Consider the following 243,453-nt stretch of genomic DNA (forward strand, 5'->3'; position numbering starts at 1 on the left):
GCTCAACAATTGTAATTCCAGTCCCAGGGAATCTGGATCCCTCTTCTGACTTTTATGGGCACCAGGCACACATGTTGTACAGAAATATGTGCAGGCAAAACATTTTATGTGTATGGACACAAAAACTATATTAAAAAACATTTAAAGACAAAAGAGATTCCCTCCAGATGGCAGAGTGGGTAAAGGCACTTGCAAAGTCTTCCATCCCAGTGACCTACAAAGTGGAAGGAAGTAGTGGACTCCTCCAGGCTGAACTTCCTCCCAGTGGGGAAGTCAGAGTTAGCACATGTGCACACACAAGTAGGTTAAATGTATAAAAATTCACCAGAGTTCAATTCCCGCCACCCACATGGCAGCTCACAGTTGTCTGTAACTCCAGGGCCAGGGGATCTGACACAGACACACATGCAGGCAAAGCACCAATGCATATAAAATAAAAAAAAATTATTTAAAAAAATTACAGCCTGGAGTGGTGGTGGACGCTTTTAATCCCAGCACTCAGGAGGTAGAGGTAGGCAGGTCTCTGAGATCGAGGCCAGCCTGGTCTACAAAGTGAATTCCAGGACGTCCAGGGTCACACAGAAACCTTGCTTCACAAAAAAAATAAATGAACAAATGAATAAATAAATAAATGTCGCTGGTTATCACTAGCCGTGGGGGTGCCTGCCTTTAATTCTACCACTCTGGAAGCAGATGCACGCTGATCTCTGTGTTCATTGACAGCCTGGTTTACGTTAGAGTCCTAGGCCAGGACATAGTGGGACCCTGTTTCAGAAGATTTTGAAAAAAAAATTGTAGAACAGAGGGGCGGAACGCCGATGTACAGTATGAGTTCGTCAAACTCTGAGTGCCACAGGTGACCCTCTAGTCCTGCAAATACGCTCTGCCACCTTTGACGGTGGGCGCTGGACCAGCATAACTCCACTGGCGCCTAACCACACGCGGGGCCCAGTGTAAGCTTGGGGGGCGGGGCCAGGGAGCGCTTCTACGCGAGGAGGGGCGGGACGTGCGCAGAGGGCGGGGTGTAGCAGAAGGCGGGGCGTGCGCAGAAGACCAGCATGCGGAGGGCGGGGCGTAGCAGAGGGCGGGCGTCCTCAGAGGACAGGGGCGTGCAGAGGGCGGGGCGCGTGCAGAGGGCGGGGCGCGTGCTGAAGGAGGGATGTAGCAGAGAGTGGGGCGTGTGCAGAGGGCGGGGCGTAGCAGAAGACGGGGGCGTGGCAAAGCAAAGGTGTGCAGAGGGCGGGCGTGCTCGGAAGCCCCGCATGCTCAGAAGGCGGAGCGTGTGCAGAGGGCGGGGCGTTATCAGAAGACTGGGCGTGCAGAGGGCGGAGCGTGCGCAGAAGACGGAGGCGTAGCAGAGGGCGGGAGCTCCGAGGCGGGAAAAGACGAAATGGAGCGCCAGGGAGTACGTGAGGTGAAGTTTTCCCTTCCGTGGGCGGCGGGCGGGGCAAAGGGCGGGCGGGATCCGGCTCTTCCCCGGCCGACCTGAAGCAGGGGGCCGTCCCTTACTGTTGGGGCCGCCTCCTGCCCCGCGAGGCGAGGTTTTTCTGGCTGACGGAACGGCTAGTCTTGATGGAGGAGAGGCGGTGCGGGCATGCGGTGCGCTACCGGCGCCGCGTCAAGGCCCCTCGCTGTGTGGACCGGGCCGGGGAGGGGACGAGGGGCGCACCGCTCTCTCGCTGTCTGCCCGAAGCTCTAGCGCGCCACAGGGATCCCCTGTGAGGACCAGACACGGGTGGGGGCGCCCGCCCACGCCGCCTCTCAGAACCTCCTGTGCTCGCAGGTGGAGGTGCCTCCCGTGGACCTAAATGACCAGGAGCCCCAGGCGGTTGTGGAGAGCGGGGAGCATCAGCAGAACGAGAACCACGAGGAAGAGGCTAGCGCCGCGGCAGCCAGGTGGGGGCTCCGTCTTGGTTCACGCGGGTCATTCCACGAGGTCTTGTTCCACGGTGACGTAACACCTTCCGCGTGCCCAGCACGGTCCAGGGTGCTGGCGACACGTTGTCATCTTTTCCGTACCCACGAGGTTTAGTTTCAGGATTCCCCCCGCCCCCCGAGTCCGAGCTACAGGCGCTCCAGCCCCTTCTCTCACACTGCGTAGCAGCCTCATCCTCAGACTCATGCTCTCTCGTGCCGTTTGTTGTTGTTGTTGTTTTAATATTTATCTTGTATGTGTGTGAGATGGTGAACATGTGGAAGTCACAACCTGTTGGACCTTGTGGTTCTGGGATGAAACTGGTCTTCAGGCTTAGCAGCAAATGCCTGTTTCATGAACCATGTCATTTACGGCCCTGCTTCTGTAGACTTTAGGGGTTTGTTTGTTTTGTTTTGTTTTTTGTGTTTTAGATTTGATTGGGTGAGTGTTTTAGCTGAATGTGTGTGTGTGTGTGTGTGTGTGCGTGTGTGTGTGTGTGTGTGTGTACATCATGCGCATGCCTAACGCCTACGCAGGTCGAAGGGTATGTCATATGTCAGATCCTCTGGAACTGAAGTTCTGGATGGTTGTAAACCACCATGTGGGTCCTCGGCAAGAGCAAGAAGTGCTCTTAATTGTTGATCTTCCATTTCTGCAGCTCTCTCTCAAAGCGGTCTCCTTATGTAGGCTTGCCTGGCCTGGACCTCAATATGCAGACCAGATTGTCCTCGGACTCACAGGAATCTGCCTGCCTCTGAGTGCTGGAATTAAAGGTGTGCGTCGCCACACACTGGTGATACGCAATATTCGCAATAAAAATCAAAATGAATATTTTTTCCAAAATGCAAGCAAGCGCCCCATCCCCAGAACCTCTTCTAAATTTGACTTGTGATTTGAATCCATGGATGAGAGCCTATGGAAATGGAGAGCCAGCTAGGTAGCAGTCCAGATGCTACAGGGTGTGAGGGAAAAATAATGGTGACTGATTCACCCTCAAGGTCATAGCAGAGTTCCTGGAGGTGGTGAGGAGAAGTAAGCCACTGGGTAGGGAAGACCCTGCTCCAGGCAGAGGAGCAGCTGGTGTATAGGCATGCAGAGATTATTGAACAGTACAGGTTAAGAGAGAGATAGTAGCCGGGCAGTGGTGGCGCACGCCTTTAATCCCAGCACTCGGGAGGCAGAGGCAGGCCTCTGTGAGTTCGAGGCTAGCCTGGTCTACAAGAGCTGGTTCCAGGACAGGAACCAAAAACTACGGAGAAATCCTGTCTCAAAAGATCCAAAAAAAAAAAAAAGAGAGAGAGAGAGAGATAGTAAGAGACACAATTAGACCTCTCCTCTCCCTACCTTCTCTTTGCTTTCCTTCAATGGGTTCTTACATATCCCAGGCTGGCCTCAAACTAACCGCGTATCTAGGGTGACCTTGAATTGAATCCTCCTGCCCTCCATCTCCCAACTACTAGGATTATAGTTTATACTGCCACACACCTGGTTATACAGTGCTTGGGGTTAAACCCTGGGTTTTGGGCTTTGTGTATGCTAAGCAAGCTCTCTACCAACTGAGTTCCATCCCTAGCTTTGTAGTCAGACTTCAGATGCCTCTCAGAGGTTTAAGAATGGGAGGACCAACACCATTTGACTACTTTTGTTGTTGTTGTTGTTTTTGTTTTTTTTGAGACAGGGTTTCTCTGTAGCTTTGGAGCCTGTCCTGGAACCAGCTCTTGTAGACCAGGCTAGCCTCGAGCTCACAGAGATTTGCCTGCCTCTGCCTCCTGAGTGCTGGGATTAAAGGCGTGTACCACCATCACCCAGCTCCATTTGACTACTTTATATTAAAAAGTTTTAGGGAGGGGCTGGAGAGATGGCTCAGTGGTTAAGGGCACTGACTGTTCTTTCAGAGGACCCGGGATCAATACCCAGCACCCACATGGCAGCTCACAACTGTCTGAAGATCCAGTTGCAGGGAATCTAACACCTTCACACCAATGCACATAAAAATAATGTTAAGCCGGGCGATGGTGGCGCACGCCTTTAATCTCAGCACTCGGGAGGCAGAGGCAGGCGGATCTCTGTGAGTTCGAGACCAGGCTGGCCTACAGAGCTAGTTCCAGGACAGGATCCAAAGCCACAGAGAAACCCTGTCTCGAAAAACCAAATAATAATAATAATAATAATAATAATAATAATAATAATAATAATGTTAAATAAACCATAAAAAATATTTTAAAAAGTTTTAGGGAGGCAGAGGCCAATGGATCTTTTTGAGTTCCAAGCCAGCCAGGGCTACATCATGAGACTATCTTTAAAAAAAAAAATAGTTGTTTTGTTTTTGTTTTGTTTTTTTACTATCTAGCCTTTTAGAGAAGTTTGTTCTCTTTGAAAGAAAGTAGTAAAAGGCTCCCCCTAGCTGCTGTGACATAAAGGACAGGAGTGTGGAGGCAATGGGAATAATCCCAAATGCAAGGTGTATAGTTTGGTCTGTGGTGGTATGGAAGTAGTAAGATGTGTCAGGTTCTGGAAATATTTAAGAGGATAGATCTGAAAATCGATAATGGATTAGATTCTGGAGTGAAAGAAAAAAGTGTCAAGAATAACTTAAAAAATGTTTTTCCCAGCTGGGTGGTAGTTGCGGACAACTTTAATCCCAGCACATGGGAGGCAAAGATAGGTGGATCTCCGAGAGTTCGAGCCCAGTCAGGTCTACAAAGAAAATTCCAGCATAGCCAGGACTATTACACAGAGAACCCCTGTCTCAAAAAAAAAAAAACAAAAGAAAAGTTTTTCCCATGGACTTTTATTCAACCAGATATTCATTGAGGGTCTAGATGATGGGCATTGCAACAATGGCTAAGCCAGCGCTTTTGGTTTCTAGGGACTTAGCAATATGGAGTTGTGATAGCTCATTGTCTTTTGGTGGCATCACAACTCATTTGGTTGTTTTTTTTTTAACTTGTTTTTAGTGCTTCAAAATGTCCTTTGTGTGGATATGCCCCAGTATATATTCAGTTCACTTTTGAAGGACGTCTTGATCACGTCTAAATTTTAGTAGTTATGAATAAGACAGCTATAAACTACACCTGGCTTTTAAGTTTTTAATTTCAATGAGGGCCAATTTCTCAGTTTGTTCTTTCTTTTCTTTTCTTTCTTTCTTTCTTTCTTTCTTTCTTTCTTTCTGTTTGTTTTTGTTTTATTAGAGACAGGGTTTCTCTGTGGCTTTGGAGCCTGTCCTGGAACTAGCTCTTGTAGACCAGGTAGGTTGGCCTTGAACTCACAGAGATCCGCCTGCCTCTGCCTTTCGAGTGCTGTGATTAAAGGCGTGTGCCACCATCGCCTGACAAAAACCAGTGTCTTATGCATGGTATGTGTACTGAGTGTACATTTCCAGTTGTTGAAACTACAGCAGTTTGAACTTGACCCTGACTGGTGTGACAAAGGAATGAAGAAAGGACAGACACATGTACAGAAAAGCTGGGATTGGGTGGACTATGTGCTCTGATGAAGGCACCCTAGCAGCAGCCCCAAAACTCAGTGCATTTATTTATATAAATATATATATATGAGTGTGTGTGCAGATATAATACATATACATATATATATATATACATATATATTAACCAATTGAGGAGGCAGATTTTGCTAATTTCAGTATGTGTCTCTGTAGGGAGGTCTCAGGCTGTAAACATTTAGGAGGAAAAAAAAAACCCAACTGTGGTTTATACTTTGTACAGACACTGTCAACATCTGACCTAGACCATGGGAAGAATTTGTTGTTTCTAGGAATCTAAGGCATTGAAATTCTTGATACGCTATGTTCATATCAACAATGCACATCCACTCAGGACTTCATCCACTCTCTACACCCAGCCCTTGTTTTTTTAAGGCAGGGTCTTGCTGTACAGCTCAGCTGTCCTAGAACTCAAGGTCTTTCTGTGTCAGCCTCCCAAGTGCTAGGAGTATAGGCATGTGCCATCTGCTTATCTGAATCTTTCTGTGCATTGTAGAGTTTTGGATTTGGGGGTTATTTTGTTAAGGCAAAGTCTCAACATGCAACCCTGGCATCTTAGACTAGGCTGGTCTTGAACTCAAATCAGCCTGCTGTTGAAGGAAAGGGCTCTGCTTTTGGTCCCGGCCGCCCCATAGCTTACACCCGAAATAATCACACAGAAACTGTATTCATTTAAACACTACCTGGCCCATTAGCTCTCTCATTTCTATTAATCTGTGTATCACCACGAGGTTGTGGCTTACCAGGAAAGATTCAGCATGTCTGACCTGGCAGCTCCATGGCTGCTCTCTCTGCCCTTCTTCCCAGCATTCAGTTCTACTCTACCTATCTAAGTGCTGCCCTATCTAAAGGCCAAGGCAGTTTCTTTATTCAGCCAATGAAAGCAACACATAGACAGAAAAACCTCTTACACCAGCCTACCTCTTCCTCCTCAGGGCTGGGATTAAAGGTATTCACTACCATGCCTGCCCTGAATTTTGGAATTTAGAATTGAGGATGCTCATCCTGTGATATGCCATGCAACTCACCTGTGGAAGTGTGTGATTTATTACATTCATAGAGCCATACAATCATAATCAACTTAGAAACATTTTCATCATTCTAAAAAAGAAACCTCATATCTCCTTGCCTCTTTCCTATCTCCTGTAACTACTAATCTGCTTTCTGTCTCCATACAGTTGTCTTTTGTGGACATTTCATTTGGATGGAGTCATATGCCATGTGCTCCTTTGTGTCTAACTTTCTTCACTTGGCATGTCATTTATACCTTTAGCCTTTATTAGAACTTCGGTCCTCCTTGTGGCCAAATGAAATTACATACTATGAATCTGTCATTTTATTATCAATAGACAAATAGATGTTTGACTATTATATGTACTAGTGCTATGAACATCCATATAGAAGTTTTTATGGGGATGCAGTATATATAGTCTCCTTTATAGTCAGGTTCCAAATTGCCAGACCACCCAACAGATTTATTACATTTCTCTCCTTCCATGTTTATCTGGGTTCCTGGGATTGAATTTAGGTCTCTTAGCTTGATTAGTAGTGGCCTTTACCTATGGGGTCATCTCACTGACTCCTTATTAGGCTTGTTTGTCCTTTTGAAAGTCTATCATGTAGTCCAGGCTAGCCTTGAACTTGATACAGAGCTGAAATTGTCCTGAACTGGTGCTGCAGCTTCCACCTCCCATGCACCATCACACCTGGTTTGCAACAGAAGAATATGTGTAGGCTCTGCAAGTGTTACACCGTTTTACAGAAGGTGTGTATATGAGTGTCCACAGATTTAGGTACCTTAGTGGGTACTAGAAGAAAGGTACTTATATTTAGTAGGAACTGTTGGGCCAGAGAAGTGGCATACTCAGGTTCCTGTTATAAAGAGATGATGGTTGGCTGTGGTACACAACTTTAATCCCAGCACCCCAGAGGCAGAGGTAGGCAGATCTCTGAGTTCAAGGACAGCTGAGGCTACGTAGTGAGACTGCCTCAAAACAAACAAACAAATAAGAAAGAAATGCCCTGACTACTAAGTAGAGAATGGTTTGAAGGACGTGTGAGTGGATATGGATCAGGTTGGGGGTTCTGTCTAGGGTGCCATTTAGCAGGGGAGGTTGGGGGAAAGCCTTTAGGGAATAGGCAGGAGGAAGTATATTGGAACTGGTTCCTACTGGCTTGCAAGAGCTGATTCTATATATCCCTTCCCAAGTTGGCAAGTTTGTGTTGGAAGCTTGATATTTGCTATAGTGGGAATATTTGCACAGTGTGGCATTTGGCAAACTTCAAATCAGGGTTTTCCCCCATTCCTCAGAGAGCCAGTAGTAGCTCAGTGCTCACCAGGACATCCCTGCTACTGCTTGGCATGGTTTCCCAGAGGTGCTAGCTTCTAGATCAGAGGCAAGAACTTAAATTCTATTTTACATTAACCCCCCCCCCTTTTTTTTTATTTTTTGAGGTGTGTGGGAGAGCAGGGGACATTTTCATGATTATGTACAGCCAAGGTAAGAAATCAAAACTGGGATCTCTGTGCTGGAACTCAAAGTGGTGTGATATCAGGGACTGCTAGGGTGCTGTGGGAGAGGCTGCTGTGATGACAGCTGTGGACTGAATGAGCTCACTTGAGGTCAGAGCCAGAGGACCCAGACAAAGACAGCTCTCCCTTTTCTTCCCCGTTTCTCAATGAGAAGGCAGACCACAGGGTGGAATTAGTGCTATTAGTCAGAAACTAGAAAACAAGCAGATATGAATGAATCATTTATTTGATAAATGTACTGCAAATAGCACACTTAGACCAGAATCTCTGAGGTAAAGAGGCACGAGCAAAGAAAGCGTTTACAAACTTGAAGGACTTCTACAGGAGCCAAAAACCAGATGGATGAAAATCATCACAGGGACCAGTTAATGAACTCAGCAGCCAACACGCAGCAACATGATTGAAATATTAACACGTTTCTGGAGGGGAGGTAGGTGAGGAACTGGCTCATCAGCTTCCACTCAAACCTTCCCCCTTCCTGGCAGGACTTCAGCAAAACATCACTTTTCCTGAGTGCCAGATTCTGTGGGTCCCTCTCCTGGGACTGTCCCCCAAGATGGTCATAAGTGGCTGGTGGCTTATTTATTTGTGTTATCTGTGAGAGGCCGTGGAAAGAAGGCCTCATCAGTGGGTAGCTCTGGCTCATACGCCTGCCAATCATAGATTTACCTGGAGCGAACAGATGGTCTCTTTGCTGAGACCCGTTTCCTGGGCCCCCTGCCAGCTTGGGAACTCTTCTAATTCTTGGAACTGATTAGGGTCTCCTTAGAAGGACAGACATAATAGATGGGTGCATCGATACGCTTAAAGGCCCCCCATCCTAGGCTCCACACAGGCCAAGCAAGCCCCATAACTATATTGGGCTCTTTTCCATCCCTGGCCTCAGTCCAGGGTTCTGCCACAGAAGTCAGCCCAGGAACTGAGGAAACCTACAGAGAGGACACCACACATTTTGTTTATTAAAGCTAATTGGTGAGTACAGACCCAGGGAAGCCAATGATTCATTAGCATCTTGATTAATATGCAGCTGCTGAGTATTAAGAAAATGAAATGGAAAAGCTGAAATCCATAAAAGATGGGTTTGGAAAAATAAAAATATGCTCTCAGTAGACATCTGATGCAGGCATTTGTCCCACCACAAAATCTGAATTAGTTTAATTCAAGTGATTTTTCACCTCAACTCTTGAGTATTGTAGTAGAGCATCTTGCAGCCATTAGGAGTTCAGTCAGGTTGCAGAGAATTACACAAAAAGAAACACGTCACAAGATGAATCTAATTTTGAAATCCTGAGCTAGTCCAGAAGAGGATGAGTCAAGGGAAGCTGGTGTAAGAAGGCACGAGAGCAGGGATCTTAGAGTAGCTCTGTCAGGAGAACATTCAGGAATTCAGCACATAGTGAAGTCTTTGAAGTATTGAAAAGCACAGAAGAGAATTGTCGTTTCCACCCTGAACACAAAAAACATAATCTAAGAGTCATGACCAAGAACAGGAGGGGAAGCTTAGGTCTTGCTTTGGCAGAGGCAGAAAGGGAAGTGGTTCTGGATAAAGGCTAGTGGGTTTGGGGAAATTTTTTGTGAAAGGGTCAGATTGCTAGGGCAGAGGGTATGGTTGAGTAATAGAGCACTTAGCTAGCATTTACAGAGCCTGGGGCCCACCCTACATAGAAAACAAAACAGTAAGGCTGGAAAGGGTGCAGGCCCAGGCCCTGGAAAGCCTTGTCTGCTATATAAGGAATTTAGATTTGACCATATGGCCCTGGGGGTCTTTTTTAGGCTGTCACACAGGATTAGGAGGTCAGATTTTGGTTTGGAAAGTCACAATGATCCAGGTGAGAAATGAAAACCACAATACTGCAAAGGATAATAGATTGGGGGAAATTTTGAAAGGTAGAAACTAGATTTCTAGATAGGACCTGGAGGGTCAGAGAAACCCATCTCTAGGCAGACTGTTAAATTTTTAGTGTTGGGATCAGGTGGCTTTATCATTTACTAAGAGGAGGGAGGATGGGATCTTGTGTAGGGAGAAAAAGAGAGATGTTAATTGGTGGACAAAGATGAAGCTTGAATGCCTTTGGGATAGCCTTGCTGAGAGGTCTGGAAGGAGACACTTTTAGGAGGTTGAAGAGGGACATGGGCAGGGAATAAATTTTGGGGTAACCAAAGTATGGGTGGTGATGAAAGCCCTCAGGAATCATTATTTTTGTCTGTTTGTTGAGACAGGTTCTCTATATAGACCAGCCTGCCCTTGAACTTGGAGAGATTCACCTGCCTTTGTCTCCCAAGTGCTGGTTTTAAGTGTACTACCACACTCAGTTTAAGAATCTTTAATTTGGGCTCAGCAGGTACACGCCTTTAATCCCAGCACTTGGGTGGAAGAGGCAGGTGGATCTTTGTAAATTCAAGGCCAGCCTGGTTTACAGAATGAGTTCCAGGACAACCAAGGCTACACAGAGAAACCCTGTGTTGAAAAACAAAATAATCACTTTTTGGCTGCACATGGGGATAGAGAAGATGAATTCTACAAGGCTCAGTCCTAGAGTCTGGAGTTGGCTGGATTATAGACAAAGATGTTAACACTGTAATTGATGTGTACACTAAGGCCAGGTAGTTCTTTCTAGAGCAGTGGTTCTCAACCGTCCTAATGCTGCAACCTTTGAATACATTTCCTCATGTTGTGGTGACTCCAACCATAAAATTATTTTCATTGCTACTTCATAACTAAAATTTTGCTACTGTTATGAATCATAATGTAAATATTTATGTCTTCTAATGGTTGTAGGCAACCACTGTGAAAGAGTCATTCAGCCTGCAAAGGGGTTGTGACCCACAGGTTGAGAACCACTGTTGTAGAGGATCCAGGACTTAGGTAAGAAAGTCACTGCCCGGGCACCCCGCCCTACAAGGACACCCTTGAAGAAAGCTGGCCCGAACTGTGGAAGACAGCAGAGTCAGGGAGCGAATGGCTCATGGGGTAAGGTTCTTGCCTCTGAACCTAATGACCTGAGTTTGATCCCTAGGATCCACATGATGGAATTAGAGAACAAACTCTTGGAAATTATCCTCTGTCCTCCAGATGTGTGTGGTGGTGTGGGTCCCCACAGTGACAACAGTTGCCAAGGGATGACAGTGTGGATTGTGCTAGGGTCTAACTGCAGGGTCTCACTGGATACCAGGAGCTGTTTTATTTAAGAACTGGGGCAGGAACCTCATTGCAGTGTGTTGAAAAGTAAATGGGAGGTTGGAAAATACAAATTAGCAGTGTAAGTAGCTCTTTCTACATACTGGCTGAATGAGGGTAGCCTGTGACATAGTAGGAGATACACAGAAAGAGACCTTTTAAAGATGGAAGAGATTGCCGGGAGGTGGTGGCGCACGCCTTTAATCCCAGCACTTGGGAGGCAGAGGCAGGCGGATCTCTGAGTTTGAGACCAGCCTGGTCTACAAGAGCTAGTTCCAGGACAGGCTCCAAAATCACAGAGAAACCCTGTCTCGAAAAACCAAAAAAAAGAAAAAAAGAAAAAAAAAGATGGAAGAGATTTGAAGTAGCACATGCCAAGGAGAAAGAAAAAAGTCAACCCAAACAGGTTAAAGATATAAGAGGAGGGACTAGAGAGCTGGCTGGGCTTTTGTTCTTTTTTTTTTTTTTTTTTTTTTTTTTTTGGTTTTTCGAGACAGGGTTTCTCTGCAGCTTTGGAGCCTGTCCTGGAACTAGCTCTGTAGACCAGGCTGGTCTCAAACTCACAGAGATTCGCCTGCCTCTGCCTCCAGAATGCTAGGATTAAAGGCGTGCACCAGTACCACCCAGTTTAGCCTACTTTCTTATACAAGCTAGGACCAAATTATTGATCACCCCACATCAATCATTAATCAGGAAGATGCCCACACAGACTTGTCTACAGGCCTATCTAATGGAAGCATTTTCTCAATTGAGGTTCCCTCTTCTTAGATGACCCCAGCCTGTGTCAAGTTGACAAAAACAAAAACTGGAACATGGAATATGGAAAAAGAGAAAGCATTTGGTTGTAGAGAGACAGTAGTTTTTTTGGGAGGGTATACCAGGTAAGAGGAGCTGTGGTCGCCAGCAAGCTTTGAGGGCATAGTCCCTGTCTGAAGCTATACTGGAGGGAAACAGCTGGGGAAGCCAAGACTGGGTATTATCTTGAGCCTGTTCCCCAGGCCTAGGCTCTTGCAAGGAGAGTATAGCTGTCCTTCGAAAACATCCAAGCCACACAAGGATTTGAGTGAATCTCCACCCTGCTCAGACTTGGAAAGATGACTGGTTGAAGCCTCAGAGGCCAGAGACTCCTTTGTACATCTGTTCCACCCCAAAAGTAATTTTCTAGAAATGTTCAGGGACTGGCCTCCTAGTTCCCATGCTTTCTGTAACTGACTTCATTGTATGTAGTGTTTCTGCCTTTCTAGAGCAGTCCTATAGTAAACACATTGGAAGACAATAAACCTGAGTCTCTGTATGGAGGTGGGATTATATAGGTCAGTGGGTGTTCTGTTGTTTTTTACCTAATCAGCAACTGCAATTCAGCAGTATAGTTCGGCCACAAGGGTCGCAGTGGGCGGGAATTCTGTTCCCTCATACATTGGGCTCTCTCAAAGGGAAACTTTATCTACATCTCTCTATTCCTCTATAGAACTCAGGTTTCAAAGGTTGAGGTGAAATTCTGCTAGCTCAGAGAGGCTGAACTACAAGTAGCTCACCTTCTCCTCTTAGTTGCATCTCCTGAAAAACCCACGAGACCTGCTCAGGTCCCACTTAAGAACACTCACTATATACCTGGTTTCCTCTCTACCCCTTCCTGTCAGCTAGTTACTGACTTAGCCTCCTGACCACACGTTAATTTTATTTAATCAAACAAATGGAACATGTTTTTGCATGATAAACAAAAGCAGTAGGAAGAAATGTAACACACCTTAAAATAATACTCCACAATAGTGCCCTTTATTCATTCAACAGAGAGTGAAGTTATGCATAGTGACTCATGTCTGTAATCCCAGCACTTGAAAGGTTGAGGCAGGTGTGTTGCCTTGAGTTTGAAACCAGCCTGGGCTAAAGAATGAGGTACTGCCTGGAAACCAACAACAAAATGGGCTGTGGACAACTGCATGCTAGAGTACAAAGGCAACCAGTGCACAGTCCTCTGAGGTTCTGATCATCCGTGACAAGCACAGTAGTGTAGAGCCACAGGGTATACATGGTGGCAGGCAGGCATGTTGCCTGTAGCAGCAGCTGAGAGTTCACATCTCAATCCACAAACAGGAAGCAGAGAGGGCATACTGGGAATGGTGCTGGTCTTTGGAAACCTCAAACTCCAATGACACACCTCCTCCAAGGCCATGCCTCCTAATCCTCCCCAAATAGTTTCACCAACTAGGGACCAAATAGTCAACATATGTTGGTTCTTATGGAAACTACCATAGTGCTCACTTCATAGAAGCCAGTGGTGTATACATACAGACATGAACAGTGGCTTTGCGCTGCACAGATTGTGTTCTGGAAGTGCAGGCAGGTTAGACTTACACTCTTTCATCTAGGCTATTCAAGGGTTGGGAGGCTGCCCCATGTCTCAAGGTACAAATGAAATAGGGAAATTGTTGAGTGTCACCCACAAAGGCAGCAGTCCACACCTTCCTCACTCATGCCATACAGCTTCATTAGATCACGTTCTCCCTGGCCCCCATGAGCGTGTGTGTATGGAACTCAATTGTGATAAGCACATATTCTACCACTGAGCTCCAACTCAGGTCAGCCACTTTTAGAAGAACATGATACTTTCAGTGCTTTCAGAAGTCAGAGTTTAACCCTTATATCTCCACTTCAGTGCCAACTACCAGCTGCCAGGACCCTTCTCCTCTCTGGAGTCTAGCATTGAAATCCTGAAGAAGAAAGCCCAGGAGCTGATTGAAAACATCAATGAGAGCAGGCAGAAGGACCATGCACTCATGACCAACTTCAGGGACAACCTCAAGATGAAGGTGACAGAATCTCTCAAAGGGAAGGAAGAACCTATGGTCTGACATCTGTTGGGTTCCAGGAACCCTGTAAGATGCTCTGCACACAGTTCTCATTTTATTCTAGAACACTCAATAGATTGGGCCCATATCATAAATGAGAAAACTAAGGCTCAGAAATGAGTGTGTTGTTTAGTGGTAGAGCATTTGTCTAACCTGAAAACAGCTATTGGTTTGATACCTCATTACACACACACACACAATTTTTTTTTTCGTTTTCAAGACAGGGTATAACAGTCCTGACTGACCTCGAACTCACTGAGATTTGCCTGCCTCTGACTTGGATTAAAAGTCACTGCCGCCCGGCCATATAAGCAATTTCTAAAGTGGTAAAACCAGGTATGGTAGCTCTGCCTTTAATCCCAGTACTTAGGAAGCAAGGCAGGCAAATCTCTGTGCATTCAAGACCAGCGTGGTCTACATAGTGAGTTTCTCTCTCTCCTCTTTCTCTTTCTTTTTCTTACCTTCTTCCTTCCCTTCCTCCCTTCCTCTCCTTCCTTCCAAGTTTTTTGAGACAGGGGTTCACTGTATAGCCCTAGCTGTTCTGGAACTCACTCTGTAGAGCAGACTGGCCTCGAACTCAGAGATCTGCCTGCCTCTGCCTCCTAAGTGCTGGAATTAAAGGTGTGTGCCATCCACTGACCAGCATACATAATGAGTCCATGCCAGCTGTGCTACATACTAAGAGTCTGCCTCAAAAAAAAAATTAAACAACAACAACAAAAAATTGGGGCTCAAAATGGCTCAGCAGTTAAGACCACTTACTGTTCTTCCAGAGGACTGAGTTTGACTCCTAGCACCCATGTCAGGTAACAACTGCCTGTAACTCCAGTTCCAGTAGATCAGATGTCCTCTTTTGACCTCCAGTCACTAGGCATGCATGTTACAGACAAGCAGCAAAACACCCATATCTTTAAAAATAAAATGGTAAATGACATAAGGGAACTAGACTCAGGAACCTAGATCTATCCACCTCAATTGGAGTCTTAAGCATGCTAGATAAGTATTCTAATACGGGGCCTTTTTATCTTGAAGCAGGGTGTCATTTACCCTGTTGGCCTTGAACTCACTCTGTAGTCCAGGCTCCTGCCTTGGCTTTCTAAGTAGCTAGGATTACAGACTGTTCCAGCAGGCCTGGTTGTAGCTTGGGCTATCTTACCCATGGTCTGGGATGAGATAGTTGGCTCTATAGCACACATGGCGCTCATCCCTTGAGCTATGCTTGCTGGAATGCAGTATCAATGGCTGTGCCTGATGCTGCTTGAAAATGCACAGCCAGCAGACCATGAACTGCACTGGTCCTGGGCTCTCAGTCACACCTTTTCTATTTTAAATACAGATAGTCTTTTCTTAGTATCAGAAAGAGGATTGGTTCCAGAACTCCATGGATGCTAGTCTTCACAGATGGTGTTCAGGTCTCTCATTCAAATGAGGTAGTGTTTGCATAGAACCAATACATGTCTTTCTGTACATTTTATTTTGGGGTTTTGAGGCAGGATCTTGCTATGTAACTCTAGATGACCTGGAACTCAATGCATAGCCCCAGGAGACCCTCCCTCCTGCCTCTATACCCAAGGGCTGGGATAACAGATTTGTACCACTACACCTGATTTCCTACAGATTTAACTTTTCTTGTTGATTTTTTTAAAGTTTTATTTATTTATTATGTGTACAATGTTGTGCCTGCATGTATGTCTACAGATCTCATTATAAATGGTTGCGAGCAACCATGTGGTTGCTGGGAATTGGAACTCAGGACTTCTGGAAGAACAGCCAGCGCTCTTAATCTCTGAGCCATCTTTCCAGCCCACCTGTTGATTTTTAATCATTCCTAAATTTAAGATGATGAACCAACTGAACACACATTTATATCTTGTTTGAATAAATAAAAGAAGCTAGGGCTGGAGAGATGGCTCAGTGGTTAAGAGTTCTGCCTGCTCTTCCAAAGGTCCTGAGTTCAATTCCCAGCAGCCACATGGTGGCTCACAACCATCTGTAATGAGATTTGGTGCCCTCTTCTGGCCTGCAGGGATACATGCAGGCAGAGCACTGTATACATATGAATAAAAATAATAAAAGAAGATAGGCATATGGCATATCCTTATAATTCCCAGCACTTGGGAAGTAGAAGCACTAGGGTCCATTCAAAACCAGCCTCAGCTGCATAGCAAGCTTAAGGCCAATCCTGACTATGTGAGACTGATGATCTGAAACAAAAGAACTGAGACTAGCGGTGTGCACCTGTGTGCATGTAATCCCAGCACTGAGGAGTGTGAGACAGGAAGGCCGATGAGTTCAAGCAAGACCAGCCTGGGTACAGGCAGGGCCATGTCTCTAAAGAAGTAACACATAAGCAAAATTTTGCCTACAGTGAGTACAATTCTTTGTTACTCTCTAAAAGGTCTCGGATCTGACAGAGAAATTGGAGGAGAGGATGTACCAGGTGTACAGCAACCACAGCAAGATCATTCAGGAAAGACTCCAAGAATTCACTCAGAAGATGACAAAGATCAGCCTTCTAGAAATGGAGCTCAAACAAGTCTGCCAAACTGTGGAAACTGTATACAAGGACCTATGTGTCCAGTCTGAGGTAAGAGTTCAGAGGTATCCTGTGAGGAAAGAGACCTGGAATGACTCAGCTGAGAGTACATATGAACAGCAACCAGACCTTTTCCTTTTTCCCTGCTTTGCTGGGAATGACATCCGGGGCACATGGATTTGCACATGCCAGACAAGTGCTCTGCCACTGATAGCCACCCTAACTCTAGGAAACAGGACTGTTACTAAGCCCTATACTGCCAGTCCTAGCCCACAGGGTTACAGTCCCTCCAAAAGCCCTTGGTGCTCTGTCACCTTCTGGGGTCCCAAGTCACATAGTCTGGACTGAGAAATCTGTTATCCATGTTATTGTGTAATTAGTTAGCTGTATCATGAAAGAAGTACAAAGTGCCCCTACCAGTCAGAGACTGTCTAGCTCAGAGTCTATGAGCTAGTCCAGAAAGACAACCCCAGGCATGCTCATCCCTCCTATGTGAAGCTCCCCAAACTACCACTCTGTGGTTACCAGTAAACCCAGACCAACCCCAGTGAGTGAGGCACAGGCTCTTTATTTTCCTCTTATCTGGTTGGTGTTGAACACAGAAGGTACTGCCCCGGGATGGAGGCAGGAAGGAAGACACATTGTAAACTCCAGAGCACCTTCTCACAAGGTCTGCTCCACTTCACTTACTGGCTTCTTTGTCTTTCTCTCCTCCCCCAGTTAGAAGAAGCTGAAAACAAGGTAGATGGAATCTGATCTCATTTTTAAAAGGCTACAGAGAATTGTTTCTTTTTTTGTAGAACATATCTGAACATCTCTCAGAAGGAAATTTCCATAGTCTCAAACCAGTGTCTCACTTTCCACCATAAAAGCTGGGTCCGTCCACCACTTCTTGAGCAGACTCAGAGCAGTGTGTGGTGCTGCCAGGATCTAGCCAAGCGTTTCTCCATTGAAGTGTGTTCACTTGCCAACTGTGAATGCCTGAATCCCAGTAATTGCTCTCCCAAGGATCAGAGCGTGAATGTCATGTGTACCTGTGTGAGATGAATGTTAGAACTTGTTTGTAATCTTCAGCTCATAAATGACCTTTAAAGTCACGTCTCGTGCTGCCCTAGGTCCCCACTTTAGAAGAGCAGATGGTGAATGCTGACTGCTGTAAGAAGCTCCCGTTCTAATGACAGCCATCAAGAGAAAACACAGAGCCCACTGAGCCATACTGAGGTTTTTGTTTGTTTGTTTGTTTGTTTGTTTACAGTTCTGTACACACCTACAGTTGACTAAATGTTTAAATGTTTGATTTCTACCCTGGCCTACTTTTTTCCAGAATTGGGAAAACTGATCATCTGTGCAAAAACATGGATGGTCCTTTGCTCCACCCCATCTTTAGGGACAGCAGCAGAAACCAATAGTTCCATTTTTACACAGTTAAATGATCCATTTACTTTCAGAAGCCCAAGGTTGACCCATCCCAAATCATGCTCGCATTGTAGGATCTCACCCACTTCTCCCTCTCACTGTTGCTGGAATGTTTCATCCAGTAGCCTCAGATAAACACTGAAGACTGCGACTTTCCCTTGGTTCAAACCCTCAGTTATTGAGGCGTGAAAATATTCCATACATTCTGCTTTTTCTGTCTAGAAGCCTCTCTGCCCATGAAGCTAGTGTCCCATTGTGCACGGATCACACTGGATATTCCTCCCTTTTAAATACTGGTGAGAAATACGTGAGTGTAGGTGCACGTGCCACGACACATCTGGAGGCCAGTGGGCAGCCTCAGGTCTTGGGCCTTACTTGAGACGGGCTTGTTGTTATTCACTATGTGTACCCAGGCTGACTGGTCTGAGAACTTACAGGGATTTGTGCCTCAGTTTCCCATTTTACCTAAGAGCCCTGGCTTTATAAGGGCTCTGGATTTAAACTCAGGTTCTTATGTTTTTATGACAACATTCTTACAGCCCTTCTTCCCCTGTCCCCAGTATCATTTTTCAATCTTTTTCCACGTTTGTCCTAAGCCATGGGTACAAGACTCCCATAGTCTACAAACAACTTTTCCTCTGAACAAAGTTGTGATACAGTGTGCTGTTCTTTTCCTCACACCCACCACCAGGAACCATGTCTATCTCTTGGCGCTTTGGTTCTAGGGCTGTGTCTCCTTCCATGCCCTGTGCCACGATGAGAACAAGGGCCAGGAGCATCTCAGGTGCTCACTGGGACCTCTGAAGTCATGCAGTCACTCCCATATATACTTACTCCTACAACATCTGTGGAGTATCTCTAGGTAAGGGATAGGAGGAGCTAGAGGATGGAGCTGTGCTATTCTGGCTCCTTACTGCTGTCTCCCTCCCCCAGGCCACTGTGACACCCTCTTCCCCAAGCCCAGGGTCCAGCTCTGACCTTCGTAAGTGTTCACGGCCTCCAGATTCATTGCATGCCGGATCACATGGTACTCATCAGAAATCCCATTTCCTCCCAGGATGTCTCGTGCCTGGCGGGCAATGTCCAGTGCTTTCCCACAGTTATTTCTCTTCAGCAGGGAGACCATTTCTGGAGTAGCCCTGGGAGTGGCACATATGTTATAAACATTGGGTCTCATGCACTGGTCACACCCAACAGATGGAGCACATGTCCAACTGGCAAGGCTATCCCTGATCTAACCCATCTAAACCAAGAAAGAAGCTTGTGTTCCTGGGGCCATCAGTTGGGAAGGACCACAGAAAGGGCCAGGATTCAATCATAGAGTATAATCCCTACTTGTCCTGATCCTTTAAACGGCCAAGCTGCAAACAAGCGTGGAGGCCCAGTGTGATCTCGGTGAGCATGTCTGCCAGCTTCTTCTGAACCAGCTGGTTCCTGGCCAAGGGGACGCCAAACTGGATCCTAGAACAGACAAGGTCAAATGAGGGCCTGTATAGTTCAAGAGGCTTCCCAATTTATGATGACCCTGCTATTGGCTCAACATTTTAACTGCTCAGGATGTCCTGAGCAAGCTCAGAACAGAGAACTTAAACCTGGGTGCTGGGGAAGTCACTGTTGGGGAACAAGGTGAACTCCAAGACCCTCCACACCCCTCAGGTGTTACAGCACCTCCACACACCTGTCCAGGGCATATTGCCGGGCTGTGTGCAAACAGAACTCAGCAGCTCCCAACACACCCCACGTGATGCCATATCGGGCAGTGTTAAGGCAGCCAAAGGGACCCTATAAGATCAACAAGAAGTCTCAGTCAGCTGAAGGTCTGGGAAGAACCAACTGTGAAAGAAAATCCATTTTCCAAATGTCCCAAACAAGGGAATCCACATTTAAATCACATAGGGTGTGTACATCAAAACTGGGGTGCAGCAAGCCTTTCAGTGCCTTTCCATTCTGTGTGCACGTAGTCCTGTACAGCATGCGGCCTGACCTCAGTGCTCAGTATGCATAAAGCTGGCAGGAGACAGGAAGCTGCTCAGACAAGCAGTGTAGAAAGTGGTCCAGGACCCATATATATCTTGGGCAGAGCCAATGAGTAAGGTGGTATCCCAAGAGGTACAATTAGCACATCCATGAACAGGGAGCACACAAACTCCTGCACAAGGACCATTATATTTGCTCTCCACTTGAAAAGGTGAGAAAGCAGGTAACCCCCACCAGTACCCAAGGTGTCTACCACATACCACATACCGCCAGGCTGGACACATTAGGGAGCACATTCTCCTTGGGCACCTCCACGTTCTCCATGATGATCATACCAGTAGACGATGCTCGTAAGGAGAACTTTCCCTCAATCCTAGGGGCTGAGAGGCCCCGCATTCCCTTCTCCAGCAGAAAGCCCCGAATACAGTTATCCTCACACCGAGCCCATACTACGAACAGGTCAGCCACTGGTGAGTTGGTGATCCTGGGGACCAGAAAGTTATAGAGGGATCTGGCTGCTATCCCCACACTGTGTCACCCACTACCACCTGGGGCCCTCACCAGGTCTTGGTCCCATTGAGAGTGTAGCTCTGGTTTGATGGATTGTGGTGAGCTCTGGTCTCCATGCCACCTGGGTCACTCCCATGGTTGGGCTCTGTAAGCCCAAAGCAGCCCAGAAGTTCACCCTTGGCTGCAAGCACAAGACAGGTCATAAGGCTACCAAGCCTCATTCATCTGATAAATTACCTCACCACTGAGCCAGGCCTATAACTGAGGCAGATACTCCCTACCATCGTTGCACTCTGAGCTGAGGAAGTGGTCCAGGCCATAATCACACTGTCATAATGTGAGAGAGGCAAGGAAGGAAGGGGTTGGCAAGAGTGTCTTGAAGGGCACTAAGGTTTAGCGGAAGAAGGAAGTTTTTCTTGTTTCTTTGTTTTGTTTTTGAGAAGGTCTCACTATGTAGCCCTGGCTGTCCTGGAACTGTGTAGACCTAGCTGTCCTAGAACAGAGATCCACCTGCCTCTTAAGTGCTAGGATTAGAGGTCTGTGTCACCACACACAGCCTGAGGAAGGGTATGAGGAAGAGTAATCACCAAGGTAACGATTATTTGGAGAATCCCTAGTAGCTGAGCAGTCAAGAGTGACCAGAGGGATGCGCATGGTCATGCATGCCTTTAATCCTAGCTCTTCTCTCTCCCTCAGGAGACTAAAGAAAGTAGACCTCTTAGTTTGAGGCCAGCCTGGTCTACAAAGCTTCAGGCTAAACAGGGTTACATAGTGAGACCCTGTCTACAATAGAATCGGAGTGACCAGAGAAGTAGAGGAAAGGTCTTGGGCTTGCTCACAGGCTGCATGGACCTGGCTAGCAGTTAAGACTTTCAACTTTGGACTGGAATGAGGAGACCAGAGACCAAATTCAAGGGGAGATGATGATGGCCACGGGTGAAGTCAAAGGGGAGGTGAGGAGGAGAAGGCTAACCAAGATGGCATGGGATAAGGAAACTGAGCCCTCAGGCCTGGCAAGGGCACAGGTGGTCTGAAGGAAAGAAGCCAGGCTGTGGGGACACTGGGATCTGCATTTTAGACCAGGCTGACTTCCCTCCACCAGGCAGCAGTTGCTTACCCAGCCGGGGCAGATACTTTTGCCGCTGCTCCTCGCTCCCATAGGTATAGATGGGGTGCATGACGAGGGAGGACTGAACACTCATCATTGACCTGTAGCCGCTGTCCACCCTCTCCAGCTCTCGGGTCAGGAGCCCATAGGCCACTGATGATACTCCAGCACAGCCATACCCTGGTGTGGAAGAGGATCAGGTAGATCAAAGATGACCAAAGTTCAGCCCAGCTGGGACCGGGCAGAGGGCCGGGGTGGAATGTTGGGAGTAAGGACTGCAGAGTATACACAGAAATGCCTTTACCTTTGATGGTGGGTCCCAGCACGCCCAGCTCCCCCATCTCATACACGATATCCCGGTGAAAAACTGCAGAGATGGGTGCGAGAGTCAAGTCCCTTCTCAGCTTGATGGAGTCCCTGACTCCAGGGACAGAGCTAGCGTGTGTGCACTACAGCAGGTGCAAATCCTGTGTGGTTGAGGAGCCCAGGGTGCCCACCCTCCACCAGGGCACCTTCATTCCGATTGGCCAGCAGAATTCGAGGCATAAGTCGCTCCTGGCAGTAGTTGCGGAACGTGTCCCTGATGAGTTTCTCATCGGCGGTCAGCTGTTCCTCCAGCACCAGTGGGTCCCTCCAGTCAAACCCAGGACGAGAGGCTGGGTAGGGCATGGAGTTCGAGTCAGTCAGACCCCTGCTATCTGTTCCAGATTTCTTATTTACTTCTAAGTTTTTTCGAGATAGGATTTCTAGAACTGTGTAGCCCTGGCTGTCCTGGAACGCATTCTTTAGACCAGGCAGGCCTAGAGCTCACAAAGATTCACCTGCCTCTGCTTCTCCAGTGCTGGGATTAAAGGCGTGCGTCACCACGGCCCGGCCCTCTTCCAGATTTGTAAACTGCACCCATTCTCCCTATCTCGCTCCAGGTGAATGCTGGTTTCAAAACAGTCTGATAAACATTACCCTTCTCTAGCCCAGTAGCGCTTCTGACCCTGGGCACAACCCAGCCTCCCTTCCCTTGCAATCACAGAGACCACCAAAGGTCAAGGCAACAGCTGGATAGGGGTTAGTGGGAAAGGAGATTCTTCTTTCTTTCTTTTTTCAAGATTTACTTATGTATACAGGTCCGCATGTGTGCCTGCAGGCCATAAGAGGACGCCAGATCTCATTACAGATGGTTGTGAGCCACCATGAGTTGAACTCAGGACCTCTGGAAGGACTTAGAGCACTAAGTCGGTGCTCTTAACCTCTGAGCCATCTCTCCAGCCCCGAAAGGAGGGTCTTACATTTGACCGATGGGCTCTGTGTCTTCTCTGCAAACACAGGGCGAGAAAAATCACACTGAGAAAGTGTCCTTGTGTCTCCCCGCCAACCCCATCCCAGGTCCCCGCACTGACCAGTGTGTGCCGCCGAACTCCACGTACGCGGGACAAGTGGGAAGTGCAGGCCGGACCTGCGACTCAGTAGCCGCGCGGTGACTGAGACTCCTCTCAAAGCCATGTAGCCGGCGAGTGCGCAGCGACCGCTACCTGGAAAAGCCAGGCGTCAGAAGAGCAGAGGAGCTCAGCCTTCTCCAACCCCGTACCCTTCTTACCTGGTTCAAGCCGACTGTGCTCCGGACCTGCACGCTTGACCTCGGCCTAATGGTTGCTCATTGGTTCCTTCCAGACCACCCCCCCCCCTCCGTGGCTCTGCCTTTTAAAGGGGACAGGGCTTCAGCCGCTTTGCAGGCTGGCTCTTCTCAGCGCAGGAAGGTTGTCCCCTTTAAGAATCCGAACCTGAAAGGGGCGGAAAACGAGTGTACAAACCCAATTGGCCAACTGTATTCCTGCTCCGCCCACCCAGGTTATCCAGTTGCTAAGGGCCTGAGGGGTGGGATCCCAAAGTTCAATAAGGAAGCCTGGGCTCTGAACCTTGAGAAATCCGCAAACGGAGTGCGGTGGAGAGAAAAGTGGGCCGCTAGTGGATGATCCCAGCGCAACCTGCCCGCCTGTCTGTCCCGGGGAGGGAGGGAGGGAGGGAGGGAGGGAGGGAGGGAGGGAGGGAGGGAGGGAGAGAGAGAGAGAGAGAGAGAGAGAGAGAGAGAGAGAGAGAGAGAGAGAGAGAGACCTCACTCGTGTGCAAGTTTTAATTACATTTATCTATTCATTGTGTGTGTATGAGAGAAAGAGTGTCTAGTGAGTTGCCCAGTGAAGGAGAGAGAGAAAACTCAGAATTGCAAATAGGGAGGGAGGAAGGAAGTGAGGGAAGGAGGGAGGGAGAGAATTACTTACCGAGTGCCTAGAGTGTGCCACAGCCCCCCATGTGGAGGAGGGTGAAGGACAAGAGGACAGCATAGAGCTGGTTCTCTCCTTGCACTGTGTGCCCTGGAGATCTTCATGTCTTTAAGCTTGGTGACAAGCACCTGTACAGTAAAACAACCTCTCAGACAGGCCCCTTTGACACGGAGCCTCTGTTCTAGGTCTACGCTTTTTATTTAGTTACTGTTGTCCAAGAGCGCTCCCAAGATGTAGCCCCTAGCCACATCAACCCAAGGCTTCTAAATGCAAAACCACAAGATTTTTTTAAAAGAATCTTTTTTTAAAGATTTATTGATTTATGTGTTATGTATACAACATTTTGCCTACATGTATGCCTGCACACCAGAAGAGGGCACCAGATCTCATTACAGATGGTTGTGAGCCATCATGTGGTTGCTGGGAATTGAACTCAAGACCTCTGGAAGAGGGCTGGAGAGATGGCTCAGTGGTTAAGAGCACTGGCTGCTCTTCCAGAGGTCATGAGTTCAATTCCCAGCAACCACATAATGAGATCTGGTGCCCTTTTCTGGAATGTGGGCATACATGGAGGCAGAATGTTGTATACACAATAAATAAATAAATCTTTAAAAAAAAAGACCTCTGGAAGAGCAGCCAGTGCTCTTAACCTCTGAGCCATCTCTGCAGCCACTAAGAGCACCACCTGTGCACATTCGCTATGTTCCCTTTCAAAAGGTGGACCAGAGAGATGGTTCGGAGGTTAAGAGCACTGCCTGTTTTTCCAGAGGTCCGGAGTTCAATTCCCAGCAACCACATGATAGCTTACAACCATCTGTAATGAGACTGATGCCTTCTTCTGGCCCGCAGGCATACATGCAGATAGAATGCTGTATACATAGTAATAAATAAATCTTTAAAAAAGAAAAAAGTGGGTCTAGCCCACTTCCCATCTCTCTGTCTTTCTCCTCTACCACTTTTGTCCCCAGGGACTGGTCTCTTCCCCCTCTCTTCCTCCCTCTCTGTCCCCTTTTCTGCCCTGTCTCTCTCCTCTTTCAATAAACATCCCATGGGAGCCCTGTTGTATGGCATGACTCCCTCTCCCACCGTTTTTAAATAAATTATAACAAACAGGACCCCTGCTTAATAAGTTCAAGGATGAGAGAGCTGTTGTAGATAGGACAGAATTTGGGGGCTGAAGGGCAACTCTGGGGATGTGGGTTGTAATGCAAGGATGTCCTGCAGTGGGTGAGACAGATCTGGGCCTCTGCAGCTCTACCTACCTCGTCAGCTTGGTGATTTCCTTAGAGAAGATGGAATTGTTGGTCTAGTGGGATCGGCCGTGGGGAGATGGTGGCCATGATTTGGTCTGAGTTGGTTCTTGATCCTCCCTCCTTTGTTGTAAGTAGCGTGCACTCTTCCCAGAGGGCACCATGAGACAGAATGACTGGAAGGCATAGATACGGTCTGGGTAGGTGGTTAGGGATTGATTGCCCTTGTGCCAATTAAAGCGCATGGGTGAGAGCTCTCAGTTAAACCTGTTGATCAGTGGTGTGGGCAGAAGAGCCTGTGCCTCAACCCCTCAGTATCTATGGCATAGCCTGATTTTGGGGCCCTCTTGTATAAAAAGGAGCCGCCATTTGTGTACCAGGTGTAGATGGCCTGAGGCCATGTGCCCACTTGTATGAGAGGAATGGGGAAGTAGTGCTTCTTGGATTTCAGTACAAGAATAAGAAGGAGGGCCGGGCGGTGGTGGCGCACGCCTTTAATCCCAGCACTTGGGAGGCAGAGGCAGGCGGATCTCTGTGAGTTCGAGACCAGCCTGGTCTACAGAGCTAGTTCCAGGACAGACTCCAAAGCCACAGAGAAACCCTGTCTCAAAAAAAAAAAAAAACAAAGAATAAGATGGAGGAAGAGTTCTATCTGGACAGAAACTTCACCTGGCGATGGATGAAGCTAGAGACAGAGACCCACATTGGAGCACTGGACTGAGCTCCTAAGGTCCAAATGAGGAGCAGAAGGAGGGAGAACATGAGCAAGGAAGTCAGGACCGCAAGGGGGGCACCCACCCACTGAGACTGTGGGGCTGATCTAATGGGAGCTCACCAAGGCCAGCTGGTTGATGGAGCATGTGATCAAACCAGACTCCCTTAACGTGGCTGACAAGGAGGACTGACTGAGAAGCCAAGGACAATGGCACTGGGTTTTGATCCTACTGCATGTAATGACTTTGTGGGAGCCTAGTCTGTTTGGATGCTCACCTTCCTAGTCCTGGATGGAGGGGGGAGGACCTTGGACTTCCCTCAGGACAGGGAACCCCGACTGCTCTTTGGACTGGAGAGGGAGAGGAAGGAGGATGGGGGGAGCGGGAGGGAAATGGGTGGAGGGGAGGAGGTGGAAATTTTTAATTAAATAATAAAAATAAATTTAAAAAAAGAATAAGATGGAGAGTAGTCGATGTTTGATTGGGGAAGAAGATTTGAGATATTGAGGGGTGGGCATGATTGGAAAGTATGGCATCTTCTACTAGTGCCCCCCCCCCGGAGAGAGAGAACCTAGAAGGGATGTGGAGTGTGTGCACCTTTATGTGTTAAGAGATGGGGCAGGCTGTGGGAGGAGAAGATGGTGGTGAGTGACCTGAAAGTTAGTTTTTTTGATTCACATATAAGGATCTTGGCAACCACTAAACCATGTTTGCAGGGTGCCCATCCCTGGGTGGCAAGGTCTAATTTTTTTTTGACAGGCATGCACAAAGGAAGGTCCTAGTTAGTGGCCTAGGATAACAAGGGCATATCCCTCTTTGTCTGTTACATAGAGGGAGAAGGGACAGGCTAGGCCTGGGCAGTGTAGTGCCAAGGCCAGGAGGAGGGCCTGTTGGAGCTTCCAAAAGGGCTTGGTAATGGGTGTGAAAAGGGGTTCATGTGAGGGGCCAAGGGCTGCCTCATATAGGGGTCAGGCAAGAAGGGAAAAGGAGGGTCCAGGAGTGTAAAAAGCCCGCTGTTCCTGGGAATGATAAAATCTCTTCGGTAGAGGGGATCAAGATGTACTGGATTAGATGTTTTCTATCCAAGGTAATGGCTTTGTGGGTTGGGGTAATGGTTAGTCCCAAGTAGGTGACCTGAGGAGTGGACAGCTGGACCTTGGAAAGTGAGTCTCTACAGCCCCGGCTAGACAAGAAATTTAGAAGAGGAGAGGTGTCCGTTTGGCTAATTTGTAGGGGCAGACTGGAGAGGAGAAGGTCATCTGTATATTGTTTAAGTTTGTATTTAGAGAGAGACAAAAAGAATAGATCAGAGGCCAGGGCCTGGTCAAAGACGTGTGGGCTGTCTCAAACTCCTGGGGTAGGACAGTCAAGGTGAGTTTGATAGACAGTTGGGTGTCAGGGTCAGTTCAGGTGAAGGCAAAGATGTTTTGTGACTGGGTGTCAAGAGGGAGAGAGAAAAATTCATCCTTGAGGTTCAGGTCTAAGAAACAAGAGGTCTCTGAGGGACAAGTGGAGTGTGTGAGGGTTAGCTACAGACAGGATGGAGAGGGACCACTGTAGAGAAGTTGGTGAGCTGGAGATCTGGAACCAGGCAGAGGGCACCATTGGGCTGATGTGGGGAGATAGGGGATGAAGTAGCTTCTTTCCTAGGAGGCCAGAGATGCTGAGCCTAAGGTCCCTGAGGCTCTGGGTGGAGAATGGGTACTGGACTTGGGTCCCTGTAATTGGCTGATGACGGGGAAATGGTGTTTGTCAACAGAAGGTTCTTGGGTATCCCAGACTTGGGGGTCTACCTAAAAAGCTGGCAAAGGAAGTAGAGTGTGGAAGTGGTGTTGGAACCAGTAGGTTGGGTGGCTAGGAGGAGGAGCAGGGCTGTCGATGAGCTTGAGGTCAGGCAGTTGGAGGGAGCAAAGGAGATAGATCCCCAGTAATGGGACAGGACAGGTTGGCACCGCCAGGGAAGAATGAGTGAGAGGAACGTCCCTGAAAACGCAGTGGAGTGATGGGGTCTGGTGAGGTTTATGAGCCTGTCCTCTGTCCTCTTACCCCAACAATAGGGAAATGAGGAGAGGTGAGTCCCACTGTCAGGACCGAGTAAGTGACCCCAGTGTCCTGATATCATGACTGCCTGGAGCTCCCAGTTGGAGCCGGCAGTGGTCAGGCCCAGGGAGCCCAATCTGATGTCCCCATGCTGCGAGGGACACGGGGCAATCAACAGTCAATGCCCCTCTTGGCGGCACTTTGAACATGGTCGGGGTGACCTGCAGGGTAGGGGGTAGGGTAAGGCTGGGCCCAGTGACCCTCCTCACCACATTTGAAGAAGGGACCCAGTGATCCTTGGACTTTAGAACGTAAGGGAGCCTGGGCAGTCACTGAAGCTGGTTGAACGGCCTTGACTAGCATTTGCTATTTTTGTTTACAGGGCTTTCCTCTCTTCTACGTTACAATGTCAGGATTGGTCACCCTGTACATGCCTGAAAAGGGGATGAGGACTGAGGGAAGAAATAACTAGACAAAAGAACAGAGTTGGGAGGGCTTGAGTCCTGCAACCGCCTCAAGTATTACTCACAATCTTTATATACCCAAATCAAAAGGGGAGGGCAAAAGACTTTCTTACCATAACACAAGGAACAAGCAAGAAGCACGTATAATTACCTCCTTACAACTCAAAAACACCTGTAACCACACCCTGAGTCAAATCTTATTGTCTGGCCTTTGAGGAGCAAAGCATCCAGTAGCTACACCTTTGGCCAAAGATCCTGCTATTTGGCCTTGAGGAGCAAGAATAGGTTTGAACTCTCTGACCTTTAATCAAGATGGAACGGATTCAAATCTGTGGGCTCCCACAGTACACCTTAAAGGCCAGTGTCAAGACTTGGGGTTTTGGTTTTTGTTGTTTTGTTTTTGTTTTTGTGGGTTTTTTTTTTTGTGTGTGTGGGGGGTAATGAGACAGGGTTTCTCTGTGCGGCCCTGGCTGTCCTGGAATTCACTCTGTAGACCAGGCTGACCTCAAACTCAGATCCACCTGCCTCTGCCTCCTGAGTGCTGGGATGAAAGGCATGCGCCACCACCACTGGCCTAAACTTACGTTTTTATGTTTGCCCAGCAAGGACTGCCCAGCTTTATGCATCAACACTTCATTCTGTGCTGTTATTGGACACTCCTCCCTGTACAGGGGAGCATTCTTCTGCACCAGCCGCCTGTCCACGGACATTCAGACCTTCTCTTCCTTTTGGTGCTGCTGTGAACGCCGGTGCATGAGCGTTTTCTTGAAGACTTGTTATTGATTCTCTGGGATATAGACCTGGAGGGGGAATGGCTGGCTCATTGTTTGTTTTTGAGAAAGAGTCTCACATATTCCAGGCTAGCCTTGAACTCATTATGTAGCTGGGGATGACCTTAAACTTCTGAATCTCCTGCAGCCATCTCCTGTGTGCTAGGATTACTTGCTCAGTTTATTCAGTACTGAGGATAGAACCCAGGGCTTCATTTGCCAGCTATAGGTGGAAGATTCTATGTTGCCAGCAGCTCCCAAATCAATACAGAGGCTTAATATTAATTATAAATGCCTGGCCAATAGCACAGGCTCATTATTAGCTAATTTTTACATTTATGTTAACCCATATTTTTATCTATGCTTTGCTATGATACCTTTTCTCATTACAGTATGCCCATCTTGCTTCTCTCTGTGTCTGCTGGCAACTCCATACTCCGCCCTTTTTTCCCCCCAGCATTTTCTTTTTTTTTCTTTCTTTTTTTTTTTGATTTTTCTTTTTTTTTATATTTATTTATTTATTATGTATACAATATTCTGTCTGTATGCCTGAAGGCCGGAAGAGGGCGCCAGACCTCCCTATAGATGGTTGTGAGCCACCATGTGGTTGCTGGGAATTGAACTCAGGACCTTTGGAAGAGCAGGCAATGCTCTTAACCACTGAGCCATCTCTCCAGCCCCCTTTTTTGATTTTTCGAGACAGGGTTTCTCCGTAGCTTTTGGTTCCAGTCAAAAAATCATGCTAGGTGGTGATGGTGCACACCTTTAATCTCAGCACTCAGGAGGCAGAGACAGGTGAATCTCTGTGAGTGTGAGGCCAGACTGATCTACAGACAAAGCAAGTTCCAGGACAGGCTCCAAAGCTACACAGAGAAACCCTTTCTCAAATAAATAAATAAACCAATTACAGGGACATATATTTACAGTGTAAAAGAATATTCCACAGCTGGCAACCACTCTATTAACTGAACCACATCTGAAACCCTCATGTTTATTTTTTGTATCTGAGGCTATCTCTGTGTTTGATGGGAAGGTGCGACTTTAATCATTGTAGAGACATCACATTTGAGAATTCTCACGAGTCTGCTTGGTGTGACCAGAGCTAAGTGGAACTGCATAGCTGTGTAGCTACCTCATCAACCACCACTGTCATTATGAATTCTGTCTGCAGGCTCACCTGACTGATTCCCAAATTGCTAGGCCAAACCAACAGCAACACAACAACACTTATCTATTTATCTAACACTTACAGTGCGTTAGGTAGTCTAATTAGTCTGCAGGTGACTCACAGGTATATGGGAAAGCAGGGTGCGGCGGGGGCAGTCAGGGGGCTCAGGGAGATCACGAGTTCTAGGCCAGCCTAGCTACACAGTGAGCCTTGTTAACGTGAACTCTTCCTAAGACGTGAACACGTACTATCCACCCCAGACTGCGCACCGATGGCAGAGTTCTCTCCCTCTGAAGGAATGTCACGAGGCCCAAGTGTGAGGATGATGATAGATGTTATGCATCAAGTATCAGGTACCACAACAGAGAGATCTTGGGACACGTGAAGCCTCTTTCAAAAAACCATATTACTAAAGCCTATAAATGGGTGTGTGTAGACTCAGTGCACACGTTTGTTTTTATTTGTTATTATTGGTTTTTTGAGATGGGGTTTCTTTGTGTAGCCTTGGCTGTTTAGTACTAGCTCTGTAGACCAGGATGGTTTCAAACTCACGTAGATCAGCCTGCCTCTGCATCCCAAGTGCTGGATTAAAGGCGTGCGCCACCATGCCTGGCTAGGTGCCATTTTCTATAGTGGATCTGATGTTCCCTGTGGATACCAAGCAAGGACGGTGCTTGTGTGACCGTATAAGTGACACTCCATTTCCCTGTCCTGACTCCCGTGGCACCAGAATGGAGGATGAGAATTGCAGGCTCTTTACCGTGGGGGCTGGGCCCAGTCAGGGTTGGGGTCTCTTGAATGGCTCACTGGCTGTGCTTCCATCTCATGGCCCTATCCCACCCAGAGGACCCACACTGCAGGGTTTATAGCATTCCTGTCAGCTCCATAGAGTTTCCAGTGAAGGTCTTCAGTCTCCAAGCTTGGACTGATTTGAAGGGCTCCCTCTTGCTAAATGGCTCAGACCCCAACACAACTCAGGCAATTCAAAGTCAAGATAATTTGTGGCCCCAACCCCCCAGCCCTTCTGCTCAAGGAGGGATAGAGCTATGGCTGTTCTGGGCCCCCTACCTGATAGCAGCTTAAAACATCTGGTTTGTCTGATAATGCTCGAAAGAGAGCTGGTGCCAAGTCCCGCCATTAGCACCACCGTTGGTGCTGTTTGTTGGGGAGGATAGAGGGGTACAGTAACCCAGTTGGAGGTCAAAGGGTCCCAAAGTCCTTTCCCAAGAAATCTATCCTTCCTGGTCTACCCCTTCTCCAAGGAAACTTGTGCCCAGACCCGGGAGGCCTCTCATTTCTCTGGGGGAGGTGAGGAGGGTAAGTGGGAATCAGGCCCTTACCTGAACCCCAAAACTTTGGAGCCCCAATCCCTTGACTTCTGACTTAGTTTACATACAGAATTGGTTTTCAGGGACCCGTTCCCAAGCAGGCCAAGGTGAGGTCTCTGTTCCCTTGAAAGTAACACACATATCGCTACTACCCCTCTGCCTTGCCTGTGTCTTATCAGGGAAGACAGCCAATCAGACGAGGACAGAAAGGAGCCCTCCAAGGAGCCCTCCAAACCTCACAGCTCATGAGGTAGAAGAGGGAGACGTAGGCCTGAGGCCCAGGGTGGACATCAGCCAGTCATGGCCGCAGCTGAGACTGCCTTGTCCTCCATCAGTACACTGGCCACGCTGGGCCAGTTCCTGGACACCCAAGAGGACTTCCTCAAGGTGGGGCCAGTGGGGGGGCAGGTGGTCTTGCTGTGACCTAGGGCATAGCACTTGGGGGTCGGACTTCTATCTTACTTTAGTATCTTTCTCTGTTCAGGGTTTTTTCTTGGGGGGGGGGGTGAGCCTGGCTTGGGGTACTGTTCTAAGAATCTGAGAGCAAGGTGAGGCCTGTTTCTGTAACAGGAAGCTGAGTTCTGAGCTCACCACCTTAAGAGGCTAGCCTCAGACAAAGTCCCAGATAAAGGTTTCCTGGGATTCCCAGGCTTTGAGATGTAACCCTTGTTGGAAGATGTGAAAAGGCAGGGAAGGGCTTGGGGAAAGAGTCAAGTCTGCCCCTTAGCCTCCCATTTTTGAACTCTGCGACCCCTTCCCCCATCCTGAATGCTGTTCTCAGTAAGTGTCTTATCTGTCTCTAGCCAGACCTAATGGACTTGTCTAGAGCTGAGAGGGGGTTAGGGGAACAGTGTGGGGGAAGCGATAGGCACGCAAACCCCCTCGACCAACCTGCCCCAACGGTGCTTCCAGCCGGGACTGCATCAGGGCCAGGTACTGGGTGCCCACCATTCAAGCAGTGCGCTCCCTCCCGCAGTGGTGGCGCCCCGACGAGACACAGGATCTGGGCCCGGGTCCCCCGGATCTCACGGGACCATCCCTTCACGTGAGTCTGAAATCGCAGCCCCCTCCCGGAGAGGACGAGGACGATGAGAGGGACGTGACCTGTGCCTGGGATCCGGATCTTTTCCTTACTAACTTCCCAGGTCCCGAGCCGCCAGGCACTCCCCGGACCTGTGCTCTGGTGCCCAGCGGGGCTCCGGTGGCACAGTACGCGCCGCCCGAGGCTCTGGGCGCCTATGCAGGTGGCCCAGGGTTGGTGGCCGGGTCTTTGGGCTCCGAGGAGCACACAGGCTGGGCGCACTCCGCCCCACGAGCCCCAGCCCCTGAGCCCTTCGTGGCCCCTGACCTGGCCCCGGGATCTGTGCCCAAGGCGCAGCCTGCATTCTCCGATTCGCGAGCGGGCTCGGCAGGCAGTTTCTTCCCGCGGGCCGGGCTCGGGGTGCCCACGGCTCCCAGCGCCCCCTACGGGCTGCTGTCAGGGTACCCTGCGCTGTACCCCGCTCCACAGTACCAAGGGCATTTTCAGCTCTTTCGCGGGCTCACGGCGCCTTCTGCCGGCCCCGCCGCGCCCCCTTCCTTCCTGAATTGTCTGGGGCCCGGTGCGGTGGGCACAGAACTCGGGGCCACCGCGCTCGCGGGAGACGCAGGCTTGACCCCGGGAGCCGCGCCGCCCAAGCGCAGCCGGCGAGCTTTGGCACGAAAGAGGCAAGCGGCACACACCTGCGGGCACCAGGGCTGCGGAAAGAGCTACACCAAAAGCTCGCACCTGAAGGCGCACCTGCGCACGCACACAGGTAAGGGCGGGGCCGAGCGGTGGGGGCGGAGCCGGGATCCGGAAGCGGAGCGAAGGGTGGGGCCAGAGGGTGGGTAGAGGCGTGGCTAAAGGCGACCCCAGAGCTAGAGGCCTGAAGTGGGATCCTGAGACTCTTGGCTAAAGTCTATAGGGGCGCCGGGCGGTGGTGGCGCACGCCTTTAATCCCAGCACTCGGGAGGCAGAGGCAGGCGGATCTCTGTGAGTTCGAGATCAGCCTGGTCTACAGAGCTAGTTCCAGGACAGGCTCCAAAACCACAGAGAAACCCTGTCTCGAAAAAGCAAAACAAAACAAGAAAAGAATAAAAAAAAAGTGTCTATTATAGCGAATTCCAGAAGCCAGGGGTTCATAGTGAAATCCTATCTCAAAAATAAATAAATAAATAGACAGATAAGTAAATGGGTGTAAACAGAGGACCTGGGGAACATTTTGGTGACTTTAGGGTTAGAAGCTGATGTGTAAGACCTGCTTTAGAGATGGACGGAGGAGCAGAATGCAGGATGAGAGTAGCAAGAGGGAAGGAACTGAACTAGAGGGGCGACCCGGGGGAGGGTACAAGCTTGGAATACCAGAACTCAGGGTATGGCCGATATTCATGTGCACGCTCCTGTCGGAAGCGTCTGGGATCCGGACATGAGGCGGGCTGGAAAAAGAGAAGGAAATGAATAGGATAGGAAGAGAAACCAGGTCATACCAGGAGTGTAAGACAGCTGTGGGCCTCCCGAGCATGGCAGGCCCATGTGCCAGGTGTATATGGGAAGAGGGGAATCACTGGAGACAGGGCCTTGACTGGACATCAGCGGGAGGCTCTGCCAGTGCGTGAGATAGCTGGAACACTGAGAACAAAGAACGAAGGTGCAGCCACATAAAGTCTCAGGCAGGGGACTAAAAGGAAGTGGGATAGATGACTGGAAAAGAGAAAACCCCAGGATCGCAGCTGCAGATTCAGGAAAGGGCCAGGCTCATAGAGGGCAGCTGTGCGCCCTTCTTTAAACTGTGCGGGCTAGATGAATAAACCTAAGACCCGACTCCACCTCATAAAATATGCAAATCAGAGCTGGATGTTTGGACCTTGGTACTCACAACTCCCCATCCTTCAGGAGAGAAGCCTTATGCCTGCTCTTGGGATGGCTGCGGCTGGAGGTTCGCTCGCTCTGACGAACTGACACGCCACTACCGGAAGCACACTGGCCAGCGACCCTTCTGCTGTGGACTCTGCCCACGTGCCTTTTCGCGCTCCGACCACTTAGCTTTGCATATGAAGCGTCACCTCTGAGCTCCAGTCCTGCACAGACCCAAGAGTGGATCCAAGGATGGTCTTCCAAAGGATGGGCCAATATTGGACTTATAGCCCTGCAGACCTACCCAGATCAAGAACTGACCCATAGACAATGCAAAGGAGCCTTCAACAGAATCCTCACACGTCCCCGGGGAGCCACACAGAACCATCTGATGGCCCCACAGACCCAGCAAGACAGATCACCAATAAATAAACTCAGATGGACACTTACCAGTGCAGGAGTGACCCTGAGTCTTGTGGAGTGGGGTGAGAGTTCCCAGAGTCTAGAAGGGGCCTTCACACGGTCTTTCAGCTGTGATTGTCGTTGGTATTATTAAATTCTCCTGTATAAAACCGGTGTCAGCCTCAGTGTAACATGGGCCTGGAAAATAGGAGCATTGAGCTCCCAGCAGGTGAGAGACTTCTGTACACACACCTCCTACATCGTCTAAAACACATTCGCTTCTGATGAACCCCCCCCCCCAGCAGTGCAATCTTCATAGCCCTTCTCCATCAAGATCACCTGTTGTCAACCCAGGGACATGGACAACTGTCATCTGCCTCCTCCCCACCTCCCTTTTTTTCTTAAGATATGATCTTACTATGTAGCCCTAGTTGGCCTGAAACTCTGCAGACCAAGTTGGCATCAAACTCATAGAGATCATCCTATCATCCTGTCTCTGCCTCCTGAGTGCTCTGTCTTTCTGTCTGTCTCTCTTTCTGACACAGGGTTTCTCTGGGTAACTCTGGCTGGAACTCACTCTGAAGACCAGGCTGACCTTGAACTCAGAGATCTTGTTGTTTACTCACTTTGTTTTGTCTTCAGGTCTCAAAAATAAAAACAAAAGCAAAAAAGCTGGACACAGAGGTACATGCCTTTAAACCCAGTACTTGGGAGGCAGAGCTGGGTGAATCTCTGAGTTGGAGGCCAGTCTGGTCTACAGAGTGAGTTCTAGGACAACCAGGGCTACATAATATAGAGACTCTGTATTTAAAAAAAGGCGGGGGAAAGGGGGAGAAGCATGGTGCTGCAGGCCTTTAGGCCGAGCATTCAGGAGGCAGGTGGGTTTCTTCAGCTGTAGTGAGTTCCAGACCAGCCAGGACTATGGTGCTACAGGCTATGGCAGAGTGCTCAACAGTCCCTGTATTCCTGCCTCACCACAACCCAAAGTGACTCCTGGTCAGTGTCACAAGGAGGGCCAGAAAACTTGCAGAACAGAGAGAGGATGCAGAAGGCAATGCACTAAACCGGGTATGGTGGCATACACCTTCAATCCCAATACTCGGGAGGTAGAGGCAGGCGGATCTTTGTGAGTTCGAGGCCATCCTGGTCTACAGAGTGGCCAGGCAGGACAGCCAGAGCCACACAGAGAAACCCTGTCTTGACCCTGTCTCAAGTAAACCAAACAAACAAAGCAAGCAAAGTGTCTAAGTAAGCAAGGGTGAGCCAGCTGGGTGTGGTGACTCATTCACACTGGGAATCTCAGCACTCGTGATGGTGAGACAGGGAGGTTGTAAGTTAGAAGTTACCCTTGGCTACAGAGTGAAAGGGGCAAGGGTGGAGAGACGCCTCGGTGCTCGCAAGCACCTACTGCTCTTCTAGGGGCACTGAATTTATACCCAGCACCCAAAGAGTGCTTATGACTACATGTAAGTCCAGCTCCAGAGGTCTAACACCTCTGGACATCTGCCCACCCTGAACATGGTATGCAAAACTCACGAGGGCACGAGCAGATGCACATAGCTGATATTTAAGAACTTGGAAGAATGGCTCATATTTATAACCTCAGCCCTCACTCAGGAGGCTGAGCAAGGGTTGAGAGTTCCAGGCCAGCCTGAGTTTACAATGAGACCCTGTCTCAAAAAAATAATAACCAATAAGAAGACTCAGCCTGTAAAGGTTTCTGCTGTCAAGCTCGATTCCCCAAGCCCCATACGGTGGAAGGGGAAACTCCCACAAATTGTCCTGGCTTCCACATATATACAATGTGGTTGAGCGACTCTGTGATTTGAGCTCTTGGGTGGTAGAAGCAGGAAGATCAGGAATGCAAGGGTCAACCACGGTGTTAAGAGGTCAGAGAAGGAACCAGAAAACTGTCAGGAAAAAAAAACCAGGGTATTTGGTGCATACTTTTAAAACAGTTTTTCAGAGGCAGATCTCTGTGAGCTCCAGGTCAGCCAGGGCTACATAGTGAAAGCCTGTCTCAAACAAACCATAAATAAAAATTCATAAATAAAAATTAAAACCATAAAAAAAAAGAGAAAGGGAAAAAAAATTGGGTCTGCTTAGGCACCCAAATGATACACAGACATACATACATGCTGGCAAAAAATACCTTCTCCAAAATGTGCCTGCGTTATAGAGCGGTAATGGGGTAAAAAAAAAATCAGAAATTGGAGAGCCTTAGAAGAATCACGTGACAGACAATGCCTAAGAGCGGGGTGTGTCCAAGGGTGGCGCCTACCCCGGGCAGAGTCGCCAGAAACTAGAGGGCGGGGTGGGGCCTGGAGGGGGCGGGGTCCGTGGGAGGGACCTCGCCAGAGGAAGCCCTGCCTCGGTGCTCGGGGCCTTGCGGGCGTCGCCTTCACCCTTGCGAAACCCCCACCCAGATCTCAGAGGGCTTTAGGGGGAAGTGAGTCTGGACCCCGTGACCCGGCGGTCCTGGGTCTTTCCACAGATTCCGCAGCTGCCGCCTCATGGCAGCGCCGAGCTCGCTGCTGCTGGCCGCTCTGTTGTGGGTCCCTGCCGAAGCCCTGAGCTGCTATGGAGACTCCGGGCAGCCTGTGGACTGGTGAGCAAGGAGCTGCCTGCCCGACTGTCCCCTCAGGCTGCGTGGGCACCGGCGCAGGCACTGGGATTGAAGCGCTTTTTGGCGAAACCTCAGATCCCTTCATTCCCCCGCCTGTCTTCCCTGCCCTCCAGGTTCGTGGTATACAAGCTGCCAGCGGACAGCGGGTCTGGGGATAGTTCATGGAAGGGTTTGAAGTACAAATACATGGATCAGAGTTCCGATGGTTGGCGCGACGGTGTGGGGTACATCAACAACTCGGAGGGAGCCGTGGGCCGCAGCCTGCTGCCGTTGTACCGAGGCAACTCCAGCCAGGTGATCGAGTGCTGTGGGAACCGGGGCTGGATTACTGTGGCGGGTCCCACGGGGAAGGGGGGATAGTTACATGGTCTCTCTGCATTCTTCCAGCTGGCCTTCCTACTCTACAACGACCAGCCTCCTAATCCCAGCTCAGCTCCGGACTCTTCCAGCCGTGGCCATACAAAGGGTGAGGCTTGGACTGGTGGTCCTGGAGCCGCTCTGAATTTCTTGTAAATTTACCCAAACTAATCTGTGACCTACATAAAGGGTGGGTAGGGGGGGATCTGCCCCATCCAACCGTTGACCGGAGTTTCCTGTCTGTTCCTAAGACTCCAGCCCTCTGAGACCATGTACCTGGTTGCAGATGAGCTGGCTCGAGGGGCCTACTTCCAGCAGCTTCTCTGACCTCCTTCTTGTGCTTTAGGTGTTGTGCTCCTGGACCAAGAAGGGGGCTTCTGGATGATCCACAGTGTGCCGCGCTTCCCACCCCCTGTGTCCTCTGGTGCCTACAGCTGGCCTCCTAATGCTCAAACCTATGGCCAGACCCTACTCTGCGTGTCCTTCCCCTTCTCCCAGTTTCTCGAGATTGGTGAGTGGAATCGTTGAGGTGTGGTAATTCTCAAACTACTTGGTGTACTCACGTTTTTTTTCCCATGGCCTTGTCTTCCAGGCCGGCAGCTAACCTATACCTATCCCCTGGTCTATGACCACAAGCTGGAAGGCATCTTTGCCGAGAAATTACCTGACCTACAGAAGGTGATCAAGGGTTACCACGTCCTCCATGAGCCCTGGAACAATAGTGCGACACTCACGTCCCAAGCTGGGGCCACCTTCCAGAGCTTTGCCAAGGCTGGGAAATTTGGAGATGGTGAGTCCTGGTGTTGAGGGGTAAAGAGCACTTTCTTTGACAGCCGCAAGCCTGAGGGCAGGGCACATTTAGAGCCAGTGTCTCTGCGAGTCATATTACAGTAGCAGCCTGAGTGGTAAACATTCAACAGGCCAGCTGGGCAGACGGCACATATCTGTAATCCCAGCGCCATGGCGGCGGAGATAGGAGCTCGAGATCGGCCAGCAGACCTAGGTTCAAGTGTTGGTTCTGGATGTGCGGTTTATGATATGACCTGAGCCTGTTTGCTCATCTGAAAATTTAGAATATTGATGCTTTCCCTAAGAGGGTTGTGAAATAGCGTAGGTCCTTTGGTAAGGACTGCCTTGTTCTTGTTCTTGTTTTTGTTTTGGAGATAGGGTCTCAATTGTATATCCCTGACTAGTCTGGAACGCACAGAGACCCACCTGCCTCTGCCTCCTGAGGGCTGATTTTAAAGGTTTGGGCCACCATGCCCAGCCTATCCTTTTGTTTTTGAGGTAAGGTCTCACCGTACATTGCAGGCTAGACCACCTGAGATTCTCTTGTTCCAATTTTCAGAGCGTTAGGATTGCAGATGTGACCTGGCTTGTTGGTAAGGGCTATTTAGGTTCATGTCACTCCAGAATTAGGCAGTTGAGCTCCTCGAAAGATGCTGGCCTAAGGACTCTAACAGCGGCCCTCCCCCTTCCTTTGCCTGCAGACCTGTACTCTGGCTGGTTGGCAGCAGCCCTCAACAGCGACCTACAGGTCCAATTCTGGCCAAATTCTCGAGGCACCCTGCTTTCCAACTGCTCTGGGACGCACCAGATTCTTGACGTGGATCAGACGGGCTTCTCTGGCCCATCTGGACCAACCTTCAGTGCCACAGAAGATCACTCCAAATGGTGTGTGGCCCCTCAAGGGCCTTGGGCCTGTGTGGGTGACATGAACAGGAACAACGGGGAGATGCACCGAGGTGGGGGCACACTGTGTACCCAACTGCCTTCCTTTTGGAAGGCCTTCCAGTCCCTGGTGAAGGCCTGCAAGCCCTGTGAAGAGAACAGCTGACCAAGAGCCCAACGGAGCAAAGACTAAAAGAGTCAGGGACTAGCTGGGCATGGTGGCGCTCACCTTTAATCTCAGCACTGAGAAGGTAGAGACCTGAGTTCGAGGTCAGCCTGGTCTACAAAGTGAGTTCCAGGACATCCAGGGCTACACAGAGAGAGTGTGTCTTGAAACCCCCACCCCCCAAAAAAGGGACTAGTTTGGACTTGAATTTGTTTGGGGGGTTGGTTTTGATGGGTTGAACCCTGGAGCCTGCCACACGGTACATATGCACCGTACTGCTGAACTCCACCCTCTGCCCTATGAGTCTGAGTACCAGTCCAGCCTCTTCCTAACTGGAGAAACTAGTTTGGACTTGAATTTATTTGGGGGTTGTTTTTTTAGCTTGCCACATGCTACACAATCACCGTACTGCTGAACTCCACTATGAGTCTGAATACCAGTCCAGCCTCTTCCTAACTGGATACTTGATAGTGCCTTAACCTCTTTGACTGTCTACTAATCTGTAATATGGGCATTACAACACATTCTCTAGACGCTGTAATTAAAGGAATTCTGTACATGAGGCTGTTACCTTTCTCTTCAGACGGACCCTAGGACACAGTGGTGGGACCACCACTTCCTAGGTCTGCCCCAAGCTGTTTTCATGTGAGGAACTGGCAGTGGATGGGACTCAGGAAGGCTCAGCCGACAACTACCTTCCCACTTCTACCAAGCACAGGAGCCACTCCTTGTCCCGAGAGGAAAGTGAACCCCAGAAAGCTCAGGCAGCATGGGCACTTTATTTATATGTGTACATATGTATACAAGCATCTGTACAGCACAAGGCCAAAGGCCTGCTCCGCTATGGGCCTAGAGGTGCGGGGCTGGGTGCCCCAGTTTTGGTCAGGCCTGCGGAAGTCACGGCTTCGGCAGGACACCGGGAGTTCAACCCTGTTTCAGGCTTGGCGCCTGGGACCACAAGAGAAGCAGGTGGGACTGGAGGAACTGCACTGCGGGACACATTCTTTGTTGGGACTAGGGCTGGAGTCTGGGGGTCGGGAGAGAGCTTAGGGGAAGCGGGCTTGGAGCGAGGTCCGCTTAGTGTGGTCCGCTCTTCCACCTCCTCGAGCACCCAGCGCTCCCGGCCCCTTGGCGCTTCAGGCACTAGAGGCACCTGGGCTACAGGTTCTTTCAATCCCTTGGAGTCTGTGCCCAGAGGCTGAGCTGCCTGGGTCTTGACCCCTGGCCGGGCAGGCTCTACAACAATGGGCACCGGGGGTGGGCCTGCCTCGCCAGAGCTACAGCGCCGGCCTGTCTCATGTTCCTGCACCGGGCTTAGCGCCGCCTTGGCCAAGGCCCTTGCCACCCCACCTGGGCCATCCTCAGTCTGCACGCTCTGGTGCCTCGTGCAGCCCGAGTCACGCTCCAGGGTCCGGCTCCCGGGGGTTGTCGCGCGAGGCGGGGTGCAAGCCTCTGCACCTCCCGGGGACTCCTCTTTGCTTGACGCCATCGGCCTCGGGGCACCTTCCGGTAGCAACGGGTCCGTGCCCAAACTCAGGGGCGATTCCTGGCGGCCCAGGCGTCGCACGGCGACCTGCCGGGTCGTTCCAGGACCCTCGATGGGAGGCGTCTCACCATCGGACTCGGCGAGGCTATGTAGAGCCAGCTCACCGTGGAAGTCCTTGCGGAAATCCGGGTGACCCACTTCGAGGCTGTGTTTGCGCAGTGCGCCTTTCTTGTCTGAGCCCAGCGAAGCCCCCAGCTTCTCCGCTGACTGCACCCGCTTGAGCAGCGGCGAGCGCGGCGGCTCTGCACTCTTGGGGCGCGGGCGCACAACAGGCGGTGAGGAGTGCAATTTGGCGGGGAAGCTCTGCGTGGTGTGCGAGCTGCCCACCGTGTGGCCTGGCAGCGGCGGCGGCGACGCCTGCGTCGGGGATGGCGTGTGCGCCAGTGGTGACAGCGGGATGTTGCCGGCCGATTTACAGCGTGCAGAGCGGTACTGACGGTGTAGCTTCGGTGAAAGCCCGTGCAGGGTGCTGGGCCGGATGTGGTGCGACGCCGATGACGCGGGGGAGTTAGGCGTGCTGGAAGCTGGGGAGCTACTCTGTGATGAGGCGCCTGCAGGCCAGAGAAGGTGCAAGCCGGCTGAGCACTGCAGTGCCCCGTCCCCTACCCCGCGCAGGCGCAGAACCTACCTAGGTAAGCGGAGTCAGGCGTGGAGCGATAGCTGTGCGTGGGCGAGCGTGCTGGTAGTCCGTGCGTGGGCGAACCGGGAAGACTATCGCTGGACGACAAGGACCGGTTCAGTGAGGACAGCGATCGGCTAGTGTGCAGCAGGTTTGACTGTTTTGTGATCTTCCGGAAGAGGGAGCTGCGCTTCTTGCTGGGGGATAAATACCAAAGGGTCAGCTCTCCTTAACTCTGGAACTCTGGGTTTTCCCGCTTCTGGATTGCAGCCCAGTAACTGCCTACCCCTTCCTAGCTCTCCCCTTTCCCTACATCCCATCTATCGAAGCAGAACTCTTGGCTCGATCCTGGTTGGTCATGGCTACTCTTTTCTGGCCACTTAACAATCCAAGCCAGAAATCCCTTCCAAACAAACTCGGCCTCTTCTTGGCCCGCCCACATATTTTAGTCACGCCCCTTCGCACTCAACTCTCTTACCCGATTGGTTTGCTTCCTTCACTGAAATCCTCACTTAGGTCCTGACTAAACTTGCTAATCAAAACTGCTCCCCCCACCTCTTTCTTAGACAGGGTCACTATATAGTTCTGACTGTCTTGAAACTATGCAGACTAGGCTGGCTTCCAAATCACAGAGATCTGCCTGCCTGTTGCGCACTGGGATTAAAGGTGTGTGCCACTACGGCCAGCTGTCAAAACTGTTCTCTTTGTAGCTGGAGAGATGACTCAGCAGTTAAGAACAGTGGCTGTTTTTCCAGAGGACCAGGGTCGGAATCCCAGCACCCACATAGCATCTGACAACCACCTGGAACTCTCGTTCCAGAGAATCTGGCGCCCTCTTCTGGTCTCCTTAGGCACCAGGGACACACGTGATACACATCAACAGATGCAAGGAAACAAAATCTAAAACAAAGCAAAACTGTTCTCTTGGGGCTGGAGCGATGGCTCAGTGGCTAAGAGGGTATATTGCCCTTGCAGAGAACCTGGGCGCCTCTGTTGGACAGCTAGCTCAGAATGCCTGTCACCCCAGCTTCCAGGGGAATCCGACCCATGCCCTGCCTTGGCCTCCACAGGCCAAAACATACTCACTCATATTCATATACACTCATATTCACAGACACACACTATGCATAATTAAAATAAATCCTTTTAAAATTTAAATAAACAGGGGCTGGAGAGATGGCTCAGCGGTCAAGAGCATTGCCTGCTCTTCCAAAGGTCCTGAGTTCGGTTCCCAGCAACCACATGGTGGCTTACAACCTGGTCCCTCTTCTGGCCTGCAGGCATCCACGCAGAGAGAACATTGTATACATAATAAATAAATATTTTTTTTAAAATTTAAATAAACAAACTTTTCTCTTGGATCTGGGGAGGTGACTCTGTGGAATGAAGACCTGGGTTCAATCCACAGGGCAAGCACATGTGTGTGCACACACACACACACACACACACACCAGAACTCCTGGTCCCACCCTTTCTCTTAACCCTTCCGATGTATAAGAGAAGAACTTACAGCCATGCCCCATAATATAACCACATTTGCAAATCCCACACCGTATTAGTCCTACATGACTATCTGGCCTAGTGACCTCCCAGGTGAGCTGATTTTCACGGGAGGAAATCCTGGAAGTGAGGAAGTAAAGATGCATTTGTCGTGACACTTCCATCACTGAATAATGCTTGATTGTGTTTCCTTTCTTTCCTTCCCATCCTACATAGGCTCAAGCTGGCCTTTAACATCCAGAGGTCCTCTTGCCTCAGCCTCCCGAGAGCTGGAATTACAGGGGCGCCCCCAGCCAGATGGTCTGCTTAACTGTGTTCCAGGTGGCTCGGTCTTGTTGCTGTTGTTGCTGTTTTGGGTTTTGTTTGTTTGTTTTTGTTTTTCAAAACAGGCTTTCTCTGTGTAACAGTTCTAGCTATCCTGGAACCAGGGTTTGTGTTTTGTTTTGGAGACAGCATCTCTCTACATATGTCCTGAACAAGACCAGGCTAGCCTTGAACTCAGAGATCAGCCTGTCTCTGCCACCACACTGTCTTTGAACCTTGGGAATTGGGGACTGCTGGAATTAAAGGCCTGTACCACCTTGCCCAGCCAGTAGTAATCTTTTGTCTCAACCCCTCTCAAATCCTGTTGAATCAGGTCTAACCTGATCAAGGGCTAATCCACAATGCTTTTATTTTAAATAGTTTCCTTCCCGGGCTCCCCCCTACTTTCCCAGCCTGGGTTTGATTGGCAGTCTTCCCTTCCCTTCCTACCCACCGCACTTTCCCTTCTGTTCCTAGCATCTCCCGCACCACCCATTGTTAGCAGAATAAACTACTCATGGTCCCGCCCACCTCTCTTGGCCATCTTTAGCGGAAGGCCTCTTGTTCCTACGAGCCATTTTAGCCTTGTAACTGCTGCGCCTGGCAGGCCCAATGCGGATGGAGGTGTTTTCAAAGGGTGTGGTGGTCACAGCTACTTTGTTGCCGCTCTGGGAGAAGGGAGGGAAACCCATTGGTTAGAGGCTGCTGGGTCTTGTTCCACCCTCCCTCCGTGGACGCCTTTCCTTTCCACTCACCTTGAGGATCAGCTCCACCACCTCGGGATGCACCATGCCGTGCACAGGCTCACCGTTCACGTGCGTGATGAGGTCTCCAGCACAGAGCCCCGCCTCTTGTGCTGGACCCCCTTCCTCCACGTGCTGTAAGTGGGAAAACCCACAGGGGCATGATTGGGGGGTGGAAAAGGAAGAAAGCTCCACACTATTTGCTCTGGCTCTTTATGAAGTAGGCATTATTCTCCCCATTGCACGGACGAAGAAACTGAGATTAGAGAACTAAGAGAGAGAGCGAAGTCTCACCTAGACTATCCTGCCTTTCACCCCCCATTCCCCAGCTCGTGAGACTCACCCACACAATATGGTGGACACTGTAGACATCTGAGTCGCCCATGTAGACACGAATAGCACGCAGCGTGAACCCGTATTTCTTGCCTGAGCGTTGGATGGTGATGGGGGAACGGAGTCCACTGACAGCGGGTGAGTAGTCCCGGCTAGGTGAAGAGTCCCGTGACGATGGATTGGAGGAGAGAGATCGAGGGGACATGGGACTAGCAAGGGGTGAGCCTCCGTGTGGGTCCACTGCAGACACAAAACAACGGTGAGAGATCAGGACCAACCTGACAGTGCCACCCCAGTGTCTGTCGTTCACGCCTTCCAAGTCAAAGCCCCATTGCAGGTTCTTCATTGCTCCATCCTGACAGCAAAGGGGCCAGAGACAGGGCAGGTGCACCTGCCAATCACCACTGCAGGGAGCCCCTTCCCTGGCGGGTGGGGCCCAGCTTCACCTGCAGGAATCATGACGGACAAGGCGGTAGCCGAGGCTGACTTGATAACTTTGCCCCCAGTTCGAGAAGGTCGCTTCTCCACAGCAAGATCTCCAGACAGCTGCTGGTGCCTGGCCCTTCGCAAAACCAGGTCATTGGTGGCCCTGGGACCTGATGGGTCTCCATCCTTGGAGGGTGGGCACAGGTCACCTGAGTGTGAGCGCTCAGCTGCAAGAGAGAGCAAGAGCTATCAGGTGAGGGGCTTTTCACGTACTCTTCCTGTTCCGTATGCTGCACAGAACAGCCACAGGCCCTGTGGTACAGCCTCTGGCCCTGGAGAGCAGCACCAGCCTTCCATTTGGCTGAATGACAGCCTGGGATAGTGAGTGTTTTTATTTATTTGTTTGTTTGTTTTGAGAAAGGGTCTCAGTTTGTAGCCCTGCCTATTCTAGAACTCACTGTGTAGACCAGACTGGCCTTGAACTCACAGAGATCACCTGCCTCCCTGGAACTGAAACTGTGAACAGCTGTGAGCGGTCCTATAGTTCAGATCCTGGGAACTGGACCTGAGTTCTCGGAAAGAGCAGCAAGTGCTCTTAACCACTGAACTATATGTTTCCAGCCCCCGAGTGATCTTTATAAAAGGAAATTAAGCTAGCAACCCCCACTCGCCTCATCCCCACCTCAGTGGTAGAATTACCAGCTCTTCCAAACTACACTTCTTTTTTGTTTTGGTGTGGTTTGGTTTTTCGAGACAGGGTTTCTCTGTAGCTTTGGAGCCTGTCCTGGAACTCGCTCTGTAGACCAGGCTGGTCTCGAACTCACAGAGATCCGCCTGCCTCTGCCTCCCCAGTGCTGGGATTAAAAGGCGTGCCCACCACTGGCCGGCTTTGTTGTTGTTGTTGTTGTTGTTGTTGGAGACAGGGTTTCTCTGTAGCTTTGTTTTGTAGCTGTGGTTTTGTTGTGTGGCCTAAATTCTGGGTCTTAAGCCATAGCCCCAGGCACCCCACTGAGCCTCACCGACCCTGGTAAGCTCTCTCAGTGGTAATACCCTCAGGCAGGTGCATGTCCAGTGTGTGGGATCTTGCATACACTGTACCACGTACAGTCATTGGATGCTCAATAGATGGTCCCTGGGGAACTAGAGAAGGCACTCACAGGCCTCCGGGTCTCCAGGAATAGAAATGCCCTCTCCTTGAGCTGCCTCTTTGGTGAGGCGCGTATCCAGTGAGCTAGAGGGATCGGAGCTGGGCCGAGGAGGCCTGCGGAGTCGAGCCTCATCTTCGTCCTCCTGAGGGGCACTGAAGCGGCTGGGCTCCAGCAGTGCCGAGAAACGTCTGCGCGCTCCCAGCGGGGGGCTGGCCTCCCCCTCCAGGAAACTGGCTTCAGACGCTGAGAAGCGCTTACTGCACAGAGGGCGGCCAGATCAGAAGGGACACTCCCATTCGGCCCCGCCCTGGAGCCCCTCTATAGCCCTGCTTACATCTCCGGGGAACCCCCTCTCCAGGTCTTCTCACGCAGAGTCAGGCCACCCAGTCCCTCCCGCTTTCCGGCCACCTTCTCCTCTGGGCCCTTGGCGCTTGGATCCCGCTTGCTGGCGCCTGATGCTGATACAGGGGTCTTGGGCTCGTGCTGCGACAGCTGCTCCATACTGCTGTACACCTAAGAGCCAAGGAGTGGGAGGTGCTGAGTCCGTCTTCGCGCGACATCCAGTCAGTTTTTCTGCAACCGCGCTCTGTCCTCCCTGGGCGCCGTCTGCTCAATTCTACAATTCCCTGCAGTTCTGCCCTCCAGAACCCTCAAAGTCAAGCCTGCCTGTTCTAGACCCTCCCGGTCCAGCTCCCTGACCGTTGTGCTCTCTACCTTCCACAGCTCCTGTCCGTTGGGCACCAGGCTGGGCCAGGCATCCCTCCAGTTGCTCAGTACTGGTTGGACCTTGCACAGCGTTGCCCCGCCTCCGCGGTCATCCTCAGGCCAGCCCAGTGGCAAAGGTTTGCCCTGTAGAGCCCCACCCTCCACCCTAACAAGGTTTCTCCACTCCCTAGCTCCCCTTCTGCAGCTTTCCAAACTGAGAACCCTGAGTGCCTGGGACCCTGGTGCCCACAGGCCTTCCAGCCCAGCCCGCCTTGTCGCACCTTGCTGAAACGCGGAGAACAGGAGGAGAATTGGCGGATCTCTACGGGCTCCTCCTCGGTGGTGTCGTCCTCGTCGTAGGAGTTCACATGGTGATACCTGTCCGAACGGGCTGGAGAACCGCCGCCTCCTCAGAGCCTAGCCAGACTTTGACCTCGCCATGTCCCCTCCAATTTGCTCCAGGTTCGTCCCCTAGACGCCTCCCCCACCCCCATTCTCCAAATCTCTCTGCCTTTCCCGAGTCTGGAGGAGGTCAAACTACCAGATCTGCGTTTACAGCACCCTGCACCCTGACTCCACCTCAGGCTACTACAGATCTTGCTCCCTACTGGGTTACAGACATTTCTGAGCATCCCCTGCCTTCCACCAATCCCCACCCTCCCGCACGGGGTATTGGAAACAGAACCCGTGTCCTCCAAACGGGTAGTAAGGACTCTGAACCCTTGAACCTTCTTCCCAGCTTTTTCTCACCTTTGTTTTGTTTTAATGTGTCTGAGTGTTTTGCCTGCATGTATGTCACGGCGCCACACCCATGCCTGGTGCCCGTGATGGTCAGAAGTGGATGCTGGATCCCCTTAGGCCTGAAGTTACAGCTGGCTGTGAGTTGGGTGCTGGGAATAACTGCTGAGCCATCTCTCCAGCCCCACCACTACCCTTCTGAGAGGGTCTCATTATGTAGCCATGGCTGGCTAGCCTGGAACTCACAGAGATCTACCTACATTTTTGCCTGCCAAGTGCTGAGATTAAAGCCGCGTGCCACCATGCCCAACTTCAAAACGGTTTACTGTAGCCAAGGTAGCCTTGAACCTGAGAGGTAGTTGAGGATCACCTTGAACTCGAGGTAGCCCGGCTTCCCAAGGGCTGGGATAACAGACATTTGTCACAATGTCCAGATTCACTTTCTATTTTAAAATGGGGTCTCACCAAATTGCCCAGGCTGTCCCTGAACTCTCTGTAACACAGAAAGCCTTCTTAATAGCTGGGAGGACTGGCCTGCACCCTGAGGCCTGAGCAGCTTCAGCCTTTTTATCCTGACACACCTCAGATGGACCCTGTCCCAGCCCTCTTAGATCTCATTTTCCCTACCCCCAACTCACTGTCAAAGTAGCTGGTGTCATCTTCTGACTCTAGGTGGGGAATGAATTCTGCCTTCTGCCGCAGCAGCCCCGTCCAGTCGAGGTCTCGGAAGAAACTGTGCTGCTTCACTTCAAAAGCCCCACCTGTGGGCAGGAGACCCCTGACAGCCTGCCCGGCCACCCTGCCACCCAGCCCATCAGGCCACCTTCCACCGCAGGCCTCAGCTGGACCAGTTCTGCTTCCCAGGCTCAGCGGACTGTGCAGAAGGCCTCTTACCTGCCCCAAGTCGGACCAGGGGGTTGGTCTGCAAGAGGCTAGATATTAGGAGCTGGGCATCTGTGGGCAGAGCCTCGTCCCCTTCAGGCCACAGTATGTCATCTGCAAAGCGAAGGGAAGTTGAGCGGTCCAGCCTGCCCGTCTTTCCACAGTCCCACCTACCCACCTAGGAGGCACGTACCACTGATGACCTGTCCAAAGAGCTCTTCTGGGGTATCCCCGAAGAAAGGCACACAGCCTACCAGGAACTCGTAGAGAATGATCCCCATGGCCCACCAGTCCACTGGCTTGCCGTAGCCCTGGCGCAGAATGACCTCGGGCGCGATGTACTCTGGGGTCCCACACACCTGGGGGCAGGCGGTCAGCCTGTGCCCTGGCCACAGAAGGGGCCTCAAGGGAGAGCTGTGCCCCCCACCAGGCCTGGGCCCCTAAGGTCCTTCCAGGTCACTCCACCCTTGGTGACCCCCATGCCCGCCACACACCTGTTTGTCCAGGAACTCCCGGGCATCCTTCTCAATGTGGCCTTCATATAAGTTGGTTGTGAGACTCATGAGTCCCATCTTGGAGAGGCCAAAGTCCGTGAGTTTGATATGACCCATGGAGGTGATGAGGAGGCTGCAGGCACAGGACATAAGCAGGTTTCAAAAGTGAGTCCTTTCCCTTCGCCCCTGCGTCTCCCAAGGAACAGGAAAGGGTTAGAATAAAGGTCAAGACTCACTTGTCTGGTTTGAGGTCACGGTGCACGATGCCATAATTGTGTAAGTACTCAAGGGCCAGAACTGTTTCTGCAAAATACATCCGAGCCATCTCCACGGGCAGCGCGCCAATGTTCTTCAGGAGAGTGGCACAGTCGCCACCTGAGAGTCAGAGGAGGGATTCAAAGGGGGGTCACCCTGCACCCAAAACCAAGCACACAGCATGCACCGTGTCTCTACTTCCATTGTACCCATTTGCAGAAGGGGAAAACTGAGGTCTAGGGATGGAGCCAGTCTCGGAAAGAGCTGCACTCTCCTAGGCTCACCTGCTATTAGCCATCTTCTGGCATTGGTATGACCAGCCCCCTTTCTACATAAGGACTCTGACTCAGGTCTGACTCAGGCAGGAAGCTGATGATCGTGAGTTTTGTTTGGAATCAAAGACAGCATGACTCGACCTCTTGAGAATTGAACCTTTAGGGTCAGAGTTTTTTTTTTTTTTCGAGACAGGGTTTCTCTGTGGTTTTGGAGCCTGTCCTGGAACTAGCTCTTGTAGACCAGGCTGGTCTCGAATTCACAGAGATCCGCCTGCCTCTGCCTCCCGAGTGCTGGGATTAAAGGCGTGTGCCTGGCTTTTTTTTTCATAGTAAGAAAAGTATAACCATATTTATTAAACTGGAGGTAAGTCCTGTACAATAAAAGAACTTCTGGAGGCATCACAATCCCTGACTTAAAACTCTCCTACAGAGCTACAGTACTGAAAACAACCTGGTATTGGCATAAGAACAGACAGGAGGACCAATGGAACCGAATAGAAGACCCGGATATCAGTTCATACATATTCGAACACCTGATCTTTGATGAAGAAGCAAAAAATATCAAATTGAAAAAATAAAGCATATTTAACAAGTGGTGCTGGCACAACTGGATATCAACATGTAGAAGAATGAAAATAGACTCATATTTATCACCATACACAAAACTTAAGTCCAAATGGATCAAAGGCCTCAACATAAAGCCAGCCATATTGAACCTCATAGAAGAGAAAGTGGAAAGTACTCTGGAATGCATTGGCACAGGGAACCATTTCCTAAATAGAACCCCAGCAGCACAGACACTGAGAGAAACAATAAATGAGACCTCCTGAAACTGAGAAGCTTCTGTAAAGCAAAGGACACGGTCAATAAGACAAAATGACAGCCTACAGAATGGGAAAAGATCTTCACTAACCCCACATCAGACAGAGGTCTGTTCTCCAAAATATACAAAGAACTCAAGAAATCGGACACCAAAAGAACACATAATCCAATAAAAAAAAATGGAGTACAGACCTAAACAGAGAACTCTCAACAGAGGAATCTAAAATGGCTGAAAGATACTTAAGGAAATGTTCAGCATCCTTAGTCATCAGAGAAATGTAAATCAAAACAACTCTGAGATTCCATCTTACACCTGTAAGAATGGCCAAGATCAAAAACACTGATGACAACTTATGCTGGAGAGGTTGTGGGGTAAAGGAAACACCTCTGCATTGCTGGTGGGAATGCAAGCTGGTATAACCCCTTTGGATGTCAGTGTGGTGATTTCTCAGAAAATTAGGAAACAACCTTCAAGACCCAGTAATACCACTTTTGGGTATATATCCAAAAAATGTTCAACCGTGCCACAAGGACATGTGCTCAACTATGTTCATAGCAGCTTTGTTTGTCATAGCCAGAACCTGGAAACAACCTAAATGCGCCTCAATTGAAGAATGGATGAGGAAAATGTGGTACATTTACACAATAGAGTACTACACAGCAGAAAAAAATAATGACAGCTTGAATTTTGCAGGAAAATGGATGGAGCTATAAAACATCTTTTTGAGTGAGGTAACCCAGACACAGAAAGACAATTATCACATGTACTCACTCATAAGTGGTTTTTAAACATAAAGCAAAGAAATCCAGCCTACAAACCACAATCCCGGAGAATTTAAACAATGCGGACACTAAGAGAGAGTTACATAGATCTAATCTACATGGGAAGTAGAAAGTAGAAAAAGACAAGATCTCCTGAGTAAATTGGGAGCATGGGGACCTTGGGGGAGAGTTGAAGAGGGAGGGGAGAGGCATGGAGGGGAGCAGAGAAAAATGTAGAGCTCAATAAATATCAATAAAAAAGTGAAAAAAAGAAGTCTGTCAGAATATAAAAAACAAAAACTTGAGGTAAGGTGGGCAGGGAAGAGAAGGAGAAGCACATTCTGGAATGACTTCTCAGACCAGCACTCACACTGGTACCCAGATCAGTGACTGGGACACCGCCCTCCCAGCTGGCAGAGCCTTTCCTCCCCCGGGAAGAGCAGCAGGAGACTGCTCCACCCCACTCTGTTCCCTCTGGATTTCTCAGGCGGCATTCTGGGAAAGCGGAATCACCTCTGCCACCTGCAAGTTACTCAGAGCTGACAGTTCTTTCATTTAAGGAAGAAGAGCAGGTGTGGCTGCTTAGGAGGAAGGCAGGAAGGCGGGACTGGAGGGCCGCACAAACCCAACGGAGGGAAACCCACTCCGGGACAGAGGTTTTTAAATGTAGGCTCCTGGCCTCCACCCAGGAGTGTTATTAGTCAGGACGCAGGTGGGACCCAGAGCCTTGCGCGTGCTCAGCAACCACTCCACTCCTGAGTCACACTCCCAGCCCCTAATGGTGGCTTCTAGAAGGATGTTTTACTACTGAACCACATCCCTCCTCGAATATCAGTATTTCAATCTGCCGGATAGCCATTCTCCCTTTTTCTTACTGGGGGGGGGGGCTGCCACTCAGGGCAGGGTACCTAGGTCAATATGCAGGAGGTTTATGTTCTTTTGCAGGAACATTGGCCATAGCACGGAATCTGCTGGGAGGCAGCCTTGCTACAGTCGGGTATATCAGGAGAGAATGTGCACGAGAAAGCGGGGCTGTGTGATGGCCAATGGCTTGATAAGAGCAGCACCTAGATACAGCCACTCCTAAAGGGGGCACAGACCTTTCCATCAAGTGAGCTGATATATTTCTTTATTACATAAGATAGGAAAATATAGATGAATGGCTGGGGCTGAAACTAAACACACACAGGGTCCTGGGTTCAAACTCCAACACGCTTCAGAAATAGAGAAAAATGGAAAATAAATGTAAAATATAAAGCAAGAATGATGATGTAAAATATGAGCTTTAGTTAGTTAATACTGTAATTATTTAGTTAATTTATTTATGGTATTTTATTTACGATAATATTTATTATTAACTAAGTCATAGCTGAAGCTGGCCTTGAACTTCCTCTACCTATGAAGGGCTGTGGACATGGCCCAGCGGGAGAGTCAGTGCCTAGAATCCCCCAATGAGGAGTGTGCCTGAACAGAACCCCCCCAAAAAAGCAGAATTGTAGAGGGACAAACATGTGGAAAGTGAAAGGGATGATGGGTGATGCTGCACCCCTCTACTCCCAGCGCCTTGGAGGCTGGGGGATGCTGCACCCCTAGTCCCAGCTACCCGGAGGCTGGGGGATGCTGCACCCCTAGTCCCAGCTACCCGGAGGCTGGGGTATGCTGCACCCCTAGTCCCAGCTACCCGGAGGCTGGGGGATGCTGCACCCCTAGTCCCAGCTACCCGGAGGCTGGGGGATGCTGCACCCCTAGTCCCAGCTACCCGGAGGCTGGGGGATGCTGCACCCCTAGTCCCAGCTACCCGGAGGCTGGGGGATGCTGCACCCCTAGTCCCAGCTACCCGGAGGCTGGGGGATGCTGCACCCCTAGTCTCAGCTACCCGGAGGCTGGGGGATGCTGCACCCCTAGTCCCAGCTACCCGGAGGCTGGAGGATGCTGCACCCCTCCAGTCCCAGCTCCTTGGAGGCTGGGGTATGCTGCACCCCTAGTCCCAGCTACCCGGAGGCTGGAGGATGCTGCACCCCTAGTCCCAGCTACCTGGGGACTGAGGAAGGAGATGGAACAGGGTCCCAGTTTCAGGTCAGTGTCAGCTACACACTGAAGAGTATTTCAGGAAGAAAGACAAGGAAGGAAGAAAGACAGGAAGGAAGGAAGGAAGGAAGGAAGGAAGGAAGGAAGGAAGGAAGGAAGGAAGGAAGGAAGGAAAGAAGGAAGGAAGGAAGGAGGGAGGGAAGGAGGGAGGGAAGGAGGGAGGGAAGGAAGGAAGAATTGGATGGATGTGATCACAATTGTCTATAATGATCTCTGGTGCCCTCTTCTGGGTGCAGGCATACATGCAGGCAGAACACAGGACACTATATACATAATAAATAAATAAATAAAATCTTAAAAACAAGAAACAAAGCTGAGCGGAGGTGGTGCATGCCCTTAATCCCAGCACTTGGGAGGCGGAGGCAGATGCAGGCGGATCTCTGTGAGTTCGAGGCCAGCCTGGTCTACAAGAGCTAGTTCCAAAGCTACAGAGAAACCCTATCTCGAAAAAACACAAAACAAAAAGCCAAGAAACAAAAATGAAAATACAACTAAAAAATAAAAAAAACAACCAACCAAACAAAACAAAACAAAAAACCCCCAAGAAACAAACAAACAAAAAAACCAGGTGCTCCAATGAATGGGTGAAAATAAATGAATTGATGAAAAGATGAATATAGAATACAAATTGAGGGGCGTATTTACATACCAATAGAATTCAAAGCAGCTAAGCCTGTACACCCCCCCCAACTCACTCCTAAACAAATAAATACCATAATGAGCCCCAGTACTCAGAAGGAGGAAGAAGGAAAAACAAAGTTAGAGGTCAGCCTAGGCTACATATTGAGACCCTGTTTCAAAACAAAAATCAAGCCAAATAAGCGATGGGCACAATGGGCAGACAGATCAAGAACAGGATAGCAAACAGTTGGGAAAACAAGCATATGATCTAAGGGGTGACCCTGGATCTAGAGGGTGGCCCAGCCACGTTGGCTGGCGCAGAAATGCCCCAGAGGTGGCCGCACCTTCCACATACTCCATGACCATACAAAGGTGGCGCCGGGTCTCAAAGGAGCAGAACATGCCGACCACAAAAGGATTCTCCGCAAACGTGAGGATGTCGCGCTCCACGAACGCCTGCTGGATCTGGTTGCGTAGGATCAGGTTCTGTTTGTTGATCTTCTTCATGGCGAAGCGCTGCCTTGTATCCCGGTGCCGCACCAGGTAGACGGCCCTGCGGGGGAAGGGAGCGAGGACCGGCCATCACCTCCGAGACACCCGGCCTCCGCCACCCTCCCCCCGCCAGAGCCCCGGGTGGCTCACCCGTAGGCACCATTGCTTATGAGTTTGATAGTGTCAAAGTCACTCTCTCCAGGTGGTTTCTTGGCCTTTGAGGTGCTGCTGCGACCCTGCAGGGCAAAGTGCAAGATCATCGTCATCACCACCTTTACACATGGGGAAACTGAGGAACAGAAGGCATGAATAAGCCCTTTATCCAGTCTGCACAGGGAGAAAGCAACAAAGGTGCCACCTGAACCAGAACTTTCTCTGGTAAAGCATTCCTAACTTGGCTATTAGGAAAGGCAGAAAACCTACAAAGTCGCTAATCAGAATAGCACACACATAGATAAAATGTTGCTAGAAGTTGGGAGCTGGAAAGATGGCTCAATGGATTAAGGGACTTGCCACCAAGTCTGACAACCTGAGTCCCATCTCCAGGACCCACAGGATGAAAGAAGAAAACAAATTCCCAAAACTTGTCCCCTGCTTCCATATGCATGCTGTGGCATGTATCCCCTCCTAGTCAATAAAATAAAATAAAATAAAATAATTTTTTTAAAAAAAAATATTTATTTATTTATTATGTATACAATATTCTGTCTGTGTATATGCCTGCAGGCCAGAAGAGGGCACCAGACCTCGTTACAGATGGTTGTGAGCCACCATGTGGTTGCTGTAAATTGAACTCAGGACCTTTGGAAGAGCAGGCAATGCTCTTAACCTCTGAGCCATCTCTCCAGCCCAATAAAATAAATTTTTAAAAATTTTAAAAAACTGGGGCTGGAGAGATGGCTCAGCGGTTAAGAGCATTGCCTGCTCTTCCAAAGGTCCTGAGTTCAATTCCCGGCAACCACATGGTGGCTCACAACCATCTGTAATGGGGTCTGGTGCCCTTTTCTGACCTATAGGCATACACGCAAACAGAATATTGTATACATAATAAATAATTTTTAAAAATCCTTTAAAAAATTTAAGAAGCTGAATATAATAAAAATGTTTAAAAAAGAAAAGGGACCGCCAGGTGTGGTGGTACACACCTGTGAGACAGGAGGCACAGAAGCTAAAGGCTACATAATGAATTCCAGGTTACTCCTAGCTACGTCAGAGACCTTGTCTCAAATAACAGAGGAAGAGGGACTGAGCAAATCCAGAGGTGGAGATAAACCAGTGTCCCTGGGATCTGAGGGAGGGAACTGGGTGGCATTCAGTATGTTAGAGATTTCTTTTTGGCAATGGAAAGAGAAGTCGTAGCTAGCTAGAGTCACGCTGGACAGTAGTGCAAGCATGCTACAATGTTTACAGGGGGGCTAGAGGTCAGTTGATTCCCAGCACAACCAAAATCAACAGCAAACAGAAAAAGTGGTTCAGTTGGTGACTTCTGCTATTTTGCAAACATCTGCAGTCTCAAATACTGGGGAAACTAAAGCAGAAGTTCACTTGAGCCCAGGAGTTTGAGGTTAGTCAAGGCAACAGAGCAACAACCCACCTCAATATTTGTAAAGATTTGTTTTTATATGTGAATTACGGATGGTTTTGAGCCATCCAATGAGAGTGTTGAAAATTGAACTCAGTTTCTCTGCAAGAGCAGAGGTGTTCTGTTCTTTTTTCAAATATATAAATTTAATTTATTTTATTTTATGTTCATTGGTGTTTTGCCTGAATGTGTGTCTGAGTGAATGTCAGAAGCCCTGGAACTGGAGTTACAGACAGTGTGAGCTGCCGCCATGTGGGTGCTGGGACTTGAACCTGGGTCCTCTGGAAGAGTAGTCGGTGCTCTCAGCCACTGAGCTATTTCTCCAGCCCCAAATGTTCTAATCTGAACCTTTAAGCTAGCTCTCTGGATGCTAGTCCCTACATCCCAAGCATTTTAGTTATTTATTTGCTTTTAACTTGGGAGCTTTGTTTGTTTGAGACAGGATCTCTCTATACAAGTTCTGGCTGTCCTGGAACTCACTATGTGAACCAGGCCAGCCTCTAATTCCCAGACCCACCTGCCTCTACTTCCCAAGTGCTAGAATTAAAGGCAAGTGCCGCCATACCTACCCTCAATTTTTTCCCTTCCTCTCTCTCTCTTTCTTTCTTCCTTTTTTTTTTTTTTTTGGTTTGTTTGTTTACTGAGACAAGGTTTCTCTGTGTAACAGACTGGCCTCTAACTCACATGGCTCCTCCTGCCTCTGCCTTCTGAGTACTGGGATTGAAGGTGTGCTACACCACCACCTGGCAAATCTCAATTTTTAAAAAACGGCAAACTAGGGGCTGGAAAGATGGCTCAGTGGTTAAGAGCATTGCCCGCTCTTCCAAAGGTCCTGAGTTCAATTCCCGGCAACCACATGATGGCTCACAACCATCTGTAATGAGGTCTGGTGCCCTCTTCTTGCCTGCAGATATATACACAGACAGAATATTGTATACATAATAAATAAATAAATATTAAAAGCAAAAACGAAAAAAAAACACGGCAAACTAGCAGGGTGATGGTTGTGCATGCCTTAAATCCTAGCACTCGGGAGGCAGAGGCAGGTGAATCTTAGTGAGTTCAAGATCAACCTGGTCTACAAAGTGAGTTCCAAGGTAGCCAGGGCTGTGACACACAGAGAAACCCTGTCTCAAAAAAACAGAAAAAAAAAACAAGCTAAAAAAACAACAATAACAAAAAACTAAAAAAAAGGTGACATAGTCCAGCAGTACCTGGGAGGCTGAGGAACAGTATACTCATGGTTCTCGGCCAGCCTGGGCAAAATAGTGGGACCCTGTTTTTAAAATGTGAGGTCTTGGGTCTGAGGCGATAGCTCAAGTCCATAAAGTGCCTGCCGTGCAAGTATGAGGGCTCGAGTTCAGTTCCCCGCAATCATCTGAGTTGGCAATGGTGCCCGTGTGTAACCCCAACACTGGGCAGGGTGGAGGCAGCCGATGTGTGGAGTTCACTGGAGAGCCAGCCTAGTTGACTGGTGAGCTTTATGTTCAGTGAGACACTTTATTTCAGAGAACAAGGCGGAGACTTATTGAGGAAGACACCAAATACCATCTCTGGTTTCCACCTGTACACATGCACGCGCGTGCGCACACTCCACACACACACACTCACATGCCCTGAAAGGATGGCTCAGCCAATCCAAGTGCTTGCTACTCTTTCAGAGAACCTGAGTTTGGCTCTTTGCACCTATGCCAAGTAGCTTACCACTGCCTATTAATCTAGTTCCAGGGGATCCGATGCCCTCTTCTAGGACACCCACACCCATGTGTACCCACACACACAAATAATAATAATGATAAGAAACAACAAGAAGTCTGAGGATGGAGTTCAGCAGCAGAGCACTCACACAAGGCTCTGGGCTCCGCGCTACCACGTGGAGAAAGAACTATCGCACTGATGGGGAAACTGAGACGCAGTGTGAGACCAAGGCCGCCCCGCAGCCCCTGGCCGGCCCAGCGCCAAGCTCTGGCTGCAGCTCACCTCGGACGTGTCGTCTTGCTCAGGCGTGTTGGAGCCCCCGCTGTCCTGCTCTTCCAGGCGGACCACATCTAGAATGAGGTGGGTGTGAGCCGCTGCCCCACTGCTCGGCCCGCCCCCTCAGGCCCCTTGCACACCTGGAAAGGGGTCCCGGGTGAGGCCCAACTGTCGGATGATGTAGCGGGGGATGTCAGTTTTGACCAGGTGGCCCTCCTTGGCGTGTCCCTCGGCTGCCTCCAGCAGGTGGTAGAACTCTTCCGGGTTGAATTCCTGGGGCAGATGGACTTAGCTTGCTGTGCCCGCCGAGGGCCACCCCATCCCCCACAGCCCTCCAGCAGCCCCTCACCAGGCACTCCAGAAGCCTTGCAGGGCGAGAGATGATGATTAGCAGTTTCTTCACCAGCTGAGTGACAAAGGCCACCTCCAGGCTCTCAGAGCGTTCGTAGGCCTGCAGCGAAGGAAGTGAGGGAATGGGGCTCACGGGTCAACTGCTCAGCCAGGCCTCCGTTCTCAGACCCGGCTCCCCAGGCTCTGGGGCTGCACAGAGTCCGCAATGCTGTTACTGTCCCGATTCCAGAAGAGAGCTGGGGGTGCAAGCCCAGCTCTGCTCTACACAGCAAGAGAGACCCTGTCCAAAGGGATGGCTATTTATTATTTGTGTATGTGTGAGGCACAAGGGTGTAGGAATGTGTGTACCATGGTGTGTGCCACACGTGGAGGCCAGAGGACATCTTTGGGGAGTAGGGCTGTCTCCTACTGTGGGCTCAAGGGGGGTTCCCAACCCTACCATTCTTCCAAGACTACGTTTATTAAAGTGAGTGGGGCAGACATCTTGGAACTTCAGATGTGGGTCAGTGGCAGAGGAGGGCCTGCTTACCTGGGCTTTATCCTCAATACACACACACACTGGGGTGGGGGTGGCAGTCAGGGAAATGGCTCAGCAGGTTATAGTACTTGCTGTGCAAGTCTTATAGCCTGAGTTTGGTTCCCAGAACCATGACAGAAGTGACTCCCACAAGTTGTCCTCTTGTGTGTCCCCCATAAAAATAATAGGTAAAATTTAAAATTAGAATGAGGGGCTGGAGATGGCCCCACAGTTAAGAGCAGTGGCTACTCTTGCAGAGAAGCCAGGTTTAATCCCCTGTACCCCCACAGCACCAACAACCTTCTGCAATTCCGGTTCCAAGGGAGTATGGTTTCCGTGGGCAATGCACATACATACTCATGCGCAAACATACATGTAGGCCAAACACCCATATGCAGAAAATACAAAAACACATCTTTAAAAACAAAATAAAAAAAAAAAAAAAGCCGGGGGCTGGAGAGATGGCTCAGGGGGTAAGAGCACTGGCTGCTCTTCCAGAGGTCCCGAGTTCAATTCCCAGCAACCACATGGTGGCTCACAACCATCTGTAATGAGACCTGGTGCCTTCCTTGCCAGCAGTACATTGTATGCTTAATAAATAAATCTTTAAAAAAAAAAAAAAAAAGCCGGGCGGTGGTGGCGCACGCCTTTAATCCCAGCACTCGGGAGGCAGAGGCAGGCGGATCTCTGTGAGTTCGAGACCAGCCTGGTCTACAAGAGCTAGTTCCAGGACAGACTCCAAAACCACAGAGAAACCCCGTCTCGAAAAACCACAAAAAAAATAAAATAAATAAATAAAAGGAAAGGAGTGAGCAACTCGCCGTCCTCGACTCCTGCTAGGCACAAGGTTAAACGGCATGGGAGCTGCAGAGCAAGCACTGGAGACAGGTCTAACACAAGCCTGCTGCTTCCTCCGCTCAGGGCACACTCCTTCTGGCTCTTTCCACAGAAGCCGTCTACTTATTATACTTGTCCCAATTCCCATGTCACAGCCCCAGAGAGCATCCAGTCACTGTTTTGTTTCCCTCCTAGCCCTAAATGTCAGCTGATACCATGATCCTTGACCTGTTCCCATGGTTCCTGAACTGGCACTTGCACCACAGGAAGACTGGGATACTTGTCTTCTGTGCCAGCCATGTCCCAGCACAGAGGAAGGGCTCAATAAGTGCCCTCCACGATCCTTGACTTGGATGGGATACTGTCTCGTCTGCTGTTATTCATATACCCACTAATTTATTAATTAATTCCCGCATTCATTCATAGGCAAAGTCTGCTATGGAGGGCAGGCTGGCCTGGAACTTGGGATGCTCTTTTTGTTTTTTTTTTAAGGTTTATTTAGGTTTGTTTATTTATTATCTATACAGTGTACTTCCTGCATGTCTGCCTGCAGGCCAGAAGAGGGCACCAGATCTTATTACAGATGGTTGTGAGCCATCATGTTGCTGGGAATTGAACTCAGGACCTTTGGAAGATCAGGCAATGCCTGATCTTAACCACTGAGCCATCTCTCCATCCCCCACTTGAGATGCTCTTACCTAAGCTTCCCTAGTACTGATTGGCAGGCGTGTGATGCCACAGTCGGTTCACCCAATGGTGTGTGTGTGTGGTGCTAGGGACAGAAACTGGGGCTAACACATGTTAAGCGAACCCTTTGTCAATGAGCCATGCCCCCAGAGACACGTATGTAATATTTGTTGAGCATGTACTGTGAGCCAGACATTGGAGTAGGGAAACCAAGAAAGAAGACAAGTAAAGATATACAGAATGTGTTGTGTGTGCAGAGTTAGAAATTACACACAGCCTGGGTGTGGGGCTGCAGGTCTGTGACACCGGGAAGCCGAGACGGGAAAATGGCAAATTCAAGGCCTGCATGGGTTATGCAGTGATTTGAAGGCCGGTCAGTGGGCAACTTAGTGCAAACTAGAGATGTATCTTAGTTGGTAGAGTGCTCCCCTAGCACGCAAAGGCCCTGGGATGCATTCCAGCATCTCATAAACCGGAAGTGGTGGCATAAAACTGTAATCCAAACACTCAAGAGGTGGAAGTTGGAGGTTCTGGGGTCCAAGGCCATCCTTGGCTACATAGCAAGGTGGGGACCCGCCTGCACTACTTGATACCCTGTCTTGAACAAAAAGAAAAAGGAAACAAACAAATAGGGGCTGGAAATGTAGCTCAGTCATAGAGCACTTGTCTCAATTATTCTAGGCCACTGGGTCATGGGGTTCAATTCCAGTGAGGGGTAAGAGGGGAGGGTCTAGGCCATCGGAGAAGGTGACAATTGCTTAAACAACTAAAGGCCGCTAAGGAAATAAATTCCAGCTCCTCCATCAGACCTAGAGTGGGAACCACCTCCCAGCCTCCGCCTCCCGCTGCTCTCCCGGCTCCGTGCACTTTGCGGGTGGAAGAACAGGGCAGGACCTGCCCGGCTCGTGGACAGGGTCTGAAGCCCTTGACACTCACATCCTGAAGCAGCTTCTCCAGATTTTCCTGCAGTTCGTAGAAGTAGACGGTGGTGATGAGCCCATCGCGGGACTTGGTAAGGCAGTCTCGAGCCAGTTCAATGATCTGGTGGTGGATGAAGCTGAGCACGCCGTCGGCCAGCGGCAGCACGCTATCAGGTTCGTAGGCGCGGGCGAAGTCCCGCAGCTTCTCTTCCATTTGCGCAGTGGCCTGGGCAGCGGTACAAGGATGCAGGGAGAGCTTGGAGGCTGTGGTCACCGGAGCCTGCGCTGCGCACGCCGACCGCTAGGGGGAGCTCGGAGCCCAGGTGTGCCCGCGAGCTAATTGATGGTCATGGGGTGTGGGGAGGGGGTCTCACCTTTGGGAACCGCTCCTTGTACACGTGGTTCATCATCACGATTTCGTTGTCGTAGGAGGAGGGGGAGCGGCCGGGACTGCAGGAAAAGAAGTCCCTCTGTCCAGCACCCTGTCTTTGTGCTGACGCCCCAAACCCCCGCGCGCTTCACTCTATTTTCCCAGGGCCGAAGATTCTTGGTCGTGCACCAAAACCCCATCCCTCTCAGGTGCCAGCGCACCTGAGACTCCGAGAGCGGGGCCGCACGGCGGGGGAGCGGCGGCCACCATCCTCGTCTGTGATGCTCTCGGTGCTGCCGAAGTGTTTGGACAGAAAGTGCAATTCGTCCACCGTGGGCTGGTAGGGGAGTTGATGAAGGCGCTCCTGGGAGGAGCAGGAGGACTAGAGTAGGAGAGAGCGGGGAGTCAGAGCCGGCATTGGAGCAACCCAGCACTGGGGCTCCCTTCTGTGATCCCAGCGCTTCAGAGTTTGAGGCCAGCCTCGGTTACACTGAGTGAGACCCTATCTCAAAACACCAAGTGGATGAGGTGGGGTATTGCCGTGCCGAACCATCCCGTGGTGCCTAGCACATCATAGTATACTCTCAAGGCCTTCCACTAGACCACAAGATGCTGCCCTCCGGGTCTTGTCTCCTTGCCATCATCTCTTCCTGCTCTCCCCCTTGCCAGCTCTGTTCCATCCCCGCTGGTCCTGCTGATCCTTGCACGTGCTTCTGCCCCAGGGCCTTGGCATTAGCTGTTTTCCAAGCTTGGGCCATTCCTCTGTGAATCACTTGCTCTGCTCCAAGTCTTGCCTGCACGGTTAGCTTTCTTTCTCCTTCTTCCTTCCCTCCCTCCTTCCTTCTTGCTTTCTTTTGTGGTACTGGGGATCAAGCCCAGGCCCTCAGGCATGAAAGGCAAACATTTCACCAATACAGCCAATTTCCTCAGTAATTTGTTTCTTTCTTCTCTCTCTCTCTCTCTCTCTCTCTCTCTCTCTCTCTCTCTCTCTCTCTCTCTCAGAGGTCTCATTTAGCTCAGGCTGGCCTTGAGCTCCTGATGTTTCTGTCTCAGACTCTCCAGCTGGGATCTCAGGCCCATGTCACTTCAGTCAGCTATATGACACAGTGACCCTCAACTTGTTGCTGTGCTATGTTTCCTGAGGTCTTCGGGAGTTGACCTATGCTGCTGGCCTCCTGAGCATCTCACCCCAACCCCTTCCCATTCAAGCTGACCCTTTGTCCTGGTGTCAACCACTTCTTCCAGGAAGCCTTGCTGTATACCCCTAGCCAAGTCATGTGATCACGTATCAACGTTTGTTAAACCTCACAGCAGTGGGGGAGTAAGAGAATCAGAGCTGTGTCTCCGAAGGGCATTGAAGGAGAGAGATTTGAGTGTCCAATGTGCAAGCAAATGGACTCTGGGTAGAAGCCATGTTGGCCTGACTTTGGCCAGGTAAAGACACTTGGGCACATCATGGATAACAAGAAATGAGTAGGTTCTCGGGAAAATGCAGTGAGAACAGAGATGAGGCTCTGGGGGAAAGATGTCACCTCTAGTGAATGGACAAATGGACACTCACGAAGGGCAGTGGAACCCAGCCTCTCAGTCAGTCTGGGACTGTTGGTCTTCATGTGGTCACTTCAGTCCCCACCCTCCCATCTGTCTCCCTCCACATACTCACTGAAACAGTTGAGCTGGGTGTGTTGGTGCCATAGCCAGAGGAAGGGAGCGAGGCAAGTGACCAGCGGCGTCCATCCGCCCTGGAACCCAAACAAGCTGCTCTGAGTTCTGCCAGGGGTCCTCTCACTCCTGGAGTGAGAACCAGCATGGGGGTGGGGGATGGTGAGCCTCAGGTACCTGAGGCTTTCAGGGAAAGATGGCATATTTAAGCCAGGTGCCATGGTCGTGGAGGAAGAATCCCTATCTTTGGGACTTCCCCAGAATCCTTCCTTGTTTGGTACTATCACCATATCAAAATACCCAACCCCCCAGCAGGGTGTGGTGGCGCAAGACTTTAATCCCAGGCACAGGTCATCGGATCTCTGTGAGTTCGAGGCCAGCCTGGTCTAGTTCCAGGACAGCTAAAACTGTTACACGAAGAAACCCTGTCTCAAAACACAACAAAACAAAAGGCCCCCCAGATTGGGCACAGAAGGATTGGGGAAAGCCCATTCAAAGGAAGCTAAGAATGTGGCTCAGCAGTAGAGAGCTTTCTTAGAATGTGCAGGATCTTGGGTTCAGTCTCCTGTACCCAAAAAATGGTAACAGCACAATAAAAAGAAGCTAAGATGAACAAATCACACCCTGGAATCCCAGTATCTAACTCCAGAGAACTCCCACAAGACATTTCTCAGAGAAGACCCCTGGGCATCTTTTCAGACAAAGGGCCCCCACCCTCTAAGAGACCCAGTGACACAGTGACTTGGATCTATACACGCTTGTTCCCACGGTCACTCTCATAGTATAGCCACAATCTCTCATGTTCTTATGCCTACTTTGGTTGAGTTCACAGACTAAGACTGTTCTCAGAAGACTGGTACATGATGACAATCCTAACACTCAGAAGTGGAGGCTGGAGGATCAAAGTATTTGAGGTCAGCCTGGACTACCGAGTGAGCTTCAGGACAGCCAGGACTACAGAGAAACCCTGTCTCAAAACAAAACAAAACAGGGGCTGGAGAGATGACTCGGTGGTTGAGAGCACTGACTGCTCTTCCGGAGGACCCGGGTTCAATTCCCAGCACCCACATGAAAGCTCGGGTCTGTCCGTGACTCCAGTTCCAGAGGACCCAACACCCATGACAATCAACACACATAGTAAAAATAAACTTAAAAAAAAAAGCACTTGTTGATCTTGCAAAAGACCCAGGTTCAATGCCCAGCACATACATGTTGGCTCACAGTTCCAGGGACTCGGGAATGAATCTATTTATTTATTTATTTATTTATTATGTATACAATATTCTGTCTACATGTATGCCTGCAGGCCAGAAGAGGGCACCAGACCTCATTACAGATGGTTGTGAGCCACCATGTGGTTGCTGTGAATTGAACTCAGAACCCTTGGAAGAGCAGGCAATGCTCTTAACGGCTGAGCCATCTCTCCAGCCCATGAATCCTTCTTCTGAAGCCTGCAGGCGTGATGCATATACATACAGGCAGTCATATAAACAAAATATATGTCTTAAAATTTTAACAAAACAAAACAAGGGCCAGTGACATGGTTCAGTAGGGAAATGAGCTTGTTTTGAAAGCCTGGTGACCTGAGTTTGGCTTTTGGAACCCATGGTAGTTACAGCAGACCGAGTCCTGACCGTTGTCTGTCTTCCCCATGGGCACCACCACACATTCACACACACGTGAGTGTATGACACATGTACAGAAAGGAATACATGTAAAGAAAAAAGTCAAGACTGGTAATGACTGTGCTCACTTTTAGTCCCAGCACTTGGGTGACAGAGGCAAGTGGGTCTCTGTGAGTTCAAGGCCAGCTTGGTCTACAAAACCACTTAGGTCAAACAGGGCTATAGTAGTAAGATCCCATCTCAAAAAAGGGGGTGGATTTGTTGGCAAACGTGCAAAAACAGCTGCTCAAGATGTAGGAGAAGGGGCTGGAGAGATGGCTCAGAGGTTAAGATCACTGGCTACTCTTTGGCTGCTCTTCCAGAGGTCCTGAGTTCAATTCCCAGCAACCACATGGTGGCTCACAACCATCTATAACGAGATCTGGTGCCTCTTCTGGTGTGTATATGTTAACAGAACATTGTATGCATAACAAATAAATAAATAAATATTAAACAAAAAAGATGTAGGAGAATCTTAGCAGCAGAGGTCGGTATCATCCTTGGGTACAGGGCAAGTTGTAGCCACCCTAAGCTGTATGAGACCCTTTCCCAAACAAAACACATACAAAACTTCAGACTGTTGAGACTGGGTGTGGCAGCAGTTAAGAGTACTGTACTGGTTGCTCCTGTAGAGGACCAGGGTTCAGTTCCCAGCATCCACAAAGTGACTCCATGGTCCTACAGCTCCAGTTCCAGGAGATCTGGTGCCCTCTTTGGACCTCATAGGGCACCAGGCACTCAAGTGGTACACACACACATAAAAAATAAATAAAATTTAAAAATCTTTTTAAAAATTTCAACTCTCAAGGCCAGTCTGTCTTCTAGCAATTTCCAGGACAGCCAGAGCTGCTGGAAACCCTGCCTTTAAAAAGAAAGAAAAACAGAAAGAAAATTCCAACTTTCAGCCAGGTGGTAGTGGCACAAGCTTTTAATCCTGGCACTCAGGAGGCAGAGGCGGGTGGATCTCTGTGAGTTTGAGGTCAGCCTGGTCTACAGAGTGGGTTCCAGAACAGCCAGGGCTACACGGGGAAACCCCGTCTCGAAAAACTAAAAAGAAAAGAGTAAATTCCAGCTCTCAGTCCCACACTCATCTCCTTGTTAAAGGCAGTTGTGAGCGTGCCTAGCCCCGTCCATTACCCAAACATCCTCACACACTAATGCACAAACACAGGCCAAAGCAGACACACACTGACATAGCGATATACGCAAGGGAGCCGGGCTCACACTGATACACGTAGAGTTGCATACTGACTCACACACTCCGTGGTTTCCTCTCCGTGCAGCTACACAGTCGAGACTTTCATTCACTGTCAGACAGTCAGACTCCCACACAGCTACACTCTCATCCAGTCACACTGATACCCACACCCATTGATGCTCACGGGCCAGAACTCCTATGTCACATATACACTCTGTCACAGACATACACTCGCAGGACCGCAAGCTCACCCAGGCACACTGGCACCCATGCGCTGATGCACACGGGCACACGCTCCCTCAGACACTCACACATATCCCACACCGCTGCACATGCCGCAGAGATACAGAGGCGGGGGTGTCCTCCTTTAGCGTGCGTTTACAAACCTACAGCACACATGGATTTACATTCGAATGCATTTGCCCATCATTCACGCTTGCGTACGCCCACGCTGGCACCCGGATGGCCAGTACCATAGACACACACTCAAATAGGGTGGGCTCTGGCCGCTTTCTTCACAGAACAAACCCAGCGTCGTGCTTGGCTCCCAGTTCCTTCAGCTAAGTTCTACTGCTGTTGAAAGGGGCTCCCCGCCCTGTCCAGGAAGCCATTCTCTGTCCCCATATCTCTCCTACAGCCTTCATCAGTCTTTGCAACGATCCCTATCCTTATCTTCCCTGCCTCACCCTCCCCTCATCACGCCAAGGTCAGAAATGAGGTGTCCTTCATCCCATATGTCCTGTTCCTTTCAGGTTCATAACCATGAATATAGCTAAAGAAAAGGCGCCCCAACTTCTACTCCTGGCCCAAAGATTCCAATGACTCTAAGTTTCTCCGCAACAAGCAGGAAGTCTTTGCCCCTCCCCACTTTTCATTATGGTCCCCAAGAAGATTCATTTAAATCCACCGAGAACCTTGGAGGCAAAGGTAACATCTTACGTTTTGGAAGGTTGAGAAAATGCCTTAACCACCCTTCCCCCGCTGGAGGCACTGAGGCCCTAGATGGGCTCTGTGCAATGTGCGCTTGCGCACCTCATCTTGACAGCCCTGTTCTGTTGCTATGGAAACGCTCGGCCAAGCGCACAAGGCTTGGAGGAGGCCGACCCTGGGGCCCCTGAGTACAGCAGTTTCCCTCCACTGCAAAGGAGGACCCCTCCTCTCCATTCTGGATCACTGATTGGTTCCACCTTTTTATAAGCTCCACCTTGAATTCTAGTAGGACATTGAGGCCCTTCCACTGGTCCCCAGAGGCTACTCGGGTGCAATTAGGACAAGAACAGATGGTGGCCCAGACGGTGGATGGGGAGGATAGCACCGAGTTATGGGGCCCTCAGGGGAGGGACTCACCTTCGGGAGGAAGCGAACGAGAAGTGGGCAGGGGTATTGGGAGAGAAGTTGCGGGGGCTGTCCAGGGGACTGCTACCTGCAGGAGAAAGGAGGGCTTTAGGGTCTTTTGATCATCAAAATAAGTTGCTAGGGGCAGCTCGCCCTTCTAGTGTAGGCCCGTCCATGTATGGCCGACCACGCCCCTTTTGCAGTGGCCCCGACTCTCTCAACATTTTTGGGGGGTCTCGATTCACTGAACTCACCCAGGTGTCTGTCTATTCGGCCTCCTCTAAGACGGCTCCGCCCTTCAGCTCTGGCTCCTCCTTTCTGCTTCTATAACGTCCAACCCAGCTTCCTCTAAACTGGGTGCAACCCACTCCATCAATCCAGAATGGCCCCGCCCATAAGGAATGGCCACGCCCCGGCTGTGGCCCCGCCTCCTATGGTCTAAATCCTCACGTACCCAGGCTGCATCTTTGTCTCACCTAAGTGGCCTGGCAGCGGGGAGTGGGGTCGCGGCAGGGTCGGCGAAGTGCTTGTCAGGATGAGGCTTTTCCGGTTACTGGTGCGGCAACTGCCAGGGAAGGAGTGCAGGGATCAAGAGAGGCCCCAGACCCTTGAGTGTGAGCCTATGAAGTCACTCTTCCGGTTCAGATCCTCACGTCTCTTCCAAGCCGCAGCCAGTGTGTGACACTTCCAGAGTAGAGCGCGACTCGTGTGCAGCTATGTGAGGTCTGTGTCAATTATGGCCTGATAGCCATGGTGACACCACTGGTCCATCCTGAATGTCCGTGTCCTTGAGATGCCCATAACAGTCACAGTCTATAGACACATGTGGCATCCACGGTATGAGACCCACACTGGTGTGTCATGTAGGCTATCTCGGTGACAACACATCTTTCTCTGTGTGTGGTGCAGTGTGCAGTGAGAAACACAGCGTGTACACGACTGTGTGACTCCTGCATGGTGCATGACTTCCGCTGCAGGTGTGCAGTTGTTACCAGGGCAATCAGCACGAGGTACACTGGCTGTGTGTGTCCATCACGGTGTGTTCCCATCCCTGTGTGTGAATTTAACACCCTGTGACACTGGGCACCTCCAAGCATGCAACGGTGTACCACATGGATACGAGCTATGTGACTGTGTGTGTCTCTGAAGAAGTCCCTATGTCTGTTTATCCTGGTGTCAATCTGACACAGCTGTTGTGACAGGGTTAGATGCGTGGATGTGTCCTTTTGAAAACGGGTCGTTTTTGGTGGGTGGTCTCGAATGTAGCATTTTACTAGGCGAGCACAGTGTGTGTGTGTGTGTCTGTGTGTGACAACCGGAGGTGACCCTATTTGTCCATAGCTTTGACCTGAGGCTGGGTACATGTGGTGCCTCCCAGTGAGTGTATGGGAGCCACTAGGATTGTGTGTGTGTGTGTGTGTGTGTGTGTGTGTGTGTGTGGTCATGCTCTGTGTGACGCTGTGTCACTATTTTCAGTGTGAGGCTGTGTTCGACTTGGGAGGGTCCATGCAGTGATAGCGACCCCCCCTTCCTCCTAGCAGCTGCAGAAGAGAAGCCCCCAATCGTTCTAGCCCCTTCCCTCTCAGCCGCAGTGACTGAGCATATTAGCTTGTCCAAGAGCACGCGGATGGGGGCGGGGGGAGGCCAGGCTGCGGCTATTGTTCTGAGGGTGCCAAGCCCCCCCTCCCCGCGGTACCCTACCCCCACCGGGCGGCCTGAGCCCACCATGTCTGCAAACAAAGGCCCTGCAACCCCCCGCCAGCTCGACCCCTGTCCCCAGCTCAAGCCTTTCTAGTCTCTACAGCAGCACGGCCCGCACCGCCCGCGTTCAACCCCATCCCCTGTGGGAGGGCACAGCGGACACCTCTGGCGCAGCTGGACAGCGAGCAGCATCCCGGCCCCGCCCTGCTGCAGCAGCCGGCGGGGCGGCTTCACCGGGAAGACCTGGATAGGGTCTCGGGGTGGGGGGGGTCTACCTCTTGGTGCGGCGGAACATGCTGCCGCCGGGGAAGGAGGGCATCGAGAAATTGGAAAGCGCGGTCCAGAGAGAGTCAGACATGACCCGGCGGCGGCGACATGGTGGCAGGTGCGGCAGCGGCAGCGCGGGGAGCGAGTGCGCTGGGCGGAGGCTGGAGCCGCAGCGGCGGCCAGGGGAGGGCGGGGGAGGGGAGGGCCCTGCTGCAGCGGCCAGTCGCGAGGGGGCGCTGCGGGGTGTCGCCGCGCGAGGCCCCGCCCGCGTGCACGCCTGGCGTCCCTACCTGGGGGTAGCATGCCGGTGCATCTTTCCCCCAAGGCTCACCTGCTGCTTTTCCGGGGCAGGGGCAAATCCTTCTGGAAGAAAAAGGGGTAAAAAAGAATGGAGGTCAGCGTGGGCATATGGCCATTGCCCAAACTGCAGCTCCATTCACCTAAGGAGCAAGAGCGTCATCAGCATGGCCATGTCACCCTTGCCTTTCTCCTGATTCCCGGTGGCCAAAACAGGGTCAAGTGCACAAGAAATAGACCCAACTGGACATCTGAAAGCATGTTCATGCGAATAAAGTTTTGCTTGCTTTCTGACAAGACAGGATCTCACTCTAGCTCAGGATGGCTTGGAACTCACCCAGGCTGTCCTCCAACCAGAGATCCCACTGCCTCACGTCCAAAGTGCTCAGATCACAGTTGTGAGCCACCATGACAATATTTGTAAAACATTGTTCTTTGTTCTGGATAGGGTCTCATGTAGTCCAAGCTGGTCTTGAACTTGCTGTGTAGCTGATCTTCTGATCCTGCCGCTACACCTCCTCAGCACCGGCATACAGGCCTGCTCCACCACACCCTGTATATGGTACTGAGTATCAAACCCAGGCCTTGGTGCACTTTCCCACGTGAGCTATACCCTCAGTCATGAAAAATATTTCTTGAAGACCCAGAGGCTAACAGGCTTGATCGCTTGAGGTGGAAACCTAAGACCCACACTGTGGAAGGAGAGAACCCACTCCAAAAGAAAGCTGACACTGACATCCACAAATAATTGCAAAGTTTCTCTCCCCAGGAATATTTCCTGTTGCTGGTGGAGATACACACCTTTAATTCAGCACCCGGGGAGTTGAAGCAAGAGAATCTCTCTGAATTTGACTGGTCTACACATCTTGTTCCAGGCCAACCAGAGCTATACAGTGAGACCCTGTCTCAGGTAAATAAATACATACATTTCTTGAACATCAGGTCTTAATGCTGGACACTGGGAACATGGCAGTTAATAAGAAAAATGATTGTCTGGCCTTTGGGAAAAGGCCTTTAGAAGCAATTGCTTGTCATTCTAGCTACACAGAAGGCTGAGGCAGGATGTTCTTGCAGTCAAGACTGTCCTGGACTCCATAACAAGATAATAGATGATGTCTTTTAAAATAATAACCCACAGATATTAAATAAGAGTAATATAGAAGTAATACTATAGTAGAGATGGCTCAGTGCTTAAAAACACTTTGTTGGGAGCTGGAGAGATGGCTCAGAGGTTAAGAGCACTGACTACTCTTCCAGAGGTCCTGAGTTCAATTCCCAGCAACCACATGGTGGCTCACAGCCATCCATAATGAGATCTGGTGCCCTCTTCTGGCATGCAAGCATACATGGAAGCAATATTGTATACATAATAAATAAATAAATAAATCTTTAAAAAAAAACCACTTTGTTGCTCTTGCAAAGGACTCACATGGTGCATACAAATGTCTGTAACTGCAGTTCCAGGGGAAATGATGCTACCATTTTCTGGCCTCTGTGGATACTGCACACACATCGTGTACAGGCATACACACAGGCAAGATACACATACACATAAATAAAAATAAGATTCATCATTATCCTTGGCTTCATAGTGAGTTCAAGACTACATACAGAGATCCTGACTCAAAAATAAATAAATAAAATAAAAGGAAAAAGTGGGTCAGGCTACCAAACCTGAGAACATGAGTTTGGTCCCTGGGACCTACATGACTTACAGAAGTTATTCTCCGATCTCCACATGTACCACGTGTTCATTCAGGACAGGCACCCACCACACACAGGCACGCACACGCACACACACGCACACACACGCACACACACACACATGCGTTCACACACACACACGCACGCGCACACACACGCACACACACGCACACACACACACACAGGCACGCACACACGCACACACACGCACGCACACGCACACACACGCACACACACACAGGCACACACGCACACACACGCACACACACGCACACACACACACGCACACACACACACACACACACACGCACACACACACACACACACGCACGCACACACACACACACACACACTGAAATTTAAAAAGGAAGGAAGGGGCCGCCACAGAGGAACTGTAGAGAGAGCATCTAGGAGACTGCAAGGATAAAAGCCTGGACATGATATAGAACTTAGGTGTCTCAAGCATAAACGAAGAAATGAATGACTTCTACGTCTTGATAGCCCTGCCCCACTCGAGGCCTGCTTCCAGAGTTGGGGTAGCATAGTAAATGGGACTTTGAGAGGAGCCAAAAGCTCTTTAATTAAAAAATTATATATGGGGCTGGAGAGATGGCTCAGCGGTTAAGAGCATTGCCTGCTCTTCCAAAGGTCCTGAGTTCAATTCCCAGCAACCACATGGTGGCTCACAACCATCTGTAAAGAGGTCTGGCGTCCTCTTCTGGCCTTCAGGCATACAGACAGAATATTGTATACATAATAAACAAATAAATAAATATAAAAAATAAAAATTATATATATGTATATATATATACATATACATGTACACACAAATATATATATAAAATCCCAGCTATTGGTAGGCAGAATCAGGTGGATCTCTGAGTTCCAGGCTAAGCCACCCTGATCTATAGAGTTTCAGGACAGCCAGGGCTACACAGATAAATCCTGTCTCAAAAAAAAGAAAAGAAAAAGAAAAAAAAAAGAAAAGAAGAAATGAGGGAATAAGGCTGGAGAGATGGCTCAGGAGCTAAGAGCAAGGACTGCTCTTTCAGAGGTCCTGAGTTCAATTCCTAGCAACCACATGGTATGTGGTTGGTACAGAACAATCTTTGCATAAGGTAAATATGTAATACTCTCATTGGTTAATAAAGAGCTGACTGACTTATAACTAGGCAGAAAGGGACTGGGTGAGAACGCCAGACTAGGAGGACACTGGGAGTCTCCAGTGTTGGGAGCCAGACACAGAGGAAGCAGAATTTTTAGAAAATGAGGTAACAAGCCGGGGCTTAGTGGTGTACACCTTTAATCCTAACACCTGGGAGGCAGAGATGGGTGATTCTCTGTGAGTTTGAGGCCAGTCTGGTCTACCAAGTGAGTTCTAGTACAGCCAGGACTGTTACGCAGAGAAACCCTGTCTTGAAAACCAAACCAAACAAAACAAAACAAAAGCAAAAACTAAACAAAATAATCAAAAAAGAAATAAAATTAGATAACAAGCCATAGACCACATGGTATAACTTAGATAAGAAATATAGGTTAATTTAAATTGTAAGAGCTAGTTAGTAACAAGCCTAAGCTAAGGACCAAGCATGAATACTTACATGAAAAGTTCACCTACAACATGGCTCACAACCATCTATAATAGGAGCTGATGCCCTCTTCTGGCATGTATGTGTATTTGCAGAGCACTCAGATATAAAATATAAATAATTTAAATTTTTTAAAAAAATTTATTATAAAAATAAATCTTTAGAAAATGAAAAGGAGGGCCAGGTGGTGATGGCATAACTTTAGTCCCAGCACTTGAGAGGCAGAGGCAAGGGAATCTCTGACTTTGAGGCTAGCCTACTCTACAGAACAAATTCCAGCACAGCCAGGGGTACACAGAAAAACCCTCTGTTAAAAAACAAAAACCAGGGCTGGAGAGATGGCTCAGAGGTTAAGAGCATTGCCTGCTCTTTCAAAGGTCCTGAGTTCAAATTCCCAGCAACCACATGGTGGCTCACAACCATCTGTAATGGGGTCTGGTGCCCTCTTCTGGACTGCAGGCATACACACAGACAGAATATTGTATACATAATAAATAAATAAATAAATATTTTTTAAAAATTAAAACAAAAACAAAAAACAAAACAAAACACAAATGAAAAGGAGGAAAAGTCGTTACATTGTCCCGATCCTTTTCAGAGGAGAGCAATGGGATTAGGAACCATGATCTCTGTGAACACAACAGTGTTTCACAGGCTGAGGTAAAGTAGGTTGGCTAGCAATGCAGGTGAGGAGAGTTGGGTGAAGGTTTAAAAAGATTTGTTTTGTTTTGAAACAAGGTCTCCTGTAGCCTATGCTGTCCTTGAATTCCTGTCTCCACTTCCCGGGTGCTGAGGTTGGAGATGCAAGCTAGCACGCCTTGTTTCAATGGATCTTTTGAAGGAGGAAAAAGGTGACATTCCGGTGGATAAAGACTGTAATGAACGAGTTTAAGAACCAGAATTCCAGGGCTGGAGAGATGGATCAGTAGTTAAGAGCACATACTGCTCTCCCTGAGGACCTGGATTCGGTTCCCGGCAACCACATCAGGTAGCTCACAGCCTGTAACCCAGGCTCCGGGGTATTTAGTACATCTGACCTCTGTGGGCACTTGTATTCATGTGCAGCTACCCCCCCCCCACACACACACATGATTAAAACAGATCTTTAAGAATAAAACACTTCTTGCAGGGCACGGTGGCGTGCAACTTTGATCTCAGCACTTGAGAGGAAGAGAGTAGACAGGCAGATTCAAGGCAAGCCTGGTCTACATAGGAACACCCTACTCAATAGATAAAAATAAATAAAGTCTTTAAAAAAATATGCCGGGCGGTGGTGGCGCACGCCTTTAATCCCAGCACTTGGGAGGCAGAGGCAGGCAGATCTCTGTGAGTTCGAGACCAGCCTGGTCTACAAGAGCTAGTTCCAGGACAGGCTCCAAAACCACAGAGAAACCCTCTCTCGGAAAAAAAAAAAACATAAAACAAAAAAAACAAAAAACAAGAACCAAATTCTAGTCCTCAACACCTACCCAAATGCTAGATGGGCATGAGGGCTCCCCAGCAGTCCCAGTGCTGGGATGGGGTGGAGATAAGGGACCCCCAGGGCAGACTGACTAGCTAGACTAGCCCATGTTAGCAAGCTCTGAGGTCATCTAGAGAACCTGCATCAGTAAATAAAGAGAGGACTGGAGAAAGACAGCAGGTATCAACCTCCAGCCTCCACACACATGTGCACACACGTGTGTACTCACACCCATATACACATGCATGCACACCACATACATACGTGTGCAAAAACAACAAAACAAGTACATCATAATCCTTTCTATGGTCTCTCAGAGATAAAAACCTGGCTTTAAAATCCCAAACTTGCCTTTTGTGACCTTGGCAAATGACCTTCCCAAAGTACCCCTGTCTCCTAGTGGAGTGTGTGGTGATGCAGGTTTTAGCATTTTAGGGTGGTACCTGGCACTTGGTGTATGCTCAGCAAGCAGTAAGTGCAGGGCAGAAGAGATGCTCGGCTCCTAAGGGTGTTTTCTCATGAGCCTAGTTCCCTGAGTTCCAGCCACAGGACCCATGTAGTGAGAGGAAAGAACCCCCTCCTACAAATTGTGACACATGCTCACCTACATACATACATCCACACACATCCACACACACACACACACACACACACAGAGAGAGAGAGAGAGAGAGAGAGAGAGAGAGAGAGAGAGACATACACACACACACACAGAGACATACACACACACACAGAGAGAGAGAGAGAGAGAGGAAGAGAGAGAGAGAGGGAGAGAGAGAGACAGGTTGGAGAGAAAGCTCAGCTATTAGAGCACTTGTTCTTGCAGAGGACCCATATTTGATTCCCAGTACCTACATGGCAGTTCACAGCTGTCTGAAATTCCAGTTATAGGGGATCTAATGCCTTCTTCTGGCCTCTATGATCCCTGGCTACTGGTAGTTCACAGACATAGATGCAGGCAAAACATCCTTACACATGAATTTCAAAAGTAGTAATACAAATTTTTAAGTAAAAATAAAAAGTGTTAAAGCAATAAGTCAGAATAAGAGTTATTGATAGACATGACACACAGCGGAGAATGTCTCAGAGGATCCTACCACTTCCATGTGCAAAGGGCATTCAGACAGTCAGGTCAAAGGGCACTGCCCTGGGGAGCCACAGTGACCAGAAAGCCAGACTAGATTTTCTCTCTTGTAATGGCAGGTTTGAGGTGAATTGGTCTCCCGGTTCACAAGCTAAGCAGCTTTAATGGACCTAGCAAAAGTAATACCCGGATTTTTTAGTCATGGAGCCAAGGTCTCCAGACCTTTGTAATGAGGCATAGATGATAAGCCTTAAAGAATCTTTAAATACCACAGAAAAGCCGGGCGGTGGTGGCGCACGCCTTTAATCCCAGCACTCGGGAGGCAGAGGCAGGTGGATCTCTGTGAGTTCGAGACCAGCCTGGTCTACAAGAGCTAGTTCCAGGACAGGCTCCAAAACCACAGAGAAACCCTGACTCGAAAAACCAAAAAAAAAAAAAAAAAATACCACAGAAAGAAGTTCTCAGAATGGACCTCATCTGCAAGCTCCCCATAAACATCCCAGAGTGGAGAAGAGGGACCAACCAGAGCCACAGAAATTTAGATCCTCTCTGTATTCGGGAGGCAGAGGCAGGGGAATCTTTGTGAGTTCGAGGTCAGCCTGGTCTATATAGCAAGTTCCAGGATACACAGTGAGATGCTATCTCAACAGTTTTTTTTCTTTTTTTAATGGTTTTTATTTAACTTTTTATTTTATGTGCATTGGTGTGAGGGTGTCATATCCCCTGCAACTGGATCTTCAGACAGTTGTGAGCTGCCATTTGGGTGCTGGGAATTGAACCCAGGTCCTCTGGAAGAGCAGTCAGTGTTCTTAACCACTGAGCCATCTCTCCAGCCCAGTTTTTTTTAATTATATAAAAATAAAGAAAGAAGAGAAATGTAGAACCTTGGAGTCATGTTAGACAAACGCCACCTCCCACTCCCCTACTCCAACTGCAGAGCAGTTCTGCTTCTCCCGGTAGGGTGCTGTGCTCTTCGTGTTTAGTATCCTAACTGCACACAGGCGACTCTGGAGCTGAGGGATAGCGGGATATTTTGCTTAGCGGTGGGAACCGATGCGAGTGAGTGGACCCAGGCATTAAAGTGGCCGCATTCGAGAGAGCAGGAATTCCTTGCATGTCCTGAACTGAGTGGCTGAGCAGCCGTAATATAGGGGTTGGGGGCGGAGGCTTGCGTCAGAGACAAAGTCCCGCGTGGCGTTGAGCCAATGGGATTCGGCGCAGGTTCGAAGGACCGGGACACACCCCGTTCAGGGACCGCCCACTTCCATCCTTGTGCGAGGAGCGGGTGCCTTGGACCGGCTTAGCCGCTGTAGTACTTCCTCTGGCTTTGCCGCAACACCCTGTCGTACTCAAGACTCACACTCCTGATCTACCCTGCGAGCAGGAGGGAAAGTGAGGAAGACGTCGAGAAGCACAGGCTTTGAGACTCTGTTTGAAAGCAAATTAGCTTTCCAATCAGGCTGTTCCAGCCTCTAGGGATGTCTTTCCTACCGAGTCTCATTCCCCCCCCCCCCCTGCCCTTACTGATTGCTCATCTCTCCGTGGTCTTGATCTTGGAAATGATGTATTAAGGGAGCCTACAATTGGACAAGAGCCTGGGCTCACAACTGATTTAGTCCAAATTCTGGAGCACAATCAGGGACTGACCTCCAAGGAGGCTCAGAAGGACCAGCTTCTAGGTAGCCCTAGGCGTTAAGCCTTGATCATTTTCCCTATGAGGTTAGTTTATAAACTCAGAAGGACAAGCCAAACCTCAGAGGACAGTTTCAGCCTCAAACTCCCTACCTGCCTGAGGATTTGTTTCAGCTTTCCCTCACTCCAAAAACCCTCAATATCCCACTCTGTGCACTGGACTCACGCCTCCTGCGCCTGCGCAGCCTAGCGATCAGCATCTTCGAAGACTGACTGCAAGGAGCTAAAAATCGCTCCCGCCCACCCACAAGCTGGGCTGGACTTAAGGATCGCGGGCGGGTGTGTGTATGTGTGTGTGTGGTGGGAGTATTGTAGTGGAGGGGGTGGAATGGAAAGTGGGAAGGCTGTCTAGGTGCCTGTCCAATTAGGGCAGTAGGAAGAGTCCTAGTGGCCAGACAGGTGAATGGAAGACTCAGGTTCGCAAGCCTAGGAAGGGCTCTGGGGTGGTGAGGTGGGAGACTGACGAACAAACATGTTTACAGCTGCTGAAGCACTGGTAACCCCGAGGGGCTCGAACCCTGGGGCAATAACTTTACTTGCCGCACCTTCACCCCCAGACTGTCCAAACGTCTGGGCAAGGACCTGGGCCCCGCTGCCTCCGACTCCGGTGGGGCCAGATGCAGCCCAGGCCATCCTCGAGGGGGCGCGCTAGGATGCAGCCCCTCCAGTAGCCTCCGGGATACACGGGCAACGCCTGAGGGGCGGGGTCCGCGCTGCCAGGACGCGCGGCCACGGCACTCCTAGCCCAGAGCATCCTCTAGCAGCACGAAGGGTCGCTAGGGCCGACCCGGGCGCAAGTTCTCCTGCGTTCTGCTCGGCCCCGCCCCAGGGCACCGACCCCATCCCCTCCTTGGAGCCCGGGCTGCAGCGTACCTGCAGCCTCCGGCGGCGGATCAGGCCCGAATCGTCCATGGCGGCGGCGACTTCGGTCCGGGGGAGGGAGGAGGGAGGTGGCGGCAGCAGGAGGAGGGAGGAGGGAGGAAGAGAGAAGCCTCAGGGACCGCGGCAGCGGCCGGTGAGGGAGGGGGGCGGAGGGCGGAGCGAAGCGGGGCGGGCCCGGCGCCGTCACTGCGTCTGGGAGCTGGAGCCCGGTTTCGGCCACCGCTGCCCGCGCTGGTGGTGGTGGGGCGAGCAGGGTTGGGTGGGTGGAGCCTCCAGATGTCCCTAAGGGAGGCATGCTGGCGAGAGACCCTATCAAGACATTCTCTTGCACAGACCCTCCAACCCAAGAAAGATCCCCAAGGGAGCTATTCTCAACAGACGAATTCCTGGTGCGACTAGCGGCCCCCCACAGGTGACACATTCCCACAAGGATGTGATCTGCCATGAAGAGCTATCCCTTCACTCTGAAAATCACTCCTATTAGAGATAGTGTCTGAGAGGTGACGCTTCATCTCAATTTCTCCTGAAGAGGCATTTCTTCAAAGATCCCATTGGTGGTATATTTGGGGACCCTGGAGCGAATATCCCCCCCAATGGGACCACTCGAAGGCATATTCTCTTCTCTGTGGGAAATTGTCTCCACCCCAGGACATCCTCAGATCTCCACAGATGCATTCTTCCAGAGTCACGTGTTCAGTCAAGAGGCTGGTTCTCATGGGAGTTTCCCCCCTCAGAAAAATGTGCATATCCACTCAACTCAGACCGCTTTCCTTTGCCTGACACAGGACAGAGCCCCTTAAGTCCTGCAGCCCCTCCAGAGTCTTTGCCTCATGGTCAGGATTAAGGAGTTAGGCCAGGTCAGGATATATTTATAAGAGCGATTAACTGGTAGCTGGGGAGGGGGCAGATAGAGTGATCCTTACTCCGCTCCAGTTGACCATGCTTCCCAGCATTGGAGAGGACATCACCTGAACCCTAGACAGAGCGGTTTCCTAGGGTGGCATCCCGTAGCTGACCCAAGGTCTTGGAGGAGAGGTCCTCTGAACTTGAGTGACCTCCGCCGGACAAAGGAAGGGAGAAGAGGGCTGGGTCAGTGTGTTCTTGGTGGTTGGCCCTCGTTTCTGCACCTTTGCCTGTGTTATTGTTGCCTGCGTCTTTCTGTCTCAGTTTGTCAGCGTAACCACCTCAATGAGTCTGTTGCTTATATTTGTTTATCCACGACTTGGAAATTTTCTCGTTCCAGGCCTAGAAAGCTGTCCCTGGTGCTGGCTTCGTGCTCCTGTCCACGGTGCTGAAATATGAGCGCCGTGAAAGCGATGAGGGCATGCGTGTGCACAGGGTCTTGAGGGAAGCAAACCCCACAAATAGGATAGAAATGACTCCCAACCACCTTGGTCCAGCCAAGACAAAAGCTGTTTCTTGTAACAGTTGGTTCCTGAGACCTCTGTGATGTCACTCTTGCCCATAGAAAGATAGAGAAGTAGAAGTTCCAGTCTAGCCTGGGTTACATAGGGATATCCTTCCCTAGGAAGGCATTAATTTATTAATTTCCTTACTCAACATCTACTGAGCATGTTCAGTAATAATTTGGCAATATGAGAGTTCAGCAATGAAAAAAGACCAAAACCACATCCCTGCCTTTCTGCTCACAACTGTTCATAACTCCTGTTCCAGGGGATCTGACATCTTTGTTTGGCACAAGCATGATGCACATACACATGCAGTCAAAATACCTATATGCATGAAATAATTTACACTAAAAGGAGAGTGATTAGTGCTCTCGCAGAGAAACAGAGCTTGGCTCCCAGACCCACACTGGGTAGTTGACAAGAGCGTGTACCCTCAGTTCTAGGTGATCAGAGGCATCTGACCTCCCCAGTAAAGTGCACACACACCCCAAACCCAATGCACACTAAAATAATTAAATAATTATCTTTATTAAATAATTAAAGTAAGTCTTTAAAATGCCTGCCCCACTGTGAGAAAGGAGGGAGACACATTTCTGGTGGTGCTATAAATATTCTATAAGGATGGATGGATATCTCTAAAAACATGAATGTGACATATGAGTAAAAGCAGAAACAGTGCTCTGCACACACATTGTTGTGTACATATTCTACAAATACATTCACAAACACTGCATATCCTTACACATACATACTCTTCTAACACAGACACGAGCAAGTATTCACACATAATGTGTACATACTCCTCAAATAGAGACCCACCTAGTCTCCAAAAGTGTGCATAATGGGTTGGGGAGATTGCTCAGTGGTTAAGAGAACATACCACGGGGGCTGGAGAGATGGCTCAGAGGTTAAGAGCATTGACTGCTCTTCCAAAGGTCCTGAGTTCAATTCCCAGCAACCACATGGTGGCTAACAACCATCTATAATGAGATCTGGTGCCCTCTTCTGGCATGCAGGCAGGTATGGAAGGAATGTTGTATACATAATAAATAAATAAATATTTTAAAAAAAAGAGAGAACATACCACCCATGCAGAGGACCCAAGTTCAGTTCCCAGCACCCATGTCAGGCAGCTCACTGGGATCTGATCAGAGGACTATGACCTCACAGGGCAACTGCACTCATATCCACAGAGACAGACAGACAGATAGACAGACAGACAGACACACCTGATTTAAAGTAGTAAAATATAAAAAAGAAAACCACACACACATAATTAGCAAAGAGAATCACAAACAACATAAGTAAATATTTGCAAATATCTGGCAAACAGACACACATAATGTACATAAACACACACACACACACACACACACACACACACACACACACACACACACACACAGGCTGGAGAGATGGCTCAGCAGCTAAGAACACTGACTGCTCTTCCAGAGGTCTGGAGTTCATCTCCCAGCAACAACATGGTGGATCACAATCATCTATTGTGGGATTTGATGCCCTCTTCTTGTATAAAGACATACATGCAAACAAAGCACTCATGTACATAAAATAAATTTTTTTTAAAAGATACATTTTAAAAACTCACACTCTGCAATCATACAAACATATATTTAGGAAAAACAGACATACAGACACTTATCAAATGCAAGCACACTCCAAAAAAAGAAAAAGAATTACAAACTCAACACGCACAACTCCAAAACCCAAGGATGCTCTATGGTGCAGCACAGTTCCCACCTAACACACAGATACACACTCCTCCCAGCAGCTCGCACACAGGTGCATGAGAGCCATGAATACCCTCTTCTCCAGCGCTGTTTCCCCCACCTGGTTCTCCATCTTGAGTCGAGTCAATTCTGTGAAGACAGATTGTCATATCTTGTATAAGTGCACCCCAGAAACCAGTACCGAGTTGCTTTGTGTGTTTGTTTTTGAGGCAGGAATTCTGCCATGGCTGTCCTAGAACTCATTCTGTAGACCAGTCCTCCTGCCTCTGTCTTCCTGGTGCTGGGATTAAAGGTGAGCCACCCTGCCCAGCTTTTCGGAGTGTATGTTTAATAAACGTCTATTGGGTAGGTGTGGTGGTGCACACCTTTAACCCTAGCACTTGGGAGGCAGAGGCGGGCAGATTTCTGTCAATTTAAGGTCTACAGAGCAAGTTCCAGAATAGCCAAAGTTACACAGAACCTTGTCTCAAAAACGCAAAATAAATATACAAATATCTTGAATTAATGGACAGAATGCTAAAGGACACGCATTGCAATAACTGGAGAAAGGTACAACAGCCTGTACCAGCCAGCACGCACGTGTAACCACAAACTCAAGAGACATCCTCTCACACAACAGAGACAGGATTACCTACACATCACACACACACACACACACACACACACACACACACTCAGAGTCAGACAGACAGACAGGATCTTAAATCCCAAGCTTAACACAGGGCAAGCTTGTGGATATAAATGCACCAGTCCCAAGAGCACGTGTTTGTGGCTGTGGGGGTGGGACTTTGGAAAGCCCCGCCCCTGAACCAAACCGCACCCCTTACAGTTGCCGCTGTTAGCCGGCCTTGTTCAGTGGTTCTGAGGAGTCTCAACAGTCTCTATACAACAGCCCGCTAAAGGTGAGTGCCAGGGAGTAGGGAGGGAGGTGGGAATCTTGTCTCCCATACTCTTGCCTTCCTCTGTCCAGAAGCTTGTAGTGCCTAGTGGCAGAACCCCAGCCCTGCCAGAGTCGGGCTGATACTAAAGGTCCAGCCCAGGGTGGAAGCTCCTAAGCCGATTGTGGATCCAGAGAAGGTGACCGTGAAAAGTAGTGAGGAGGGCAGGGCTGGAGAGAGAGAGGAAGTCTTGGGTGGAAGTGGGGCTTGGAAGAACTGGGGTGATCCTGCTCCTCTGAAGTTAGTAGCAGAGGGCAAACAGGATGAGGGATTGCTTGCATGTGTGGTTTAAGCTGGGGTGGTACATGGGCCAGAAAGAATGAATGGAAGGGATGTGTCTGCTGGGAGGGGCTCCTCCTGAAACTCCCCCTAGGGTTCTGGGAGTCTGGCCTTTGCCTGGCTCCTCTAGTATTGCCCGTTCTCTGTGCTTCCTGGCACCCATTTCTGGTGTCTGCTCACCAGCGCCGAGCTGAACCTCCAGGACAGTGACACCTCACCCCTCCATACCAGCTGGCTCTTGTCTCAGTGGACATGGCCCACAAAGGCCACCTTCAACCCAGCAGCCTGGACTGGGCCCTGCGACTGATCCTGGCATGGATCTTCTTGGTGGCCTGTGGAGGGAGCCACCCACTGCAAGTTATGTTCTGGGGACAACCTGGGCTGCCAGCCAGTGTGGGCACAAACCAGCTGCACCTAGCAGGTGAGCATCTTATGTAAGCCCTGACCCAGAGAAACCCCACTCTGAGCTTCCTTGTAAGAGGGTAGTGACGAGGGTGGGTAGCCAGGGTTAGTGATGAACCTGGATAGTGGGTATCTGGCTGCTTAGTTCAATTTCAAATCCACACCTCTGTGCTGTGACCTTGAGCCAGTCAGTTCACCTTGGTAGAGAGTTAGGCACGGTGATGCCCACCTGTAATCCCAGCTCACAGAAGGTGGATGTAGGAGGATTAGGATTTCAAGGCCAGCTACAAAAGGAGTTGGAAGGCCAGGCTGAACCACATGAAACTCTATCTCAGAATAAATGCATAGGGCTGACGAAAGGGCTCACTGAGTAGAAATGACTACCACCAAGCTCAACAACCTGAGTTAAGTCTCTGGAACCCATACGGTGAAGAGAGAATCAATGCCTGCAACTTACCCTGACCTCCACACACAACAAATACAATTCTAAAAATTAGTATCAATAATGCTGAAGATATAGCTCAATGATAGCATGTATGCCTAACACGGGAGTGCCCTAGATCCAACCCCCAGTAAATAAGAACATGGAGAAATCACAGAATGAACATACATGTGTTGTGGAAATGAAGCACATACACACTATGCTACAGATATAACCTGATTATTATGAGTGACACACGGTTCTAACTGCTCGAAGCCACATTTCGCAGAACCTGGTGCCTTTCACACGCTAGGCAAGCTTTATGCCACCAGGTCATAGCCTAGCCCCATTTGTTCTTATTCTCACCCAGGATCTAAGTTGCCTAGACTGCTCTTAAACTTGAGATTCCCTTTGCTTCAATCTCCAAGTGTCTGGGACTGCAGATCCATGCCGTTTCGTTCAACTCAAGAGAAATCTTTTTAAGGTTCTTCTCTTTGGGATGGCTGATAAAATTCCTGTTGTCAGGGCATCCTCAGTCCTCGGCTCCACAGCCTTACCGGAGGATCCAAGATCCTGGTTCACAGACATCACCAGTTCCAGAAACTTGCTGTACTTCAGAGATAAACGGGCCAGAGGCGTCAAGCCCAGGGGCCCCTCTAGATAGCTGCGGTGTGCCAAGCCCAGAGTGAGTACTGCACCCCCTAGCCTGTCCCTCGGTTCTTTGCCTTATTTGCCCGCACCTGGGCTCAGACTTAATTTCCCCTGAGGATTGTGCCCTGCCTGTCCTGTCTCTCCCACGTCCAGATGTGAATTCTTCTTGGGACGCCTTCAACGTGCCCTCCGCAATCGCTTCCATCAGCTGCTGCCTGGAGTACACCTAGAGCAGCCTCTCTGCCCAGAGCTCTGCCAGATTTGGTAAGAGAGGCGGGGACAGGGGCGTGCCCAACAGTATGAGCAAGGAGGAGGGCCTTAGCCCCTACAGAGCCAGGGTCGGTCTAGAGACCTAGTGTGTACCCGAGGTAGAAAGGGTAGATCTAGGTAGATGCCAAGGTAAAAGAATGACCTAGCATTTAAGACAGCGTGAAGACTCTGGAGGGCCAGGAAGTGTCAAAAGATTCAAGTTTTTGACCCTTAGAGGAGCTAAAAGAGGAATGCAAGGAGCAGCTCACAAACAGGTTCTCTGGGCTGGAGAGATGGCTCAGCCATTAAGAGTGCTTACTGCTTTCTCAGAGGACCCGGGTTCAGTTCCCAATACCTATGTCAGGCTCACAGTTGTTTGTAATTCCAGCTCCAGGGTATCTGACGTCCTCTTGGGAACCCCCCCCCCCCCCCCGGCACCGGCACTAGTGTGTACACACATAATTTAAAAGTAATTTTAAGGGGCTGGAGAGATGGCTCAGTGGTTAAGAGCATTGCCTGCTCTTCCAAAGGTCCTGAGTTCAATTCCCAGCAACCACATGGTGGCTCACAACCATCTGTAAAGAGATCTGGCGCCCTCTTCTGGCCTTCAGGCATACAGACAGAATATTGTATACACAATAAATATTTTTTAAAAAGTAATTTTAAGTTGGGTGATGGCGGCACATGCCTTTAGCTCCAACACTCAAGAAGCAGAGGCAGGAGGATTTCTGAGTTCCAGGCCAGCCTGGTCTTCAGAGTTATTTCCAGGGCAGCCAGGGCTACACAGAGAAGCCCTATATTAAGTTAAATTTTTCTTTTTCGAGACAGGGTTTCTCTGTGGTTTTGGAGCCTGTCCTGGAACTAGCTCTTGTAGACCAGCTGGTCTCAAACTCAGAGAAATCCACCTGCCTCTGCCTCCCAAGTGCTGGGATTAAAGGCGTGCGCCACCACTGCCCGGGTAAGTTAAATATTTTTATAAAGGGAATGGATACTGCGGTGGTACTGGTGGCCTCTAATACCAGTGCTTGGGAAAGAGGGTCAGGAACTCAAGGTCATCCTGAGAGACAAATAGCTTCTAGACCAGCTTCAGGCCCTGTCTATGAATAAACAAGCTTGGGGAATGAACCCTGCAAAGGCTGGGTTGGTCTTTTGAAGGAATGGAGCCTGAGAGGTGAGGCCGTTGGTCAGAGAGCAGGACAAACCAACTGGCTCCAAAACCCTAACCCATCTTCCCTTCTCACATACCCAGGCTCACTACCTGCAAGGCAGATTTTACCTGTGGCCCAACTTGGCTGCAGCCCTCTGGGAAGAGGGGCTGTGAGGCCAGTTGCCGCACCTATGGGCAGGTGAGGACCAGAGTGAGGGGAGGGATGGGATTCATACTATGGTCTGGAGTACTGACGTGCCCCAACACCTGAGGTCTTTTAACTAACTAGGTAATTTTCTGAGATAGGGACTTTCTACATAGCTCTTGCTATCCTGAAACTCACTGCTTAGACCAGGCTGACAAGATCCATCTGCCTGTTGCTCCAGTACTCCCAATCAAAAAGTGTGGGTTAGCACAGCTGGATAATCTTAATCTAACCTGGGATCTCTGCAAGAGCAGCCAATTCTCTTACTGGCTGAACCATCTCTAGTCTAAAGTGCTTAGCCCTACTTTGCCCACAGGCTCATCTCCACTCTTCCACCCTCCCAGCCTCCGTGTGGGACGTGTGCATAGTGCCCAGGAGCCCACTGACTCCAGACTCTCCTTCCACGTTAGTCTTTGCTTTGGGTTCTCAGCAGCCCAAGAAACCTGTTACCCCTTCCCCTGGCTCTGGCCCTGCCAGAGACTGACCAGTCCCTCAGAGGAACACCATTGCCCAGATCACACCCTGGACCAGACCTGTCCCAGCTATGCAGGTTCCACCTTCTTTAACCTTGACCCCACCCTTTCTCTTAGACCTTCACCAATGCGGAAGACCTGTGCCGCACAGTTCTGGGCCACACACTACAGGTGGCAGCTCCTGGTTCACGCCACTGTCTCAATGTCTCCATCTCCTCTCCACGGGCCCATCGCTCACGCACCTGGATCTTGAATGCTCCAGGCAGTGGCAGCGGTAGCGGCAGCGGTGACAGCCCTGAGTAGGAGCCACCTAGAGTCACATCCCTCTTCTCTCCCTCCCAAACCACGCCCTGGGGTTGCCTAGACAGACTCAGACTTTTTCTACCCATTATCCTAGAAATGGCTCACCGCTCACTTATTTTGCTCTTTCCCAGAATAAAGTTACTGCCTAGACCACGTTATATGATGTGGTTGCTACTTGGAGAAGTAGTCGGGAAGAACTGCAAAAAAAAAAAAAAAAAAAATCTCATAGGGGAGGAGGAAGGGAGTGGGAGAGGAAAGGAAAGAGAGAGACCAGGAAAATGGCCCAGCAGGCCAACTGATGACCTACATTCTATCCCCAGAACTCACACAGTAGTAAAAGAACCAATTCTTGTCGGGCAGTGGTGGCACACGCCTTTAATCCCAGCACTCGGGAGGCAGAGGCAGGCGGATCTCCTCTGTGAGTTCGATACCAGCCTGGTCTACAAGAGCTAGTTCCAGGACAGGCTCCAAAGCTTCAGAGAAATCCTGTCTCAAAACAAACAACAACAACAACAAAAAGAACCAATTCTTGCAAGTTGTCCTCTGACCTCCACATCTGTGGTGGCACTCATGTGCCTTTCCCCCAAATAAATAAACAAACTATTTCTGCTTCGAGTCAGGGTCTCACGTAGCCTTGCCTGACCTGGACTTACTCGGAGGTGTGCCTGCCTCTGACTCCCAAATGCTGGGATTAAAAGCGTGCGCCACTACAACAGCATGAAAGGTAATAGAGGACTCGAGAGACAGCCTGCCAGTAAGAGCACTGACTCTCCTGCAGAGGACCTGATTCCCAATACCCACAAGGTGGCTCAAAACCGTCTCTAACTCCAGCTGTAGGTGATTTGGTGCCCTCTTCTGACTTCATTCAGTATTGCATGGATGTGGTGCAGAGACACATCTACATGCCTCTCTCTTTCTCTCTCTCTCTCTCTCTCTCTCTCTCTCTCTCTCTCTCTCTCTCTCTCACACACACACACACACACACACACACACACACACAGACACAGACACATGACATGTATATCTTCCCCCCCCAACCCCCCGGAGAGATCTGGCTGTCCTGGATCTTGCTCTGTAGACCAGGCTGGCCTCAAACTCACAGAGATTCACCTGTCTCTGTCTCTGGAGTGCTGGGATTAAAGGCATGTGTTGCCACTGCCTAGCAACATCTTTATTTCCATCACTCAGGAGAAAATAGAAAGGCAGACTTCTGTGAGTTTAAGGCCAGCCTAGTTTACAAATTGAGTTCCAGGACAGTCTGGGCTACATAGAGAAATCTTGTCTAGAAAAACAAGACAAGGGGCTAGAGAGATGGCTCAGTGGTTAAGAGCATTGCCTGCTCTTCCAAAGGTCCTGAGTTCAATTCCCGGCAACCACATGGTGGCTCACAACCATCTGTAATGAAGTCTGGTGCCCTCTTCTGGCCTGCAGACATACACACAGACAGAATATTGTATACATAATAAATATTTAAAAAAAAAACAAAAAACAAGACAAAAATTTAAAATGGGGGGCTGGAGAGATGGCTCAGAGGTTAAGAGCACTGGCTGCTCTTCCAGAGGTCCTGAGTTCAATTCCCAGGAACCACATGGTGATTCACAACCATCTATAATGGGATCTGGTGCCTTCTTCTGGCAGAACACTGTATACTTAATAAAATCTTTAAAAAATAAATAAATAAATTTAAAATGGGGCCAAGCACGGTAGCACACACCTTTACTCCCAAGGCAGAAGCAGAGGAATCACTGTTGAGTTCAAGGACACCTTATTGCTGGGTGGTGGTGCACACCTTTAATCCCAACACTTGGGAGGCAGGGGCAGGTGGATCTCAGTGAGCTCAAGGCCAGCCTGGTCTACACAGTGAGTTCCAGCAAACTAGGGCTACACAGTGACACTTTGCTTTTAAAAAATTATCAAACTGTACCAATCTAGAAACACCTATTCTGTTTGAAGAGTCAGCTGCCAGCCCTCAGCCACAAAGCACAGCGTTTACTCTGTGAAGAACTTCATTCCTAGGGGTAGGTACACACATTTACTCCTAGAGGCTGCTGGCTGCCTCCAGGCCTCGCTCGTGGAAGTATCTGTGGGGGAGCTGCGGGCGGCAGGTCTGAGGTCCGTGGCTGAAGTAGGATGTGATCTTTCCTGGTTGCTCAGCATCTTCCTCAGCGGCCGAGTCCTCCCTGTGGGGAAAAGGAATGACACTGGCCACTTCCCAAGGAGCTGAGTGAACAAACATGGCCTCCTTCCCTCTTCTGCGCCCCCAGCACGCTCAGGACACGAACCACGTGACACTTTCTGCCTCCTTTTCCAGGATGGCCTGGGCTGTGCTCCAGCTGAACCGGACAAACTGGGGGAAGCCAAACACGGGGTCCACGTGTTTCCTCAACCAGGCTTTCGTCTTGGGATCTAGGGAGAAAGAAGCAATGGTGACTGCACCTGAGTGGCAGGTGACAGCCACGTGCCACCTTCATCCTCAGCTTCTTTACTTTGTTAAGACAGAATTTCACTCTGTAGACCACTGGCTGGTCACCCGCCTGCCTCTGCCTCCAGAATGCTGGGATTAAGGGCATATGTCTTTGGCTTTTTTGAGTACCAAGACACCCCCTCTATCTTAAGTTCCTTTCTGTCCCATGTCCTTTGCATAGGCAGGTGTGGTCTGTCTCCAACCCCCATTCTGTGTCTCATTAGTGCTTAAGAAGTTTTGGGAGTATTTCTGAGACAACTCCCTAAAACACAAGGGTAACAGCCATCAAATTGATTTTTTGTTTGTTTGTTTGGGACAAGGTCTTGCTATGCTGCCCAGGTTAGCCCCAAACTTGTGATCCTCCTGCTCCTGATAAGAATTTAAAAAAAAAGAATTTGTCCATGATGAGCAAATATTCTGCCACTGAGGTATAAACCAGCCTCAAGTCGCCGAATCCTCGCAGCAGCCCACATTTGGGGAGCGGGTGTGCAAGTATTCCTGTCCATAATGGAGGAGACTGGAGTCTCATAATGGAAAGAGTATGAAATGAATCTGTGCTCCAACTCCTTCCATTTGCTTTTGTTTGCTTGCTTTGGTTCTTCAAGACAGGGTTTCTCTATGTAGCCCAGGCTGACTGCAAACTCATACAGATCCACCTGCCTCTGCCTCCTGAGTGCTGAGATCAAAGGTGTGTACCATCGCCCAATTTTATTTTCTTCTTTTTTTAAATCTTTCTGGTTTGTCAGACAGGGTTTCTCTTTGTAGTCCTGGCTGTTTGGGAACTCACTTTATAGACCAGGGTGGCCTCAAACTCAAAGAGATGAGCCCGTCTCTGCTTCCTGAGTGCTGATATTAAAGGCTTGTGCCACCACCGCCAGGCTTAATGTTTATTTTAAAGTGTATGTATGTGTGTCTGTGTGTATGAATGCATGTGTCCTTGGAGGCCATTGGCTTCCCTAGAGCTGAAGTTACAGTTATGAGCTGCCCAGTGTGGGTACTGGGAACTGAATTCTCATCCTCAGCAAGAGCAGCCAAGTACTCTTAGCTACTGAACCATCTGTACAGACCTCATTTTGATTTTTGAAAATATTTCCTTTTATTTTACATATGTGCACCATGTGTTTTGCAGGCATGAGACATGCACATGGCACACAGATATATATGCTGGCAAACCACCCATACATATAAAATAGAATTTTGTTTTGCCTTTTGAGACAGGGTCTTTATATAGCTCTAGCTGTTGTGAAGCTCACTATGTAGACCAGGATGGCCTCAAACTCAGAGATCCTCCTACCTCTGCCTCCAGAGTATTATAAAAAGAAGACCCTCAGCTCACCATTGGGATAGCCTGAGCCATAGTCAGAGTCCAGATCCTTCAAACTCTCCACAAATTGCCAGTTCTTCACAGCCTGGTCTCGAGCCACCTGCAGGCAAGACAGGAAGTAGTTTAGTGTCTCCTTCCTCATGGGAGTCGTGCCTGTCCCTACACAGGGGAGATGCTGGAAATGGGCCTTGGCCAGCAGGATGCTAACCTTGGCAAAGATGCTGGCAGCACTGACCACAGGGAACAGGGAATCTGCCTTGGCCTTGACTGTCACCTCTATCCCTGGAAAGCGTTGTTGCAGTCGAGCCTGGTATGTCTCTGGCATTCCCACGGTGTCCACAAATACCTGCCACGGTGACAGAAACGCAGTCATCATCTAACTGACAGCAGAAAAGACAACTGTAAAGCACACAGTCTCCTGCTCTGTGAGGACCAAACCCACTTCCTAGCACTAAGCTGCCAGCCCAGCATTGCTCATCTTATGGTGTACGGGTGTTCTGTCTGCATGCGTGTCTGTGTGTGCATTTGCCTGGTGCCTGCAGAGGCCAGAAGAGGGCGTCAGATCCCTTGGAGCTGTACTTACAGTTTTAGTCACTGAGAGCTAAAGAACTGAACACAGATCTGTAAGAGCAGCAAGTGCTCTCAGCTGTTGAGCCATCTTTCCAGCCCCACAATTTTTTTTTCTTTTTCAAGGGACAGTTTCGCTGTAGCTTTGGAGCCTGTCCTGGAACTCACTCCGTAGACTAGGTTGACCTTGAACTTACAGAGCTCTGCCTGCCTCTGCCTCCCAAATGTTGGGATTAAAGGTGTGCGCCTCCACCGACTGGCCAGCCACACAATTTTTTTAAAAAATTATTTATCAGGGTTAAGGATAGCTCAATTATAAGACTGCCTCTTACTACACGAGCAGCTCTTTCCGCCCCACCCACAGCACTGTTTAAAACATTGGTCTCAATCTTCCTTTAACACAGCTCCTCATGTGGGGACCCCAACCATAAAATTATTTTGTTGCTACTTTCTAACTGTAATTTTGCTGTTATGAATTGTAATATAAATATCTGATATGCAGGATATCTGATAAATGACCCCTCAAAGGGATTGCAACCCAGATTGAGAACCACTGACCTAAAACAAGATATACTTTCCCTAAGCATGCGACAGGCTTGAGCACTTAGTGCGCACCATTATTCTAGGGGCTGAGGACAAGGCAGCAAATACCCTACATTAGAATCCTTGCATTTGGGCTGGGGATATGGCTCAGCAGGTAGAGTGCTTGCCTAGAACACTCAAAGCCTCCATTCCATCCCCAGGACCTAGCTTTGGTAGCATAGGCCTGTCCTCCTAGCACTTAGAAAACGGAGGTAGAGATCAGAAGCTCAAGGGATAACTGCATATGGAGTTGGAGGACATGCTGAGCTACACGATATCCCTCAAAATCAAAAAGGGGTTAGAAAGATGGCTCAGTAGTCAAGAGCATTTGCTATTCTCAGGGGACCTGGCTTCAGTTCCAACAGCCACATGGTGGCTCAAAACTGTTTGTAACTCTGGGGCTGGAGAGATGGCTCAGTGGTTAAGAGCATTGCCTGCTCTTCCAAAGGTCCTGAGTTCAATTCCCAGCAACCACATGGTGGCTCACAACCATCTGTAATGGGGTCTGGTGCCCTCTTCTGGCCTGCAGGCACACACACAGGCAGAATATTGTATACATAACAAATAAATAAATAAATATTTTTAAAAAAATTGTAACTCTAATTGCAGGAGATCTGATACCTTCTTCTGACATCCAGTGGGCACCATACATGCATGTGACATACATACATATGTGCAAACAGCCACACACATAATCTTTTAAGTTCATTAAATTAAAAAAAACCTACATTTCACTGAGACTGTCTGCTTTGCAAAAAGCAGGGCAGAGGGGGCCATCTAAAAGTGGGCCCACTGAGAAAACTGGATGGGATGGATTCCCAGGTATAGGGTGGACCCTGACACAGGATAGAAGCCAGAACAAGTGGAACTGTGGAATCACTCTGGACCATTGGAGACTTAGAATAGGGAGGTTGGGGCATATATTTAGGGCAGGACTAATCAAAATAAAATCTGGTTCTAATGCTGAATTTGCCAACTAAACTTTTCCTGAAGGAAATCTTATTCACTTTTTGTAGTATGTGTGTGCACACACACACACATGCCAGGCTGTGGAAGTCAGAAGACATTGAAGAAGCCAGTTCTCCCTCATGAGGCTTGAACTCAGATTGCCAGGGGTTCTTTTTTTTTTAAAAAAAAAGATTTATTTATTTATTATATATACTGTATTCTGCACCAGATCTCATTCCAGATGGTTGTGAGCCACCATGTGGTTGCTGGGAATTGAACTCAGGACCTTCGGAAGAACAGGCAGTGCTCCTAACCTCTGAGCCATCTCTCCAGCCCATGCCAGGGGTTCTTATGCACTGAACCACCCTGATGCTGGAGAGTAGGCCCAGGTGCTAGAGCATGCTCGGCACAGCGCTACTGCTCACCTGCAATGCTGACCCTCATTTCCCTTCCATCCATCGTGTGTATGCATGTGCAACGGTGCACGTGTGCCCCAGCGTGCCAGGTGACAGGTGCGTGAACATTCAGGAGGAAGCTGGAAGTCACAGTCAGCGCCTTTCCTCAATTGCTCTTCAAAAGTCCTATATAGCCAGGCTACAGGGTGGTGGTGTGCACCTTTAGTCCCAACTGATTTTTAAAAATTACTTTTTTTCTTATTTTAATAGGACTAGAGGAATGGCTCAGAAGTTAAGAACACTTCTCTAGATGACCCAGGCTCAGCTTCCAGCGCCCAAATAGTGGCTCACAACTGTTTCTAGTTCCAGGGGATCCCACATCTTCTTTCGGCCTCTGCGGGCATCAGGCACTTACATAGCATACACACATACATGCAGGCAAAACACCCATATATGAATAAATATTTAAAATAAACTTTTCGACATTTGTTATGTTGGAGGGAATAAACTCCCACTGCATCAAGATCACAGAATATCGCTGGGAATCAGCTCTTCTACCATACGGAAAATCAAACTCGGGTCAGGCTGGGTCGCAAGCCTCCTTACTAAGCCATCTTAACAGCCCTTAATTCCTTTCTGTTTAAATAACTGATATGTACTTTAATTTCTTTTTTAAAATGTTATATGTTGGGGCTGGAGAGATGGCTCAGTGTGTTTAGGAGTACTGACTGCTTTTCCGGAGGACCTGGGTTCAATTCCCAGCACCCACATGGTGGCTCCCAACTGTCTGTAATTCCAGTTCTAGGGGAGCCAATGCACATAAAGTAAAAAAAAAAAAAATTATGTGGGGGCTGGAGAGATGGCTCAGCAGTTAAGAGCACTGGCTGCTCTTCCAAAGGTCCTGAGTTCAATTCCCAGCAACCACATGGTGGCTCACAGCCATCTGTAATGAGACCTGGTGCCCCCTTCTGGTGTGCAGGTGTACATGGAAGGAATGTTGCATACCTAATAAATAATAAATAAATCTTTAAAAAAAAATTATGTGTATGGGTGTGTTGCTTGAGGAGGCCAAACAAGGGCATAGGCTGCCTGGAACTGGAGTTAGAATGTTTGTGTGGGAGCCACCCTGTGGTTGCTGGGACTCCAACCCAGGTCCTCTGGAATAGCTGCCAAAACTTCCATCTCTCTAGCCCCTTCTTTTTTTTTTTTTTTTTTGAGACAGGGCTTCTCTGTGTAGCCTTGGATATCCTGGAACTCAGTTTGTAGACCAGGCTGGTCTCGAACTCACAGACATCCACTTGACTCTGCACCACCACTCCAACTGTTTACTATAGCCTGGCTCTAGGGTGACTTTTGAAGAACAACCGAGGAAAATCCCTGACTGTGACCTTTGGCTTCCACCTGAATGAACGTGTACATTTTTATTTATTTGTTTGTTTGCCTAACTTATTTATTTTGAGGCAAGGTCTCTGACTAGACCTGGAGCTCCTCAATTCACCTAGACTGGCTAGCCAGCAAGACCCTAAGATCTTCCTTCATCCTGGCATCGGGATGACAGGTTCATGTCACCGTGCCTGGCTTTACACTGGGGGCTATGGATCCAAAGGAAGGTTTTAGACAGAGTCTCACTATGATGGCTGTCCTGGAACTCAAGAGATCGGCCTGCCTCTGCCTCCTGAGTGCCACCATGGCTTTTCACACCCATGCCTCTGCAACAGGCATGTAGCAACTAAGACATGGAGGGTCTCCATGTATGCCCTGAAGTCACAATTCTCCTCCGCTATGTCCAGCCTTATGATTTAAAACAAACAAACAAAAAACAAAACAGGGTTCCAGGTGGTACAGGCTGACACCAACTCACTCTGGAGCTAAGGGTGGCTGGCCTTAAAATCTTAATCCTCCTGTCTCCACTTCCTAATTGCTACAACTCCGATTTCAAGCGATGCTGGGATGGAAGCCGGGACTTCATGCACGCTAGGCAAACAGTCTACCAACTATGTCCCCAGCTTCAATTTTTTTAAAGCCCCTTTCACCAGAAGGTCACCAAAGGGCTGTGACCCAACAGCTCACCTGGGTGACATTCACACCCTGATCCAGCGCATACTGTATCAGCCCGGCAGCTGTATCATGGGACAGGGAGTTGAGGTTGTACTTGACCCTGTGGTAAGGGACAGAGCTTAGCCGACACCATCCGAGATGCAGAACCCGGCCAATCTGTGTTGGTCGTTGGTCGCTCTTCCCCTACCTATGCAGGGGCCCCTTACCGCCCAAGCATGCTGGTAGAGATCAGGTTTGGAGACAGAATGTCCAAAGCCCATCCCACAAAGTCTCCATCCTCCTCCATTTTCGCAAAGAGCCTCTCCCGCTCGTTCTCTGTCAAGGTCTTTGAATCTGAGAAGTTAAAGAAAAAAAAGCGGGGGGGGGGGGGAGCAGTTCGCTGGGTCTTTCAGTTCCTGCTTCCCCCCCTCCATCTCACCTGCGCCCCTGCATATACCCCGGAACCCCAAATGCAGACATTCAGCACAGGCTCACCTGCCACTTTCAGGCCTTCAAGATCTGTCAGGCGGGACAGCGGGCAGTAACAGATGGCGTAGACCATGGGGCCTTGGGAGGGAAGTCAGATTTCTAAGAGCGGGGTACCAACCAGTGAACACCTAAAAGCCGCCTGCCTTGTTCCATCACCACCACGACCCAAGGACATCCCACTATCACTCCTGGGTCTCAAGGCCGTGCTCGATCCCCACTCCCACGTCCCTGCAATCTACACCCCTTTCACAACGCGCCTCCCGGCCTGCGGCCCTGGGGGCGCACCAAGCACCGGGCCCCGGCCCGCTTCATCCACGCCCAGGACGCACGGCTCCTTGAGGCACACGGCGGGTACAGGAGAGCTCAGGCGACAGCGGCCCGTATTGTCCCTTTCCAGCTCGCTGAGATCCATGCCGCCTCAGCGACAGCCAAAAGCTGCAGAAAACAATTTTGCAGGCGCAAGTCCCAGCGCGCGTTTTCCGCAAGTCCGGTTGCCGCTCTCGATGCCGACCAATCGACGTGCAGGACCCGCCTCCGACGCACCCGTCGGCGTGGTTGTCGACGCGCGCGACGCTGTCGCCGCTGCTGTGCTCTCTTCTGGGAATTGTAGTCCGCGAGAGCTACCACTAAGGGGGCGGTTTGTAGTCGGGGATGGGCGGGGTCACTTTGCAAGCTCCGCCCCGTTGCTGCTGGAACCAGGCTCTCAGTGACTGATGTAAAGAGAAATAAAGAGGAAATTAAGATGCAGTTCACTTGACTGTTTTTTTTTTTGCAGTTTCTTGTTTGTTTGTTTGAGACAGTTTCTTATGAAGCCCAGGTTGCCTCCCCTGAAGTCACTACGTGGCCTAGGATGACTTTCTACTCATAATGCCTCCTCTCTACCTTCGGGATGATGAGGTTACCACCCCACATTCAGCGGACTTTTTTTTTTTTTTTTTTTGGTTTTTGGGCTTTTCGAGACAGGGTTTCTCTGTGGCTTTGGAGCCTGTCCTGGAACTAGCGCTGTAGACCAGGCTGGTCTCGAACTCACAGAGATCTGCCTGCCTCTGCCTCCCAAGTGCTGGGATTAAAGGCGTGCGCCACAGCGGACTTTTTTGAGACTTAATAGATATTAAGTATCAGCCAGGCGGTGATGGTGCACACCTTTAATTCCAGCACTCGGAGGTAGAGGCAGGTGGATCTTTGGGTTTGAGGCCAGCCTGGTCTGCAGAGCTAGTTCCAGAACAGCCATGGCTACACAGAGAAACCCTGTCTGAAAGAAGAATAAACCTAACAAAATGACAAAAGATCAAATATCATTGCACTCTCGGAGTCTTGGCCTCACTGGGTCCTAGTTTTTTGTTGTTGTTGTTTTTTGTTTTTGTTTTTCCCAGCAACTCACTTGTCTCCCTGGCTGGCCTTGAACTCACAGAGATACGCCTGTGTTTGCCTCCTCAGCGCCAACACACTCCACATTCTCCACATCATCTATGCTCCTAGTACTAGGTGTCCCAGATTTAACAGGGCTCAGGCCTTCTGACTCCAATTTCCCAAAACCCGCGTTAATAGTTCTCAAGGACCCTGCTGCCTCCAGGACCTGTCCCATAATACATCTCACTGAAGCAAAGCCGTCTCTACCACCATTATAGATTCCAGGCCCCGGCAGATTCCCATTTAAGGTTTGCACACACCATGCAGGCTTCTTTCTCCCTTCCCTCCCCCACCCCTCCCCCCTTCTCCTGCTCTTCCCTAATTTAAAGAAGCCCACATCTCCCAGACCTCTCTGCTAATTCAATCACACTCCTCTGTTGTTCCCTTCCTCAGTGGGACACATGGCCTTTTGTGTGGAATCTTGTTTCTCATCAGTCACGGTCCATCCTCTGAGTTCCGGTTCCTCTATCACGTGCCTCTCTGGTGCCACCTTCTTCTCTTCAACCCTTTCCTTTTCTGCTTTTTTGTTTCTTATTGGTTTGGTTTTGGTTTTTTTGAGACAGGGTTTCTCTGTAGCTTTGGAGTCTATCCTGGAACTAGCTCTTGTAGACTAGGCTGGCCTCGAACTCACAAAGATCCGCCCGCCTGTGCCTCCCAAGTGCTGGGATTAATGGTGTGCGCCACCACTGCCTGGCTGTGCTTTTGTTTTGAAGACAAGGTTTCCTGTGGCCTTAAATGTCCTGCCCTTGCTATCTATGTAGCCCAGGTTGATCTTGAACTCTTGATCCTGCTGCTTCTGTCTCGGGCACCTTAATCACAGTTGTGCACCACCAACAAGGTTCGCCCCTACCCACATTTCCTACCTTCCCCCTGGCTATCAGAAAGACGCCTGTGTTCAAAGTCAGCTGCCTGCTCCCCCACCAGCCTAAAGCCTCAGACTTTGGGCCCAAGTGTTCATTTCACGCCAGCCCTACCTCACTTTTTCTCTCCCTGCCTACTCCTGGGTCCTCTGGGTCTCTGGCTTCTCTGCGCCTCCCCAACTGCTCACCTCTGCTCAGATCCTCCAGTCGCAGTCCATCGGTCTGCAAGACGAACAATCCCGTTGCCGGCAGGGCCTCAACTGTACCAGGTTCTCCCGGTCCATGAACACAGGGACCGGCGCTGTGCCCTGCACCTGACGGCTGCGCTCCTGTTTGCCCAGATCGCAGAAACAACGCCACTCTCCCCACGGGCCTAGGACGGACTCTTCCACTACTGAAGAAGGAAGGTGGACATGAAAACCCAGTTGGGGAAATTAGCCTCCACACAGTTGACTTGTCCAGGGAGGGACAGAGATAAGGAACCTAATGACAGCTGGCGTTTGGAGACTTTACTGCCTCTGTGTGGTGGTGAGAGCTAGGAGAGCAAGCCACCTGTCAGGCTGACAAACATGAACTGCCCACAGCTGCAAACCGATACCCCCCAATCTGTGCCAGCCTGCTCAGCTGGGAGTATGGACACTCTGTCCTCCTTCACACCTGACAACCAAAGTTGACTCTTATCCTAAGGGACTTCATTAGGCCGACCCAGCAGGCGCACAGCCTCCTGACAGGCAGGGCTAACAGAGGGTGAGATAAATGACTCAGTGAGGGCAGTTAAATCCCCTGCTGCTGCCTGCCTGCCTGGCTAACTTGTAGCAACGAAGTAGTTTTTTATGCTCAGGAGCAGCTATGAAGTTTTTTTTTTGTTTGTTTGTTTTTTCACTGTTGTGCTAAAGATAAGTGTAAGATTTAATCCAGGGCTCACACACTCTGGTCAAATGCACTACCTCCTCCCCCGACCTACACTTTTTTTTTAATATTTATTTATTATGTATACAATATTCTGTCTGTGTGTATGCCTGCAGGCCAGAAGAGGGCACCAGACCTCTTTACAGATGGTTGTGAGCCACCATGTGGTCGCTGGGAATTGAACTCAGGACCTTTGGAAGAGCAGGCAATGCTCTTAACCACTGAGCCATCTCTCCAGCCCCCCACCTACACTTTTACAGGACTCTTTTTTCTTCCTCCCTCCCTCCCTCCCTCCCTTCTTCCCTTCCCTCCTTTCTTGCCAGAGTCTCATGTACTCCAAGTTGGCCTCCAATTCCCTTGGTAGCCAAAGATGACTCTGAACTTCAGATCCCCTGACTCCAGTTCCGAAAGTTAGGATTGCAGGTGTGTACTGCTATAGGGTAGTGGATTCTGCAGTGTTGGGGAAGGAACAGGACTTCATGCTGGCTGGGCCAAGGGCTCCTCCGTCTGAGCTACCAGCACAACACTAAGCCTTATCACCACTCCTTACTGATACTTCTGCGTGTGGAGATAAACTCAGCCTGGTGCCTCATACCCTTCCTCAACAGATCTTTGCCAAATGACTCTCAGCTTTTCCCGTCCTCCCCTGAGGCCTTTTGGCCTTTGCTTTTGTTCCCTCTTCCTGGGACACTGTCGCCCAATCTCTGTAATTTTGACCCTGCCGGTCATTCCGGCTGAATGGGTTGCTACCATCCTCACCACACCTTTGCTGACATCTCAGGCTGCCTGGGCCAGTTTCCATCTCCGTCTCCACCCTTCCTAGCACCGTGTTTATAGGTTGTTTATTGTCTCTTGATGCTCTGCTCCTGACCGTCAGTGTCTATTACATAGATCAGACCACCAAGGAAGCTGCCGGGTAAAATTTTCAGTATAGTGAAACGAAACAAATCAAAAACAACCCACAGATGAGAAACTCAAAGAAAAGCGGCCAGTCCCAGAGGACAGGCCTGTGTTGAGCTGGGCAGAGTCAGCACCGGAGGAGCTGTGTGTAGGGAGCTGGCTAAGTAAGGCTTCTGGGGGCACCTTTTGAAATTGTCACTCCCGCCACCTTCAAGTTTACCCTTTTTTCGCTGCAACCTCAGCAACTCCCAGGTATCACTTGTGCCCTGCTGGCCAAAATACTGGTAGTCCGGGTCGTCCTGAGTAGAGGACACCAGTCCCAGAAGCACTAGATGTGGGAGCAGTAGAGCCAGTCGGCTCCGGGCCATGCCCGGACTCCAACCGACCCCAACGCGCCCCGGCGGCTCGGGACCGCGCGGAGCCCACAGCACAGACCATCCCGGGGTCCGCAAGGGCACACCCCACCCATCTCCCTTGTGCAAGCGCGTGAACCGGTCCTCGCGCTCCCCCTCTGCAGGCGCAGTGGATCCGACCGCGGAGCTGTCCCGCCCACCTTCCCCTGCCCTGCTTCCTGTGGTTTGGGCCGCGCATAAAAAGCTCTAGGGCCTAGGACTCATTTGGCTCTGAGATCTCTGTTTTCTGTGTCCTGTCGTGTCTGGTCGTCCGTGTGTCCGGATCTTGCCCACGCAGGTATGGAAACCCAGAGTGCACACGAATAGGAGGCGCCCCATTGGTGCGGTTCTGGGTCTATTACTACCTCCTTGCTGAAGTTCTTTGTTTTTCGTGCTCTATGGTGGCCGCCTTTGTCCTTGCAGGGGTGGGGGTGATGGGATGGAGGGGGGTGGAGGCCGACTCAAGGCTGGAGCCCTGGCTTGCAGGCCGTAGCGCCGCTAAGCTCACAGGCTCGCCATCCCGTTCTGAAACTAAGGGCTCACGACCCTTCCTTCTCCCGTGCTTGGGCTGACTCAGGTGGCAGCGGTGACCCCATCACTTGGGCCCTGTTTTTGGGGGGGGGGGGAGGCGGGTCTCCTGAGTCCTTGCAGACCTTGTTCTGGAAGGGTGAATACGAGTACTGCTGTTTCCACTTCTCGTACTCAGTGTCTGGGCTCAGCCCCCAGAGTGACCTTGGGAAAGCCAGACAAAGGGTCTTTTGCGGCACTGAGCAGCCTTGCGTTGTGGGTGTCTTCTTTCAGCCATGGCATCCGGCAACGCGTGCATCGGAAAGCCGGCCCCCGATTTCACGGCCACCGCGGTGGTGGATGGCGCCTTCAAGGAAGTCAAGCTTTCGGACTACAGAGGTGAAGCTGCCCGGAGGGGAACCAGGTGGGGATAGGGTAATATGAAAGGGACTTGGACTAACTTTTCTTCCGGTCTCCTCTTCCCTAGGGAAGTACGTGGTCCTCTTTTTCTACCCGCTGGACTTCACTTTCGTGTGCCCCACGGAGATCATCGCTTTTAGCAACCACGCTGAGGACTTTCGAAAGCTGGGTTGCGAGGTGCTCGGAGTGTCCGTGGACTCTCAGTTCACCCACCTGGCGTGGTATGGGTCTGCGCGGGGGAGCGGGTGCAGAGATGTAGGAAAGCCCAAGCTATGGGGATAAACTGTCTTCCACCTTCATCTTCTAAAGAATGGAAACAATTAAACCCAAGCCCTTACAAGGATGACGGTAATTAGCGTTTGGCACCTAGTTGGAAGGTGGAGGAAACTGCAGAGGCTTGTGGCTTAGTTCTCAGGAGACAAACTGCGTTGCCCTATTTCATGAAATGGGAAACTCTAGTTCTCAAGAGGATGGGTTGATAGAAAGACCAGAGCTGGATGATGGTGGGAACTCCCCTCCCTACCTCCCTTTTTTCAAAACTAGGAGTCAGTCCAGGGTCTCATTGCTGCAAAGCAAGTGCCCTCCTATTGAGCCCTTATCCCTGCTTTTGGGCAATGGGAACTCTGATGTGGTGTCTCTACTGCAAATTACGGGAGCCCACAGTGAAGCTACTTGAAGATGAAGCTTTATCTGGGGCCATCTCTTCCCAGCTGTGCTGCCTCCACTAGGGTGGGGTGGGTGGAGCTCCTCAGCCATTTTTAAATCCTTTATCTCTTGCTTCCAGTACCCCCACTCAGCCCTTATCACACTGGAGGCCCACGGGGGAGAATTCTGTGCTGGACATCCTAACTCTCCAACCCTGACTCTCTCACCCACAGGATCAACACTCCACGGAAGGAGGGAGGCTTGGGCCCCCTGAACATCCCCCTGCTTGCTGATGTGACTAGAAGCTTGTCCCAGAACTACGGCGTGTTAAAAACTGATGAGGGCATTGCCTACAGGTACAGCGGGGACCTCAGCCCAACTCCAGGAGTCCCATCTCAAAGCTAAAGGGACCACTGTGGCTAATGGGGTGTGTGTGTGTTTCGTTCCCTGGCCCTGGCAGTGGGAGGCTCCAAGCTCCTCACTATAGGCCCTCATGTCTTCAGGGGCCTCTTTATCATCGATGCCAAGGGTGTTCTGCGTCAGATCACAGTCAATGACCTACCGGTGGGACGCTCTGTGGATGAAGCTCTGCGCCTAGTCCAGGCCTTTCAGTATACAGATGAGCACGGGGAAGGTGAGTGAGTGTCCGCAATGGGGAGGCCCTCCTCGGTTCTCAGCTCTGTCCAGCTTGCATACACGAGCTGTCTGCCCTGGCAGCTTTATGGGGTGGATGTCATAGCCCCACACAAGGGCTGGAGAGATGGCTGGAATACTGGCTGCTTTCCCAGAGGACCAGGGTTGGATTCCCAGCACCCACGTGGTAGCTTATAATCATCTGTAATTCCAGTCTCGGGATCTGACCCTCTCTCCTGTAGCAGGCACAAACATGTACACAGGCAAAACAAACACTGGATTTTTTTTTAAGCCCCATACAAAATTCAGTTCTCTGCCTGCGGGGAGTGTCTAGGATGGGGTGGCGATTTGTATACATAGTAAACAAAGCTGAAGAGCTGGGAGCTGGCTGGAGGTATTTGACCTAGGTGTGCTGGGTCGAGCCTGCCATCCCCACACTTGGCAGGAAGTGTCTGAGGCAGGATTAAAGCTAGCCCATGATATAGAATGAGACCTTTTCTTTTTTTTTTTTTGGTTTTTCGAGACAGGGTTTCTCTGTAGCTTTGGAGCCTGTCCTGGAACTCCCTTTGTAGACCAGGCTGGCCTCAAACTCACAGAGATCCATCTGCCTCTGCCTCCCAAGTGCTGGGATTAAAGGCGTGCGTCACCACTGCCCGGCTGAGACCTTTTCTTAAAACAACCAAACGAAAAGGTAAAAAAGTAGAGCACTGACAGGCTTTCAAGCTGGGAATTGGACTTGGTTGAGTGCTTGACTGGCATTCACAAAGCCCTGAGTTCAGTCCCTGTGACAAGATAAAGCTGGGTGTGTGGTGTATGCCCGTAATCCCAGCACTCGAAGCAAAAAGTCAAAAAAAAAAAGGTATTTGAAAAGTGTCCCAAGTTAATCTTAGTCAGGTTAGAGTACACACACACAACACACACACACACACACGAAAAGGTCTCAGTATGCATTGCTGTTGGCCTGGAACTAGCTGTGTAGATCAGCACACATGTTCTCTTGCTAGTGATCAAAGCTTCAAACATACTAGACAGTGCTCCTCCACTGAGCTATACCTGCAGTCCAGTCAGCACCCTGTCATATGGAAGGGACAGCTGACCACAGGTACAAAGTTTGGGGAGGTTAAGGCTGATTGAGTTGAAGGGGAGGAGCGTAGAGACAGGCCTATAATCTCAGCGGTTGGCAGGTGATGCAGGGGGCCAGCTTGGGCTACAGCCAGAGACAGTTTTAAAATCAAAAGGCTCAGGTGTGGTGATACAGCCCAAACCCTGGGGTGGCAGAGGAGGAGGATCTCTGAATGCTTGAGGCCAGCCTGATCTATGGAGAGAGTTGAAGACCAGACAGCTACACCTAGATGTAGAGCCCTGGTTTACAAAAGGCCCAGGGCTCAAACGCCAATACATCAGCAGATAAAATAAAAAGAATTTGCAGCTTAGTGTGGTGATACACATCTGTGATCCCAGCAGTCAGGCTGGGGTCGAGGCCAAAAAATAAACCAGGACAAACAAAACAATAGAACAGAAAAAAGTTTCGCCCAGGAAACCGTCTCGTCTCGCCTCGCCTGCAGTTTGGAACCCTGGCCCTTAGCTCCCAGCCTCTTCCGTGCGGTGCGGCCTAGGCTCTTGCGTGGCCTACTTGTTCCTGGCCTTGGTGGTGGTGCTCAGCCTCACGTGTTCATCCTTGTGTGTTTTTCTAGTCTGTCCTGCTGGCTGGAAGCCCGGCAGTGACACCATCAAGCCCAGTGTGGATGACAGCAAGGAATACTTCTCCAAACACAACTAAGATGGCTAAACATCAGTGATCCGGAGTTCTTGGATCTCGCCCCACCTGGATGTCCTGTGCTGGCCCAGAAAAGACTAGATCCCCCTCCACGGTCTGTGTAGGGGCTGGAGGCTGGGCCAAGGCTTTCTCATTCCCCACCTGGAATCTGGTGAATAGTGACCCCTTGCCCTGAACCCACCCAACTGGGCACATGTCTATAGGAAACCAATAAAGTATTAGGGACAGTGGAATACTGTGTTGGTGTACTCTCTAGCTTGACTCCAACCCCATCTTTACTCTCTGGCCTGTACAAGTGGCTCTGCAATTACTCCTCTTCACCACAAGGTGGAGGCATTACCACATTCATTGCTCGGTACTCCATTCCCCCCTTGACCTGAGAGTAGTGAGATCTGTCTTAAAAGAAAAAAAAAAAAACGGATCTGGCTGTGGTGGCGCACCGCCTTTAACTCTAGCAATCAGAAGGCAGAGGCAGCCGGATCTCTGTGCGTTCGAGACCAGCCTGTTCTATAGAAAAACCCTGCCTCAAAAAAAAAAAAAAAAAAGGAAAAACCAATAATAGGGCTGGAGAGGAGATGGTTTAGCCGTTAAGAGCACTTCTTGCTCTAAACAACCAAAACAGAGGTGGGCAGCTTACTTATGGATCCTGTCTCTGTAGACCTATGCCCGCTTCTTGCCATCAGCCGGAAAGTGCTATTTAACAACGGCGATCGTCAGTGGGTCTCCTCATTGGATGGGAATAAAATCAGATCACCATGTGAGTTCCAGTAGGTGAAGTCCAGGCTCAGTCCCATTTCCATGTAATATTTTGGGCAAGCGAGTGAGACCAAGGTCCTGAGAGAGCCAACGTCGGGAGTCGCAGGGAAGAAGGCGGAGGAGGGTTAGATTGGAGATGGGTGTTTCAGAGGTTCCATCCAGCTGTGTGCACTGAAACAGCTTTGCCATTCTGATGTCCACTTTGATTCCACAGAACAGACAATCTGGTTGTTTTTATTTATGTTTTGACACGAGAGTCATCAGACTATAGTTCCTTCAGCCTGAGCCGAGATTTTACATGGATACCTTCGTGCCTGCCTTCATCATCTCCCCCCTTTGGAACTGTTTTTCCCTTTCTTCACCCATGCTAGGGATGGTGTCCAGGGCCTCCTGAAGGACATGTGCACACTCTACCTCAGAGCCCCACACTCAGCTGTTCCCTGGAATCTAATGTCTCCTCAAAGCTCCTGCTTGGGTCTCTTGAGTCCATCCACCCTACTGTGATTTCCCATTTCATATGCCTTCTTCAGGTAATCTTGTTTGGGCCACAGTATTCGCATCCCATCCCTCTGTCCCAAGTTTTGCTCCGGCCCTACACTGCCAAATTTGTTGTAGAGATAACAGTGCCTTACATTCATGGATCAGCCTGCCCTCCCTGCTCCAGCAGGCACACTTTGAGCTAATAGTCCTCTTCCTAACTCTCATCACCATTTTTCAAATCATGTCTGCCCTCACTTTTATTTTATTTTATTGGTTTTTCAAGACGGATTTTTTTTTGGGGTAGCCCTGGCTGTTTGGAACTAGCTCTGTACATGTGGTTTTTTGCTTAGAAGAGTGCAGTGCCTGTGGAGGCCGGAAGAGGGCATTGCATCCCCTGGAGCTCGTTATAGAGTTTCGTGAGACGCCTAAGGTGGGTGCAGTGTATGCTCTGGAATAGCAGTGGTCCATGCCTTTAACTGCTGAGCCATCTCTTCAGCCCTTCTTTCTTTTTTCTTCCTTTAAAAAGTGTGTGTGTGTGTGTGTGTGTGTGTGTGTGTGTGTGTGTGTGTGCCTGCGCGCGCGTGCTCATTTGTGCTGAAAGTATGTGAAGGTGAGTGCTTCTTCCTCCAGGACCCAGGGATCAGACTCAAGTACTCAGGCTTGGGGGCAAGCATCTTTACCCGCTGAGCCATTTCTTCTCATCTACCCCATCTCTCCTCTCTCTCTCTCTGTCTCTGTTTCCCTCTCTCTTCTTTTTCCTATCTATAGTGTGGTCCAAGCTGTCTCTTAGGGTTTTGTTTGTTTGGGGTCGCAGTTTTGTTGTGCTGTATTGTTGGGGGTGGGAGGTGAGGCAGGGTTTCTCTGTGTAGCCCTGGCTGTCCTGGAGTACACCCTGTAGACCAAGCTAGCCTCGAACTCAGAGGTCCGCCTTACTGTGTAGCCTAGACTGACTTAAAGCCCATCCACTTTACTACTTAGTTATTCCTCGGCTCCACCCTAGTACTATGGTTTTCTTCTTTGCCCTGGGGTCTTCCAGCTTCAAGGCCAGGGAGATCCCACTAGCAACCAGCAGCTTTGACTGACTTCAGCTGCTGGGGAGCGGGCCCAGCATAAAGGCTGCGGCAGCGCCCAGCGGCCCAAACAACTGCCCCGACAGGACCAAACCTGGCAGTTGCCAGCTTCTGGCCTGGCACACGGGAGGGGACACTGGCAGGCGGGCGCCGCCCTTCCTGGCGGGAGTTGCCCTGACGGCGTCTGCTACACCGAGGCTGCAGCTGGGCTCCGCCAGGGTCAGATCCGACGGAGGGGGCGTGGGCGCGGCGGGACTCCGGCGCCAGCCTGTTGAGAGCCGCTCGGGTGGCTCCCTGTGCCCAGGAGAGCATAGCCCTCCCGCCGCGGGCGCCCTGGACCCGGGCCTGGGGCTTTCCGCACCCAGAGAGCCGCCTGCCCGGGAAAATCCCGGCCCCCTTCCCGGCGCCGCGGCCCTGCCCGGCAGAGCTGGGGGAGGGGATTCCCGGAATCTGCCCGGAGACCGCGCTGGCGTCACTGAGCAGAATAGGCCCATATATGGGCAGCGCTTCCGGCGCGTCAGCGGGGAAAGCCCCGGCGCTGGGCGGCTGGGCGGGGCGCGCGTACACATTCCGCGTTTTGTCCTGGGCGGCTTCTTCCCTGCCACTGCCTGCCTGCCCCGCGTCGGGTGCCAGCGCTCAGGGGATGGGAGGTCTGGATGCTTGTGCTGGGCCCTGGGATACCCGAGAGGAGCGAGCTCCAAAAGCAACGGCTGGGGGCAGCCCGTTCTCCCTCCACCCGCCCGGCTTGGAAGAAAGAAGACCACAGGAATTAATAAAGACATTTTTTTTTACTTAAATAGATTCAATAAAAAGTCAAACACACACACAAACACATCTTAAAATAGACTCTTAGACACGAAGTGCGTGTTTCTTCTCCACAGTACTGTGCAGAGGGGGGAGGGCAGGGGGCGGAGGTCCCTCCCTAGTGTCCCGGCAGGCTGAGTACCAGGCGGCGGGGCCAGCTCCGCCGCGATAGCCCCCTTCTCCCTCCCTGTTAAATACACAAATATATTATATTCAATATGAATTCGGTCTCTTCCCAGAAAAAAAAAGACATACAAAATACATTGACAGCGGGGGGGGGGGAGGCATGTAAACGTCGAGGTGGAGGGACTGGGCGCAGGCGGGCGAGCCAGAGTCCAGTGTGTGTGCGGCGCCCCAGGCCTCCGGGCGGATGCCCATCGCCTGCCCCCCTCACCCCAGTGGGGGGCGGGCGCCCAGCCTTCCGGGCTGGGGGTGTCCGTGAGGAGCGAGGGAGGCGCTCAGAAGGCGTGTCCTTTGACCCCCAGCAGTAGCTGGCAGCCGTTGCTGACGTGGGTCATGACCTTCTGCTTGAGCTGGGCCACTTGCTCCCGTAGGAGGCCCGCAGTACTCGACAGCCCCGCGTTCTCAGCCTTCAGCGTCTTCACCTTGTCCTCCAGGCGCGCGATGCGCTCCAGCTTCCGCTTCCGGCACTTGGTGGCCGCCAGCCTGTTCCGCAGCCGCTTTCGCTCCACTTTGATGCGCTCCTGGTCTTCCATGTTGATGGGGGACACCGGCGGCGTGGCGTCGCGGCTGCGTGCCTCTGGGACGGTCTGCGGTTCCTCTTTAAAGGCGGAGGCGCCTCGACCCAAGCCCAGCTGCGCCGGGTGGCCGCCCGCAAAGGGTGGTGCATGTGGGAGGTAGCTGATGGTGGCCGTCGGGTACGAGCTCCCAGTCCCGACAGCGGCCCCGGCGCCTCCAGAGGATGCAGAGGCTGGGGAATAACTGCTGAGGTTGGTGTAGACAGGAGGCGGCTCCGGACCAGCGTAGACGCCCCCTGGCCCAGCCTGAGGACCCCCGCTGGCGCCCAGGGACACGTTGGGGGGCGTCACGTGGTTCATCTTGTGCAGGTCGTCCAGGGCTTTGACAAAGCCGTCCGCGAAGCCCTCCTGCTCCTCGGTGACGCCACCCCCTGTACCTCCACCGCTGCCACCCCCACGGGGGTAAAAGTACTGTCCCGGAGGCGTGGGCGTCGTCGTGATCACGCCGTTGCTGTTGGGGACGATCAAACGCTCCAGTTCCGTGGAGGCGAGCTTCAGAGACGCGCCTGTGTCTGATCCCTGACCCGAAAAGTAGCTGCCTGCCCCACTGCCCTCTGGGCCCGGGCCGCGCGCTCCGGGGCCCTTGAGACCCCGATAGGGATCCGCCAGGTTGAGCGCCAAGGTTGGTTTCAGGAGTTTGTAGTCGTGTAGAGACAGACTGCCAGGGGTTCGACCGTATCCCGCCGCTGCGTATGAGTCGTCGTGATAGAAAGGCTGTTCCATTTTCGTGCACATCCGGGCGGTCTGGGAAAGGTCCCCCTGAAGGGCCGCCCCGGGCCTCGCTGCGGCGAGCGGCGAGCTGTCCTCGGCTGCGGCGGGACCCGGTGTCCGGTCGCGCGTCCTCGGGAACTGGAGACGGTCGGCAGCAGCCAGTTGGCAGCCGTGCGTAAAAGCGCTGCCGGGTTTTCGGACCTTGTCTCTCTCTCCGTGGTGTGCCCGCTCCCTCGGCGTCGCTTCCTTCGGTTCCCCGCTCCCCGCAGGATCCAAAACTGGCCCGGCCACCCTCAAGGTCCCCACCGCGCTGCCCCAGCCCCAAGCTTTTATACTGAGTTTGTCAGCTACGGAAGTGCGCTCTGATTGGCTGACGCGGGAGCCGGGCCCCCGCGGCCCCCTCCTAGAGCGTGGGGAAGGGGAGGAGGCGGCTCGCGTCACTGTCAGGAAGCGCGTGTCCTTGTAAACAGCGGCCACGAGCCGGGTGGCTCTGCGAGGCTGCAGGGGGAGGGGCTGTAGGGATGGAGACACTCCAGCCAGGGGATGTTGAGGGGCTGAGGTACACAGCGGTTAGGACTGCGGGAGTACACCTAGGAGAATATGAGAGCTTGGTGCGCAGCAAGTGAGGAAGGGGGACCTCGGAGACACCCGGTAAAGTCTCGGGGGACCCAGGGTACCAGTAGCTTGAGAACTGACAATACACTAGAAGACCCCAGCAAGCAGGGAAGGCACAAATCGGAAGGAATTTGTTAACATTTAGTTCAGGGATTAACTGAAGGTCCTAGGTACAAAAGGCTTGAAGGACTGGAATTGTCACAGGTGGGAGGAAGGGGTAAGGAAGCGGGGCTCGGGTACCTATTGTGCAAGAAATGAGTAGGGAGGGGTTCTAGAGGCCATAGATGAGTCTGAAGATTCTCCTATAAGAGGAAATGGGAAGGCACTGTAGAAATGCAGAAAGTGAGCAAGGGTCCTGGATACACTGAGAAGAGGTGGAGGATGGGAACATGGCTACCAAAGGTTAGGGCTACTGTGGCCACTTGCACAAGTCTGATGGAGAGTTAGATGGATCAGGGCACGACTTCCGAGTTCTAAGAGCGATGACAGTAGGGTATCTGAGATCTGCCCGAGAAGATGACTCGGGGGATCGCAGAGACAAGGGACTTGTACGAATAGGGCTTGCCTCGTGGGTGGTCCCTAGGCACCTGTATAGCCTGGACCCTAAGCCCAAAGCCCTCCCTTAGTCACCCCGGGCTCGCCCGATACCCTGTCAGCTCTTGGAGAGCCGACGGGGCGGGATAGCTGGGGCGCGGTCGCCCAACCCCACTCCCTTCCTTAGAAACAGGCTAAGGAAAGAGAGCCGAGGCAGGAAGTGTGGCAACAGCCCCGAGGGGGAAAAAGCCCGGCCCTGTCTCGTCATTCTGAGCCTACAGGACGGTGCGCCCTGCCCTGGGCCCTGCCAATTCTGCTCCTGAGAAGAGGAACCCGGGCAAGCGACCCCGAGGAAGTCACAGTCCAACTACAAACGCCTCCAGTCACTGTCTGTTCTCCCCCATCTAGTAATGGTTCAGCCTGCAGTCTCCGGCGACTACTAAGCCTGGCAGCCCGAGGACTGTTCCATTGACCCTCTGGAGGGGGGATGCAGCCTGGGAGCGGGCCTCCATCACCAAGGCAACAGGCTGGAGTCCGCGAATTGGATTGGGGGCGGGGCAACCCCCCTAAATTTCTCCCCAAGATCCATATTAGGGCACAGGAAGAGGTGGGACCGGTGCAGTCTTGGGGCGGAGAGCTAGGAGCCAGGGAACCCAGGGTAGCTGCCAGGTCCCAGGGCGCGCCCGGGCCCCCGGACGGCTAGTCCGGACCAGCCTCGACCGCCACCCCCGGGGGCCCCCCGGCGGCCTGACCCAGCCCCGCAGAGCAGCTCTGGGGCTGAGTCCTGTCCCGCCCGACTGGGTCGGACGCAACCTGGCAGGTCCCCGCCTGCCCGCGGGCCTGGGTCGGACTTTGCCCCCGGCCCGCCAGGGCGCGGAGGGGGCGGGATGAAGCCTTTAGGCATCCCTGGCGCCTGGGCAGGCTGGTACAGGGCTGCCTCCTCCCCTGGGTATGTGCCCTTCCCTTCTGCCAGAAGGTCTAGGGTCCCCTTTCCCCACCCTAAGTCTTTGAAATTTGGATACTCCTCTTACCTACGTCCATTTCAGTTGGGGGTGAGTGAGGTACCTAAAAGAAGGGCCCTGCCTTACTAAGCCGGCTCCCTCATCGGGGGACCTTTCCACTCAAGTCGCAGGGAGAAAATGGGAGAACTCATAGCCCCTTCTCCAGGAAGGGCAAGGTGGAGGTTTAAATAACAAGGTTTCCAGTTAGACAGGTGGAACTTCCAAGTAGTATGGGAGCCACCAGAAGAATGGGTGAGAGTTCCATCGCTTCCTCTTTCCCAGACTCAGGTCTCTCTGGGAAGACAGAGGAGGCTTCTTTAGAGAGAAGCTTAGGGACAGGGGCTAACTAATAGACTCAGAGATCACCTAGTGTGGGACAGAGAAGGAAATTGAAAGAGGCAAAAGAGAAACAGCTGTGGGGGGGAGGGGGAAGTCCAGCAGAGTAGGGACATTGGAGAGGAAGGAGCTGGGGACATCCCAGTCTTTGAAAGATCCTTGTGACCCTTAAGTGCTCCCTCCCATCTTGCCCTTGCTTGAACAGCTCCCCTCCCCCCACCACAGTCTCAAGGGAGATTCCAGAAGCCGCTGAGTCTGCGGGCATGCTGCCAGGCCTGTGTCTCCTGCCCATGCTAATAACTGCAGCTGACATGTGGCCTGGCCCGAGGGGGTGCTGGCCGCAGCCTTTGGGGGCAGGGCAAGACGGAGGGCAACATGTTGGGAAGCCAACCTGCCTGTCCCACTGGCCAAGAGGCCACACTGACTCATCCATGCCACAGCTGAAGCTGGCTAGGCCAAAGGGAAGTCCTGGAGAGAGGCCAGGCCTGCCCAAAGAGGGTCCAAAGGGAAGACAAGAGTGGGTGGCTGGGGGCAAGGAGGCAGAACAAGGGGAGACACCCAGAGAGACAGATGGGGCCAGGTTAGTCTTCTGCAGACATGGAGACTGGGAGATACTTAAGACTGGCAGACAGACTGTCTGAGAAATAGTAATTATTATTTTAATAGCTAACACTTATATGGTTCTTACCATGGACCAGACACTGTTCTAAAGTGGCTTACATAAAGTTGGTCATTGGCTACTTCCAATGATCCAGGCAATTGCATGCTGTATGAGTTTCCATTTAACATATGAGAAATTGAAGCAAAGGAAATGAAGGACCTTTAATAATTGTCTCAGAGCTAGAAGGACTAGAATTGGTATATAGTCTATGGAATCAGCTGGCTACCTCCTGAACACTACTATGTTGTAGATTGGCATTTATGGAGAACCAGCAACATACAGCGTTCTAGTGTGCGTTTTGCAAAGGGCCTATCTTTTTTCCTCAGTGGGAGAAGTAGAGTTTGGTACAGAAAGGTGATAGTGGCCACTCTGCCAGCGTGGGGTCTTCCTTCATACTTTCTGTCTGGGTGTTTGAGCAGGGGCTGGGGAAGAGGCCAACCAGGGAGGGCAGGGCTGGCCAAGCTGGTACAGCCGGTTCCAGGCCCCTACCATTCTCACTCTTGTGGCCTGGGCACCACCTCCTCAAGTCGCCCTGCTGGCGCCAGGCCTGTCCAGTGTGGAGGGTGTGAAGACAGCCCCTCCTCCACACTGCCTGGGCTACAGGTCAGCACCAGACTGGCTTTTCCTTGCCAGGTTTGCCCCTATCCCAGGACCTGGGGCCAGGGGCTACCTCTCAGGATAAGGAGGAAGTTCACCCCCACCCACCCACGGTCTCTCTGGGGCTTTTGGCCTTGGCACCAGGGACTTCTCCTTCTTATAAATAGTTTGGTGACCATTCTCCTCCCTGGCCCCACTGACCGGTGCCAGCACTGCCACCAGGAAACTGGGCTGGGGGCTGCCTGTGAGTCAGCCAGTGGGCAGGCTGGGGCGGGAGCCCACAAGTCACAGCTCCCCGGCTCCTGTCCCTGCCCCTGGGTGTGGACTGGTGGCTGGGCCAGAAGAAGCTAAGAATCAATCCCAGAGGTCTTCATCTTGGAAGGCTGCCAGCCACCTCCCTCCCCTATTCTGCGGTTTTAGGGGTCCATTGCCCCTCATCTGGAGAGGAAGTTGCTGGGTTTTCTTGGAAACAGGCTTTATCCTCACACTGATTCAACTGGGCCCAGAGGGAGTTTCCCACACAGCTGCCAAAGACTTGGGGGCCTGAGCTCCAAGGTGTCCACTTCAAGAGAGGTATCAGTAGAAAACAACCAATCCTGCCTGACAGGGGAAGCGGGAGAACAGCAGGGAAGTAGGGGTGATGTTGGGAGAGGAAGTGCCAGGATCTCTGGGCCCCACAGAACCTCAGCAAAGGGTGTGTGAAGGGGGTGCAAGTGTGGTTGGCCTGTTAGGGCCTGTGAGAGTGCGAGTGCGTGAGGCCTGCTCAGGTCCAACCCTGCAGGGGGTGTGGGCTTGTTTGTGAGAACTCAGTTCTGCTTTATGTGGAGAGGGTGAGGTGTGCACGCGCTCGTGTGTGTGTGTGTGTGTGTGTGTGTGCGCACGTTCCATTGGGTGGACAACATGTGACTCAATTCTGGGCATACATATGGCTAACATATTTGTATCTGGCTTGTATGTACAAGGTACATGTTTTGCCTTATGTGTGTGAAGTGTCTTTATGTATATATGTCTCTGTATTTACGTGGATAGCCCGGAACTGCTGGCCCCTCCCCCATACATGTAGACCAGCCATGGCCAAACATATATTCCAAATGGGCAGGGGGGAAAGGGGGACACATTTTGTGTCTGGTTTTTGTGGTCTATGTGTGTCTATGAGAGTTGGTCTGTATGTTTTGTGTGTGTGTTACGTGGTCTGTGGCTGTTTGACAGCATGAGCCCTGTGTGGTGTATGAGCAGTCTGTATCACCAGTCGCAGCTCTGTCAGGGTGTCTCCATGCTGGTGTGGTCTGCTTCTGCCCCTCTGCACTGGCTATTGTCTGTCCAGACTGCATCTGAGAATGTGTCCATCTGTACCCTCCTGTTTTCTGTTGGTTAGGGCCATTAAGAGGTGACTATAGCTGGACATGGTCGCACAGGCCTCAATCCCAGCACTCAGATGTCAGAGGTGGATCTCTGTGATTTCTAGGCCAGTTGGGTCTACAAAATGAATTAACATTCCAGGCTAACCCGGGCACAGTGAGACCCTGTCTCAAAAAAATAAAATAAAATAAAAAACAAAATCTCAACATGATTGTAAGTCTTCATCTTCAAATGTATGTGCCACAATTATGTTGGTAGGTGCCTGGGGCACTTTGACATAGTATGTAGGTGACCGTGACGCCTCTGCACATGTGTCTATAGAAATGTTTGTCGCTCCTGTTTCTGTATAGTAATAATACTGCTTGTGCATGTGGCCTAGAGGCTCTCGGTTCGCTTCTGTCCTTTCTGGGAATGTCAAACCACAAATGTGCACTTTTGTGTGCTGATATCCAGCCTGCGTGCAGAGCTGGTTTATCTGGGTCACACCTATCCTGACTATGAGCTTTGTTTGAAATTCTGGAAATTGAATCCACTGCCTCATGCTTTACTAGACCACTGAGCTACATCCCAGCAGCTCTGTTTGCTTTTGATCTGTGGTTGCCTTTGTGAGTTCTGTCTCTCCCCTCTACGACTAAGTACATCTCCAGAGTCCTTGTTCTTGACTTGGCTGTCACTGTATGGGCCACTTCTGGGTGTCTTAACCAGATGGATGTCTGTTTTCCCCGTCTGTGTGTCTCTGACTAGATGTCTTAGTGGCCTGGGCACAGAGGTTTGTTCCTCTGGACTGGCTCTCTCAGGGTGACCGTGTATTTGTGTACATTCTTGCAGAGCACCCCCACTTCACCCCTCCCCCGCAGTCTAGCCACCCTGGGCCATGTTTATTTTGCCCCTGTCTATGTCTGCCCTGCCCTGGGAGGGGCTGACCCTCTTGTCTGTCCAGCTAGTTGTCCACAGGATGTTCCCGAGACGTTGTTTCCGGCCACCCGCAGGTCAGGACCCAGGCGTCCAGGGTGGCGGGGGTGGGGCTTTATCGTGGAGGGGGGGGTCCTTGTCAGGGCATGAGAATGAGGGTGGGGGGCGGGGAAGGGACTAACCCAACAGGTTCCGCCTCATTCCTGCCCCGCCTCTCACTTCCTGGGTGCCAGCCCGGGGCAGGGGTGGACAAAATGAACCCCATGGCCTCAGAGTGCGTGGGTGGAGCATGGAGGTGTTTTCTGCTGGGCACCTGGACACCCAGGTCTGAGACACCCCTCCCCTCCCTACCTCTTGTGTTCAACTCTGAATTCGAAGCGTCCCATCTTATTATTCATCTAATCAAGACAAGTCCTCAACGAGCTGGGCATCATTTTCAGATGGGAAACAAGCGAGGGAAGAGACAGGATTTCAACCGAATCGAACTCTGTACGCAGCTGCTGCTTCACAAGACCCACAGTCAGCTAAGCAGCCACCTTCCCGCTCTAAGCAAGGTGTCTGTGGGGTGTAGAAGGAGCCCCAGTCCCTGTGAGGCCAAGCTTTCAAGGGGGTACCCGCTTGCTCTGAGTCAAAAAAGCCCCTGGATGAAATGAATAAGAAAACGATTTTAACCGTTTCATTGCCACGATAGGTTCTGCCAAAACTTCCTGTGGGCTGGTGGGCGGGGGCACTGGGTTCCCGGAGACAGGCCGGGGGAAGCTCTGTTAATTGAGGGATGGGGGAAGTGCCCCCAATGACTTTAGCAATGGCCAATGAAAAGGGACGCGGTCTCCTGTCTCCTGAGGGGTAACCCCTCACTGGAGGTCTTCAGAATTTTATTCCTAGTCCTGGATGTCTGGGGGGGGGGGTCCCAAAGTCCCCTCCCCAGGGGCCTGAGTCATGCATAGGGAAAGCCACGAGGCATGAGTCACCGGTGCAGAGCACGGGGAGTGAGGCCGAGTGCGGCCTGGGGACCCCAGGGCTGGTTTGAGTCACGCACGCCCTGGCCCTACTGACCCCCAGCCCTGCGGTGCTGAGATCAGGAGCGGGAAGCACATGGTCGGAGGGAGGAAGGGCAGAGCGGGAGGAAGCAAGCACCCGGCTGATCCAGGAAGCTGTTTCCATGGCAATGGGGGGGGGGGGTCTCAGCTCTCTGAAGGAAGGTCTTCCCAGCAGGGACTGCCCCGCCCAGCGAGATGGGGAAGCCCCCGTTTATGCGGCTCTGGGGCCCGGAGTTTCAGGTCGGGCAGGAAGGGGTTAACGGCAGTCCCCCCCCCCCCTCGGAGTTTCACCTGCTCCAAAGTCTCTGGTTCCGCAGTACTGGGCCCCGCGCGCTCCCGCGGCTGCCCCCGCGCGCTCACGCACACGTACAGCCACCCCACCCCCGGCTTACACTAGCACGCACGCACGACCGCGTCGGGCTCCACGCACGCAGCGAACTCCGTCGTGTCTAACGTCACGAAAGACGCACGCGCCCCCGCAGTGCGGGGTGGAGTCCTCCCAGAGGGAGAGTTGCGGATAGCGACAGTGGTGCGCATGTAGCTGTCTCCACTGAGTTGGCTGTCTGGTGTGACTTTGACACCCTCATCCACACACAAGGTCACAAACAACCCTGACCCACAGTGTCACAGGGACACAGGATACACCTGCTGCGTTCTAGAGAAACCCCTGTTCAGGCAGCCCTGCGAACATGGACATAGTCACACAGTCACAAAGGGACTTAAATCTAGAAGCACAGTTTCTCAGCACATCGGCCATATAAGGTGTGTGACAGATACACAAACGTAACCATATGCACACACAGAAGTTTATATATGTCACACCATTGGAAGTATACCATTCTCTGGCCCCTGGGATTTGGGCTGTCCCACAAGCGCCCCTCACATGGAAATTATGGCTGAGACATATGGTAGAGACAGCCATGTCATCATCGAGTTATCACAGGCAGCACACACATACTTTGACTGTTAAAGGGGCATGATAAACCAGAATGATAAGGGCACAGTATCACAGGAAAACAAAAGCTGGAAACAAGTAGTGTGTCCAACAAAATAATCTGTTCCTCAGAAACATGGATTCTGCTAGGTTGTAGAACAACAACAAGAACAACAACAACCAGTAGGGTACAGTTACAGACACAGACACAGATTCAAGTGCCAACCTGAGGCGTCAATTGTCACACATTTCTCACACAAAGAATATCACAGACTGACCCAAAAAGAGGATCATATTGAGAAGCCTGTAGTTGGCAGACACAGGAAGACAAAATGAGAACAGAACAGTCTCATAGACTCTGCTTGGACTATGCAGAGAAAAATGAGGGGGTGTTAATGAGGCTCCCGGGTAACCCTAAACCTGAAATTTTGTTTGTTTTGAGACTTGGTAGCCTGAAACTTGTTAAGTAGGTCAGCCTACCCTTGAACTCAGAGATCCACCTGCCTTTGCCATCCTGTGCTGGGATCAGAAGTGTGTGCCACCAAGGCTGGTTGACCAAATTTTTGGTTTGTATTTTTGAGACGGGGGTCTTACTATGTAGGCCAGGCTGAGTTTGAACTCATAGAGATCCACTTGGTTTCTTCTGAGTGCTGGATTAAAGGTGTATACCAAGCTTACCGTGTTTTTAGACAGTGTCTTACAGAGTCCAGACTCACCTCCAACTTGCCTTGAACTCCGGATCATTTGTCTGCCCTTCCCAGGTGCAGATATTACAGGTATGCCCCACCCACCACTCCTAGCTTTTTTTTTTTTAAAGTTTCTTCTTTTATATATTTTTGAGTGTTGGCCTACATGCATGTATGTGCACCAGGTATGTGCCTGTATGTAAAATCTTCTGGTACTAAGTTATGGATGGTTAGGAGCCACAAAAACAAACTGGGTCCTCAGCAGGAGCAAGTGTTGTTATCTGCTGAGCCATCTCTCCAGCCCCTACACTCATCTTTTAAACCTGTGTATTATGCAGAGATTGATGTCCTAAACTTCTTGACAGTCATCAGATCATACACACATATGCAGTTGTATAAACTCTAGGATCCCAAGACAAAGGTGGAAGCTAACCCAATCATAAACCCACCACCTCACACCTACACAGATATGAGCACGCTTCCCTTGACTTAGGAACACAAATTGGTGTGATGGGAGCAGGATAGGAGCTCCTGTAGAACTGGAGTGTTCCCATGGTAATGGCACACGGAATGCACTCAGAGGGTTTTGCATATCCAATGGGGAGGGGAAGGAAGTGATGTCCTCTGGTTGTAGAACCCAGGGTCTCCATGCCATCTGTGATGACTAGATCCATGTCCAGATGTGCAGGCTGAAGGGAATAGGCTGGGGTCCAGCTGTGGCCTTAGGGAGGGGTTGAGTCACTCATTTCCCAGCAGTACAACCCAGGCTGGGCCCAGCTGTCCCTGGAAACAAGTAGGAGGAGATGGGATCCCCAAACCAGCTAGAGATTACTAATCCAAACTTGCAGAGTGGGGCCTCTTGGTTCCTACAAATGGAGGTCTTCAGATCTCTGCAAACTTTGAGGTTCCCTACATCTAAAATGCCTTGGCATCCTTCAAAATATGTGGTCAGTCCCAAAGGAAAGGTTTGTGGCTCTTTTTGCAGAATTAAAGGCACGTAGACCCACAGCATTGCTCCTTGGTTGTAAAAACAGATTGCAAGTCTTCCCTGCTGCCAAATCACAGCCTCTTTTTTCTCCCTAAAAGATGGGAGTCCTTGCTAACCCAAGGGGAGAGCAGAGTACCTTCATCCATCTATCTGTTAACACATTTACTTATTTACTTTGAGACGGGGTCTCTCTATGTGGCCCTTGCTGTCACCGACCTTAACACAGTAATTATTTGTCTCTGCCTCCAGAGTGCTGGGGTTACAGGCAGGCACCCTCTCACTCAGTCCCTAACCTCCATCTAACTCTTTTCTTTTTTTTTTCTGGTTTGTTTCTGGTTCTTCCAGACAAGGTTTCTCTGCTTAGCCCTGGCTACCCTGGAACTCTCTCTGGAGTCCAGGCTGGCCTTGAACTCAAGAGATCCACTGGTCTTTGCTCCCCAGCTTTATTAAGTTATGACTCCCTGAACATCTAGGATGCCTATATCACATCAACATTGGAACAGTTTAAGTCATAAACCCTGTCTCAAAAAAAAATTTTTTTAAAAGAAAGAAACTAGGAAAGCCAAATAAATAAATCAATAAGTCACCCTGCCATACACAAATAACTGGATTCTCAGAGTTCTTCTAAACTTCAAAGTCCCTGTAACTCCTTATCCCAAATTTTTGTGTTCCAGATGTCAGTCTCACATTGTTGTCATAGTCATGGTTCCTGGCTATGGTGCGTGTGCAGTGCGCGCGTGTGTGTGTGTGTGTGTGTGTGTGTGGGTCTTATAGCTTTGTTTCCGCTTGGGGATATATTCATGGTGGATGCGGGCTAGGGGAGCCAGCAGCAGCTCCCATGCCCATTGGAAGCCAGTGCATTCCCAAGCGCGTTCCCTCTATCCCTCTCCACAGGTTCCCAGAGACTGGCGTCTGGAAAACAAGGCGTGAAGGGGTTGTGGAAGTGTGAATCAGCCTCCAAGCTCTCTGGTGTGCGCAGCTGAGAGTCTGAGTGGGTTGTAATCGAGTGTCTGTGGTAGACTGTCAATCCTCTTGTAGGATTGAGGGCGGGAGGCTGATGTCACTAGGCTCACCCCACTGGGCCAGGGTCGCTGGATCAGGGCTCAGTGCGCTGGATTCCGGCTCAATATCGCGCCCCGTCCCCCCACCCCGACCTGAATCCGCCCCAAAGCAGAGTCGGCCCTGCACCTCCCTCTGGGTACATCTAATAGCCTCTAATTACAGCATATTACCCCACCCGCCTGCGGGGGAGGGGCTTTCATTGGACCCAGGGGTCAAAGGACGCGGTCTGGGGCTTTACCCCAGGCGTTAAAGCCGGTGTACTTTGTAGCTGTTTTTTTTTTTTTGCTCATCTGCAAAACGTGATTTACAATTTTTTAAAATAATAAAGTGTCTAAAATTAAAAATAAAAAAAAAACCAACAAAACGGGGAATTAATGTAGCCCTTGACTCCTAGGGTTGTGAAGGACATTCAAATGTCTGTGAATATATAGCTTAGTGTAGAGATTGCAAATAGTAAGCACTCCACAAACGATGTCTGGAGACTATTGTTAGCAATTGATTTCTTTCTTTAGAGCCCTCTGCGATCCTCTAAGCTGGCTCAACCGGTGGACGCACCCTTTTCCCTGAAGGTTTACCTGCGGTTTGCGCGCCCCCTGGTGGCTGTCAGGCGACCCGCAGTTTTGGCCTGTCCAAGTATTCTAAGTGCTGGAAGCGCGGGCGGCAGGGAAGGAGCAGGGAGCCCGGTGGAAGGACTCTAGGCTAGGCAAGGGCGTGCGTCCTTCACTCGACCCTGCCTGCTCCCGACCACAGCCGGCTCTTCTTGAAGGACTCCAGACTCACTTCTCCGGGGAGGACTCTTTTATTAATCTATCCCTCCGTCCATATAGAAAGGCTCTGATCACAGCGCGGACAAACAGGAGGCTTTCTCTCAGCTTCGGGGAAAGAGCACGGATGCGCCTCTGAAACTGAGTGCGGTGGATCCGCCTTAAAAGGATCTCGAGGACCACTCCGCCTCAGGAGAGGCCACGAGGAGCCGAGGCCACCCTTCTGCCGTCCGCGCCGCTGGGCCAAACTGCCACCTAGCGGCAGGACGAGTGGCAGCCTGCGTCCCGCAGCCAAGATGGCGAGGAGAGGCAAGAGCTCGCTTTGGGGAGCGATCACGTGTTTGGGGCGGAGCCTTGCCTAGGGGGCGGGGTGGAGCGGGGCGGCGCTCTAGGCCGAGCGGGAGGTCTGGGCTTCGGGCTCTCGCTGGTGGCGGACCCGGAGGCTGCTGCTGCGCGCCGGGGCTCCTTGGCCCGGATCGAATTCGATCCGGAGCCATGAGTGTGGACAAGGCCGAGCTATGCGGGTCTCTGCTCACCTGGGTAGGTCTGGGGGGCGGGGCTGGGCCAGGTGTGTGTCCTCTCTTCTCGCCCTGTCTTGGTCTTCTCTCCTGTCTTGGGGCTGGAAGGAGGAATAGGTCGTAGGCTTGCTGGGCCGTTGGACTCTGACCTGACCACCTGCCCCTGTCACGTGGGCAGGCCTGAGAGGCAAGAACAGGTGAGGCTCCGCCCCTCTGGGGGACACAGAGCTGGTCACATGTCAGCAGTGGGGACCAGGTGACTCATGGTAACTCCCTGACTTAGGCTTGCAGGGTTTGTCAGGCTAGGTGAAATGAGGCCACGCCCCCTCCTGCCCAGGTATGTTGAAGCCACGCCCCCGCAGAGTTGCCACGGTGGAGCTACAGACTAGCGTCTTCCCAACCCTTGGAGATGTCTGAGTGGCTGGGGCAAAGTCTGCAAAAAGAAGAGTTTCATATCTTGAATTTTCCTGTTGCCCCTTCCGGCCCCCTTTAGTTGCAGACGTTCCAAGTTCCACCCCCCTGTGCCAGCCCCCAGGACCTGAGCAGTGGACTCGCCATAGCCCATGTGCTGAATCAGATGTGAGTGGGGCTGAGTGGGAGGATCCCGAGGGACTCCCCAGTCAGCTCATCACACTTTTCTCGCCCCTAGAGACCCTTCCTGGTTCAACGACGCATGGCTCCAGGGCATCTCAGAGGACCCAAGTCCCAGCTGGAGGCTGAAGGTGACAGGTGGACTCATGACTAGGGAATAAGTAGAGGATGGATTTAAGAGGTGATCGTAAAGGGACAGACACATGTCCTGCATAATGGACAGGCGGACCTTCCAGGAAAAGGGCCAGATGTCAGATGATCAGCAAGCTAATTTTGTTCTTTTTTTTTAATATTTATTTATTATATATACAATAGTCTGTCTGTATGCCTGCAGGCCAGAAGAGGGCACCAGACCTCATTACAGGTGGTTGCGAGCCATCATGTGGTTGCCGGGAATTGAACTCAGGACCTTTGGAAGAGCAGGCAATGCTCTTAACCGCTGAGCCATCTCTCCAGCCCAGCTAATTTTGTTCTTTATACCGAGCACCCACAGTAAGACCAAAGCTTGCCATCATTCTTGTGATGTGGGCAAAAAGCACATACACAAACAGATGTTAACTTCCAAGAGGTGTATAGTGGCAAATGCCTGTAATCCCAGCTATTTTGGTATGCTGAGTCAGGAGGATGGCAAGTTCTCCAGCCTGGGCAATTTACTGAGCTCCTGTGTCAAAACTTTAAAAGGGGCGCCAGGAAGATAGTTCAGCAATAGAGAATTTTCTCACCCTACCCAAGGCCCTGGGTTCCATCTCTAGTAGTGGGGTGGTAGCCAGGACACGTGACACACGTGGGATCCCAGGACTTAGGAGGCAAGGGGGTCAGAAACTCAAGGTCAACCTTGGTGGCTATACAGCAAGTCAGAAGCCATCCTAAGCCACGAGAGATGTTGTTTCAAAAAACAAAGTTGGGCTGGAGGAATGGCTTATGCCATATGAATACTGCTCTTCCAGAGGATCTGAGTTCAATTCCCAGTACAGCTATCAGGCAGCTCTGAACCCCCTGTAACTCTAGCCCCAGGGGATCTCACACTTCTGACCTTTGCAGGCACACACACACACACAGTAATTAAAAAAATAAATCTTAAAAAAAAAAACCCAAGTGCTGGGATCAAAGGGATGCACTATAGCTTGAGGCAGGCGGATCTCTATGAGTTCAAGGCCAGTATGGTCTACTAAGTGAGTTCCAGGGTAGCCAGAGATACACAGAGAGAAACCCTCCTCAAAAAACAAACAAAAGGCAACAGGAGGTGGGTAGGTGCTTTCTTGAGATGGTCTTATCTCCGTGTTATACTTGGAGAAGGTTTTCCATGCACAGGGAACAGTGATTGCAGAATACCTAAAGTGGGAGGGAGCTGAGTGAGGAAGAGCGAAGAAGTCAGAAGAAAGAGGAATAGATCAAGAACTGAAGGATTTAGATCACCAAGGGCCCAGCAGGTCAGGGAGGCAGAATCGTTTGTTTGGTTCATTTGGTTTGGTTTGTTTTTTTGCAACAGGGTTTCTTTGTGTAGCCCTGGCTGTCTTGGAACTTGCTCTGTAGACCAGGCTGGCCTCAAATTCAGAAATCCTCCTGGCTCTGCCTTCCCAGTGCTGTGTTTAAAGGCCACCATGACTTGCAAGTATTCTACTTTAAGTACTATGGAAAGCAGGGAATGGTTTCAGCAAAAGAAAGACACAGCCTGGATCCGCTGTTTAGAAGCTCCCCCTAGCTGCTTGTGGAGGAACGAATGCAGTGTGGACAGCAAGAATAGATGAAGGTCTGGGAATGCAGCTCAGAAGGCCACAGCTAGCCTAGAATCCAGCAGTGAGGGCAGGAAGCATGGCTCCATGGAAGAGCCCTTGTCCACCATACCTAAGACCCTGGGTTTGATCTCCAGAATTCCTACCCCGACCACAGGTGGGAGATGAGAATCAGTGGGTACAGGCATCCAAGTGAGAGGTGACGTTAGTAGCGCCAGGTATCAAGAAGCCATTGGGTTCTGGGACTTGTGAATAAAGATGGTCAGGTAGACACTGAGTACGGGCAATGCAGGTCAGCACTAGGGAAGGATACTTACAATAAGACCAAGCAACGAGGGGATAAGCAGTGAAAGAAAATTGAGGCGGGGTGTGGGGAGGAAGTGAGGACGGATTTGGGAGCATTGCTTTAGGCTCCATGTGTAGATAACTCCTTGGCCTCACTAGGTCAGGAAACTGGAGAAGATCTTACAGAGCTTGATGGAATACTCGAAGGATGTGAGTAACTGCCAAGGGCTTAGGGGGCTGGGCTGGGAGACAGTTCGGTCTGTGAGCCCTGACGTCTGTCTCCCCTCTGTGTTCTCAGGTTCTGGGACATCCCGTATCGGAACAGCTCCTTCCAGATGTGAGCCTCATTGGCGAGTTCTCAGATCCCGCAGAGCTCGGCAAACTGCTTCAGTTGGTACTGGGCTGTGCTATCAGTTGTGAGAAAAAACAGGGTATGAAACCAAAAAAAAAAAAAAAAAAAAAAAAAAAAGGTAAAGCCGGGCGGTGGTGGCGCACGCCTTTAATCCCAGCACTCGGGAGGCAGAGGCAGGCGGATCTCTGTGAGTTCGAGACCAGCCTGGTCTACAAGAGCTAGTTCCAGGACAGGCTCCAAAGCCACAGAGAAACCCTGTCTCGAAAAAACCAAAAAAAAAAAAAAAAAAAAAAAAAAAAAACAGGGTATGAGGAGGGCTAGAGGGGAGGAAACCATAGAGCTCCCAGAGGACACCCGGGAGGATGCTCTTTCCTCTCCCATCCATCCCTACGCTCAGCCTCTCACCTCCACCTTCGTCCTCAGAGTATATCCAGAGAATTATGACACTGGAGGAATCTGTTCAACATGTAGTGATGGAAGCCATTCAGGAGGTGGGTGACGGCATCCCCTGTGGCAGCCCAGAAGTGTCAGGGGAGGGGACATTGGGCAACTGGGCAAAGCCCTTGCTCTGCTTGGTAAGGTCTGGCCTCTGCCCGGAAGTCAGCGGTTCCAGATCAGTATATGTGGGCTGTAAGTCAGAACCCTGTAGCCTCAGAAGCACTGGCCTTTTTCTGCACTGGAGGGAGCCTCTGAGCAGGAGTTATCTGGGTAAACTAGCGTCGGAGAGGGGCAGGAGAGAGGTCCCTAGGCTGATGTGCAGAAGTTCTGAAGGCTCTGTCAGCCAGCCTAGCTCATCACAGTGCCCCCTTCCGCAGCTCATGACAAAAGATACTCCCGATTCCCTGTCAACGGAGACTTATGGAAACTTTGATACACAGGTAATGGAAAGGCTTGTCCTTATGTAGTCACAGCAGCAATGCTGAACTTTAGATCCTCCAGGTTCAGGAGCATCTGATAAAGGGCTTGTTATCCTTAAACTTAATCGACCATCCCTGTTTCTCTGGTCTTAGCCTCTTCCCTTGCCCTATCTCAAGGGTTAGAAAATCTTCTCCCATTCTCTTAGGACCCCAGCCCACTCTTAGATCCTGGGGTTCGTGGACCCTTCCCCGGGGCCCCTGGAAATCACAGCTTTTCTCCTCCCTCTCTTCTGGGACTGGATACCCAAGTCCCTCATCTCCCACCCATTGTCCGTCTCCTCAGTCCCGAAGATACTATTTCCTGAGTGAGGAGGTGGAGGAGGGTGATGAACTTCAACAACACTGCCTAGATCTGGAGCGCCAGGTGGGTGAGGCTGAGGGAACAGGGCCAGTTGCATAAACCTACCTACATAAAACCTGGTTCATGCTCCAGTTCACCCGTCTCCCCCACCCACAGCTTGTACTCCTTTCAGAGGAGAAACAGAATCTGGCGCAGGAGAACGCTGCCCTGCGGGAGCGGGTGGGCCACTCGGAAGTGGAGAGTGCCCCCGGCCTCACCGCTAAGAAGCTGTTGCTCTTGCAGTCCCAGCTAGAGCAGCTGCAGGAGGAGAACTTCAGGTGTGGTCTGCTGGGGTTGGGGCCGGGGCACTGGGGCCCACGGGCATCCTTCTCATGTCTTTCCCCTGACACCCCAGGCTGGAGAGCAGCCGAGAAGATGAGCGGCTGCGCTGCATGGAGCTGGAGCGGGAGGTCACTGAGCTGCAGCAACGGAACCAAGCGCTGACCAGCCTCTCCCAGGAGGCACAAGCACTGAAGGATGAGATGGATGAGCTTCGGTAGGTGGCAGGTCCTGAATGCCCACCACATGCCTACAGCATTGGCACAGACTGCTCTCTAGTGCTGTGGTACTCCCAACCCCCAAATACTAAGTACTTCCTAGGCTCAACGTGCCGTCCTGAACCACACAGTGCCCACTAGGGCCCACTTTAGAGAGACCTCCTGAATCCATGGAGCCCCCTTGGTTTTACAGTGTTATTAGCCAACACCTGACAGCAAAATACAGCCCCGGAGCAAATAAGTCCCCCCCCCCCCCCATGCAATACTTTCCAGACCCCACCATTTGGATCCCATCATGCCGCTGGATTCTAGGATGTCCTCTAAGAATGTACCATCGCGGCTCCCTGTGAACCTGCTGTACTTTCTGTATCCCCAAAGACCTCTCCTCTAACCTATATACTCTTAGAATGCTAGCACACCCAGAGAACATCCCACCTTGCTTCTGAAGACTCCTCACAGCTCCCCCATGACCCCAGAGTGTCCTTATTACTCCCTTGTTGCCCCATAGCTCTTCCATGTCTGTGCACTTCCGCTCCTGAGAACCTCTCCTTTATAACCTGTTACCGTAACTACAAACCTGACACCTTCACCTCGAACCCCAATCCCTCAGCCTGAAACCCAACACCCCAGCTGCCTTCTGAAATTTCCACTTCCTGTGCCTCTCTCAGACAGTCCTCCGAACGTGCAAGGCAGCTGGAGGCCACTCTGAACAGCTGCCGGAGCCGCCTGGGTGAGCTGCAGGAGCTCAGGCGGCAGGTGCGGCAGCTGGAAGAGCGGAATGCGGGCCACGCAGAACGCACGCGCCAGCTGGAAGAGGAGCTGCGCCGTGCGGGATCCCTGCGTGCGCAGCTCGAGACTCAGCGCAGGCAGGTAAGGCAGGTAGCACCATCCCTTAATGGCTGGGCCCAACGCTATAGTCCACTCCCAGCACAGCTCTGCAGCCTCCCTCTTGTATTCCAAGGCCACTCCCTCTAGATGCATCCTTACTCGGACTGGGTTTATAAGCCCCACTTCTTCTCAACACTCTTCCTTCCAACTTCTAGGCACCACTAGGTCCCTCCTAGACCCTCTTATGGTTCAACCCCCTCTAAGGATTCTACCCCCTCTTCTGCTGCTCCTTTCCTGCCCCTCCTATCTCTGCTGTCCTCACTCCTCCCCTTTTCCCCTGGTTTTTCTGTGTAGACCTGGCTTTCCTGGAACTCGTTCTGTAGACCAGGCTGGCTCAAACTCAGAGATCCATCTGCCTCTGCCTTCCGAGTTCTAGGACTGAAGGTGTACTCCACCACTCCCAGCGCGCGCGCACACGCTCGCGCGCTCTCTCTCTCTCTCTCTCTCTCTCTGTCTTGTAGACCAGGTTGGCCTCAAACTCACAGAGGTCCACCTGCCTCTGCCTCCCAAATGCTGAGATTAAAGGTGTGCGCCACCACTGCCCGGCCTCTTTTTCTCTCTTTTAAATAAAGTTATATGGCTGGGTGGTGGTGGCGATGCACGCCTTTAATCCCAGTACTTGGGAATAAAAAGGCAGGTGGATCTCTGTGAATTTGAGGCCAGCCTGGTCTACAGATCGAGTTTCAAGACAGCCAAGACTATTACACAAAAAAACTCTGACTTGAAAAACAAGAATAAACAAAACAAAAAATGTATGTGTATGGGAGTTTCTTCAGCATGTGTGTCCATGTACCACATGTGTGCCTGTGCTCATGGAGGCCAGAGGGTATCAAATCCCCTGGGACCAGAGTTAGAGACAGTTGTGAGCTGCCACATGGGTGCTGAGACTCGAACCCCTATTCTCTGGAAAAGAGGAGCTAGTGCTCTTATCTGTTAAGCCATTTCTCCAGCCTCCAACTTCCCTTCTTTTCTTACGTTATGTTTTACTGATTTTGTGTGAGAGTTTATGTATGTGTGACTAGGGTTCAGAAGATGACTTGCAGAAGCTGGTTTTCTGTTTCTGCCCTGTGGGTTCCAGGGATTGAGCTCAGGCCATCAGGCTCAGAGGAAAGTGTTCTTATCCACTGAGTGTCAGGTCCACTCCTCTTCTGCAGGTGCAAGAGCTGCAAGGCCAGTGGCAGGAAGAGGCCATGAAGGCTGAGAAGTGGCTGTTTGAATGCCGAAACCTAGAGGAAAAGTGTGACTTGGTGACAAAGGAGAAGGAAGTAAGGCCTCAGCCCTGCAGCCCAGTCTCTACCCCGTGTGTCCTGGGATAGCCCATTTCCCAGGAGGTCCACCTGGAATCATGCATTCTGTCCCTGTAGCGGCTGTTGACGGAGAGAGACTCTCTGAGGGAGGCCAACGAGGAACTCCGCTGTGCACAGCTGCAGCCTAGGGGATTGGCTCAGGCTGGTGAGGTTCAGATCCGGGTTGGTGGTGGTCTGGTCTGGGGCTGTACTTTTTTGTTCTTGTTGTTGTTTTGTTTTTATTTTATACATTTTTTATTGATATTTATTGAGCTCTACATTTTTCTCTGCTCCCCTCCCTGCCTCTCCCCTCATCCCCTTCAATTCTCCCCCAAGGTCCCCATGCTCCCAATTTACTCAGGAGATCTTGTCTTTTTCTACTTTCTACTTCCCATGTAAATTAGATCTATGTAAGTCTCTCTTAGTGTCTGCATTGTTGTCTAAGTTCTCTGGGATTGTGGTTTGTAGGCTGGTTTTCTTTACTTTATGTTTAAAAAACACCTATGAGTGAGTACATGTAATAATTGTCTTTCTGTGTCTGGGTTACCTCACTCAAAATAATGTTTTATAGCTCCATCCATTTTCCTGAAAAATTCAAGCTGTTGTTATTTTTTTCTGCTGTGTAGTACTCCATTGTGTAAATGTACCACATTTTCCTTATCCAGTCTTCGATTGAGGGGCATTTAGGTTGTTTCCAGGTTCTGGCTATGACAAACAAAGCTGCTATGAACATAGTTGAGCACATGTCCTTGTGGCATGATTGAGCATCCTTTGGATATATACCCAAAAGTGGTATTACTGGGTCTTAAGAAAGGCTATTTCCCAATTTTCTGAGAAATTGCCACACTGACATCCAAAGGGGTTGTACTAGCTTGCATTCCCACCAGCAATGCAGAAGTGTTCCCTTTTCCCAACAACCTCTCCAGCATAAGTTGTCGTCAGTGTTTTTGATCTTGGCCACTCTTACAGGTGTAAGATGGAATCTCAGAGTTGTTTTGATTTGCATTTCTCTGATGACTAAGGATGTTGTCTTTCAGCCATTTTAGATTCCTCTGTTGAGAGTTCTCTGTTTAGGTCTGTACTCATTGTTTTTTTATTGGATTATGTGATCTTTTGGTGTCCAATTTCTTGAGTTTTTTGTATATTTTGGAAATCAGACTTCCATCTGATGTGGGGTTAGTGAAGATCTTTTCCCATTCTGTAGGCTGTCATTTTGTCTTTTTGACCATGTCCTTTGCTTTACAGAAGCTTTTCAGTTTCAGGAGGTCCCATTTATTAATTGTTTCTCTCAGTGTCTGTGCTGCTGGGGTTCTATTTAGCAAGTGGTCTCCTGTGCCAATGCATTCAAGTGTATGTCCCACTTTCTCTTCTGTGAGGTTCAGTGTGGCTGGCTTTATGTTGAGGTCTTTGATCCATTTGGACTTGAGTTTTGTGTATGGTGATAGATATGGGTCTATTTTCATTCTTCTACATGTTGATATCCAGTTATGCCAGCACTACTTGTTAAATATGCTTTCTTTTTTCCATTTGATATTTTTTGCTTTCTTGTCAAAGATTAGGTGTTCGAAGATGTGTGGATTGATATCCGGGTCTTCTATTCAGTTCCATTGGTCCTCCTGTCTGTTCTTATGCCAATACCAGGCTGTTTTCAGTACTGTAGCTCTATAGTAGAGTTTGAATTCAGAGATTGTGATACAAAAAAAACTTCCCATAGAAGTTCTTTTATTGTACAGGATTGTTTTGGCTATCCTGGGTTTTTTGCTTTTCCATATGAAGTTGAGTACCGTTCTTTTGAGGTCTTTGAAGAATTTTGCTGGGATTTTGATGGGCATTGCATTGAATCTGTAGATTGTTTTTGGTAAGATTGTCTGGGGCTGTACTTTAGTCCTCAGAGATGACCCTTGAAAAGAGACCCCAGGAATAGAGACCGTGTGTGCACCCGAAACCTGAAGATTTTTTGTTTTCTTCAGACTTCTCGCTGGATCCCACTCCTTCTGGCCTGGAAAACTTAGCAGCCGAGATCCTGCCGGCAGAGCTCAGGTATACTGGGGCCTCGTGAGGCTCTGGACCCATCCAGGGTAGGCTCTTCCTCAGCCCCGCTCTCTCTACTGGTTCCTGCTCTGCTCTACTGGTTCAAAGGCCCTTCAGAGGCTTTTCAGTGCACAAATGAAGTCCAGCCCACATGACTTTGCTCCGGTTGCAAAATTCCTACATCTTGGCTATGCTTACTTTGATCACTCGAGTCCTTGCTAGGTTCAGTTCTGTTTACCCTGCTCTGAGCACTCCCTAGCGCTTACTGTTTCTACTTCTGGGTTCAAGTGTTCTAATCCTCCCCAGCCCAACCAGAGCGCCTCTTTGGAGCCCCTTCCATCGCGCCCAGGTCAGCCCCAGAGCCTGAGTCACTGGAGCCTGGTCCTCAATACTCCCACCCCAAGTCAGGTTGGGCTCTTTCCAAGACAGCAATCTGCCCAGAGTTTCACCTGATGGGCCCTCTAGGAGGACAGCCCTATTCCTCCCTGTTCTCAGAGAGACGCTCCTGCGGCTCCAGCTGGAGAACAAGCGGCTACGCCAGCAGGAGGCCGCGGACCGGGAGCGACAGGAGGAGCTGCAGCGCCACCTGGAGGAGGCCAACCGTGCACGCCATGGGCTGGAGACGCAGCACCGGTAAGAGCCCTTGTCAGCTTGTTTGGAAGGAAGATCTACAGGCGACTGCGTGCCAGTACTAAGCACCCTTCCCCATCAGGCTGAACCAACAGCAGCTGTCTGAACTGAGAGCCCAGGTGGAAGATCTACAGAAGGCCTTGCAGGAGCAGGGGGGCAAGGCTGAGGATGTGAGTGCCCACCTCCTCTCAGCCTGGCTCCCCCTAGTGCTCCCCAGTAATTTTCCTTTCTCCCCACCCCCCTGCTGCCTGATGCCCGATGAAGGCTACTGTGAGTACCCCGGCCCAGGGAGGCACCCCATCTTTACCACACAGGTTTTCAGACCTTGTTCCCCGCCCCTCACTCCCTGCTGCTTCTCTCCCCCAGCCCACCCTGCTGAAGAGGAAGCTGGAAGACCACCTGTAAGTGCAGAGCCGTCACTCTTGGGGTGGGAACCGGTGGGCTAAGGTGTGGAGAATTGTGGGTGAGGAGGTCCCGTCAGCTCAGGTCAAGTGCAATCTTTGTTTTGAGACGGGCTGTCGGACTGTCGTGTACTGAAGCCGGCCTTGCTCTCAAATATGAACCTTTGTTTCCTTTAATGTATTTATTTTATGTGTATGAGTGTTTTGTCTGCATGTCTGTACCACACGTGGCCATGGTGTTCAGCAGAAGGGCTCTCATTCCCTGGAACTTGAGTTACAGCACAGCTGTGAGCCACCATCTGGGTGCTGGGAACCAGACTTGGGTCCCCTACAAGAACAGCAAGTGCTCTTAGCCCAGACTGGCCGAGGCTTTGTAGTCCTCCTGCCTCAACCTCCCTCCTAGCATCACCATTAGGCCTGACTCAGAATCTCTTTTAGAAAAAGTAGGAGGGGAGCTGGAGAGATGGTTCAGCGGTTAAGAGCACTGACCTCTCTTCCTAGAGGTCCTGAGTTCAATTCCCAGCAACCACATGGTTATTCACCACCAACTGCAATAAGATCTGGCGCCCTCTTCTGGCAGACACCATATACATAATAAATTAATTAAATCTTTTTTTTTAATATTTATTTATTTGTTATGTATACAATATTCTGTCTGTGTGTATGCCTGCAGGCCAGAAGAGGGCACCAGACCCCATAACAGATGGTTGTGAGCCACCATGTGGTTGCTGGGAATTGAACTCAGGACCTTTGAAAGAGCAGGCAATGCTCTTAACCTCTGAGCCATTTCTCCAGTCCTAATTAAATCTTTAAAAAAAAAAAAAGAAAAGAAAAATTAGGAGATGGTGGTGTGTGATTCCAGCACTCAGAAGCGAGAAGGAGGAGGGCAGGAGTTCAAGGCCTTCCTGGTTAGTGTCTCAAGCTAAGGGCAAGACACACACAACAGGGGCAGACCACCTCACCCTAGTGGGGTTCTGCGAGCAAAGCCCCAGCCAAGTGTGTCTCTGACTTAGTGGTAGATCACTGGTCTAGTATGCACAAGACTTTTGGGTTCTATCCTTACTGCCACAGAAGTAACAAATAGAGATCACCCTGGGGCTGGAGAGATGGCTCAGCAGTTAAACTCACTTGCTAGTTTTCCAGAGTAGCCAAGTTTGAATCCAGTCCCCATGTCATGTGGCTCACAATCACTCGTAACTCCAGTTCCCCAGGTACACAGACACATGTGGCTTACACTCAGACCCTCCATAACAAATAATAAATCCTCAAAAACAAAACAAAAAACAACCAAAAACCCACCAACCTTGGCTGCTGGGTGGAGAATGAAACGGAGGTGTTGAAAGTGGAAGAGAGTGGCCATGGATAAATGATGACAAGGACCAGACCAACTTGGGGACCATGGGATGGGGAGACAGACAGAGCAAGGAGGTCTTGGCTATAATGAAGCTTCTGATTTGCTGTGATATCACTAGGACAAAAGAGAAGCCAGTGATCAGGAGTGTCTCTGCTGTAGAATATCAGTCTAGAGTTCAGTGAGATACTGGGGTATGGCCCAATGGCAGAGCACTTGTCTAGCATGGACAAGGCCCTGGGTTATATCCCCACATCACAGATGGATGGATTGATGGATGAATGGACAAACGGATGGATGGATGGGCAGACAGAGATGCCAGCCCAAGACTATCCACTTCTTCCATGCCCGTAGGCAGAAGCTGCACGAGGCTGATCTGGAGCTGCAGAGGAAACGAGAATACATTGAGAAGTTGGAGCCTCCTACTGACAACAATAGTAAGTGGGGTTGGGGTTCAGCAGTAGTAAGGGCTAGAGGGAGCTCAGAGTGCAGCATGGAACTTAGAGACCTTGTTTGTTCTGCAGCAGCTCGTCGGATTGAGGAGCTGCAGGACAGCCTGCAGAAGAAGGATGCAGACTTGCAGGCCATGGAGGAGCGCTACCGCCGCTACGTGGACAAGGCACGCACGGTAAGGATGCTAGGTGTACCACTATCCGCCTCAGATCCTGCTCCTTGTGCTTCCCATCAGTTCACATCTCCTGGCAGTTTATATATCCCTGCCCTCTGCATTCAAACCCATTATACCACACCATGTCGTATCCTAGGCTTCTGCATGGTGCTGAACTGTCATATTCTTTGCACTCCAGTGTGTCAAGGTGGTCTGCAAAGAAGCTGTGGGCCGTAGCTCAGTGGTAGAACTTCTGTCTTGGATCTACCAGTGAGGTCCTGGAAACATTGCTGAGTGATAGGGTGCTTGTCTATGATCTGCCAGCCAGGGGCTCACTAACGACACTTGCTTAGCAGGCAGGTGACCCTGGGTTCAGTCACTAGCATTCCAAAGAATAAGTAAATATATCACATAAAGCCAAAGAGGACACCTGGGTGGTTCAAGTCTGTATTCCCAACTATTCTGCAGGATTGGGTGGAATGAAAAATAAAGAGCCAGGCATAGTGATATACTCCTTTAGTTCTAGCACTAGGGAGGCAGAGACAGGTAGAGTTTGAGGTCAGCCAGACTAGATGAGATAGACAGACAGACAGACAGACAGACAGATAGACAGAAGGAAAGAGATCTAGATGTGGTGGCACCTTGTGACTCAGGCAAGAGAATCATAAGCTGAAGGTTGATCTGAATGAGACCCTGTCTCAAACAAAACAAAATAGTGCTGGTGGTAGAACTATGTTGCCTAGTCTGTGTGAGGCCTTAAATTCAATCAGTCCCCAGGACTTCAAAAAGTCACTGTTATTATAATCAAGCTCATTCTCCTGTAATTTTTTTTCTAATCCCTAGGTCATTCAGACCCTGGAACCCAAGCAGCGGCCACCCACTGGGGTGTCCCCAGAACTCCAAACCCTGAGGAAACAGCTGTGGGAGCGGAACATGCGAATACGGCACCTGGAGGTAGGTATCCTCGTGCTTCCATGCGGCCATCCGCACACCCAAGCCCCTGACTCTTGCTCTCCTAGCAGATGGACTATGAGAAGAGTCGGAGTCAGCGGGAGCAGGAGGAAAAGCTGCTCATCAGTGCCTGGTACAGCATGGTATGTGGGCTGCCTCCACAGCTGTTGTGTCAGGCTCACACGGCTTAGGTAGGCCCATTTACTCCCTGTCAATCATACCATCTCTCTAGGGTATGGCCTTGGAGCAACGGGCTGGGGAAGAGCAGGCTCCTGCCCACGCCCAGTCCTTCCTGGCACAGCAAAGACTGGCCACCAATGCACGCCGAGGACCCCTGGGACGCCTGGCTTCTCTGAGCCTTCGCCCCACTGACAAGCACTGACAGACTTCGACTTCCTGCTGCCTGCTGGAGTCCTCCAGCTCACATGGGACCCAGCTTGACTGAGGTTGTGACGTCTGCCCTTTGCTTCCTTAGCTGGGAGAGAAGGGGAGAGGCAGGTAGCAAGTAGTGCAGGCCAATCCTTTTTAGCAATGTGATTCTTATCCTTGATTCTTCTTCTGGGTCTCATAATACCTGGGAAGAACCTGATTTTATATTTGAAAAGAATAAAGATTTTAAATCTATCGTGAATGGACTCTGAACACCATGGTAAGGAATAGAAAGTGGGCTAGGGACACAGACTGTTGTTTCTAAGAAAGCCTTGTCTGGCATTTTTTCCCTCCCTCTCTCCCTCCCTCCCTACATTTTTTTTACATGTATGAGTGTTTTGTCCTTTTGTATGTTTATGTACTATGTATGTGTCTGCTGTTTACAGAGGCCAAAAGAAGGCATCAGATCCTGGAATTAAGGTTAAGGATGGTTGTGAGCCACCATGTGGGTTCTGGGAGTTGAACCCTGGTCCACTGGAAGAGGAGCCAGTGCTCTTAACTACTGAGCCATCTCTCCAGGTTCTTGTCTTGCATTCTTATGGGGTTTTTGCTTGTTTTTTGTTTTGTTTTGTTTTGAGACAGGATTTCTCCCCCTGGCTGTCCTGGAACTCAGTCTGTAGACCAGGCTGGCCTAACTCACAGAGATCTGCCTACCTCTGCCTCCCTCGTGTGAAGATTATAACGATGTGTGCCACCACTGCCCAGCTCCAGCTTTTCAATGCTAATAAAGTGTGCGTGACCAGTAACACAATGACAGATGAGAATGGTAGAGTTTTTGTTGTTATTATTGGTTTTAAGAAGCTGAAGAGGGCTGGAGAGATGGCTCAGTGGTTAAGAGCATTGCCTGCTCTTCCAAATGACCTGAGTTCAATTCCCGGCAACCACATGGTGGCTCACAACCATCTGTAATGAGGTCTGATGCCCTCTTCTGGCCTGCAGACATACACACAGACAGAATATTGTATATATAATAAATAAATAAATAAATAAATAAATAAATAAATAAATATTTTTTAAAAAAAAAGAAGAAGAAGCTGAAGAGACCGTGCTGTCTAATCATGCATGAGCTGAGTTTAATCTCCACCAACCACAAAGCCTCTGATGGTGGCTGCACATGCCTGTATCCCCACTTTGAGGGGTTGGGGGACAGATCAAACTTGAGAGCACACTGGCCAGTCAGCCTAGTCAAAAACAGTGAGTTTCTAGCCAGACATGGTGGTAAATACCTTTAATTTCAGCACTTGAGAGGCAGAAGCAGGTAGATCTCTGAGTTCCAGGACAACCAGAGGCACATAATAGACTCGGTCTCTAAAAAAAGGGGGGGAGTTCAGGAAGGCGGCGGGCCTGGCCATCTAAACACTTAGGAAAGGACAGGCCAGACAGGGGCACTAGCGTGTCATGTGCAAGGCCCTGAGCTGAGAGCTTGCTTGGTGGGCAGAGACTGGTGTGGCTGGAACCGAGTGAGGAAGAAGTGAGTGCCGACGAGGAAAGGGAGGCCCTTCCCTAGAAGACTCAGAGGAAGCCTGTGACAAACGGTGTTTGTAGGTGCCCTCTGGTGGCTCATGCAGGAGGTGGCAAAGCTGAAGGGACAAGCCCAGAGGTGACTACCTAGGAGATGTGTTGTGGGCTCTGGCCAGGGTGAAGAGGGGCGCTGATGTGTGGATGTGTGGACTCAGAGGAACCAGGCAAGCAAGTGGTACACAGACTTACATGTCGGCAAATGGTCATACACATAAAATAATAATTGCCTAACCAAGAAAAAAATTAACAAAGCAGGCAAACCTGTCATGCCTGGGCTGGGGGCAGGGTAGCACAGTGGCAGAGCCCTTGCCTGTCTTAGCTAGTATGCAAAAGGATCTGGGTTGCATCCCCCAGCACAGTACGCAGAGGGCTGCAGTGCGGAGAGAATTTGAAGTTGCTGGTACTTGGAGCAAGGGGAAAATGGTTGACAGTGGCTAACTTTGTGATGAGTGGGCCTGGGGTATAGCTCTGTTCCTATGACTTGTCTTTCCTGCTGAGAGCTCTGATCACCTGGTAGCATTTCTCTCTCACTAGTGAATAAAACCTACGTCAAGAAAGTCTGGAAGGCGAGATGTGGTGTGAGTTGCCTTTAAGCCCAGCACTAGGTAGGCAAGGAAGGTGAGTGTGAGCTCCAAGAGAACCTAGTCTTTATCAGGGGTACAGGTCAGTGCACAGTGATACCCTGTATCAAAAAAAAAAAAAAAAAGCCCAGGGGGCTGGAGAGATGGCTCAGTGGTTAAGAGCATTGCCTGCTCTTCCAAAGGTCATGAGTTCAATTCCCAGCAACCACATAACCACATGATGGCTCACAACCATCTGTAATGAGGTCTGCTGCCCTCTTCTGCAGACGCACACAGACAAAATATTGTATACATAATAAATAAATAAATAAATAAATAAATAAATAAATAAAAGATTTGTCCTTTAAAAAAAAAAGCCCAGAGGAGCCGGGCGGTGGTGGCGCACGCCTTTAATCCCAGCACTCGGGAGGCAGAGGCAGGCGGATCTCTGTGAGTTCGAGACCAGCCTGGTCTACAAGAGCTAGTTCCAGGACAGACTCCAAAACCACGGAGAAATCCTGTCTCGAAAAACCACAAAAAAAAAAAAAAAAAAAAGCCCAGAGGAATTTCCAAATCTTATAAATTTATAAATGATCAAATGATTTGGCCAGAGACACCACTTCAGTGTTAACTATTTATTGAACACAAACTATAAACCAACTGCTTTAAATACACCACTTCGTTTTTGTTTTAATCCTCATAAATTCATGAGGTAGGCATTCAGAGTTCCACTGGAAGGGAACAACCCAGGTTGCTGGTCAGGTGCTGGTGTTTGGGAAGCGAAGCCACTTAAAAGAAGCTGGGAGTAGATTTTTTTAAAAAAAAAGCAACAGCAGCTGTGAGAATATGGACCCCTAACACCACCAGCCCCACTGGGAGACATAGCTGGTCAAAATGGGCAGGTCGCCTTTCTGCAGACCTTGGTGGTCGTCAGTATGCCCTGTACAGGATTGGGTGTCCATAGGGTCCAGGTTCTAGGGTCTCAGGCCGGAGTCTCTTCCTCCTCTCCAATAGGGCTAGGCAGCCAAGGCGGCGCTGGAGCCCGGGGCCCTGGAATGGGTACGGTGGTGAAAGGTTCAGCCGTCGGCCCCGGGATGGGGGCAGGTGGTTCAGGACATGCGGGGGGCTCGAGCTCGGGCTCCCGCAGGCTGGGGTCAAGCAATGGCTCTCCACAACCACACTCAACCCCTGTGCTATCCGCTGCGCCTGCACACCCGCAGCTGGCCGCCGTGGACGCCTCTGACACGCAGCTGTTCTTACGCCTCAACAGCGACAGGCGCCGCCCCAGGGGACCCATAGAGCCGGCACCCAGCGGCAGGAGGCGCTGCAGAAAGTCCCCGTGGGCCTCTCCCAGCGGGCCGTCCACGCCGTCCAGCCGCTGGAACTGCATGTCCTCCTTAGCCAGCCTGCAGGATGAACAGGGGTCAGCACTGAAGCCTCGCTCCTTTGCGTTGGTTTATTTATTACTTCCTTTTAGATTTTTGGTGTTTTTGTTTTTTCTTTTTCTTTTTAATGTTTTCTTTCTTTTTTTTTTTTGTGGATTTTTCGAGACGGTTTCTCCGTAGCTTTTTTGGTTCCTGTCCTGGTACTAGCTCTTGTAGATCAGGCTGGCCTCGAACTCACAGAGATCCGCTTGCCTCTGCCTCCCGAATGCTGGGCTAATGTTTTCTTTATTATTTATTATGTGTACAATGTTCTGTCTGCATGTACACCTGCAGACCAGAAGAAGGCATCAGATCTCATTACAGATGGTTGTGAGCCACCATGTGGTTGCTGGGAATTGAACTCAGGACCTTTGGAAGAGCAGCCAGTGCTCTTAACCTCTGAGCCATCTCTCCAGCCCTGTTTTGTTTTTTGGGACAGGGTTTGTTTGTGTAGCCTTGGCTGTCTTAGTACTAACTCCGTAGACCAGGCTGGCCTCAAATTCTGTAGATCCGCCTGCCTCTGCCTCCTGAGTGCTGGGATTAAAGGCCTGAGCCACCACTGCTCGTCTAGTTTTCTGGTATTTGTTTAGTTGTTGTTGTTGTTGTTTTATTTTTTAAGTAGAGGGAAGGTAGATTAAGAAAAAGAGAGGAATTCTCAGAAGAGTTTCCAAAGGAGGAGAAATGTCTTCTCTCTTCTCTCTCTCTCTCTCTCTCTCTCTCTCTCTCTCTCTCTCTCTCTCTCTCTCTGTGCGTGTGTGTTTGCTGTTTTGACAGTCTCACTGTGTAGCTCTCACTGGCCTGAAATTCACTATGCAGTCCAGATTGGCCTCAAACTTGGTAAAGGAGCCTCTACCTCTGTCTCCCCTGTCCTGGGACTGGCTACAGATACGTGCTGTCAAATCCGGAGCTATCTAATCTATCTATCTATCTATCCATCCATCCATCCATCCATCCATCCATCCATCCATCCATCTATCTATCTATCTATCTATCTATCTATCTATCTATCTATCTATCTATCTACCTAGCTACTTATCTCTGTCTGTTTAGCGGTGTTTGAGATGGAAGAACTTCTTGCTTGGTAGACTAGACCCTACCCTCTTCCTGGTCTTTCCCTTCTTGATCCTCAAAGGGGGGGTCCGAAGCACCTGAGATTTACCTATCTCCTCCCACTCCTTTGTGTCCCTCGGAAAGACCTAGCCATACTTGGCTCTACCTTGTCTCTCAAAGTCTTTAGATCTGTCCCCAGTCTCCAACTGAATACTAGTTCGCACCCCAGTCACAGCCCCAACTTGATCTTTCTATATAGCCAAACTCCTGATTTCCTTGGCTCCACCTCCCGAGTGCTAGGATTCCTCGTTTACGCCACCTTTCTGGGTCAAAGAACCTAGTTTGGTTACTAGAGTACCCGGATTAACCCATCATACCACAGACCCTCCGAGGCCAGCAGAGCCCTAAGCCACGCCCACCGCTCTAACTCACGCTATATCAAAGGTGGAGCCCTGGAAGGAGGGCTGCTGCCTCAGGAAAGCGGTGGCAGCGGTGTAGGGCGCGCGAGCCTCGGCCGCATCCCAGTATAAATCTTTTTCCAGCATAGCCAAGTCGTCATACATCTCGTCCACGGCTAGCATCGACACCTGAGGATGTGGACACGCAGGGAGGGGTAGGTGGAGCCCTCATGGTGCGTGATCAAAGAGAGAAGAGTGTTTAGGGTGAGGCCTAGGCGAGTCTGGGACCACTTAGGAAACCAGCCACCAAGAGGAGACTCTGACCTGGAAGTTGCGGTCAATAAGAAAGTTGGTCTCAAAGTCGTCGTCGTCCTCTCCAAAAGGGTTGATGAGCTGCTCTGCTACCTGAGTCCAGAGAAAGAGGCAGGTGGAACTTGGAGAATCTTTTCACACCCCACACTTCCGTTCCGGGCCCCCGGCCCCACCCACCTTAAGCCAGCCAGCGTAGAAGAAGAACTGCAGTAAGGTGAAGATGGGAATGCACAGGTCCAAGGTGTGGTCCTTGTAGCCCTGTGCAGGGTCTAGGAATTGACGGCCGATGAGGCAAGCAAGGAAGTAGCTGTACACTGCGATGGTCACTACCTGGGGGCGGGGCAAATGAAAACGAGATCACGTCTGACCCCCCCACCCATGTGACTCAGGGAGTCTCGGAAACATCAGGACCAACAATGAACAACAGGATGGCTGAGTTTTGGCTGGCTTTCAGTCCCTACACTCTTTTTAATTGAGAAATGATCTCGCTATGTAACCTAGCCTGGTTTCAAACCCTTGGTTCTCTGGGTCCTCTTGCCTCAGTTTCCCGAATGCTGGGAAGAGATGTGTGCCATTATGAGTGACCTCCATTTTCCCTTAAGAGGAATAGCGTCTCCTATGCTAAGTATAAACGGACGCACGCAGAAGTTACCTGGGTGTAGACGAGGGGTATGCTAATCCAGTCGTAGTGAAACAGCATCCCACATTTGCTCCGAAAAGCATTCAGCTCCTATGGGCAGATGCGAATCATGAAGGGGTTGAATACGGAACTCATGTGGACACTAAGTATGCGTACGCGGATGGAGAGGGTCACATATTAGGCGAATGTTTCCAGGAGCTACATGGTATTTGGTGGTGATGTACAACTGGGTGGAGGTACCATGGACTATAGGGCTGCCCCCATGGAAATAAGTGTATTGGTAAGGGTGTGTGGAGTATGGACGCGTGGCAGGTGTGGGGTCAAGCCGCCCTCGACCCACCCCAAAGTGCACAGTTTGCCTGTTATTCTAGAAGAATGACTTCCTGGCAGGCCCACCTCCAGCAGCAGCTTAAGGGCACTGTTGTCGCGGATGCGCCCCTCTCGCCGCGCCTGCGCCGCCAGGTTAGAGAACCACACGCAGGGCACCCAGTACTTGTTGTAGGATGAGTTTAAGTTCTCGAACTTCTTGCGCTCCTCACGGGTCATAAATCCTGGAGGGGTGTGATCTGGGGTTACTCGCACCGCTCTCCTGTCTGGCCCTGCCATCCTCTGGCCAGAGACTCACCAGCCTCCACCACGTGGTCTATGGTGGGGAACCGCTTGAAGACGGCTGTGCTGACGGACCGAAGGATCAGCACCGCGGAGAGCCCTGCGTAGCGCATGAGCGTGCGCCTGTAGAGGCGGCCTCGATCGTCGCGCCCGTGCACCGTACCGACCACCACGCACATGAGTGCGTCCGGCAGAGGCATGCACAAGTACTGGTTCCACCAGCGATGCACCACCAGCGTCACGTAGAAGCCTGAGGGCAAGCCAGAGACAGAAGCTTAGCAGGGATTCAAGGGCCAAGAATCTGGGAGCCCAAGCCATGGAACTGGGATGACCTAGAGCTTTTATCACTGACATCTGGAAAAGGCTGGTCACCCTGGCCACACGGGTCATTCGGCCTAAGAAGGTATCTGGCCCTGACGTCCAAAAGGTTGGAGCAGGCTAGGGTATTCTGAGATGGGGGATTGTATCCCAATATGGTAATGGAAACCTAGGGCCCATGTTAGGGGCATGAAGGAACATGTTCATGTTCCTCTGACCCCAGGGAATCACTGGGCTTGGGGTATCTGGATTGAAAATAAGATGAGGGCACTGGTGTGTGGAGGTGGAATGTACACCAGGGACATCTAGATATATTTACCACAGCAGCCACTTATAATCCCTGAACCCTGGTTAGGAAGGAGTTTAGCCCTGAGCCTGAGTTACATGAGTTTCAGGCCAGTCAAAGTTACACAGTGAATGACCCTGTCTCAAACAACACACACATAAAAAGAAAGAGTTTTGGCCTTATGTGAGTGGTCATCCCATCCTTGTCATGTGAGGTTTCTGTGGGGCCAGGCTGAATTTGAATGGAGTCATATTTGGTCCCTAGAGAATAGTAATCTGGTGCAAACATAACTAGCAACTAGCGATAAGTCTGTGGATGAGGTTATCTCGGAGTATACCCTTAACTAGGTGATATCCAGGGTCTCAGGATGTGGAGCCATGTGGGCATCTTCAAGGTGTGGATTCAGAAGTGGGAAGTGGGAAGCCCTGGGGGTTCGATTTGGGTGAGGCGCCTTAGAAGGGTAGGAATGGGAGTCTCCAAGAAGCATGGATGGAAAACAGATTTCCCTTGCAAATAGGACACTCAGGGGGCGCAACCTCACCAAGCACGAAGGAGACGGGGATGAGGCTGGCGTACTGGTCGCAGTACATGACAAGCTTCTCGAAGTAGCGCTTCTGTTCTTCTGCCAGTAAGAAGCTGCGGGACAGGGAATGCAGTGGCTACAGGTCTCTGCTCCACTCCCAATCCCCTCCACCACGGGACCCAGCTCCCCTGACACCACCCCAGGTCTTCTCACCGATAGGCGGCGCTCAGCGCCATGTAGAGCCCCAGGAAACACAGCAGCTCTCGCCACAGGAGCTTGTAGATGCTTCCGCGCCACAGCAGCAGCAGCTGCGAGAAGCCACCGAAGCGGGCATTTGCCACTCGGGCTGTGTAGGTGACGGTCATCGCTGCGCCGGGCCAGTGTGGCCAGTGGAGAAGGGGTTAGCCTGGCCCCCCGGCCTGTGAGCCAAGGGAAAAAGGCTGGGAATGGATGATCCTGGGAATTTCAGTTGCAGGTGCCGGCGGACATAGCCCACTGTCCTCATTGCACTAGGACAGTTCCCACCCCCTCCGGTTCCTGACTCTCTCCCGAATTCCCTTCTGTCAGTCTTGCTCTCTCCTCCCCTAGACTACTGGTCCACGCCTCTTGGATTTTTAGTTAGATCTTCCACCTCCTAAACCCTTGGATGAATCTAGTTAATTTTTGAAATGCCTCCCACGCCCCCCCCCCATCCCTTTCACCTGTACAGCGCTCAACCTTCTTGACTTCCCGAGTCCTCAGTTTCTAAATTCTCAGAGCTTCAACAGCCTTCCCCCACAACTCATTGCTCACTCTCCCAGCTTTGGTTCCCTCTCTCTTGACTCCCTTGAGCCTACAGTCTGCCTTTGCAGACTGGGGTTACTATCCCCCTCATATTCAGAACTGCTCTGAATGGAACCTTTAAGGCCCCAGGTCTTCAATCTGTTCCACAGCCTCCCTATCTCCCGATAGGACTCCTCTGGTTCTACCCAGACCCTCCTCTACCACTCCTCCTTTCTTGCTGTCCCTCCTAGCCTTCCCCAATGTCCCCCAGGAGTCCTGTCCAAAACCTGCCACTTCCCAAAGCCCTTTATTCTCCCAGGCCTAGTTCTTCTCACCTGTGTTGAGGGTGGCAGTACAGGGACAGACAGGGAAGGAGACTGAATGGGAGGGTGGCTTCAGTGTTGGGTGGGGCTGAAGCCAGACTCTGTGCAGGAAGGGACCTGGGGAATGGGCAGCCCCTCCCAGGTCCATCCTCTCTAGCTCAGCTGCAGTCTCAGAGCTTTGTTTGGAGAAGGTCTGCCAGTTTGTCTCCTGGGCAGGGAGGGGGGACGGGGGTGGGTAGGGTGGTGGTGGTGGTGGTGGTGGTGTGTGTGTGTGTGTGTGTGTGTGTGTGTGTGTGATCTGCCTGTACTTTCTTGCTCCTTTTTGTCTCCTTCCCTGGTAGGGAGAAGGAAGCTACAGCTGGAATAGAGGGAAGAAGAAGCTCACACACACACACACACACACACACACACACACACACACACACACAGAATGGCTAACAAGACTGGGTCACCTTCGGTTACCTGTGATTACCAGCTGTCATAGAGATGCATGCCACACCATAGACCCAGGCACACAGTCAGCTTCCCCTAACACAGCTTTACTTAACCCGCGTGGCCCTTCACAGGGTCACACAGAGACTTTCAAGGTCAGCCAGGTATGCTGGCAGCTAAGACAGGAGGACTGTCATGAGTCCTAGGCTAGCCTGGGCTAGAGAGTGAGACTGAGTCTTAAAAGGCCAAAAGAGGGGCTGAAGAGACGGCTCAGTGCTTACCATATACTGCTATTGTTGAGTTTGTTCCCAGCTCTGGTAGTTCGCAAGCACCTGTGACTCCAGCCCCAGGGGATCCAAGGGCACCTTGTACTCAGATGCACATATCCCCACACAGGCATAAAAGCATATACACATAATTGAAAAGATAGGGCTGGAGATACAGCTCAGGGGTTAAGAACTTATACTGCTCTTGTAGAATGTGGTACCTAGCACCCACATTGCTGTTTACAGCTGTCTGTAACACCAATTCCAGGGATTCTTATGCTCTCTTGATTCCTGTGTGTGTATTATAAAAAATCGCGCGTGTGTGTGTGTGTGTGCGCACAGAGATGGCTCAGTGGTAAAGGCACCTGCTATACAAACCTCATTCTTGCCTCCTTGGGCATTTGCTCATGGAGTGTATGTACATACATGCAGGTAAAACATCCTTACAATAAAACATAAACAGCCTGCTGGTGTTGGCACATGCCTTAATCCCAGTACTTGAGAGGCAGAGACAGGCAGATCTTTGAGTTCAAGGCCAGCCTGGTCTAGAGTTTGGTTACAGAGTGAATTCCAGGACAGCCTGGTCTACACAGAGAAATCCTGTCTTCAGGGGCAATAAAAGAAGAAGAAGAATTCACCTTTTTTAAATCCCAGCAACCAGAGAGGCAGAAGCAGGCAGAATATGTGAGTTTGAGACCAGCCTGTTATACAGGTTTACACAGAGAGTTCCAGACCCCTCCCCTCAAAGTGTAAAGGTGCATATCTATGATCTTAGCTTTCTTTGGGAGGTAGAGGCAAGATCATATAGAGGAGATAGACACCAACCTGGGCTACATAGTGAATTTGGGGTAAGCCTCAGTTTGCTACATGGTAGATTCTGTCTTAAAAAATAATGCTGGGCAATGGTGGTGCACGCCTTTAATCCCAGCACTCGGTAGGCAGGGGTGGGCGATCTTTGTGAGTTCGGGGCCAGCGTGGTCTAGAGAGTGAGTTCCAGGACAGCTGGGGCTAAACAGAGAGACCCTGTCTCTAAAAATCATGTGTGTGTATTATCAAAAAAGTGCATACGCATATGTGTGTGTGTGCATAGAGAAGGCTCAGTGGTAAAGGCACCTGCTATACAAACCTCATCACTTGGCCAGGTGATGGTGTTGTATGCCTTTAATCTCAGCACTCAGGAGGCAGAGGCAGGCGGATCTCTGTGAGTTTGAGGCCGGTCTGGTCTACAGAGTGAGTTCTAGGTCAGCTGGGCAATACAATAAAACCCTGCCTCCGAAAAACAAACAAACAAACCAAATCAAGCTAAACAAAACAAAAAGCATGACATGAGTTTAATCCCTCATATAAAGAAAACCAGTTCCACAGAACTGCCCTCCGACCTACACACACACACACATACCAGTCCGACGGCACACAACGAACATGTAGCCCCACACTCTTCCCTCCACTGGAGCAAGTGGGTGGAAGGCAAGTGAAACCTGGGAGCAGCCAGTTCTCAGCTCATGGGCCCACACTAGGTGCTCCAAACAGCCTTACAGGAGGGCAGAAAAAGTGGGCCTTCCTGTAAGCTCTCACCATATGACAAGGACTCAGGAGAGAACAGTCACCCACGCCTTCCCATCCACGGCCACAGACTTCATATTCAGTTTGAAGTCTCCTTTTCCTCTGTAAAAGACACATCCAAAGTCACATAAGAAGTGTGGGGGACCTTCCTCAACACAGTTGGATACAACCCTAGGGTCAGAGCAGGGCCTTGGTGATGTTTGCCAGTTTGCAAGGACTGTGTGTGGGTAGCTTAATGGTGGAAGACTTGCCACGCATTTGTGAAGCCCTGGGTTCCAACCCTAGCACGGCAGGGGGATTACAACAGGGATCTCTCCTTAATATTTTCACCAACTAAAACCCTGGTGACATTAATGCATTTGAACATAATATGTTTAGGCAGTCTTGGTGGCATATACCCATAATCCTAGCATTTTGGATGCTATGCATCAAAGACAATCTAAGTAATATAGTCAGGCCCTGTCTAAAATTAAAAAAGCCTCGTCTCAATGCTTCCTCCTTTATGTGCTGTGTACAGAAATACCCAGACACATACTTAGGTTTCATACTCAACAATGCCCTGAACACACAAGTAGGGACATAAATCCTTGTCCCTACATTTGGCACTGATTCGAGACAGATGTTCTCTCTTCAGAGACACACCAACAGGAGGGCCACTCCCAGACTGGCACAAAGAACACGCCCACTGCCACCCCCAACTTCAAGCATGTCCACAGATACATGGGTATGAGAGGGGCAGAGGCTCAGGGGTCCGACCTGGGAGGGGCACTCTGAGGTTCCCCCATGAGTTCCTTAGCAGCAGAAGTGGGAAGGCCCAGTGCAGCATCACTGGGAGGCCCATCTGGCCAGGACACAGTGTTCCCAGGCTGGCAGATGTCTGCCCCACCTGGGTAAATTAGGAACCAGCTTGGGCTGGCCACCTTTAGACCTATATCTCCGCTGTCCAGCTGCCTCACAGCCTATAAACTCCAGCAACGACAGCGGACTGAGGTGACGCGGCCAGCTGTAGGACCTGGAGATCGGACAGGCTGTTCTTTGACAGACTGCCCTGACTCCCTAGCATGTGTCCTTGAGCTCCCTGCCTCGCGCGTCTCTTCTCCCCCAGCACACACGTTCCCACACAGTTCCTGCCCCCCAGTGGCTCTGGAGGGCAGGTTGCCTGGTTCACATGCCCTCTCACTGCAACAGCAAGTGACACTTAATGAGGGCTGAGCGGGTACTGGAGAAAAACCTGTGCCAGCAGGGGAGATGGTTCCTGTTATCCCACTAGCCTCGAGGGCAGACCACATCTCCAGGATCTGAACCCAGGCGATATGGGCTTGGAGTCTGTGGTCCTTCTGTCCTATGGCTGCCTGTTTGTTTACATCTGCCACTACGACATGCCCATACCAGCTTGCACACACCCAGAGTCCAGTAGGAGGACAAGTCTAGACGCATAAATGGGTTCCCCTTACATGCATTCCCCAGCACGCCTAGACCCTGGGTGGACCAGGAACACTTCTGAGTCATGAATGTCTTCCAGCACCCCTTCTTGTCCCCTCAAACCAAGCACTTGTGGAACTTGAAAACACCCAAAATCATGTTTTATTCCCAGTTTCTTAAGGTGTCCAATATATTGGTTGTTCAGAGGGTACAGGGAAGGGCAGGGGATGCTGGTCTGCTAAGTAACTTCCTCAAAGGTGTGTTGTCTGAGAATTTGTGCCACAACTCAGGTCACCAATTTAAGGGCTGTAAGACTAAAGCCCAAACAGCTGGAGGCCTGTACTGGGGAACCTCAGGAAACCTTCTCTGAAAGCATGTTCAGCCTAAGGGAACCCCTAACATCTTCTGGCTCCTGCCAGTCCTCATTAGTCCCACCCCAGGAGCGGCTGAAAGCATCCCAGGAAGGCAGGAACTTGGGGCGTGTTTGCAGATCTTTAATCCCCAGTCTGGCAGGCCTAGCCTCTGCCCAGGGCACCCACTAATTCCCAAACTAAACAGCAGGCGGTGTTGGGCTCACTGCCTGCTTAATCTGCTCCCTACCAGCCTGGGGCTGGCCAAGGGGCCTAAAGATTCCCACACTCTGAGCCTCTGCTTTTTTTTTTCTTTTTTTTGTTGAGATAGGGTTTTACCTGTGTAATAGCCCGGGCTGACCTGGAATTCATTTTGAAGACCAGGCTGGCCTTGAACTCAGCGATCCTGCCTGCCTCTGCCTTCTGGGGTTAAAGTTATGTACAAACACACCTGGGACACTCTGAGTTTTTAGGGAAGGGTACAGATCCTTGACTATAGGCTTTGCAGCCCTAGAAAGGATATCTTTAAGACCAGGCTTCTCTTTACCCAAGACAGCCTCTTTCCACCGCTACCATAAACCTGCATCACCATAGGTTTGCTGCAGACGGATCCCTGTGTGTGTGAGGGAGACAACTTTTGTACAGTGTATGATCTGTGGTGTACACAGGCGCTTACCTATCCATGCCTCCATTAACAAGGAGTTATTTATGATTATTTTATTGAGGAGCGTGAGGCAGGGAGAGGTGGGGGGCATTGCAGCCTCCCCAGGCCCCACCAGGGGGAACAGACCCCCTCCCAACTTCCCACCTCCTAAGTGGCTCCCCCGTACTGTGGGGGACTTTGTGCAAACTCTGCCCCATGGGGAAAGAGGAGGGTGTAAAACAGCAGCAGCTGGGATGAGTGGTGTGGTGCTACTGGGTGCTGGGGGGCTTGTAGGGCTCCAGGAGCAGGGCAGAGAAAGTGTTGACTTTGTCGGCTCCCCGAACCTCGTGGGGTAACAGTGGCAGCTTCACAATGTGAAAGTCTTCATACAGGTCTTCCATCTGTAACCAGGTTAGAGAGAAGAAAGCAGAGATTAAGGGCAGAAGAGGTCTACAAGGGGTGACAGGTTAGGCAGAGGCCTCTTGATATGGCTAAGTGCGGTGGGGCTAGCAAGTCCAGGACTGGACTAGATGTCATGCTTCCTGGTGCAGCTTTAGTCCTCTGGATACAGAAGGCCCGGGAGTAGAAGGTCATCAGGAGGCATAGAGGTCAGACAGGACTGGGGGCAAGGCTCTGCAGAAGAGTACCGCTAAGCACGTTAAAAGCCTCAAGTATTATCCTCAGTAAGACCAAAGTGTGCACACGCATGTGCTTCTCACTCCCCCCGCCCCACTACTGAGCTGCAGGCCCAGTCCTCAGAGATAATAAGGAGTAAAATATACAGGATTCTTGGCTGGGCTGGAGCCGGGCAGGTGGGCACACCTGGTCCAGGTATTTGGCCTGGATCTTGTGGCGAGCCTCACACATCTTGCAGGGTTTTTCAGGGTCGGGGAAGACAAGTTGGTTGACGATGATGTTGTGGGTGTCGATCTTGCACTTAGCTAGCTCCTGGATCAGCCGCTCCGTCTCATACAAGGACAAGAACTCAGCGATGCACACACAGATGAAAGTTGTCTGCTCCTGTGGGCACAGGACAAGAGCAAGGGACACGTGGATGAAGATCGTCTGTTCTGTGGGCACAGGACAAGAGCAAGGGACACGTAGATGAAGATTGTCTGTTCTGTGGGCACAGGACAAGAGCAAGGGACACGTGGATGAAGATTGTCTGTTCTGTGGGCACAGGACAAGAGCAAGGGACATGTAGATGAAGATCGTCTGTTCTGTGGGCACAGGACAAGAGCAAGGAACACGTGGATGAAGGTCGTCTGTTCTGTGGGCATAGGACAAGAGCAAGGGAAGGGCCTAGCTATCCCCATCCTCAGGAACCTCTCACCACCTGCTGGATCACAACTCACAGGGTCCTTGAACTGTTCGCTAACGGATCGGATGACAGGCAGTGTCTCTTCTAGCTTGGAGGCCAGCTGGTCAGCATTCATGTCCCCAAGGCCCAGCATGTTGCACATCTGTGGGAATGAGGGGACAGGTTTGCCACCTTCCTGGGCCCATCAGGGGCTTGCTGAATACTGCAGCATCTCCAATAAAGGTGTGTGCCCTGGGGCCGACTCATGGGGTAGGTCTAATTTTTAGTTCTTCTACTTTATGAGCAAATATGGCCAAGATATCCTACCTCCTGTCTTCTCGGTTTTTCCATCTCCACACCTTACCTCCAAGAGCTGCTGTGCTAGCTACGTGACCTGCCAGGTTTTTTAGCACAGATTGGTGCTAGGCACTAAGTAGATACCCAGCCGACATTACTATCTGAGGCTGGAGGAAGGTACATGCATGCTCCGGAGATAGACGAGGGAGTGGTGATCCACAGAACCATTCTTGGACCCTCCGTTTTTGTTTTTTTAGTGGATGTGCTGTCAAAGTGAGCATTACAGTTGACGGAGAAGGAAAGGAAGACCCAGACAAGTGAGAAGATTCACTTGAGGTCACACTGTGGCCGTGTGTGGAGGGAGGCAGTGCACTAAACAGGGAGAGACGGGGGACCACGCTTCTTGCTCTGCCACATGGATCGTGGCCCCTGGAAGACACTGACAGAAGGAGTGTGTGGCACCGACCTGTGAGATAAAGGGGCTGATCTGGTTCTTGATCTGCATGAGGCGGCCCAGGCCCCGCTCCACGATGGTGGGAAAGTTCAGGAGTCTGAGTGTGTGGCCGGTGGGTGCTGTGTCGAACACTACCACTGAGAAATTCATGCCTTTCACCAGCCTGAGGGGAGATGAGGCTCAGGTTCACACCGGAGGCCCTCCCAGAGGAGGCAGACAATACACTAACCCCTCCCAGGCTTACCTCATGACCTCGGCATAGCTCATGGCCTCATCAATGCCAGGGAAGGCACTCATGGCCTCCTGCATCATCTTCTTGCCCATACTCAGCATGTTGTCTTCCTCGAAGAACTCATCAGGGAGCTCTGCCACGCCCAGGCTGGGGTCTATCTCCTGGGGGCCGAGGGGACCAGACTCAGGCTGCTGCGATGACGGACTCCCAGAGGGGGCCTCAACTCCTAGGTGTAGGCCAGAGGAAGCCCATGTAGGGCTCCAACCACATAGGATCCCGGGTCTGTCCCATCAATGGTTTAACCTTCACAATCAAGTAAGAAATTGCAAACTGGGACTAGGGGAGGCCCCAAAGATAAGCTGAGACCCAAGCCCATTGCAGAAATTTGCATAGCTGTCTGCCACCCAAAATTTGCCTTCCCAATAGTTCCAACTATTTTCAGATCATGCCTCTAATGTGGGTCATCATTGAATATAATTCTTCTATTAATTATTTATTTGTTTTTTTTTTTTTTGTTTTTTCGAGACAGGGTTTCTCTGTGGTTTTGGAGCCTGTCCTGGAACTAGCTCTTGTAGACCAGGCTGGTCTCGAACTCACAGAGATCCGCCTGCCTCTGCCTCCCAAGTGCTGGGAGATTTATTTGGTTTTACAAGACAGAGTTTCTTTGTATATAGCCTTGACTCCTGGAACTAACTCTGTAGACTGGGCTGGCCTCAAACTCACAGAAATCCACCTGCCTCTGCCTCCTAAGTGCTGAGATTAAAGGTGTGCACCACCAAAGCCTGGCTAATTCTTTTATTTTTTTAAAGAAACAAATCACTATGGAGCGGAGGCTGGTCTTCCTCAAACTCCTGACTGCTGGGATTGCAGGTGTGGTGCGCTCCACCAGTCATTGTCTGTGGCTCACCTGGGTCTTATTTCCTCTCCCTGCCTGTCTGCTGTTCCTCTTGGTCAGTATTCTATTGTGTGTGCACGCGCACAGGGGAAGGTTTGGGGGCAGGGCTGCTGATGGAAGAAACCAAGGGCTTCATCCAGGCTAGGCTGTGCTCCCATCAAATTATGCCTCCAGCCACTCACTGGGAGGTTCTAAGCATGGACTTTACCACTGAGCAATTCCCGAGCCTCTTAAAGGTGGCTTCTAGCTGGGCACTTGACCCCATGGCCCCAGCCTCTCTCTGCCGGGTAGGATTTATTTATTTATTTATTTATTCATTCATTCATTCATTCATTCATTCATTCATTTTCGAGACAGGGTTTCTCTGTAGCTTTTGGTTCCTGTCCTGGAACTATGCCTGGTAGATTTTAGATAGGAGCTCTATTACTGAGATATGGTCCCAGTCTTGGCCTGCTCACTTACCCAGCCTAGGCTACATGAGATGCTTCTGCCAACTCTCCTGTTTTGCTGTTGACAAGCTCCCCACTCTACTTTCCCCTACCTCTTTGGTGTTGTTGCTTTGGGGACAAAAAGACACCTCATCAGTCATACCTGTCCCCATTTGCAATGACAGATCTCCAACAGATGTTTGAAAAGTCATATAATTCTGCCCACTACCCCTATTCCCTCCTCAAATGTCTCCTGTCTCATTCACTGTGGAAGTCCTGGCCTTTGCAAGAGAAAGAAGACCCTGGCTGGGCCTGGTGGAATAGGCTTGTAATCTCCAGTACTCAGCAGAATGAGGCAGAAAAGCTGTAAGGTCCGCCAATGCTACTGAGTGAGCTAATTCTGGCTGTAAACTTAGTGAGACCTAGTCTGAAACCAGCAACATCAAAACCACAAACAAAACCGAGACGGCTCAACAAGTAAAGAAACTCTCGGGGCTGGAGAGATGGCTCAGAGGTTAAGAGCACTGACTGCTCTTCCAGAGGTCCTGAGTTCAATTCCCAGCAACCACATGGTGGCTCACAGCCATCTGTAATGAGACCTGGCGCCCCCTTCTGGCATGCGGGCACACATGGAAGGCTGTACACATAATAAATAAATCAAAAAAAAAAAAAAAAAAAAAAAAAAGAAACTCTCTTCACGAGCCTGAAGACCTGAGTTCTATCCTGGAATCCACTGAAGAGAGAAGAAGCGATCAGTCATACACGTAACAATAACAAAGGAAAAGTAAAAAGGGCTGGGGAGTTTAGTGGTGAATCTACCCTAGTATGCACCAGGCCCTGAGTTCAATCTCTATCCTGGGAAGAAAAATAAAAAGGAAAGTTGAGGGCTGGAGAGATGGCTCAGCGGTTAAGAGCACTGACTGTTTTTCCAGAGGTCCTGAGTTCAATTCCCAGCAACCACATGGTGGCTCACAACCATCTGTAATGAGATCTGGCGCCCTATGGTCTGCAGGCATACATGGAGGCAGACTTTCTATACATAATAAATAAATAAATAAAAATTTTTTTTAAAAAAAAAAGGAAAGTTGAAATGCCACTGTTTTAACACCTGCTCTGCCCCAGGAGCATCCCAGTTCCACACACTGCCTTCTGATTTCCACCCTTGGTAGAGCCTAAGCCCTGGCTGTGTGTGCCGGACAGAGCTTAGCTTTTAAGAATTATCCCTCCAGGGCTGGAGAGATGGCTCAGAGGTTAAGAGCACTGACTATTCTTCCAGAGGTCCTGAGTTCAATTCCCAGCAACCATATGGTGGCTCACAACCATCTGTAATGAGATCTGGTGCTCTCTTCTGGCAGCAAGCATATATGCAGACAGAACACTGTATACATAATAAACAAATCTTTAAAAAAAAAAAAAAGAACTATCCTTGCCATGCTATATCTTTCTCTACTCTGGAAAGTTCCAGAAACAATCTAATATGCTCTACCATCATCTTTCGCAGACAAATCCTTCCAAAGCCAGGCATGGTACTGTGGTCCTGCAGAATCAGCTGCTTTAGAGGCTGAAGCAGGAGAACTGACTGAGCCCAGGAGTTCAAGGCTAGTCTGGGCAGCATAGTTGAAATTCTGTCTCAAAGACTCCCTGTTTCTCTCCTGTAAGGTTCCCATTTCTCAGTTCCCATCAAGACAGTTACTATTTTCCTCATTAAACCAAAACCATGCAATCTTAAGAACTGGAGAGATGGCTCAGAGGTTAAGAGTACAGGCTGCGCAGGGCGGTGCTGTTGCATGCCTTTAATTCCAGCCCTCAGGAGGCAGAGGCAGGTGGATCTCTGTGAGTTTGTAGCCAGCCTGGTTGTCTGGTTTACAAGAGCTAGTTCCAGGACAGGCTCCAAAGTCACAGAGAAACCCTGTCTCAAAAAACAAAACAAAACAAAACAAAACAAAACAAAACAAAACAAAAGAGTACTGGCTGCTGTTCCAGAGGACCCACGATCAATTCCCAAAAACTACATGAAGGTCCACCACCATCTGTAAATCCAGTCCCAGGGGATCCAACACCCTCGTCTGGACCAATTCAGTTGGTGCACAGACACACATGCTGACAAAACAGCAATGCAAAAATGAAGCAAAGGAGGAGGACCTGGGTCCTGCCTCAAAGTGATGTGCAAGACTTTGACTCCCCATGGGAATCCATTCTCTGAGGAGTGGATGGGAGGTGGGGTGGGGAAAGGTGGGAGGAGTGGTATGTAAAATGAGAAAAGATTGCTTTAAAAAAAATAAATGAAAATGAAGCAAACCCAATCAATTTTTGGAAGGTGCCATGACACCATGACACAGGATCAGAAGTTTAAGGTCATCCTTGGCCACATATCAAGTTTGAGGCCACACATGAGACTTTATCTCAAAAAACCAGAATAATGAGGATTGGAGAGAAGTCTTAGTGGTTAAGAACGTCTGCTGCTCTTGCAGGGAAGCACTCACACCAGGCATCTCACAACTACTTCTATCCTTAGTTCCAGGGGATCTGAAGTCTTCTTCAGGCCTCTCCAAGCACTGCACGCAAATAGCACACGCCATACACAGTAACACATACATACACATAAAAGTAAAACAAACAGACAAACAAAAGATGGCTCAGTGGACAAAGCACTTGTGCAAGTGTGAGGTCTGATGTGGATCTCCAGAACCCATGGAAAGATGAACATGGTAACATGATTCTATAATCCCAGGGCTGCTATGTTGAGATAAGAGATGGAGAACCCACCGGGCAGTGGTGGCGCACGCCTTTAATCCCAGCACTCCGGAGGCAGAGGCAAGTGGATCTTTGTGAGTTCGAGGCCAGCCTGGTCTACAAGGGCTAGTTCCAGGACAGGATCCAAAGCTACAGAGAAGCCCTGTCTCGAAAAACTACAACAAACAAACAAACAGAGATGGAGAACCCCTGGCAACTCTCAGGCCACCTAGCCTAGTGTATATAGCAGTAAACAAAGTGGAAGAGCAAACATCAGTATCTGAAAATGTTCTCTGACCTCCATAGTGGCACATGGGTATGGGTGCATGCATACAAACACAGACACACACAAAACGAGAGAGAGAGAGAGAGAGAGAAAGAGAGAGAGAGAGAGAGAGAGAGAGAGAGAGACAGAGAGAGACAGAGAGAGACAGAGAGACAGAGGGAGAGAGGATGCAACCTGGGTAAATCCCTAGCCTTCTTGTAATCCAATTTCCATATGACAGACATGGATTTCTTTCTTTCTTTCTTTTCTTTTTTCCCCCTAGGCAGGGTTTCTCTATGGTATCCCTGGCTGTCTTTGAACTCACTCTGTAGACTGGGCTGGCCTCAAACTCAAAGATCCACCTATCTCTGTCTCCCGAGTGCTGGGATTAAAGGATTGCACCACCATGGCCAGGCACTATTATATTTTTAGATAGGTTCTTACTATGTAGCCCTGCTGGCCTCAAATTTGCAGCGATCCACTTGCCTCTCTCTAGTGCTGGGATTAAAGGACGTGTCACCAGGCCCAGCCCGGTTCAGAATTGAGAGTGGGGAATGCAGCTGAGCACTGGGCTAGCATGCTGGATGCCCTAGGCTCCATTTTGGGTCTTTTTTTTTTCGAGGACCCTCATTCAATTTCCAGTACCCACACAGGAGTAGGAATTCATACTGGCCTATAACTTCAGCTCAACGGAGACCTGATACCTCTGGCCCCCACACATATAACTAAAAAAATAAAGTTAATCTTTAAAAGAATAGCTTTCAAGGTCCAAATGAGGAGCAGAAGGACGGAGAACATGAGCAAGAAAGTCAGGACCGCGAGAGGTGCGTCCACCCACTGAGACGGTGGGACTGATCTAATGGGAGCTCACCAAGGCTACCTGGACTGGAACTGATGGAACATGTGATCAAACCGGATTCTCTGAATGTGGCTGACAATGAGGGCTGACTGAGAAGCCAAGGACAATGGCACTGAGTTTTGATTCTACTGCATGGACTGGCCTTGTGGGAAACTAGTCTGTTTGGATGCTCATCTTCCTAGACCTGGATGGAGCGGGGAGGACCTTGAACTTCCCACAGGGCAGGGAACCCTGACTGCTCTTAGGACTGGAGAGGGAGGGGGAGAGGGAGTGGGGGGAGTGGGAGGGAAATGGGTGGAGGGGAGGAGGTGGAAAGTTTTAATAAATAAATAAATTAATTAAAAAAAGAATAAAGAATAGCTTTCTTATAAAAAAAAGAAAAACAAAAAACGCCTATTAAACTTAGACTCAAAGTCAAACTGCTTGCTCAGCCAGCAACACTGCACACTGTGCACCGCGGTTGGTCTTCCTCCTTTTCCTTCCCTTCCCTTTGCTTGCTTAGTTTCATTTGGTCACCTTTCTTCCTGTTCCCACATGTCCCTCTGGGGTTTCGCAAGGCAAAGAGTGACACCAAAGGGATGAGTATGCCAACTGTGAATGGCCTGGTGGCTGCTGGTAGGTATATGTCCCCAGAAGACTTTATGGTTGGAGCTCAGTGGTTAAGAGTACTGGCTGTTTTCCCTGAGGATCTGGGCTCGATTCCCAGCACCCAGGTATTGGCTCATAACTGTAACTCCAGTCCTGGAGGATCTGATACTCTCTTCTGGCCTGCCTGGGTATCACCCATGCACTCTGGGCAAAATACCTGTCTTTAAAACAAAATTAAAAAAAAAAAAAGGAAGCTCAGCCAGAGCGACCCCAGCTTTACTTACCATAGCAAAGAGGTTGTCATAGCCTTTGACCTTAGTAGGCACCTTGGAGAACTTCTGATCAAAAGCATCTGAGATATTGTGGGCTGGGTCTGTGGAAATGATGAGGACACTCTCACGTCCTTTAGACAGTTGGACCGCCAGGCTGCAACTGCGCGAAAGAAAGGTGGGAAGACAGGAGTGAGGAGCCAGCTTTTGGTAGTGGGGTATTGCAGGAGATGCGAGGTCGGGCCACAGAGCCCTGGATCAGCGGGACCTTAAGAGCAAGGATGGGTCCCAGTGGGATCATGCCTTAATACTTGCAGTGATCACCACCTGACCTTTCTATTTGGATCGGACTGGTGTGCAATGTTCAGTTTACTGGTTCGGCCTGTTCAAGCACCTGCTTCTGCCTTTTTGGCCTGCAGTGGCACAGTCCAGATGTCCAGCGAGCACAGATTGCTTTTCCTCCCTCACTCCATTTGTTCAGGGACAAGTACTTCACCTCTCAATGGACTGAGGCACTGTAATCATGTGCTTTTTCACACCCTTCTACTCCTTCCCGCGCTGGGCATCAAATGGAAGGTTCGTCATACTCTAACAGCTTGCAGTACTCTGAACTCCTGGGGGGTACTGTCCAGCCGACTGCGGTATTTAAATGCTCCTCTGCGCACACCACGCGCTAATTCACAAGACCCAAGGAAGGATAATTCAACTAGGACACCAGACTTGCAGCAGGCTGCAGTACCTTCCGCTGAGTACATCCCCGGAGAGCCCCGCTGAGCTCGTTCTGCCCCGCTCAGGATGAAAAAGCCGGTCCCCGTTCTCCCCTTCGTCCGGTGGTACATCCCACCCGTCTTCTTGGCCCCACTAGAGCCTCCTTACCTGCAGGTGGTCTTACCCACGCCACCCTTGCCCCCGACGAAGATCCACTTAAGGCTGCGCTGCTCGATGATGTTGCTAAGCGTGGGCTCCAGCGGCTCCACATCAGGAGCATCCTCGAACTCCTCTGCCTCAACCCCCCACCCGGCCACCCCCGCCGCCATCTTGGAGCCGGCTCACGTGATCAAGCGGGACGCGCCACGTCCCAAACACCTACAGGGGAAATAAGTCTGCAACATCCCTGTGGAGGCTGGAAGTCTGACTTGTTTTCCTCCTGCATTGACATTTACATTGACAACAGACGCTATGTTTTTACCGTTTTATGCCTCGAGGGCTCACCTTGATGAACTTTTGTCTGTAGTTTTCTAAGAATTCCCCTGTCTTGTGAACATATTGGTATGACCCACAGCATTGCCCTTCACTGATTGGATCTTAAGTCTTGCGGCACTCTTTTTATTGGCTGTATCTTGTCTTACTTCCACTAGTCACGCTCAAGTCCCTGTAGGCGTCAACCCCCCCCTCTCTCTCCTTAGCAACCAGCCAAACATCCTGTCTATGCTCTTTGAATGAAGTTAGAGCAAGGGTGTCTCTTGGCTCGATTCTATAGGCTCAGTTTCCTGATGATCATTTCCCCATTACTTTCTATTTAGGACCTTAGCATCTCTTCTTGTCCGCCAGTTACTCAGTTGGTTGTGAGCCACCTAGCTCCTGTCGCAACCAATCACGAACGGACTGGTTAGTTGACTGAGGATCGATAAAAGGCAAAAAGACTGCATTTGTGGCAGGGCATGCAGACTTTTGTCCTATCTGCCCGGAATACCCATGTTGGGTAGGAATGATATCTGTAACAGTCGTCCTTGTAAAGAGAACTTTAATTTTCTGAAACTCTTGTTGCCCTTGGCGCTCTACTTCCCCCACCCCCTCCGTGTACACGTGTGTGCGTGCTTCAAGTTCAACAAATGCTGTTTGAATTCAATCCCTGTTCTCGGGAAGGAATACTAGGGTTGTTAATCCCTTAGTGCAGAACCCAGCTCAGACTAGAAATATCTTGGGCTTCATTTGAGACAGGACGTCTAGCTGCACGCAGCCAGCAAAATGCTTATTTAAAGGTACGAGATTAAATTCCGAGACAGATGCCCAACCTGGAGAAGCTTTCACTTATAATAGGAGGTGCCAAGTTAGATAGATAAGCTTTGTAGACCTAGTTAGGGGCCGCCCAAGTTCCCACGAGTCAAGAGAGCACATAGTGCCCAGACAAGATTCTTTCAGCTAGAGTTCTGGCGACCGACTAGGATTGTGCGTTCAGCCTTTAGAGGGGACCCGCCAGACGATGGTTCGATTCTAGGGGAGCTTCTGTCTGCTTAACAGATTCTCATGTCTGGCAGGATTAGGGAAATCCGTGGAACAGAAGGAAAGGAGCCCGACTTCTGAACCCGGCTTCTGGGTCGCCAGGTCAGAGCACCTTGACTCCACCCAAGCCCCGCCCACTTGCGTTGATTTCTGGGAATCCGTCCTCTCTTCCCAGCATGCAGTGCTCCAGACGAAGCCAGTCCCGCGCCAAGCGCGCGATCTGAGAGCCTTTCCCGACGTTCCTTGCGCGGCACCTGGCGACAAAATGGCTGCCCGAGGGAGACGGGCGGAGCCTCCGGGTCGGGAGGCGCCCGGCCCGGCGGGCGGCGGCAGGAGTCGATGGGCTGAATCGGGGCCAGGAACGTCACCCGAGAGCGGGGACGACGAGGTGTCTGGCTCAAGTCCGGTGTCCAGCGGTGTGAACTTGTTCGCCAACGACGGCAGCTTCCTGGAGCTGTTCAAGCGGAAGATGGAGGAGGAGCAGCGGCAGCGGCAGGAGGAGCCACCCCCGGGCCCGCAGCGACCCGACCCATCGGCCTCCGCCGCGGCGGGCCCAGGGAATCCGAAGAGGAAGGGCGGCCCAGGCCCCACGCTCAGCTTCGTAAGGAGCCGCGGGGGTGGGGGCGGGCGCCGGGGCCCGTGTTGGCAGGGGGAGTCGGGCCCGGGAAGGGGCGTCATGGTCCAAAGCAGCCCTCCGTCGGGACGCCCGGACGGTCCCGGTCGCTTGCTGAGAATGTTGAACCTGGATTCCGGACGAGAGGTGTTCCTGGGCGTTAGTGGGAACACCCAGATCTTACTCGCGGAACCTGGGAACCGGGAAATTGTATTGGAAGCAGCACTCTGGGGATAGGGGACCTTAGACGCTAGGATTCCTGTTTGTTTTGTACCCAGACTTTGAATAGTGGGGACCCAAACACACAATTTGTGGGAAAAGGAGGGTACAAATTCAAATTCCGAGTCTGCTGTATTCGCTAAACTCAGACCACGGACCGTAGCCGGGCGTGGTGGCACACGCCTTGCAATACCAGCACTCCGGATTCAAGAAGACCGAGGATTCGAAAGTGAGATCCTGCCCTAATTAAACAAAACCAACCAACCAACCACCACCAACAAAATGCAAATCACCGACTTTGTGGCCTTAGGAAGATCAGTCGATTCCTTTCTATATCTTTTAACTACTGTCGGTTTATTGAGCATCTTACTTTGTGCTGGGTTTTCAGTGTTGAGTTTGACAGAAAACGTTTGTTTAGAGCCTGGGTTGCCTACCCTGTTTTTCTGTAGTTCTAAATTATTGAAATTTCACCTTTGGATGTGAGAATATTCCTTAGAAAATTCAGACTCTTACAGAAAGAACGAGACCAGTGGTTCTCTATTGGGGACAACTCTCTTTACCCTCATTGGTAAAGTCTGTGGACATTTTGGTTGTTAAAACTCATAAGAGGAGATGCTAGTGACATCTATGGGTGGGCACAGGGATGCTGTTCAGTATCCTACAGTACATGGAATAACAAAGAATGACCTAGCTGAAAACGTCATGAGTACCAGGTTGAGGAGTTCTAGGTTAAATAATTGGATATATAATTTTTGTTAGTTTTGAGCTTGCTTTGTCTCAGGTGTTGAGTTAGAGGCCCTGTAGTGGGAAGGAAGAAATGTTGGTTTGAAAATAACAGATCGTAAGCCAGGCAGTGGTGGCGCACGCCTTTAATCCCAGCACTCGGAAGGCAGAGGCAGGCGGATCTCTGTGAGTTCGAGGCCAGCCTGGTCTACAAGAGCTAGTTCCAGGACAGGAACCAAAAAGCTACGGAGAAACCCTGTCTCGAAAAATCAAAAAAAAAAAAAAGAAAAGAAAAGAAAAGAAAATAACAGATCGTGGGTCAAATTCTGAACTCAACTGTGTGGTTTGGGGCAAAACTTTAAAGAGTTTCTTTTTCTTTAGCTCTTAAAAGGGTGTATGAGCCAGATAAGGTGGCACATACATGTAATCCTAGCACTGTGTAGGTTGAGACAGGAGGATTGAAGAGTTTGAAATCAGCCAGAGTTACATAGCAATAACCTGTTTCTAGAAACAACACGAAAAAGTTGTGTTTGTGTGACTGGGTCCAGTACTGTGTTCCTGTAACCTCAACTATTCTGGAGCTGAGACTGAGGGTCTAAAGTACAGAATGAATTCAGAGCCAACCTGAGCAACTTAGTGAGCCCCATCTCAAAAATAAAAATGAGATCTGGAGATATAGCTCAGTCGTAGATTACTGCGAATGCTTGAGAGCCTAGATTACATCTAGAACTACACGAGAACAGGTGATGGGGGATAGTCACAGCAGTAGCTGATGCCTCAGTTGAAGGGTGAGGACAGGATGATGGCTTGGACACCCCCCCCCTCCAGTTAAAGGGAGAAGATGGGATACCAGGGTTGAAATCCAGAGTAAAACTGTTCTTAGAGGGAGTAGGAAGGATCTGGGTTGATGTGACAGTCAAGAATAGAGGCTGAAATCTTCTCCAGCAATGGGAGCAGCAGTAGTGGTACTATTAATCCATATGCTCATGGCTAGCCATATAGTTATACCTCTAAAAAAGCCAGGCCAGATCAGGGCAGGAGAATTAGGGATGCGTTGTGGTTCAGGGTACTCCCACTGGCTTTGTATCATCTTACCCTGAGCATTGCTCTCTTGTTTTGCAGTGTGTTCTGTCCCTCCCAGAGACTTGTCTTTAATCTCTAAAATGGGGTAGTTATTACCTTTCCAATAGCATAACTGAATGTGAGAGCAGATAACATGGCCACAGCACTCTTTGTGTTGTGTATAAGGCTTGGTATATAGTAGTACTCAATAAAGGTATTGCTACCTATCTGGTCCCTGCCAGGACAGGGGGAGGCCTGGGCAGAAAGAGTGAGGACAGTGCCACTCCCCAGCAAGGTGAGCACTCCTCTGCCCCCTGGGAGGGTAGTCTGGGGCCCAGGACTGCCTGGGAATGGCAGCCCAGGGCAGGTGCTGAGTCGAGTGTGCTCCTCTCTGATTGCTGCGCAGGTCGGCCGGCTGGAGGAGCTGGGCGAGGCGTCGCTAGGAAGGTGTAGTGGGCCTCAGCACCGCCAAGGGCGGGCCCGGCTCCTGTAACCCTTGCAGTCTTCTGTCCCTTCACCCAGGTGGGCAAGCGCAGAGGCGGAAACAAACTAGCCCTCAAGACGGGAATAGTAGCCAAGAAGCAGAAGACGGAGGATGAGGTGAGTGGGCTGGCTAGGGGTGCCACCCCAACTGTCTTGTCTTTCCAGATTCAGGCTTTGGATGGGTGGGTCTGGTAGGGTGGGAGGTCCCCCAGATAACCTGCTTCTGTTTATTTTCACCTCAAACCCAGGGCATTTAGGGGGACATTAGGGATGGGTTAGCTGTCTCATTGTGTTCCTGACTCTTGTCCCAGCTGCTTCATCATCTGTCTTCCAACTGGTCCTCCCCTCTTCGACCCCACAGGTATTAACAAGTAAAGGTGACGCATGGGCCAAGTACATGGCAGAAGTGAAAAAGTACAAAGCCCACCAGTGCGGTGATGATGATAAAACTCGGCCCCTGGTGAAATGACCCCTTCCTGGGTGCTCACTGCCTGGGACTCTCTGCGATGTACATAACTATTTAATGCGGTAATGGCAGCGGCCTTCCTGGAGGACTGATACACAGAAGGAAACCAAGGCGCTTCTCGTGGCCGCAGACCATTCTCCAGGACTCTTTTTTTACCTTGAGCACTTGCCTCCTGAGACTTACTAGACCAGTGGTTTACTGTCCCCTTTCTTCCCACCACCTCGCTTTCTCTGGCTCTGTCTGTCTCTTCTCGCTGTCTCTCCTTTTAGCAGTCACTTCTGAGAAGTAAAGAACCTGATTTAGTGCTGGAGTTGTGTGCTCGATTTGTCATCTTTGCGATCTCCAAGCTAAGACTTTGCCCACTAGTGGCTACCATGTCTACCAGTGCTGGAGTGGAGCCTTTGTGAAGGGCAGAGGGGAAGGTTCTGTAGGCAGGGGCACATGCCGCCCGTCTTATACTCAGGACATCTTTCTTCCTTTTTTAGTAACTGTGACACTTAAAGGCCTGTCTTGTTTTTGTTTTGAGACAGGGTCTTAAGTATACAGGGTTTGCCTCCTGCCTTGGCAGCATGGTATGGACTTGTACTACCTTCCAAGTCTCCTCACAGTCTCAGTTTAGCTGTGACTTGGGGTGTACTTAAGTGTGAGTGTGCTTGCCCAGAGCACGTAAGGTGTGTTCAGTCTCCAGCACTCCACATTTGTGCAGTGCACTAATTTTACGTTTTGGTTAATACAGAGCTGCTATTTTATTTATTCCCCAGGTTGTAGTAATATGGAGCGGCAGCGGGGCTACGTCCCCAAAACCCCAGCCGCCTGCCCTGCCTGGCTAGCTTTACCCGAAATAATTACACAGACACTGTATTCTTTTAAACACTGCTTTGGCTCATTTCTACCTAGCATCTTCTAGGCTAACTCTCCCACCTGGACTAGCCCATTTCTTATCATCTGTGTAGCACCGGTCTTACCGGGAAGATTCTAGCCTAAGTCCATCCTGGTTCGGAGCTTCATAGCATGCGTCTTCCCTGGAGCCGGGAGCATGGCGGACGTCTGCTCCTGAGAGGAGAGCTGTGGAGTCTGACCTCACTTCCTCTTCCTCCCAGCGTTCTGTTCTGTTTACTCCACCCACCTAAGGGTGGGCCTATCCAATGGGCCTAGCAGTTTCTTTATTGCTTAGCCAATGAAATCAACAGATTGATATGACACTCCCACATCACCAGGTACTAACTAAGCATATATGCCAACGCTGTTCTGGATTCTAGGGACCAGAGCTTTAAACAGCCTACATTTTTCTCTGTTGTTACAGGAGACAGATGGGAAGAAAAGGCATGGCTTTTTGGGTGGTGACTACTAATAAGGATAGAACAGAGGCTTGTTGCAGAAGGGGATGTCTGTTTTAGACCACTTTAAATTTTTGGTTGTGAGCAGAGCCTTTAATGGCTTATATATCTCTCCAGCCCACATGTCACTTTTTTGGTTGCTGTTGTTTTTTGTTTTTTTTTGAGACAGGGTTTCTCTGTGTAGCTTTGGAGCTTGTCCTGGAACTGGCGCTGTAGGCCAGGCTGACCTTGAACTCACAGAGATCTGCCTGTCCCAGATCTGAGTGCTGGGAGTAGAGGAGTGTGCCACCACTGCCTGGCCATATGTTCCTTTCTCCCCCCTCCCCCATATGTTCCTTTATTTTTACGTGTTCAGTTTTTTGCTTGCATGTATGTCAGTGTACCACATGCATACCTGGTACCTGTGGAGGCCAGAAAAGAGCAGCCGATTCCCTAGAATCAGAGTTACAGCTGGTTAGTTATGAGCTGCCATATAGTTGCTAAGAACTCAACCTGGGTTCTATAGGGGAGCAGCAATGCTTTTTAACAGATAAGCCATCTTTCCTGCCTCTTTAGGTGACATCAAAGTCTGGAGGGAAGGAGGTGAGAAGAGGAAGTGTCTTAGTAGAGATCTCAAGACACTATATAAGGATAAGTTTTACAGTAGCAAACTCTGATGGTTACTGAGGAAGGACAGATAGCTGTGGTCCAGGAATGTTGAGGGGTGCCCCAGCCTTTCGTTAAAGCAATCTGAAGGCACTGTGTTCATTCATTCACTCAGTTAACAAATATGATGTAGGAACTGGGCATGGTGACTCATGCCTTTGATCTCAGTGCTTGGGAGGTGGAGGCAGTGGATTGGGAATTTAGGGTATCCCTTGTCTCATGTAGAGTCTCCCCAAAACCACATATAAAATGTAAAGTTGGTTAGGATTGACAGATTGGTAAGATAACATTTGCTCTAGATTTCAAAGATGGCAGGACAGTCTGTGGAAGGTCCTCCAATGCAGAGGTAACAGCAGGTATAAAGACCTAGGGGTCATAGGTCTTCAAAAGAGGGGTTGGGTGGGTTAATGATAGGGGAGCAAACACAAGCTAATGGGGTCAGCTGTGGCTGTATCCTTGGAAGCCAGCAGCAGTGGATCTTAAACACACACAGACACAAGTAGGTCACCGCTACAGCAGCTTGGCCTCTATTCTGGAGTGTGTCAATAAGCAGGGCGAGTTGAAATCCAGGCCTTCTCATCGCAGTCTAGCCAGATGTGCAACCTAGGAAAAGCAAAAGGAAATTCAGGTACAAGTTTGGGTGAGTAACAGCCCTCTTCTGCTGCTTTTTGTGCCTGTTAGCTGTTTCTATAGATCACTTATCCTTTTTAAAATTGATTTTTTTTTCATTTGTATGCCTATATTTGCCATATGTATACAGATGTGTTAAATCCCCGGGAGGTGGAGTTAGAGCCAGTTGTCAACCACCTGTCAAGGGTGCTAGGAACTGAACTCTGGTCTTATGGAAGAACATTTAGTGCCCTTAACCCCTGGGCCATTTCACTACTCCATCACTCAGCTTTTCCATGGCTTAGGTCTTCTGTCGATTTATTTTTGGTCATTTGAGACAGGTTTTCTTTTTGTAACCCTGACTGTCCTGGAACTCACTATGTAAACCAGAAAGGCCTTCAACACAGAGAGATCCACCAGACTAGCCTCCCAAGAGCTGAGATTAAAGGTGTGTACAAACACATGGCTTTATGGGAGGAGGCCCTTGAGACAGGGTTTCTGTGTGGTCTTGTGCTGTCCTGGAGCTTACTCTAGACCAGGCTGGCCTTGAGCTCACAAAGATTCCTGCCTCTGCCTCCTGAGTGATGGGATCAAAGTGTGTGCCATTGTAATCCGGCCCCACACCTGACTTTCTTTTGTCTTATTTTTAAAGATACGGAAGCATTTTTAAATTCAAGTTGTAAAGAGCCAGGACTGGGGTGTATCTTAGTGATGAGATCCTCATCACTACCAAAAGCAAACTGTGTGTGTGTGTACACACATACACGTGTATATATGTGTGTGTGTGTATGTGTGTGTGTATATCGTTTATTATTAAACTGCCTTCATTGGTTCGCTGAGAGAAGTTAGCTTATGTTGTTTACAGGCTGTATTCTACAGTTCTGGATGGAAACTATTTTTTTGGTGCATGCTGGCAGGCACACTAACATTGACCTACATCTTGGAGGCCTTGTTTAAAAATTAGACTGAAGCTGGAGAGATGGCATACTGGTTGTATTTGCTGCTCTTGTAGAGGGGTTTGGTTCCTCTGGAGCTGTTGTTGCAGGTGCTTCCTTGTTGCCAGATTGTAAGTCCTGGGGACTGAACTTGGGTCCTCTGCAAGAGCAGTGCATGAGGTTTCTTTCCAGCCCTTGCTACAGTTGTTTTTAAACTATACGTGTGTGTGTGTGTGTGTGTGTGTGTGTGTGTGTGTGTGTGTGCATATTTCTACTATGGCACACATTTGGAAGTCAGTGGACTTCCTTTAGTCATTTTTCTCTACCATGTGGGATGGAACTCAGGTTGTTTAGTGTGGTGGCAAGTACCTTAATCTGTTGAGCCATCTTTCTTTCCAACCTCTCCTAGAACACAGTTTTTGAATGACTGCTATGGAACCCAAGGCCTCATCTGTGTTAGGAGACCATTCCAGAGACCATGAGTAACTAACTACACATTCTAAACACCAAAGTGTTTATGTTCTCCCTTCAGATTCAAAGTTGAACGCAAGTTGAATGCTTTTAGTTGAACTCAAGTAAATATTGGGTGCCTTAGGCCACTCTGAGAATTGCATAGGAAAATACTGTTTGGAAACCTCATGACAGGGAATAAATGATAAAGATGGGAGAACCCAGTATAGTGGTGCTCAACTGTAGTTATCCAGGAGGCTGATGTAGATGGTTTTAAGACCAGCCTGGGCAATAAAAAGTACACCGTATCAAAACAGCAAAAAACAGGCCAGGAAACTTGTTCTGATCCAAAGTCTCTTGTGGAAAAAGGGAAGAGACTGCTACTAAGCTAGTGTAGTGGTCACTCAGGAGGCTAAGGCAAGAAGACTGCAAGTTGGAGGCCAGCTTGGGCAACACAGACCCTACCTTAGGAAAAGAGATTTTAATAAAGGGCCAGTGAGATGGCATGGTGGATCAAGGAGCATCCTAAAGACCTGAGTTCCTAGGACCCACGTAGTGAAAACCAGCTGTGCAAGTTGTCAAACAAGCCATTTGAACACAAACATTTAAAAAGTACTAGTCTCCATTCTATACTCTCTCCACATGGCCTCTACCTGGAGTCAATGCCCATGTTTGATCAAACATTTCACCCCCCACTCCAAAAAAAATGATGAAAAAAAAATCCCAAAAGTTAACCTTTCCTGGGTGGGGCCTTCCAACTCAGAACTGTGAGGGTGCAGCCCAGCACCGCGAATAAACCGTGTGTGGCGTCCTGAACGCAAGGCACCTTGGGACTTGTAGTTTCAAGGGTCACGGATGTGTATGAGTAGTCGCGGGACAAGAGGAAGCTCTGCGCATGTGTATGCGGCTTGCTGCACGTGTCTTTTAAGGAGGGTTTCTGTTTATAGTGAGTTCAGCTAATCTATTCGGGAGCTTTCCATTGATTCTCTCACCCGAGCCTAGTAAAAGAGGCTCCAGTTCTTGCTTTTCATAAGTGAACGCTGTCGGGACTGATTGTGCTAATGAAGTGTTCTAAGTTGTTTCTCTTTTCCAGTTGAGGCTTACCTCCCTGTCCCTCATCTGAAGGTCAATGAAATAGGACAGAACTCGGTTGTCCTTTGGGATTAGAGTTCTGGTTGGTTTAGTAAATATTGGTTTAGTCATTGTGCGAAGACAACGAAGGGCAGTTTCGAGCTGTGCTAAAAGCCAAAATTTCAAAGACTAATTTACGACCTGTCAGCTAAATTTATCGTGGATTATCTCTAATGTAACAAAGTATACACTATTCCCTGAAATGGAGGAGGCTAGTCGCAGGAGAGCGAGCCCTTTAATCGGCGACAGGGCTAGGAGGGGAAGTAGAGGAACCACCAGGGTCTCTAATTCTAGAGTACTATGTTCTGCTGTTGAAAAGGAAAAACTACTCTATTGGATTCTGTTGGCAGAAGCACTCATGATCCTGCCCTTGCCTAAATTTTCTGGGCAAGGGCTCTCATCTCACATTTATCTTCAGGTAGGGAAGGGATTAGGTCTTCTGTTCGAATTTACTAGATCATTTTATTTAAAAAGTTATAGCCAGGGGCTGGAGAGTTGACCCAGGGTTAAGAGAATTTGTTTACTCTTCCATAGGACCATGGTTCAAGTGCTATCGTTGCTCACAACTCAGTATTTGGTAGCTCTAGTTCCAGGAGATCCAACTCTTTTGACTTTTACTGCCACCAGACACACATGCCGGCAAAACCTCCACATACATAAAATTCAAAAAGTTAAAAATAGCCTGTAGTATTTTCAGTTCCATGTAAAAGTGTTACAGTATTGAACAATAACAAAGATCAGAGAGTTGCTTGTGTCTCAGGTATAAAATCCACCCCAAACTGCGTGTCCTGCTCTTTATTCACATGTGGGTCAGATGTTGTTTAGGGGAGAAACAGCCATTTCAGTTTTTATTTTTTTCAAGACCGTTTGTTTTTTGATGAAAGGGTTTCATGATGTAGCCCAGACTTTCCTGGTACCAGTGGGTATACTGTTGCCTTACTTCCTATTTCCGCCCCCCTCCTCCCCCAAATCCTGAGATTAGAGTTTTATGGGTCGCCACACCGGGCTGAGAACAGTTTAATTCTTAAGGAGTGTAGTAAGAGCGAAATTAGTTGTGGCTGAGGGATTCCTAGGCCCGTTACATACCCGGAGCTCCCATGCACTTGCAAATTTCTAGCTCCAGCAATAAGATGCAGTCAGGAGGACTGGAGGGCAAATCCAATGGGTACGGGTGCTGGCTACTCTTGCAGAGGACCCAGATTTGATTTCTACATCCATATAGCGGCTCACAAACATCTGTAACTCCCTTTCCAAGGAGGAGCCCAATGTCTTTTTCTGGTCCCCACGGTACTGAACGCACATGGTTCAGGTAAAACACCAATATACATTTAAAAAGAAGAAGAAAAAAAGCTACAGTGAGAAAAAGGAGACAAGACGCTGGGAGGACCTAACGGCTAGAGAGGCTGGGGGGGGGCGGTACTTATTCAGTCACGTGACCGAACATGGCTGTGATCGCTCTTCCAGATCACGTGTGGGTGCTGCGCCTTCCGATTGGCTTGGCCAGGCCAGTTTGAACGGCCTACGGAAGCCGAAGCTATTCATTTCGGCCGCGTTTATTTTATTTTATTTTTTTTATTCCCAGCCTTTGGCTCCCTCCTTCCGCGCGAGCCTCTGGAGAAGCTGCAGCACTTAGGCGCCGCCGCTGCCTCCCAGGGCCTGGTAGGTGGGCCTCTCTCGGCCGGGGCCCCTTGGCTTCAGCTCTCCTCGAACCTCTGTGGGTTCTGGGCCTGCGCCGCGCGCCGCCCAGGCGTCGGGGTCGCGCCCGGCTGAGAGGCGGGGAACCGGGTTGGGCCAGCTCGCGAGGCCGGCAGAACGGGCCGGGCGGGGGAGGGGGAACTGAGCCAATCTCAGGGGGTGGGGCCTCGGCGCCCGGGCAGGTTTGGGTGCCACGAGATGCGGGCCAGTGGGGCGGCTGGGGTCGGGTTGGAGGGGCCCTGATTGGGGGAAGTCGTCGGGGGACGTCTCGAGGATCGGGTGTGTGTGGGGATCTGTTTCGGCGGGGTTTGGTTGGGTCTGATTGGGAGAGACAGCCTTGAAAGTTGGGGGCTGGGGGGGACTTGTTAGGTCCTAATAGGGAGGGGCGTCAGACTTAAACCCAGAGGGCTTTGCTGGGTCTGACTGTGAAGCGGTGGTGGGGATCCGTTGAGAGTAGCGCTCCGGGCGAGTGTTTGTGCGGGACTCTTTAGGGGAAGCTTTAGGGATTGGACAGGACAGATGGGGTCTCCGACACGAAGTGGTCGGGGGGCTTAAGGGAACTTGACTGGGGGAGCTGCCTGAGATCCGTCAGCAGGAATTACTGCTGACTGGGGTTGAGAGTGAGAGCGAGAGAGGCTTGGCCAGACCTGATTGGGGCAGGCAGCGGGCACTGGTTCTGGGGGCTTGGGACGGGTTGCGTGGTTTTGACTAGCTCTCGTTCAGAGACCTGTCGGGCATTGCTGGTATTCTGGTTAAGGGGAGTCACTGGGTCGCGTCTAGACAAAAAAAAAGGGGGGGGGCATGTACGTTTGCGGAGCTTGTAGGGCCGGTTTAGGGGAGGTAGCAGGAATGAGAAGGATCTAGGCGCTTAGGGACGTAGAGGAGCTCTGGAACCTAGGAGGTGGCTGGGATCTAGCGGAGCTTGAAGGCTGGATTTTGAGGGAAGGAATCCTCGTGGACTGAGCCTTCACCTGGAAGACCGCTGGGGCAGGGCCCTCGCTCTCGAGTGAGGCGGAAGCCGTAGGGCCCATAACCGGGGGCGGCGGCGGTAGCGGCGCCGCCATGGGAAGAGGGTTCCACGTTAGGCTCGCTGTGGATCCGACGCGCCCCCGCCACCGGCCCTGATGGCCCGCTTTTATATTCCCCCCACTCGCACTCTCGAGCCCGCGAGTGCGTGGCCGAGGATGGCTTAGCTGGCGGGGATCCGAGGCCTCTGCTCCGCGGAGAGCGCTTGCGTCTGCATGCAGCCGCCTATGCCTTGGGGATTCAAGTTGGGTCTCACACAGAACCCCAGCGACCCAGCGCTGACCCAGGCCCCTACCCCTGCAGTTCGCCTTGCGCCATGGACTGGCAGCCAGACGAGCAGGGCCTGCAGCAGGTCTTGCAGCTTCTCAAAGACTCGCAGTCGCCCAACACAGCTACTCAGCGCATTGTGCAGGATGTATCCTTCTTTCCTTCCGGGGCTGATGGAACAGGGCTGGTGTCTGCACCTCGTGAAAGCTAGAGAGGGAGGGACCACTTCTTGATCCCCAGACTCGGCTGCAAGAAAGAACATGACATGAGAATGAGAAAGGCTTAGATCCCTGGGTTCCATTTCCAGAGGTGCATAGAATGATGGGAATGCCTGGTCAGTTCACTGAGCACTTAATCCTGTTAAAAATGATGCTGTTAACTCTCGTTTTATAGATGGGGACCTGGAGGCTTAGAAAGGAGAAATGCCTGGCTAAGCTTCAGCTAGGAACCAGGGTGAGAAGCCCAGCCATCTCAGATTTAGTCCAATTTGCCTCGTCACAATGAGGCTAGATGGGGAGGAACGCTGGAGTTGCAACATGAGTGTGGTTGAAAACTTTTTTTTTTTTGCTGCTTGTTTAACAATATAAGTATCTTGGTTAGTTTTGTTGTCAATTTGATACATCTATGAAAAGGGGATCTTCTACTGAAGAATTAACTCTATCAGAATGGCCTGTGGGAATGGATATAGGGCATTTTCTTGATTGGTCTAGCCCAGCCCGTTGTGGACCTGGGCTGTATAAGAAAGGATTGTGAGTCTGCGAAGGAGCCAATAAGCAACTTTGCACAATGGTTTCTCCTTTGGGACTTCTCTCTCCATGATGAACTAAAACAAACCCTTTATTCCCTGCCTTGGCTCTTGGTCAGTGTTTTATCGCAGCAGCAGAGAAGCAGATTAGAATAATGAGTTCAGAGTTAAATGAAATGGTCATGGTGGCATTAATCACAGTATTCAGGAGGCAGAGGCAAGCGAATCTCGGAGTTTGAGGGCAGCCTGGTCTTATGTAGACCTGTGAACAGTATCAAGTTTCACTTGAAAATGGGACAAGTCCCCCACCTTTTTCTGCAGTGTGGAGGCTGGAACATAAGGGCCTGGGGCATGCTGGCCACTCATTGTCTTCCAGTTGCATCCCTGAGTCCTGCTCCCTGGATTCCCAGTCGTTCTCTCTCCCAAGGCCGGAGACTGAATGGCCTCCCATGTGCAAGGCGTGTGCTTTGCTGTTGAGCTGTGTCCCTGGACTGCTTTTTTGAGTCAGTGTCTCTCTGTATAACAGAATAAGAACTGAATGTGTAGCTCAGGTTAGCCTTCAACTTAGGGTGATCTTTCTGTCTCAGCCCTAGTGCTAGGATTATAGGCATGCCCCACACCCAAGTAGCCTTCCGTTTTGATTGAGAAAAACAGATCAGTGGAGTGCCGAAGTCAGAAGTGAGTAGCAGCTCTCAGTTTAAGAGGAGTAGTCTTTTTGAACGCACTCCTGCTCTGGCAAGGACATGAGGTGGTCAGGAAGCTCAGACATGCATCCTAGTCCATGTGTGACTTGGTCTCCTGAAAAGGCCCTTTGGTGCTATAGTGGTGGTGATTGGTCAGTGTCATCCCAGGAGCTGCTGGCTGCCTAATTGCATTGGTCACTCACTTTCTGAGCTATATAGCACTGAAGGAATATTGCCAAGGAAAGGTTCCTGTCTCTCAAGTTCTTTGTTTGTTAGGTTTTTTTTTTTTCTTTTTGAGCTAAGATCTTGGGATATGGTCCAGGCTGGCCTGGAATTCAAGACCTTGCCTCAGCTTCCCTAGTGTGGGATCACAGGGGTGCCCTGATACAAGTGACTTTCTAAGTCCCTTAACAGCTTGGCAGAAACTTAAACAACTCAACCAGTTTCCCGACTTCAACAACTATCTGATCTTCGTTCTGACCAGACTCAAATCAGAAGGTATGTTCTCTGTCCCTCCATGCCATGCGTGTCTTGCTTCTCCTCACTCCCACAGCCTCTGACCTTAGCACTTTCCCACAGACGAGCCAACCCGCTCTCTCAGTGGCCTCATCCTCAAGAATAATGTGAAGGCGCATTACCAGAGCTTCCCGCCTCCTGTGGCTGACTTCATCAAACAAGAGTGTCTCAACAACATTGGCGATGCCTCCTCTCTCATCCGAGCCACCATTGGTGAGGGGGCTGTGGGGGTCGTCACCAAGGACACACTAAGGGCTTTCTCTGGGACAAGAAGCTATTCAGCATGTTCAGGGTGTTGCTTACTGAATACTCCAGCACCCTCTGTGATGATAGCACTGTTACTACTGCCATCTGACTGGAGAGGAAACTGAGGCACAGAGATGCTAAAGGGACTTGCCTGGCAAGTAACAGCTTGGGAACAAGCCAGGGAGTGCAGGTCAGTCTCCCCCGCCCCGCCCTTTTGTTTTTACTTTTTGAGACAAGGTAGTCCAAGCTGGCCTCAAAGTCTCCAGTCTTCTTCATTCTCCTGAGTGCCTCAGTAACTCGGTGTCCACAGTTTGTGACTTAGTCTCAAACTATGTGCCTAAGGTGCAGCAGTTGCAGTACTTGCTTCCTCTGTACCCCTCAAATGACTCGTGCACTGTGGGAATTAGTTAATGGAGCACCTTGTTGAATCCAGGAAGAAGAGATACCTGAGGACATCATAGCAGGAGGACTAAGATTGACTTAGGCCGTTTTCTTTTCCCTTAGGTGGTTTCTTAGGAGTGTTTCAAAGTTTCTAGTTAAATTTTGTGTGAGTGAGGACACATAAGCTATTCTTGAATCTGGAGGTCAGAGAACACTTTCACCTTCCACCTTATTGAGACGGTCTCTTGTTTTTGCTGCACAGTGTGTTCGAGGCTGTATTGGCACAGTAGCTTCCTGTCCTTTCTTCCATCTCCTCCCGTCTCAGAGTAGAAATGATGGGATTACAGGTGCACACCACTGTATCCAGGTCATGTGGGTCTGGGTCATCAGGCTTGGATAGTGGGCGTTTTTACCTGCCGAGTCGTTTTCCCGGCTTCCAATTTTTTCTTTTTCTTTCTTTCTTTTTTTTTTTTTTTTTTGATTTTTTTTTTGAGACAGGGTTTCTCCATAGCTTTTTGGTTCCTGTCCTGGAACTAGCTCTTGTAGACCAGGCTGGCCTCGAACTCACAGAGATCCGCCTGCCTCTGCCTCCCGAGTGCTGGGATTAAAGGCGTGCGCCACCACCACCCGGCCCAATTTTTTCTTTTCTTTCTTTTCTCTTTTTTTCTTTCTTTGCCATTATCTTTTTGAAATCTGTCTTCTTTCTTATTTGTTGGTTGATGTGCCTGGCAATTAGAGGACAACTTTGGAGGATGTTTCTCTGTTATGTGGACTTATGCTGTCAGCATGTGCTTGTCTCTACTAAGTCAGCTTGTTGACCTTCTAGAGACTGTTTTAAGGAAAAGACAGCTATTTATTTATATCTCAGGTAAGGAAGCCTTAAAAAATACAGGCTGGGCATGGTAGTACACGCCTGCAATTTCAGCACTTACTGGGAGTTTGAGGCCAGCTGGATTTAAATAGTTCTAGGCCAGCCTTAGGTGAGATCCTGTCTCAAAAAAGGAAACAAACAAAAAATAAATAAATAAAATGGCTAGGTATGGTGGCCCATGCCTTTAATTTCAGCACTTGGGAGGTAGTAGCAGATGGGTCTCTGAGTTTGTGGCAAGCCTGATCTGCATAGAGATTTCCAGACCTGCAAAGTCTATACTTGTCAAGATTTTGTTTCTTGTTATTTTCCTTTAGCAATATAGTCCTCCCTCCCTCCCTTTTTACTTTGTGTGGAGGTTGGAGTGGGGTATGTAGTACCACTGCCACTATTCATGTGTGAAGGTCTGAGGACAACTTTGGAGAGCTGCTTTCTCTTACCATGTGGGGCCAGGGATCTCCAAGTCAGGTTGTCAGGCTTGGTGGCAAGCACCTTTATGTGCTCCGCTCTCTCTCTGGCCCTACAGTGTACTTATATAACTAGGTATTATTGACATTGTTACAGGAATTTAAGTCATGTAGAGGTGATCTAAAGTCAATGAGAGATTGGGACTTAGCTCAGTTGATGGAGTGTGCCTGTTATCTACAGGGGGTGTGCATAGTTCTGTTAGTACTGTGCCAGTTCCTGTAATGCACTAGATTTTGGCATCTCTGATGACCTGGAACTGATCCCCCATGGAATAGCTGTACTTGGAAGAGCTTTAGGGTTCTGATGCTTTTTTTGAAACAGGGTTTTGCTACTCAGCTTGGGGTTTCAAACTTGGCATCTCCTTGCCTCAGCCTCCCAGGAGCTAGCATTACAGTTTTCCAACGCTGACCAACGCTGGTACTCTTACTGTTTCCATTGAAGGCTGAGATTCATGTGGAACAAGAGAGGCTTTGGGGTGTGGCCAACAGTGGATGGGGCCGTTCCATCATGGGGTAGCATTCTCATAGTCTACCCAGTTACTTCAGAGAGACTTTTCAATTTTAGAGGTTGGCATCACTTGAGAGTTGGCAGTGGCGGTTTCTGCCCTTGTGAAACACTGCCATCTTGTGTTGATGAGTGGTGTGTGCGTTGGCTGCCGTATCCACTGGCGACTCCATTGCCCTAAGACCTTAGAAGAGCCTTGCTTAGTACCTGTGGATTTCATTATTCTAAATCAGTTTATTGTAATGTGAGCATTAATCCAGCATCAGTATATTTGTTTATTTAAACAAGCATTCTCTTGGTCTGTGTGTGTGCGTACATGCTTACAAGCACGTGGACAGGAGGGGCCAGAGGAGAACATCAGATACCTGTTTTTTTCACTCTGGAATCTGGAGCTAGGCTGGTAGCCAGCAAGCCCCAGAAACCCTCTGTCTCCACTGATTACTGCATTTGGGATTACAGGTGTGTGTCAGCACTCCTGGCTTTTTACCTGGCTGCTGTGAACTAAACTCAGGTCCTTTATACTTACCTGGCAAGCACTTTTACCCACTGAGCCATCTCCACAGTCCCCATGCCTGGATTTCTACTAGTCAGTAGAGCCCTTTCTTCAGATAAAAGAGCTTTCATGACTTGGCTGTTTGGTCCCACCATCTTCCTGCCCACAGCCTCTCTCTCTTCACCTTGGTGTTTCTTCTGTTACTACACCAGGCCTGCCATACTCTAGCCGAGACACCTTTGCCTCAGGTGACTGGAGGCTGCCTCCTGTTCATCTGTTTTAACTTCCTTCAGGTCTTTGCGTACATGTCAAGATGTCACCTGACCACTATTTTACAGTTGCTCCTCTCTAGCCTCACCTGTTGACACAGGCCTGTAACCAGCCGCTCCAGTGGAGGCAAGGGGGTTTGCAATTTCAGGTCTTGTCTTGGCAGCTGGTAACCTTAACTCAAAAAGTTAAAATAAAAAATTTTAAAAGTAGGGTTGGGTATTTAACTCAACAACAAAATGCTTGCCCAATGTGCGCAGGGCCCTGGGTTCAGTCCTCAGAATTATGAAATAAAAATAATTGCAAAACAGTTTGCTCTCTTCTCAGCCCTTGGCTTGTGTCCACCCAGATCTTTGGCTTATGTATCTTCGCCCCACACGTTCCCTCCATTTCTGAGAGTGGTAGTTTTGGGCAGATCCTACAACCTAGAACAGGGCTAGCTCAGAGGATGTGTGCTGAATAATCAAGCACTGCCTGAAGGGCTGCCACTCTGCAGTAGAGTGCTTACTTGGCGTTCGTGAGGTACCCTAAATCAGGCTGCCATGCAGGACTTGCATGGGAAAGAAGGGAGCTAGTGAGCCTGTTCCTTGGTGGGGAAGTTGGTGGGACCGCTAGACCCTTGCCCAGCCTGAGCAGCCTCCTTTCCCTGGCTGCCCCAGGCATTCTCATCACCACCATCGCTTCCAAGGGTGAGCTGCAGATGTGGCCCGAGCTGCTGCCCCAGCTGTGTAACCTGCTCAACTCAGAGGATTATAATACCTGTGAGGTAGGCTACAAGCAGGCCATGGCCTGGCCCAAGCAGGGGCTGGAGCTTGGAGTAGGACCCCCGCCATCTCTGCCTCTCTGCCTAGGGGGCCTTTGGAGCCCTGCAGAAGATCTGTGAAGACTCCTCTGAGCTTCTGGATAGTGATGCTCTCAACAGGCCCCTGAACATCATGATCCCTAAGTTCCTGCAGTTTTTCAAGCATTGCAGCCCCAAGATCCGGTAAGTGAAGTTCCCCAGGGAAGAGGGGTCTTAGAGTTGGCAGGCAGGTGCAGTTCAGAAGTGATCCGTGCCTTTACTGATTACCAGGTCCCATGCCATTGCCTGTGTGAACCAGTTCATCATGGACCGGGCCCAAGCATTAATGGACAACATCGACACCTTCATCGAGGTGGGTCACTAGACTCGGGTGGATAGGGAGAGGCTGAGGGCCCTCGGGCAGCTGACCTTGTTCTTTCTCACAGCACCTGTTTGCCTTGGCTGTGGATGACGACCCTGAGGTGAGGAAGAACGTGTGCCGCGCCCTAGTGATGCTTCTGGAAGTGCGGATCGACAGGCTCATCCCTCACATGCACAGCATCATTCAGGTACACATGGCCACCGCCGGGCTGGTGGGTGGCTGGAGGGGTTGGGGACGCCCCTGCAGTTGGGCTGGGTCTCAGCCTCTCCCTATTGCCCCAGTACATGCTGCAGAGGACCCAAGACCATGATGAGAACGTGGCACTGGAGGCCTGTGAGTTCTGGCTGACGCTGGCCGAGCAGCCCATCTGCAAGGAAGTCCTGGCCTCCCATCTGGTCCAGTGAGTGCGCTAGCCCCATGCCAGCACCTGCAGCCCTCCCTGCACCTGTACCTCCCCTAAATGCTTCTGCTTACCACAGCTCACGCAGTCCGTGCCAGTTTACTTTGTTTGTTTTTGATTTTTGATTTTTCGAGACAGGGTTTCTCTGTAGCTTTGGAGCCTGTCCCAGAATTAGCTCTTGTAGACCAGGCTGGCCTCAAACTCACCGAGATCCGCCTGCCTCTGCCTCCTGAGTGCTGGGATTAAAGGCATGCGCCATTACTGCCTGACTGTCAGTTTACTTTGAATCTTGTGTATATTAATTTTTTTTTTTTGAGACTGTAACTTAAATGGCTTAAAAAATTAAGTAACAGAAACCAAATAGGGTGGCTCATACCCATCACTTGGGAGGCTAAGGTAGGATATTAGCACAAATTTTTGAGGCTGGATAGGGCTACATAATAAGTTTTAGGCCAGTTCTGGGTTATATAATGAGACCTTCCCTCAAACAAAACAAAAAAAACAAAAGCTAGTAGGCAAAAAGATGAGAAAACAATTCTCCAGCAAATCAAGGCCTCAGCCTGGCCAGACCCAGGTGCTCAGGACGAGAAAGCCATCCACTTCTGCTGTCCTGGCTTCCCTTTCTGGCATGACCTTCCTGCATAGGTAATGCTGTGGTGCTGGCGTTACTTTTGTGTGTTGTTGTTTTTGTAGACAGAGTTCTCCGTGTATGGTTGTCCTGGAACTCTCTCAGTAGACCAGGCTGGCCTCAAGCTTAGAGATCTGCCTGCCGCTTTCTGTGCTGGGAGTAAAGGTGTGTGCCACTCCGCTTGACAAGCTCTGGCGTTCTTCAGTTTAGGAGTTCAGAGACTTGAGTGATATTTAAGTAACAGGAGCTTAATCACCTTTTTGGGGTTTTGAGACAAGTGGGATGGATGGGACTTGAGATCTAACTCCCTCAGACTCTGAAGTCCTAGTGGTAGAGCCATGTGAACCATGCTGTTTAGAGCCCCTTCCTTTGCTTTGGTCAATCTGGATCACTTGCCTTTGAAATTATAACAAGTAGGTGTTGTGGCTGGAGGGACAAGAGGACTTTCAGCAGAGAGGGGCAGGACAGCTGAGTCTGTTTTTATGCCTAAGGTTATTGTGCTCCAGAGTGTGTAACTATTTTCCTTGCTTGTTCCTGCCATGGGCCTAGCAGCTTCGTCTCTGCAGTGCCCAGATACTGGGTCAGATGTTTGTGCTTTGTGTATTGCTGGAGTACAGCATTTTCAAGATTTTCAGGATTCTGGCATTCATTGTGTTTGGGTCAAGGGCTGTTTGGTGGTATTTGCCACTAAGATGGAGCAGCTGCGTGTGGCAGTAAACACTTGTAATCTCAGTGTTTGGAGGTTGAGGTAAAAAGTTCATGATGTCCTTTTCTTAAAAATGCGTATTGGTGTTCTGCCTGCATGTTCGTCTGTGCATCTGTGTGTGTGGTGCTCACAGAGGCCAGAATGTTTGATTCCCTGGGGCTAGAGTTAGAACAGCTGATGGTCTTAGCGACTGAGCTCTCTCTAGTCCCAGTGGCTACTTAGATCCTGTTTCAAAAGAGAGGGGGAAATTATGTCTCTTCATGATGGTGACTGAAAATGTTGTTAGTTCCCTGAAGGGGAGTGGACAGACAGGACACAGGGACATGGGAGTGCTGAACAGTCTGTCCCTCGCTCAGCTCTCCACCATTCCTGCTTCCTCTGCAGGATGGCAATTCAGCCAGAGTCCCTGCATTCTTTTTTCTTAAATAATTTATTTATCTTATGGTAAATGTTATGGTTTTGGTCCCTGGTCCCTTTAAGAGACAAGCCACGCCCACTCCCTCCCCCATCCGCTGAGCAGGCTGATCTTCAGAGCTTCCGGCCTGAGCTCGTTCTCTTTTCCCTCTTCCTCTCGGAGAGGCAGCTTTGCTTCTGCCTCTCTCCCCCCCTTCTCTGTCTCTTTCTCCTCTTCTCTCTCTCTGCCCCCCCTTCCCGCTTCCCCCTCTAAAACCCCCTGAATAAATATTCAGCCTCATTCTGCATGTCCTGTCTATCCATGTCTCTGTCTCCTGCCCGCCTGCCATGTGTCTCCCTGCCTGGGACCAGCAGTTGCTCAGGGACCAGCAGCCATCTCTGCCTGGGACTGGCTGCTCCCAGAGCCTGCTGCCTGCCACCACATGGCCCACCACCACTGCTCGGGCAACCTCTCTGGGACTGGCTGCTCCAGGGCCCGCTGCCTGCCGCCACATGGCCCGCTACCACCATTTGGGACCTACAGCATTTCTGCTGCCTACTGCCGCCGGGGATCTTGCAGCATTTTTAAGAAAATTATAAAATTCATTGGTGTGAAGGTATCAGATCACCTGGAACTAGAGTTACAGACAGTTTTGAGCTGCCATGTGGTTGCTGGGAATTGAACCCAGGTCTTCTGGAAGAGCAGCCAATGCTCTTAACCACTGAGCCATCTCTCCAGCCCCCTGCATTCTTTTTAGTTTTTCAAGACAGGGTTTTGCTGTAGCTTTGGAGCCTGTCCTGGAACTAACTCTTGTAGACCAGGCTGGCCTCGAATTCACAGAGATCCACCTGCCTCAGCCTCCCAAGTGTTAGAATTAAAGGCATGTGCTACCACTGCCTGACCCTCGGCATTCTTACCAACAGTCTCTCTCCCTGCAGGTTGATTCCTATCCTCGTGAATGGGATGAAGTACTCTGAAATTGACATCATCTTACTTAAGGTCAGCTGGGAGTGGCCACAGTTGGCTGTGGGTGGCCAAGAGCATGGGTGTTGGGTTGGAGTCTCCAGCCAGTGCTGAGAAATCTTCCTGGGCTGGTCCCTAGGGGGACGTGGAGGAGGACGAGGCAGTACCTGACAGCGAGCAGGATATCAAGCCCCGTTTCCACAAGTCACGCACAGTGACACTGCCCCACGAGGCTGAGCGGCCTGATGGCTCTGAGGATGCGGAGGATGATGATGATGACGATGCTTTGTCGGATTGGAATCTGAGTAGGTAGTAGGCCAGCTCTGCAGGGAGAGGGTGAGACGCTGGTGCAGAGCAGTTTGTGAAGAACTGGTGGTGACACTTGGTCCCAGGGCTGAGATAAAAGGACTGAATACCTACTCCACAGGCCTCTCACCCTGAGTCCCATTGTCCCCCTTCAGGGAAATGCTCCGCAGCTGCACTGGACGTCCTTGCTAATGTCTTCCGGGAGGAACTGCTGCCCCACCTACTTCCCCTGCTCAAGGGCCTCCTGTTCCACCCTGAGTGGGTGGTCAAGGAGTCAGGGATCCTGGTGCTGGGTGCCATTGCTGAGGGTGAGTCCCCAACACGTGATCGACATCTGCCTGGGCTGACCTGATGAATGCAACTCCACAACACAGGCTGGGCCTCTTCATCCTTCCATTCTTTTTCTTTATTATTTATTTACTTACTTACTTACTTACTACTTACTTACTTACTACTTACTTACTTATTTATTTATTTAAGATTTCTGCCTCCTCCCTGCCACCGCCTCCCATTTCCCTCCCCCTCCCCCGATCAAGTCCCCCTCCCTCATCAGCCCAAAGAGCAATCAGGGTTCCCTGACCTGTGGGAAGTCCAAGGACCACCCACCTCCATCCAGGTCTAGTAAGGTGAGCATCCAAACTGCCTAGGCTCCCCCAAAGCCAGTACATGCAGTAGGATCAAAAACCCATTGCCATTGTTCTTGAGTTCTCAGTAGTCCTTCCTCATTGTCCGCTATGTTCAGCAAGTCCGGTTTTATCCCCTGCTTTTTCAGACCCGGGCCAGCTGGCCTTAATGGGTTCCCAATAGAACATCCCATTGTCTCACTCAGTGTGTGGGTGCACCCCTCGCGGTCCTGAGTTCCTTGCTCGTGCTCTCTCTCCTTCTGCTCCTGATTTGGACCTTGAGATTTCTGTCCGGTGCTCCAATGTGGGTCTCTGTCTCTGTCTCCTTTCATCGCCTGATGAAGGTTAATATTCAGGAGGATGCCTATATGTTTTTCTTTGGGTTCACCTTCATATTTAGCTTCTCTAGGATCGCGAATTATAGGCTCAATGTCCTTTATTTATGGCTAGAAACCAAATATGAGTGAATACATCCCATGTTCCTCTTTTTGGGTCTGGCTTACCTCACTCAGGATAGTGTTTTCTATTTCCATCCATTTGTATGCAAAATTCAAGAAGTCCTTGTTTTTTACTGCTGAGTAGTACTCTAATATGTATATAGTCCATACTTTCTTCATCCATTCTTCCATTGAAGGGCATCTAGGTTGTTTCCAGGTTCTGGCTATTACAAACAATGCTGCTATGAACATAGTTGAGCATATACTTTTGTTGTATGATAGGGCCTCTCTTGGGTATATTCCCAAGAGTGGTATTGCTGGGTCCAGGGGTAGGTTGATCCCGAATTTCCTGAGAAACCACCACACTGCTTTTCAGAGTGGTTGCACAAGTTTGCATTCCCACCAGCAATGGATGAGTGTACCCCTTTCTCCACAACCTCTCCAGCAAAGGCTATCATTGGTGTTTTTTATTTTAGCCATTCTGACAGGTGTAAGATGATATCTTAAAGTTGTCTTGATTTGCATTTCCCTGATTGCTAACATCCTTCCATTCTTTATTGGTTTTCAGTACAAGGTTTCTCTGTGTGTGGACCAATCTGGCCACCAGCTCAGAGATCAGCCTGCTTCCTCATTCTTTCCAAAGAGCTTTGTTATTTGTCTCCTCCTTGCTTGACCTGAAAGACACACCCTCATCCCCCCCCCCACCACCCCTGTCCCCCACCCCCCAGCAAATTCTCAACACAGCAGCCCTCTTCCTGGTTCTCACAAGCAAGTGATTGCAATGCTCCAAGCATTGGGCAGCAGCTGTAGTGCCCACTAGTCCTTCCTCGATACCCATACCACTGGGGTACCCTTCGCATCAGAGTCTGCAAGGGAACTTCATCCATATAGCCAGGGCCAGGCCTAGGCTTCATACACTAGCAAATTGAGCTACACAAGCTGATGCCACTTTCCTCGTCTTCAGTTTAGGTCTGGACTCTTGCTGTGTGCTAGGCTGCCCCCTAGAATTAGAAGTGCCTCGTTTTGGAGACCCCTTAAATTTAACCCAGTATAAACGAGCACAGTTGTGACCTGTGCTCACAGACTGGAGGAGCATGATTGCCAGTGTAGTCTACACAGGAAGTCAGACAGGCTAGGGAGACATCCGAACAACACATAGTGTGCCTGCAAGTTGGCGCAGCTCTGGACTTTCCTTCCACAAGACAGGGTGTGGACTGTGACCATTTTTTGGCCCATGTGTGACCATCTCACCACCCAGAATTGTCACCCAAATTCCAGCCATTAGGCAGTAAGAGCTTTCAGTCTGGAGAGCCTTTAATGCCTATGAGTGAGGCCTGGGATGCAGTCTATTAGTACAACACTTGTCTGGATTTTGAAAGACTCAGGGTCTATCTAAAAATGGTTTCCTGACTTCTGCTTACTAGGTGACTGACATCTCAGATATCATGCAACATGTGTGCATGGTTATTTTGTTTGTTTGTCTTTTGGTTTTTTGAGACAGTTTCTCTGTGTATCTCTGGCTGTCCTGGAACTCACTCTGTAGACTCTGTAGACCAGGCTGGCCTCAAACTCACAGAGATCCACCTGCCTCTGCTTCCCTGAGTGCTGGGGTTAAAAGCGTGGGCCACCACCACCTGGCTTATGTTTTGTTCTTTGAGACAGAGTCTTGTTCTGCTATGATTCTCCTGCTTCAGGCTTCCTAGTGTTGGGATTGCAGGCATGTTTCACCACACCTGGCAAGTCTTGGAGATCTGGCAGTCCTGCCTCAGCTTTCAGAGTACAGGGAGTGTCACCTGTGGATGTTGAGAAAACCTTGTTAGGTGTATTGTGTTCTGTAGATCAGTGAGGACGATCTAGAGAAGTTGATACCAACGTGTGCTTAAAGCACTCAGGCAGGCAGATCGCTTTAGTTCAAGGCCAGCTGGTCTAAACATCAAGTTCCAGTAAAGTCAGGACAAAAAAGTGGGGGAAGGGAAGCTAGTGCTTGAGGCCCAAGTTTTTTTGTATTTCTTTGTTTTGTTTTTGTGGGGTTTTTTTTGTTGTTGTTGTTTTTGTTTGTTTGGTTTTTGTTTTTTCAGAACAGGGTTTCTCTGTAGCTTTGGAGCCTGTCCTGGAACTATTTCTTTTAGACCAGGCTGGCCTGCTTCTGCCTCCCAAGTGCTGGGATTAAAGGCATGCGCCACCACCGCCCAACAGGCCAGGGTTTCTCTGAGTAGTTTTGGAGCCTCTCATGGGGAAAAAAAAGAATGAGGGCTGGGGAGATGGGTGGCTCAGTGGTTGAGAGTGCTCATGACCGCCCCGAGGACCTGAGACTCATTCCTAGCACCACCTGGCCTCTCACAACTGCTTATAACTCCAGGCCTTGGGCCACTGGCACACTCTTCTGCCCTTGTGGGTGCCTCACACCAACACACCCCTCACACAAAAGTAAATCAAAAGAAAAAGAAGAGAAACACAGAGGAAGAAGGTTCCAAGTTGGGAATCACTTCCTGTCCATCTGGGTCTTTGCTGTCTCATGAAGTCTAACTCACTAAAGAATCCTGCACATTTTGATTAGTCTTGTGTTTTTTTGAAGACTGGGGTTGGGGGTCCTTTCTCCATGATGTACTAGTCTTGAACCTGTGGCATGCCTCCTGCCTTGTTCTAAGTACTGGCATTGTTGGTTTGAGCTACTGCCCAGTCAGAATTTGAACCACCTTCAGCTCCAGTATATCTGCTCTGTCTCCTCTTGCTCCTGTCTTTCATGGTCTCTGAAACGCCACCAAGCCTCAGCTTTCCCACCTATTATGTTTGGTTGGATATGCCTAAGCCCCAGCCTTCTCTTACTGCAGGCTGTATGCAGGGAATGGTGCCCTATCTACCTGAGCTGATCCCACACCTCATCCAGTGCCTGTCAGACAAGAAGGCCCTGGTACGCTCCATTGCCTGCTGGACACTGAGCCGCTATGCCCACTGGGTAGTCAGCCAGCCACCGGACATGCACCTCAAGCCTCTGATGACAGAGCTGCTCAAGCGTATCCTGGATGGCAACAAGAGGGTGCAGGAGGCAGCCTGCAGGTAAGCCTTGACCCTTGATCCCTGACCTCTGTCCCTCCAGTGGTTCCTCACCCTGGGAAATGATGATGCCTGTGACTGCTGACAAGACTCTGATCTCTGTCGTATTCGTACTGGCTGATCCCATGTACATCCTCCCCGGCTGCCTGTGGTGCAGTTCTGTCTGCTAAGTCCATTAAGCTTTTTCCTTCCTCTTGCATTCACCAGTGCCTTTGCTACCTTGGAGGAGGAGGCATGCACGGAGCTGGTCCCCTACCTCAGCTATATCCTCGACACTCTTGTTTTTGCCTTTGGCAAATACCAGCATAAGAATCTGCTCATCCTCTACGATGCCATTGGCACCCTGGCCGACTCTGTGGGCCACCACCTTAATCAGCCGGTGAGTCCCTAGAGACCCTCTGTGTCCTATCCTTGTGGCCCTGGGCATCTGGTGTCTTGTGTTTTTACCCTGTGATATGATATGTCACATATCAGGGACATGACCACGGCCTTGACAGGCAGACTTCCCTGCCTCTAGTGCGAGAGATGGACAGTAATGAGGCAGTGTGGCCAGTGCTGTGATCTGGGAGTGCATGGGCTGTGGGAAGCAGGAGGCCCCACCCAGGTTTCCGTGAGTGGGAGGAAGGGACAGATGAGAAACATCAGAAGGGCTTACAGATTTTGAACTATGGCCAGGAGCCTGGATGTCATCCTTTAAGGGACAGCGTTGACTGAGTTAGACTGCCACACCTATCCAGGAAACCCAACTTGCTATTCCTTCTCCAGGAATATATTCAGAAGCTGATGCCTCCACTGATCCAGAAGTGGAATGAGCTCAAGGATGAAGACAAGGACCTTTTCCCCCTGCTGGAGGTGAGTGGGCTTAGGTCCTTCTGCAGAGCCCTTCCATCTGGCCAGAGCTCACCCTTGCCCTTTTCCCTGCCAGTGTCTGTCATCTGTGGCCACTGCCCTGCAGAGTGGCTTCCTGCCCTACTGTGAGCCTGTCTACCAGCGCTGTGTTACTCTGGTGCAGAAGACACTGGCCCAGGCCATGGTGAGCACCCTGGGCCCCCTGCACACTTGCTTTACTGCCCAGGCCCTAGCCTATCTCCCTCACCTACCCCTTTGTATCCAGATGTACACACAACACCCCGAACAGTACGAGGCCCCTGACAAGGACTTCATGATCGTTGCATTGGACCTGCTTAGTGGTTTGGCTGAGGGCCTGGGTGGCCATGTGGAACAGCTGGTAGCCCGAAGTAACATCATGACATTGCTCTTCCAATGTATGCAGGTGAGTGGGTACCCTACATAGGCCACACCTAAAAGCCCAAGGGAACTTTTTATAGGCCATAATAGTTACATAGCAGCTGCCATAGTTGACCCTTAGGGGGCGGGGTCCAGGTCCTGATTGTGCCCAGGGAACATCAAAGAAATGGAGCCCTTAAGAAATAAAATTTCATGGGCTAGAGAAATGACTCCACAGTTGAAGGCACTTGTTTCTCTTGCAGATGACCTGGGGTTGGTTCCTAGCACCCACATGGTGGCTCACAACCATCTGTTATTCCTGATCTAAGGCATCGATTGCCCTCTTCTAGTCTTTGTGGTCACTAGGCGCACACATGGTACACAGACATGCATACAGGCAAAACTCTAATCATACACTTAAGATGAAAGTCAATATTTTTTCCTTTTAAAGACTAGGCATGGTATTACATGACTTGAAATCGAGTGCTCAGGAATCAGAGACTTGTGGGTCTCTGAATTTTAGGCCAGTCAGGGCTACATAGTGAAACCTTGTCTCCAAAATAAAATAATCAGTTCTGTGCCGTTAAAATGGCTCAGCAGGTAGGGATGTCTACCGCCACGTCTATGACAACCTGGCCAGAGAACTCCAGGACCCACGTGAATTAAAGAGTGAACCAACTCCTGCAAGTTGACCTCTGACCTCCACATGTCTGTCATGGCACTTTTACCTACTCATGCATACACACAAAAATTAAACAAATACAAATTTTAAGGGTGTATAAATATGATGAGCTTCACAAACTATCTCAAAAAAACAAAGTGGAAGGCTTGGGATGGTCAGTGGTAGAGCTCTTGCCTACCATCTGTAAGGCTCTAGCAACCTCCAACACTAACGTAAATAAAAACAATAAATGGTGGGAGGTTCCTCAGGAATGACACCTGGTTTTTGCCTATCCTCCCATCTACAGGTGTTCACTCATACCCTGTTCACACAGAGATAGAATAAAATTCTTGTCAGGAAATGTAGTGCAGGTTGATCTCAAAAATAAAGTTTAACTATTGGGCAGTGGTGGTGCACCCCTTTAATCCCAACTAGAGCTATGTAGTGAGACCATGTCTCCAAAGTATATATGTATGTATGTATGGGCTAGAGAGATGGCTTGGTCAGTAAAGTGCTTGTTGGACAAGAATAGAAACCTGTGTTTGATTTCCATCACCCATGGGGGCAGGGGCTGAAGTGGTGGCTTAGGTTAAGGGTACTTGCTGCTCTTTCAGAGAACCTAAGTTTGGTACCCAAATCAGGTAGCTGACAATGACAAGTGCCTGCAACTCCAGCTCTTCAGGGATCTGAGTCCCACGCTAGCCTCCAAGGACACCTGTACAGCTCTCTTCCCCGAATATACACACAAAGATAAAATAATAGGTGCGGCTGCACAAGGGGACCTGTAATCCCAACTGGGAAAATGGAGACAGGAGGATCCCTGAAATTCTCTGGCCAGCTTGTCTACTTGAGTTTTTTGAGCTTAGGTTTGGAAAGAAATTATGTTTCGAAAATAAGGTTGGGTAGCAACGGAGGAAGATGACCTCATGCACATGGACACTGGTGCCACATACAGTAGTCAGCCTTGTTTGTGCAACAGACCCTGTCTCAAGAAAGAAAATTTAGGGGTCTATTTAATATATCTGTTAATTTGTGGTTTGAGGGCTGGGGATGGAACAGGGTTTTGGAGCATTTTAAGTAAATGCTCACCAATGAACTTCACTGCCAGGTCCTGGCAACAGGCTATAGTATAGTAGGAGACAGCTAAACAGGGTAGGGGACAGACCTGTACCTCTGCCAGTGTTCATGGTCAGGATGTGCTCTAGGGACTGTGCCGCCTCAGCTGGCTTGGCTGGAAGGAGTGGGAGCCCTGTCATTTTGCCACCTCTCCCAACTCCAGGATTCCATGCCTGAGGTCCGGCAGAGCTCCTTCGCCCTTCTGGGAGACCTTACCAAAGCCTGCTTTATCCACGTCAAGCCCTGTATCGGTAGGCTACCCCATTTCCCTATCCTATGACCCCAGTCTTGGCCTCCAGTGATGGAGGTATGCCCTGGGAGGCCAATGACTGGACTGGGATGTATTCATACTGTCTGATGGGCTGCCGATCCAGTTCTGGGAATGTGGCCTCATTGGCCTTTCTGCTCAGTCTTTTATTTTCCTGCTCTTCTCTTCCGTTAGCTGAGTTCATGCCTATCCTGGGCACCAACCTGAACCCTGAATTCATCTCTGTCTGCAACAATGCCACCTGGGCCATTGGGGAGATCTGCATGCAGATGGGTGAGTGCCCTAAAAGTAGCAGACTTCCTCTTCATTGCTCTGTTTCTATCTTGGGGGCCAGACCTTGATTCTGACAGGCCAGGGACAAGAACATGTTTTGATTTCCCTGACAGGTGAAATCAAAGAACTAAAACACCATTACCATTTATGAGGTGGGGTATATGGTCTGTTCCTGCTGGACCTTCTCATGTAATTGTCTTCCTGAAAAACCCAGTGGGATCAGTTAGGTGACTTGGGCCTCCTCACCTGTGGGTAGTGACTTGAGAGTCCTTTGGGTGGGTCTGTTGTGGCTGTGGACTCGACTGGGAGCATCCCGAGGAGGTTCTTTGTGCTCTCAGGCTTTGTGGTACACCAGTCTGCATGGAACTGGGGACATGGACTGAGGTCAGCAGTACCCAGCTGACCTTCTGTGGGTGGAGTGGGCCATGCAGGGCTCTAAATGGCTGGTCCCTAGGGGCAGAGATGCAGCCCTATGTGCAGATGGTCCTCAACAATCTGGTGGAGATCATTAACAGGCCCAACACACCCAAGACACTACTGGAAAACACAGGTGAGTATCAGGCTTGGGCTGAGAGGGGAGAGTTCCAGGAAGGGTGTCAGCACCTGGAATGGGATTCTGGGAGGAACCCAAGAAAGAATACTGGCTTTAGATTATATGGGAAGAGACCTAGGCTGGGTGGGAAGGACACCCGAATGGGCCAAACTCAAAAGGCCCAGGATAACCACAGGGTCGTTCAGTTGGGGCCTGTGGGGCGGGGCTCGGTGCCTCCTGTCAGAGGCCCCGCCACGTACCGTCCCGGGGCCACTCGGGGTTGCAGGTCGCCTGACGAGTCCCTCTGCCATTCCAGCCATCACCATCGGCCGCCTGGGCTACGTGTGCCCACAGGAGGTGGCACCCATGCTGCAGCAGTTCATCCGGCCTTGGTGTGTGCCTGCCTGGGTGGGGCCTGCTGGGGGTGGGCAGAACAGCTGTGCTCCCCAGCGCCACCCCCATGGATGCATGTGGGAGACCTCTACCTACGGATACCCCCCTCCCTGTTCCCTCCAGCCATCCTTCATCTATGCTTGTTTAGCCCCAAGTCCATCCACTGACCTGCTGCCCTCCTCCATGGCCAGGTGCACGTCCCTTAGGAACATCCGGGACAACGAGGAGAAGGATTCTGCCTTCCGAGGCATCTGCATGATGATTGGTGTCAATCCTGGGGGTGTTGTGCAGGTCCGCGCAGCGGGGCACAGAGGGCAGGGCGGGGGCTGGCTTGGGCAGCCCCTCACATGGGATCCGTCATATTTCAGGACTTTATTTTCTTCTGCGATGCTGTAGCCTCCTGGGTGAGCCCGAAGGATGACCTTCGGGACATGTTTTATAAGGTAAGGCTCCTGTTGGTCCATGGGAGTCCCGGGGAGTAGACACCATCGGCTTGTTCCAGCCCATAGTCAATCCTGCCTCTCTGCAGATCCTCCATGGCTTCAAAGACCAAGTCGGGGAGGAAAACTGGCAACAGTTCTCAGAGCAGTTTCCACCACTGCTCAAGGAGAGGCTAGCAGCCTTCTATGGGGTCTAGGTGAACGTGGAGACCACCAGGTGAGCGGGTCTTTCAGTATTCAGGCTTATTACAAAGTGAAAAGGATGAAGGCCCTGACCCTCCCTCTCCCCTGCAGGTTTCTGTCTGCGTCATCGTCGGAGGGTGTGCTGGGGAATGTGCTGCTTCCAGAAGTCACTGTGCCCTGGTCCAGGGGGGTTAGGGAGGAGTGAGTGGGACCTAAATCCAGATGCTGCCTAGCTGTGCATCTGTCCATCTGTCGGTCCACTTGCCCCACCAGGCCTGACGAGTGGGCAGGTGGGTGGGGACTCCATGCTCATCCTACAGATAGGGAGGGGGGTGGGACTTCTTGGTGGGCAAGAGTTCTCTGGGCTCTAATCTGGGTCATCTCAGGCAGCCCATTTGGGTCAGCCATGTGGGAGGGAGGAATCCTAAGGCCTACCGAATCCGGTGTCAGATAAGGCAAGGGAATTACAGGTGGGGAGGGGGGTTCCTTGTAGAGAAGCATACACTCACATGTACACATGTGGACACACGCATGTGCGGGCACCGCAGCCAGCTAGGCTGAGCCAGCCGCCCCACCATTTCCTCGACTGCATGGAGACAGTAGAATTAGTGAACCCCCAAATTATGCCTATGGCCTTCTGTGTACCTTGCATCTAGAGTATAAGAAGCTTCTGCTGTTTTGCCGGAATTGGCAGTGATTGGGAGGGCTGGGAGGTTTGGGGGGACCTCAGCTGGGCCCTCAGGGCCAAGGGAGGAGGGCGGTCACTTTGGGACTGACCTCTCAGCACTTGCACACTTTGAACCTGCTCCACACACTTCCTGCCAGCTTCACGGCAGCCTCTGTTAGTGTGTCCCCATCTTTGTGACATCCCAGCCAGCGGCAGAGTGGGGACCATTGGAGCAGCTGGGACTGGCTTGAGGCTACCCTCTACACTTTTCCTGTGCTCCAAAGGCATTGAAAGCACGGGCCTGGACTAGTTTTCCTTAAGAGAGCTTAAGGGCAGCCAGAGCTGCCAGCATGATTACCTGGGCCTCTCTTGAAACAGCTTCAAGGATAGTCCAGTTCTCCGCTCCTGAGAACTCCCTTCTCAAGAGCTGGGGCAACAGCGTGTGATTGGTGAGGACAAAGGACAAAGGTTTACTGGGTCCAGCAAGATCTGAAGGCTTGGGGGAGCAGGGTATACCCAGGGCCTCCTACTTTGTTCCTTTTGGGACTTAATGCTCATCACAGTGTCCACTGGACTCAGAATTCTCCCCCCCCCACCAGATTGGTATACTGACTCCAAAAATCCTTGAAGAAATTGGTGGGGGAATGCCATCAAGGTGGGAGGGGCTTCCTGAGAGGAGGGGGGCATGAATATTTCCAAATTGGCTGTGGAAATCAGCCTTGCAGATCCCTGAATGTTTTTCCTCCATTCCCTTCCTTGCTTCCTACTACTTTGGGAGCCCATTATATTTTGGGCTTTGACCAGAGTTCTGCATCTTAGGACCTGCTCCATCATCCCTCTAAGGACCTGTTATCCCATCTAGGCCATGTGTCTTCTCTTAAGCAGGGTCAGGCCCTGCCTCTATTCCCAGGGACACTTAGTGCACATTCCATAACTCAGCTAGTGGTCCCTATCCCCTCCAGCCTCAAACTTGAGCAGGTCTCTGGAAGCCATTTGTAGGGGAAAAAAATTTTTTTAAAGAAAAATACCATTAGCTTTCTGGTAATTCCACTTCTTTGGAGCATCCTCTGCTGGGTCTTGGGGTGTATTGATGGATTGACTATCTGATGGAGTTGTGACCCCCTCTGCCCAAGGTGGGAGTTCCAACTGTCTTCAGGAGAGGGGAGCCCAATTCTTGTGTTTTCCTTTTTTTTTTTAATTTTATTATTTTTTTAAAAAATTATTTAATTTTTTAATTTATTTTTTAGTTGGTTTTTGCACAATGAAGTTTCAGTTTCTTAACCTTCCTTGCCCAGGGCTGCGGACACAGACTGACCTTGATCTGCAGCTCCTTCCCCAGCCCCCCATTTTCCTGAGTCTTTTTACCATTCCCCTGTGGGCTCCCAGGTCTATCCATCTGTAACTGTGCTGTGCTGGGGACTGGCGCCTAGGTGGCGTGAGCTTCCACTTGTGTAGAACTTTGTTGAGTAAAGGTCAGTTTCTTGTGAAAGTCTTGGTGTCTGGTTTCCTGGTCCTTGACTTGGGTGGTGGAGTGGTGTGGAGGTGGGCTTTTCTGTGGCTCCAGTGCTATGGGAGTGCTGACAGAATCCGCCGGCTCCGAGGAACGAGGCAGAGAAGATAGAGCAGGAGCAGGACACCTGGTGTTCTCTCCAGTACGCAGGGTGAGCTGAGATGCACAGCTGCTCCTGGTGGGCTGCCTGATTAAGGCAGGAGGATAGCAAATTTGAAATCAGTCTGGGTTGATTGAGACATTGATTCAAAAAAGGGAGCTATAATTCCATTCATAAAATCAAACTGAGAAGGCTAGTAGCTAGCTTAGATTGATACATAAAGTCTTACTTTTAATTCCCAGAACTTGAAAAGTAAAATTGAGGGTCCAAGGAGACCTATTTTCATCTTTGTTATGTGGGAAGGTGAGTGTGAAAGAGGTGTGCACAGAAATTGTGCAAGCTGTTTTCCAAGATTAATGTATGGCAGCCTTTCATTGGTTTGTTGAACATAATTGTAAGGCCTTATAACAGACACAACTTTAGGTCACTGGGCAGGCTAGAAATTCTTGGAAATATTAAATAGAAATAGCTGTCTGGGTGGTTGTGGGGCATGCTTTTAATGCCAGCACTTGGTATGCAGAGGCAGAAGGATCTCTGAGTTCAAGGCCAACCTGGTCTATAGGTTGAGTTTCTGAATGTGACAGTGTATACTTGTCATTCAGCTCCTTGGAAGACTGAAGCAGGACTAAATCGAGACCAGTGTGATGTTCTCAGAAGAAAAACCTTTTATGCAGATATGTTTGTTGGCTCACATCTTAAATGCCAGCATTTGGAAGTCAGAAGCAGACAGATCTCTTGAGTTGGAGGCTAGCCTGGCCTATATAATGTGAGTTTGAGACCAGATGGGGCTCCCCATAAGTGAGGTCCTTAAAATTTAAAGAAAAAAAAACTTATGTGTTAGGTTCTACGTGGCCAATTTGGAATTGTGTTTGTGGGGAGCTATGTACTGTAGATGTAAACTTGTTCTGGCTACCATTAGACCTTAACCATTTATTGCTCCTCCTGTGTCTGACCTAATGCTATTTGGAGCAACCTGAGTTCCTGGGCCATGATCATTCAACCCAAAATAAACTCTTATCTCTTGGAGTTTAATTGATGAAGTGCTTGCTGTGCATGGTTGAGAACCTAAGTTAGGATTCCCAACACCTACATAAATGTTGGGGGCAGGAGGAACGGAGGAGCAGAAACAGATGGATTCCTAAAGTTCACTGGTTGGCTAAGCCAGCTTAGCTGAAATGATGAGCAGTGAAAGACCTGTGTCAAGATACATGACGGGGCTGAGAGGATCGGCTCAGCACATAAAGACATTTGCTGCCTGGTTTGATTCCCTCCAGAACCCACCTACAAGTGAAGGGGAACTGACTCCACAGAGTTGCTGTCTGACCAGTCCATGTATGCTGTGGCACATTGAAACACAACACCTCACACAATAAAATTGAGGATAATAAAACATGTAGATCATTGAAGAAGACACCTTCCCCCTCCCATCTCGACCTCAGATGGATACAAAGCATCTCCTGTGCTGGGCTGGAGTGGTAGGTGGTCCACTGTAGTTAAGAGAACTTTAGGCTAGGTGTGGCGCACGCCTTTAGCCGCAGCATTCGGGAAGCAGAGGCAGAAGGGATCACCGAATTCGAGGCCATCCTGGGTTACACGTGGTGAAACCATGTCTAAAACAAAGTGGGTGTTTCCAGCACCCACACCAGGCGAATGCTGCCCTTAACTCTAGCTTCAAGGGATCCCAAACACATAAAAGTAAAAATGAATCCTTAAAAACAAAACCAAAAAAAAAACTTCCTTTGAAATGTCAGTCGCGAATGGTTTAAAAAAAAGCGACCAGCTTGCGGTTTAAACATCAGGTTTATTCGCTAGTAACTCGCGGCCAGTGGTTTCTGACGTCATCTAAAAACGCCGGAAATGATCTTGCGCTGCCTAGGAAACAGGACGCGGCCCAGTAATAGCTAAACCTGGGGCAGCCGCACCCACCCGGTCGCCATGGAGCTTCCCTCGGGGCGGTGTGGGGATCCTCGCTCCTGTGACGATGAGTCGGACCCCGAGCCAGACCCGGACCCTGACGCTCAGGCTGAGGCCTATGTAGCCCGTGTTCTCACCCCACCCAAACCTGGCCTGACCCCGCGGCGCTCGTCGCTGAAGTCCACGCTCTCCGCGTCCCTGGGCGCGCCGGAGCGAAAGGCTGCCCCCAGAGTCCCGGCCGTGCGCCTGCCGGGCCTACTGAGCCTTCCCCCGGAGCTGCTGCTGGAGATCTGCGCCTACCTGGATGCACGGGTCGTGCTCCACGTCCTGCCGTGCGTGTGCCAAGCACTCAACGACCTTGTGCGTGATCATGTCACCTGGAGGCTACGCGCTCAGCGCCGCGTACGCGCACCCTACCCAGTGGTGGAAGGTACGCACACCCGGGGGAACAGGAACTTCTGCCCAGGTCAGGCTTGAGCAAAAGAGAGAGGTACCTGGTCTGCGGGTGCATACTGCTTCTGGAGCAGGCTTCCAGGTTGTCCCAGCTCTGACTGGAGGCAAAGGAAATTTCTAGGTGTTGCCTAATCCTTAATCGACCACAAGGCAGATACTTGACTTCCTCAGGCAGAGCTCTGAACCTGGGATCTCTAAACTTACAATTCAGAGATTTCCCCGGTTTGGGCTTTGTTAGCACTAAGGTCCCTAGTGTGGATAGCTCTGATGTGATAGTCCCTGATGTGGATAGCTCTAGGACTTTTTAGATTGTACCTGGAGTGAAAATAGGTCCAAAAAAGTCCTCAGGCTCTGGATACAGAATCGGCAACTGCCTTAACAAAGCCGCTGACCACTGGAGTGTTGATCCAGGATAGGCGAAGCAGAGGTTCTGTATCTCTAGACTCCTAAACCTGAACTAGCCTTGGGACTTAGGAGCTGGGATCACTGATACCAGCAATCGTTGATACCTGGGTCTAGCCTGTCATCTCTTCTGTTTTATTTATTTTTTATTTATTTTGAGACAGGTTTTTATGTAGCCCAGGGTTCCCTCGTCCTCCCGATCCTCGGAGCTAGCTGTCCCTTTTGCAGAGCAGGTGTTATTCATTCTGCCCTTGAGTTCATTGGTCTGTGGAGGAAAAGAAAACTCGAAGTTGATCTTTTTGAGTTTTTGTTGTTTTGCTTTTTTAAGGTTGTACGTATGGAACCCAGAACTTTGGGTGTGCTGGGCAAATGCGTTATTTTACCACAGTTTACATTCTCAGCACGACTTTGAGATATTGTAAATCCTGATGTTCCTGGATCCTTAGGCTCTTGAGACAGACATGGAAAGCTGAATAGTTGATTCCCCTGACCTGGAAGAGTTTGATTCTGCAGACTTCTGGGTTAGGGAATTGACTTCCAACCCCTAGGAATTGACCTCCAACCCCCAGTCAGATTTCCAAACAGCTTTTTGATAAACATGTTTTCCAAACATGTTTTTTGATAAAAAAAATGTGCTTGAACCTCATCCAAATGATTGAATGGGTGACCTGGGGTTTAGATTTTGTCTTGGGAGGGAGGGGGAATGACTAGGGATAAAGCCAAGGCCCTGTGCTTCCTAGGTAAGTTCTCGACTACCAAGCCACACTTTACTTTCGTTGGCTTCTGTGTCTTGTGACTTCCTGGTTTACAGTTAGAAATTTAAGGGGCAGTCAGGGTTCCCTACCCTATAGGAAGTCCAAGGTCCTCCCTGTTTCCCCCAGGTCCAGGAAGGTGAGCATCCAAACAGATTTGGCCCCCACAAAGCTCTAGGGGGAGTAGGAGGGGGAGTAGGGGGAGGGGAGGGAAGTGGGAGGAGGGAAGGAGGTGGAAATTTGCAATAAAAATAAATAAATTTAAAAAAGAATTATTGACATCAAGTTATTAAAATAACTGGAAAAAAAAGAAATTTAAGAACTGTGTCCTTAGGTCTGGGTTAGGGGCTAAGGCCAGAATGCTTGGTTAGTCGTGAGGCCCTAGAGAGGACTGAGGGTGGGACAGTTGTCACCTGGGTTGTGAGATGAAGGTTGGAAAGTGTAATTTCGGTTTCTTAGCGTTGGGAGTATTCCTGGTCCTGCATGGGAGATGGGTGGTCAGAAATCCTGAAGCAAGGCCAGAGTCTGTGCCTGCTTAGGGTGGGGGGTGATGTTTTATCCAGGTCTGGTGAAGGTTGGGCTCCCTGGCAGCCAGGGCTGGACTCTCTCAGCTGATGCCCACTGACTCTCCTGCTTGTGGTACCCCACAGAGGAGGACTTTGACTGGCCAGCCGCCTGCATCGAGCTGGAACAGCACCTGGCCCGCTGGGCCGAGGATGGACAGAGAGCCGAGTACTTCTGCCTAGCTGATGGGCACTTTGCTTCCATTGATGCAGTGTTGCTGCTCCAGGTGAGGGGGGCTAGATGGGAGGCTCGGCAAGGGAAAGGTTGGGGAACCTCAACACCAGCTCCATGCTCTCCTTCCAGGGTGGGGCACTGTGTTTGTCAGGCTCCCGAGATCGCAACGTCAACCTGTGGGACCTACGACATCTAGGGAAGGAGCCTAATCGAGTTCTGGTGAAGGCCTTGGGCACCCAGGGCAATAGCACACACAAGGTGAGCAGTCTCGGGGGGCATGAAAGAGGCTGGGAGGGCTTCTGAAGGCCTTGACGTAGACCTTGATGGCTCAGGCCTATATTAGCAACACTCTCAGGGAGCTAAAGGCAGAGGATTGTTCTGATTTTGAAGCTAGCCTGTGCTACATAATGAGTTCCAGGCCAGCCTGAACTGTAGAGTTAAGACTGTTTCAAAGAGCAGAAGAACAAAAACGAGCTATTGGAAACTGCGAGAGTGTCGCTCAGTGATAGAGCCCATGCTTAGATTGTGTTGAGGCTCTGGGTTCTAGTCTAGCACAAAGAGAGGGAGTGGTCTCTGTGGATACCGCTGGGATGTGTTCTTTTTTTTTTTTTTTGGTTTTTCGAGACAGGGTTTCTCTGTGGTTTTGGAGCCTGTCCCGGAACTAGCTCTTGTAGACCAGGCTGGTCTCGAACTCACAGAGATCCGCCTGCCTCTGCCTCCCGAGTGCTGGGATTAAAGGCGTGCGCCACCACCGCCCGGCTCACTGGGATGTGTTCTTGTCCCCAAGCTTTGACAAGCAGCAGAGCAGACCCTACTCCCACACATTGGGATTTACTGTATTCTTCAGTTGTCCCTCCTCCTTCTGACCCCCTTTTTGTCATTTGTGGAGGAGTGGGAGTTATGTGTGTTACTGAAGTGTCGGTGGAAGTCGGCATGAGAGAGGAAAAGCTGTTTGGCTTTGAGTGAATCTGTTCATCTCTTGGATCCTTCTCTGCAAAAGCAGGAAGGTCCAGACTTCCTCTTGGGTTCTGGGGAGGAGGAGACACGAGCTGTTACACAGCTCCTAAAGCGAGTTGTCTTGTGTGACTGTTGTGCCTGCTCCCACAGGGCTGGGTGTGGTCGCTAGCAGCACAGGACCACCGTGTGTGCTCCGGCTCTTGGGACAGCACTGTGAAGCTGTGGGACATGGCGGCTGATGGGCAGCAGTTTGGCGAGATCAAGTGTGAGGGGGCCTGGGCAGGGGGCCTGGGTGGGTAGGGCCCTGCCCAAGCCATCACCCAGCCTTGTGTGCCGTGTGTCCCCAGGGGCAAGGCGGCAGTGCTGTGCCTCTCCTACCAACCTGACATCCTCGTGACTGGTACCTATGACAAGAAGGTGACCACCTATGATCCCAGAGGTGAGATTCCAATTCCTATGCTTGTAAGGCAAAGGGAAGCAGATCTTTGTGAGTTCAAGACCAGTGTGGTCCACACAGTAAGTTCCAGGCCAATTAGGGCTACACAGTGAGAACCTGGCTCAGAAACAAAATAACAGGAAAGAACACTGAGGTTGGGTTGGGGGGCAGGGGCTGGAGAGATGGCTCAGCAATTAAGAGCACTGGCTGCTTTTCCAGAGGACTTGGATTGGGTTGGGAGGCACCCACATGGTAGCTAGCAACCACCTGTAATTCCAATTTAAGAGGATCCATTGCCTTCTTCTGGCCTCCGCGGGCAATGTATGCATGCCGTGCACAGATACATGTAGGCAAAACACCTATATATGTAAGATAGAAAAGGAGTCTCAAAAATTCAAACATTGAATCACGTGATCAGAGAACACTGGTGGATGACATAAGCCTGTCTGCACTGCGAGTCTTTCCTGTGCTTCTGTCTACGCTGTTCCCCTTGCGGAGACTGAACCTGGTGCCTCCCGCATGCTAGACAGAGGCTTTGTCCCTTTCACTTTGCTCATTTTGAGATAGACTCTCACTGTGTTGCCCAGGCTACCCTCAAACTCACTCTGTATCTTAGGCTGGCCTCCACCTATATTCAGCTTCCTGTCTCAGCCTGTGGGCTCCTGAGTAGCTGGAATTACAGGATTGCACCATGAGGCCTGGCTGATGATTAATCGGCCCCTTCCCCCATCCTGGGATGGAAGCCATTGCCTGTGCTTAGGCTATTGCTTAGCTGCTGAGCTCTAGCCCCACTCCAGCCATGACTGAGTCATCTTACTCCATTAGACTGAAGGGATCCTGAGATGGACTTAGGTTTGGGTGGAGTGAAGTGCTTGGCTATGTGTTGGGAGATACTGGTGGGGTAGGAAGGGAAGGTGGCGTGGAGGTAGGGACCAAGAGAGGACAAAAGCCTGTGGGTCCTGGATCCAGATGGGGTAGGAGGGGAGAGGAGTGACCAGGTGAGAAGCTCAGCCATCGGAAGTTTTCCTAGGTGAGACGGTAGCCCAGATCCCCAGGTGGGCCTGGGTCTCTGATACCCTCCATCCTCCCCGGGCCCGTATTCCCACTCCAGCTGGCTTGGCTCTGGTGAAGAGCCGGAGGCTGCATTCGAGTGCTGTGCTAGCGGTGCTGGCAGATGACAGGCATATCATCTCAGGCAGTGAGGACCACAGTCTTGTGGTATTTGATCGCCGAGCCAACAGAGTCCTGCAGCGGCTGCAGGTGGGTTGCCCTTCCCAGTGATTCTGAGGAGGACTGTAGCCCAGCTCGTCATTCCTGAGCTGCTCTATGCCTTGTCCTTCCCACAGCTGGACTCCTATCTGCTCTGCATGTCCTACCAGGAGCCCCAGCTCTGGGCGGGTGACAACCAGGGCCTGCTGCACGTCTTCGCCAACCGAGATGGTTGCTTCCAGCTTGTCCGGGTCAGCTAGGACTCCTGTCTGTACCTCCCCGGTGACTCCTTGTGTGTAGAGGGCTAACCATGGGGAAACTCTGCCTGAGTGTCACCCATCCTTTCTTCCCTAGTCCTTTGATGTGGGTCACCAGTCTCAGATCACAGGGATCAAGCACTCGCTGGGGACTTTGTATACAACATCTACTGACAAGACCATTCGGGTGAGGACACTGACCCATGCAGACCCCCAGCGCTGGCCAGGGCACATATCCTGACCTCTGCCCCTTACCCTTCCCAGGTTCACGTGCCCACAGACCCACCTAGGACCATCTGTACCAGAAGCCACCACAATGTATTGAATGGGGTAAGGTCCTGCCCCATATAGCCTGTTGACCTGCCAAGAGCCCACGCCATCCCCTAATTCCACTGCCACTGCTCCCCAGATCTGTGCTGAGGGCAACATGGTGGTGGCTGCCTCTGGTGGCCTGTCACTGGAGGTCTGGAGGCTGCTGGCCTAAACAGCTGGATGTGGCTGCGATGGATGTTGGTATACACTGCCTGCTGAGGCTGCCCTAGGCCTCAGCTCTGGAGAACCTTCCTGCAATTGGTGCTGCTTCTGCCCTGCTCCACAGGCCTGGGGCACAAGAAGCCCTAGGGCTGGGCCCACGCCTATGCCTGTGGAGGTGACATTCTAGTTTTAGCCACCCAGGGGGCTATTCCCTACCTTCTACCCCTGGTTGTTTTGTTTTATTTGTTGAGGCAGTCTCCATGGAATCCAGGCTGGCCTCACACTTACTATGTATTTGAGGCAAGCCTTGAATGCCTGGTCCTCCTGCTTCAGTCTCCAAGTGTTGGGATAATGGGTGCACCGCCACCCTGGGTGATCCCTGTTTTGTTAGGTTGGGTGCCTCTTTCCCACAGGAGAGTGAAGAAGGAATAAATGACCTACTGTGCAACTGTTGGGAACCGGAGTGTGAGCTTTCTGTGACCACGCATCTGTGATGAGGGGGAAGGGTAGCATGTGAGGGCTGGGGCGCCTCCTGCTCTGTGTGTGTGCACTCGAGGACCACGGGCACTTGGTCTGACATAGCTTAGTGAGGTGAGTGTGGGCTGTGTGGCATGCAGACTCTGACTCAAATTCCCAGGATAGGTCTGTGTGGAGGAAGCAGACAGACACCTACCCCGTCACCCTGTAGGTATGTGGCACAGGGCCACAGTGCAGGTCTCTTCATGCAGGGCTCTAGGCACGCAGGTATGTATGGCTGTGACTATGGACATGGGCATAGAAGGAAGCCTCAGAGGTGTGCACTGATCCCCAAAAGCTGTGGTACCCCTCAGCCTCCCACAGCAGCACACACAAGTTGTAATACAGGAGTAGTCATGTTTATTGAGGCCTTCCTGTGGTATCCAGGGTCATAGGGGTAGCATTATCGTGGGTTCATAGGATAGCACAGGGCTTCTTTTCCTTGAAGGGGTTGGTGGCAGCGGGGATGCCCACAAGGAAGGGGTCGCTCTTGGCCTGCTCCGTGCAGAACTGCAGCAGGTCTGTGGCTGCCTTAGACACCTGCAAACCAACCACGTCAGCCACATCTGCACATCTGGGTGTGCACTTGCTCCCTTGCCCAGCTGTGCCCACTGCACGCCTGCCCAACCCTCACCTTTATGCGGTTGATGCCTGCCTCCATCCGCAGCTGCTCCACTGCCCGGCGGGCCTGTCCGATGTCGCTGCCAGTGGCCACCTTGCTGGACATCTGGGAGAAGGTGAGCAGAGCTCTGCAAGCCTGAGCTTCCAAGCTTCTGCAGCTCCTCCTGGGTCCCCCACGTTCAGCTACCTCAGCTGAAGACTCCCGAACAGGCTCGGCTGCCTGCTCCAGCCTCGGCTACCCCACTCTGGCTCTCTCAATACTGGCCTCAATACTTCAACCCCCCACCTTCCCAGTCCCTGCAGAGACTTTGAAGTCAGGACCCAGTGAAATGTCACCAGCAACAGCAGCAGCAGCTGCTGTGACAGAAGGGGTCCGTTCCCCAGGAGGCCCAGTGGCTGCTTTGGTGTCACATGTTTCTTGGATCCCCTGGGGGACTGGGCAGCTTGGTTGCAGGCCCGAAGGATGTGGGACTCTGACTTGCTGAATATCTGTGCGCTTCCCAGCAGACCTCCCTCCCTGCTCTGCCACCTCCTGCAGGCTCTGTGTACCCGAACTCCAAACTGTCTTTTTAATAACTTCCCCACCCCATTTAAATTTTTTTTATTATTTTGATGGGGTTTTGAGCCCAGGCTGACCTTGCCTTCACGCATGACATCACTCTTGTGTTATATCTCTTAACATGTTCATCCCCAGATCTGCATCCCAGCTGCTCAGACACCCATCTCCAAGGCCTTTATCCCTCCATATCTAACTGCCTCAGGTACCATCAGATCAGCCTTTTGTTTTTGTTTGTATTTTCATTTTTTTTTTGAGACAGGACTTCTCTGTGTAGTCCTGGCCACCCTGGAACCCACTCTGTAGACCAGGCTGGCCTTGAACTCAGAGATCCACTTGCCCTGCCTTCCTGGGCTTAAAGGTGCGCACCACCACCTCCTAGCCATATCAACCTCTAAGTGAAGTTCTGTCTGGTTCCTGCTCTTGTCCATGCCACCTGTCTTCCCCTGACTCACTGCCTACACCAGATAGTCTCCATGTCCTTTGCCAGCTCTTCCCTCCCCTGCCCTGGCTGTTTTGGGCATGGTGGTGCACGCCTGTGATCCTGCCACTCAGGAGGCTGGCTTGGGCTACATAGTAAGACCCCATCTCAAACAAAAACAATCGGGGGTCGGGGTGGCTGGCACCACGTATATTCCAAGCTACTCTAGGGCTGAGGTGGGAAGATTGCTTACTTGGAGCCAGGAGCTAGAAAGCAGCCTGGGCCATAGAAGGACCCTGGAAGAAAATCAAGAAACTGCTCTCCACCTGCTTTGCAGCTCTTGCAGTAAACTCCTCCTCTGCACGGTCCACAGGGTGCTGCTGTCCGTCTTCTCTTGTTATTTATATGATTGACACCATCATTGTCATCCAGATGGGCGGGCTACCTATCATTTTTCTCTCCTAGGCTTCCTCTGCCTCATCCCCTTGAGTAGCTGGGACTGTAGATACTCCTGCCACACCCAGCCTCGTATTCTTGCCCCTTATCCCTCAGGGATCACCCTGACACTGCTGTGCTGATTCCTTCCTTCGTTCATTCACTCAGCAGTGTCTTAGCCTTGAGCTGCTATAACAAATGCCGTGGACTGAACTGGATAAACAACGGGAATTGCTGACTCGGTAGCTGGCGGTCAGAGTGCTGCTTCTGGTGTCTCTAGAAACTGTTTCATCAACTTCTCTTTAAAAATTATTTTAAAATTGCCTTCATTGTCCCAGCACTCAGGAGGTAGAAGCAGGCTGGTCTCTGTGAGTTGAGGCCAACCAGGTCTACATGGTAAGTTCCTGGCCAGTCAGAGTTACATGGTGAGACTATCACAGAAGTATTTTGTGTGTGTTGGGGGAAGGGAGGTGCATGTGGAGGTCACAGGACAGCTTTTTGGAGTCCATTTTCTTCTACCATGTTGGTCCTGGGGACTGAACTCGGGTAGCCAGCAAGTCACGGTCTGGGTCAGCTTCTTGCTGTGTCCTCACCTGCTCTTTCCTCTGCATGCAAATCACCAGGGCCTCTGTTTATCTGAGCATTAACATCTGAGGTTGTTTGTGTGTGCTGTCGGCCAGAGCACAACCTCGGATATCATTCCTCAGGACACATCCACCTGGCCCCTAACCTTTTATTTTGTGCATGTATGAGCATGTGCATGCACGGCATGCTTGCGGATGGAGGTCAGAAGATAATTTACTGGAGTCTGAGACTCGTTCCTTTTACCCTATGCCTTTGGTCACTGAGCCCGAGCCATCCCGCAACCCTGTCTACTTCTCCAGGGCTGGAATTACTGCCACTGCCCTCTCAGACATTTTTTCTATCTTTTTAAATTTGGGTTCTGGGAATTGGAATTGAAAACACACATCTAATCCACACTCTTGCAAAGCAAGGGCTTCACTGGCAGTGATTTCCCTCGCCATACCATCCCCTTTTGTTGAGACAGGGTCTCTATAGTTCAGGCTGGCCTGAAACTTGAGATTCTCCGGCTTCCACCTTCTGACTGCAGGCTGGTGTGTACCCCGAGCTTGGCTTAATCAGTTTTCTGTTTCATCGTTCAGACTATGGACATGAGGAGAGCAGAGGTCTTGTTTGTTTAGAGCAGAGAGCACTATTTAGTGCAGACTACACAAATTGTAGAATTAATATTAATAGGTGCTTCTTGGAGTAAAAAGATGGCAGTCATCCTTGCCTCCCATAAGAGGCCCATGATCCAGTGGAAGGTGACATCTGAGGAGTCAAGGAAGTTTGTGGAGACTGTGGGAGACACCAAAAGGAATCACTATTCTATTTGACAAGAGGCTGCAACTAAGTTTGCCTGATGCCCTAAATCCTGTTCAAGGGCTCTATCTTAGGAACAATCATCTCGCTCACAGGGGGCAGGAATATTTGGACAGACAACTTTCAAACTAGGCACTTTCATCCGCTTGAAGCTGAGTTAGACGACAGGAAAAAAGGCTCCCGGCGCCGGTGTACGGAACACAGGAGTAAAATGGCTGCTACCAGGACTGCAGGCGCTATCCTGGGTCATGTGACTAAATAGCTTCCGGTTCCAACCCCGCCCTCCTCCACCCCGGGCTCTCGAGTCCCATTTCCTGGGCTCAGGCCGACCACGCGGAGAAATTCTGCGCTTCCCAGCACCCGGGCGGCTGTGACCCGAGAGCGGCCGCGGGCGCATGGAGGCGACCTCGCAGGGGGCGGCGCCCGCCGCGGCGCTGGCCGCCGTGCTCAAGCACAGCTCGGCCTTGCCGCCTGAGAGCGCCAAGGTGCAAGGTTACGACTTCAACCGCGGCGTAGATTACCAGGCACTTCTGGAGGCCTTCGGCACCACCGGCTTCCAGGCTACCAACTTTGGACGCGCGGTGCAGCAAGTCAACGCCATGGTGAGGCGCAGGGCGGCCCCGAAGCGGGACGGGAGGGCGGGACCGCGCCACGCGGATCCGCGTATGAGTGGCTGGGCGGGGCGGAGTCCTGGTAAATTGGCAGTCTGGGATGGGGGGAGCTTGGGGTTAAAAGAAGGACATTGTAGGAGAGCTTAAGGTCGGGAGAGCCTTGGAGTAGCTCTCGCAGTGGAAGGGGGCTTGAAAAGAAGATGCTGTGTGATTCCTAAAAGGGGACAAACCCTAAGTGACAGACCTGAACCGGGAAAGCGGGGAGTAGGGTCCGCGCAGGGGTTGTGTTTTCGTTTCGAAATAGTCCCAGTATTCCTGAGTACAGTCAGACTCTGGAGTCCAGTCCACCTGGGGTTCCTCGACTGAGGGTCGGAGTCAGTGCAACTTTGCGGTGCCCCCATGCGCAGATTGAGAAGAAGCTGGAGCCGCTACCAGAAGATGAAGACCATCACGAAGATCTGACGCAGAGCCGCCGCCCACTCACTGGCTGCACCATTTTCTTGGGCTACACATCCAACCTCATCAGTTCGGGCATCCGGGAGACCATTCGCTACCTCGTGCAGCACAACATGGTGGGTCGATGTTAGGTCTGTGGTCTCAACCTCCCTGGGCAAGTGGATAATAAAACTGCTGTTCATTTAAGAGACATGAAGAAGGTTCTGAAGAGGCTCAGAAGTTAAGAGTATTTGCTGCTCTTGTGGAAGACCTGGGTTTGGTTCCCAGCACCCATGTGGTGGTTCATAGATGTCTGTAACTCCATTTCCAGGGATGTATGCAAAACACTGGTACACATAAAAAGAAAAAGTAATTTCAAAAAAGGATGCGAGGAGATGGGTTTTTGTTTTTGAACATGCTGGCAGTTCTTATTCCTTAGCCTCCTGAGTGCTGGGATCACAGGAGTGTGCCACATTTTCTGGCTACAGGTCTGCTTTAAGCAGAGGAACAGGCTTGCGCTGTTTTGTTGCACGCTTGTGTCGGGATGAGTACGGGCTGATGTCAGGAGTGCGGCTAAGAAGGAGGCGAGCCTTGTTTTCTGTGCCTGTAGGTGGATGTGTTGGTGACGACTGCTGGAGGCGTGGAAGAAGATATCATCAAGTGCCTGGCACCCACTTACCTTGGCGAGTTCAGCCTCAGTGGGAAGGAGCTCCGGGAGAATGGTATCAACAGGTGGGGCCCCGAGTAGCGGTGGGGCAGGGGACCTGGGCCGAGGGTCTTGGTGACTGATGCCCATGTGCCTCCCATCCCCAGGATTGGGAACCTGCTGGTGCCAAACGATAATTACTGCAAGTTTGAGGACTGGCTCATGCCCATTCTGGACCAGATGGTGCTGGAACAGAACACAGAGGTAGGGCTGGAAGGGTTCAGGAGGACCTGGTTAGTGGAGTCAGAAGATGTCCGGGCTAATACTGATGTTCTTCCTTTAGGGTGTGAAGTGGACACCTTCCAAGATGATCTCCCGACTTGGCAAGGAGATCAACAACCCAGAGTCTGTGTATTATTGGGCTTATAAGGTGGGTTGGTGGGGACGAATCCCTAGGCTTTGGCATGTGCTGACTTGTTTTGTCTTTGCATCTACCAGGGAGTCTCTGTAATTATTCTTAGTTTTCCCAGACTTAGATGAGGCGTGTCAAACCCCGAGAGGCTAGGTCATCTTTTGAATGAAGGGCTCTATTTCCTAGCTATGCCCTACACTATTGGGGCTCCTTAGCTGTAGTGCTTAAGAACTCAGTGGGGCCTGAACCAGGGTACCATGCTCTTAGAGACAGTAGCACTCAAGAGTCTGGAAAATGGTGAACCAAGTGGCTCAGTGTGCCAGACACCTACTTAGAGGTGTGCATGGTTTTCCTCTTATCTGCCTCATGTCCACCAGAGAAATAAGCAGCCTGTTCAGGGAGGGAGGATGCCACTGGGTTGGGGACCAGAGTTTTTCTGGGCTCTGAGCTGTAGCTGCTGACTGGTCCTGTCTTCACACCAGAACCACATTCCTGTGCTGAGCCCTGCGCTCACAGATGGCTCACTGGGTGACATGATCTTCTTCCATTCCTACAAAAACCCAGGCTTAGTTTTGGACATCGTTGAAGGTGAGGTGCTCGGGCCCTGGGAGAAGAGGGAGGAGGGTGAACTGAGGCCAGTGCCTGACCTCAGCCCTCCCTCTCAGACCTACGACTCATCAACATGCAGGCCATTTTCGCCAAGCGCTCCGGCATGATCATCCTGGGTGGAGGTATGGTGAAGCACCACATCGCCAATGCTAACCTCATGGTGAGTGGGGTGGCCCTTGGCATACAGCGTGCCAGGCGTGGACTACAGCAGTGGACTAGATGGGTCGGAATCCTTCCTCTGTGCAGTTAGGTTGGAGTGAGGCAGTCAGTCAGCAAGAAGTGACATGCATGTTATATGGCAATAATTGTAAGGACATAAGTGCTATCAGTCAGGCAAGGTGACTGTTCCCAGCTACTTGGTAGACTGAGGCAGGGAGATAGCCTGTACACAGTTCAGGACTATCCTAGAATACTATAATGTGAAAAGAATGCTGTTTAATAAAGGGAGGGTTGGAAAAGGCTTCTGGGAAATGTGACCGTGAGCAGACATTTTTTAGAGGTGCCCCCCACAGGCCTTATGCTATGGGAAGAACATTCCCATTGGGTGACTAGCCAGTGCAAAGGCCCTGAGGCACCTGAAGTAGCCAAGGAGCAGCTGATAGTGGAGCAGTGAAGACCTGGAGGTTACACCGCAGAACTAGCAGGGCCTGTGGAGGATTTTGAACCCTGTCCTGTGAGGCTGGTGACGCCAGGACTCGGGAGCTTGCAGAGACCTCTGGGTCTGAGGCAGAGCAGTGCGGGAACAGGTTTGCTTTGCTCATATGGTTGGTTGCAGCAGGAACTACTGCTGAGCATAGGGTGTTGGCTACAACTCGGCAGTCCTCTGTGTTCTTTGAGACTGGCCTCCTTGTTGCCCAGGCTGGTCTTGACTCCCTGGATCAAGGATCCTCTTGCCTTGCCCTGCCGAGTAGCTGGAACCACAAGCCCATGTCAGTACAGCTGGCTCGAATGTCCTTAACTAAAATGCTTGGTAACACCAGTGTGTTGGATTAGTGTTTTGTTTTTTTTATATTTAAAATTTGAGATATTTACATACATATTTTGGGGCAGAAACCTAGAAGGAAATCATGTCCAGAATTTAAATGTGAATGAATATAGTTTGAAGGTAATTTCATACGCTATTTTTTTTTAAAGATTTATTTATTTATTATGTATACACCACACCAGATTTCATTATAGATGGCTGTGAGCCACCATGTGGTTGCTGGGAATTGAACTCAGGACCTCTGGTAGAGCAGTCAGTGCTCTTAACCTCTGAGCCATCTCTCCAGCCCTCATACGCTATTTTTAAAGATGGTTTTATTTTTAATTATGTGATACATGTGTGCCTATGTGCACCTCTGAGTAAAGTGTAGGTGCCCACGGGAGTCCTCAGGAGGGACTGGATCATCTGGAGCTGACTTACATATGGTTGTGAGCCACCAAACATGAATATGGGAATTGAATTCAGGTCCTCTGTCAGAGCATGAAATGCCCTACTTGCTGAGCCATCTCTCCAGCCCTGTACAGACAGTATTCTTACTTTGCCTGTAGCTAACTGACTTGTCACATGGGTCTCAGAAGTGGTACATTTTAGCTTATGGAGGAAGAGCTTGTATGTAGAGGTGGTTGTGTTGGAAACCTGCACAGTCACTTCAGGCACTGAAGATGGCCCTTTTGTTTTTTTGTTTTTCGAGACAGGGTTTCTCTGTGGTTTTGGAGTCTGTCCTGGAACTATCTCTTGTAGACCCGGCTGGCCTCAAACTCACAGAGATCCACCTGCCTCTGCCTCCCGAGTGCTGGGATTAAAGGCATGCGCCACCACCGCCCGGCAAGATGGCCTTTCTTAGAAGCTCTCAAAGCCTTCCTGTGTCATACCCCAGCCTTCTCCCTGGCTCTGGCTTCTGACCAGGTTCTCCTCTGCCCACAGCGGAATGGGGCTGACTATGCTGTCTACATCAACACAGCCCAGGAGTTTGATGGTTCAGACTCAGGAGCCCGGCCAGATGAGGCTGTCTCTTGGGGCAAGATCCGGATGGATGCTCAGCCAGTAAAGGTAGAAGCTGGCTGCCTAGGGTGAGTCTATGGGCTATGGCCATAGGTTCCATGGCTCACACAGCTTCTCTGCAGGTCTATGCTGATGCTTCTCTGGTCTTCCCCCTGCTGGTCGCTAAGACTTTTGCCCAAAAGGCAGATGCCTTCACAACTGAGAAGAATGAGGACTAAGAAGATTGGTGAAGATTGGGGGTATTTGCTATTCCTTTATTAACTTTATACACCAGCCCCTCCCTGGGCCCACCTACTCCTTGATCAGCAGCGTCTTCAGAATAAATGGTCTTTGTTAGGTCTTGTGAGTTGGTCTGGGTCCTTTGGCTTGGTGTCAGATCCCCAAGCTTCAGCCTGCTCCACCCTCTGCCTCATAGGTCTCTTCTCGCCAGTATTGGATGCTGCCCCCCATGGCTGTCAGCAGGCAGGGTTCCGTGGGATGGTAAGCCAATGATTGTACCACACTAGAACCCACGGGCAGGGCCAGTGCCAGGGCACCCTAAGGAATGAATGTTGGGAAACAATTACTAGTGATCAGGCTGTCTCCTTGAGACCTAGCCTGAAGTCCTCAGTCACCTTTTCCCTGACTTCTTTTGGTGGTGCTGAGAATGCCAGGCAAATCTTGCCACTGAGCCACACCCTTAATCCTGGAGGCTTCTAACCTTGGACATAGAAAGGCCCTGGCCTTGTGACCCCCACCTTACTGTTTCTTGCTAGTCTGAGTGTTCCTGGTACCTTGGGGGGTGCTAGGGATTTGAGGCTTGCACATGCTAGGCAAGTGCTTAACACTGTTCCACCACCAGCCTCTAGTGGCTTCTCAAACACCGCAGATGTCAGATGGGTGATGATGCATGCCTTTTAATCCCAACACTCAGGAGGCATAGGCAGGTGGATCTCATGAGTTTGAGGCCAGCCTGGTCTACAGAGCTAGTTCCAGGACAGCCAGGGCTACACAGAGAAACCCGTTCTTGAAAAACAAAACAGTACAGATGTCATCTGGCCAAACTCCACCTCCAAGTGCTAATTATCTTGGAAGTCTCACTTACCTTCCTTTTTAATTTTTTTTTCTTTTTTTGCTGGGCAATGGTGGCACACACCTTTAATCCTAGCCCTTGGGAGGCAGAGGCAAGCAGATCTTTGTGAGTTCGAGGCTAGTTGGTCTACAGAGCGAGTTCCAGGACTGGCTCTATAGCTACTGAGAAACCCTGTCTCGAAAAACCAAAACAAGACAAAATTGTTATTACTATTTTTTTTTTTTTACAAAGGGTTCTATAATCCAGGCTGACCTCAAATTTGCAGCAAACTGCCCCCCCCCCCCCCAGGGTTTCTCTGTTTAACAGCTTTGGCTGTCCTAGAACTCACTTTGTAGACCAGGCTGATCTTGAACTCATGAGATCCATCTGCCTATGGCTCCAGAGTGCTGGGATTTAGGGCGTGTGCCACCACTGCCTGGCTCAGCAAACCCTTCTTTATTTGCAATACAGTGCTGAGATAATAGGCTTGGAACTCAGTGTTTTCCTGTCATAGCCGCCCCACTTGCTGGGATTACACACGTACTACATGCCCAGCCTTCAGTTTCCTTTCAGGGGACGCTCGGCACTGTCCTTAGACTCGAGGCACCTGTTCTGCTCTCGTAGCCACCACTTGCTTCAGGCATGTCTTGTTCTGAGTTTCACGGTTCCCTGATACTCTGGGTACTAACAGGTCTACTTGGCAGACCCAGCGATTGTTGTTTCCCTCGCCACCCCGTAGTTACCTTAACAATATCTTTTTTTTTTTTTTTTTCCGAGACAGGGTTTTTCTGTGGCTTTGGAGCCTGTCCTGGAACTAGCTCTTGTAGACCAGGCTGGTCTCGAACTCACAGAGATCCGCCTGCCTCTACCTCCCAAGTGCTGGGATTAAAGGCGTGCGCCACCACTGCCCGGCTAACAATATCTTTTTGTGTGCATTTCAAGGTGAATTTTCTTCAGGAGAGTTGACAGACCATCCTTAGTTCCCAAAGCAAGAGCTGGTCTCAAGGATCTCCTATTTTTTCCAGTCCTTTTACCGAGCCTAATTCTGTTGGCTGGCCCCAGCACTGATACCTCCTTCCTGGAGGCCCTAGAACCTTGACCTCACTAAGCCAATGGTCCATCTCCCACCTGGGGCATGTCAGGATCTGGGGTTTAAAGCCATATGGAACCCATATGCAGATCAGGGTTTCTGGGTGATGTAAACCCAGAATCAGTGGCTGGCACTGGCTCCTCGCTCTTCGCATTTACAGCCCTGTCTGACCTGGAACCAGCTACAGCCAGCACCTTCTCCAGGTCCTTTAGCATATGCTGTTTCCCTTCTTAAAATATGCTTCCTGCTTTTCCTTCTAGTTCCAGCTTGGGAGGCTGAGGCAGGATGAATCAGAGTCAGACACACTCCCACCTCTACCCACCTCCCACAGGTCCCAGCTCAAATACCCAACATTGTTCTTTTTAGGCCTGGGAGTGGTTGAGGTAAACACACAGCTGATGCCCTGGCAAGGAGTCAAAGGGGAAGGCTTACCTCTACCAGGTCCCAGAAGAACACCTTCCCATCCTCAGAGCAGCTGACCACATGTGTGTCACGTTCACTCAGGCAGCAGTCCAGCTTGTACTGCTGGTTCTTATGGCCAACATACCTAGCAGTGAGGGTGGGTACAATCAGGCTTGTTCCTCTTAGCCTCAGAAGGATGGGGAGGGGGAGGCCAACCGTGGAGACTCACTCGCCCAGCAGCTCCCCTGTGTCTTTATCTAGAAGCCGCAAAGTAGAGTCCAGACTGGATATCAAAATGCACTGCCCGTCGCGGCTGAAGCAGGTACAGGTGATGGGGCCTGGGAGAAAGTGTGACAGGCAGGTGAATCCGGGTACTCTTGCCTGCCCCATCTTTTTTTTTTTTTTAAAATATTTATTTATTTATTATATATACAATATACAATGTTCAGTCTGTCTGTGTGTATCCCTGCAGGCCAGGAGAGGGCACCAGACCTCATTACAGATGGTTGTGAGCCACCATGTGGTTGCTGGGAATTGAACTCAGGACCTTTGGAAGAGCAGGCAATGCTCTTAACCGCTGAGCCATCTCTCCAGCCCCCCTGCCCCATCTTCTGTCTTGACTGTCCCACTGGGACCCAGGGCCACACTCACTGCCCACGTAGTCTGAGAAGAGCTGCCCCATTCTTAGGTCATAGCGCCTCACTCGGCCGTCCACGGAGCTGCAAAAAAAGGTAGATCCAGCCTGAAGCACTGCAGTCTTCTACTCCAGGGGCAGCCTGTGCCCCTACGCATTCCTGGGCATCTAGGAAAGTGTGAGTAAAGAAAAGGTGCTCTTCTGCTTTGTGACTCAGGTCCAGGGGACAACTTGGTCCCACTCAAAAACCATGCCCTCTTTTCCAAATCCTCAGAGCTTTCCAGTTCCTGACTGGCACAGTAGTCAACCCTACCTGTTTCTGGGTTCTACATCTGCACATTTGACCAACTGCAGAACTATATTTTATAAGGTTATCATTATCTGTTTTCTCAAGACAGAGTTTCTCTGTAAAGCCCTGGATGTCCTGGAACTCACTCTGTAGTCCAGGCTGGCTTCATGTCACACACAAGGCCTTGTGTTCCATCCTAGCACAGCAAACACACAAACCAGAATCACGTATCAGAGTGTGCAGACTCTGCAAGCTATTTTATAGAGGGCTGGACAGCTTAAAATGTGCTCTCCCTGGGAGGTCCTGAAATCAGCCTACTACAGTTACCAAAGCACTGTTCTCGGGGTGACTCCACCCCTCCTGCTCCACTACCATCCTATTCTTACACGGATGAAGGGTTTGCTGGTAATCTTCCATCCTTAGTGCCGAAACCCACTAAGCAGCTTTCATCCCTTCTGAGACAGGAACTCAGGCCTGGATGGTCTCCTTTCACTGTGCTAAGGCTGTCCTTGAACTCATGGAGTACAGGTGTCCTACCACACCTGGCTCACTGGGGAAACTTTCAGAGCACAGCCACTTCATGCCAGTATTTCCCTCAAAGAAACATGGCTTTTCACTACTCTCAGAAAAATAAATGTTCAAATGCCTCCTGCAGCCCTTTGGACCCAGTTCCTTCCATTCCTTCAGCCTCTCCCGCCTGTTGCACGTATTCATCATCTTGGGACATGTGCTTGCTCTCCCTCCGGCTTGCCACTAGATGGCTCTTACCCACCCATGGTTGCTCGTTCCAGGCCTTTACTATGAACAATCTTACCACTTCTGCCACCTAAAGCTGCTGTCTCATGACTTCGTGTTCTTGCTGCAATTAGATCAGTCGCATTTCTGCATTCATTCATTCATTCATTCAGTTATTTGGTTTTTGAGGAAGGGTTTCTCTGTAGGCCTGACTGTCCTGGAATTTGTTCTGTAGACCAGGCTGGTGTCAGAGGTCTACCTGCCTCTTCCTCCTAGTGCTGGGATCAAAGGTGTGAGCCACCACTGCTCAGCTCTAGGTAGGCTGGCATTTAACTCTTGGTCCCCTGCCCTCCTCTTCACTGCTGGGGAGGTGGATGTCCCCACACCTGCCACAGTTCGCACTTAGTAACTTTTGTCTTTGTGAAGCCCTGGCTGGCCTAGAACTTGTTATGTAGAACAGATTGAGCTGGAACTCGGAAATCTACCTGTCTCTACGTCCTAAGTACTGGGATTAAAGGCATGTGTCACCATGCCTGGCTCATGGTTGCATTTATTTATATTTTTATGAATTTTTTTGATTATTTTTATCTCATATGTATGAATATTTTGTCTGCATGCATGTATGTATGTGCACCATGTGTGTCTGGTTTGCTGTTGAGGGCAAAATAGGCTGTCAGATTGCCTAGAACTGGAGTTTCAGCTGGATGTGTGCCACTATGTAGATGTGGGAAATCAAACTGGTTTTCTGCAAGAGCAACAAGTGCCCTAAACCACTGAACAATCCTTCCAGGCCCCACGGCTACATTTATTGACTGTCCTGCTAGGCAGTAGTACTGGGAACTGTAGCTCTTTGACTGGAAGAGCCTGCACAGTTCTCCCAGTAAGCAGCCTGTGCTGAACAAGGGAGATGGAGAGAGTAGGTGACAGCAGTGGTGGAAGTGGAAGGTGGAAGTAGCCAACCAGGCGTAGCCTACTAAAGTGTGCACTGGCACAATGTGGAGTCACCCACAACAAAGTTCTATATCACCAAACTGAAGTTAAGTGATCTCTTTAGGCTGGGGAGAGGGCTCAGCAGGGGAAAAAGCAAGACTGATGATCTGAGTTTGATCTCTGGAACCCACATAATAGCTGGACACGGTAGTGGGCATCTAAAATTCCAGCACTCTTATTGGGGAAATGGGAGGTGAGACAGAAGAATCTTCTTGGAAAGTCAAGGGCCAGCTAGCCTGGAGTACACAGTATGGTAGAAACAGCAAGAAAGATCCTGCCTCAACACACTGAAGGAGAGAACTGACTCTTTGTCTTCTGACCTTCACACATGCCTGTGCGCAGGCACACACGCATGCTCACACACTCAACTTAAAAGCCAAGGCGGTGGTGGTGCACGCCTTTAATCTCACACTCGGGAGGGGAGGCAGAGGCAGAGGCAGGTGGATCTCTATGAGTTCCAGGCCAGCCTGGTCTACAGAGTGAGTTCCAGGCCAGCCAGGGCTACATAGAAACTCTGTCTCAAAAAACAACGAAAAAGCAAAAAGCCGAGTGGGGCACATCAGGTAGCTCATAACTCCCTGTGACCCCAGCTCTAGAGGACCTTAATGCCTCTGACCTGCTGATACCCCCAGCACATATCACTCCCCCATACAGATGCGCATACACTATTGTTTAAGTTTCTTGTGTGTATCTGTGCTTTGTCTGCATATATGTTTGTGTGCTATGTGTGTGCTGGTGCCTACACAGGCTAGAAAAGGGTAGTAGATCCTCTGGAACCTAAGTTACAGAGAGTTGTAAGTCATCATAGGTGGTGGGAACCGAACCTAGGTTTTTTTTTTGGAAGAGCAGCCAGTGCTTTTAACTATGGCCCTATCTCTTCATCCCCCATGGTTTTGGGCTACTTATTTTGATTTACAGAATGAAATTATCAGAGCTGGACCAGGCTTTGAGGTGCAGCGCTCAGGAGGCAGGGGCTGGGAGCATTGCCTGGTCTATATAGTGAGTTCCAGGACAGAATGACCCTGTCTCAAAAACAAAACAGATCTAGGCTGTGGTTCAGCATGGTGGGTTTTTGCTGTTGGTTTTGTTTTTAAAAAAAGGATTTTTTTCCACATAGCCTTGGCCATCCTGGAATTCAACTATGTAAACTAGGCTGGCCGCAAACTCAGAGATCCGAATGCTTCTGCCTCCTGAGTGCCTGTATCACAGGGCTGTGCCACCATGTGTCATGGCTCACTCTCATCATTTCAGCACTTGGGAGGTGAAGGCAAGAGGGTTAGAAACTGAAGGCCACCCCAGGTTACATAAGACCCTGTCTCCCAGCCTGGTCTACAAGAGCTAGTTCCAGGACAGGCTCCAAAACCACAGAGAAACCCTGTCTCGAAAAAACCAAAAAAAAAAAAAAGACCCTGTCTCAAAAACACAGTGTCCACTATGATCTCCAGTGACACCAGGGCAGGAGTAAGCTCCTGGACCGACTCACCCTGCCAGGATCTCGTGGTCTGACACCTTTACACTGGATATGCCATCTCTGGCTTCATCTAGCGTCTGCACTGGCTCAGGCTTCCGAGAACGGCAGTCCCAGCATCGGATACTGGAATCGATAGAACCTATAAAGCCAACATAAAGGTGAGGTCAGGTTTGAGCCTCTGGACAGCAACTGGTTTCTTGCTGTCTAGGCCCTAGACTCACCAGACAGGATGACTGTGGCCTCTTCGTTAAACTGAACGGTGTTCACCTTCTGGGAAACAGGAATTACTACTTTAGAGGAGGGGTGTTTGGAAGATTGGGATAAAGGGGAGACTCCAGGTGCACGTTAGATCAAGGACACACGCTATTGGTAAGAAGGGTGAAAAGACCTTGGGGAAACTGCATGGATGTAGGTGATGGGCACACGGGGAAGACTGTCATGGAAGGATCTTCCTCGGAACCACCTAGGCACTAATATGGATCTCCACAACGCACACGTTAATGAGGGTCTTCTGGCTTGTACTCACTCCAGCGTGACCCCGAAATTTGCGCACGACCTGCCCAGTTGCCACATCCCACAGCACCACCGTCTTGTCTCCACCACCAGAGCAGAGATGGCTGTTGTCAAAGGAACTGGAGGGCAGGAAAGGGAAGGTCAATATCCACTTAGGATCCTAGCCTCTGCACTCCTTATCCTAGTCTGGCCCCGGACTCACCCGGCTGCATCCAGCACTTCGTAGCCATGGCCACTATACGTCCGCAGCAGCGTCCCACGCAGCGGGTTCCACAGCTTTAGGGTTTTATCGCTGCCACACGTCAGGCAGTAGTTGCCATCCACTGAGGAGCAGCAGGAGGGGGTTACGGGACCTCCGGGCCTCAGGAGGCGGGAGGCCCAGGATGAAGGCGAGGACGCTTACCATTAAATCGCACGGCTCGCACCGCGCCCTGGCCACAGTCCAGGGTCTTCAACCGTTTTTGCGGCAGCTCCGGGGCCCGTGGCTTTGGTTCAGGAAAAGCCATATTTCAAACGCATTAGACTGTTACCCGCATTGCTGCTGTCTGTATTGAGACTGCCTTGCTTCCAGGCTTTCAAAAGCCCTTGGTCGGGTGTAACCTTATTATTGTTCCCCCAGGATCTATTTCCTGCCTGGCACTTCCGTGTTCAGATTTTCATCGCGTTAATGACAGTGTTGGGAATACTGAAGATTCCTTTCAGTTTTTTCCATACTGCCTACTTTTCATGAACGATTCTGGCCTTTTCTTGTTCTCCATTCTCGGGCTGAGAGCTGCCCTGGGCCTGGGAGCGGAAGCGCTAGGCTACTGGTGTTACTCTCTAAAAGCAACCCTTCATTCTCACACCGGAAGCTGCTGGTCTAGCAGTGAAAGAGGCACGGCGTGGTCTTCAGTTCGCAATGTCCACCAACAATATGTCCGACCCACGGAGACCCAACAAAGTGCTGAGGTGAGCAGTTCAGCAAGTCATGGCAAGGCATCTCTGGTTGTGGCCGTGGGTCCAGGCCAAGTTGTCAGCCCTGATGGGACTTGATCGCTCCTGACCCTTGAACATGTCGCAGGTATAAGCCTCCGCCGAGCGAGTGCAACCCAGCTTTGGACGACCCGACGCCGGACTACATGAATCTCCTCGGCATGATCTTTAGCATGTGCGGCCTCATGCTTAAGGTGGGCGGGGTTGAATTTACCTGGGTGTCGCTCCTCCAGAGAATGAGGCCTGGGGGCGGGTTCAGAAAGAGGCGAGTCCTCTTGGCGGGTGCTAGAGGAGGGGATGGGGGCTGTGGCCTGCGGTGAGCGGAGCTCTGGTGACGCCTCCAACAAAGGGGAAGTTGGGATTGAGTACGTAACTGAGCGGGTTTGAGGGTGGGCTTTAGTTTGAGGCAATTTGCAGAGGACTATGGAAAAAGGGCTGGGTCCTTAGCTTGTGGGAATGTGGTGGGGTCAGAGATACAACACACACACACACACACACACACACACACACACACACACACACACACACACACACACCAGGGTCAGCAAGCAGCTCTGAAGGGTAGGTATTGAGGTACTTCCTGGGGACAAGGTCCAAGCTGCAGGTGGCTCCTACTTTCTGAGAATCTGGGTTGTGGGGGCTTCTTGACATACTTCTCATTGATCAGTGTCCCCACCCACCTTTCTTCAGCTGAAGTGGTGTGCTTGGGTTGCCGTCTACTGTTCCTTTATCAGCTTTGCCAACTCCCGGAGCTCGGAGGACACCAAGCAGATGATGAGTAGCTTCATGTAAGGACCCTGAGTGAGGGGATGGGGTACCATGCCTGCTCTGGAGCTGACACCTCTTTTCTGTCTCAGGCTCTCAATCTCTGCTGTGGTGATGTCCTATCTGCAGAATCCTCAGCCCATGACGCCCCCGTGGTGATGTCACCTGTAGGGCTTGGATCCTGGACTCCTGCTCACCTTCTGGCCTAGCCTTTGGCTGTTTCCAACCTACCCTTAGCAGCTGTTTTCAACTGAGTGTTGTCTCTGGTCTCCCAGCGTAATGGAGGGAAGTTGGCCCTTTCTTTGGGTCCTGCTTTTGCTTTGACAAAGGGGTAACCCACAGACTTCCCTTTTACCATCCCTTCCCTGGCCACTGTTATGGGAAACCCTGTTCATGTTTCTAAAAGTATTCACTTGTTTTCTTGTTGAAACTGGTTGATATAAAGTTTTCCACTCTGGCTGACTTGTATTACTTCTCTTTTGTTCCTGGGGTGCTCTGCCCAGCGAAGACTGTCCTGTGTGTGTGTCCCCCCCCCCCCCCCCCGAGATTTTTTAAACGAGTTAACATTCATATTTCACAAGTCTCATGTCTTAGGCATCAGGGGCAAGACAGTTACTTCCACATTTGGGTGACTGTTGGCCCTGCCAACCTAACTAATCCTGGCTTTGGTTTTCGTTTTTGTTTGGTTATTTATTTGTTTATCGACTTGTTTATTTTGAGGTGCTGGACATGAACTTTATGGTGTTATACATCCTACACAGGTTCAGTACTCCAGAGCTGTATTTGTGTGTTCTGTATAGCCCTGGCAGACCTGGTAATCATGTATCTGGGATGGCAATATCCCGTCCCAGCCTTCAAGCATGCTAAGATTACAGCTATATACCAACACACCAAACTCTGGCCTGGGCTTTTCTTATTAGAGCAACAGAATAATGAACAGACTGTAGGGGTTGGAAAGGGCACGAAAGACTCAGGGTTCTCCCTCCCCTCCAAGGCGCTTTCCAGCTGTTGAGCTGTTCAGACCCGGCTGAGTGCCTCATCTCTGACATCTCTGATATTTCGGTGGCGGTTTGTCCCAAGCCCCACAAGGCAGACCAGAACTGTTTTCGACCCCAGCTTCTAGGACCTCAGCCCTAAAGAGAGTGTGGTACCCTAGAATCCCTTCTACACTTTCCACCCCTTAGGAAGCACTGACGTCCACTGGAACGTTGAATCCTTTGCCCACACTCATACAAAAGCATAGCAAAGCCTTACAGCTAAGGTCTGCTGCCAAAAGAACCCTGGGTGTAATGGGGGTGGGGGACAGACTCAGTACTTCCCTAGCAACTAAATTCCTCACTACCTAGGCCCTGCCCCCTTCCGCGCTGATTGGCTAGTTTGGTTTCTGGGGGCGGAGCATTCGCGGGGACTTGGCTGGGTTAGGGAAGCCCGCGGAAGCGGCCTCTCCGGAACCATGGGCACCCCACGGCTGGCCTCTGGTGTCTGTGCTGGTGGCGGGAGTGTTGGTTGGGTCTGGATGAACTCCTGCACTCTAGGTTCGCCTGTCTTGCCTATTTCTTTAATATTTTGGCTGTTACTGGCCTCACCTGGCGCTTGGGCCGCGGGCTACGAGGTGAGCTGGGGTCCGAGGGAGGAAATGTCTTTGGGCTGGAGTTGAACCAGAGGTGTGGGTGACAATGATTTATATAGTAACTGCTGCTGATCTGGTGGTGTGATCTAAGTGCGTGCATTGGGTTTCTGAAAAGGTCTGGCGTGCGCCTGACAACAGGGCTGCTCAAGACTGTATCCACCTCCCCGCTTGGACTTTGTGTGCACTTAACTGTGATTGGTTGGGCTAAGGATGAGCGCTTCTTGACAACAGGACTCTAAGCTTGAACGGGTTGTGCTTTCTATGGTTCCACTTGCATGAATTCGCTGTTTGGTGACAGTGCATTTCCCAGATCCCCATTTGGCGCGGCTCTGTTGAAAAGCCAGCCTTGCAGATCTGACCACATCACGTGGAAGGGCTCCCCATCTTCACTTCCAGAGTAAGAGTATGTGAGCTGGGCTGCTCATCCCTAGTCATCTCCCTTCAGGTTGCCTGGAGTCCCAGTTTGGCTCCTCAGCTTCTTGACTCCTTCCTTGTGCAAGTCACCTCTCTACACCGTGCCTCACTGCACAACTAGAGCTAATATTTCGCCACAGCGCAGGCCGCTTGCCTGCTGTCTGTGAATACCTAGCTAACTCCAGCTACTATTAAAGTTGTTACTCTAGAGGAGGAAATCTGCTCTATGGGGTTTGTACAAACTGGGACTTGTGTCTATGAGCACAATACTTGGTGTGTCCTACTTGAGACAGCCTGGGACAGATGATGATAGCTTTTGTTTGTTTGTTTTTTCGAAACAGGGTTTCTCTGTAGCTTTGGATTCTGTCCTGGTAGCACTTGTAGACCAGGCTGGCCTCGAACTCACAGAGATCCGCTGGCCTCCAAGTGCTGGGATTAAAGGCATGCGCCTCCACCACTTTACTGAGTGTTTGACCTCTCTGTCACTTCAGAGTCAAGACTTGTGTTTTACCACCTCCTTGCCTGTTTTGTGACGGTAGAGGCCAAGCCTATAGTCTTGGACATGCTAGGCAAAGATTCTACTTCAGAGTCCCCAACCTGCCGGTCTCTCAACTCACAGCAAATGTGTCTGTTTTGGCGTCTCTGTGCAGACATGTCCCCCAGTGAAGCCGGGCATGCTCAACGTGCACCTGTTGCCTCATACACATGATGACGTAGGCTGGCTGAAGACAGTGGACCAGTACTATTATGGCAGTGAGTAGAGAGTGTGTGTGTGTGGGGGGGGGTTCCCGCTAACTTTTTCAGGGACGTGAACATTGGGATGAGAACACTGAGTCATCTGGACTCTTGTATCAAGACATGTCTCCTAGTGGTCTCTCACTGCCTGACCTTTATGTCCACAGTCCTAAATGATATTCAGCACGCATCTGTTCAGTACATCCTAGACTCGGTAATCTCCTCTCTGCTGGAGGATCCCACCCGTCGCTTCATCTACGTGGAGATGGCTTTCTTTTCCCGTTGGTGGAAGGAGCAGACAAATGAAACAAAAGACACCGTACGGGAACTGGTGCACCAGGGTGAGCCTGCCCAAAGGAGTGGAGGAGGAAGCCCAGCCCAGCTTCATTTCAGAGATTATTTCCTTATTTATTACTATTATCTATTGGGACAGTATCTTATTACATAGCCCTTCCTGACCTGGAACTTGATATGTACAGCAGGCTGGCCTTGAACTTGTGGAAATCCTCCTGCTTCCCTAGTGGAATTTGTATCATATCATTGTGTATACACACTGTATCTATAGTTCTACCTGCTTAGAATCCCCCTTCATGTGGAGACTTGTGTCCCGCAAGGCCCTGCCTCCAGTGGCTTCCCGGGAAGCCTGTCATGCAGATCTAAGCATACTGGCTTGGAAACTCCCCTCCTCTCCAGCTTCAGTAACAGTACAGTCAGTTTTCCTAGCGTTGTTCATGATAGCCCTGCTCCTAACACACACCCTTCTCCCCTTGTGCCCCTTGCACAGGGCGCCTGGAGTTTGTCAATGGCGGCTGGGTGATGAATGACGAGGCCACTACCCACTATGGTGCTATTGTGGACCAGATGACACTTGGGCTACGCTTCCTGCAAGAAACATTCGGTGGCAGTGGGCGACCCCGTGTAGCCTGGCATATTGACCCTTTTGGCCACTCTCGAGAACAGGCCTCTCTGTTTGCCCAGGTGCCAGCTTCCCTGTTTTCTTTCTGGACCTGCCCCTTAACTTTGACTCTTCCTTTAGTTGCTCAAACACTGCCTTTCTCTAGCAGTTCCTGGGACTAGACCCTGACTTGCTGAGGCCCCAGTTCCTGGGTGAATTTAACTCTAGGGAGTTGAGTTCAAGCCTTGGTCTATGTCCTAGGGCACCGCAGGTCTAAACTCTTTGTCTCGCTCCAGCTGGTTTGGTCTCCTCCCTTGCCCAGGCCTTACTAGAATTTGGACTTCACTAGCCTGCTAAGGTTGAGGCTCCTCTCTGAGCAGTGGCGCTACCCTGCTTCAGAACCAGCTTCTTGTCTGTGCTTACGTATCCCCACTTTGGATCGTAGAGCGTGGAGAAGCCTCCTTTTGGCTTTGACATAACCAGCGACATGGAAGGGGTTTTGTCTTTAGAGCCTCCTCTTTTTTGCTGAGCCTTCTCAAGCTTAGAAGCACACAGGCTTTGTGTGACCCATGTCTGTCATATCAGTACTTGGGAGGCTGGTGCAGGAGGACTGTGAGCTTGAGGTCAGCATGGCCTCGGACTGAGACCTTGTCTCAAAAAGAAAAAAAAAAAATCTAGCTATACAGGCTCCAAAGCCACAGAGAAACCCTGTCTTGAAAAACTAAAAAAAAAAAAAAAAAAAAAAAAAAAATCTAGCTATATTTTTCTTTAGTTTTATTATTTAAATGTATGGGTGTTTTGTTATGCCATGTATTATTTAATATATGTGTTTTGCCTGCGTGTATGTCTGTGGCCCATGTGTGTGCGGTGCCTGTAGAGGAGGGTTGTAGGATCTCCTGGAACTGGAATAATGGATGGTTGTGAGCCACCATATAGATGTTGGGTATTGAATCCTGGTCTTCTGAAAGAGCAGATAGGGCTCTTAGCCACCGAGCCATCTTTCCAACCCCTCCCCCTGAAAACCTGGTTTTAGTTGTGCGTAGTTTTTTCTTTTCTTTTCTTTTTTTTGCTTTTTCGAGACAGGGTTTCTCTGTGGTTTTGGAGCCTGTCCTGGAACTAGCTCTTGTAGACCAGGCTGGTCTCGAACTGACAGAGATCTGCCTGCCTCTACCTCCCAAGTGCTGGGATTAAAGGCGTGCGCCACCACCGCCCGGCTGTGCGTAGTTTTTCTGTGCTGTCTTTTCCAACTGGGCAAGAAGCACCTGCACCCCTTCACTCCACCCCTTTGCACTCCAGATGGGTTTTGATGGCTTCTTCCTTGGGCGCATTGACTATCAAGATAAAATTGTTCGGCAGAAGAAACTGAAGATGGAGGAGGTGTGGAGGGCCAGTGCCAGCTTGAAGCCCCCAGCTGCCGACCTCTTCACAGGTGAGGAGGTGGAAGGGTAGGGCAGTCACACAAGACCTCAGGCTCAGAAGGGTCCCCGTATGATTTTGTGATATGCTGTGATTATCCTAGAATTTTTAATGTTTTTTGAGCTGGGCTCTATGTGTTCTTTTTGTATCAGCCCTTTCTAATTCAGAAGTCTATTCTGGGTGGGTCATGGCAGGCTCTGACCCCAGGGAAGGCCTGGGGTGCTGAGTCCAATTTGGTTTACAGGTGTGCTCCCCAATAATTACAACCCTCCAAAGAACCTGTGTTGGGATGTGCTGTGTGCAGACAAACCCATGGTGGAGGATCCCAAAAGCCCTGAGTTCAATGCCGTTACTATGGTCAATTACTTCCTGGAGCTGGCCTATTCCCAGGTAACATGGATATCTAGACCATGGTCCACAGCATGTAGGTCCAGAACCTCCAAGGGATTTCCCTTTGGGATTTATTCTTCATTAGACAGATACACAAGGAGCTGGATAAATAGCTCAGCACTTCAGAGCACTTGCTGTTCAATTATGAAGGTCAGAGTTCAGATCCCGGCACCCACATAATAAACTAGTCATTCTGACTGCGAACTCCTGTATGAGAGTTATCTGGAGTCCTAGCTCCAAGGAGTGTAGAGATAGGAGGATCACTGGAGCTTCTGAATTTCAGCCTAGCGAAGAAAATGCAAGTTCCAAGTTCAGGGAGAGACTCTGCCTCAAAGGCATAGGTGGAGAATGGTAAGGGGACACCTGACACTCTTCTGATTTGTGCACATGTGTAGAGGCAAATGCATGCCTCACAAACACATGTAAATAAACAGAAAATAGAGACACATACTTATTTATACTCCTTATTTAAAAAAAAAAAAGAAGATGTGGGCCAGCTATGGTGGTGTACACCTTAAATCCCAGCACTGGGGGTGGACAGAGGCAATCAGATCTCTGGAAGCTCTGTCTCAAAACAAAACGAGTAAACAAACAAAAAAAGTGGACCAGTGAGAAGGCTCAGTCGATAAAGGTGTTTGCTGTCCAAACACCTGAGTTCAGTTTCCAGAACCCACTTGGTGGAAGGAGAGCAATGGCTCCTGGAAACTGTCCTCCAGCCTCCAAGCTGGTGCTGTAAGTGGACACCATAGCATGCTCTCCCTCCCCTCCCAAATAAACAGGAAGGAGGAGGAGAATGCATGAGAGTTTGGTCCAGTCCCTTCGTGTGGGAGGTCCTTCTGTCTATGTGCTGCTTTTATTGGTTAATGAATAAAGAACTGTCTTAGCCTGTGAGGGCAAAAGAACAGAGCTAGGTGGGGAAAACTAAAGTGAATGCTGGGAGAAAGGAGGCAGGGTCAGAGAGAAGCCATGTAGCCCCGCTGGAGACGGACAGAACTTTACCCAGTAAGCCACAGCCACGTGGCAATACATAGATTACTAGAAATGGGTTAAATTCAGATGTAAAGTTAGCCAATAAGAAGCTAGAGCTAATGGGCCAAGCAGTGATTTAATTAATACAGTATCTGTGTGGTTATTTCGGGGCTAAGCGGCCTCCTCCTCCAGTCCTTGTCGCCTCATCGGAGTAATCAACCCTAGAGTACTTCAGCAACTACTGGTTGTTTTTGTTCTTTATAGATGAGGTCTCATGTAGCCCACGCTGGCTTTGAACTTGCTGTGTAGGCGAGGCTGGCTTTGAGCTTTTGACCCTCCTACCACCATTTCCTGAGTCCTGAGAACATAGATGTACACCACCATGCCTAATTTCTACAGTGCTGGAGATTAGACCCAAGACTTGGTGCATGCTAGTCAAACACTCGGCTGATGGAGTCACATCCCCAGCCTCTCACTCGTTATTTTTGTGTTTACCTCTGTTTCTATGTGCCATAGTCATTTCTTCTTTTTTTTTATTTCATTTTTTTTATACATTTTTATTTATTATGTGTACAATATTCTGTCTGCGTGTATGTCTGCAGGCCAGAAGAGGGCACCAGACTTCATTACAGATGGTTGTGAGCCAACATGTGGTTGCTGGGAATTGAACTCAGGACCTTTGGAAGAGCAGGCAATGCTCTTAACCTCTGAGCCATCTCTCCAGCCCCTAGTCATTTCTTGTTAAGTGCAGTATTATTTTTTTGTATTGGGGATCCAATGGGTTTTGAACATGCTAGACTAGTGTTCTCACGTGGAACTACATCCCAAGGCTCTCACATGTACTTAGGGGTAGGTGTAGGGATAGTCCAGGACACCCTGGCCTAATGATTGCCTTCTCATCCATAGCAAAAGTATTACCGAACCAACCATACTGTGATGACCATGGGTTCAGACTTCCAGTATGAGAATGCCAACATGTGGTTCAAAAACATGGACAAGCTTATCCGCCTGGTCAACGAACAGGTCAGTGTGCCCCTGTGTGGCAATCAGCTTTCTATCACTGCAGTCAAATGCCTGAGGTAAGTGATAAAGGGAAGAGAGCCATGCATAGTGGTGCACCCCACTACTGGGGATGCTGAAGACCAGCCTGGGACACACACACACACACACACACACACACACACACACACACACACACACACGAGACCCTGTCTCAAAAACAAAATCATACACAAAACCAAAATAGAGAAAAGTTATTTTTAGTTTTAGTTTCCTTTTGATTTTTCTTTGAGACAGGGTTTCTGGTGTAGTCCTAGCTGTCCTGGAACTCACTCTGTAGACCAGGCTGGCCTCAACTCACAGAGATCCCCCTGCCTCTGCCTCTTGGGTGTTGGGACTGAAGGCATGTGCTACCACACCCAGTATAGTTTCAGTTTTGTAAAATTGTAAATTGTGTATTGCATGTGTATGCATGTGTGTGTGTATGTATGTGTGCATGTGTGTAGGTGCACATGACCACGTTTGTTCTTGGAGGCCAGGGAAGGATATTCAGTGTCCTGCTTTATTGGTCTCTGTCTCATTCCGCTGAGAACTGAACCTGAAGCTAGCGAGGCGGCAGCCAACAAAGCTGCACGGTCCTCTTGTCCTGGCCCTCCGCAGTGCTGGAGTACAGGCTCATAGGTGCTAGTCCGAGTGTTTTATGTGTGTTCTGCAGATTGAACTCAGGCCATTACACAAGCATTCTTACCTGCTGAGTCATTTCCACAGCCACTTTAGGTTTTTTGAGACAAACTTTCCAATAGATTAGGTTGGCCTCAAACTCAATGTATAGCTGAGCATAACCGTGAATTCCTAATCTTCCTGCCTCTACTTCCCAAGTGCTGGGATTAAAGGTGCATGACTCCATGATCAGCCTCGTCATTTCTGCTGCTCTGTCCCTAGATTTTTCCCTTTCTCTTCTTCTCATCCACCCCCTTCTCTTCTACATGCTCCTCTTCCTGTGCCCCCTGTTCCTCCTCTAAAAACGTTATTTGTTTGTGTGTATGGGTATTTTGTCTGCATATGTATCTGTGCACCATGTATATGTTTGGTACTGAGGCCAGAAGAGGGCATTGGATTTCCTGGAACTGGACTTTCAGATAATTGTAAGCTGCCATGTGTTGTTGAGAGTTGAATCTGGGTTCTCTGAAACAGCCAACTGGTGGTCTTAACCACTGAGCCATTTCTGTCTGTTTGTTTAAAAACAGGATATTGCTATATATCCCTGGTAGGTCTTGAGATCACAGAGATCCGCCTGTTTGTACCTCTTGAGTGCTGGAATGACCTTGAACTTTTGCTAGGCTTGTACCTCTTAAGGTGTGCTGGGGGTTAAACTTGGCTTTGTGCAAGCCACGCAAGCCCCATACCAACTGAGCTACACACGCAAATCTCTTCCTGTTTTAAATAATAAAGTTGGAATTATTTAGAAATTTTTGTAAACCAGGTAGGTGCCCCTGTCCATGCTTGTAGTCCCAGTGACCAGGGAGGCTGAGGCAGGAGGATCACTTGAATTAAAAAATTCTAGGCCAGCCAGGGCAGCTGGATAACACAGGAGACTGCTTCAAACAAAACAAAAAAGAAAAGGAGCCAGGCGGTGGTGGTGCACGCCTTTAATCCCACCACTCGGGAGGCAGAGGCAGATGGATCTTTGTGAGTTTGAGGCCAGCTTGGTCTTCAAGAGCTAGTTCCAGGACAGGCTCCAAAGCTACAGAGAAACCCTGTCTCGAAAAACCAAAATAAATAAATAAATAAATAAGGAAAAGTTGTGTAAAATTATAGAATTATCCCTGAAGTCCTTTTAAGAGTGACAGTGTTTGGTCTTGACCAAGACATACACCCACATTTGACCACTGCTGTGTACTCAGAAAGGGTGACTAGGAGCTGGAGAGATGGCTCAGAGGCTGAGCATTGGCTGCCCTTCCAGAGGACCCCCTGGTGTCTCACAGCATCTGTAATTCCAGTTCCAGGGGTTCTGTCACCCTTTTCTGACCTTCATGGGCACCAGGAATGCAGGGGGTGCATGGACACACATGCATGCAAAACATTAAATATGAACATTAAATAAAGAAATAAACCTTAAAAAGAACAACAAAAAGTGTCGAGAACTCCACCTATTGGATGCCTGTGGGCCGCGGGAAGGTGCAGATCCCGAGGCTCACACATGTCTTCCACCAGCAGCAGGTAAACGGAAGCCGGGTCCACGTTCTCTACTCCACTCCTACGTGTTACCTCTGGGAGCTGAACAAGGCCAATCTAACCTGGTATTTGGGGCAGGGGACTGGGGAGCTTGGGGTGGGGTCGGCCTGCTCTGTGGGTTGATTGCTCTAAATGCCCCTGTGCAGGTCTGTGAAGGAGGACGACTTCTTTCCGTATGCCGACGGCCCCCACATGTTCTGGACGGGCTATTTTTCTAGCAGGCCGGCCCTCAAACGCTATGAGCGCCTCAGCTACAACTTCCTGCAGGTGAGTGAGCATGTGGGGAGCCAAGAGGCCCAGGGGAGCTGGGGCCTAACATACCTCTTTCTCCTCAGGTGTGCAACCAGCTGGAGGCACTGGCTGGTGTGGCAGCCAACTTGGGATCCTATGGCACAGGAGACAGTGGACCCCTTAGTGAGTGTCTGTCGACCATGGGGTTGAATGGAGTGGGAGGAAGAAGGATTGAGGCCAGAAACCAAAACCATCCCTAGGGCACACTTTACTTTCGGTGGTCCTGGGGATCGAACCCTGGACATCTTGAATGCTAGACAGCATTCAAATGTACCACTAAGTGTTCCACTGATCACTGAGTTACATCCCTAGACTTTGAGATTCTTTCTTTTAAATTTATTTTTATGTGTGTGAGTGTTTTGTATGTATATTAGTGTACCACAAACATATCTGGTGACTTTGGAGGCCAAAGGGAGTGTCACATTCCCTAGAGTTAAAGTTCTAGACAGCTTCTATAGACTTACAGACGCATGTGATATCAGGAGTCAAACACTGGCCCTTTGAAAGGTCAGCCAGTGCTCTTAGCCATCAATGGCTCCAGCCTTCCAGAGCCATTCTTAATTCACCTAAGAACCCTGTAATCCTGCACCCGACCCTTTGTGTGCGCTTACTTGGTGGTGGGGCTCAGAGTTGTGTGGGAGATGGTATCTGATCGGTGTTCTGTTGGCAGACGAGGCAATGGCGGTGCTCCAGCACCACGACGCGGTCACTGGTACCGCACGGCAGAACGTTGCAGATGACTATGCACGGCAGCTGGCAGCAGGCTGGGGACCCTGTGAGGTGTGAGGGACAGGACCATGAAGGATCTAGGAAGGGGCGTGGTCCAGGGTTGTGGGAGAATGAAGAGGTGACCATTCTTGGGAGAGAAGGGGTGGAGCTTACAGGAAATGGGGCAGGGTCTAGGTCGGAGAGACTGGGCCTTGGTGGGGGCACGGCCAGGCTTCCTGGGGTACACTCCTTTGGTTCAGGTCCTTTGGTGATCCTCACCAGGTTCTGGTGAGCAATGCTCTGTCGCAGCTCAGCTACTACAAACAGAACTTCTCATTCTGCCGAGAGCTCAACATCAGCGTCTGTCCGGTCAGCCAGAATTCAGAGCACGTGAGTAGGGGCTGGGAGGCAGACGAGACAGAACCCCAGAAGGTGAAGCCTGCGGTGACGGGATGGAGTGGTTGCTTAATTTCTTTTTGGAGGGCCATTCTTGGTCCAGGGACACTGGGACAGGATAGTTCATCACAAGGGGCATGGCTTGTCCTGGGAAGATGGGTTTGGCGGCCTGCTGTGACTTTGTCCTTCCTGCCGTAGTTCCAGGTAACTATTTACAACCCCCTGGGCCGGAAGGTGAATCATATGGTCCGGCTGCCGGTTGGCGAAGGCATCTTCTTTGTGAAGGACCCTGATGGAAAGACTGTACGCAATAATGTGAGCCTGCCCAATGTCTCTTCCCTTCCCCAGTGCATCCCCCAGATCTTGTGGATATCTCCATGAGCTTCTTTCTCTTCTTGTGTTTCCCACCTCTGTCCCTTAAGACATCAGGAACATCGCCCTTCCGTAAGTGACAGCCCTTCTGGATGTCCCACTTGGAATTCCCCTTCCTTCCTTTCTTTGTTCTAACCCTCTCTCTCCTCTTTCTTCCTTCTGACAGGCTTTCACTGTGTAGCCCAGGCTAGCCTCCAACTTGTGGTCTTCCTGCCTTAACCTCCCGAGTATTAGGATTGCAGATCCGGGTGGCCTCACCGTTTCCCTAGCAGACTCTCTGTTTATGGTCAGCCTCTTCACCCCAGGAGGCTCCTTTCCTGAACCTCTTTACCCCTGTTCCATCTCTTGCTCTGTTTCCTATTTTCTCCCAGACCCCTAGTTTCTCTCTGGATACCTTCCCCTTCCTCTCCTTCTGTCTTTCCTCCTTTCCCTTCTCCCTCTCCTTCCTATTTCTTCTTCCTTGAACTAGGTATAGATGTGCTAGGCAAATGTCTTCTTCCTTACCCTGTCACACCTAGGTTTCTCCTTCCCTGTTCCTTACTCTCTGAGGCTGATGCTTGCACCCATGCCTGTCTTCTTGACTCTTGACCAGCATCCTCTTCCACTCAAGGTGGTGATGGTCCCCAGCTCCTTTGGTAAGAAGGACCAGTGGGACTTGCTGTTCTCAGCCTCAGTGCCTGCCCTGGGTTTCAGCATCTACACTGTGGACAAGGTGTCTGACCAGAACAGCCTTCAGGCCACCTCCAGGAAACACAGGTCCCATGACAGGTCCCAAGTCTTGGCCATTGAAAATGAGGTGAGAAGACTCTCCTTGAATCCCCTTCCTTGCCTATGTAACATCCCCACTCCCCGCAAGACAGGGTTTCTTTTTTTTTTTAAATATTTATTTATTTATTATGTATACAATATTCTGTGTGTATGCCTGCTAGCCAGAAGAGGGCATCAGACCCCATTGCAGATGGTTGTGAGCCACCATGTGGTTGCTGGGAATTGAACTCAGGACCTTTGGTAGAGCAGGCAATGCTCTTAACCTCTGAGCCATCTCTCCAGCCCCCCAAGACAGGGTTTCTGTATAGCTTTGGAGTCTGTCCTGGAACTTGCTCTGTAGACCCGGCTGGCCTCAAACTCACAGAGATCTGCCTGCCTCTGCCTCATGAGTGCTGGGATTAAAGGCGTGTGCTACCACTGTGGCCAACCTCAGTGACAATTTCAAGTATTATCAACAGTTTGGATTCTGGATCAGTGGGTTTCTGGTTCTTGGTTCTCACTCATCTCACTGTGTGTTCTTCAGTGAGGAGGGTGACCTTGGAGCCTCAGTTTCCTTTCTGGAGCATTGTATAAATCTAGTGTGACCATGACGCTGATAGAGCTATGTCAGGGCCCATGGCAAGTAGCTATTGAGGGGTCAAGGAAGGCTTCTTTGATAAGGAGACAGTTGAAGGCTCGAATTGGACTTCAGTGATAGATACTTGCTTAGTGTTTGTGAAGCCCTGGGCTCCACCCCCAGTACCTCAGAAACAGATAAAGGAGGAGTTAGTGTCTTAGTTAGGGTTTTCACTGTTTTGATGAAACACGTGACCAGAACAAGTTGGGAGGAACGGGTTCAGGGTTCATTTTGCTTACACTTCCAGGAAACAGTTCATCATTGAAGGAAATCAGGACAGGAACTCAAGCATGGCAGGAACCTGGAGGCAGGAGCTGATGCAGAGGCCATGGAGGGGAGCTGCTTACTGGCTTGCTCTTTACGGCTTGCTCAGTCTGCTTTCTTATAGCACCTAGGACCACCAGCTCAGGGGTGTCTCTACCTACAATGGGCTGGGTCTTGTCCCATCAACCACTAATTTAGAAAATGTTCTACAAGCTTGCCTATAGCCTTTATATCATATAGAGGCATTTCATCAGTTGAGGTTCCCTCCTCTTTGATGACTCTAACTCTGTCAAGTTGACATAAAATGACCCAGCACAGCTAGAGAAATGGCTCAGCAGGGTAAGAGCTTGCACTGCTCTTGCAAAGAAACCAAGTTTGGTTCCCAGTGCCCAAGTCTAGCAGCTCATAATCAACTGCCTGTAACTCCAGATCTAGGGGGACACTGCCTCTGGCCTTGCAGACACATACCTACTCACCCATGTACATAATTAAAAATAATAAAAAAATAATCTTAAAAGAAATCCTGACCAGGTATAGTGTTGTGTGCCTTTAATCCCAGCACTTGAGAGGCAGAGGCAGGTGGATCTCTGTGAGTTCAAGGTCAGGCTGTTCTTCAGAGTGAGTTCTAGGACAGACAGAGCTACATAGTACCTCAAAATCAAAAACCATAAAAAAAAGAACTAAAACGAAAAAGTAAACCAAACCAAATCAAACCAAAAAACCACCACCACCACCAACAACAAAAAACAACAAAACCCCCAAAACCCAGGTAAGTGAAAGAAAGAAAAGCAGTCTGTCCTGAAACCTGGCATATTTGCTTTGTGGGCTCCTTCTTCCATAAAATATATTAAAACTGTATCAGGATGATGTGGGCATCAGTGTGGTGCATATGTTTATAGCCCTGATACCTTGTGGGCACAGTTGGGATTGGTGAGGCTTCTTGGCCAGACAGTGTTGTTGAGTTGGTGAACTCCAGATTCAGTGAGAAACTCTATCTCTAAGAACAAGGTACATGTACATGCTGGTCTACAGAGTGAGCTCAGGCTCGCCAGAGGTGCATGGTGCAAACCCGGCTCAAAAAATCAAAATAGAAGGGGCTGGAGAGATGGCTCAGTGGTGGAGCTCTCTGGCTTCTCTTCCAGAGGACCCAGGTTCATTTCCCAGCACCCACACGGCAGCTCTCAACTGCCTGTGACTCCTGTTCCAGGAGATCTGACACCCTTATAGACATAGATGTAGGCAAAACACCAGTGCACATAAAAAGTAAAAGTAAATCATTAAAAAAAGATTAAAAAATAAAAAATTATGTTAGAACCATTGACACCCAGCCAACTTCAGCCCCTGGCTTCCACATGCATTACATGAATGTACACATACAAACATGTTTACATGCAGGCATACCACATGCATCATGTGAATGTACACACAAAAACATATACATGGAGATATACCACATGTATCATGTGAATGTACATACACAAACATACACATGCAGACATACCATATTCATCACATGAATATACACACAAACGTACACACGCAGACATACCACACATATCACGTGATACACAAACATGTACACATGTAGACATCAATGCATCACTGAATGTACACACACACAGATATGTACACATGCAGGCATACCACATGCATCACATGAATGTACACAGAAACATGTACACATGCAGATATACCACACAAAACATTTTATGATATTTCTGTAAAGATTAGCAATATCCATGCAAGTCTCATTATGACATGCTCATTGTTACTGTTTAACTTTTCTTTAGATTTTTAAAGGAAATGAAATATTCTTCATTTTTTTGGGGACAGGTTTTCATAGAGCCCAGAGTGACCTTGAACTTGATATGTAGCTCAAAATGACATTGAACTCCTAATCTTCCTGCCTCCACCTCCTGAGGGCTGGATTAGAGGCATGTAGTACTGAGGGCTTTGTACATACTAAGGAAGCACTCTGCCAACCGAGATATGATCACTACTACAGCATGAAAATACCTCTCTCTGTGGGGCCCTGGAAGCCGTATGGGTTCTGGCATTCAGCTCCCGGGTCAGATGATATATTGATCTGGCTCTGAAGCAGATGGGGACTGGGATCAATTTAGGGTATCATAGTGGGCTCTGCTGCTGTGGATAAGTATAGAAGTGAGGGTTTCTGCAAATGACTGCGTTAGTCCTCGAGGGCCATGTGTAGAGAGGTGGCCGATGCTGACAGAGCAGGGGTTGCAGATGTGTTTGCTTGCTGGATCAGGCGCAGCAATGCGTGAGATGCGGGAAGCAATTCGCTGCTGAGGAGACGCTTGCTTACACGTGTTCTCCGTTTTCCCACCCAGTACATCCGGGCTACATTTGATTCCAGCACAGGGTTATTGATGAAGATTGAAAACATGGAGCAGAAGCTCTCACTCCCTGTGAGCCAAGGCTTCTTTTGGTGAGGAAGGGCTGCTGTGTGAGGGTGGCTGCAGGGCTGAGGCCCCTCCCTGATGCTCATTTGCTCTGGGCCCAGGTACAATGCTAGCACCGGGGATGAGAAGAGTACCCAGGCCTCTGGCGCCTACATCTTCAGACCCAGCTATCTCAAGCCGTTTCCTGTGAGCCGCTGGGCTAAGGTCCACCTGCTGAAGGTCTGTAGCCAGAAATCAGGAGTGGGTTTGGAGGGGTAGGGGTAGGAATGTGGAATCTGGGAACAGGATGTGCCTCATGTGGGCTGGGGTAGGAACTAGTTCATCTCTATTTTATTATTATTTTAAATATTATTTGTGTGTGTGTGTGTGTGTGCGCACACGTGTGTTTCGGTGTGCATGTGTGTGGAGGTTAGAGGACAATTTGTGGGAGTCTCCCACGTGGGTCCCTAGGAGAGAATACAGGTCATCAGACTTGGCAGCAAGCACCTTTACCCACCGAACCATTGCTCTGCTCCCCAAGGAAGGTTTTACTGTGTAGCCCAGCCTGGTCTCAAAGCTCTCGACATTGCCTCAGCCTCTGGAGTGCTGGGACTGCAGGAGTGCAGCACCAAGTCTGGCTTTTCTTCTCCCGTATATATGGAGCAAGACCCAGGCTCCCTCTGCTGACAGAGAAAACCTGCTGGTATAACCATCTCTGTCAATGTGTTCACATCCATTCCTCACTTTGGAAATTGGAGGCGAAGGTGTTGTCAAAGTATAATTGCTTAGCATCCACTAAGGTCTAAGAAATGAGCTTATGTCTTGGAATGTAATTCAGATGACTTGCATATGAGAAAGGCCCGAGTTCTAGCTTTACATCACCACACACCACCATAGGGAGGGGTGTAACAGCAGCACTGGGTGACTGAGGCGAGGCAGGGGGATCTCAGGTTCAAGGCCAGTGGGACTTTCTCTCTCTTCTCTCTCTCTCTCTCTCTCTCTCTCTCTCTCTCTCTCTCTCTCTCACACACACACACACACACACACACACACACACACACACACAACCCACACGCGCACACAGGCACAGAAACAGCAACAAAAGCATTTATATGTGGTTATATATTTGATAATTCACTCTTAATTTTTCTTGAAGAAGCAGCGAGAACACCATTCTTAGTCTGTGAAGCGGGTGTTAGTGGGATCCTTTTCAGGATTCTCGGCATTTTCAACGTGGCTGACTCCAGCCTTCCTGTGTGCCTGTAGACAGCCCTGGTGCAGGAGGTACACCAGAATTTTTCAGCCTGGTGTTCTCAGGTGGTTCGTCTGTACCCAGGACAGCGTCACTTGGAGCTGGAGTGGACGGTGGGACCAATCCCAGTGGAGTGAGTGGCACCCTTTCTGGAGTGGGGTGCAGGCACAGTGGTGTTTGGGAGACTCACAAGGGTCCTTTTCCACCGGGCACAGAGAACACTGGGGAAAGGAGATCATCAGCCGCTTTGACACTCCAATGAGAACGAACGGAGAATTCTACACTGACAGCAACGGCAGGGAAATCCTCAAGAGGAGGTGGGACAAGGGTACCATGGGGAGTCTGTGGTGTGTTGAGTTTCAAGGCCGTGGGGATTTGGTGATGATATGAGTGTGGAGGGACAAAGAAGAAGCAGGATCCCAAATCTGACCACATCACACCTCTTCCCAGGCGTGATCGTCGACCCACTTGGAGGTTAAGTCAGACTGAACCCGTGGCTGGGAATTACTATCCTGTCAGCACTCGGATCTACATCACGGTACCTGCCCTGCCGCTGCCTCAGACTGGAAGCACCTCCCAGATAGCTGGGGCAGGGTGGGCTCCCAGCAGGGACCCGCCTTCTCAGTCACCCTTCTACCTAGGATGGGTACATACAGCTGGCTGTGGTGACCGACCGTTCCCAGGGGGGCAGCAGTCTGCGGGATGGCTCACTAGAGCTCATGGTGAGAGGGAGCCCCACCCACGCTGGGTTTCTCCCGTCAGGCCCACCCAGACCCAGCCAAACTTGAAGGCTGTTTGGTATCCCCATCCTGCCTGTGGCCTTGGTTCCATCCTCTTCCCTTTCTTCCCTTTCTTGTGCCGGGATTCCAGGTCTGCATCACCTTGCCTGGCTTTGGAATTATATTTCTGTATTCCCCTCCTCCTATCCAGTCCCTCTTGAGGCCTTGACTTGTCCTGTGATGACGATCCTCTTGTTAGACACTTGCCTTTCTTTGTCCTGGGCTCCCGTTAGTCGGGCCTCACATCTGCTGGGATCCCCTACCAGCCCCTGACCTTAGTCTTCATCGTTCACTCTGCCTCTAGTTTCTTTTGGAATTTCCTCCCAGGTGCACCGACGGCTGCTGGAGGATGATGCCCGCGGAGTGGGGGAGCCCCTGACGGAGTCAGGGGCCGGGAGTACGGTGCGAGGGCGCCACCTTGTGCTTTTGAGTTCTGTTAGTGATGCGGCTGCAAGGCACCGACTGCTGGCGGAGGAGGTGGTCCTGGCCCCTCAGGTGGTGCTGGCTCAGGCTGGTAGCAGTCTATATTCCTCCAGGGCGGTACCAAGGACACAGGTGAGGGACGGAGAGTCGGGCAGAAAGGGGGAACCCGAATGACACCTTCCGAGTCCCTCTTTTCAGGACTGAGTTTATCCTCAGTTTTAAGTCTTTCCCCTTAGTTCCACCCTGTTGTAAGCAACATGCTTCAGTATCGAGTCCATCCTCATCAAGGCCCCTTCCCTTTCAGCTTCATTTCCTGCAAGTCAGTGCTGATTGCCAGCCAGGCTCCGGCTACTTAGACTTAGCTTTTCTTTCCGCAGTTCTCCGGACTTCTCAGGGACCTACCTCCCCAGGTGCATCTGCTTACACTGGCCCGCTGGGGACCAAAGACGCTGCTGCTGCGTTTGGAGCACCAGTTCGCTGCGACAGAAGATTTGGGCCGCAACATGAGCTCCCCTGTAACCCTGAACTTGCAGGTGAGGAGGATTAAGCTGAGAAAGAGACGGAGGAGAGAGACTGGCAAAAGCTGGGCTTTGCATCTCAGCTGGATCCATCCATTCCCTGCAGAACCTGTTCGGGGTCTTCACGATCACACACCTGCAGGAGACCACCCTGGCAGTCAATCAGCCCCTGTCCAAGTCCAAGGCTTCCAGGCTGAAGTGGATAACAAATACTGGTGAAGACCCGGCAGGAATCCTGCCTGTTACTGGCAGTTGAGGGTGAAGTGTGAGGATTGTTGGCTAGGAGCCAGTGTAGACCCTGCGGACAGGAGTTTAAGCTTAAGTGTGAGCGGTGGGCCCAGCCGACCAGCAAAGCTCCCGAGTTTGGGACCATGGAATTTTGACCAGAGGCTGTGTTGATCTCCATCAGTGCCGAGTTCTGGGATGGTGTCTGTCACCTATGGGATATGAGTGAATGGCTAGAAGTTAGAGAGGGGTTTGGGGAATCTTGAGGTGTGTTCAGGCATAGGGAAGTGGTTTAAAGGTCTGGACGTGAGGCCCTGGGACAGAGTTGAGAGGTGGGTGTGTATGGCTGTGTACAGGCCTAAGTTCTCTTCTGCTGATCAACAGGTCCCACCTCCTATCCTCCTCCCTCCAACTTGGACCCTACTTCAATCATACTGCAGCCTATGGAAATACGAACCTTCGTGGTTAACGTTCAATGACAAGAAGTCAGCTAGACCTGCTGGGAGGAGGGGCAGACCTCTCTCTCTTTCTTTTGCTGTTACCACAAAAATCATTAAAAGGCTACTAAGACTCAGGTTGCCCAGTGACCGCATTATTTTTAAGGCGGGGACATGAGTGTGAGCTCCAGGGAGGTGAGCGGTCCTAACTCAGTCCTGACCCCAGGCCCTCTCTGGAGGTCACCTCCCCCTGGACTCACCACACAGCATGTTCTGCCCTCCCCTCACTCATGGCTTCCTCCCTCTCCTCCCACTTTAATCCTGCGTCTACGCAGGCCCTCACCCAGCTGTCTCAACAAGCACCGAGGATAGGCCTGTGTGAGCCACAGCACCAGAGCCAGCTGCACCCTGGGTCTTTCTAGCCCGGCCTTTGGGTCAGATGTAGGCAAGGAATCTGGGAAGTTCTGGAGGAGATGGTGGGACAGAAGCAGCTTCCAGTCATAGGCTCCCCACTGGTGGAGGCCATCACCCCTCCACCATGAGATTCTTCCTCTTCTCAATTTGTGGAACCTTAATGCTCCCTGGGATTTTAGTGTGTTCTGGTGTCTTGTTAACTAGATGCTGGTGCTGGAGCGATGGCTCTCATTAAAAGCACAAACTGTTCTTCCAGAGGATTGGAGGTCAGCTTCCAGCACCCACATCAAGCGGCTCACCAGCTGTGACACCAGCCCTAGAGGGACGCAGTGCCTCTGGCCTTTGCTGGTCATGGTTACCTGCACACACCCACACAAAATAAAAAATAAAAAGTCTTTTTTTAGATCCACTCCTCCTGCATTTTCCTTCAGAAATGAGCAGGCCTCCCAAGAATAGCAACTGAACGTGGTATAGCAAGTTACAATAAGACGAGGCACAAACCCTCATGTCAAGGCTGCATGAGGCATGGAGGAAGAAAAAGGTCCCAAGGGCAGGTGAAAGAGTCAGAGACACCCCACTCCCTCTACTAGCGGTCCCACAAGACACCGAGCTAACAACCTTAACACAGGTGGACTCGTACAAACCCGCTTAGCACTTGTGAGGCAGAGGCAGGCAATAGAGCAAGGATAGTTAGGGCTATACAGAGAAACTTGAAAAAACATAGACAAAAAAAGCAGTGGTTCTCAACCTTCCTAATGCTTCAATCCTTTAATACAGTCCCTCATATTGAGGTGTCCTCAACCATGAGATTATTTTCATTGCCATTTCATAACTATAGTTTTACTACTGTTGTGAACCTTTTCCTCGAGGTCTGCTAGTCACCAGCTGGAGAGGACCAAGGGGGCAAAGGCAGCGTGCAGAGTATGATGGAAAATGGCCTTCCGGAAGTTAGCTTCAGTGAGACAGCGCAACTTTATTTCAGGGTGTGGGGAAGATGTAGGATGGGGACAGCACCTGATCTGTGTTTGGCAGTATGATCCTAGCATACAGGTGGACACACACCTAGTTAGCATATGGGTGGCATGTGGAGAGCATTTGAAGGGAACTGTATCAAAGGTTACACTTAGGTCAGGCATCCAAGCTCAGGGACAGCTTACAAATAAGGTCAGGCATCAGGCATGGGGCCTGGAGACACTATCCAATAAGGTGGAGAAGGATTCCTGCTAAGAAAGGGAGTTCTATATTACATTGAGCTCAGAGAGACATGGTGAACTGCAACCTTAAATGCAGGATACTCTGGGCTGGAGAGATGGCCCACAGGTTAAGAGTGTTGACTGCTCCTCCAGAGGTTATGAGTTCAATTCCCAGCAAACACACGGTGGTTCACAACCATCTACAAAGAGATCTGATGCCCTCTTGTGGTGTGCAGGCAAACATACAGACAGAACACTGTCTATATGATAAATACTAATAAATAAATAATAAATGAATCTTAAAAAAATGCAGGATACTCCAACAAATCATTATACACGTTATCTGATATGAGACCCCTATGAAAAAGTTGTGACCCACAGGTTGAGAACCACTGCCTTATAGGCTTATGGAGGGTGAGGTATCCCAAGTCCACCCGTAGTCCAGCAATTGGCAGTCACCCAAAGTAGGCTTGACAGGGATCTGGACTGGGGCTAAGGAGGGGAACTTGTGGGGTACTGTTGCTGGGTGTGCCTTTCGAACAGAAAGGCTACTGGGATGTAAGTCTGCCTTGGGGCCATCTTTCTGATGACAGGGACTGGCCTTGGGTTGCTGCTCTGCACAGCTCTGATCCAGACTCAAGAAAGGCCAGCAGGAACAGCAGACATGCTAACACATCAGCACTGCCCATGTTGCCAGCTACCTCGTCAGGGACCACACTGCTCCTGGAGACACAGGGAGCCTGAGCTCTTGAATGGCAATGGTGAATGGCAGCCTCCCCTAGGATCTCTGTGTGGGAGATTTCTGCTTTCTGCTCTCACGGAGGGGGTGGGCATGCTGAGAGGAGGGGTGGGAGTTCCCTGGCTGCTGTGGGCTGTGCTGACAGATCACCCAATTGCTCAATTTGTCCTGCTTGTGGAGAAGAGGTCATAAACCAAGCATACTCCAAACATGGTCATGCCTGTCTCCTTCACCAGCATGGCACAGGATTCCAGAAACAAACTGAGCAGCAGGAAGGAGAGAGAAGCTGTGGGGGGAAAGCGGGACAATGGTCTTGTACTTTGTAAAGATTGGTCACTTGTTTTAATAAAACGCTGATTGGTCAGTAGCTAGGCAGGAAGTATAGGCAGGGAGATGAGAACAGGAGAATTCTAGGAAGAGGAAAGACTCAGTCTGCAGTCATTACCCAGAGGCAGAGGAAGCAAGATGAGAATGCCTCGTTGAGGAAAGGTACCAAGCCGCGTGGCTGACACAGACAAGAATTATGGGTTAATGTAGGATGTAAGAGTTAATAGAAAGCCTGAGCTAATAGGCCAACCAGTTTATGATTAATGTAGATCTCTGTGTGTTTCTTTGGAACTGAATGGCTGCAGGACCAGGTGGAACAGAAACCTCTGTCAACATTGGGTGAACAGGGAGGCCAGCGATTGGTAGACCCATGTTGGCCTTGTAATATTTCCAACACTGGCATGGGCAGTTTGATACTAGAGTTAGGTAGACGGAAACACTGTGGATTCTTGAAGGAATAGTCCAGATCTGTTAAGGAGGCCCAAGTGGGGCTCCCTGTTCTTACCCATCAGCTCAGACCTGACATCCCTAGGGGTGGCATGGGGTAAACAATGTCCACTCCCTTTTTGTAAGGTTCCTGTGACAAACTAAAGTTCCATTCCACCAAAGTGCACCCTGACAAATTGTAGCAGGCTCCGAGACCTCAGCACAACTGATCCATGGTGGAAGTACCATTCAGGCTGTAAAATTCAGAATTTAGACAGCGCCTCCTAAATCCGTCAAAGTTCACAGTTCTGGGAAAGTCTGTAAGTGGACGAACCTTGCTTTTTGTCTTCTGTAGTTCTGGTTCCAGCTAACGTTCTTGCTAGCTGAAGTATGTCAACCCAGGATGTGGTTTTTGTGTTTGAAAGCTCACCCTGAGAAAGGCTTAGGGCTACCTACTGGGAAAACTTTCTGTTGGCTTGAATCTATGTCTGAGTGATTTTCTGTGGTGGATCTTTCAGAAGAGCAACCAGTGAGTTTATTGGTTACTGAAAGGAGCATGGGTGACCCTTATAGCAGCTCATTAGAAGTCTTTACCCCAGAGCCACCGTGGGGCCCCCTTTCCAAAAACAAAAGCAAACAAAAAAACAAAACAAAAAGAAAAGTCTTTACCCAGCAAGGCCGATGTCTTCCCTAATGCCAGAGAAGTGGAGCCCTCTTAAAAAAGCTAAAAAGATGTATAACAAAAAGCCAATATTTATTACAAAGCAACCAACACAAAATATAGCAATTTGGGGATATTAAATTATTTAATAGATTATGGAAAATAAATATTCACTAAAAGGATGAAACAAAGGCTCCTGAGAGAAAAAAAGAAATGTAACACTCCATTTAAATAAACTTAAGAAGAGAAACCGCGGTGTTCAATTGAGTGCTGAAAAGACATTTGACGGAGTTTAACATGTTTCATAACGTGTTGGAGACTTTAATTATAGACAGAATGTATCTGTAAATAATAAAGTAACAATATAGTAAATGGAAACAAACAGCATGTCCTCTAAAATCAATGAAGCCTGGGTGCCCACTGGTCCCTCTCTGGTTCACTGTAGCGGTAGAAGTCATAGCTACAGCAATTAGACATGAGAAAGGCACAGCAGGGATGGAAACAGGACAGGAAGAAGCCAAACCATCCCTACCTGCAGGTGACAGCCTTCTTTGCTTAAGGACCCTATAAAATCTACTAGAAAATCCTTGGACCTAATAAACATAAGAAAGTTGCAGGATACAAAATCAATATTAAAGAAAAAAAACCCAGATTTCAAATATATTCTCAGATAAAGAAGTTGAGAAAAATATCCCATTCAAATTGACTCCAAAAAATTTGTTTATGAATTTATCTACCCAAAGAAGAGAAAGTCTCTACAAGGAAAATGTTAAGACATTGAACAGGGAAGTCATAGAAGATACTGTGTGTTGAAAAGCCCTTCCCTGCTCTAGGGTTGGTGGAACTAAGGTTATGAAAATGGCTATATTACCAAAATGAATCTACAGTTCCAGGAAATTACTATCAAAATTCTGACATCACTGGACAGTGTTGGTGCACGCCTTTAATCCTAGCACTTTGGAGGAAGAGGCAAGTGGATCTTTGAGTTCAAGGCCAACCTGGTCCACAGAGCAAGTTCCAGGGCAGTCAGGACCGTTACAAAGAGAAGCACTGTCTCAAAAAATAAAAAACAAAAACAAAACAAAACAAAATTCTGATCCTTATTTCACAGGCTTATAAACTGAAAAAAAAAAAGAGGAAGATCTGGGAATGCATATGGAACCACAGAAGGCAAACAATCACCAAGGTGATCCAGGGAAGAGAGTTCTGCTAGAGCTCTCACCATGCCAAACCTCGAATTACACTACAGAGATGTAATGAGAGACAACCTTCTCCTGACATCCAAGGAGACGTCCAGTGAAACAACACACAGGACCCCAAATAAGATGACACAGTCGAGCCGGGCGATGGTGGCGCACGCCTTTAATCCCAGCACTCAGGAGGCAGAGGCAGGCGGATCTCTGTGAGTTCGAGACCAGCCTGGTCTACAAGAGCTAGTTCGAGGACAGGCTCCAAAGCCATAGAGAAACCCTGTCTCGAAAAACCAAAACAAACAAACAAACAAACAAATTGAATAGAAGGAAACAAAGAGAACAGGTAATTAGACTGAGGAGGCGGAAGGCCTGGGAGCAAGTGCTTTCGCTAGTGCCCAGCGAGTCTTGAGACAGCAGCTCTTGTTACCGCATCTCCAGTCATCAGGGCATCCTCCAGCTGCTGCACCCACGGGGTAGTAGGACCATCAGCTAGAGGAAGCTTAGGGTACCAGTGTCCTGAGGTCCCATATAGAGGTCAATCCCACTGCTGTCCAAGATTTGCTTTCTGCTGTGCTGTGAGTTTGCTGTAAATAAAGTCTATGATCTGGGTTCACCAGCCACAGGGATCTGATTATGTAAGAGCACTCGGGTGTCCCTGTTAGGTCATGTGACTGGCAGGATGGTTCATGTGTACAGCAAGACTGTCGTGTAACTGTCCTGACTACATGGGTGGAGGTGTACCTGCGAACCCTTGGGTCTGTCATCTTGAGGCTTTTAGACTCTGCATACGAGAGCAATCCTGAGGGGCTTGATGGCGTGGTGTCTGGTGTTTATCCAAAGATCTACATTGGGCCAGGAAGTAGGGCTGACTCTAAGGCCTTGCTTGGATAGGGAGAGGGGAGGGAGCATTGGGCCTGTGGCTTCCAGCAGGCTGTAGATGTGATGCTTGAGTGGTCAGAGCAGGTTATCTGTAGGCTCCTTGGCTTCCCACAGTGACCCTGCCTGGAACCAGGGACACAGCGTCCTTAGTGCTGAAACTGGCCCAGATGTCTCAAAGGATACAGAGTCTTCAGAAAGCTCTAAGGCTGTCACCATGGGAGATGTCACCAGAGTGCAGGGACAACTTCCTCTCTGGAACCTCTGTGTGACCGACAGCACAGAGAGCAGATCAAGAGCCCTGGGAGTGAGGGGAGCTGTCTCACTCAGCCATGTCTGAGGAGAATGGCTGCCGTCCACAGTGGCCCTACATCAAGAAAGGCCAGAGACGGCTGGTTCTGCCTTCATCCAGGATGATGGTTCTTGGGCATGCGGGCATCCACAGGTTGGCGGGCATCCCGTCCAAAGACTGTGGTGAGCAGCAACACACAACACATCAGAAAAGGAAGGCTCCTGCTTCCTTTGAATTCCCCTTTGAGAACACGTTTGTCACTGTGCAAAAAGAGGGCTTTTTTGTTTGTTTTATTTTTATTTCAAGGATCATAACATAGCTCTGGCCCATGTCAGTCAAGTGCTCTGCCCCTGAGCTCTACGGGCAGTTTTCCTTGGGAATTATGGGACAGTTATGGGAAAAGAGGCCCAGTGTCCTGCTGGGAATGAATCTGGGGAGACTGACATCTTATTAACTAATTTGTAAACTCCTGAACCAAGTCTCTCTGTCTGCAGGTTTCCGTTTCCTCAACAATATTTTGTGCTTTTTAGATATTTTATCAGATATTTTAGGTATTTTGAGGACTTTTTAATGTTCATTTGAAGTCATTTTCATGTTTGAATGATATGTAGTACTTGTGCCTATTTGTGGGACACGCTGTGTCATTTCAATTTACCTGGGGAAATCTAGCCTCAGGTGTTCTTATTCTTAAAGTAATCAATCCCAGGGCACCAAAGGTGTCCTACTGGTGTTCTCGCCTGCTGTGTCCTTTTCCTCCACACGGGGGCAGTAGCGCAGCTCAGCAGTCATTGGGAAAGATGGGACGTGGGGAGGAGTTGCTGAAGGCTCCAGGCCTCCCATCTGGATCTTTCCCAAGTGTCATTGCCTGCACTGCTTCCCTAACTGGCAAACTTTCAGAATAAAGGAGGCAACATCAGTGATGTCTAGGTGCAGCGAGCTGAAGGAGTTTGTAAAATTTAAACAAACAAACAAACAAAACCATAGCAAAGATTAAATGAAGAACGAACACAAATGCACTTTATTCAACAAAGTGCACGATTATATATAACTATACAGATGCCCCACTCTGGGCCCAGGTTGTGGTGCACGCCTTCATTCCCAGTACTCAGGAAGCAGAAGCAGGTGGATATCTGTGATTTCAAGGCCAGTCTGGTCTACAGAGTGAGTTCCAGGACGGCCAGGGCTATACCAAAAAAATCCTGTCTCAAAACAAGATGAAACAAAAAAAAATTTGAAAAAAATGATAAAAAGATAAAAGAGTCACACTCTGTAGTTCCTCATGAAATCTTAACACACACACACACACACACACACACACACACACACACACACACATGATTTGTGCTCATAGTTCACACAGAACACACACAAAGTAGCCTAGAAGCAAGGCAACATGGCAAGGGTTTATGGTGTGCTGGGGAAATCAGGATTGAATTCAGAATTAAGGTGACAGATGTGGGCTCAGATTGCAAAGCCGGGGTGCTTCCTGTACCCAGACATCCCTAGGTACCTGTGTCAAGCAGTGCACCCTAGGAGCAGTGGAATGGGAAGCACCTGGGTACCTGTGTCAAGCAATGCACCTGGGAGGAGGGCGGGGACCGAGGAGACTTTTAGGAAAGCCCTGGGTGAGGAGAAGACTCAGGCGAGGGGACCCTGGGAGTGACCTTACTTCATTAACAACAACATCACAGTGCAGAACCCAGCAAGCAAGCAGCCAATGGCTCAGGGTCAGCACAGCAGGCTCACTTGTCTTGAGACAGTAGAGAAAGCTGGATGCTGTTGTGCTGCTTTGGGATTACTGGAGGCTCAGACCTCAAGAAAGGCAAAAGTGGAGATCATGGTGGAGGCCATGGTGGTGCCCAGAGAGCGTTCACCTGTGGCTCCAACACCTGTGGCCATTTGGCCAGAAAGAAACAAACTTGAGTCAGGGAATCCAGGGCCAGAACCACACCGACCAGGTAACCACTCTGAAATGTCAGCTTTCCCAAATTTCACTCTTGGTATTTGGCACTGTCAAGGTTCAGGGAAACTTGGAATGATAATAGCCAATCATAAGGCTGCAGTCCTGTGCCTGTTTGAACCGTCCACCTGGATCTCTCCTCAGCTTGAGGAGTCTGCCCCGAAGGACCCGAAGGAGCCTGGTAGAACATCCCGCTGCAACACGCTGGAAGAGGTGGTGGATCACCTGGAGACTTCCATGCAGGGTGGGAACCGCTCCTTTCTCATTGCCTTCCTGTGCATATACCCAAGGTATACCACCATCCACCAGACGCTCGACCTGCTCTTCAAGTAAGTGCCCACCTCCAAGCTCAGAGGCCTCAGATTCTCTTGCTGTATATAGGGAGCACTCTGCCTTTCTCTGAGCCTACTCACTTAAGAGTCTTGTCAGAAGCTAACAGCATGAAGGCAGACATTGCTTCCTCCAGTCTGTGCCCTAGGGACTGCAGTGCCCACAGCTGAGATCCTAGTGAGTGTGAGTGTCCTCTATCCTTAGCCCAGTTTTTCTGAAGCCTTGGCCAAAGCACTTCTCCCATTGTAAAGGAGGTTCTAGAATTCATATTGGAGTACCAGATAGAGCTGTGTCTTGGGTGAAGACCTGTGGAGGGTAATACGAGGGGCCTTGCATCCATTGAGATGTCTGGGTAGACATACTTGCGATCACCCACCATACGAACGTATTTGAAGCACCTCCTGTAGGCAGGTGAACTAATAACCTGAGAGCAGACAG

The 243,453-nt window shown here is 50.2% G+C and overlaps 21 protein-coding genes and 2 non-coding genes across 41 annotated transcripts; 14 read left to right on the forward strand and 9 right to left on the reverse strand.

The window, feature by feature from the left end:
• The first annotated feature begins 1,350 nt into the window (after positions 1 to 1,350).
• Syce2 (synaptonemal complex central element protein 2) lies at positions 1,351 to 17,807 on the forward strand. 3 transcript variants are annotated; one of them, XM_075976726.1, is made up of 5 exons: positions 1,351 to 1,405; positions 1,784 to 1,896; positions 13,785 to 13,938; positions 16,376 to 16,564; positions 17,629 to 17,807. In XM_075976726.1, the coding sequence occupies exons 1-5, from the start codon at positions 1,391 to 1,393 to the stop codon at positions 17,686 to 17,688; spliced, it is 531 nt and encodes a 176-aa protein (XP_075832841.1). In that variant the 5' UTR covers positions 1,351 to 1,390; the 3' UTR covers positions 17,689 to 17,807. The 3 variants fall into 3 exon arrangements, with proteins under 3 accessions (XP_075832841.1, XP_075832840.1, XP_075832839.1); XM_075976725.1 differs by having other exon boundaries at positions 1,356 to 1,414; XM_075976724.1 differs by lacking the exon at positions 1,351 to 1,405 and adding an exon at positions 1,538 to 1,599.
• Gcdh (glutaryl-CoA dehydrogenase) lies at positions 17,066 to 23,186 on the reverse strand. Its single transcript, XM_075976723.1, has 12 exons — positions 23,116 to 23,186; positions 22,919 to 23,050; positions 22,808 to 22,834; positions 22,037 to 22,180; positions 21,829 to 21,891; positions 21,534 to 21,704; positions 20,468 to 20,597; positions 20,174 to 20,390; positions 19,608 to 19,711; positions 19,265 to 19,390; positions 18,908 to 19,068; positions 17,066 to 17,547 (listed from the first exon to the last, which is right to left on the reverse strand). The coding sequence occupies exons 2-12, from the start codon at positions 23,019 to 23,021 to the stop codon at positions 17,474 to 17,476; spliced, it is 1,320 nt and encodes a 439-aa protein (XP_075832838.1). The 5' UTR covers positions 23,022 to 23,050; positions 23,116 to 23,186; the 3' UTR covers positions 17,066 to 17,473.
• Positions 23,187 to 31,778: 8,592 nt separating this feature from the next.
• Klf1 (KLF transcription factor 1) lies at positions 31,779 to 34,971 on the forward strand. The gene is made up of 3 exons (XM_075977898.1): positions 31,779 to 31,917; positions 32,507 to 33,326; positions 34,445 to 34,971. Exons 1-3 carry the CDS (start codon positions 31,831 to 31,833, stop codon positions 34,618 to 34,620), a joined length of 1,083 nt encoding a protein of 360 aa, XP_075834013.1. The 5' UTR covers positions 31,779 to 31,830; the 3' UTR covers positions 34,621 to 34,971.
• Positions 34,972 to 37,163: 2,192 nt separating this feature from the next.
• Positions 37,164 to 40,189, forward strand: Dnase2 (deoxyribonuclease 2, lysosomal). The gene is made up of 6 exons (XM_075976730.1): positions 37,164 to 37,415; positions 37,547 to 37,727; positions 37,821 to 37,899; positions 38,137 to 38,301; positions 38,383 to 38,580; positions 39,281 to 40,189. Exons 1-6 carry the CDS (start codon positions 37,321 to 37,323, stop codon positions 39,625 to 39,627), a joined length of 1,065 nt encoding a protein of 354 aa, XP_075832845.1. The 5' UTR covers positions 37,164 to 37,320; the 3' UTR covers positions 39,628 to 40,189.
• A 198-nt stretch (positions 40,190 to 40,387) lies between these two features.
• Positions 40,388 to 78,302, reverse strand: Mast1 (microtubule associated serine/threonine kinase 1). Of its 3 annotated transcripts, XM_075976729.1 has the most exons (28): positions 78,146 to 78,289; positions 70,079 to 70,294; positions 69,776 to 69,807; positions 67,953 to 68,041; positions 67,489 to 67,564; positions 63,281 to 63,359; positions 61,839 to 61,999; positions 61,622 to 61,697; positions 61,264 to 61,473; positions 58,285 to 58,386; positions 58,076 to 58,208; positions 57,942 to 58,009; positions 54,530 to 54,615; positions 54,232 to 54,440; positions 49,301 to 49,439; positions 49,065 to 49,197; positions 48,764 to 48,929; positions 48,583 to 48,684; positions 48,327 to 48,449; positions 47,232 to 47,341; positions 46,580 to 46,758; positions 46,255 to 46,502; positions 45,118 to 45,324; positions 44,682 to 44,911; positions 44,351 to 44,473; positions 44,127 to 44,263; positions 41,802 to 41,989; positions 40,388 to 41,724 (listed from the first exon to the last, which is right to left on the reverse strand). In XM_075976729.1, the coding sequence occupies exons 8-28, from the start codon at positions 61,655 to 61,657 to the stop codon at positions 40,469 to 40,471; spliced, it is 4,185 nt and encodes a 1,394-aa protein (XP_075832844.1). In that variant the 5' UTR covers positions 61,658 to 61,697; positions 61,839 to 61,999; positions 63,281 to 63,359; positions 67,489 to 67,564; positions 67,953 to 68,041; positions 69,776 to 69,807; positions 70,079 to 70,294; positions 78,146 to 78,289; the 3' UTR covers positions 40,388 to 40,468. The 3 variants fall into 3 exon arrangements, with proteins under 3 accessions (XP_075832844.1, XP_075832843.1, XP_075832842.1); XM_075976728.1 differs by lacking the exon at positions 70,079 to 70,294 and having other exon boundaries at positions 78,146 to 78,302; XM_075976727.1 differs by lacking the exons at positions 69,776 to 69,807; positions 70,079 to 70,294; positions 78,146 to 78,289 and adding an exon at positions 69,453 to 69,616.
• A 4,193-nt stretch (positions 78,303 to 82,495) lies between these two features.
• Positions 82,496 to 86,467, forward strand: Rtbdn (retbindin). The gene is made up of 5 exons (XM_075977899.1): positions 82,496 to 82,949; positions 83,877 to 84,036; positions 84,156 to 84,266; positions 85,501 to 85,597; positions 86,194 to 86,467. Exons 1-5 carry the CDS (start codon positions 82,781 to 82,783, stop codon positions 86,377 to 86,379), a joined length of 723 nt encoding a protein of 240 aa, XP_075834014.1. The 5' UTR covers positions 82,496 to 82,780; the 3' UTR covers positions 86,380 to 86,467.
• A 1,881-nt stretch (positions 86,468 to 88,348) lies between these two features.
• Rnaseh2a (ribonuclease H2 subunit A) lies at positions 88,349 to 95,701 on the reverse strand. 2 transcript variants are annotated; one of them, XM_075976731.1, is made up of 8 exons: positions 95,471 to 95,701; positions 95,192 to 95,263; positions 94,924 to 95,050; positions 94,730 to 94,817; positions 90,376 to 90,513; positions 90,180 to 90,267; positions 88,662 to 88,785; positions 88,349 to 88,559 (listed from the first exon to the last, which is right to left on the reverse strand). In XM_075976731.1, the coding sequence occupies exons 1-8, from the start codon at positions 95,595 to 95,597 to the stop codon at positions 88,418 to 88,420; spliced, it is 906 nt and encodes a 301-aa protein (XP_075832846.1). In that variant the 5' UTR covers positions 95,598 to 95,701; the 3' UTR covers positions 88,349 to 88,417. The 2 variants fall into 2 exon arrangements, with proteins under 2 accessions (XP_075832846.1, XP_075832847.1); XM_075976732.1 differs by having other exon boundaries at positions 95,515 to 95,652.
• A 64-nt stretch (positions 95,702 to 95,765) lies between these two features.
• On the reverse strand, positions 95,766 to 99,632 carry Thsd8 (thrombospondin type 1 domain containing 8). Its single transcript, XM_075976734.1, has 3 exons — positions 99,485 to 99,632; positions 97,644 to 97,849; positions 95,766 to 95,895 (listed from the first exon to the last, which is right to left on the reverse strand). The coding sequence occupies exons 1-2, from the start codon at positions 99,630 to 99,632 to the stop codon at positions 97,650 to 97,652; spliced, it is 348 nt and encodes a 115-aa protein (XP_075832849.1). The 3' UTR covers positions 95,766 to 95,895; positions 97,644 to 97,649.
• A 46-nt stretch (positions 99,633 to 99,678) lies between these two features.
• Positions 99,679 to 103,871, forward strand: Prdx2 (peroxiredoxin 2). Its single transcript, XM_075976733.1, has 6 exons — positions 99,679 to 99,954; positions 100,458 to 100,562; positions 100,651 to 100,804; positions 101,462 to 101,584; positions 101,732 to 101,862; positions 103,556 to 103,871. Exons 2-6 carry the CDS (start codon positions 100,460 to 100,462, stop codon positions 103,639 to 103,641), a joined length of 597 nt encoding a protein of 198 aa, XP_075832848.1. The 5' UTR covers positions 99,679 to 99,954; positions 100,458 to 100,459; the 3' UTR covers positions 103,642 to 103,871.
• A 2,842-nt stretch (positions 103,872 to 106,713) lies between these two features.
• Positions 106,714 to 108,539, reverse strand: Junb (JunB proto-oncogene, AP-1 transcription factor subunit). Its single transcript, XM_075976735.1, has one exon. It carries the CDS (start codon positions 108,239 to 108,241, stop codon positions 107,207 to 107,209), a length of 1,035 nt encoding a protein of 344 aa, XP_075832850.1. The 5' UTR covers positions 108,242 to 108,539; the 3' UTR covers positions 106,714 to 107,206.
• An 11,537-nt stretch (positions 108,540 to 120,076) lies between these two features.
• On the forward strand, positions 120,077 to 133,713 carry Hook2 (hook microtubule tethering protein 2). 5 transcript variants are annotated; one of them, XM_075976737.1, is made up of 22 exons: positions 120,077 to 120,246; positions 120,718 to 120,803; positions 120,874 to 120,946; positions 122,993 to 123,043; positions 123,132 to 123,264; positions 123,609 to 123,676; positions 124,001 to 124,063; positions 124,386 to 124,466; positions 124,560 to 124,720; positions 124,798 to 124,938; positions 125,608 to 125,809; positions 126,982 to 127,092; positions 127,192 to 127,279; positions 129,084 to 129,153; positions 129,640 to 129,777; positions 129,857 to 129,944; positions 130,141 to 130,175; positions 131,881 to 131,963; positions 132,051 to 132,154; positions 132,977 to 133,087; positions 133,156 to 133,227; positions 133,317 to 133,713. In XM_075976737.1, the coding sequence occupies exons 1-22, from the start codon at positions 120,202 to 120,204 to the stop codon at positions 133,464 to 133,466; spliced, it is 2,154 nt and encodes a 717-aa protein (XP_075832852.1). In that variant the 5' UTR covers positions 120,077 to 120,201; the 3' UTR covers positions 133,467 to 133,713. The 5 variants fall into 5 exon arrangements, with proteins under 5 accessions (XP_075832852.1, XP_075832851.1, XP_075832853.1 ...); XM_075976736.1 differs by having other exon boundaries at positions 133,153 to 133,227; positions 133,317 to 133,707; XM_075976738.1 differs by having other exon boundaries at positions 132,054 to 132,154; positions 133,153 to 133,227; positions 133,317 to 133,607.
• Positions 133,714 to 136,216: 2,503 nt separating this feature from the next.
• Best2 (bestrophin 2) lies at positions 136,217 to 141,745 on the reverse strand. The gene is made up of 9 exons (XM_075977900.1): positions 141,368 to 141,745; positions 141,173 to 141,267; positions 140,044 to 140,277; positions 139,815 to 139,969; positions 139,431 to 139,508; positions 138,956 to 139,108; positions 138,791 to 138,871; positions 138,501 to 138,655; positions 136,217 to 137,000 (listed from the first exon to the last, which is right to left on the reverse strand). Exons 1-9 carry the CDS (start codon positions 141,517 to 141,519, stop codon positions 136,577 to 136,579), a joined length of 1,527 nt encoding a protein of 508 aa, XP_075834015.1. The 5' UTR covers positions 141,520 to 141,745; the 3' UTR covers positions 136,217 to 136,576.
• Positions 141,746 to 146,058: 4,313 nt separating this feature from the next.
• Positions 146,059 to 156,291, reverse strand: Get3 (guided entry of tail-anchored proteins factor 3, ATPase). 2 transcript variants are annotated; one of them, XM_075976742.1, is made up of 7 exons: positions 156,112 to 156,291; positions 155,251 to 155,398; positions 149,211 to 149,359; positions 148,979 to 149,129; positions 148,271 to 148,378; positions 147,738 to 147,935; positions 146,059 to 147,316 (listed from the first exon to the last, which is right to left on the reverse strand). In XM_075976742.1, the coding sequence occupies exons 1-7, from the start codon at positions 156,270 to 156,272 to the stop codon at positions 147,185 to 147,187; spliced, it is 1,047 nt and encodes a 348-aa protein (XP_075832857.1). In that variant the 5' UTR covers positions 156,273 to 156,291; the 3' UTR covers positions 146,059 to 147,184. The 2 variants fall into 2 exon arrangements, with proteins under 2 accessions (XP_075832857.1, XP_075832858.1); XM_075976743.1 differs by having other exon boundaries at positions 146,981 to 147,316; positions 149,211 to 149,424; positions 156,112 to 156,275.
• Positions 156,292 to 157,647: 1,356 nt separating this feature from the next.
• Trir (telomerase RNA component interacting RNase) lies at positions 157,648 to 161,334 on the forward strand. Of its 3 annotated transcripts, XM_075976744.1 has the most exons (3): positions 157,660 to 158,059; positions 160,598 to 160,675; positions 160,920 to 161,334. In XM_075976744.1, exons 1-3 carry the CDS (start codon positions 157,724 to 157,726, stop codon positions 161,025 to 161,027), a joined length of 522 nt encoding a protein of 173 aa, XP_075832859.1. In that variant the 5' UTR covers positions 157,660 to 157,723; the 3' UTR covers positions 161,028 to 161,334. The 3 variants fall into 3 exon arrangements, with proteins under 3 accessions (XP_075832861.1, XP_075832860.1, XP_075832859.1); XM_075976746.1 differs by lacking the exon at positions 160,920 to 161,334 and having other exon boundaries at positions 157,648 to 158,036; positions 160,598 to 160,674; XM_075976745.1 differs by lacking the exon at positions 160,920 to 161,334 and having other exon boundaries at positions 157,649 to 158,059; positions 160,482 to 160,621.
• A 6,318-nt stretch (positions 161,335 to 167,652) lies between these two features.
• On the forward strand, positions 167,653 to 190,213 carry Tnpo2 (transportin 2). Of its 5 annotated transcripts, none has more exons than XM_075976748.1 (25): positions 167,653 to 167,790; positions 169,156 to 169,267; positions 170,970 to 171,045; positions 171,127 to 171,276; positions 174,950 to 175,056; positions 175,142 to 175,275; positions 175,363 to 175,444; positions 175,518 to 175,640; positions 175,735 to 175,853; positions 178,520 to 178,580; positions 178,684 to 178,849; positions 179,006 to 179,158; positions 182,742 to 182,967; positions 183,172 to 183,343; positions 183,730 to 183,816; positions 183,890 to 183,997; positions 184,079 to 184,237; positions 186,132 to 186,219; positions 186,411 to 186,509; positions 186,964 to 187,059; positions 187,328 to 187,433; positions 187,626 to 187,725; positions 187,803 to 187,877; positions 187,964 to 188,091; positions 188,169 to 190,213. In XM_075976748.1, the coding sequence occupies exons 2-24, from the start codon at positions 169,169 to 169,171 to the stop codon at positions 188,069 to 188,071; spliced, it is 2,694 nt and encodes an 897-aa protein (XP_075832863.1). In that variant the 5' UTR covers positions 167,653 to 167,790; positions 169,156 to 169,168; the 3' UTR covers positions 188,072 to 188,091; positions 188,169 to 190,213. The 5 variants fall into 5 exon arrangements, with proteins under 5 accessions (XP_075832863.1, XP_075832865.1, XP_075832862.1 ...); XM_075976750.1 differs by having other exon boundaries at positions 187,358 to 187,433; XM_075976747.1 differs by lacking the exon at positions 167,653 to 167,790 and adding an exon at positions 167,877 to 168,105.
• On the forward strand, positions 183,021 to 183,090 carry LOC142853228 (small nucleolar RNA SNORD41). Its single transcript, XR_012911146.1, has one exon. It is a non-coding gene; the product is annotated as a small nucleolar RNA SNORD41 (small nucleolar RNA).
• On the forward strand, positions 186,259 to 186,335 carry LOC142853245 (small nucleolar RNA ZL2). The gene has a single exon (XR_012911163.1). It is a non-coding gene; the product is annotated as a small nucleolar RNA ZL2 (small nucleolar RNA).
• A 1,986-nt stretch (positions 190,214 to 192,199) lies between the features above and the next one.
• On the forward strand, positions 192,200 to 198,384 carry Fbxw9 (F-box and WD repeat domain containing 9). Its single transcript, XM_075976755.1, has 10 exons — positions 192,200 to 192,678; positions 194,506 to 194,645; positions 194,723 to 194,851; positions 195,701 to 195,813; positions 195,898 to 195,989; positions 197,098 to 197,246; positions 197,333 to 197,446; positions 197,550 to 197,639; positions 197,717 to 197,782; positions 197,862 to 198,384. The coding sequence occupies exons 1-10, from the start codon at positions 192,270 to 192,272 to the stop codon at positions 197,934 to 197,936; spliced, it is 1,377 nt and encodes a 458-aa protein (XP_075832870.1). The 5' UTR covers positions 192,200 to 192,269; the 3' UTR covers positions 197,937 to 198,384.
• Positions 198,385 to 198,792: 408 nt separating this feature from the next.
• Positions 198,793 to 199,306, reverse strand: Gng14 (G protein subunit gamma 14). Its single transcript, XM_075976760.1, has 2 exons — positions 199,077 to 199,306; positions 198,793 to 198,982 (listed from the first exon to the last, which is right to left on the reverse strand). Exons 1-2 carry the CDS (start codon positions 199,167 to 199,169, stop codon positions 198,857 to 198,859), a joined length of 219 nt encoding a protein of 72 aa, XP_075832875.1. The 5' UTR covers positions 199,170 to 199,306; the 3' UTR covers positions 198,793 to 198,856.
• Positions 199,307 to 202,141: 2,835 nt separating this feature from the next.
• Positions 202,142 to 206,896, forward strand: Dhps (deoxyhypusine synthase). Of its 2 annotated transcripts, XM_075976756.1 has the most exons (9): positions 202,142 to 202,460; positions 202,877 to 203,041; positions 203,515 to 203,636; positions 203,718 to 203,814; positions 203,894 to 203,980; positions 204,445 to 204,550; positions 204,628 to 204,731; positions 206,481 to 206,606; positions 206,681 to 206,896. In XM_075976756.1, exons 1-9 carry the CDS (start codon positions 202,254 to 202,256, stop codon positions 206,774 to 206,776), a joined length of 1,110 nt encoding a protein of 369 aa, XP_075832871.1. In that variant the 5' UTR covers positions 202,142 to 202,253; the 3' UTR covers positions 206,777 to 206,896. The 2 variants fall into 2 exon arrangements, with proteins under 2 accessions (XP_075832871.1, XP_075832872.1); XM_075976757.1 differs by lacking the exon at positions 206,681 to 206,896 and having other exon boundaries at positions 204,651 to 204,731; positions 206,481 to 206,608.
• On the reverse strand, positions 206,786 to 214,359 carry Wdr83 (WD repeat domain 83). Its single transcript, XM_075976758.1, has 9 exons — positions 214,137 to 214,359; positions 213,936 to 214,056; positions 213,747 to 213,852; positions 213,442 to 213,490; positions 213,233 to 213,359; positions 209,753 to 209,820; positions 209,331 to 209,439; positions 209,132 to 209,246; positions 206,786 to 207,095 (listed from the first exon to the last, which is right to left on the reverse strand). The coding sequence occupies exons 1-9, from the start codon at positions 214,237 to 214,239 to the stop codon at positions 206,946 to 206,948; spliced, it is 948 nt and encodes a 315-aa protein (XP_075832873.1). The 5' UTR covers positions 214,240 to 214,359; the 3' UTR covers positions 206,786 to 206,945.
• Positions 214,360 to 214,391: 32 nt separating this feature from the next.
• Positions 214,392 to 215,927, forward strand: Wdr83os (WD repeat domain 83 opposite strand). The gene is made up of 4 exons (XM_075976759.1): positions 214,392 to 214,681; positions 214,794 to 214,899; positions 215,396 to 215,493; positions 215,563 to 215,927. Exons 1-4 carry the CDS (start codon positions 214,632 to 214,634, stop codon positions 215,627 to 215,629), a joined length of 321 nt encoding a protein of 106 aa, XP_075832874.1. The 5' UTR covers positions 214,392 to 214,631; the 3' UTR covers positions 215,630 to 215,927.
• Positions 215,928 to 216,867: 940 nt separating this feature from the next.
• Positions 216,868 to 234,742, forward strand: Man2b1 (mannosidase alpha class 2B member 1). Of its 2 annotated transcripts, none has more exons than XM_075976752.1 (24): positions 216,868 to 217,082; positions 218,165 to 218,267; positions 218,417 to 218,590; positions 219,034 to 219,227; positions 220,441 to 220,573; positions 220,805 to 220,950; positions 222,826 to 222,942; positions 225,133 to 225,218; positions 225,300 to 225,420; positions 225,489 to 225,567; positions 226,115 to 226,224; positions 226,435 to 226,542; positions 226,747 to 226,863; positions 227,531 to 227,716; positions 230,920 to 231,017; positions 231,093 to 231,210; positions 232,237 to 232,355; positions 232,438 to 232,539; positions 232,673 to 232,760; positions 232,864 to 232,944; positions 233,329 to 233,556; positions 233,802 to 233,957; positions 234,049 to 234,157; positions 234,552 to 234,742. In XM_075976752.1, the coding sequence occupies exons 1-24, from the start codon at positions 216,924 to 216,926 to the stop codon at positions 234,644 to 234,646; spliced, it is 3,027 nt and encodes a 1,008-aa protein (XP_075832867.1). In that variant the 5' UTR covers positions 216,868 to 216,923; the 3' UTR covers positions 234,647 to 234,742. The 2 variants fall into 2 exon arrangements, with proteins under 2 accessions (XP_075832867.1, XP_075832869.1); XM_075976754.1 differs by having other exon boundaries at positions 225,136 to 225,218.
• The last annotated feature ends 8,711 nt before the right edge of the window (positions 234,743 to 243,453 follow it).

The sequence above is a fragment of the Microtus pennsylvanicus genome, chromosome 6 (genome assembly GCF_037038515.1).
Source record: "Microtus pennsylvanicus isolate mMicPen1 chromosome 6, mMicPen1.hap1, whole genome shotgun sequence".
NCBI classification, from domain to species: domain Eukaryota; kingdom Metazoa; phylum Chordata; class Mammalia; order Rodentia; family Cricetidae; genus Microtus; species Microtus pennsylvanicus.

Excerpts from the sequence above, each read along its gene's own strand:
- Syce2 (XM_075976724.1), top strand. The coding sequence starts at position 1,573 with ATGGAGGAGAGGCGGTGCGGGCATGCG. Across the intron at positions 1,600-1,783 it reads AGAGGCGGTGCGGGCATGCG|GTGGAGGTGCCTCCCGTGGA; the intron begins GTGCGCTACCGG and ends CTGTGCTCGCAG. Across the intron at positions 1,897-13,784 it reads GCTAGCGCCGCGGCAGCCAG|TGCCAACTACCAGCTGCCAG; the intron begins GTGGGGGCTCCG and ends TCTCCACTTCAG.
- Gcdh (XM_075976723.1), bottom strand. The coding sequence starts at position 23,021 with ATGGCTTTGAGAGGAGTCTCAGTCACCGCGCGGCTACTGAGTCGCAGG. Across the intron at positions 20,598-21,533 it reads AAAGTATCTGCCCCGGCTGG|CCAAGGGTGAACTTCTGGGC; the intron begins GTAAGCAACTGC and ends TTGTGCTTGCAG. Across the intron at positions 17,548-18,907 it reads GGCCGTGAACACTTACGAAG|GTACACATGACATTCACGCT; the intron begins GTCAGAGCTGGA and ends CATCTCACACAG.
- Klf1 (XM_075977898.1), top strand. The coding sequence starts at position 31,831 with ATGGCCGCAGCTGAGACTGCCTTGTCCTCCATCAGTACACTGGCCACG. Across the intron at positions 31,918-32,506 it reads CCCAAGAGGACTTCCTCAAG|TGGTGGCGCCCCGACGAGAC; the intron begins GTGGGGCCAGTG and ends TCCCTCCCGCAG. Across the intron at positions 33,327-34,444 it reads GCACCTGCGCACGCACACAG|GAGAGAAGCCTTATGCCTGC; the intron begins GTAAGGGCGGGG and ends CCCATCCTTCAG.
- Dnase2 (XM_075976730.1), top strand. The coding sequence starts at position 37,321 with ATGGCAGCGCCGAGCTCGCTGCTGCTGGCCGCTCTGTTGTGGGTCCCT. Across the intron at positions 37,728-37,820 it reads ACCGAGGCAACTCCAGCCAG|CTGGCCTTCCTACTCTACAA; the intron begins GTGATCGAGTGC and ends GCATTCTTCCAG. Across the intron at positions 38,302-38,382 it reads CTCCCAGTTTCTCGAGATTG|GCCGGCAGCTAACCTATACC; the intron begins GTGAGTGGAATC and ends CTTGTCTTCCAG.
- Mast1 (XM_075976727.1), bottom strand. The coding sequence starts at position 69,535 with ATGTCTGACTCTCTCTGGACCGCGCTTTCCAATTTCTCGATGCCCTCC. Across the intron at positions 68,042-69,452 it reads ATGTTCCGCCGCACCAAGAG|TTGCCGCACCAGTAACCGGA; the intron begins GTAGACCCCCCC and ends CTTCCCTGGCAG. Across the intron at positions 48,450-48,582 it reads CCTGGTCCGACTTGGGGCAG|GTGGGGCTTTTGAAGTGAAG; the intron begins GTAAGAGGCCTT and ends TCCTGCCCACAG.
- Rtbdn (XM_075977899.1), top strand. The coding sequence starts at position 82,781 with ATGGCCCACAAAGGCCACCTTCAACCCAGCAGCCTGGACTGGGCCCTG. Across the intron at positions 82,950-83,876 it reads AAACCAGCTGCACCTAGCAG|GGCATCCTCAGTCCTCGGCT; the intron begins GTGAGCATCTTA and ends TCCTGTTGTCAG. Across the intron at positions 84,037-84,155 it reads TGCGGTGTGCCAAGCCCAGA|ATGTGAATTCTTCTTGGGAC; the intron begins GTGAGTACTGCA and ends TCCCACGTCCAG.
- Rnaseh2a (XM_075976731.1), bottom strand. The coding sequence starts at position 95,597 with ATGGATCTCAGCGAGCTGGAAAGGGACAATACGGGCCGCTGTCGCCTG. Across the intron at positions 90,514-94,729 it reads AGGGTGTGAATGTCACCCAG|GTATTTGTGGACACCGTGGG; the intron begins GTGAGCTGTTGG and ends TCACCGTGGCAG. Across the intron at positions 90,268-90,375 it reads CTGCCAGCATCTTTGCCAAG|GTGGCTCGAGACCAGGCTGT; the intron begins GTTAGCATCCTG and ends TCTTGCCTGCAG.
- Thsd8 (XM_075976734.1), bottom strand. The coding sequence starts at position 99,632 with ATGGCCCGGAGCCGACTGGCTCTACTGCTCCCACATCTAGTGCTTCTG. Across the intron at positions 97,850-99,484 it reads GAGGTTGCAGCGAAAAAAGG|TAGTGGAAGAGTCCGTCCTA; the intron begins GTAAACTTGAAG and ends TTCCTTCTTCAG.
- Prdx2 (XM_075976733.1), top strand. The coding sequence starts at position 100,460 with ATGGCATCCGGCAACGCGTGCATCGGAAAGCCGGCCCCCGATTTCACG. Across the intron at positions 100,563-100,650 it reads CAAGCTTTCGGACTACAGAG|GGAAGTACGTGGTCCTCTTT; the intron begins GTGAAGCTGCCC and ends CCTCTTCCCTAG. Across the intron at positions 101,585-101,731 it reads GATGAGGGCATTGCCTACAG|GGGCCTCTTTATCATCGATG; the intron begins GTACAGCGGGGA and ends TCATGTCTTCAG.
- Junb (XM_075976735.1), bottom strand. The coding sequence starts at position 108,241 with ATGTGCACGAAAATGGAACAGCCTTTCTATCACGACGACTCATACGCA.
- Hook2 (XM_075976736.1), top strand. The coding sequence starts at position 120,202 with ATGAGTGTGGACAAGGCCGAGCTATGCGGGTCTCTGCTCACCTGG. Across the intron at positions 120,947-122,992 it reads GTCCCAGCTGGAGGCTGAAG|GTCAGGAAACTGGAGAAGAT; the intron begins GTGACAGGTGGA and ends TGGCCTCACTAG. Across the intron at positions 124,064-124,385 it reads ATGGAAACTTTGATACACAG|TCCCGAAGATACTATTTCCT; the intron begins GTAATGGAAAGG and ends CCGTCTCCTCAG.
- Best2 (XM_075977900.1), bottom strand. The coding sequence starts at position 141,519 with ATGACCGTCACCTACACAGCCCGAGTGGCAAATGCCCGCTTCGGTGGC. Across the intron at positions 140,278-141,172 it reads CCCCGTCTCCTTCGTGCTTG|GCTTCTACGTGACGCTGGTG; the intron begins GTGAGGTTGCGC and ends GCTTGCCCTCAG. Across the intron at positions 139,109-139,430 it reads TACCCCTCGTCTACACCCAG|GTAGTGACCATCGCAGTGTA; the intron begins GTAACTTCTGCG and ends CCCCGCCCCCAG.
- Get3 (XM_075976742.1), bottom strand. The coding sequence starts at position 156,272 with ATGGCGGCGGGGGTGGCCGGGTGGGGGGTTGAGGCAGAGGAGTTCGAG. Across the intron at positions 149,360-155,250 it reads ATGACAACCTCTTTGCTATG|GAGATAGACCCCAGCCTGGG; the intron begins GTAAGTAAAGCT and ends CTCGGCCCCCAG. Across the intron at positions 147,936-148,270 it reads GCGAACAGTTCAAGGACCCT|GAGCAGACAACTTTCATCTG; the intron begins GTGAGTTGTGAT and ends CTGTGCCCACAG.
- Trir (XM_075976744.1), top strand. The coding sequence starts at position 157,724 with ATGGCTGCCCGAGGGAGACGGGCGGAGCCTCCGGGTCGGGAGGCGCCC. Across the intron at positions 158,060-160,597 it reads CAGGCCCCACGCTCAGCTTC|GTGGGCAAGCGCAGAGGCGG; the intron begins GTAAGGAGCCGC and ends CCCTTCACCCAG. Across the intron at positions 160,676-160,919 it reads AGCAGAAGACGGAGGATGAG|GTATTAACAAGTAAAGGTGA; the intron begins GTGAGTGGGCTG and ends TCGACCCCACAG.
- Tnpo2 (XM_075976751.1), top strand. The coding sequence starts at position 169,169 with ATGGACTGGCAGCCAGACGAGCAGGGCCTGCAGCAGGTCTTGCAGCTT. Across the intron at positions 178,850-179,005 it reads TTTGTCGGATTGGAATCTGA|GGAAATGCTCCGCAGCTGCA; the intron begins GTAGGTAGTAGG and ends GTCCCCCTTCAG. Across the intron at positions 182,968-183,171 it reads GTGCAGGAGGCAGCCTGCAG|TGCCTTTGCTACCTTGGAGG; the intron begins GTAAGCCTTGAC and ends TGCATTCACCAG.
- Fbxw9 (XM_075976755.1), top strand. The coding sequence starts at position 192,270 with ATGGAGCTTCCCTCGGGGCGGTGTGGGGATCCTCGCTCCTGTGACGAT. Across the intron at positions 194,646-194,722 it reads ATGCAGTGTTGCTGCTCCAG|GGTGGGGCACTGTGTTTGTC; the intron begins GTGAGGGGGGCT and ends CTCTCCTTCCAG. Across the intron at positions 197,783-197,861 it reads ACCACAATGTATTGAATGGG|ATCTGTGCTGAGGGCAACAT; the intron begins GTAAGGTCCTGC and ends ACTGCTCCCCAG.
- Gng14 (XM_075976760.1), bottom strand. The coding sequence starts at position 199,169 with ATGTCCAGCAAGGTGGCCACTGGCAGCGACATCGGACAGGCCCGCCGG. Across the intron at positions 198,983-199,076 it reads CAGGCATCAACCGCATAAAG|GTGTCTAAGGCAGCCACAGA; the intron begins GTGAGGGTTGGG and ends GTTGGTTTGCAG.
- Dhps (XM_075976756.1), top strand. The coding sequence starts at position 202,254 with ATGGAGGCGACCTCGCAGGGGGCGGCGCCCGCCGCGGCGCTGGCCGCC. Across the intron at positions 204,551-204,627 it reads AGTTTTGGACATCGTTGAAG|ACCTACGACTCATCAACATG; the intron begins GTGAGGTGCTCG and ends CCTCCCTCTCAG. Across the intron at positions 206,607-206,680 it reads TGGATGCTCAGCCAGTAAAG|GTCTATGCTGATGCTTCTCT; the intron begins GTAGAAGCTGGC and ends GCTTCTCTGCAG.
- Wdr83 (XM_075976758.1), bottom strand. The coding sequence starts at position 214,239 with ATGGCTTTTCCTGAACCAAAGCCACGGGCCCCGGAGCTGCCGCAAAAA. Across the intron at positions 209,821-213,232 it reads GACCACGAGATCCTGGCAGG|CTCCGTGGACGGCCGAGTGA; the intron begins GTGAGTCGGTCC and ends CTTTTTTTGCAG. Across the intron at positions 209,247-209,330 it reads ACAGGGGAGCTGCTGGGCGA|GTATGTTGGCCATAAGAACC; the intron begins GTGAGTCTCCAC and ends CCTCACTGCTAG.
- Wdr83os (XM_075976759.1), top strand. The coding sequence starts at position 214,632 with ATGTCCACCAACAATATGTCCGACCCACGGAGACCCAACAAAGTGCTG. Across the intron at positions 214,900-215,395 it reads TGTGCGGCCTCATGCTTAAG|CTGAAGTGGTGTGCTTGGGT; the intron begins GTGGGCGGGGTT and ends ACCTTTCTTCAG. Across the intron at positions 215,494-215,562 it reads CAGATGATGAGTAGCTTCAT|GCTCTCAATCTCTGCTGTGG; the intron begins GTAAGGACCCTG and ends TTTCTGTCTCAG.
- Man2b1 (XM_075976752.1), top strand. The coding sequence starts at position 216,924 with ATGGGCACCCCACGGCTGGCCTCTGGTGTCTGTGCTGGTGGCGGGAGT. Across the intron at positions 219,228-220,440 it reads AGGCCTCTCTGTTTGCCCAG|ATGGGTTTTGATGGCTTCTT; the intron begins GTGCCAGCTTCC and ends TTTGCACTCCAG. Across the intron at positions 232,540-232,672 it reads AGGGAAATCCTCAAGAGGAG|GCGTGATCGTCGACCCACTT; the intron begins GTGGGACAAGGG and ends ACCTCTTCCCAG.